The 243,793-nt window shown below is 39.9% G+C and overlaps 2 protein-coding genes and 1 non-coding gene across 9 annotated transcripts in view; all 3 read right to left on the bottom strand.

Moving 5' to 3' along the window:
- Window positions 1-2,417: 2,417 nt before the first annotated feature.
- Window positions 2,418-168,448, bottom strand: ATP11C (ATPase phospholipid transporting 11C). Of its 7 annotated transcripts, none has more exons than XM_070463261.1 (30): window positions 168,338-168,448; window positions 96,073-96,192; window positions 89,731-89,820; window positions 87,417-87,497; window positions 85,474-85,581; window positions 72,646-72,774; window positions 70,725-70,828; window positions 68,348-68,398; window positions 67,295-67,359; window positions 66,865-66,946; window positions 65,812-65,962; window positions 65,000-65,197; window positions 60,269-60,430; window positions 59,440-59,591; window positions 58,373-58,444; window positions 56,227-56,300; window positions 54,257-54,360; window positions 53,615-53,796; window positions 51,999-52,262; window positions 48,191-48,365; window positions 43,638-43,740; window positions 41,872-42,017; window positions 36,871-36,930; window positions 28,410-28,537; window positions 22,816-22,951; window positions 20,322-20,387; window positions 17,915-18,018; window positions 14,397-14,550; window positions 7,949-8,053; window positions 2,418-4,971 (listed from the first exon to the last, which is right to left on the bottom strand). In XM_070463261.1, exons 1-29 carry the CDS (start codon window positions 168,356-168,358, stop codon window positions 7,952-7,954), a joined length of 3,384 nt encoding a protein of 1,127 aa, XP_070319362.1. In that variant the 5' UTR covers window positions 168,359-168,448; the 3' UTR covers window positions 2,418-4,971; window positions 7,949-7,951. The 7 variants fall into 7 exon arrangements, with proteins under 7 accessions (XP_070319362.1, XP_070319366.1, XP_070319363.1 ...); XM_070463265.1 differs by lacking the exons at window positions 7,949-8,053; window positions 168,338-168,448 and adding exons at window positions 14,211-14,277; window positions 164,514-164,655; XM_070463262.1 differs by lacking the exons at window positions 7,949-8,053; window positions 168,338-168,448 and adding exons at window positions 8,714-8,804; window positions 164,514-164,655.
- Window positions 84,739-84,810, bottom strand: TRNAC-GCA (transfer RNA cysteine (anticodon GCA)). The gene has a single exon. It is a non-coding gene; the product is annotated as a tRNA-Cys (tRNA).
- Window positions 168,449-241,532: 73,084 nt separating the features above from the next.
- LOC110134459 (uncharacterized protein CXorf66 homolog) overlaps window positions 241,533-243,793 on the bottom strand; it is a 3,078-nt gene continuing 817 nt past the window's right edge. The window contains exons 2-3 of the mRNA XM_020888997.2: window positions 243,639-243,793; window positions 241,533-242,491 (exon numbers count right to left, since the gene is read on the bottom strand). The exon at window positions 243,639-243,793 is cut by the window's right edge and continues 2 nt beyond it. Coding sequence (XP_020744656.2) covers window positions 241,639-242,491; window positions 243,639-243,793 — 1,008 coding nt within the window. The 3' untranslated portion in view covers window positions 241,533-241,638. The remainder of the gene's footprint in view (window positions 242,492-243,638) is intronic.

Below are 243,793 nucleotides of genomic sequence, written 5' to 3'. Positions count from 1 at the left end.
TAACTTATCTGAGCCTCAGTTTCTTTATCTGTAAGAATCTAGAGTCTCATGATGTAATCTCTACACAGAGCTGCCGTGAAGATTAAATGAGGTATGTTAAAACATTCTGTAAAGTGCCATGCAGATATTTGTTAATAGATTATATTTTAGTCTTCTAGAGTCAGCTTAATGCCTTCTCCCATTAATATCTGTATGCTTCATTATGTTCTAGCTTTATTTTTCAAATTATGATTTTGAAATAATCTACAAAAACAGTGCAAAGAATTCTCATATACTCTCCACTCAGATCCCCCCAAATATATACAATCACAGCAAAATTTTAAAGATCAGGAAATTAACATTGATATAACCTATATACCACAAACTTTACCAATTACCCCACCAATGTCCCAATATCTGGTCCAGGATCTGAGGATCACACGCTGCACTTGTCATCTTCCTTTCCTTTATCTGGGCATCCCTGGGTCTTGGTCTTTAATCATGTTAATAATGTTGATGATTACAAGCCAGTTAAAGTGTAGAATAGCCCTCAGTTTGGGCCTGTCTGATGCTGTTTCATAGCTGATATCAAAAAAGTGTTAATACCTATTTCATAGGGTTATGGGGATTACTAAAGGAGTGAATATATGTAAAGTCAGTGGAACAGTGCCTGACACATAGTAAATGCTACTTAAGTGTTAGCTTATATGATGAACTGGGATTTTAGTGACTTTACTGGTAGGAAATCTGTCTTAACAAATTGATGAAGAGATCAAAGAAGCAGCAGGCATTTTAACTATGAACATCTGTTGTCTCTCCCTAACCAAAGAGCCAAGGCCAAAGACCCATGGCTAGCAGGAACTCTGCTCCATGAAGAGGCGCACTGTCCAGCCAGTGGCCTGCCCATAGGATGAGGACTTGTTTGCTCTTCACAGTAGTGCTTTTTCACAGTAGGTCCATGTACTAGGAACTGAGGCCACGTTTCCTTACCCATCAGCTGCTGGAAAAATGTGTCAAATTAAATAAAAAATGTTGTGAAATAATTAAGCCCCTCATTCTCCCGACAACTATTCCCAGAATTCAGGCTTTCAAGCTTCGTTAGTATGCACCCAGTGCTTCAGTCGCGGACACATTCACTGAATAACCATAGTGATAACCTCAGCCCCTAACCTTTGCATTGCTTCTCACTGAAGGGGCCAAACCACTCAGTCCGTCACAATACTTACTTCATTGGCCGGTCCTGGGCAGACTCAACAGTGAGGCGGTGCCTCACCAGACTGGATGGGGGAAGGGAAGGAAACCTAAACAGACTAACTCCAAGAAGACGGAAAGAATCTAAGACACATGTATGAAAATTTGGTAAATGACAACTATTGATTACAAGTGTCAAAGCATCAATAAAACCCCTTAATATAAAAATACCAATGCATTTGTCTGGCTAGTAAATGCCATTTTAAAAAGAAATTATGATCTTTTACCTCACTTGCTCTCCCCTCACCCTCAAGACACCACTTTACAGGTGAGAGAAAAGAGGATCGAGAGGGAAATGGCTTTTAGTGGCAAAGCTGAAACTTGAACTCAAGTCTCACCTCCCCATTGAGCACATTTCCCACTTAACAACAAAAAAAGATGAAATGCATTTTCTCAATGTAGGTCAAAGACTAACAGGATTAAAAGATGATAAAAATACAGAGACGGAAGTGTACAAATGTAATGAAACCAACTACCCAGGTGACTAGTTTCTTAGGAGTCACGGAGAGCAGGGTTTTTCAAGGAAAGGGACACTCACAAGGCATCAGAGGCAGGCTGAGCAACAACAGAGGGAAGGAAGGGAGGGAGAAGGGTGCGAGGGAGAGGAAGATGTACACACACACACACACACACTCTCTATTGTAAAATCCCTGCATCTTTGGCTACTTAAAAATCAAATGATTTCATGAACTTCTCTGGTAGTCCAGTGCTAAGACTTCACACTCCCAATGCAGAGGTCCAGGTTCCATCCTGGGTCGGGGAGTCAGACCCTGCATACAACTAAAGATCCAACGTACTGCAACTAAGACCCGGCACAGCTGAATAAATAAATCAATATTAAAAAAAAGAATCAAATGATTTCAATGGGATGCAGACGTGGACCATATATCGCACAACGTGCAACAAGTGGGCACTGCCTAGCACACAGAAACCTAGTAATACATACTTGCCGATTTAGCTGGACTTTTCCATATACAGCAACCAGATCCAGCCTTATTCAGAACTCCCAAATATCAGAATGTCCCCAAATTAAGTACCGCCCTCAAATGCCAGTTTGCATTTGCCAGCTCAATCTTTTGTGAGCTGTACAGGCAAAACAGAAATTAGAAACTTATTTCCCATCGCCAAATTGCTTCCATATTACTTTTATGTCAAACGGACCTTTACAAAAAAAGAGACTAAAAATGTCAATTATATCATACCAAAGTTTATTGATTACATCGAACAAAATTTCTGTAATGAAAAAGGCAAGTTGCATTCATAAAAGATGGCATTCACATTCATTATAGAAAGCAATGATGTAAAAAATTGCTGAAGTGAAAAATGTAATATTGCAGTCCCATTTTGTAAGCTGAAAAATGATTTTGTCAACACTTGCATAAAATCTGCATTTATATACTGCATGTTATTAAAAAATTCCATCACTAAATTATTATGAATTTTGCAAATTTAGGCTTACATTTTATACTGTTGCTGGTGTAGATGTGGTAGATATGGAATTTATGTTTTCAATTTAGTAGTAACATCCTCAAACAATGGACAACAGTTATGAAAACTATAAGGACAGTTTGTAGTTGAAAGTTATTCAAATGATGGGTATATGATCCTATTATTACATTTTATCAGTTTCTCTGGCACAAAATAAGGTGGTTAGATTGTAGTGATAGGGATACTGGATGGCTTACTTATGCTAACCTCACACCAACCCTATTTTTTAGCTCATTAATAAAATATCTATCTTTAAAAAAGTCAAGTCAGGTCCCTTTCAAGAATCCAGGCTATATCACACATCATTGTCATCGTGAATTTGAGCTGCAGTGTAATGGGTACCTTATAAGACACGACTCTATATCCCCCTTACTTATCTTTCTTCCAGGTTGCAAGGAATTTTACATGCCACCAGTTATATTTCTACTACCCTAGATATTTTGATGTCAAACCTCCAATGGTCTGCATTAAACAAGCCTCTCTAGTTAAGGTGGGCTCTTGGTATTCACAGTCTCTATAATTCTTATGTAAAACAACAGTAATAATACAGCAACAATTATAAACACAAGAACAACAACAAAACATCAAAAGCTTTCCTGGCTCTGATTTTTAGCTCTTTGGAATAGGTAGAGAATATACTGACTTAGTTTTCAGCAGACTACTACAAATACTAGGCTACGAGGACACAGCACACTTAGGAAGGCGTGATGACACCTAACAAATACTCAAAAATAATACTGATAGATGGTAACAAATGAAATAATGAAAAAGGGTCAGTAATGATGGAATGGTTTCTGATAACTGAAATTATGTCCTTTCGAGAATTTAAGAAAAATTACACCTAAACATTAACACAAAATGTAAGTGGAAGAATCAAATATGTCATACGGACTTTATAAGTACATTGGTATAGACTGAATCTAATACTTCTCCAAATCAAGGTACAATATAAACACGAATAAGTGTACAGGCATGCCAGAAAGACAACCAAAAATGGAAACTGGAATAAAAATACCTTTTAAAAGACCATTTCAATGTAGGAGTCAAATGTAGTCACTTATATCCAAAAAAAAAACATATATGTTTAATTTTAACATTTAATAAAGAAAACATATCACATTTATTTTTATGTTTTAAGTGAGCTCCTTAGGAGGCTATATAACCTCCCTCTAGTCCAGTAAGTGGAGGACTTAACCAAGGTGAACCTCATGGTTTAGAGTTAGACCATTACCCTAGCCATGTTTGCTAAGAGAGACAACATTCATGTTCAGAGTCATGTTATGGACCCTTCCTCCTTCCCAAATTGCCAAGTTAAAAAAAAAAAAGTGCTGAATATGCACACAGGTGCAACCTCTTCCAAATAGAAAGTGTTAACAGTTTCAAATAAGCTATTCTTCCTTCCCCTCCACAAAAAAAATTATGGCATTCTAATGTAACTGTGGTTTTCCCTTTTTACCTCTGACCCCAGTAAAACTAATATTGGAAAAATCTGTTACATCTTAACTATTTTGAGGGGTCACTGAAGTGATAGGAAATGATTTCTTTTCAAATCTAGTAGTCTTCTACCCATTAAGTGTAATTCAGAAGAACAAAAATAAATAATTTTTTTTTGGATTTTTGCAAAAATACCCAGGGTTAACATTCTTTCCACCTTTCAATGCACTTTTTGGCAAGGATAATCAGCATGTGGGTGAACAGAAAAGATTAACTACTATCTGATGCATTGATTTAGTTCTTTTATATTTTCAAGTATTCCTTTCATATGTTGAAAAAATTTGAGATCATCATTCAGTATGAACAAGAAATGTGATCCAAACAGCCTATTTCTTTTGCCAGGCAAAAAAGTAAGATTAGCAAACTCTATTCATTCCCATTGCACGACTTCTACTTTATTCTATTGTATTTAAATCCATTCAGAGTTCATGGGTTAAAAGAGCACTCATTTGGTAGTTGTTCTATCTAAAGTCAGAAATTCTATATATTCTTGCTTTCAACTTTCATATAATTCATAACTTAAGAACTTTGGACACAATGGCTACTTATAATAACTATAAATGCTTAAGAGAGTCATTTGGTATTTTACTGGACATTTTATTCTGAACCTCAGATGTAAAATAGTGGTTTAGTTTGTTGCATATCAAGTATCCTGAGATGGTAACTTTTTGAAGTTGTTTCTTCATGCTTTCTCTCTTATCTGTAACCACTGTCAATATGCTTGTAGGACAATAACATAGGCAGTTCAAGATTCGGATTCTGAAAGATGTAAAATATATGGAGTTAAAACATTAATTTTAATAATAATGTGAAACCATCTGTTTAGCACTTAAAAAAATAAATCATGTAGTAAACTTTGTTATGAGAGTAAACCAGTTGTCTTAAAAAAGCTGCCAAGTTTTATTCACATGCTTGGGGAAAAAAGTGACACAATAACCAGTTTTTAATCTTTTCTTCATCTGTCAGCTGAACAGATTCAGACTTGCTTTTTGCTTTTGGATTGCTCCAGGGTTCTCCTAAGAACTGTTACCACTAGGACAGCAGAGGCTTAGCTGACTAGGATCCCTTCTAGCTGTGAGCCCTACCCCATGAAAACAGGGATGTTTTATTTAACTTTCTGTCTGGAGCACTCAGTCCAGTGTCTGGCACACAGCAGGTTCTCAGGACATGATGAATGAATGAATTGATGACTGGTTTTTGGTTGTGTTAATTATGACAAACTCTAATATTCAGTTTTGAAAGATTGTTAAGAAAGCACTTTTACTTAAAGAAACATGTTTCCTCTCTATAATACCTATGTTAATTTTTTTCTGATAGATCGTGTATCTCTGAGTCAATTGACTCTTCTGTTTTCCTTATTCATTATCTTTTTAGAAAAGAAACCACAGAAACCACCCTAGGAAATCTAGATTCTTCATCCTCTAAACACTATCACACGCTATCATTAGGATGTGGCATGAGAATTGGTGCCTGTAAATCAGGTATGTGGAGAAGTACAAGTCCTACTGTCAAGGAGGTAAACCTAACCTTGATTCAACACTCAAAAATTCAAATTTTAAAACCGTGGGTAGTGGAAGGCCTTAAGGGGTGTACTGTTTTCTTCCCCTTTTGGTGCACCTTCCTTGCCATGCTTGGACTAGAAGCCCTGTAGAATACCTTCCATTTCTTTTGATGTTTCATTTTCTTATATTGGGGGCTTCCCAGGTGGCGCTAGTGGTAAAGAACCCACAGGCCAATGCAGGAGATGTAAGAGACGCAGGTTCGATCCCTGGGCTGGGAAGATCCCCTGGAGAAGGGCATGGCAACCCACTCCAGTATTCTTGCTTGGAGAATTCCATGGACAGAGGAGTCTGGTGGGCTATAGTCCATAGGGTCGCAAAGAGTCAGACATGACTGAAGCAACTTGGCACACACACACATTCTCATATTAGTTCTTCAGGTAGCAGGGGCAAGTTGACGCTAACCAAAATAAGGCTGACATTCACATGAGAACTTATATAAGGAGTCAGGCAGTTTCCTTAACAACCAAGGGACAAACTCAGTGGCTAAACTAACTGCCAGATTTCTCTGCCTTGGAGAAGAAATAATGTCATATGAAAATATATTCCCAGAAGAAATAATTACTTTAAAAATAAAACAATCGTTTTTGAAAAAAACAAAGCAACACAAAAACTTATTTAGTTTTAACATGGTAGGAGTTAAGGCCCTGGAGAGACCAAAAACAGTAGCAATGTCTGCTACCCAGCCTAGTCTCCCAAACCACAGACCAAGCTAAGTAAAGCAATCCAGGGGGATAAAAAATTCACTAAAATACACCACACAGCTTAGGACATGGCTATCTGGGACAAGATGGTCAAAGACTTTGAAGGCTACTAGGAAGCAGATTCATTACTGAAGGAAAATATTTTGGATGGCATCACCGACTCAATGGACATGAGTTTGAGTAAACTCTGGGAGTTGGTGATGGACAGGAAGGCCTGGCATGCTGCAGTCCATGGGGTCGCAAAGAGTCGGACATGACCGAGCGACTGAACTGAGTCACTCCAACTGGGTAAAAGGAGGTAGACTGAGACAAAATGAGTCGCCTCCCAAAATAACACTGCAGATACAGACTGTTATGAACTGTAGGAGACAGAAGAACCAATGGGTTCAATTTTTTAGCTCAATTTTTATTCTTTGCTGAAGGGTAGGGAAGCTGATAGCTGATGAGAAAATGGGCCTATGAAGTGGCCTCACAATTGTTAGCATCAAAGTGAACTGATGTGCAATGTCATTCATGATGATCATTAATTTTTATGTGTGCATGAAAGACGCCCTGCCCTAAGCTGTGTGGAATTGTTTCTAAGCTGACAAATTCGTAAACCTCATTCATGAAGTACTTTAAATGACCATGGAGGGATAAAACACCTTGAAAGGCCTGGGGTGACAGAGGCCCCTGCAGTGGGAAACAAAATACACATAGAGGAGTCATTCTGACTTCAAAGATTCCTCCCATGGCATATCAATTCCTTCCAAATATTTTTTTTTGGGCGGGAGGTAAATGAAATAACATGTTATATGATGAATTTACTCACTTTTGGAAAAATTAATTATGATGCATTCTAAATGATTAGGCTAGCATCCCCCTGAATGGCTAGGAAAGCTTTCACCTCCGAAAGTTGAAATACTTAGCTTGAATAAAACTTGACACTACAGAAAGTGATTAGAGTAGATTGGTTCATTACCATACACTTGGGGATCGGACATTTACAAGGACATAAATATATACCTGCAAACACAGACATAGCACATGGAGGTACAGACACACTGAATTATTTCCACATAATTCCCAAAAGAACATGCAATACTAAAACTGACTTGATATTATACAGATGCAATTTTGGAATATTTATTTTTAATTTTCCAAATGATCTTTTAAAATCCAATTATATTTCCTTATCAGTGGTAACAAGCCTTCTCATGTTGATGCCATAAAAACATGCCCCTTACAAATTAAATATATTATATTACTCTTTGGCTCTGGAAAATGCATAAAATTTTATTTTGGGGCTTAGCAAATTTAAAATATGTACTTCCCCATATTCCAAGTAATGCATCTTTATATTTTTCAAAGAATCGTATAAAGTTCACCACACCAACAGCAGAGAAAATTTAGAAAGTGATATTTTCATTTTTTCTTTATAATGCTGTTAATCTGTTTCTTTAAAGCCAGCCCACTTGTTTTAACACTAGGTACCTGTTAAAATATATTAGATTCATCTGAGAATGTTCGTAAAAGAAGAGGTCTGACTGAAGGTCTGGTGGATAACGAGTCAGATGCCTTTTTACAGCTTAGATCGCTCTGTAATAGTGAGGTAAAGATACTTAAAGCATTTAAAGATTGGTAACCTACCTGGTGATAAAAATGTAGGAAGAAAAAAAATCATTTCCTATAAGACTACTCTTCTGGCCAAAAGTACACATGATTATACTATAGCAAATGCATAACATTTAATGAATACACTTAAAGACCTAAGAAAGTCTCCACCTTGCATTGAATTGTTTTCATGGTAGAATACAGACATTAATAGTACGTGGCAAACTTGAGTTTTTGAAATGACACTGGTAAGTTATGTGGTAGATGAAGGCAATATGGTTTGATTAGTAAACCTTACCATCCTTTTGGTGAACACCTCTGAGAGTTGTTCCGGTATTCTGAGTGTACTGAACAAAGAAATTTGTGCAAAACATTTCTATCTTAGTGAACAGACTAACTCTAACACGCTGTGGCTTCTACTGTGTACCAGGAACCAGTGGGACTAGACTTACAGTCCAGGTTTTTTATTCTCCAGTGTGACAATTTGAGAAGGTGAACAAATGATTAAAGGAAAATGGCAAAATATTCTTAAGTATCAAATAGAAGATATAAAGATGAGTCATGAGAATTTTTCATAAAGAATCAGAAAATGATGTCAAGCAAATGAGAATGCAAGCAAGTTGGTACATTAAGAAAGGAAATCACCTTATTCACTCCAAGAGAAACTGTGATTGCTGGAAGTTTGAGAAAGCATGAAGATAGTAGATGTTCCTGAGGAAGGGAGGCGTTTCGTTACCTTGTTCACAATTGCACAAAAGGTGGAAAATTGCAGTAGAAAAAAGAGAAATGCAGAAACCAAAAAGAAAGAAAAAAGTAAATATTCTCTGAAATGTAAGACATTTAAAAAGAAACCTTGAGAATTAGAAGTCGAAATGACGTTAGTTTTAAAGACGTTACTTTCTGAAGTAAAAGTAGAGTTAGAGTTAGGAATAGTTTATTGTATGAGCAAACTGCTATTTCTCTGTATATCAATTTAAAAACTTTTGGTTCATGGGAATATTGACTATTTTGAATAAAATAATTTAAAAGTATGTTTCTCACTGAAATAAAGTTCATCTCTAATCATTAATTCACTAATTTACGTTGCTTAAAATTCAATGATCAGAGAGCTATGCTCAGGATCCATCACCAACCTATCTTCAAGTAACTATCTCATCTTGTCCAATTGCACACATGTAATACGGACTGATTGTCCTTGGGCATTTTCAGGTTAAAAACCTAATCAAAACTAAATAATGGAAAAACTGTTGGTGAAACCACACTTTAGTACCATTTACCTCTGAACCAAAGCTTAACTTCCTTTATTCTAACATAATTTGATTGGTTTCCCCCCTTTTTTCCTGTAGACTCTTTAAAAGCGTTGCCTGAAGAGCTATGAATTTTTCCTTTAAAACACTAAGAAAAAGTGAAAATCAATGACTTAAAGTTTAGTTAGAAAACCTAACAGGTCAGTTGTTTTCCCCTTATTCTGTGCCTGAAGCTGTAGGCTAATTTATAGACTTGGTGTGGTATTGCTCTAGCAAAACAGATGAGTGGTGAATGGTGAACTACGCAGATGAGCTTAACGATTCTGCTAATCAAGATTACCCATATTATCTACTTAGCGACTAACAGAAATAGGCTTAACAAAAAGAAACCAGCTAAAGTAACACATATATCTAGAAGAGTCTAATAAACGTTTATACTTTCAAAGGAAAAATTTTATTTATTCATATATGCTTTAACATAACTACATTTCTCCTGTTCATGTTTTACCTTAATAAAATTGGTGACATGTTGGTAACATGCAAATTACCAATTGATAAAAGCTAGAGAGATTAATATTTAGTTTCTGAGAAAAAATTTTTACTTGTTCACCTTCTCTTTTGTAGGCAAAAACCCTGCAACAAGATTAACATGATACCAAACCCCCCACCCTGTGTTTAAAATATAAGCCCATCTATTTAAGAGTGTAACCTGAAACACATTTTGGTGTGCTCAGAACCTTGTATCCAACTGTCGGAGATGAAAGTTTTTCTATGAAGTAGAAATTTTAAGGATTTATAGGCTACTTTATAAAGGAAAACAGAAATATGAGAGTACAGAAGGCAGTAGAGAGCATGAAAAGAGTAAAGCAATAAAAAATTGATACAGCTAGCAACTGGTTGGGGGCGGGAAGCAGGGGTAGAAGCGTGAGAGATAACAAACAAAACAGTATGAAATTTCCACATTCCTTTGCAGTCATCTAGGGAGCTTTGACACTGGCTCAATTAGCAGTCTGTCAAAGAGGCCAATGCATAAAGGTCCACCTCCACAGCCACGATGTTAAGATTCAACTTTATTTTTGTCTAATCTAGATCACAGGGCTGTTACCCTTAGAGCTCATGTTGTATGAGACACTGTAAGGATTTCAATAGTCATCATCAGTCACCATTGTTACGGAAGGAGCAACTGTATTCTCTAAAGTGCTTTCTCTGGGAATTTTGCTCAGATACCTGACATTCTTCCTTCTCCAGGCTGCCGCTCTGAAAGAGCTCCCTGTGTAACTGAATGTTTGCTTTTGTTTGTGCAGACGTCACCTGCAAGGTATAGCCATGTTGCTGCATCCATTCTCATTATATTATAGTGTTTCCATGTCTACTAGGCAAAATCAAGCCTCCTTTTGATCATGGTAGTTTCCATGGGAAAACTTAACATAAAGATACATGGAAAATTCCTACGCCAGAAATGGTAACTGGTATTCACTTAGTTGGCTAGAGGGTCCAGGTGTATTTCATTGATTAAGAGCCAGCTCAACAAAAGTGCTGAGAAGGGACACAGCTTTTCGAAGTACCCCAAATCCTCAACTTTATCTTTAAAGAGTTATCTGCTGTACCCACTATTCAGTGCTCAATGATAGTTTCATCATACACTTGTTGGCAGGTAGAAGCTAAAGAAAAGCCCTATGATCCTTAATGATGGGATTTTAGCTCAAAAATTAACTATGCTGCTGAAAATAAGGGTGTGAAAATGTATTTACCCCCTGAGTTAAACGACTGAGGGAATCTATTTTCGAAGATAGCAGAGTTCTTTTATACTGCTAGTATCATCAAGACAGAACTCAGCTGTGGTGGGGGCTGCGACTGGCCTTTTTACTGGAGGCTTCTGGAGGTAGTGACTTGGACCCTGAGATGGCTCAGCTGTGTTACAAGCCATATTATTGACACTACTATTCTGTTTATACCTGCTTCCAGGAGTGTTCCAAATAATCCCTTTATAACTCAACTAGAGTGAGAGCTCCTTGTGAGCTGGAATAATCAACCTAGGACAGCAGCTAGCTTACCCTGGACCCTTGGGCAAAGTGTTCTGAATTGAATGGAATTCAACAGAAGGCTGCTTCTACAACAGTTAAATGTAAATGGCTTAGCTTCCTTCTCAAATGCCTTGGAGACATTTTCTCTATCCACTACTGAGTTCCCTTCTTAAAGCAGCTGCCAAGACTCACAGGCAAATAGCATAAGCAGTCTACTTGCCACATGCATTTCTGGCTCTCCCTGCAAAGGATCTGACCTATACTGGTTGAAGTCAGGGGCATCTTCTACTTCTAGCTAGGGACACACACTCTAGCCCATTAGGGAGCCTCTCAGGAATGAGGTGGACCCAGTGTAAAAGAATCTTTTGCTGTTCTTTAAATGAGGCCAATGTCTTAGCAAGGGATATTGGGTAAGTAGGAAGTCACCCAGAATGCCAGACTTGCTCATTGAAGTGTGAGTTGCTCAGTCGTGTCCAACTCTTTGCAACCTCATGGACTGTAGCCCACCAGGTTCCTCTGTCCATGGAATTCTCCAGGCAAGAATACTGGAGTGGGTAGCCATTTCCTTCTCCAGGGGATCTTCCTGATCCAAGGATTGAATCTGGGTCTTCCACAGAGCAGGCAGTTTTTTTTTTTTACCATCTGAGCCACCAGAGAAGCCTTTAAGATACTCTTTCTTTGAAGAAAGATCTTTGAAGTGGCCTCTGCCTCTTTGATGTGGCCAACTAGAGCCTTGTGTAAATAGATATGACTTTTCAGAGTAGTCATGGCTGCCATGTTTCAGTTGCCCTTTATGCATTGATATGCACTACTTTGCTCTTGCATTTTCTCACAAGGGGGGAAAAAAAGGCAGTGCTGATGAGTGCCCACAATGTTCTGTCTCATCTGCAAGTTTCAAAATTCCATAGAGTCTGAAAAACCATTTAGCCTTTCAGACTTTGGATGTTTAAGAGAGATGTTCATCAGTAGGTGGTTCAACACATGTTCACGGTTCAATGACGACAGGAATAAATGAATGAATGAATGAAGGTGATTATGGAAATTCTCCTGGTTGCTCTAGCACATCAGCATGCCAAGCTACAGCACAGACACTAGAATTCCTCCTATCATGGACATAATTCATGGCAAACAAAGTTCATGCTAAACCCTGGAAATACTCTACACTGCTAAGTAAAAAGGGCTGCAGGCCCAGAACTCCATGCTTTCTTTCAAAAGAAGTCTGGAATCTGCTGTTTGCATGGGAAGAAAATGTTCTAAGTCTTTATCTGTGACTGCCTTGTAGCATCCCTCCATTTAATGGCTATTTATGTAAGTCACGTCCAGCCAGTGTCATTTTTTCTAAAGGGCCTAAGGAAGAGGATAAGATATTATGTTTGAAGGTTTTGATTTCTGAGATTTTTTGTCTCATCTTTAGAGGATGAAGCTTTGTCAATTTATAAGCTGGCTGTGAGCCATTGTTTAGCATGAGCTCCATTACCCCAAATAATAAAAACATCAAGGAGCTCCTTAGAGTATATTTCCAAATACAGAGATTCTTTGTAGACACATCTCTATTATGACAAGGCACCAAAATATTTCTTACTGTGACATTTTAAAAATTTGGTTTCATACAAATTGTCACTTGAGCCATTAGAGAAGTAACCTGTTATACCCCTGTCCAACTGGTATTAAAGTATAATCAGACAAATAAATGCCACTTTCCCATTCTAAGACTAAACACCAGGCTGGAGGGAGTCAGTAGGGGGTCTATTGGCAGGATTAGAGAGAGATTAAGGTGGTTTTAGCTAGGTTAATGTTACTGTGTCCACTTTCATCCATAAGGCATGCAGAAGCACGGAATTAAGGCCAGTTCTGACCACCTAACCATATAGTGATTGGCCAGTTTATACCATGAATCAACGTGGCTTGTGCCACTGATAATCTGTTGTTTTTCATTGGGGTTGATACTGACTTGGATCATGAAGCTTCTCTCTTATACACCCAATCACTGAGGATTTTCCCACTATAGTCATTGTAGGTCCCTATTCTGCATGATGCCAACCACTGGAATCTACCAATAGGAAAAAAAAATCAAGATGAACCAGTTTTCTGGCTAAACTGGCAAATTTAATCAAGCAGATCAGGTAGATATACCTTAGACTACTTGAAAATACTGCCTTGGAGGGGCTATAAGATCTAATTGGTGTCAGTATGATCAAAATGGGGTTTTGCTGGGCAAAATTAGCTAGTGTTGGCAGGAATATGACATATGTACTTAACCTGTAGGTCAAAATTTGCCAGAAGTTTTATTTTTCCAGGCTAATCTAACTTTTTCAGTTTAAAGGCTTTTTAAGAAAGGTTCAACAGATATCAGACAATGCGGGCCCAAGCGATTAGGCTGACAGAGGGTAATAACTTCTGATTGCTGCAAAAAATTTACCATATAAGCAGCAAAAATAAAAACACACTCATAAAACCATCTTACATTTTTACAAGTGTGTTTGAGAGGGGAAGGATGTAGAAACCACATCCAGGGAATTCTCTTTGGTTTAAATATACTGCTGGACAGACAGGGCTAGAAGCAACACAGAGATTAAGCAGCACTATAATTAAAGGAAGGGGAAAGGTTTGAAAGAGGCAAATTGGGATTATCAACTGAAAAAAAAATCTGCAAACAACCCACAGGGAAATTTCTAAGGTTAAAGCTGGAATGCTTTGTTTAAAAAAAAAGAAAAAAAAGCTGAAACGTTGGTGTGGAAATTCCCAGTGTGAAAATTCTAGGCTAAATAAAAAAAATCATTTTTTTCTGTTTAAAGTTCCATATGGAGCATATGAGATACTCCATATGGATCACTAAAGGTCACATAGAACACTATTAAGGAATCTACTTACCACCTGCATTGGATAACGAAGTTTTTTATTATACTTTTTATGCAGAAGAGGAAATTAAGTGATGAACCTGTAAGGAGGGGTTTAACATGCTGTAACTAAGGCAATTCTCTAAATAAAGTTTTTAGTTCATGGCAGATATTGAAGCCCCTTACAAAAATCAGGTTATAATATAAAGTTAGTTCTTACCCTGGCACTTCTTCTTCTTACACTCTTTAATACTATCAGGAGCATCTCAGGGGAAAGGCTGATAAATATTAGAAGAATTATGGCCAACCATATGGATACAGATGACAGCATTTGAGCAAATACGAAATACATTCTCTGTTGTTTCAAGAATGGCCTAGAATGGAAAGAAAATACATAATGGAAAAGCAATTCAGTTCCTGTTATATGAAACAGAAATGTTACCGAAACTATCTGCTGCATTTAAAAGGAATCCTCATTATATACATTAATAAAAATAATCTTCTTTAGAATGACCAAAAGTAGTAAACAGATTTCATTTACTAAATGTTTGGAAAGAAAAGGGATGATAATCAAAGGGGAAAATGCAATTGACTTGAAAACAACTAAGTGATCTATTTTAAGGTTGCCAACTGGAGAGTATTTATTTGCATTAGAAAGTGCTGGCACTTCTGACATATTCAAGAGAAATGATGATTAACTTTTATGTTAACAAACATTTTATTTCCTTGGCTGTTTTATTAACGTAAGAAAGGATTTGTGCTCTACATTTGGAAATTTAAAAGACATTTTTATTACTGCCCCACCTCCACAAAACCCCTATGTAAGCATAATAAGGACTGTAGTTTTTCTCTCTCAAATGTGAGGAATTTACCATTCTCATCTACAAATATATACTGAGTACCAAAGTGTGCAAAGTAGGTTGCCAGAAGAATATTGCTAATCACACATTAAGCCTTGGGGTCCAGAAATCCAGGAGGATGCTACATTCTGCTGGGTTTAGTCATCCACTGAACCGTTAGGCGGCCACTGAGAAGTCCAGCCAGTTGCCCTTCCCTGTCTGAGCTGAACCACTGAGAGGCTCACTACGTTAGCGTGAATGTTGTCTGAAGCTGAGGGGGAGGAAGCGCAAAGCAGCTGCTTGAGCTCAGGGCATGTACCAAACTATCCTTGGATTAGGAGCCTTAGGTATGTAAGTGGTTGGTCCCATTTAGTAGATGACAAATAGTGCTCACTGAAGATAATGGAAAAGCAAATCAGTTCCTGTTATATGAAACAGAAGTGTTACTGAAGCTGCCTATTGCATTAAAAGGAATCCCCATTATGCACATTAATAAAAATAATAAGATACACTGGTTTCTCACTTAAACACTGATGTTTGTGCACTGTCATGCAACATAACATGATCACATCAAGCTCATGGCTCTACACAGATGAGGACTAGACTGTGGAATATATGTGGACCCACTACCCACTAGATTGTGGGGCTTCCTAGTAGCTCAGTTGGTAAAGAATCCACCTGCAATACAGGAGACCCTGGTTTGATTCCTGGGTCAGGAAGATCTGCTGGAGAAGGGATAGGCTACCCACTCCAGTATTCTTGGGCTTCCCTGGTGGCTCAGCTGGTAAAGAATCTGCCTGCAATGCGGGAGACCTGGGTTTGATCCCTGGGTTGGGAAGATCCCCTGGAGAAGGGAACGGCTACCCACTCCAGTATTCTGGCCTGGAGAATTCCATGGACTGTATAGTCCATGGGGTCACAAAGAGTTGGACATGACTGAGTGACTTTCACAGGGCACTAGATTGCGAGAATAGTAAGGTGGAGAAACTTAAGAGTTTTCTAGGGCTCCTACCATAGAGAAAAGATTTCCACAGAGCTCAAGTCCCACTCTAATGTAGAAGAGCACCCCGACAAACGTTCCAGGCAGCTAAGACACAGTAAGGGTGCAGCAGACAATTCTGACTGCTAGTTACTGGGTATTCCTTTGCATAATATCCATAATACTCTGTTTCTAAAAGCTCCACAGTTTTTTTTTTTTCTGATTTTGACAGCATCTATAGAGTCTTGCAAGGGAGCAGTAAAAAACAAAAGATACTATTTTTAGAAGGGGTTTGGAGCTCAGAAATCATTCTCACTGCCTGTCCCTGAAGAGAGGTGAGTCATGATGCCTCAGGGTTGAGCATGTCCGGAGACTAGCTGCAATCAGCATTCAGCTGAAGTTTTACAGTTTCTAGTCACATTTTGCTGGTTGACTTATGATTAATATAAATTTTATATTCATGTAGTAGCTCAACTCAGACAGGTCTACTTAAGGACAGCACTAGAAGCAAGAAAGTAAAACAAAGATTTATTCACATTTCATTTTTAGTAAGCATCTCTAATCAATAGAAACAGGTATGGTGATATTTTAAGTCACGTCAAGGATTCGTTTTAATCAATAAGGAACAGTCTGGAGAGAGTGAGAAACTGGTTCAGTTTGCTAGAAACATTTCATTCTTGAGGAAATTTTGCACAATTAGTTCAGATGCTGACTACACAGATTCCTAGACAGAATTATGGTCCTGTGGGCAGATCTTACTATTGTATATCACATTTGGTTAATCAGCTTTGGTTCATTTGTCTATGACTTCATTCAGTGTTACTGCTTCAAATAAAGGTGTCAAATAAATGCTGTAAGTATACTTTCTGGAGTTGCTACTTCCGTAAGTGATTCGGTTTTCCATATTTTTATTACTTGAGGCTTTTATTTTAAAAAGCTTTCCAAAACAGTACAAGTTTCTTCTAATTAAGTCTCAAGGGACATAAACATGGTCCTCTATGATAATGTGGAATGTTCTGTATGTACGATTTTGCTCAAACCAGTGAAAATACGTATGCCCGGAATTTCAACCAATGGCTTGCTTTAGCCCTGTTCTCTGCTGCTGGTTTCCTTGTCAGGGGAAATCATCAATGAATGAAAACAACTGTGATATTTAAAAATAAAATATAGGCCTCTGGCAGTAAGGAAAGGAGATGAAACTCTGATTTTAATTTCTAATGACTCTCCCAATCACAGCTTATGTGCACTCACTGGACTCTCGTCTTCTTGAGGCAGGGGTATAGTCTATTCATTGCTGTATCCCATAGGGTGCCTCATGCAAAATGGATTCCGAATAAACATTACTGAACCAAGATGAATGGGATGAACTTTAAATCCAAGCTGCAGAGTCCACCTTTACCTTCCCCAAAACAATGGGATGGTGATTTCAAGATATAACCCTCTGAGTATTCAGTGATACATATTCTGTACCTTGAGCACATCTGTAGTAGCAAGAATGAGAGTGATATACCATAAAGGGAGAACAGGGTCCACATGGATAAGGCTGTATCTATTGGCCACTACACTGTGCAGAAATTTCATATGAGTATTTCCACTGGAAATATACGGGAGAGACCATGCTAGAAATTAGTTTCACTTCACAGAGAGATGTTTATATATCTTCAAACTGAAAGATTTGCACAAGGGCTACCAAAAGGAAGGTCAAAAAGTTTTTTGAGTAATTTGTACAGTCTATAAACTTAGATTTAGAATCTCACCTGAAATTAGCAGCATTACTGGCTAGAAGTAACTTCCAGTCCATTAATATTGAAGACTTGCCATCTTATATAATCAAAACTGTACAAGTACAATTAATGTTGGCATATACAATATACATATTCTTAATATTTACCTATTACTCCCACATGTTTAGTTGCTTACCATATAATTCCTCCCCAGAAGAATGAGAAAAATACATAAAATGCTAAAGAACCCCAAATCACAAAGTGGTTGATCCATGTCCAGAAACGAGTATCCAAGGCGAGCTGAAAAGATACAACACAAGAAATTTCATGATGTGTACACACCACACCAGGCAGTGTCCGGTGGCATTCAATAACCCATACATGATACCTGTGGGAGGATCCAGCTTGGGCCAGGCAACTAAAGCCGAACGGCACTAGAAGAACAGAACCCAGACTTCCCAAAGAGCTCTGCCCCCAAGATATTTAGACTCCAGAGTACAGGCATGGAGGTGTGGACAAGCAAGTACCCACTGCAGATGCCTCACTACTGAAGGAAGGACAGGGAATGAGGTCATGGTAAGATCCTGGACACTGAAGCCCCCACGTCCTTAAGTGGTGGTGGTCAGGAAGCTGATGGCAAAAAGAGAAGCCTAGCTGGTGGAGGCAGGTATATCGAGGATCAGGAGAAGAGGGAAAGAGTAGCTAGGAAGAAAAGACCAACTACACAAACAAGTCATGAGACCTCAAAGACAACATATGGGGGGTTACTAAGTGAAAAGGCAACTAGCTCTACATATCAGGCATCATGGAACCACAAATTGTGGGTCTATGTAACATGCCTTTCAATTGCAAACCCCACAGCTACTCCATTAAATCAATAACCTTTTCAGCTGCCTGAGATTTTAATCCTTTCATGTTTCCTCCAGAACTGATTGTTTCTTCTGACTGTGGTACCTGGGATTTTCACATGCAATCTAAAAATAAAAAGTATGGTCCACTCTGCTTTCTTAAAATTTCTGGGCCACAATGCTTACTATCCAGGGCATTTCATTCTTGAAGAGGAGGTGATGTCCATTTTGTTACTTGCTGTTCTGACACCCTGCTCCTCAGCTCTCTGTTAATAGTTGCTCATTCATAAATAGGATATTGGTAACATTGTGAATGCAGCCCAGTCTTGAATTCCCTCCACCCCACCCCCCCACCAAGCTGCTAGGAAACATGTCACAGTAATACTCATGTAAAGAAGACAGACTGGATGGCTTTTCAGAGATGGGTGAAATATGTTGCAATAAGGCCAACTTGAACTATGAAGGGTGCTTGAAGGCCCTGGGGTCACATACAAGGTCCGGGGTAAAAAAGGGTGGAGAGAATCCCCTTTTAAGTCATGATCCTATGAAATACAATAGTAAATAATAATAATTAGCATCTATTGTACCCATCTCATTCTATGTGCCAGACACTACTTTAACTGCCTTATATTCACTAATTGACTTCTCACAAAAAATCCCAGGGGAGGTAGGTGCTCCTTTTATTTCTATTTTATAGAAGAGGAAATAGAAGTGCTGAGAAACAAGGTCACTTGCCCAAGGACACCCAGCTAGTAAGTGGCTAAACGGAGTTGAATTGCAACATTTTCTTTTGCAAGCCTAAAATATCACTGAAATAGTACAAGAAGAATGCAAACATGTTAGTTCTATTCAGTACGACAAATGGACCATTTATAAAAACACAGAGGGGAAATGGTTAGAGGTCCTTTGTCAATTATACTTCTGAATCTAGTTCTGATCAATGGGCAGAATGAAATTCATTTAAAGGTACTCATTCTTGGATTCCATGTGAGGTGTTTATTACTGGAATGATCAACATAATTTGATTATACCTTCAACTGTAACAGTGGCCCAACTCATGAGTCTTAAGGGCAGTATTCAGCATACAGCATTATTACATGGCTGCATGTTAATGACAATGATTTTGCCAAAACTGCTTTCCTTGTATGTTACCTGCCATATATTCTTATGCATTTCATCACTAACATGGGTAAATTTCAGTGATAAACACTGAACATTCTATGAAATATCACTATAATAATAATAATTATTATTGAATTATTGAATAATAATAATTATTGAATATGAAAAAATATGAATAATCACAAGCTCTTTGGGACACATATTTTGCTCATGGACACCTATATTCAACTAAGTATCCAAATTCCTTTAAGGACTGGCTTTCTTAAACAGATATATAACTTTAAAAAATATTCAAGTATTTAACATGGAAACACACACACACTCACACTACATTTATATACCACTTCTCATAACATCTCAGAAAAGGCAGGAACAAAGGAAGAGATTTCCAATATAAGTATCATGTATTAAAAAAAAAAAGAGGATAGACAACATTGTGGGGAAAAAATGGATCACAAATAGTATACAAATGTCCAAATCTCTAATACCACACATAATTTTAACAAGCATTCAGACTTGAATAACAGCTCACAGTAAAAATTAAGATTAGAAGACAAAAAAGATATATTAGTATAAGACCAGAAAGTATTTTAAAAAATGGTGTTAAATATACTTGAATAATAAAAATCTAACCTTCAGAGTTACGGTGAATACTAAGACTGTAAAAACAATGGTTCCAAAAGTCCAGTTTCCATATACCTGAAAAACATTCAACAATTACATGTACCATGAATACACAAGCCTGCTTAAAACAATAAACAGCCAGTTTAATCTTGTGTGTAACTGATAAGGATTTTTATATAAATTGTTTAGGGAAATACCTGTTCAAAAGATCAGGCCAATATGTTACAGGCTTTTACGGTGAGCCTAAATTTTCTTGAAGAGACACCACGTGTGTGGTTGGTAGGGTTTATTTCATGATTCTATGTAGCATAAAACAAAGAACAGACTAGCATGATACAGGCAGGAAAAATTCTATTCCACTACCAGTAATGTTCATAAGACAACTCATTTGGATGTCTCCTGTCTCTACACAGTTTGATATGGGCTTTTCCTGCCATATTGCTCTGAAAGTGAAAGTCACTCAGTCATGTCTGACTCTTTGCGACCCCATGGTCTATACAGTCCATGGAATTCTCCAGGCCAGAATACTGGAGTGGGTAGCCTTTCCCTTCTCCAAGGGATCTTCCCAACTCAGGGATCAAACCCAGGTCTCTGGCATTGCAGGTGGATTCTTTACCAGCTGAGCCACCAGGAAGCCCAAGAATACTGGAGTGGGTAGCCTATCCCTTCTCCAGTGGATCTTCCTGACCCAGGAATCGAACCAGGGTCTCCTGCATTGCAGGTGGATTCTTTACCAACTGAGCTATCAGGGAAGCCCAATACAGCTCTAAAGATCTCAAATAAGGACTAATTTGCAGAACTCACATTTTAAAATAGAGTATATGGTGATATGGTGACAGGGTAACTAGACTTATTGTGATCAATCAGTACATACAAATATCAAATCCTTATATTATACAACTGAGACATATAATGTTACATGTAATATATATATTAATAAAAAATAAAATAATTTTGTGGCTATAAATATTACAGCTCTCAGCATGTGCACATCAAAGAAAAGCAGATACCATGTATAAATCCAAATGATGGCAATGAATGGCACATATGCTTACCAAATGCTGTCAAGATCTGAATGCATAACATTAAAACAGAAAATGAAATGTAAAAGGTTTTTAAAAAATAAAAACAAAAAATTAAGGTTAATAGCAAAAAAAAAAAAGATTTGATCAAATCATACATGGTGTTATGTTTAACTGCTGATAGTAGTTCTTATTACAATTTTAGCAAACATACAATAACGTCTAATTCATTTGGACTTCATGAACTCAAAATGGGTGATGAATTGAACACAGGGTGGGTTGAGGCTCCCCATGCACCATCAGTAGAGTTTGCTGAGCAAATGAACCATATCAACAGAATTGCGGGAAGAGCATAGTCAGCTGTCTATAATTTATGTGCCAAATAAACATAAAATAAAAAGGTAAAGTTATAGAATGAAGTCATAAAGCTGAAGGGATCTGAGAAATCATATAATCTAATTTCTTCTGCTTACCACTGGGCAAAATGACTTGGAAAACAGAAGTGACTGGCCTGAGGATGCACACAGATTCACTAAGGAACTCTCCCTGGCAAACGCTATGTGTGCCTACACTAAAGTACTAAATCTGTATTTCATCAACACTTACTCAGTGATTAAACTGATTTCTGTTAGTCCAAATTAGAGAGGTTTTAACTGTAGTACCTTATTTCAGTATATCATTCAAATTCACTGAGCCTATCGCTTCTGTAGTAAATGGTGATTGCGTGGTTCTAGACATAGTCATTGTACTCAGTAAAGTCTTTTTGAAACTTAGCTTTGCTTCACATGATTATAAACTATGAATGACCATAAAAGAGGAAGCTGAGAAATAGCAAAGAACCTAGTGGAAGCGGCATGCAAGGTGGGTTCGATTTTCCACTGTATGGCTGCCAAAGACCTCACCCCATCAGCAATTCTCTCCTAGAGCACAGCCAGGGCAAAGTCACCCCAATGCAGGTGCTGACCTATGGAGTCGCTTGCTGGGAAGACACTGGCAGGATCAGTGTAGCCTTTCTGGAAAACACTATGCACCCATGTGGAAAGGAAGGAGGAAGAGAAGGGAATTCCCTAATTATTGGGCAAATACTACAAACATATGGCAGTTACCTCCTTGCACTCTAAGCACAGACTAAGAACTGAGGGGACAGACTTCGCTTTTAAAACAGCAAAAGCTTGGCTCACATCAAAGTGTATAGGTTCAAAGTCTAAAGTCCCAAGAATTCTGTTCATCTAGTAAAAACTACAGCCAAGTTAAGCTTCCAGAGGTTTGCACATAAGCTCTCTAGTTAGCTGTGCACGCAGGAAGTGATTTTTTACTTTGACATTTCAATTGTTCTAAGGATGCTGTGAGAACTAAATACCATACCTTTAGGAAATAATTTGCAAAATGATTACAGCTATAGTATGTGTATGATAAATCCAATGCCTATGGAAAAAAATTAAGCCATGCTGATAGTAGCAAAAGACACAATATTTTTTTACCTTTCCATTTTCGTCTAAGGATGTAGTCTGAAAAAGAAAGTAAGTCCCAAAGAAAAACACTGTTCCTTCAAATGCAGCTAGAAATGTCCAGTATAGGAATGGGCCCAACTGTAGCATGGCGTTTCCAGATATTTTCCTATTGAGAAATGGGAAGAAATACAAGTTAATGAATCTGTGTAGGCTGTTTATTTAAAGATACAGTGAAACACTGAACGTATGCATGGGGTTTGACCCTGTTTATAGAATGAAAGGAGTTCCTCCCGAGGGATTGGTAGGCTTTCATTAAAAGATCAGATGGAGACACAGATTTGTCTTTGTGTAATCACCTCCTGTCTGAGGTATTGGAGTAAGTTGTCAAAGTGCTTCTAAGTTACAATTCTGGTCACTGACAATATTAATATCATCATCAATAATAATCAGCTCATTTATTGAGTACTTAGTAAAAATGGCTTAAGAGTTTTATATAGTCCATTTGTGTACACACAAAAACCATGAGACAGGTATTCTTATCACTACCATTTTCAAATAATGAGCCTCAAAAAGATGTATCATAATGGTTTCCAAACTCTGATCCACACTGGAATCACAAGGGGATCTTTAAAGACATTGATGTCTGGCTCCCACTCTCATTCTGATTTAACTGGCATGAGCTAACTAGGACAATTTTAAAACTTCCCAGGTAGGAGTTCCCTGGTGGTCCAGTGGCTAAAACTCTGCGCTCCCAATGCAGGGGACCCAGGTTCCATCCCTGGTCAGGGAACTAGATCCCACATGCTGCAACTAAATATCCTGCACACTGCAACTCAAGAGTTCTCTTGCCACAACACAAATCTTCAATCCCACGTGCCACAACTAAGACCCAGCACAGTCAAATTTAAAAAAAAGTACAACTCCCCAGGTAATTCTAATGTGCAGTTAAGTTTGCGAACCACTATTACAGCAGTATGCCAGAGCTGACTTTAAATCACATGCTCTCAACCAAACAAGCTACCGTGACTTTGTAACTATAATTATAAAAATACTTCTTTTAATCAAGATTTCTTCCTGGGAATTTAACCTTTCTTAGGTCTTGTGGTGCCCTTTATATTTTTAAAATGAGTCAAATAACATGTCTGAAGCTGTACAGCCAGGCTTTGATAAATGGCGGGTGGACAGATCCAAAGTTTAACATCCGTCAAAAATAGGAGTGTTCTGGGTACAAGTCAGGATGTCGAATAAGGCTACTGATTCTAATGGGACAGAACTACAGAAAGAAAATGGATCTGTGCATGGAATTCTTTAGCTTCTATTTCAAATCCCTCTTAACATTTATCAAAAAGTATGTAATCACTCAAATAGAGCACCTGTTGCCAATACTATGAAGACTGTCATTGAGCTGTAATGAATAAGAAAGACCTTTGTAATGTAAGTGCAACTGATCCCTGTTCTGTTGGTATGGAGTGCTGTGGGCTTTCCTGAAAAACAGCCATTAAGTAACTTTTACCTACTAAGATGTCCAAGTGCACACAGAAATCAGCAATGGAGCTGCTGCTGCTGCTAAGTCACTTTAGTCATGTCCGACTCTGTGACCCCATAGACAGCAGCCCACCAGGCTCCTCTGTCCCTGGGATTCTCCAGGCAAGATTCATGTCAATGCATGGCAAAAACCACTACAATATAGTAAAGTAATTAGCCTCCAACTAATTAAAATAAATGTAAAAAAAAATACTGGAGTGGGTTGCCATTTCCTTCTCCAATGCATGCATGCATGCTAAGTCGCTTCAGTTGTGTCCAACTCTGTGCGACCCTATGGACAGCAGCCCACCAGGCTCCTCTGTCTGTGGGATTCTCCAGGCAGGAATACTGGAGTGGGTTGCCATTTCCTTCTCCACAGCCATGGTGGGGCATGTATTAAGCTATATGCTGCTGTTTGCCCTAGGAAAACTGCAGGAGGATAGAGGTAACTGCTTTCCAGAAATGAGCTCTACCCACAGCCAATAAGTCACGTTTCCAAGGCAACTGGGAGCCACTGGGAAGGCAATTCTCCTAAAGAGCCTTGAAAGGAGGGCCCAGCAAATGCCAGCCAATGAGGGTTTTGAGAGTCACTGAGTGGGGTTGAGGCAGGAAGTGGTTCCTGTCTTTCCAGCCAGTCATTGGATTTACATCACTCATTGTGGGAAGAAAGGACGCAGCGTCATAGTGTGTTGGGTTATAGCTGAGGTTTCCTAGCTGAACTCAGGTGAACGACGGACCTGCTGTAACTTAGAATGTGGTAGCTAATGTGAGGGGAACAGGAGGGAATGAAGATGAGGGGCTGCTGACCAGCAGCACAGGCCTGAGCATTTCCATATAATCGGAGGCAGCAGGTGTACTGAGACCTTTCTTTCACCTTTTAAAGTGGTAGAAGGACTATGCCTCTACCCTCGAAACAAGTACTACAGTTTACTTTTCAAATTTCTCTCAAAAAATATGAAAAGATCCAGTTATGTCACATTTCACATCAAAACTTTTTGGTAAATGCCTGCATCACTAAGTCTGTGAAGGTGACATCTACAATATGTTACATAAGGCCACACGTCACATTAAGTGGTACAAATGTGGAGAGATGAAGACTGGAGCTTCCTGTTTACAAAGGAATGCTCAGAGCAATGGAGCAATCTCCAACACAGTGACAGGCTGAGAGCAGCATCTCGTCAGGGCGGGCAGGCGGGAAGCCGCCTTTTGGGCTATGTGATAGGTATGCCCTGGCTTTCATTTCTCCATCAGATGTGGCAACTTTACCCTCTATGCAAAATTGTTTAAAAATTCATGACGAGGCATCCCTGGTGGCTCAGTGGTAAAGAATCCACCTGCCAATGCAGGAGACATGGGTTTGATCCCTGATCCAGGAAGATCCCATGCCATGGAGCAACTAAGCCCATGCGCCACAACTATTGAGCCTGTGCTACCTAAGAGAAGCCACCTCAATGAGAAGCCCATGCACATCACAACTAGACAGTAGCCCCTGCTTGCCACAACTACTGAAAGTCCTGCATGCATCAATGAACACCTAGCACAGCCATAAATAAATAAATAATTAAAAATCAAGACCTACACCCGTGTGTTGTAACTAAAACTTCATTGAAACCCTTACAAGAATTTGTAGTCAATAGCTTGCTTCAAGTTTTCAACATTCTTAATGTGCAAAAGGGCTCAGCATAGCCCTGAAGTTATATGGAGAAGGGTGTCATTAATAGAAAAGTAAGATTATATAGCTCCCATCTATTGAAAATTTTGGCATGGCAACCCACTCCAGTATTCTTGCCTGAAGAATCCCATGGATAGGAGCCTGGTGGGCTACAGTCCACGGGGTTGCAAAAAGTAGGACAGGACTGAGTGACTAAGCACATTGAAAATTTACTATGTGCTATGCACCACCATGGGCTTCCCTGGTGGCTCAGTGGTAAAGAATCTGCCTGCAATGCAGGAGCCACTTGGGTTTGATCCCTGGGTCAGGAAGATCCCCTGGAGGAGGGCATGGCAATCCACTCCAGTATTCTTGCCTGGGAAATTCCATGGACAGAGGAGCCTGGCAGGCTACAGTTCATGGGGTCACAAAAGAGTCAGACACAACTGAGAGACTGAGCACGCATGCAGGCACCACTGTTAAGTTTTTCCATGTAGTCACTCATTTAATCCCCACCCCCCCAACACTGTGATTAGACCTGTTGTTACTGAAGAGGAAACTGAGGCCCATCTCAGTCAAGTGACTTCAGCAAGGGCAGAGCTGAGATCAGGGCATAGACAAAGCTACAGCTCTTGGTGGTACTGAACAAGAGGCATTCTGCTCCCTGTCACCCAAATCCCTCTTCCACCAGAGTCACTACACTACTGGTCTTCACTTTAGTTGCTGTCTGAAGACAACACTGCTGCTCAAGATTTGAAAACCACCAGCCTGTGGAAAAGAGCACAGGCCTGGTCGTCAGGAGGAGGGAAATCGGATCTTGCCCTGGCCTCTCATTATACCCTCTATCCTTAGGCAAGTCATTTCTGGGCCTTGAGTCTTCATTTATTTAAACAAGAGTGTATGACAGCTCATGCTCTGGAAGATTTCTACCAAGGGTGCTATGATTCTTCTGTTGATCAAACTATACCCTTTGCAAGAAATAATAGAGCAGAACACATTAATGCCACGAGGAAGCAATCAGCAAATACCACATTGGGGGAAACTCTACAAGGTAAATGATCAGGTTTCGTTAACAAATAAATTGTCAAATTATCCTACAGATTAAGAGAGTCTCAGAAGCCTATTAACCAACTGCAGTATATGGGCCTTATATAGTTTCAAATAAGCATGCTATAAGAAGACATGAGTCAACTGGAAAAACCTGAGCATTGACTGGATATTTGACAATATCATGGACTTGTTAAATTTTTAGGTATGGTAGTATACTGAAATAACTATTTTATATAATGATTGAGATCTGCTTCAGAATAAGTCCTTGATAGAGAAGACAAGGTTATTAATGAAACAGGATTGGCCGTGAGTTGATATTCAAGCTGAGCGGTGAGGACAGGGAAGTTCACTATATAAATAGTCTTGTTGCTACTTCTATGCATGTTTTAAATTTTTCATAATAAATATCTTTAAAATAAGAACAAATTTTATAACTCTGGTTAAGTCTAACAATTCCTAATTGTGAGTTTTATGAGTCATATACCTTCACTTTGCACAAATTAACCTTACTCAACTCTCTATTGCACTTGCTACCCACTATTCAATAATGCTTACAATCTGCAGTAAATTAACATCTTTATCCTTAGCTGTAGGCTTCACTTACAAAAATCCAATTTAATCAAAGGTTAAGCAACTGGGGCTAGTGCCAAGTACCCATCCAAGAGAAAAACAACTGTTTCCAACTCACACAACATGAATATAAAGGCTTGATGAGTTAATTGTTTTCTTCAACAATGCCATTTTAGAATGGGAGCTAACAAGGCAAGGAGGCTATATTTCAGGGGTAGTTTACAAAAGAAAGCCCAATATAACATAGTCAGTTCAATCTATTTTATCTTTGGGTGGCCCTCTTTTGGGTGAGGGGGTTGTTCAGTTGCTAAGTCGTGTCTAACTCTTTGAGACCCCATGGACTGCAGCACGCTTTCCCTGTCCTTCACTATCTCCTGGAGTTTGCTCAAACTCATGTCCACTAAGTTGGTGATGCCATCCAACCATCTCATCCTCTGTTGTCCCCTTCTCTTCCTGTTTTCAACCTTTCCCAGCCTCAGGGTCTTTTCCAATGAGTCAGCTCTTCACATCATGTGGCAGGTGAGGGGGTGGCAGGTAGTTAAAACTAGTCTGTCTTAATTTAAGACTCTAGAACTCTATGACAATGTAGGCAAAGTTTTATGAACTACTGATTTTGAACTAAATAATTTGCACCCATCCAAGTATAAGACATATACCTAGAACAAGTCATTTTCCAGCTGGATGGTTTAGTTTAAGTGGCTAAAAATTCAGAACAGAACCATGTAATCAAACTAGGAGGGAAGTTCTGTGTCCTTCTGACCTGCAGATAAAATGAAACCCACAACTTTGAATGTCTGAGGGGATTTTACCTTACATATGTTCAACTTACATGTACAATCGGGGATCTGAGGTCAATGTGTCAATATTGATGTGCTGTTCCAGTAGACTGTAGGCCAGGATGGGCAAGGATGTGAAGCAGATATTGTACATTGTAAGGTAAGCGGCATCATACAGTGGCTATAATGACAAACCACAAAAGAGAAATAAATGTACTGGAACAATCATCTGCCAGAGGATATTAAACTGTCTAGAAAAATCACAAGCTTAAACAAGACAGTTTCCTTTCACACTTTGTGTGACAGCAAAAAACGGTTTTGTAAATAAGGTCACTCTGATGAGTACAGAAAAGAAACTAAAATATTGTAATGCACCATATTAATATATCCTCCCTTTAAAAACAGGATCTTATTCAGAATGTTTACATGCTATAAACTTTATTTCTAACAGATACTAACCAAGAACTTTTCAAAAGATTTTCAGTGAATGAAGACCAATTAAGTGTAAGACAGGAACTCCTTAGGAAAACTAAATATAAGCAGTGGCCAGCCTGTGTCACAGTTTTTTTTTTTTTTGGTTAATATTTTACATGCTTTTAAATACCACTATGACCCTCTCTGGACTGTATTTATGATATCAAATGTGGCCATTTACTAAGGATTAAATAAATATATTCACAAAAATCAAAGCTAAATATATTCACATGGTCATGACTCTTTCTTGCCCTGAATTCTGTAGGCTCCAGACCAAACTTCCTGTTAGGTGTCCATAGGACAACCTGCAATTCACAATGTCTAAACGCAAACTCACTCATTCCCTTTAAATTCGCTTCCTCCCATGTCCCCTACTTCAGTAAGTGGCCCCACAATGTTTGCAACCCTAGTATCTACCTTGGTGCCTGGTACTGTTTACTTGCTCAAGACATTTTTTTGAATTGAGTGATTCTCTTTCTACCTCATTAGCCATTCCATCTCAGGCTCCTCTTCTTCCTGAGCCCTCTGTGTTGGCGTGTTCCAGTACTCCATGTCTGGAACTGTATACTCGCTCTCTAGCTGATCTCATACAGTCCTGTGGTTTTAATACAACCCATTCACTGAAAATTCCTGTATGTAGCCCAGACCTGTTCCATATGACCAACAGCCCACTCAATACCTCCTCCTGAGTGTCTAGTATCTTTCAAACTTATGTCCAGGACTGAATTCCAGACTTGTCTCACCTGAAATCTGCTTCTCTTGAAGTCTTCCTCATCTCTGGCAAGGGCAACTAAATCTTTTTGATCAACCAGAACTGAAAAATTGGATTTATCATTGACTCTTCTCTTTTTCACAATCCCTATCCAATCTATGAAGAAGTGTTTACTGGCTCTACTTTTAAATACATTCAAAACCACACTACTTCTTAGCCCCTCCACTCTGACCATCATGCAAGCCTTTAGTTGATCTCCCTGCCTCTTCTCCCTTTGACCCATAGCCTATTCTCAACACAACTACCTGAGCAGCTCTACTAGAAAATAAGTGAAATCAAATCATTGTTTTGTTCAAACTCTCCAATGGATTCCTTTATCTCTAAAAGTAAAGAAGTTTCTACAATGGTGGGGCTGTAAAGTCCCCCTTGATCTGGCTTCTCTTTACCTGTCTGTCACCTTCTCAGTCAGACCAATCTTGATTTAACTTGCCACATCCTCTCTCTTGAACACATTTCTTCCACCCTGCCTCTTTTCCCCCTTATAGTACTAATCACCTTTTAATTTACACGATAAATTTATTACGTTTACTGTATCTCTCTTCACACTAGAATTTAAGCTCTGTGTCGGCAGGGATTTTTACTTATTTTATTGATAGCTGTAGCTTAAGAAAAAGCAAAGCAGCCCCTGATATCCAAGAGTTGGCCTGGCACTCAGAGCTAGGCACTGGTGCTCTGTAGAACACAAACAATTTCACGAAACAGCAACATTAAACAAGGCCACTGTGACTGTGATGGATGAAGACAAAAACATGACCACTCCATAACCACTTCTGAACATAGACACAATATAAACACTGTCCAGATCACAATAATGACCAACATCTATATTCTGGCTAATCTGGGTGACTACTACTTCTTGACCAATGACATGTTAGCTTCCTGGACAAGATTTACTAACACACCCAGTCATAAAACTAATCCCATTTGCTAACAGAAGCCAGCAAGGCCCTACTATTCCTTAAACCCTTCCCCAAATCACCTAACTGAAGCCCAAATCTTACAAGACTTTTCTAACACTCTCTTTCTAAGAAGTTCCATTGTTCCTCATGGTGTACATTCTTTCTGTTGCATTGACTAATAAACCTACTTTGATGAACTGCAAGTATTCTCCTGGCTCTGACAATCTTGAATTCCTAGAACAGAACTTGGCTTGCAGGAAGCATTCAATGAAAACTGGATGAATGAATGACTAGAGATTGGAAGCTATAATGTATTCATATAGGACTGATCTGACATAAATATTCCTTTATTGAAAAAATATTAAGGTGCTTATAATGAACCTTGTTTTGATGAAAATATTTACTGAGTTCAGTAATTTCTACACAGTGCTACATTTTGTAATATAACTGTTACCTATGACCTGAATAGACAATATCCCATATTCGCATGTATCTTTTACATATATAAAATGTTTCTGATTAATAAAATACATTTAAATGTGACACAAATGAACAGAATTATACATTTATCAATCAATGTCAATTAAAGATACAATTAATATCATAGTGGATGTTGATTCAAAAAGATTGGTAATAACTTGAATAGAGCATCAGTTCATTCATTAGTTGACTTCAAAAATATTTGCTGGGGGAAAAAAATTTACTGAGTGTTTACCAAGTGTGAAATACTGAGAACAGAGAAGATTCATGCCCTGTCTGCAAGGAGTTCGAATTCTAGAGGGGTAGGCAATCGCTTCTTGGCCTTTCGGCTAAGATCAAGTGTAGAGGGGGCGGCAGCATGGTGACTGTATAGGGAACTGGTAGAGCCTAGAGGAGGGGACCAGACTTCTTGCCTGCAGCAGACACAAAGCAAGATATAATGCATGCAACCTTTTCAATGAACTTAAAAATACATTCTACATAGAAGACGGAGACAAAATGTGATCCACTGGAGAAGGGAATGGTAAACCACTTCAGTATTCTTGTCTTGAGAACCCCATGAACAGTATGAAAAAGCAAAAAGATAGGACACTAAAAGAGAAACTCCCCAGGTCGGTAGGTGCCCAATATGCTACTGGAGATCAGTGGAGAAATAACTCCAGAAAGAATGAAGGGATGGAGCCAAAGGAAAAACAGCACCCAGCTGTGGATGTGACTGGTGATAGAAGCAAGGTCTGATGCTGTAAAGAACAATACTGCATAGGGACCTGGAATGTTAGGTCCATGAATCAAGGCAAATTGGAAGTGGTCAAACAGGTGATGGCAAGAGTGAATGTTGACATTTTAGGAATCAGTGAACCAAAATGGACTGGAATGGGTGAATTTAACTCAGATGACCATTATATCTATTACTGTGGGCAAGAATCCCTTAGAAGAAATGGAGTAGCCATCATAGTCAACAAAAGAGTCCAAAATGTAGTACTTGGGTGCAATCTCAAAAATGACAGAATGATCTCTGTTTGTTTCCAAGGCAAACCATTCAATATCACAGTAATCCAAGTCTATGCCCCAACCAGTAATGCTGAAGAAGCTGAAGTTGAATGGTTCTATGAAGACCTACAAGACCTTCTAGAACTAACACCCAAAAAAGATGTCCTTTTCATTATAGGGGACTGGAATGCAAAAGTAGGAAGTCAAGAAACACCTGGAGTAACAGAGAAATTTGGCCTTGGAGTACAGAATGAAGCAGGGCAAAGGCTAATAGAGTTTTGCCAAGAGAATGCACTCCCTCTTCCAACAACACAAGAGAAGACTCTACACATGGACATCACCAGATGGCCAACACCAAAATCAGACTGATTATATTCTTTGCAGCCAAAGATGGAGAAGCTCTATACAGTCAGCAAAAACAAGACCAGAAGCTGACTGTGGCTCAGATCATGAAATCCTTATTGCCAAATTCAGACTTAAACTGAAGAAAGTGGGGAAAACCACTAGACCATTCAGGTATGACCTAAATCAAATCCCTTATGATTATACAGTGGAAGTGAGAAATAGATTTAAGGGACTAGATCTGATAGACAGAATGCCTGATGAACTATGGACAGAGGTTCGTGACACTGTACAGGAGACAGGGAGCAAGACCATCCCCAAGAAAAAGAAATTCAAAAAAGCAAAATGGCTGTCTGAGGAGGCCTTACAAATAGCTGTGAAAAGAAGGGAAGTGAAAAGCAAAGGAGAAAAGGAAAAATATACCCATTTGAATGCAGAGTTCTAAAGAATAGCCAAGGAGAGATAAGAAAACCTTCCTCAGTGATCAGTGCAAAGAAATAGAGGAAAACAATAGAATGGGAAAGACTAGAGATTTCTTCAAGAAAATTAGAGATACCAAGGGAACATTTCATGCAAAGATGGGCTCAATAAAGGACAGAAATGGTAGGGACCTAACAGAAGCAGAAGATATTAAGAAGAGGTGGCAAGAATACACAGAACTGTACAAAAAAGATCTTCACGACCCAGATAATCACAATGGTGTGATCATTCACCTAGAGCCAGACATCCTGGAATGTGAAGTCAAGTGGGCCTTAGGAAGCATCACTACAAACAAAGCTAGTGAAGGTAATGGAATTCCAGTTGTGTTTTTTCAAATCCTAAAAGACGATGCTGTGAAAGTACTGCACTCAATATGCCCGCAAATTTGGAAAAGTCAGCAGTGGCCATGGGACTGGAAAAGGTCAGTTTTCATTGCAATCCCAATGAAAGGCCATGCCAAGAATGATCAAACTACCACACAATTGCGCTCATCTCACACACTAGCAAAGTAATGCTCAAAATTCTCCAAGCCAGTCTTCAGCAATACGTGAACCGTGAACTTCCAGATGTTCAAGCTGGTTTTAGAAAAGGCAGAGGAACCACAGATCAAACTGCAACATCCAATGGATCATCAGATGAGATCCAGCAAGAGAGTCCCAAAAAAACATCTATTTCTGCTTTATTGACTAGGCCAAAGCCTTTGACTATGTGGATCACAATTAACTGTGGAAAATTCTGAAAGAGATGGGAATACCAGACCACCTGACTTGCCTCTTGAGAAATCTGTATGCAGGTCAGGAAGCAACAGTTAGAACTGAACATGGAACAACAGATTGGTTCCAAATAGGAAAAGGAGTATGTCAAGGCTGTATATTGTCACCTGCTTATTTAACTTACATGCAGAGTACATCATGAGAAATGCTGGGCTGGAGGAAGCACAAGCTGGAATCAAGATTGCTGGGAGAAATATCAATAACCTCAGATATGCAGATGACACCACCCTTCTGGCAGAAAGTGAAGAAGAACTAAAGAGCCTCTTGAAAGCAAAAGAGGAAAGTGGAAAAGTTGGCTTAAAGCTCAACATTCAGAAATCTAAGATCATGGCATCTGGTCCCATGACTTCATGGCAAATGAATGGGGGATGGGGAAACAGTGGGAGACTTTAGTTTTTTGGGCTTCAAAATCACCGCAGATGGTGACTGCAGCCATGAAATTAAAAGATGCTTACTCCTTGGAAGGAAAGTTACGACCAACCTAGATAGCATATTAAAAAGCAGAGACATTACTTTGCCAACAAAGGTCCATCTAGTCAAGGCTATGGTTTTCCCAGTGGTCGTGTATGGATGTGAGAGCTGGACTGTAAAGAAAGCTGAGCGCTGAAGAATTGATGCTTTTGAACTGTGGTGTTGAAGACTCTTGAGAGTCCCTTGGACTGCAAGGAGATCCAACCAGTCCTTGCTAAAGGAGATCAGTTTAATTCTCAAGGGAGAGGACTAGTCTGTTGGCTCACTGCACTACATTCTCGTTGAAAACCATCCATTCCATTTTTGCTAATGAGAAATTGAAAGAAAAAAAAATCCAAAAAAACCCAGATTGACTGGTGTGTAATTTAGTCTTGAATTTTATTCAAACCAAAGGAGCATCAGTCTACTTTTGTTCCACTATGGTACTTTGAGTGTATATGAGAAATAATTATAATTTTTAGATGCATAATCAGAGGAGACAGAAAAGTTCTTAAAACAAACAAACAACAAACAATACTGTTGTTGTGAAACCTGTTATGAATGGTATCTTTTCATGAAGAAAAAAGACCAGTCTATTTCAGCTTTACTAAACAAAGAGTAGATTTTTGTTTAAATAATCTGCATCCTGGTGCCATTTCTACCTTCTCCATAGCTCATATCTAAGTTCCTGGGTTGCAGAGAACACCTGAAGTAGACCTAAACTGAAAAAGGCTGACTAACCTGTATGTATTCCACCAGTGAAGTTGCTCAGTCGTGTCTGACTCTGTGATCCCATGGACTGTAGCCTACCAGGCTCCTTCATCCATGGAATTTTCCAGGCAAGAGTACTGGAGTGGGTTGCCATTTCCTTCTCCAGGAAGATCTTCCCAACCCGGGATCAAACCCAGGTCTCCCGCATTGCAGGCACATGCTTTACAGTCTGAGCCACGTATTTGCAATAACGGTCTATGCATTCAGCAGCAGCACAAGGCCAAAGTGGAAACGAAAGCTACAAACATCACTACCTCAGATATGCTAGTCACTCAGTCATGTCTGACTCTTTGCGACCCCATGGACTGTAGCCCACCAGGCTCCTCTGTCCATGGGATTTTCCAGACAAGAATATTGGAGTGGGTTGCCATTCCCTTCTCCAGGGGATCTTCCTAACCCAGGGATTGAACCAGAGTCTCCTGCATTGCAGGTGGATCTTTTACTGTCTGAGCCACCAAGAGACCTTCCTTTTATCTGGTACACTTTTTCTAAGATATCTGCCTAGGTTCTTCCCTCATTTCCTCCAAATCTCTGCCCAAATGTCACCTCATCAGAGAGAACTTCCCAGATCAGGTTGTCTAAAAAAGCAGCTCTCTTCCCCAGTCAATAAGTCCCCTATTCACTTATTTTTTTTTTTCCTTCAGAGGATGTATCAGTACCCAGTGTAATATGTTTGATTGCTGTCTGTCTCTCTGCCTATCACTCACTCTACTGCAAGCTCCATGGGTAAGAGCTTTGATCACTGTTATATTCCCAATACTTAACAGGGCACACAGTAGGCACTCAAGAAGTATTTTTTAAATGAATTAACGTACCAGTTGAGCAACTGAGGAAGGCAAACGTCAACTCCTATGAGAACCTAAGCAGACCCCTGACAGCCTAGGGTTTCAAAAACCAAGGGTTTCCTTTCTTTCTTCATACAATTTTTGTTTGGTCAACATGGTTTTAAAAACCAGCTTCCCTTTATCAGTTTGCTACAAAATTTCAAAATGTCTTTTTAAAACTTACATTCCTTATCCACGGAAGTGAGGAATTAACAAATATTTTGATCAATAGCAATCTGAATGTTCAAGAAAAGTATAACTATCAGAATTTTAAAAACTGTTACCAATGCTGTTACTTTTTAATACAAGAAGGCCGATGGCACTTCCTATAGCCACTAATTCATAAAGTGATCAGCTTAACAGGCCCCATGGGGCTGATGACATGGAACTGATGTAAGAGACAGCATACCATATAGCAAAGAAGCAAGTTTAAGAGAAAGAGAGCAGTCACTTCCCATTAGAAAGAATACATTCTCTAAAAATACTGCCAAGAAATTAGGAAAAAAAATCGCTTCCTATCATGAAGAATGGAGCTGGCCTTGAAATATAGAAACTCAGTTTCTAATACCGGTGATGATGTTACCAGCAGCTCAGCTTGGTAAAAATCACTGAATTGCTCATAGATAAACTACAAAATTTCTCAGTCACTGAGCATTATAGCTCCCTTAGTTAGCTATACTTCCACTAGAAGCAATGCAAAATGTATTTCAGCTATTAAAGAAACCTACAAACGTGCCTGCTCATCCAACCACTTACATATCAAGTCAACATACAGCACATTCTGTATGCAAAAAATGTTCAGAAAACTACAGAGGGCTACCAGTGTAGAATTCTTTAACTAATCCAAGGCTTTATCCAGGAATTACTGCTTCTCGGTTAGCTTAAACATCAATGTTTTTTTTTCTAGAAAATCAACTTGAGAAAATGAAAAGATAAAAAAATTCTATTTGATGAAATATTTTAAAGTTATTGGAAAACATTATATACACTGACAAAATTTTTTAAATGATCTCAACTCCAATAGGATGTACCAAATAACTTTCAAAAAGAAAATAACAATAAGACCATTACTGAAGCAAAGACATAAAATTTTGCTATTGGTCAAAAACCAGGCCAAGAAGACCAACTGTTGAACCAAGGGGAAAAAAATCCTTTTATTTTGGACATACCTCTTTAAATCTCTATAATCCAATACACAAAAGGTAGTTTATTAACAGCAAGTATAAACTACATTACAACAAATATGTAGGGAAACCAACCTGCTGTGAGAATCCACAGAAGAACTGGTACAAAAATTGTGGCAAAATGAAACAAAGGTTCTGGGAAAAAAATGAAGAAAAGGGTTAATATGTTTCACTCCATCAACTTTTTGAAACTAAAACAGGAAACTGTACTCAATAGTATAGGCAGTCCTAAATGCTTCTAATGTCACAATGCAATAAACTTCTACTCCTGAGTTATAAGGAAACAATTCAAAACAATAGATTACATTCATATTGATACCAACTTCTGCTCTTCCCAGGCAGAAGACAATCTCACTTACTTTATGAGATCCTCTTGCTGTTCTAGAGAAGAAATGAGCTCATATAATATGAACACTTAATGGTACTGCACCTTAAATGCCAAATGGGTTTGTAAAATCATCACGAAGTAGACTGACATAAAGCTCTAAGTGTATAATTTAAAGTCTGCTAATGCCAATGAATAGTCAGGAAATTATTATAGTATATATTGACACAAACAAGTATCAACTAATGGTTTATTGCCTTTGTTACTACCTCATTAAACAATCAACTATTATTATTGATCATCTACCATAAGTAAAGATGACACTGGGTGATACAAAAAACCAAAACCTCTCATTTCTTTTTTTTTTTTTTTAAGTTTCTTACTATCTTTATTCATACAAATAAAGTAGTCATGGGCAGCAAGCACATTTTCTTGGATGGTTTACAATCATTTATCTAGGTTCCAACTTTGGCATTTAAGATATTAAACATTTTATGAATTTAATTATTAAAATAATAGAGTAACTTAAACTTGTGTCCCCAACTTTACATTGGTCATAATACTTTTCATACTGTGCAGTATTTGAATTTGAAGATCAAAGTACACACACATATCCATCCCAGTGACCTCTTTTTAAAGTTACCTAGATATCCATTTTGGACAATTTGGGTTAATGGGCTGAAAACAACTACATTACACTACATTTACAAGCAAACAAGAAAACTTTTATTTGGGGTAGTAGCTAAGAAAGCAGCTTTTTACGGAGACTGGAAAAAAAGGAAGTAGGGGAAGTATGAGAGTAATTGCTATCCTTAGGAAATAACTTTAAAAATTCAAAATTTTTCATAGGATCTTATTAAGAAGGATGCAGTACCAGTATAACATTTAACAAATATGAAAGTAACTCTCAATAAGAACCTTGCCTAGTGATTTCTGACCTTGGATGAGTATCATTTCTAGTTGCACACGTAAACAAAACCTCTCATTTCTAAGAGAGTTATCACTTAACTGGGAGAATATGAAAAACAGATTAAAAAAAACACAAGCTGAGAATGCACAAGGCAGTAAAAGCCACCAGGTGAGAGGATAAATACTAAAATTAAATTAATATCTTCAGGCAAAACTACCAGCACTAATGTTTTCAAATGGGTGCTGTCCTTCAGTATAAGCTTTGACTGTATTTGAGCCCTGCTGTCACTTGCTCATGTCTCTGGATTTCTCTTTGGGCACCCCCTTTAATAGTCCATTTTTGAGCCACGTCAAAAAACCATCTCTTTCCTTCTGTCACACATGCTCACTTAGCTAATGTTCCATTCTGGGAGACTTGAGGCCATTTTTAAAAATCCAGTGGATCCTCTGCCGCAGCTGAGGATATTTAGGTGAATACACTGCCGGCTGTGGAGGACATTTCTAAAGAAAACTGCTACACGTGTTTTGAATAAGTCCTACAGCACCAGAGTGTCAGAGCTCCCAAGGTCATCATCTGGAAGGGCAACACTCATTTGTATGGATCAATTCTGGCAGAATGCAAAATACTGTCGGTAGCCTTCCTACAGTACTTTATGTATATAAAAGAAGTGCTCTGAGGAAGAGACAGTGCTAGGTGTGGATTATGGGGGTGCTATGTGGGAAGGGGAGGTCTGACTCTCCCATTAGAGTAACAGTTCCATGAAAACAAGGACTTTTCCTGTCTTATTCCATTATGAATTCTCAAGGGCCTGAAATAATGCTTGGCACATGGTAACACATTCAAGCATATTTGTTGATTGAATAAAAAAAGAAGTTAGACTTTGAACTAGGTGTTAAAGATGAGTACGATATGATGAGAGCAGGAACCAAGGCAAGACCATATGTATTTTAAACATATCACGTAGGACAGGGTGGGGTGCCTTAAAAGCCAGACTAATTCTTAGACAAAGGAGAGTGAAGTTTCTGGAGGACAAGTTGAAAAGTGGCATTTTTTAAACATTAACCTGGCTGAATTATGCAACTGAGTGGAGAAACAGAGAGCAGGAAGACCTGTCACTGCAGGGCAATAACAACTGGAAGATGCAAAGTCAAAATAAGAGGAAGGAAGGCATCTTAGCTCAGCCAGGGTGGTCAAACATATTATAGATCATCTTGAGACGAAAGGCAGCATAAGAAAGGAATCATGCTAAGTCAGTAACTAAGGTGAAAATGGGCACAGAGATTCTAATGAAGACAGAGGGTTTCTGCATAAATAATCCCCTAAATTGAGAACAGGGATATATAACTTACTGATCACTGGTAAACATTAGCCATCTTAATACTTATTTTGTTTTTCTTAACAGAGTGTTCCTTCCATCTGGTGGCAGTTGCTTGAATTGCAGGCCAAACTCTTAAAAGAGGCAAACAAGCTTCTGGAACAGGATCAGAATGCTAGGCAGGTATGTAGGGCCAAATCTTCATGGGCTCCCCTTCAAGGGGGAGGTAAGAGAGAACAACCATCCATCCCCACGTGAGGCTGTTAAGTTACTGAGTTCAAGGCCCCGTAGACTCTATATAAATAACATAACCACACAGAAATGGTGGAAAAGGAAAAAAAAAAGTAACTTTGGAAACAGTATTTTGACTACATACTCTAAGGCTAAAGAGCTAAAGACAGAAGTGCGCACACACATATTTCTCAAGTTAGTCAGACTTGTTTCCCATAGGAATATATGAGTCAGCAATTCTGGAACTACTTTAAGTATAAACTTGAGGATTTAGCAAATAAATAAATAATGCAAATGAGAACCAGGTTTCTCACTGCTGAAGAAAGGAGTTACTAATATGGAAAAGGGAAAGGTTAGATAGAATGATCCATGCAGTGTCAGCTTTAATCAAAGGTATCCATACAAACTGAGTTCAAGTATTGAGTTTATATGGATACCAATGACAATGAGCACAACGAGCACCAGATCTAGATTTCTAAATACCATTTGTAAAAAAAGGACCAGAGATCCTTGGAGAAAAGTCTGAGTCCAGGAATGGGGAAGGAAAAAATACAAGAGGAGCCTATAACATCATGTGGTACCAGAAAACAAACAAAACTTAAAAAAAGGCGATGGTCAGGGGCGGGTATACACAATGGGTATAAAGTTTTAGTAAGTTCTAGAGATCTGCTATGCTTAACAGGACTGTATTCTTTCACTTAATAATCTGTTAAGGAGATAGAGCTCTTGTTACATGTCATCACAATAAAATAAAAAGTTAATGATGGGCACATGGTGAAAGGACACAGGTGCCAAGCCCGTGACAATCTGAGTAACAATGAATGATGGTAATGAATTTCAACACAGATAAAGTATCTGGTTTAGTGGGAGAATGCTCTTTTCAAACAAAATTACATAAGCGAAACTGAGGTGTCCTGACACCCTCAAAACACCATCTGAATCAATGTTTCAAAGTTGACATTATCATGAATGGGGCATACTGACAACACATCCTCCTGATATGATGTCCTCAGCAGGTTGCAATAGCATTTCTGTGGTAATTGTGCCCAAACTTGAATCTAATAACAGGCAAATACTAGACAAACCCAAATTGAGGGTCAGTCAACTAACTAAATGGCCAGCATTCTTCAAACATTTTAAGATCATAAAGACAAAAAAGACTGGAACTATCCCAGGTTAAAGAAGACTAAGGAGATCAGGATCCTTAAATGCAGGCCTGAGATTGAAACAGACCACAAAACAAATATCTGTGGGACCATTAGCAAAATTCCAATACGGTATATAGACTAGTTAATAATGTGCTAATTAATATCAATTTATTGATCTTGGTAACTATGCTGTGTGTTATCTAAGGTGCTAACAGTTGGCAAAGCTGAGCAGAGCGTATATGAGACTTCACTAATTTTGCAACTTTTAAAAAGTATGGAATTATCTCAAAATGAAAATTGAAAAAACTTCAAAAAAATAAACAGAACAGAATATAGGACAGGAGATCAAGTTCTGGTACACGGTTAAAACAGGTAAACCTAACGTATATGTTACATAAATTATATCTAAATTTATATATTATATACCATTTATATCACTATATATCATATAGTAATGTCAATAGGATAAGTCATTGTTTGGTGCAGGGGTGGAGAAGATTGGAAAAGCACAAGGGAACTTTCTGGGGTGGTACAGATGGTCAATATTTGATTCTGGTGGTAGTTACATGGACGTAAACATTTGTCAAAATCAAGCTATAAACATTTAAAGGGGACTGCTACTGCTACTGCTAAGTCACTTCAGTCGTGTCCGACTCTATGCGACCCCATAGACGGCAGCCCACCAGGCTCCCCCGTCCCTGGGATTCTCCAGGCAAGAATACTGGAGTGGGTTGCCACTGCCTTCTCCAATGCATGAAAGTGAAAAGTGAAAGTGAAGTCGCTCAGTCATGTCTGACTCTTAGCGACCCCATGGACTGCAGCCTACCAGGCTCCTCCGTCCATGGGATTTTCCAGGCAAGAGTACTGGAGTCGGGTGCCATTGCCTTCTCCGTTTAATGGGTACACTGTACTGTATTTAAACTATACTTTAAGAAAGTTCACTTAAAATTTTTCATCTCAAATCTGTTTCATTAAGGGGAATTTCTGGTTTCTGATTCATTAAATAGACCACCTCTGTTTTACTGACCACAAATTTCAGGGCTAAGACACTAAAACAAATATGAAAAAAGAACAAAAATAAACCTGCAACCAAGCCAAGTCAACGCTGCGTTAAACTCTCATAAATTACAAATATTTTATCACATACCTTATAGAAGAAATACTGTACCAGGTGTGCTATTCTCACATAATATAGATGTCCATGAGCCAACAGCAGTTTCTTTAAATGTTTAAACTTTGGGACCGAATAATCGCTATTCCTGGATGCTTGGCGACCTTCTTTGCCTTTAATACCTAAAAAAAGACAATCTCTATAGGGTGAGTATTTTTATAGAGTAAGTAACCACCTCATCTGTTACTTCCATGTTTTTCTTGATTACAAGTACAGTTCAATTGAATAATTTAGCTTTGTTTTCTTAAGAAAAAGTGCTTTTTATCAGTGAGATTTATCAATAAAAAGTAAAATTGTTTAATTGGCAATTACCTATTTATAACAAAACATAAAACAATTAATGAAATCATTATTTTAATCATGATAAGGCAAAAATTATACTGAGGAAAAAATTTAATCTCAAAAATATTGAAGATATTTTTGAAGGTACTTGGTAAGTGATTAATTATACACCGCACCAGACTAGGTGCTATATTAAAGCAACTCAGAGACCTGGGGTTTATGGTTTAAGAGATCAAAACTGAAGAGTTGTAATGAGATGGTTAAGTCCTCATACCGAATGATACTCTGAGCAGTGGTTAGCTAACACTTAGTCCTGTCCAAAATGTCCATAAAGCAGCTGGCTCACACCAAAGAGCCTCAAAATTTGCTCTTGTCCAAAATGCCCCTGAGCATACTTGGTCCACACCAAATAGTTCTGGACAGCAACAAATTTCAAGGGGGCTTCTCAGACGGCTCTGTGGTAAAGAATCCACTTGCCAATACAGGAGATGCGGATTCGACCCCTGGAGGGAAGGGGAGATCCCCTGGAGGAGGGCATGGCAACCCACTCCAGTATTCTTGCCTGGAGAATCCCATGGACAGAGGAGCCTGGCAGGCTATGGTCCATAGGGTCACAAGAGTCAGACACGACTTAGAGACTAAACAACAGAATTTCAAGGACCTTTTGGCGTGGATAAAATGCACTGTGGACATTTTAGACAAGATCAAATGTCCTGCAAGGCTGAGTGGCAGCCCATGAGCTCAAGTGGCTTCAGGTCATTTCTGGTCAATAGCCCATGAGTCGAACTAGAATTCCACAGTAAACAGGGTTACTTCCAAATGGAAAGAATTTGGGAATCCAATCTGCATTACAATAATCCCCAAGATATTAATAATGCTATTATTTCTCCCCCTCCAAAAAATGCTGGGGTGTTAGGATTGCTGTCTCCCAGCAAGCTAACAGGGGGGAAAATGGTGAAGTCACAGAGAAGAGGCTGTTGCATGCCAACATGTAAATTCACCACTATAGCCCAAATGACCATGCATAAATATTGGCATGAGGAAAATCAGTCAGCCAGTTATCATTTCTGAGTTCCAAACAGTTAAGGACCTCAAAAGATACAGTGCAACAACATAAGCAGGCGATCTGGCCAGTGGTGAAAAATCAATACAATTTCCTGCATGCTGGCAAAAATGAGAGCTAAATGATCGATCACGCGGCCAGGAGGTTTCAGAAATTTGGTTTATTTGGCTAATAAAACAATATCCTCCAGCCTGGTATTGCTACCTTTCCACCAGGGGTAGGACTTATGCATGGGCATATTCCATGATCAGAAGAGAACCTTCATTTGATTAACAATGATCATTCCCAAATTCAAATTCAAGATGAGCAACCAAAACAATCTCTAGAATAATAAGACCACTCTACCTAAAAGCAATACTGATACCTTACAGCTGCCATCTCATTAGATGTTTCTTACCTATGCCCACATGGGATTCCAAGATCATGCTAACATCATTGGCACCATCACCTATCGACAGTGTGATTGGGCTGCCTTTTAAATTCTTCACCATTCTTACAATCTAAACGTTAAATACAAGAGAGGTATAGAAAAGGTCAAAGCAGAATGTGAGCTTGTACTCCATGGGGGTATTTGCCTCATTCACACTTGTAAATGGAGGCCTTGCAAACAGAAAGGTGGTCTATGCATATAATAGTGTCGAATTCTCAGGGGAGAACAACACAGCTTTTCAAAACGTAACACCAGTGCCTACTTGTTTCTGGTTTTGCTAATGGATGAACTGTCTAATCTATGCCTTCTTCCACATTAGAGAGCAGCACGCATCCCCTCTTGTCACTGCTTCACATGTCCTTTCAGATCAGGTAGTGAAGGAGAGAAAGTGGAGACCAGAGAGCTGATATGGGGTAATATGCATGGGGCTACCAGGACAAAAGTGGGCAGTGAGAGGATAATGATTTTGGTCACCTCTTCCTCTCTCCTCCCTGCTGACACTCCAACCACCCCTGGGTGCACCCCAACCCTTATTTCCATCTAGCTGCCGACTAAACTTTACCAAATCTTTATGAGTGCTCAATATGATTTGATCTCTCAAACAGGTAGCTGCATTTTAAAAGGGGGCACCCTAAAGGTGATGACCTTTGCAGAAAGATGTCTGAGATGTGTATAAAGCATCATCATTCCCTGAGTGTCTCTTAAAGATATGTTGATGGCACAGTGCAGCTCAACGCTGTGTTCACGGTAGGTACTGAATAAAAGAAACCTTCTCCTGGCAGAGTTACTGCGGGAAGAATATTGGGTAAGTGGCTGTCCTCCTACCAATTACTGCTTTATGTGTCAACCCTCAAAACCCCTTGGAATCTAGCAGCTTTTAAACAGCTTATGTAAATCAGTAGTTAAATAATGTCTTGCAAAAATTTTGTACTCTCAAAGGCTTTCACCAGGTAACATAAATAAAATCCATTCCCACATAACTGAAATGATTAAAAATAATTTATATGAGGCAAAACCACCCTGCAGTCTTTTCTTTAAACAAAATTCAGTCAGGTTTTAGTTATATTAAATTGCATACCAAAAAAACCTGACATCTAATCCATTTGACACAAAAATGATGTTACTAGGAAATGCCAGGTTTTCCCCAATCCTTCACCTCAACTTGGTTCTTTTTAAAAACTTAATGAGTGTCAGAAATAATCAGTGAGTCAAAGACAAAAGTAAACTTGTTTTTAATGGGCTACATTACTGGTTTAACTAATTGCACTATTATACTGTATGTAGTTATGACCTAAAAGAAGAAAAATGCAGTCAGGAAAGGTCTAGGGAAGGCAATAAAATTATCAAGGGTGACAGCTTCTGCATGCAAATATAGATTAAAAAGGTGAAAGCCAGTCATTGCAGAAAGATAAAAGGATATATTGCTACGGACCATAAAACCATGAAAGATCTAGATAGATAAACATCGAGTTTTTTTTCCAGAAGTTCCAGGTCACTGAGATTAAGAACTCTTCAATCTCTAGATAGCCTCACAAAAAAAGAAATCAATTTACCAGAAAGTATTTATTGATCTACTATAACTACATGCAACACAATGTGCAAAAGTGAAGTGCAAATACCCAAAAAGGATATGTGGCTTGGTCACACACCTCAGGAAGCATATAATGGGGAATGGATACAATAACATCAGAGAAGCAGATTAACAACAAAAGATAATAATACTCAATATGCAAGAGAATATATAACACTGTCATCTAAGTTGTCCACATAAGAAGGCTTATGATGTCAGAGAAGGGAGAGGACACTACAGGCCAGAGTGATGAAAAACGATTTTACAGAAGGAAGCATGGGTTGATTTAAACCATAAAGGACTGGTAAGATGTGCATGGATGGGGAAAAAGGTTTGGAGGAGTATTCCAGGGAAAGGGAAGAGCACAATCTAAGGCATACTGACAATTAAGTCCAATATATGCTCAGAAAACGGGTCTGATTTGACCAGACCAATTGAGTTTTCATAAAGGGGACATGGACAGGTAGATAATATAATATGGGGCCATATTATAAAAGTGGTAACGGGGTGCAGGAGAAAGGAGAAATGAGAAGAAAAGGTTAGACTGCAGGCTGAGAGAGAAGTTAGTCGACATGGAGTTCAATGAGCTGTTAAAGTCCTGGACCTGGAAGGTAATGGAGAGAGATGGAAAAGACAGCGTACTAGAAAATGGGCAGAATTTGGTGACTGAGAGCACACGGAAGGGTAAAGCATAGGGGACGTCAATATACAGATCTAGAAGTGCAGTGAGCTCAGTAACACTTGTAAAAAAAGACAATGAAAATGACAACTGGACTCTAGAGAAGGTTGAATTGAGGTGATAATGACACACCCAAGAAAATGTATTCAGTAAGCAACTGGAGAAATAAAGTAGAACTCCAAAGACTGGGACTGAAGAAGTGATTTGAAAAACACCTATGAGTGGGTGATAGTAGATGGTAGGTGATATTCTGGAAGAGGTGATGATAGTGAGAGAAATAAAAGAGACTAAGGACTGAACCCTGGGGGGGCTCCATGTTCTTGGTGGGAGAAGCAGCATCGTGTTAGGAATTCAGATACTGGCCTGGGCAGTGGAGCAGTCAGAACCCAGGTGACCAATCTGAGCAGCAGACAATGAATGTGGGGGGAAAATAAAAAGGAAAGAGGTATTGCCTTTGATTAGAGGGACAGATTTCTATGGATATTGTTCTGATAGGATCTGCTTCCCCAGCTGGGGCTAACAGAGGCTTTGAAGCTTGAAGAAAAGAAGAGCATATGATTGCAGTAGAAGCTGAAAGTGAGAAGGTAGGGAGAGATGATTGCCTCAATTAGGATGGGCTGGGTGTATGCACATGCCTGTGCAAGGTAGGGAGCGGAGTCTGTGAAGGAGAAGCCAAAGACACAGCGCCAGCCCCTGGGTCTAGAGCAAGCAACTGAGAGATGGGAAGAAGCAAGACCAATGCATATAAAAGAATACAGTGTACACAGAAGTGAAAAGTTGTGTACCTGACACTCTAAGGTTCCAGAGATGCAGTGAGCACAAGGAGGCAAGGTGAAGCAGACCAATGCAAGCTGGAGGAGCTGGAAAAGACAGCACATGGGGGTGGCCTCTGCATTGGGTTTTGTTAGGAACACAATTTTTGTTAGGTCAAGAGGAATTCAGAGACAACTCCAGATGAGGAAATTATATAAGGCAAGTCCTGGAAGTTGGCGTGAGAATGGCACATGGGAAGGAACACAAAAGGGGAACAACCAGTAGGAGTGGAGGATTCACGCTGGATGTGGGAGTGATGGTGGACTCAAAGTGTGTACAGACACATGGAAAGGGTCGACTGGGGTGGCCCTGACTGCCATACTGAGTTATCTCTCCTTCATCCTAAGGGACCAGGAAACTACTGAAAGGTTCTAAGGGAGAATATATGATGGGAGAAGTACAGTTTTAACAAGATTAATTTGGGAGTATGGGGAAAGAGATGGAAGGGGGAAGGGCGAAAGTAAGGGATTAGTAAGATTAAATCAAACATTCTGTGTATAAAGCCCTAAGGGCTTGCTTGCACTAGGATGGAGATAAAAGGTTTAAGAAGATGGCACCAAAATGAGAGCTATGACAAAAGGTAGGAAGAACAGGACATGGTGATTATATGGAATGAGTGAGAAGAAAAGGGTCAAAGGCAGTTTGGAGACTTGGGGAGCAAAAGAAAAATGTCACCGGTGACAGGAATAACAAAGAAAAAGGATAACCCAAACTGGCCTGAAGGAGAAAATTATAATCTCTGTCTTAGATACTAGAATTTAATGTTACAGAGGGAGTCCACATAGAGCCGTCTAGCAGGCAGCTAGAAATATGTGACTTAACAAAAAGGACAAGTCAGTCAGAGTCATAGAAAAGGATGTGCTTATCCAAAGATAGGATGTAAGTGAAAAGCAGATGGAAGACACCGCCCCAGGAAAACCTGATAATCAGGGAGAAGACCGAGGGTGAAACAAAAAAAACACCATGTTGCCAAGATGGAAAAAAAAGAGGACCGTGGACTATCACAGAAACCAAGGGAAGAGAGTTTAAACAGGGATATAATTGCAGTGTCAACTGCAGTGGAGAAAGGAGGAGAAAATGGAAGACAGTGCAATGGGTTCAGCAAGGAGTTTGCTGCTCTCCTCCAAGAGATCCTACAGAGTAAGATGGGAAGAAAGTATGCATGGAGCTAATGGAACAGTGGAGCCAGGAGTAGTGGGATGAAGGCAACAGGCACCAAGTACTCATTAGGAAAGTTTGGAAGGTGAGCAACTGGACAGCCAGCTTGAGGGGACAGCAAGGTGAAGCAAAGGTTTAATTCAAATTGGTGGGAAGGCTCCTGAGTTGGACCACACAGAGGAAGAGGCCAGGAAAGATATAATAAGGTACTTGGGGCCCTTTGAAGAGAATTAAAAGTGATCATTTGTATCTATGTGTACAGAAGTAGCCAGAATAGAACATCAACTAATATCCAGTTACCTGGGCTTTCTGTAATGGGGCCATGCGACAGCAGAGCACTGCTGTGCACTTCATGCAGATCTGTAGGAAAATGCTTTTGTAATTGTTAGAACCGGAGTCTTGACTAGAGTTTAATATGAGAGACAGAGTGGAGCCATCAATGATTAATCCATATTCCTGATGTTCTGTCCACGCTCTGAAAAAGAAAAATAATGCAAATATATTTGAATCTACTATACATTGCTTTTTAGGAACTTGAAAAAACCACAAAAAGCAGACTTATCATCAATCTGGTTCCTGGACCTGTGAATTCTGAAGAAGCAACCATTTCTATTAATGGCATAATAGAGACTTTCTATCACATCTTTGAGGCTCAAGTTGCCCAGATAGATGTCACTAAGTTCTAAATATAAAAATAATGAAAATCTAGCAGCCAGTCTCCATATAAGAAACTCAAGATGAATTTTGGAAATAACAGTTCAATCAGTAAAACTCTGATGTGAAGACAAATCATTAGTCAATCTGAAAACTGAACGATGCAGGGAAAAGACAAAATGGCTTTGGGGTATACAAATCACAGAAGATATTCTTAACATTTTTGCCTGACTGACAAAGCCTATCAATAGATCTGGCTTCTCAAATATGACAGACTACCAAAAAGACAAAGTGTTCATTAAAGAATTCCATACAATGATTTATGTTCTTTAAATAAGTATAATTTTATACTAGATTAGTGATTTTTAACCATAGCTTTCCCATTTGAATCACTTGGGCAGCTTTTTAAAAAGCCCATGTCTTAGGTTTATCCACAGACATATTAAATCTGAGTATCTTGGACAGAGCTTGGCTAGACTGGGTTGGCCAAAAAGTTCACCTGGGTTTTTCCAGAATAGGTTCATTCATAACATGTAAAAACCCAATTGGACATTTTGGGCAACCCAATATATAGGTGTGTTTTAAAAGGCTCCATAGGTTATTTGCATGCATAGCCAGGACTGAGCAGTATTAGTTGCCAGGAACGACAAATATAATGGGTGCCAACTATTTAAGAAAACCATATGGAGGGAAAACTTACAACTGAAAAAATGCTACCAATTAACATTTCATTTTTTTGCAATTATGAAAAAACCAGCAATTAATCAATTTCTGTTCAGGCAATCTTGGGTGCCATTTGAGAATCGCTGCAGAAGTGTTAAACACAGCAGGGTCTCATCATTACAGATTCATTCGTCTAATGTTATGCTTCTGAAAGTTTACTGTTTAAAGAGCTGCTGTTTTACAGACTATGAGTAGTGAGACTCTAATATGCCTCATCATTCCTTCCTTCCATATTTTGCTTCATACTATTATGAGCATGTTTTTTTCACTAATTAAAGAGATATCAATCATGCATTCCTTTGCTCCCCTACTCACAGAGCTAACAATGTGCAGAAAACAGTGGCTCAATAATCAATCAAGCAATATCTGTATAATTCAACTCTAACTAAGCCATATAGAAGAACGGAAAGAACTGTTAACTAAGCTTTTTCTGGAGACTAGAAAATCTCCTTGGGGTGAAAGACGCACACATGAGAGAAGATGCTCCACTAAACATGATAAATGGTTAACATCTGAAAAGAATAGACACATATATAACTGAATCACTTTGCTATACACCTGAAACTAACACAATACTGTTAATCAACTGTACTCCAATATAAAATAATTTTTAAAAAGGTTAATATCCAGTGATTGGGAGAATAAATACAGACCAGGAAAGAACAGTGGGTTCTTTATGAGGTATGACATCTGAAATGGAACTTGAAAGGACAGAAAGAGGTGAAGAGAGAACGTATGTGTGGTATGTGTGTTAAGCTGCTTTAGTTGTGTCCGACTCTTTGCGACTCCATGGACTGTAGCCCGCCAGGCTCCTCTGTCCATGGGATTTCCCAAGGCAAGAATACTGGAATGGATTGCCATTTCTCCAGTATGTGTGGTATACTAGGAAAATAAGTTGAAAAGGTCACCTGGGGTCTTTGGTATGACCTAATTCTGTGGGTAATGGAGACACACTAAAGGTTTCTGAGCAGGGTGATGATATGCGCAGTGCTTTACATCTAAGGACCAGTCATTGGGTAGAGGGGCTTAAGTGCTTTGAGGCACAAATTACTAGGAATCTGTTAAAGGAGTCCCAGTGGAAAGAGCGGGAACATGGGTAGGGCTTGGGGGCGGATTTGCAATGGAAGAGACAAAAGAGCAGAAGCTGGCCAAAGGGATTCTGTGTCTCATGCTTGTGTAACTTGGGGAAAGACTTCACCCAACTGCAGATGAATGAGGAAGAAGAAATGTTTGAGATGGTGAATTCAATTTTCCATAAGCCCTGGCTTTTACACAACTGAATGGTGCTGTGGATTTAACTGTGTCTCCCATGAAGTCCCATGTTGAATCCCTAACCCTCAGGGTGAGGGTATTTGGAAATGAGATAGATAGGTCTAGATGAAGTCGTGAGGGTGGGGCCCTCATGATGGGATCAATATCCTTATAAGAAGGGAAGAGACATCAGAGCTTCCTCTCTCTCAGCCAAGAAAGGATACAGCCCACTTTCTACAAGTCAGGCAGGGGGAACCTCACCAGAAGTCAGCCATATTGGCACCCTGATCCCAGACTTCTGGCCTTCAGAAATGCAAGAAGTTTCTATTGTTTAAGCCACCCTCTCTGTGGTATTTTGTCATGATGGCCTGAGCAGATTAAGATAAATGCACAAGTAAAACACATGTAATCTGGACTGCCTTTATAAGTACCATTTGGCTAAAGGAAGGAAACATTTATCACAGACAATTAATAAAAACCTGTTTACTCTCACTCATGTCCAAGTAACAGAAGAACAACAGCTGTTTTAAAATTGGACATCATCTCATGAATGTGGGTTGTTCATTTTTAAAGCCTGTTTAAACCCTAGAGATGAGGACACAGATACAGCTGAGTTGTTAAAAGTATAGGCTCTGGAATTGGATAGACCTGTTTTACATCTTATTAGCTGTGTTACCTGGAATAAGTCACTTCATCTCTCTGAGTCTTAGTTTCCCTATTTTTAACATGAAGAAAATTAGTTGTTACTGGGTTGTTGTGAAGATTAAATGAGAATAATTTAAAGTGCTTAATGCTGTTCCTGGAACAAAGAGTGTGCTTAAGAAATGTGAAATAGTATTACCTAGGGGTCTTTGGATTTAGAAGAGGAAATTGATTTGCTTATGGCCAAGGTAAACTCCAGTAATTGGTTTAGACAAACCTAAGCCATGGTCAATGTATCTCTGGGTACTGAATTACTGTGGATCAGTGCCTTTCCTTGAGAACCCTAGGTTCTACAAGTTCTTCCTAAGCAGCTTGTTGAAAGCAGTCGAGTGGCTATGCTATCAAGTGTTTGGTCTCCTGTGAAGCATAAAAATTCACATAGAAAATGGCTCCAGGACCTCAACCTGCACAGAAACTGTTACAGAGACTGACTTTATTACATTCAATTTAAGAGACCATGAAAAGGGATATTTTTTCTTAACATGGACCAGGCCAGGATATCAATGCTAAATATCCAGACCCTAAATATTTAGAAAATGAACCACTTTTCTAAAGCTTAAGAAGAGTAGTTTTTTTAAAAAAAGAAACATGAGGTGGAAAGTGCCAAATAATCTCAAATAGGCCATTAGCTAAGTCCTCAGGGAAGGTTCTAACTCACAGGGATAAACCACCTACAACCAACCAATGATAAATTAGAGAAAACAGAGCCTTCTGCATAAGTAGCTGTGGTTTACATCTGTACCAAGGCCTAAATATACAAACTGATGCACTTTCTTACTTTTTAAGGCTTCTAGTACTTTTAGGAAATTCACGTAGCAGCTTCTTACGATATTCAGTCAACAACTCATGTAATCGATCCTCTTTCCTTTCGCTTTCTTCAACAGTCTTGGTGGTCAGTTCCAAGAGTTCGGTGTTGGTTTGGAAAAGGCGGCAGGCATAGCAGGTGGATTTTGCAGTCTCCATCTTGTCGCCAGTAAGCACCCAGACTTTCAGACCTGCGGCATGCAGGGCTTCAATGGTCTCAGCGGCTTGATCCTGTAGCCTGGGAACACAAAGGAAACTTTGTTATCTTTGAAGATTCCTGACACAGATTCTGTTAAAGAGAATATTCTTATAATTCATGGCAATTTTGGAATCTTGACATGTTTTAACAGTTACTTTTCTTATATATCCTCTACCCTTTCTAAGCATATTCTTGTCGGCATAATTTTACTTATTAAAGTACATTTCAGACAATGAGGTTTTGAAAGTTCATGACCTCTCTTGAGGTAACTGGTATCTAATGACAGAAATAAGAATCATCACTCTTAGCTAAAATGTTCAGAATCTCACCAAATGGTATTACTCATTGTCACTTTAGCATATTTCATTATGTTGTCTACAAATACTTAATGTGGTTCAAAACTGAAAGGGCCGGACACATCCTAATGAGATACTGAGAGAAGTCAGCAAATTCCCATCCCTGAGGACCTTGAAAGCCAAACATTCTGAAACACAATTTAAGCATAATTCTGAAAGGGAAGGACAGAAGAAGGATACTTCGTATTCCTTCTGGCTAGAGAATAACAATGAAATTGTTGTTTAGTTGGCAAGTTGGTCTGACTCTTTGTGATCCCATGGACTGTAGCCCACCAGGCTCCTCTGTCCATGGGATTTCCCAGGCAAGAATACTGGAGTGGGTTGCCATTTCCTCCTCCAGGGGATCTTCCTGACCCAGGGATTGAACCTGCATCTCCTGCATTGGCAGGCAGATTCTTTACCACTGAGCCACCAGGGAAGCCCAACAGTGAAATTAGACTGTATGAATTCTATTAGAACCTTCCAACATAGCTGAATCTATGTTTATAACTTCGTGTTTAGGTTAAGCCTGATAATTCGCATTCATTACTTCTAGAAAACCCCCAATAGAATCTAAAACATATTTTTTCAAGCAGATCAATTTTGGAGCCCTATAATCATGTCCGGCAGAGCCAATTATTTTTAAAATGTGCTCTAGTCTGTTAAACCAGGTTACAATGAGTTCTCATGTTGCTTGCTCTACCTTGAATTTCCCTTCTGCTCATATGTCTGTCAAAATCATATCCATTCCACCAAACACCAACTGAATGATACCTCTAGAACAAAACTTCCTACACATAGTAAGACTACTTCATAAATTTCTGTATAAATGAAGGGATGGCTTAGGAAGTACTCAAAAGACCTTCGAGATGACAGATTCATATTCTAAGTCACAAATACTTAACTCAAAAATTATTTCCACAAACAGTTCAAAACCTGGTGTACAGACAAAGCTAAATCAAAGATTTCAAAGCTTGAGAATAAATAACCAATCTGGACAGATACTACTCTAAATGATTGGTCATTAAAATAACAAGAGTATCATTTTCTAGTTACTTGTCTTCCACTGCAGTGGCTCCAATTAAATGCATGTCTGTCTCAATCTCATCGAAAACCTTTTCCATTTTTTCTTCTCTGTCTTGTAAGGCCATTTTTGCCTCTATGAGCTGTCTGTTAACTCTTTCATAATCATCTGGAGAAATTTCTTTGAAGGCTACACAAAGTGTCCGATACCCCTCCTAGAAGCAAAGTAGGAGATCTCTAGTTATCCAAATAACAAATAAAAACAAACAAAATACACTCTTTAAATACTCTTGCTTTATCAAACAAACAAAAAAAAAGAAATTCTGACTAATTTCCTTTTCAGTTAAAAAAGGGAGAAAAAACAGATTGTATTAGGTTAACATTCAGTTGGGTTCAGAATAACAAAATAATACCTCTTGGGTTTAAAAAAACACAAAAGCAGAACATAAAACAAAGATTCTTGAAAAGTCTTCAAAGGCTGCAAATTCTGAACAGAAACTTGCTCCAGGATGTTTTATATTAAAATAAGGAAAATAATATTATAAAATCCCCCAATACAAAAATAGACCATCAAAATAAGCTAAAATTTAAATTGTGCTTTATATAGCAATCCATAGACATAATCATCTCTAGCATTTCTCCTTCTCTCTATTGAGGGCAGGGGTGCAGGCTCACCATTGCATTATGTTCCACATGGACTTTAATTAACTCGATTTCATGATTTTGCACCCTGGGGAAAACTGCTGAGTCGGCTCCTTTACAAAAGAGAAGTATGTCTCCTAAAATAAAGAATCAGAGTACTTGACTTACTTAGAGTTAGACTGGTATTGGGATTTTCATAACAGGTAACTATTACGGTCACTTCTCCCTCCCAGAAGCTGTGTATCCTAGGACTGCCTTGGAATGTTTACCCAACTGGAAGCAGACATCTTGACCTTTACTCTGTCAGGACAACATCCACCACCTCTGAGGACCAGTAAGGACACAACTAATACCCCAGAGTTTACAGTATGCACCTCTGTTAAAATATATACCTTGTAAGTGAATCACTTGTGTCAAGGAGCTGCATCTGAATTCACTATGAGGATGCTGTCAACCATGATCTAAAAGTCACATGTAGCATCTATAGATGTCAAGGAGCAAACTCAGGCTCAAACAAGAAAAAATCATTTTCAAAGCCTATACATGTTAGCTTTTAGCAGTAGCTTGTCGGTTTTCACTGGAAACTGGAGAATTGCTCTGTAGAATGCTATTATTAATATAGCTTTATACCAGTCTGTGTACCCAGGAGCATAGATAGTTGACCTTTAAGAAAGAGATTCCAACCTTATAAGGCAAAGTGCTAAGTTCAAGAAGTTAAAAAATGGTAGCTCTGAGGTTAAGGCCCTTGGGAGACTACTTCCTCAGACATCTCATTATCTGCAGTAGAATGCAGACATGCATGGGTACAGGTAAGAACAAAAGAATTCCACACGTTAGGTGTTTTTTTTTTTTTTTTAAATTCTCTCACAGGGACCTCGCTGGTGATCAAGTGGTTTAAAATCTGCCTTCCAATGCAGGGGATGCAGGTTCAATCCCTGGTCTGGAAACTAAGATCCCATATGCCATGGAGCAACTAAGCCCACACGCCACAACGAAGAGCCTGCTTGCTGCAACTAAGACCTCATGCAGCCAAATAAATAAATAAACATTAAAAGAAATTTCTCTCGCATATCCATGGTGTGTTTAAAAGTCATAGAACAAATTCCACATTCACATATAATGAAATCAACATTGTAACTTTGCAGTCACACCACAAAGTATGAATAAGGATGGACATATTCCCTCAAGGGTCTATCTATATCTTTTCATTTTCATATTAAGAAATTTTCAACAGATTTAATCCTAAAAAGTTAATTAATAGGAAATAAATCAAAGATATTTTGAAAAACCACCCAGAGACATACATACAGAGACACACTTACACAGAGGAATCCGAGCCCAAAAATGAAGCAGCAATGCTACCCCATGGGTATTGCTGAATCTGAGCAGAAGGCATCACAGCCACCACGGCTTCTCCTAAGAACATGGGTGAACCCTGAAAGGATGGCACTGGTTCCCCTGAAAAGGGCAAGCTTCTTTATTGTGTGAAACAAAGAGCCCAGGGTGCTAGGGTAAATCACGTGCCCTTTCCCAGCAGTTGGGCCTTGGTCATCTCTGGCTCACCTGCTCCCAGAAAGTGTAAAGCAGTGGGGAGTTAGGATGGTCAGGGAAGGAGAACCAGCAACTCTCTACACTCAAAAACTACCGCTAGTAATCTCAAACCATGTGGTTGTAGTGGGCTGCCACAGGTAGACATTGGTGGTGATTGGTCAATACCCTGAACTGTAAAATGTCACCCTTTCTGTTCCTGTTTGGATATCCAAGACTGAGAAGTGGAGCTCACTTTCCAAGAAAATTCATATATTGTCATACTAGGGGTTCTGCCACTGATAACTGACAAGCTGAACATGTGCTTATGTAAATACATTCAGGGATATACAAGAGCTCTGCATGACTTTAAGTAATCAAACACTACTACATGAAATGTTTTTCTCTCTTGAAGTAGTTGATCAACAAATCTACAAATGGAAAGACAGAAAAAGTCAAGTCTTAAATATTCATACCTGAATGAGTCTTCACAATTACACTCATACGACGGCGGACAGCATCAAAGTTTAAGGTGTGAAGAAGTTCATACCTTTAATAGAAAAAAAAAAGTGAGAAAAGTGAAATACCAAGACCACACTGGGAAAAATAAAACACAGCAGAAACATCTTACATTAACAGAGCTTTCCTCTTGGATTAAGGGTTGCTGCTTGTGTGCACAAAGGGTACTTTTCATTGTGTTTTTGGAATTTCTCTGCACTTGGAACATGCTGTCAGGGGATACCAGCGGTGGTTAAGGGATATCTATACTTTCTCATTATATGACTTAAAATAGTAAGGGGAGAGTAACTGCATAGGAATGAGGTACAAAGAGCTGTCCCACCAAGCCATATCTAGAGGCTATCTAGAAATAGTCCCATACTGCCACTTATTTTAATCATCTACGGAATGCCTATTATGTGTTGGGCACAGTGACAGATGCTGGAGAAGAGACATGAATCTTCTCTTAAGGGGCTTATCATATGATAAGTGTGTGTGGGTGTGAGTTGATTGCTCAGTTGTGTTCGACTCTTTACGACCTTATGGACTGTAGCCCATCAGGCTCCTGTGTCCGTGAATTCTCCAGGCACAAATACTGGAGTGAGTTGCCATGCCCTCTGCTAGGGGATCTTCCTGACCCAGGGATCAGACCCAGGTCTCCTGCATTGCAGACAGACTCATTACCATCTGAACTACCAGGAAAGCCCATGATAAGGGAGGCAGAGGTTAATGAAATGACTACCTCCTTGTCTTCCAAATACTGAAGTAAAGGAACACACAAGGAGATGTAGGAGCACAGAAGGAAGGCCTCCTGGAGGAGGTTTTGCCTGAGCTGTGTCTTGCAGCAGTGACATGATGGAGAAAGGATATCATGGCACTCTGAGTATAGAGAAGAGCATGTGCAAAGGCACAGCAACATGAGAGCACATGGCCCATGGCGGGACTGACAGTAGTCCACATAAGGCTGACATCTACTTGATAGGCGAGCAGCAAGAGAGGTAGGCAGGGGTTAGGACCTGACAACACTGTGGGCCATTGCAGATACTTGGGATTTCATCCCAAGGGCAACAGTAATCCATTGAAGGGTATAAACAGTGGAATGACAGTATACAGTAGATGAAATGAAGAAGAAAAATAAGAGTTATTTGAGAAAATGTGAGGAAATAGTTTCTTGAAAATAAATAACTTATATACAAGTATCTGATTTAAATGTATTTACTACCAAGCTTGTCTTTGATGGGAGTGAGCAGGTCACTGGTTTGGGGATATAGGATATGTGTGTAAGACATCTACTTGTAGCATAATGTCTCATTTGCTATTGGCCAGATGGGGGCACTGTTGTGAACCAGCTAGAATCTCGATTTTGACAGTAACTCTGGGCTCCTTCCTGGCAGTCAGGCCAGAGTCTTCCTCTGGGTTCCTCTGGCTCTTGAACATTCCTTTCCAAAGAGGCATATTCTCTAGCAAATCTACATGTGTTACAGGTTTCTGAGATGGGTCTCAGGAGATGCTAGGAGTCAGAATGAAAGTCAGATAATTATATTTCAAGTTCTTATAAAGGATATAAAATTAATCAGAGGGCCTAATTAAAACCTCTTATTAAGGCAAGGTGGATTTGTTTGTTGGGATCTCTGTAGCAAAAAAAAAGGAAATGTGGAGCATACTACTGCACCAGAGTACTTGCCCTGGGGCTCACACTCAAGCATCTAGAACAAGAGAAAGTTTCTGACACCAAAGCTGTTATGACTGGCAGGGTGTGTAATCCCAGAATGATTAGTTAGGTTCTAGACAGCAGAAGGTTTCATACATGTTCACTGATTTTTCTTGCAGCATGTGCTGGAGACCTGAAATGGCGTCTAAAATTCAGAAAAGTCCAGGCAGACGCTCATTCAGGCTACTGGATTGATGTGTGAACAAAACTGGAATCATTTACATCTCAAATGCTAATTTCTGCCACTCTATGAAAAATGTCTTCTACTCCAGCTACATTTATATAAAACTCTTACCTGGGAGAGCAGAGTTTTTATAGATGCAATTACTTCCCTTTGCTGCCCTTGCTAAATCCATCTAAAGCTGACTATGGAGTTAAGAAATGAAAATCATCAAACATACAGAGCTACTTACTCTTCTATTTCTTTTCTTTGGTTCTCTACTCTCATATAGCCATTCTGAACTCCTACAAATGTGAACCCATACCTGTGAAACAAAATAAAAAAGACTGTTGTGTATTTTTCAAGAATGATGAATTTCCCTTTGCACTGGGGTTATTCATACTTGTTTATTGTTTTCTTCTCTTTCATAAAACCCCAATCTATAGCTGTACTTCCTTTTACTTGCTGAGATATAACACAGACCATGTCAATGCCCAGTCACAAATCATAACCAAAAAAAGAGGCGATTTGTAATTTCAATTCTGTAGCTAACACATGGGGTGACCTTTTATCCACTTAATCATCTTGGGCCTCATGGATAAAGTAGGACTTTCAATAACCAAATGATATCAAAATTGCTGGGAGTAATTCAGAAATAACATGTATTATATGAAAAGTGACCATTGTTAGAAGATTTCCAAAATATAATGTGAACATTTGGACTTCTGGCTGGAATGCATAAATAGTGATGAAAGTTACAACTATGCATTGCTATTTTCTCTTTGGTCTTAATTGGTTAGGTTTGGGAATTTTTTCCAACTTTTCGATAAAGTAGCTTGGCTCCTTATTAAAGAATAAGGATACCTGTAAGATAAGGTTATTGAAGCAAATAAGAGAAAAACCAAAATAATGCCTGTCCTGTGATTTTACTTTCTTAGGAGAAATACAAGAAATGTTTGATTTTTTTTACTCTTGAAAATGCTAATGTATTTTTCTACAACTTATTTTTGGGTTTTAAAACAGCATTACTTACTGAGGTATAACTAATGGAGAACTGCAAATATTTAATTTGTGCAACTGGATGATGTTGGAAACATGCGTATGTCTGTGACATCATCATCACAATCAAGGGAAGAGATATCCTGATATTTCTCAGTTTCTTTGTGTCTTTTTGCTTTTTTGTTGTTTTGGGTAATAAGAACATTTAACATATGAGATCTACTCTTTTAACAAACTTTGAGGTGAGAATACCATATTGTTAACTACAGGCAGAACGTTATTATCCAGAAATTATTCATCCAGCATAACATATGTGCTTACTTTTTAGCTCCTTTGACCAAAGCTATTTCATCTGGTGAAGACGACATATAGGTTAATTCAGCTGATTGTGTAACTCCATCAACAGTATCATTTGTTTTAACTTCTACAGTGTGACATAAACACAAGGCACGCAGAAAGAGCTCTTCTCGACTCTGTTGAACAGCAACAGAAAAATGACTATATTATTTTTACTGTGATCACTTGGTAAGTAGTCAATGAACAGAGAAAAGTTATTAATGTGAGAGCATTTATAACCACCAGCAAATTGAATAGCAGAAATTTATGAATTCCTAATACTCAAATGAGCTATATATTCTCCTAATCCCTGCCAACATGCCTGGTCCCCAGCTAACATACCTTAGGGGCTCTATTAACTCATTCTTACTGCAGTGCCACCTAATCCCAAAGCAGTGACATCTCCATGGCCTAAAAGAGTGCATTCAGTTTTAATTCACAATCTAGCAATAGCTCAGGTGCATGGAGACTCTGGTTCATTTAGTGCCTAGACACTCCTGGGGCTTGAATGACTTCAGTAGACATAATTCTCGGAGCAGCTCATATTTTTAAAGATAAAGTACCAAATATGATCACACAGTGAAAGTGAAAGATTTACCCAAATGCCATTTCTCACAATGTTCTCTTTTTATAAATTCTACTTGTTTACAAATTCCAGAGGCATCCATAAAATAAGAAAGGTGAAGTTGCAACAACAAACAAATGGCTATTCAAAAGTCTATGTCACGTGCCAAAATCCTTTATTTCTACTATGTTAACATATGCCTATCTAAATTGATTTCTCAAGGCAAAATGGTAACGCAAAAAATACCACCTTATCTGCTCTGTCGAAATATGGTAAGGGTCCATCAGTTTGAGATAGTCCATCAGTCTCCTGAGCTACACCTTTATACTTATGCCCATCTATGCAGCATTCAATGAATTCCATGCTGTTTTCAGTGAGTGTTCCGGTCTTATCAGTAAATACATAATCCACCTAAAAACAAGAATACAAACAAATGTATTCTTACTTTCTTCAATGTGATTAACTTTTAGTTAGCATGGCTATTTTCATATCCACAGAAATCACCTTTTCTAAAGACTTGTCAAATGTCAGACAATGACAGAAGCAGTATTATCAAATGAATGAGAAATGAACATGTATTTTTTTTAAAAAGATTCTGAAAAAGTATCACATGTCTAAGGTTCTTGTTGTTCAGCCGCTAAGTCGTGGCTGACTCTTTGGTAGACCTACTCAAATACAGATTAGTAGGAAGGAAAATGGGGCTATTTTGTCCAAACTAAGACTCCTTCAATTTAACACCTACTTGTTTTGATATAAAGAAGTTAACATAACAAAAGTCAATTTTCCAAGCAGGAAACATTTTATGGACCACTTATTTCTCTATCTCTCTGACACACACAGAAAATATAAATGATAGGCATTAAATTAACTGGGCCTTGGAGAAGGAAATGGCAACCCACTCCAGTATTCTTGTCTGGGAAATCCCATGGACAGAGGAGCCTGGTGGGCTATATAGTCCATGGGGTCACAAAGAGTGGGACACGACTTAGCAAGTGAGCATGCATGCATGCAAATTAATTGGGATGTAACAAAAGTTTTCCTTGAAAAGTAAAATTTTCTATAAATATACTGGATTGAAATGAAATGCACTGTGTCTTATACATATGTAACAGTTACAGAATATAGATAGGGGAAATAATAATAACAGTTAATTAGGAGACACAGTAAGTCGATAAATGATCAAAAACATAAATGAAGTTTCTTCCCCAATACTATGTGTATTTTCAGATACTCCTCAAAAAAGTTTCCAAATTAAAAAAAAAAGGAGCAGAGTTTATAATGATAGGTTAAAGTATAAGCATACTTTCATAAATAATGGAAAAAATAGACTATGAAATAAATTTTCCATGTAAAATAAGCCTTTTTGAGCATTTCCATTTTATCTCAGTTTTTATCTCTTCTATTTATAACATCTGGCTTTTGGAAACCCACAATTTTATCCTCCTTTTTGGCAATTTATGCTTAAATAGTTAAAATTACGGGCTGACAGGAACAAGCATAAGTACAAGATTAAGGTTTTTATTATGTAAGGGAGAAAGAGATGAACTGCGGCAGTAGCTGCTTTCTAATTATTTTTCAAAGCTTTTCACGGTAGCAGCACTGGCACAAATATAGCATTCCAATCTTCTCTTTTTTCTGTTAGCCAGCCAAGTTTGAATTCTCCCTTTAAATTAATCCAAGTGCTATTATTCCTGTATCATCTAGATTTTCCTAGTTAAAATGAAATTCTTTGGGGCTTTTTGTGTGATCAAAATTATTAACCTTCATTTTCTCCCAAAAGGTTCTCCTGGGTTGGTGCAGCTCCTACAGCTGAGTGAGCATTAACCCATTTTGAAATCTTTTATAGATGACAAAGGTAATAACTTTAAAAACATAAAGTGCAATTGTTTGCCTATATATAAGAGTTTGCACAGTATGGATCTGTCTACAATTAATCTCAAGGGTATAGGCCAACAAAGTATACTGTGATAGAGGGATTATCAAACTGTAGTCTGCAGCACACTCAGTTGGAGGGTGCTTGTTAACTCAGATTGCTGGGCTCTATCCCCAGAGTTCCTGACTCAGTAGCTCTTGGGGTGGGGCTAGATAATGTGCACTTCTAATCAGTTCCCAGGTGATGCTGATGCTGCTGTTCCTGAGCTCATGCTCTGAGAACCAATGATCTAATATATGCACTATACTAAGCTCAGATGGTAAAGCGTCTGCCTACAATGCGGGAGACCTGGGTTTGATCCCTGGGTAGGGAAGATCCCCTGGAGAAGGAAATGGCAACCCACTCCAGTACTCTTGCCTGGAAATCCCATGGACTGAGGAGCCTGGTAGGCTACAGTCCATGGGGTCGCAAAGAGTTGGACACGACTGAGCAACTTCACTTTCACTTTTTGACCTTGGAAAAACTCCCATCTCTCTGAACATTAAACATTAGCCTTAAATAATCAAAGCTGCTGCACAAGGCTGTAAAGATTACTAAATATGCTTGTAAGCTCTAAGGTGTTACATAGATGTTGACTGTCATTGCTGCTGACCTGATCAAAATCACAGTACTGGACTCTTTCCATCATTTCATAGTCCCTATAATTTTTCTGATTATCATCACATTGCTCAAGTTAGGGTACGAAGGTGTATTTCTTCAACTATATGGTGAACAATTCAAGGTTTTCTTTTTTACTTTGTAATAGAAACCCCCAGTACAAAGGACGTATCTTAGATAACACAGAACTTTAGTGCACAACCACTAGATTGAATTACTGGAATCAGAGCATATACCCTGGCATACTGCTGGGCATAGCTGAGAGACTGAGATGGGATATGAAGGAACAGGCTATCCCCACGATTTTTTCAAGGTTGAAACCATTTGGTTGCCTAAAGGACAGATGTCTAATCATAAAAGACCCCATTCTTTTCCAATTGAACTGAGCAGTCTACTTCTTTTTGCTTTTCAAGTCAAAGACGAACAGTGTTCTAAACATATCTTCCTATTTTTCTTTTAATACCAATGTGGGTCACTTTGAAAGAGGTTAAGCAAGTGTTTGCAATGGTCCTGATGGAAATTGACACTGCTCTTAAGTAAAATGAAAGTCCTATAGATTTTAAACTATGACTCATCAAGGAGGAAACTGGTTACACTTGATTTTGTGTGTACTGGTCCACTGAATGCAAAACGAAATCATTTTAAGACTTCCTTGCATTTTCATTTAGGTTGTTTCTATACATAAAAGCTGATGTAAGTTGGTATGATGGTAAGTTTTTTTTATACTGTACAAATGTAAGTGGTAGTCTGGTTATTACCTTAGTTGGTTAAATGACAATCATACCCAAAAAGGCAGGTTTTAGTGGGGGAAAGAAGTGGTGGCTAAAATGAAAACTGGTTTGTTTTCACTGATCAGATTTATTACTAATAGATCGTTATCCAAAGCTCTATTTTACTTTCTGAAGTATGAATAAGTCTAGCTGATAGGAACAAAACCACATCCTCATAGATAAGATGGAATCTGATGAGGTGGAGATCTGGCCTGTATATCCTGCCTGTCTCTCATGAGAATTAGGTGCCACATGTGGAAAGATGGCTGTTCTATTTGCAGCAGCTGGGGACTAGCCATGTTCACCCTCGGGTAGGTTAATCCATGCAGTCAGGCACTGAATCTAGAAGAGGCAGATCAGCTGTCAGGGAAAAGTTCACCAGAGGTGGCTTATAACTCATTTTTTTCCCATGCAAAAGAGTTGCAGATTGATGCCTTTAGCTGGGACTAGAGCAGTTCTACCAGGCTCAGTCCCTGGATGAAAAGTTCTGGTTTACAAAGGCTTAGGTCATCTGTGGTCACTGAAGTGACCTATAAAAGAAACTTCTGGGAACAATATATAATGGAAAGGCATTTGCCTGTTCATGGCTTATTCTATTCTCTGTGACTCAGTGTCTCTGTGGGAGGCAGATGCCACCCTCTGGGATCCTGGAGTCCTAGAGTCAGGTCTCAACATAATGGTATCTGGAGAATCCTTTCACCCTGTGACTAGTTGTCAAGTGGATACTCTAGTTTAGGCAAAGGTTGTATAAAGAACAGAAACAGAGAGTGGGGGTAGTGGGAGACTGAATTCAGGAGCAGAGTTTTGAGGTTATAGGTGCAAATCGGCACCATTTAAAACAACTGTGAGGCCCTGTTCCATCCACACAGTTCCATTAACTGATTCTGCATCTCCTCGTCCCAGAAATGACATTTCCACAGCCTTGACATTCTAAATATAAAGAGAAGTAAATGTAAGCCAAAACACTCCCCTTGGCTTGTGAAAATCATTACATGACACAGTAAATTCAGATAAAGGCAAAAACTTTCTCAATACTAGTCAGAAAAGAACCCAAGAAGTCACCACTTGAAGAATTACAGCTAGGCTACAGCTGAAAACAACCTGGGTTAGCAAGAAGGTCAAAGCCTGGACTACACTGGTACATGAAGCAAAAAGCATTTAGTGGAGTGCATGCCCTCACATCTTCCCTTCATTTAAATTCTTGCACAGAATAAACAACTCTGCTTTCTAGGTCTATATTCCATCTGATCAGAAATGTCCAAGAAAATGTCCATAGGACAACTCTGGTCAATTTGATTTATGGAACAAAATGCATTTATAAAATAGCTTTATTTCCACTACCCCACATTCTATCCCTAATTGATTATAGATGGTGATGAAGACTACTTGCTTCCTGTTCCAAAGCAATAACCCATAATCAACACCACCAACAGGATGAGTTTTAAAGAGAATTTCTGTAACATTCAAATTTAATACATAAATCGGGTCTTTCTCAAAAATGCCAGCAAAAACTGACACTATAGTTAAGATAACATTGCTTGCCTTCATTACATGTCTGCATAAAGAAATTTTTATTGAGTTACATTTCCAAATGTGAAATGGTCGCAAACACTGGTAATCCAGACTACAATAAAAGCAATTTTCACTGTTACCTTATTTTAAGTAAAAATAAGTCCTTACCTGACCAAGTTCTTCATTAAGGTCTGATGTGTTAACCAGGGCTCCTTCATTAATTTCTTCATCATAGAAGTCGTTATCCCATGAAATGAAGAAGGAGCCCAAGAATTTTTGCATTTCTACTGTGACATACATGGAGACAGGAATGATAAAGTTGAATAGAACCATAAATGACAGGAAGTCGGTGAACATTTTCAAAACCTAAAAAAAAAGGGAATAGTTCATGATAATTAAACACATAGTTCCATCAAGCAAGTGTAATATAAACTTTCTTTTAATTTCAATGCTGAAAGCACTGCTCTTGCTATAAAAAGAAACTTCCCAATGACACTATATCATTGGTCAACATTATTATCATAGCATGTGAAAACATGTAAAACACCCCGAATTTTGTCACTTTTGTTTAGTGAATGTACCTTGACTTAACACTTCTTACTTTCTTAAGGTATCTGGCTTGTCCCACCCTCAGATATGAATGTAGGATCAAAGTTTTCATGTAGGCGTCCATTATGTTCCTATCATGATATATCACAAGCTGATAATGTATTAACATGCCAGACCTTTTGGCCCAGTAGCCTAGAACTCTTAACTTAAGAGTTAAAAACAAGGATATACGCCTAGGGTTAAGAAGAAAATCCTAGAATGTCTTAAAGTTAATGGCTTGGGGCTACCATATAACCAAGAGAAATCTCTAATACCAAGGTATCATTATCTGAGCAGTATTTCAATAAAGGTATTGAATTTCAATAAGTATTTCAATTTCAACCCCTGCCACAATGTAGTAGGGTTACAAATTTCAGCATAAAACAAATTACCTTCCAAGTTTCCCGTTCTTTCTGGGTCTTTTGGTTATACCAAGGTTCATCATTATATGGGGTGCTCTGCCAAACATACTTTAGAGTAGTGCATATTGCAGCTTTGGTCAGTAAGATAAATAAATACACAATCAGGAAAGCGTTAATGGATCTGAAAAATAAGATATTATGAATTTAAAAACCACTGAAATACTGAAGATATCAACCAGGTATAAACTAAATTGTTCAGTTTTCTAAAGCTTCTCCTATGTACAACGTGTAACCATAGCACAGGCCTGTATGGGTGAACCTCAGTTATCACTGCCAAAGCATTACTCTTGACTGGTAAAATGGAAAAGCCAGTCCTAACCGTAATCCAAAGTGCAATGGCTAATTAGCTCAACACACTTTTAGTAAGGATCCTATAGAGTGACAGAAGACACACACCATTACCTACTCAATCCTTATAAAAGGAGTAGACTGTTTCCAAACCTCAATCCTAAAGGTTTGGAATAGAGGGTGGAGGAGCAAATGTGAAATAGTCAAGCTTAGTGTGGATTCTTTTAATCCGAAAGTAGAGCTATGAAGAGGGTGTTGCTGATATACTGCATGTCCATGGCAGCAGGAGAGCGAGGTCTGTGCCAGTACAAATGGCTTTGAAGGTGTGTCAAGTACCACACAATTATTTGCAAGGAGACTATTACCTGTGTTGCACAAACTCCTTACGTATAGCAACTAGAGGACCCCAAACCATTAACCATCAGCAAAAGAGAATAAATTTTACCTAAACTCTGCCCGTGAATAGCTAAGTGAGCTTACGTAAATCACTTATCATCTCTAAGACTATTTCTCTATCTGTAAAGCGGTCAGACTAACAGGAATTACTCCAAGTTAGAGGATTAAACCAAATCAGACATACAAAACAATGAGCACAATTTCTGGAACAAAAGAAGTGCTTAAAATGGTAATGCTATTACAACTTATGTTGTTTTTTCATACTGTTGATATTTGGAAATACTGAGAAGTAACAATTTCAGTTCAATAACAAGTAAAGAAATTGTGAGGCACACTAACTTTTCAACAGCAGAACGTTTCTGAGATTTCCCTTGGTAGTTCAATGCCATTTTGGTTTCCATTCCAGTGTAAACAGCAACTCCTAAGGAATAACAATACAATGAAAATTAGGTTACATATGAGACTGCCAACCCAACTCCCCACCCAGTTGGATCTACCAACTTTTTCAATCTATACAAATAGGAATTATAAACTCTCTTCTATTTACCAGTTAATAATCACTTACAGTATATTTTTATAGTATAATTTTAACCAACATAGTTTGTCATATTTCAAGTTAGTTTACCATCTTATAAATTCCCAACACCTAAAAAGAGACTTAGACTAAATGGAATTAAATACCATGTCCAATTTTTTTACTGCACCATTTATGAACATTTAGGTTTTAAAAGGTCTATTTCTAATAAGTATATCTTAAAAAAATGTTCACCATATATCTTCTTGGTATTTTTTAGTGTAGCTCCTTTCAACAAGAGATTTTCAGGTCCCAAAGACCTAAACAAAAAATGAACACAATTTATTCAAAGAGTCCAACTAATAGCACCATCAACTTTGGGGACATAGTTTGCTCTCACACACATCTATTTTCAAAAGATTCAGGATGCATCTGTCTACTTAATATGCTTACTAATACCGGACGAGTTGAAAAATCCTCCCCTCTGAAGTTACTTAGGGTACAGCACAGATAGAAGCACACAGTACAGGAGATGCCAGCAACACACAGAGGGAAAGACATGCACAGAGGTGAAAGGACTATGAGTCATGAAAAGCAAGATAACAGCAGACAGCAAGAAAACAAAGAAAAAGTGACTGGAAAAGACTGGAAAAGCAAATGTAAAGGAAGGAGACACATGTAAAGGTGCTGTATTTATAGAGCGCAAACTCGCCTTTGAGGGGGGAATCACTGAGTTCCTGGTGTTTAACTTCCTTCTGAGCACTGGTTATAAAGGCCAAGTGGAAAAGTTAAAATAACTGACTGGGTGATTGAAGAGGGGAAAAAACACCCCTTTTTATATGAACTGTTTCATTATCAACTATTAAGCCTTTCATTTTACGTAAGTCCAGCTATTTCTCCCAGCATTTTGTCTACCGTCTAGTCCCTAAATTACTCTCCCTTAAAACACTACTTTCCAGATATACTTCCAATATGGTCAGGCACTTCACAACCAAGGACAATCAATAGAGTGCATAGAATATATTTGGGAATAGTGGTCAAAGAAGTCTGGAGTTCTATAATTTTAGAAACCCTCATCATCACTTCCAATACCACCCTCTCCCAGGACACACACACTCTGAGCCGCTGCCACTACAACCCTACCAATCACAAGGTGAGCTATTTAAGACCCATCAGTGGCTAGTTACTCCAGATTTATTCACTTTTCCCCATCCCTTTCTATAAAAGAAAGTATTTAGCTATTTTAACGGGCTTAAATGAGAAACATCCCTCCCCTAAAAGGACAGATTAAAGGAATTATAAACTAACCTGGCAACAGCTTCAAGACTATTACTATAGATATTGATTCGGCCAACAAACCTGCAAAAAGAATATAATAGCATGTGTGTCTTCTATATCTAGATAAAATCTATTTACCCCAAATATGGGAATGAATCAAAATACAAATAATGCAAAAAGAGCTAAGACAGTAAACTACGAAAGCCTATTGTCTTAATTTTAAAAGAAAAAGCTAAGTTGAACCAATATAGTCTGTAAATTTTCATCTCATTTTTAAAATATTACAGATTATAAGAATGTAAACAAAGACTCTGAGTTGATTTTCAAGATCTACTTGGCACCACCACGCATGCACACAATACCCCTCTAAACTATACTTCATATAAATAATTGGCTTCTATTTTACATTCATGTGAAGAAAGATTTCTGGTGCTAAACCATCTTTCAAAACCACGAGTTCAGTAATTCTTTCATTTGAACATGCATCAGAATTACTGAAGGGCTTCTTAGACCACAGATTTCTAGGCCCCATCCCCAGGCTTTTGGTTTAGGTAAAAATTTGAATCTTCATTTCCCACAAGTTTCTGGTGATGTGGATGCTGTTGGCCTGAGATCATCCTTTGAGAAACAGCCATTAGGGAACACTTGATTGATTACCATCTTGGAAATTTCCAAGCTGTGTCTTGCAGCTGATCTGAATACTGACCTTGATCTGATCAAGTGATCAGATATATGGCTATGCACATGGTAATCTACATTTCTGAAAAATATGGTAAAAAGCTCTAAATCCTTAGTAAGAATGTTATGAGTATTTTATAATGTACATTATAATTTTTTCAGAAAAACTGAACTATTATTATGAAATACACAAAATATGAACATCTGCATTCATTCATCATGTATTAACTGCACCATTACTATGCTTCCTAATAAGCAAGAAAAATGTGTTCCTTGCACCAAATAACATAATCAGGCAATTACAATGTAAGTGATGATTACTAGGGTGGTGGAGGTATTAGGCTGGCCAAAAAATTTGTTTGGGTTTACTCCCAATGAACTTTCTGGCCAATCCAATATTCTGAAGTCACATACCAAGGATACTCAATCTATTAGAGACATTAGGAATAACCTTCCCTCACTAAAAATCTCCTTCATATTTAAGGTAACTGAAAAATTTAGGAGTTACCCTATAAATATGTAAGGATCTATATTATTCTCTAACTCACAAAATCAGTCACTCCCCTTTCTGTGATTCCATGCTTCCTGAAGGCAGCGAACAGCTATTTTGCTCTGTGATCCTAAGTTCCTACTATCAAGGTGGATACAGAAGAACGGAAAAAATAAAGAAGGAATGATAGGAAGGAGGGAGGGTTTAATTCTTATAAAAGTATGAGAAGTTTCTTTTTCCACTACTGGGCATTGTTGTAAGCCACATCCCACTATTTGGTCCCCTTTTACGATCAACAGCGTTCATTAACAAGATGAGTACCATGGGTGATGGATGCCATCTGTAATGGCAGAAGAGAATATAATTAATTGGCTCACTTGGCCAAAAACCCATTATTCTACCCTCATTAATACCATGCTCTAGTCAACCAAACTAATCAGTAGTCTTAAAAATCAAATGCCAGAAACTTCCTTGGTGGCCCAGGGGCTAAAACTCTATGCTCCCAATGCAGGGGACCTGGGTGCAATCCTGGGTCGGAGAACTAGATCCCACATGCCGCAGCATGCCAAATGTGCTGTGCTGTGCTGTGCTATGCTAGTCACTCAGTTGTGTCCGACTCTTAAGCTAAATAAATAAATAGAAAAAAAAAAAAGAAAAATCAAATGCCAAATTTTTGACAACCCACAATGACTGTTAATCAGCAACACTACTCCAGAAAGCCTAGGTGTAGCAAAACAGGAAATCACACCATTTCACTGCTCCCTCAACTTATCCATCTACTTTGGACAAGAAACAGCCTATATACAATACTTAGTTCATCATGATCCTCATAAAAAAGGATAGAGTGCCTACTAATTGCATGATCCTGCATTTCCTTCTCTCTTTACTGTTGGATGACACATAAAGTGTTTTATTTTTGTTTTAATTAACTCTGTCTAGTGCACAAGGTTTGATAGCTCAGGCTTATGGGATTATATAGTCTTAAAATGTGATGGACGGCCATGTCTACAAATAACAATAATAAAAGAAAAACCACAAGTGAGATGCCTGAGCCCACAATAATTTATCTTAGGCTGGTAGTGAACAAGGCTGATTTGATTCATTTGCCTGCCAGAAGGAAGGAACAGCTCATAAAAACACAAATGAAAGGAGGCTGGTAAGTGGTGGGTATTTTAATACTGATGGCAAAGAGAAGCAAAGCCATCAGACAGCAGTAAAATGAAACCAGGTAATTCTTACTTGTAGAGGTCAGGTTGAGGCTGTTCACATTCAATTGCTGCTCTGAGGTTATCAATGGATTCAACTGTACGCAGTTCAGTGGTATCACGTACCGCATAATGTGTCTAGATGAAAGCAGAAGAAAAAACAAAAACAGCCCCCCCAAAAAAGAAAAAATTATAATCATACACCCACCTGATTTCAGGAACACTATTGTTTTTAGTAAGAGGCTTTGGCAGAATAATACAAATATTGATGTACATCTCCAACTAGATAAACTTTATGGTATTATTCTTAAAATATATTACAATAATTAGAAAGTGAACTCTGCTGTGAAGGGATTTCAAAGATAATGAGAAAACTAAAAGCTTTTCTTGATACTGACAGCAAAGAAAATTCCATTTGCACCATGCATATAATTAAGTGAAAACCCCAAGAAAAATTTAAAGCATTTTTTCCCTCCTATTTATAGAACTGCGAGCTATTATTTTGTTCACCATAGTACATGGTGAAGTTAACATACAAATAAGAATTGAATCACCCTTTTGGTCATAAGAATGCTAACATTTTGCTAACAGAAAGAAAAAAATCATCAATAGTTCCCATTACACAAACAGCAAAATTAATGATCTTGAAAATGCTTCAAGTAGCTACAATTCATGTGAGGAGCAGAGAGATGATGTATCTTGCTTTAGTCAGACAGTTAGAATATTCTACTAGGGTATATTATGTACTTACTTGATTGACCCAGAACTCAAGGCAGGTTCCAATGAATCCTTTTATAAATCATCAAAGAAGGGCTGACACAGACTCAAAGACTACACTACTTATGCTGAAGGAAAGCTGTTGCATGATCTCTGGAGAATATTATGGAACTGTCTGAGCTATATTTAAAACTATCTCCTGACGTTGAAAACCTATGTACTTTTAGCTGATTTGATCAGATTAATTAAAGTGGGAAATGAAACCACTTGAAAGTTAAGTTTTCTTCTTCTAAACAACTTTGTCCCTTAGTAGGAAATCTTGAGGTAGATTTCTCAATTTTCACCTAGACATTCCCTTAAATATAACTTTGTTTTCAAATAGTTGAAATGGGACTAGTTCATCACCATGCCCCTGAAGTGGTAACAAAATTAGTTATCTAACAGGCATTTAAGTTCCTTTACCATACACTGAATCCTGGTCCTCAAGTTCAGATAGCATAAACAAGTGGAGGAAAGCCCTCAAGAAGATACACGGAGGTGAGCACATGAGTGCTCTTTCTTAAAAGCAGCAGCACATAGAGGATAAATCTTCATGCCCTGTGGAACTCTGGATGATAGACAAGAACTGACCATGCCAGAAAGTACCAGGGAAGTCAGTTATCCTCCAGTTTGAACAAATTTACTCTCACACATTTTTAATTCTTCCTAGTTGCAATAAAGCAAATATTTGCCAAACTATACCCTAAGGTATTTTTTAAAAGTAATCAAGCCAATAGCTTAGATTTTCAAAATGCCAGGAATAAACATTTTTTAAAAGAGGATATTCATCACTTTAAAAACAAAAATAGATCAAACTTAGAGTACCTTAGATGAAGGTTAGAGTACCTTCAGATGAAATTATTTTCATAGCTATATAGTTTTAGCCTAAGAGTACTTTCATTTTAAAAGCCTAAATACAATGTGGAATGGGTTAATGTCAATATGAAATGTAAACAGTGCTATAAAAATGTGGTGGCTTTTGTCTGGGGTGTGGATTTCCTCACCCAACACCACCCTTTCCCCCAAAGCTGAGTATTTGCTTAGAAGTTTCAAAGACAGTTATATAAATACTGTCTTCAAATACAAAATTTCCACAAATAGGAAAAAATAAGGTAAAAGATTAAGGGCAGTGGGACAGAATATTGCATAATTACCTATCCTTAGCTGAGAATATTTAGGAAAGGTTTAGTCTCCATTACCTTGCAATTAGATTCCCCATCAAGACTGGCTGTGGTAACATAACAGGTTCCATCAACTGTGCAGGATGACAGAAGAATAAGATCACAGGGAAAGGTTTCATCTGCCTGTACTTCTACTATATCACCGACCTAGTACAGACAGAAAAGTAAGTATCAATGTTCTTAATTCCAAACAAAGCATTTATTATACCTCCAATTAAAGTCAAGACAGTAGCAAAAGACCTCTCCCCCTCTAAGGCTTAGAATGTCTCAGCATCCTATACCATGTGAAAGGTGATGAAAGAATATTACTCAACATTCATAATTCTCTTTAAGGTCACAAGGACTTATGATGCTTTCAGATTACCTTAGTATTGAACTTTAATCTCTGATACGTGATTTCATTACCCATGGACTCTTTTGCTCTCTGATGTTTTCGGCATTGGTGTTTGATAAGAGAATGACCATTATCATTTCATGACTGAATCAAGAAAATCTACACATTTTCATTTGAGTACTTCAAGAACACTGGGCAGCTGCACTCCCACTCTGCATCAGGAAAAATATTTCTAAATGCTTGGCCTTCCGTGTGGTAATAGCTATTAGTGTCGGGTGACAGTTCTCTCTTCAGTGCTCAGAAAATCTCACTTAATTAGAGAGGCATTAGGTCATTTTCCAACAATTCATCTGCTATCAGTTAGTGCCCAAAGCTCAAGTAGAGAAAAAACCCGAGAGAAGAAACCATGAACGATTTCTAGTGCATAATTTAATACTGTATGAAATCAATCATAATGATTAAAACACAGATCTTTACAACTTGATTTTATGTCCCAGCTCTGCCACTTTAATAAATGACCTTGGGTTAAATGTCTTTGATGATTACAACTACCTCATAGGATTGGTTTTGAGTATGAAATGAGGATACAAGTAAAGTGGTTCACAAAGTACCTGGCACAAATTCACCATCTGATAGCTGTTTATTAAATTATTACTAATATCCTGCAACTACTTTACTTTGAACTTATGAACAGTCATAAAGTTTTTTAGAAGGATGTAAGAAATTATCCAGCCCAGTCCATTCCAACATTTTCCATGCCATGGCACACATAGAAAATGATAAATTAACACTTTTTTACAGCACTCCCAGATAAAGGGAGGAGGGCTGCTAGTGAAAGAAGACAACCCACTTTAGGGAGTCAATATCTAGCTTACCAGCTTGGACACACTGGTTATCAAATGTGGAACTAATAAATGACACACCTGCCTTCCAATTGCTACATAATTTGGCAGATAAAGATGAGGATTTCAAGATCTATTCAGAAACGATTTTACTTTCTTTGCCAATTTTAATCAGTAGCCATGAACAACAGCATCAACAGTGAAACTAATTTGTAAGTATTTTATTCTCTTGGATCTTTCCTTCTTCACATCTGCAAATACTTACATTGCTTATACAAAACCACAATCTATGCTTAAATACACAGAAACAAAATAACAAACAAAATCCTAAAGCATCTCAGAAGAAGGAAACACTCATTTAAAGGATGGAAGATGATTCCCAGGCACTGATAAATATAAACCACAATTTCTTCTACAACGCTGACAATCAGCTCAGATGTGAAAAGGTCTCTGCACCTGGAGTGCAAGTTAAGGCTGGTAAGATGAACTGGGGCCAGACCACAAAAGGTCTGACAGGTCAGGTTCAGGTGTTGAGGCCTCACCCTGAAGCCAAGGGGGCACCGAGAAAGGACTTTTAAAGAAAGGGAACAACATGGTTCAGTTAGACAATCAACTCTAGGATTGTTTCCACTTAACTTGTACAAAATCAACGAGAGAACCTCACCATCCATTATGATAAACATTAGAAAAAGTCAGATAATCAAGAGAATTGTAAGTTTTTTGGGTTCATCAGAAAGTTGAGGCTGCAGGGCAACCAAGTTAAGTGAATTTCAAAGGGCGAAAAGTCCCTCTGAGGAGAGGCAGGAGAAATTGACTCTTTCACAATTAACAAAGCACAGGAGGAAGAGATGGCTGTCATAAAAATGCACAGGAAGAAAATAACTAGATTTTCAACCAACTGTAAAAGGTTTGGGAGGGCCCAATGTGACAGTTTGAAATCTCTGCAAGCCTCAGAAAAAAGAGGAGACCATAAGCACACATCAGTTCTTCTCTCTGAGCACCCACTGTGTGCTCACGAGAAAGGTACAGGCATACAGGTTTGACTGAGTGCTGTGGAGGAACAGGCAAATATGCTGCAACTGTGGACCCTTCTCTCATAGGGTGCAAAAGCCATCTGTGTCTAAGAGCAAGGCAAGAAACCCTCCCTGGCAGGGTCTCAGGGACATGTAACTACCGCTAGTGGAGACAGAACAAAGCCATCTGCTGCTGGGGATGGACAGGAAACACCCTCCTATTGAGGACCTGGTACTAATAAAAGGCAAAGTTCAGCTGCCATGGGAGGCTGGGGTGGAGACCAGGGAAGAGTGCTGAAAGTTCTACCCTGAGGCAAAGGTGCATAAAGGCTGCCTAATAATGAGACAGAGTAGGAGAATCAAGAAACCACTCTGATCCCATCAGGAACCCTGCAAAGAATAACAAGAAAGCATAATTTACCACTGGGGGAGGAGAAAGGGCATACAGAGAGGCATCCACTGTGTCTCAGGAATGTAGGACCTGCTGAAAGCAGATAGTGGAACAGGAACACTGAGAAAACCCCTGTGGCAGCCCAGCCGTGCAGGAATTTAGAGTTCAGGGATGTACTGAAAGCATCAACATATCTATGGCAAAATCCAAAGCCAGCCAACTCCTGACCAGACTGACTCAATCTCCAACACTGATGGACTGGCTGACAGAAGCGGTATGACCACTGCAGACCAGAAATACAGGTTACCTGCCTCGATCTCTAGCATTCTTTTCCATGCACTGTCCAGAATTCAATTAAAAACATGAGATGCACAAAACCAAGAGAAAAATGACCTATCATCAGATTTTAGAATTAAGAAACAGGGATAGAAAATTAGCTATGAGTAAAATACCGATGTATTTACTAGAGGGATTTTCTGGTGGTCCAGTGGTTAAGACTGTGCATTCCCAATGCAGGGGGCATGGGTTCGACCACTGGTTGAGGTACTGAGATCCCTCATGCCTCGACCAAAAAAAAGTAAGTATTTACTGGAAAACACAGAAAACATACATGTGCAGATGAAGAATTTGGGCATAAAGATGGAAACTTAAAAAAAAGGCAAATAGAAAAGTGAGAAATAAAAAGCATGGCATGAGAGATAAAGATTTCCTTCAATGGGCTCATCAGCAGACTGGATATGATAAAAGAAATCAGTAAAACTGAAAAAACTCTTCCAATATTTCTAATGCCATACTCTTTCCCTTACAAATAACTATGCTTTTCCACTGGAATTCCTCAAGGCCTGTTGCTCTTCTTTATGTTTTACATCAGTTCAGTTGCTCAGTCGTGTCTGACTCTTTGCGACCCCATGGACTACAGCACGCCAGGCCTCCCTGTCCATCACCAACTCCCGGAGTTTACTCAAACTCATGTCCATTGAGTCAGTGATGCCATCCAACCATCTCATCCTCTGTTGTCCCCTTCTCCTCCTGCCTTCAATCTTTCCCAGCATCAGGGTCTTTTCCAATGAGTCAGTTCTTTACATCAGGTGGCCAAAGTATTGGAGTTTCAGCTTCAGCATCAGTCCTTCCAATGAATATTCAGGACTGACTTCCTTTAGGATGGGTTGGTTGGATCTCTTTGCAGTCTTCTCCAACACCACAGTTCAAAAGCATCAATTCTTTGGTGCTCATCTTTCTTTATAGTCAACTCTCACATCCATACATGACTACCAGAAAAACCATAGCTTTGACTAGACGGACCTTTGTTGACAAAGTAATGTCTCTGCTTTTTAATATGCTGTCTAGGTTGGTCATAACTTTCCTTCCAAGGAGCAAGCGTCTTTTAATTTCATGGCCACAGTCACCATCTGCAGTGATTTTGGAGCCCCCCAAAATAAAGTCTGTCACTGTTTCCACTGTTTCCCCATCTATTTGCCATGAAGTGATGGGACCAGATGTCATGATCTTAGTTTTCTGAATGTTGAGTTTTAAGCCAACTTTTTCACTCTCCTCTTTCACTTTTATCAAGAGGCTCTTTAATTCTTTGCTTTCTGCCATAAGGGTGGTGTCATCTGCGTATCTGAGGTTACTGATATTTCTCCTGGCAATCTTGATTCCAGCTTGTGCTTCATGTTTTACATGAGTCCATCCAAATTTCTATTTCTACCTAAAACATCTCTGAGCTTCAGTCTTGACAATTCCATCTGGCTATCTAATAGGAATCTCAAAATGAACACGGCCCAAACCTGTTCTTCTCCCAGTCCTTTCCAACTTATTTAATAGCACCAGCATTTTGTTTAACAGCACTACTTAATACAACCAGTTGCTCAGGGCAAAATCAAGGAGGCTATCTTTATTCTTTTTTGCTCTTTTTCTCACTCTCTCCATGGAATACATCAGTAAGTCCAGATTTTATCTACAATAAATATCCTGAATAGATCCATTTAGCTTGATCACGCAATAGGAGGGACAAAGTTGTGCTTAGAGCATGGACGCCACACCCAGACTTCCTTCAATTCAAATCCCAGCTTTCCCACTTATTAAGTTATGGACAAGTTTTGTAACCTCCCTATGCCTCAGTTTCATCATCAGTAAAGAGGGGATAACAAAAGTACCTATTTCATACGACTGTTGCAAAGTAAGGATTAATGAATTAACAGAATGTAGAAGCAAGTGCCTGGCATATTTATGTAACATATAAATGTTAACAAATATTTCTATTTTTATTGTTATTATCTCTTCTACTATTACCCTATATAAGCTTACATTTTGCTTATACAGCAGTAACCACCTAACAGGTTTCGCTCATTCTACTTTTGCTCATGCCTCTACTTTGCTTGGGCTTTCCAGGTGGCACTATGGTAAAGAATCAGCCCACCAATGAAAGAGACATGGGTTTGATCCCTGGGTCAGGAAGATCCCCTGGAAGAGGACATGGCAACCCACTCCAGTATTCTTGCCTGGAGAATTCTATGGACAGAGGAGCATGGATGACTACAGTCCTTAGGGTTGCAAAAGAGTCGGACACGACTTAGCGACTGGGCACAACTAACTACTTTGCTTAATCTTCAAAGTTGCCTTTTTTTAAAAGAGTAAGATCAAGTCACTCCCTAGCTTTGAAACCCTTTAAAAAATACCCAATGCACTGAGGATACAGAACAAGCCACTCTCCTGTTCAACAAGAGTCCCCACACTCCCCAGCCAAGCCATCACTCAGACATTTTCAGTTTACAGGCATCTCTTTCTAACACAAATACTCCAGAAAGGACTCAATCAAACAGCATTTCACAGAACAGCATCAACTAATGTAATTGAGATTATACCTGGCTGAGGTCAGCCAAAGATAAGTAGCCTAGTGAGAAAAGGTGGAAGATGGGGGTCCTTCTAAGGCAGTGGGGGTGACAGCAAAAACAGAAAGAGGAAATGAGAGAAAAGGAGAGAAAAGTGGGACACTTCATTTGCTTTGCAATTTCACTTCATAACCTGGGAGCAACAGATTTAATTCTATGAATCATTTATGCTGCCTTTGGTTCTTATATGAACAAAAAGTTGAGTTTCTACTAATGGTTTGGAAACTTCAGATCCTAACCACTCCAGTTCATCACAAGGCCCTCCCTTCTGGGATGTGGAAAAAAGAAAAAAAGAGTGGGAGAAATACAGTCTAGGTCAAACTTGGGTAACCCTTCCAGTCTGTGGCCTTCCTCCCATTATTACTATAAAAAGGTGTAAGATGGTTTACTTATTGCTGGGGATATGGAGAATTAAACTTGAAATTCTGGGTATTAATAATTAAGTGGTGATAATAATTGATAAAACAATAGAGGAGAGTATCATTTTGTATGAACTCATACCACAGCCCTGAACCATTCTGTTCCACACATCTTCCCTTGCACTGAAGAATTTGGTTTCCATTAACTTTCATATTTTAATTCATATTCATATAGAAACATTCTATATGAATCTTTTTTAAAACATTGTTATTTTAACAATAACACAAAATTGACAAACAATTTTGGAAGATTAACATAACTGACAAATCCTTAGCTACAACCAAAAAAAAAAAAAGACTCAAACATCTAAAAAAAGAGGAAATCACAACTGATGCCAGAGAAATAAAAATTATATGATTATATGAGACTACTACAATTACATGCCAATTGATAAGTACCTAGAAACATACAACCTACCAAGGGTGAATTACTGAGAAATAAAAAAATCTGAGCAAATCCAAAACTAGTGAGAAGACTGAAGTAGGAATCAAAAATCTCACCCAAAAGATAAGCCCAGGATTAGATGACTTCACTGGAGAATGCTACCAAGCATTTGAAGAAGAAATAACAGTCCTTCCTAATCCTTCTAAAGAATCAAAGAGGAAGGAACACCTCCTAACTTATTCTGAGCCCAGCATTACCCTGATATTATCACCAGAAAAAGACACTGCAAGAAAACTACATACCAATTTCCTCAACAAATAATGATACAAAAAAAATCTTAAAATACTAACAAATCAAAAATCAGTAACATTAAAGTGATCATGCTCTATGACCAAATGAAATTTATTATTGGGATCCAAGAATATATATGAAAATCAATCAATATAATGCAGCATATAAACAATGTGTTGCATGATCATCTCAGTTAATGCACAAAAGACATTTAGAATAATTCAACACTCTTTCATGATAAAAATATATAATAAAATAGGAAGACAAGTAAATGATCACAACCTAATAAAAGTCCACAGCTAATATCACACTAAACAGGCAAAGACTAAAACCTTTATCTCTAAGATCAGAAACAAAGCAAGATGTCCACTCCAGAACTATTATCAATCAAGTTCTGGATAGAACAATTAGACAAGAAACAAAAAAGGTATACAAATTGGGAAAGAAGTAAAATTATCCTAATCTGAAGATGACATGATATTATATGTTAAAAAAAACTCTAAAAATTCCACCAAAAAATGTTAGAACAAATTAATTCAGCAAAGTTGCAGGAACAAAAATCAACACTCAAAAATCAGATGCATACCTATACATTAACAATGACCAGTCCAAAAAGGAAATCAAGAAAACACTATCATTTACAATGGCATCAAAAATGATAAAACACTTAGGAACAAACTTAAAGAGCTGTACACTGACAGTTACAAAAGCACTGCTAAAAGAAATCAAAGAATACAAAACAAATGTATTTCAAGTTCATAGATTGAAACATTTAATACTGTTAAAATGTGTATACTATCCAAAGTGATCTACAGACTCAGTGGACTTCCTATCAAAATACCAATGGCATTTGTTTCAGAAATAGGGAAAAAAAAACCCTGACATTCATATGAAATCTCAAGGGACCATGAGACCTTGGAAAGATCTTCAAAAATGATCTTGAAAAGGTGAAACGAATTTGGAGGTCTTGCGTTACCAAATTTCCCCAAACATACTACAAAGCAACGGTAATTAAGACTGGCATAAAGGCAGATACATAAGATAATGAATTGAAAGCCTAGAAATAAACTTGCACATAAGGTCAAATGACTTTCAACAAGGGTACCAAGACTATTCAATAGGGAATGAGAGTTTCTTCAACAAACGGTTTTGGGAAAACTGGGTATATACTTACAAAAGTATTAATAGAGTTGGATTCTCACCTTAGATCATATACAAAAATTAACACGAAAAGAATGAAAGATCTAAATGTCAGACTTGATCCTACCAGATTCCTAGAAGAACATGGAGAAAAAGCTTCAGGACATTGGACTTGGCAATGACTTCTTAGATATGACACCAAAAGCACAGAATAAAAACCAAAATTAGAAAATGAGAATACATGATCAAAGAAAACAATCAATAGTGAAAAGGCAACCTACAGAATAGGAGAAAATATCTGCCAATCATATAGCTGACAAGGAGTTAATATCCAGAATATATAAGGAACCACCATAACTCAATAACAAACAAATACCCCAATTAAAAATTGGGTCAAGGACTTGCTTCCCTGGTGGCTCAGATGGTAAAGGGTCTGCCCACAGTGCAGGAGACCTGGGTTCGATCCCTGGGTAAGGAAGATTCCCTGGAGAAGGAAATGGCAACCCACTCCAGTATTCTTGCCTGGAAAATTCCACAGACAGAAGAGCCTGGTGGGCTACAGTCCATGGGGACACAAAGAGTCAGACACGACTGAGCAATTAACACTTAACACAAGGACTTGAACAGACACTTCTCCAAAGAAGATACACAACATTCAACAGGCACATGAAACGATGCTCAACGTGACCGATCATTAGGAAAATGCAAATGCAAACCACAATGAGATACCACTTTATCAATCAGGATGTCCACTATCAAAAGAACAGAAACTAACAAGTCCTCAAGAGGACCAGGAGAAGTTGAAAGCCTTGTGTACTCTAGGCGCTAAGGTAAATTGGTACATCCATTATGGAAAACAGTATGGAGGTTCCTCCACAAATTAAAAACAGAATTACAATACAATCTAGAAATTCTACTTCTGAGTATATATCTAACATAACTCAAAGCAAGAACTTGAGCTATTTGCACACCTGTGTTCACTGCAGCATTATTCACATAGCCAAAAAGTGGAAGCAAGCCAAACATTCATCAACTGATGAATTAATAAAGTGTGGTATATACATACAATGGAGTATTATGTAGCTTTAAAAAATGGGAAATCCTGTCATATGAAGACATTATACTAAGGGAAATAAACCAGTCACAAAAGGACAGATACTATACATTTCCTATCACCGGAAGTATCTCTCTAAGGTAGTCCAAGTAACAGCAACAGAAAAGTGTTTACCAAGGGCTAGAGGCAGGGTGAATAAGTGTTTAGTGGATATAGAGTTTCAGTGTTATAAAATGAAAAGGTTCTAGAGATCTGTTGTACAACAATGTGAATACTTAACACTACTGAACTGTATACTTAAAAAACAGTTAAGATGGTAAACTTAGTGTTAAGGTTCCACCATTTTACAGATAAGCAGATTGCACTCATTTCACATGCTAGCAAGGTAATGCTCAAAAACCTCCATGCTACGCTTTAGCAGTACATGAACTGAGAACTTCCAGATATACAAGCTAGATTTAGAAAAGGCAGAGGAACCAGAGATCAAATTGCCAACATCTGTTGGATCACAGAAAAAGCAAGGAAATTCCAGAAAAACATCTACTTCTGCTTCACTGACTATGCTAAAGCCTTTGATTGTGTGGATCACAACAAACTGTGGAAAATTCTTCAAGAGATGGGAATACCAGACCACCTTACCTGTCTCCTGAGAAACCTGTATGCAGGTCAAGAAGCAACAGTTAGAACCAGACATGGAACAATGGACTGGTTCAAAACTGGAAAAGGAGTACATCAAGGCTGTATATTGTCACCCTGCTTATTTAACTTATATGCAGAGTACATCATGTGAAATGCTGAGCTGGATGAAGCACAAGCTGGAATCAAGACTGCCAGGAGAAATATCAACAACCTCAGATATGCAGATGATACCACTCTAATGGCAGAAAGTGAAGAGAACTAAGAGCCTCTTGATGAAGGTGAAAAAGGAGAGTGAAAAAGCTGGTTTAAAACTCAACATTCAAAAAATGAAGATCATGGCATCCAGTCCCATCACTTCATGGCAAATATAGATGGGGAAACAGTGGAAACAGTGAGAGATTTTATTTTCTTGGGCTCCAAAATCACTGCAGACAGTGACTGCAGCCACAAAATTAAAAGATGCTTGCTCCTTGGAAGAAAAGCTATGACAAACCTAGACAGCATATTAAAAAGCAGAGACATCACTTTGCTGACAAAGGTCTGTATAGTCAAAGCTATGGTTTTTCCAGTAGTCATGTATGGATGTGAGAGCTGGACCATAAAGAAGGCTGAGTGCCAAAGAATTGATGCTTTCAAACTGGTGCTGGAGAAGACTCTTGAGAGTCCCTTGGACAGCAAGGAGATCAAACCAGTCAATCCTAAAGGAAATCAGTCCTGAATATTCATTGGAAGGACTGATGCTAAAGCTGAAGCTCCAATACTTTGGCCACCTGATGCGAAGAGCTGACTCATTGGAAAAGACCCTGATGCTGGGAAAGATTGAGGGCAGGAGGAGAAGGGGGTGACAGAGGATGAGATGGTTGGATGGCATCACCGACTCAATGGACATGAGTCTGAGCAAACTCCAGGAGATAGTGAAGGACAGGGAAGCCTGGTGTGCTGCAGTTCATGGGGTCACAAAGAGTTGGACACAACTTAGCAACTGAACAATAACATAGATAAGTATTAATAAAAACACAGGCATTAGAGCCTTAATATTCTTTAATTGTGAAGGACAATCATTTATTTTTCTAATTCTGTTATTTTTTTATCCCAATAACACAATAAAGTAAAAATAAGTAATACCTTAGGACTAGGATACAATATTTGCAAAAGACACATCTGATAAAGGACTGTTATCCAAAATATACCAAAAGGACTGTTATCAACTTTCACAATATGAAAATGAGAAATCTGATTAAAAATTTGGGGAAAAGACCTAATAGACACCTCACCAAAGAAGATATTCAAATGCAAGTAAGCATATGCAATTATGTTCAACACCATATGTCATTAGGTAGTTGCAAATTAAGACCAAAATGAGATATCACTATACAATCTTTAGAATGGGCAAAATCTAGAATACTGACAACAAATGCTGGTCAGGATATGGAGCAACAGAACTCTCATTTACTGCTTATGGGAAATGCAAAATGGGTAGCTATGTTGGAGATAGTCTGGAAGTTTCTTACGAAACTAAACATGCTCTTACCATATGATCCAGATCACACTCTTTGGTTTTTACCAAAATGAACTGAAATCTTATGTTCACACAAAGACCTGCATATAGATGTTTATAATAGTTTTATTTGTAATGGCCAAAACATGGCAGCAACCATGATGTCCTTCAGTAAGTGAGTGACTATTAAATAAACTGGTACATCCAGACAATGAAATATTATTTAGTGCTAAAAAGAAATGAGCTATCAAACCATGAAAAGATGGAGAAAACTTTAATGCAGGTTCCTAAGTGAAAAAAGCCAACTTGAAAAAGCTATATACTGTATGATTTTAACCACATGACACTAAGAAAAATGCAAAACCATGGAGACAGTAAAAGGAAGAGTGGTGACCAGGGGTTGGAGGGAAGGATGAATAGGCTAAGCACAGAGGATATTTAGGGCAGTGAAATGATTCTGTATAATACTGTAATGGTTGAGACATGTCCTTATACATTTGTTCAGACTCACCGAACATACAAGACCAAGAGTGAAAACTAACTAACCTAAACTGTGGACTATCACTGTGGGTGATAATGATACATCATTGGAGGTTCACTGATTATAACAAATATGCCCCTCTGGTGGGGGGTACTGATTGTGAGGAAGGTTGTACCTGTGTAGGAAAAAGGACTGTATGTGAACTCCATAATTTCTGTTCAGTTTTGCTGCTCTAAAGACTAAAGTTTACATTAATTAAAATAAAATTTGCTAGGTACAAAAAACTATTATTTGATTTGGATAAGTCAAAAATTTTATCAACAGGAATCCTACTGTATAATAACAATCAATGGCTAATTTGAATAAAAAATGAAACTGTCTGAGATATTAAAAAAAACAATACCTTACAACTATCATATATGGTGGTAGAATATAAAATGGAATATGGCTGCTGTGGAAAACAGTTTGGTGATTCATAAAAACTAGAATCAGCACATGACCTAGCAATTCCACTCCTAGGTATATATCCAAAAGAATGGGAAAGAGGTGTTTGAAACAAAAACTTGTACATGAATATTCATATCACCAACAATCCTAATAGTTCAAGCAAAGTCACTCAGTCGTGTCCAACTCTTCGCAATCCCATGGACTGTAGCCCATCAGGCTCCTCTGTCCATGGAATTTTCCAGGCAAGAGTCCTGGAGTGGGTTGCCATTTCCTTCTCCAGGGGATCTTCCCGACCCAGGGATCGAACCTGGGTCTCCTGCATTGCAGGCAGACACTTTACCATCTGAGCCACCTGGGAAGCCCTCTAATAGCTCAAAGGTAGAAAGAATACAAATGTCCATCAATTGATGATTGGATAAACAAAATGTGGTATGGCTATATTATGGAGTATTATTCAATCATCTGAGACAAGTGCTTGGGCCTGGTGCACTGGGAAGACCCAGAGGGATCGGGTGGAGAGGGAGGTGGGAGGGGGGACCGGGATGGGGAATACATGTAAATCCATGGCTAATTCATTTCAATGTATGACAAAAACTACTGTAATGATGTAAAGTAATTAGCCTCCAACTAATAAAAATAAATGGAAAAAAAAAAGGAATGAAGTAATGACACATGCCACAACACGAATGAACCTCAAGAAGATAGCAACAAGCAAGAGAATGCAGACATAAAGGCCACATAGTATATGATTCCATTTATTTGAAATACCTACAATAGGTAAACCCACTGAGACAGAAAGAAGATTAGTGGTTGCCAGGGCCTGGTGAGGGAGGAATGCAGGATGACTACTTAATGGCTATAAGGGTTTACCTTTTGGGGCAGTGAGAATGTTCTGGAACTAGACAGTGGTGATGGCTGCACAGCACTGAGAATGTATGAAATGCCACTGAAGTGTACACTTTAAAATGATGTGCTCTCACTATAATTTAAAAAAAAAAGAATGTACTACAAAACTTAATACCTTGATTTTTTCACTCTCTTTTTTCACTCGCTTTGCATTTTCAATAATGTAAACAGTGCTCTTATTGACTTCATTGTCAGCCCTGTGCCTCAGCCAATCCTCATATCCCTAGAAGAATAAAAATAAGGATATAGTCAAACTCACATAATGAAGTAAAGTTGTTAATAAATTTCTACAACCCCTTCTCTGAGTCACAGCAGATACCTGTACTTATAATATTACTTTCAATGCAGAATAAAGAGACAAACACTGTAAATTTTTGCAGCAAAAACAAAAATATGCTTTCAAAATATTTCTTAGGTAAAAAGCTTTATTGCATTAAAGGGTTCCTCCATTCTAGAGATAAGTATTAATAAAAATACAGGTAATAGAGACTTGATATTCTTCAGTTCTGAAGGACTATGATTTATTTTTCTAATTCTGCTCTTAGTCAAGTTAATGTTAATGTTCTCTACTTTTTAATTTGAAAGAAATTTTTTCCAGGTTTTATTTTCTTATAGAGCAAATCACTTTAACACATTCTTCCATATTAGACTGTTGGGAGTGATCATCTCTGAGGAAATATAATTCCTTCCCAGAGACAGAGAATAGAAAGAGCAAGTAGGATTATTTTGGAACAGTATCTACGAAAAGTTTTAGAGATCAACAGTTAAACTTCTCCACTGACTTGGTGACAAAAGAAAATATAAATTGGTGTCTGTTTTTTAGAGTTAAAATTAATGAGTTCATTTTCCTTTGGGCTTTCTTTGGTCTACAGTAATTTAAGCCAAAAGAAGTAAGAATGGAGGAACTCCATTTGTTTGAGCACCATCTCCTTTTTTTACATCACTTTGCTTTTTTTCCTTATAATAGGGTCTGTACCTTTTCAAATTTAACTGTTTGAAAAGTCTCTTGATCGCCTTCCCCTTTTTCTCTCAGGTGCTATATTTATTGATTCCTATCCTGTCCTTCTTTAGGGCAATGCTTAGGCTATCACTTCATAGGGGAACTTTCAGTGATGTCAGTGAGGAAACAAAGGCCCCAACATGAACTAGTATTGGGAGTAAAATGAATCAATAAGAGTTTTTTGAAAACCAAACAGGCTATTCTTGGGAGCAGCAATTCTATTATGTTAAAGAAAATAATCTTAACAGCCTCAGGGAAATAACATTCCCAAAGTCTTTATTTAGCAACCAAACACTTGATAAAATAGCCTTTCAGTTCTGGGTAGGCAAGATAGAAGACCAGATAGACCCAAGAAGAAAGGTAACCATGTTCTCAATATTGTTAAGCAAACCTTTATTTTGGACATTCTTTAGGACACTTTCTAAAGGACTTTGATAAATACTGTCTAAAAGTCTCCTTGTAACCTGTCAGCTTCTGGTACAGGAAAAACATTGTTAACCACTCCTTAACCACGTTTCCTGTTTCTATTTTCAATTTTATTGGGAATTTGTCAAAAGCACCCCTTCAGCAGCATCAGGAAAGACAATAAAATTAAAGTATTTATACTCTTGAGTTCAGAGAAGGAAATGGCAACCCACTTCAGTACTCTTGCCTGGAGAATCCCATGGACAGAGGAGCCTGGCGGGCTACAGTCCATGGGGTCATGAAGAGTTGGACATGACTGAAGCGACTTAGCACACACACACGCATTCTTGAGTTCTCTGCTATAGGTGGCAATTTAAAAAGTCCACAAGAATGGGAATTTTTCAGACAGATATAGCACAGTGAAAAATGCAATGCATATTGCAAATTTATCTCCCACTCCCTGAGTGAGGTGTACCTTCTACCTATTCTCCTTTTAGGGTTATATTCCTCCCTCCAAAAAATAAGAAGAAAGGAGCAAAGAAATTAAAGATGTGTCTTATAACCATTTTAATGGGTTTTCAATAAGAACAAAATATAAATTCTCATGTCAGACAGGACTGAAATGCAAGCATAATTGTAAATTAGAAATTTACCTGCTTGATGGCTGTAACAGTTATAACAAAAAAAAGTGGAAGTCCACTGGTAATTGGGCTAGTTGGTGTGTCTACTGTGACCTAGGTAAAGAAAGTAAATTGAGAGTAAAATGAGAAGAAGTCATTAACTTATATGCAGCATTTACATGCTACAAACATTTCAGACAAAAACGTAAATAAAACATACCCTGGTAGCAGCGTGAATGTTAACTTTCCTTAAAACAAAAGCAATCCATGTAGCCATTAGTTTAAGAAAATAGTTCTAAATTTAGGCTTAGTTTTCATGCCATCTTGGACTAACCCCTAGACTGAAATATATCCATTCATTTACCATCTGTCTGTTGAGCACCATTCTGTCAGCCTTTGTGCTATTATCAGCCAGGCTCTAGAGATGCTGCTTTATTTTAAACAAGATGGAGAAAAGTTCCTGCCCTCATAAGAGCTGGCAACTTATAGTGAAAACCAGACATTAAAACAAGTCACATTTGAAGAGTATATAGAAGTTAACTAGATGGAAGGGGGCTTCCTAGGCGCAGTGAGGCACATATACAAAGTCTCTATGGGAGGAGGGCATGTGTCACCTGTGATAAAATAAAGGAAGCCAGCTGCAAAAAAGCATGTGGTGTAACAAGAGGCTGGAGGGGAGACAGGGGCCAGACCTAGCAGGGCTCTCCAGACGAAAGTTCATTCTTTATCTCACAAACAGAGGAAAATAATTGAAGCTTTTAGGCAGGGAGAGGTCAGGTGAACAGAACCACATTCCAAAAAGGTCATTCTCATTGCTTTGTGGAAAATGGAATGGAAGGGAACAAAAGTGGAGGGAGGGAGTCCATTTAGGAGGCTAGTACACTCATCCAGGTAAGAGATGATGGCTTGGACAAGGGTGGTAGCAGCAAATAAAAAAGAAGTTCCAGAGGCATTTAGGAAGCAACACTGGTAAGGAATTTCTTTTAAGTGGTGGTTAAAAAACATCTCCCAAGTATCTGATTAACATGGCTAGGTAGATGTTGTCATTCATGGAAACAGGAAATCCTGAAAGAGAACTAGATTTGAGGGAAAGAGGATCATGAGGTCACTCTCCTTTAGCTCTGTGCCTTCTTGCACACACTGAGATATCAGTCTGGATTCCTCACCACATAAGCTCTCTAATCTTTCAAGTCTTAAAGTCACCTATCCTTTGAAGTTTTCTCAAGCTTCTCTTGGGTAGGAAAAAAAAATCATAACTTCCACTGTGTCCGCACAGCATTTTGCTCATACTAGTTTTATGACATTTACCACATTAAATTGAGTGGATACATGACTGTCTTTTTTGGCTAGAATGTAAAATTCCTTTTGGGTAGAAAAGGCAATCTTGATCTTTACTGTACCTGCTAAAATCTTTGTTATCTGGACCACTGCCTGGCACACAGGTGCTTGCTGAACTGAACTGGAAATGTGCTGCATGCCAAGTGGAATGACTGTGTGTATAATCTTCTACACAGTTTATTTATTCTATGCTATTCTGTAAGACATCTCACCATTGATCTAGAGGAGCTCCACCTCAAATGCCCCGTCATTCAAGACTGAAATTGGTTCTTCCCCATATTACAACCCAGACTGGTTTTAACTTGTAGGGCTAAATTGAATTATAGTACTATTTATTCAAAGTGGATAAACAGAAGCACTTAAGATCAGCAAGGCATTTGAGCAATTTTATTGGGATGTTTTTGCTTCACTTAAAACAATGAAATGAGAAAAAAAAATACCTTTAATGTAGTAAAATTTTCAAAGGGTAATTTTGGCAAGGGAAAGATTTTAATAGCTTATAGACTGAAAGATGGAAGATGCAATTTAAAATGTCTAAAATTTAAAACACAAAACATTAGTAGGAACACTGAGAAGCAAACCAATGTACAAGGATTTCATCCTTAAAGTAAATAAATGAGAAAAAGCAAAACTGGTGATCAAGAAGATAAGTGATAAATTTTCAATTAAACTGAAACTGGTGCTTAACAAAGTGAAACTATTAATTTGAACTATTTTCAGTTTTCACATATACCACTGTATATAAAAGTACACAATGCATGTCCATCTAAGATGAACAAAGATATGAAATCCATGAAAGTTTAAAAAAAGTAACAAAGTCTCAGTAAGTTTTCTAGTGAAAGAGCTACTTTAGAAACATATAAAATTGAGTAAGCTTAAAATATATTAGTACTTTAAAAAGTGTTATTATAATAAGCCATGAAACAACTTTTTAATCACAGGGCATTTTAAGGTTAGAAATGGATTGAAAATCTGCTTGAAGAAATGAAGTTTCTAATGGAGCTCTTACCTGTACAAGAAAAATGATAAGAAAATAAAAGTTTGCAATTCTTCTAAACTGTTCAAACAGATTCTTTGGGAGGAAATTCCAAAGTGTATACTATATGGGAGGAAAAAAAAAAGATTATTAGAAAGGAAACTTGAAAAAGATTCCAGATTATCACAATACTTTGAAAGTATGTTAAAACCCAAACCTCAAAGATGAATAAGTGGGTGCTTAGAGGTATAGCATATAAACACTCTGCAGGAGTGAAGTTTTCACTTGGAGCATCCTAACTGGGCCATGTGTCCTTCAGCTTTGCTTTCCCTGGCCCAATCTAAATTAGGTTCCCTGTTATCTGCTCTCACATCACCCTATACTTCCCTGGGATCACATGTTTCAGTGAATAATTATATGTGTGCATATTTTAATTAAAGTTTCTCCCTCAAGAGGCACTGAGATCTAAAAGGGCAGACTATTCATCTAGTCTTTTTATTACTTTTCTCCAACTCCTAGCACAGTGCCTGACATAAAGTAGACACTCAATAAATTAGTTGGATGAATGAATGAACTAATCAAATTAATTTTTCTGGCTGTGCTAAGCTTTGGAATCTTGATCATCATCACAGATAAAATTCTGTCCCTATCACTGCTTTCTACCTCCATGACAGCCTTGGTATACACATAACCTTAGGTCATAGACAGCTTACATTTTAATCAACAACATACCAACCTTGTACTTTGATAGCAGGTAGTGGGTAAAGGTTTCAATGCTAAATTGTACACGGGCAAGAGGAGAAAACTCTTGGGCCAGCTGTCAAATCACAAAGACTTTCTCACTGGTACCTTAAGCTCAAGGACCAGGGCATTTTAAAATCACCCAAAGTTGGATTTTCTAGATGTCTTAATAAAGACCAGAAACCAGAAAGAAAGAAATGTTTCTTAACCTAAAGATCTAAGTTTATACTTGCACGGTCTCCATGTTTGAGAAAATATTCATTATATTAGGTAAGGTGACTGAAAAAGCAAAGTTGCAGAGCATGATACAATAGATGGGGCTTCACTACTAACCTCCCTTTAAAAGGTGCACAGGCCCAAGGTTCAGGGAATCCCAAGAATAGAAAGATGAATGGAGGCAAATATATTCAGTGAAGCAGCTGCATTACAACCAACAGCCAACCTAGAAGGTTCTTCTCCCAGGGTTCATAGAAGTGCCTCAGGGAAGCCCATTCGACATGAAGTGCATACTTGTGTGTGGATGTGTATCACTTGGGAGAAGAGAGTCCACAGTTTTCAGATTCCCAAGGCAGCTTGTGACCAAAAAGAAAAGGGATCAAAACCACAGGTCCAGTCACTTTGAAGCTGCCCTAGATCAGCACTTAACTGTCCTGATGACTGAAGGTCAATTTTCTAAAACAACAAACTAAACTCCAACAGGCTAACAGCTGAGCTTCTGGCTCGTTGACCTTCTGTTCCTTAAGTAAAGGGTTTTAAATTAAACAAACAAACATTGGGACTGTGAGAGTCCTCTGTGGGGTGTGAACATGTCGAAGGGAACATTTTTGTTGTTGTTTCTAGGCCCCCACTGTTTCCCTCTGTTTTAACTTCCTAAATGAACTGCTTCCTTGAGGAACTCTGGTCAGTCTCTTGATAGGTAACTATTACTACATGCCCTCTTCTTTCCTGTATCAGATCATGAACTACTAAGAGGTCAGAGAACATATAAACATAAGCTCCCTTCCCTTCCATGCCTAGAACAGTGTTCAGCATGTAGAAGGTATACAAGAAATGTTGACTGAAACTTGTGTCTTGGCCATTTCCTCCACTGCTCTAACTAAAAAGTAAATTAAACTTCTTGTCTCTGTTATAATACAAATGCAATCTAGCATACATTATTTCAATGCAGACTAAGAGAAGCCTACTTTTAAATAGTGTTCTAACTAAAACTGAAATGGAATGAAACTGTATATACCAAGTTACTCAAATTGACTTGTTTACCTAAAAAGTGGACTCTCAGACTTAGTTGCTACAAACCAAAAATAATGTTAATTCACAGGAAGAAAATGTTTAGAGCATTTGTTTCATACATAATGTTGAACATGGACATTTTTTTGGTCAAAAGTCAGTTCTTTCTCAGAGAAGTCAGTAAGTGGATCTTCTATACTATCTTAACATGCAAGCCTAAACTAAAAAAGCAACCCTGACATCTAGAACACATTTTAAAAGTTTCTTGGTGCCTCAGACAGTAAAGCGTCTGCACGCAATGAGGGAGACGGGGTTTAATCCCTGAGTTGGGAAGATCCCCTGGAGAAGGAAATGGCAACCCACTCCAGTACCCTTGCCTGGAAAATCCCATGGACAGAGGAGCCTGGTAGGCTACAGTCCATGGAGTCGCAAAGAGTCGGACACAACTGAGCAACTTCACTTTCACTTTCTTCAAAGTTTCTTCAGAAAAATGCCAGCTTCCCAAGTATGTGCAATGCATTTTCATTTTCCCTATAGTGAATTAAACAACTGTATACAACTGTGGCCTTTGAGTGAAACAACTGTGGGTCACTCGCTCACACATCTATCATCTAATTTAATTTGAAATCAAAACCTTGCAACTTTGATAAATAACTTTCCTAATTTAAAGGAGAGAATATGAAGGGAATCTCAGTTTTGAGAATCTATTAAATTGAAAATTTTAAACAAAAGGAAACTTTAGAACACTACTTGTTTTTACCCAAAGTCCAAAATTTTTCCAATTTAGCCTTTAAAATGCTGATGGGAAAGCTAAAGCTCCAAATAACTTGTTCTAATATTTCTGTGCATGATGAGAAAAGGGATAGCAGCTAAAATGAAGTAGTTAACTATGTAAAGTGGCAAAGTCAACAACCGGTTGTGAAGGAGCACTGACTTTTCTTACTACTGGCATTTGAATGCGATATAACAAAATAACCATACTTGAAGATTAGTTGTAAATAAGCATCTGGTTGTAAATAAGCAAAACTCTAGGTTGAATAACTGTTCACTTTGCTAAATGACTGTATCCACGTGATTATCAACTCTCCTTGATGTAGGCAGTAAATCCAATTTTGAGCATCACAGCAGCCTACTTTCATTTTCATTACCAATGTCAAGCAGAACTTTCTGCTTTTTCAAAGTATCACTCTTTCTACCATAAATTCAGAACAGCAAAAGGAGTTAGCAAGACAGTGCTACATTAGGATTTAGTAACTTGAGCTTAAAGGGCACCTTCAGGGAGTTTGATAAGATGTAAAAGACATGTCTAAGAAATTCTACTGATGCTTTTGATTTTTAAAATGAGAGAAAATGCTAGTGTAATTTTAGTCTTGAAACTTTAATACATTCTTTCACATAGGAGAAGTTAAGTTTAACCTTGGGCATAGCTTCAAAGAGTTAGGAGGAGCTCCCTGAATCTTATCCCACTGAAGGGCTCAAGACAAGGCTCAGAAGTTTTAAATGAAAAACAAAAATGTAGAACAGAGAAAAATGATGGAACCTAAGATCTTAAAGATCTAGTTTCTTTTGCTGCAGAAGGGAATTTCCAAGTTTTGTACCAGCTACAAAATTCTAGTGATTCCCAAAGGTCCCTGCTGAGTGCAGGAAGGCCAAAGAGAACAAGTTTTTCTAAACAAAGTATTTGTGCATCCCCAAAGAAAAGGTTGCTAATTTTGTAAGTTAATAAAACTTAATTTTTATCAAAGTGTTATTTTCAGTGTTCCTGTATTAACAGGACTTATTCCCAGTGATATTACATTACTGATGGCATCTGTAAACAAACAAAAGGCAGCCAACTGAGAAAGTTATTTTTATTATCGAATAGTTTAGAAAGGAAATCAACACTTGCTACAAGTGTTATACATTTCTTCAATTAAAAGTGTTGTAGATTTCTTCAATTAAAAGATTCTGGTGCAAATACCATCAGCCAAAGGGCAATGTGAGGAAGAGAAAGTCAAATTATGAAACATTTTTCTCTCCAAACTGGACTTGAAGGCTTTTTTTTTAAAGTAATCGCTTTGCATATTTGAAACACAGGAGACTGAGGAAATCAATACTACTGCTTAGGACTGCAGCAATAATAATAATAATAATCACAAAAACATAAATAACAATAGCAGTTACCATCTGAGTTGTTACTGCATGCCAAGCACAGTGCTTTAATGTTTTCTGTGAATTACTTTATCTGCACGACAATCCTGTGAGATAAGTAGTTAATAGTTCCATTTTACAGATAAGAAAATGGGGACACAGGAAGGTTATATAACTTCAAATACAGATCTCCTGTTTATAAGGGTGAAGCTCTTTACCACTACACTATATGCTGTTCCCTTATAACTATTTATTGAACTAAAATTTCATTCCTTTTGTGAAGTCAGTCTACTGTCAATTCCTCTTTTCCTGCTCTATAGCTGTTATGAAAAACAGATCAGTTAATAAGCAGTTAACTAGACAAACTGTAAAAATAAAATATCTACAAAGAAAACAATGTGTTAGTCTATCAATGTAGACACATTCACTATTGTGGTTTCTAAAACACACACATACATACTGTATATGCAAATATGTTTAGAACCAGTTTGTATTTGCCCATGAATTCCTTATTATTTAAATAATATCCTATTGCATTATTTTGACTACTGGCAAAACTGAAGTTAAAATATGAAAAATATTCTATGAAATATAAAAACAGTTGAGAATTAACTGAGTTTTATATGTTCCTTTAATATGCAAAAATACATGGTATATTACAACAAGTGGATTGTCACTAGCTCAGTGAAAAGTCACTTGACTATCGGTGTGTCACTTTACCATTTTCCACATAAAGTACTACGGGGAACAATAATTCCCTAAAAGTAAAGGAGAGAAAACTGAGGGAGGAACCCGAATAGCACAATGATATGAAAACAGCTCTTTATTCAGAGCCACTATATCTTATAAAGCAGTTCTTGTTCCTGGCTTTATCACTAACGCTGCTTCATGACCATGGCACTAACTTAAGTTCTTTGGGTTTGCTTTCTCCATCTATAAAGTCAGGGAGTTGAACAGGAGGATCTCTTAGGATGTTTCAGTTCTATATTAAGTTCATGATTCTGAGCCAAAGGACTACTATTGACTGTTTTCTTGAATACTAAGGGTGAGTCACAATTTTAAGTGAAAGAACTATTCACTATCTTGGGCACAGGTACAGAAACTTCTAGCTGACAATAAATTTCTGCCACAAGGTTAAAGATTAACAAGAAACAGACATTTAAACTCAGAGTGTTCTATAGTCTAATGGATCTGCTCATTAGGTAACACAGTTTTCAATCACTCTATCCATATTTTACATGCTACTCTCCCAGCTAAGTACAATCTATCTGCATTATATCACTACCCAAACAGAAGTCACATGTTTGAAAATTAAAACGTTAAATTTGCAAAGTAAGGGTATAACTTTGTGTTTCAGATCCTCGGTGTTTGTCAACATGCAATGAACCAATTGTCACCAACATTTGAGGTCTACCTTATTATGCTGCATGAAGAAGCGAGGAAAATTACCAAGATCTGTGCCATACTAGAAGATACAGCAGTCTCTAGATGGTGCCAGCCATCTAGCACCTAGCACCTAGCACCTAACCTCCTCAGTCAAGGGGAAAGATTAGCAAACTAATACTTGTAGATTGATGACTACTGGGTACTATGTGTTATAAAGAATGCTTTCATGTATGGAACATAAGCTCCATTTCACTAATGAGGACATTCAGACTGAGAGATTAATTTGCCCAAAGTCACACAGCTAGTAAATGATCAGACCAGGATTTAAACAGGTCTTCAGGCCACTTCTTTTAGCATTACACAATGCTAAATAAAGTAAGATGATTATTCAAATGGTAACACAGCTATCATGATTGAACCCTTAACTGTTCAAGCAGTGCACAGAACAGCATGTACCCTTTAGGACCCAGGAGTGTACTTGAGAAGCTCTGCAATGCAACAGAAAGAGAGAGAAATGTCACTCTAAACACCCTCTGGAAGAATGTAAATTATTTACAACCCAGTCCATCCATACAAGGGCAATTCAGGAAGCTTTGGGCAAGTAAATAATTCTACTTTTAGCACACTTTAAGGCTTAAAGTCATACATATAATCAACAGGCATGGTGAATCATAATGGAGGGCAAGGAAACACTCTTTCAGCTATAACGAGACAAAGTGATACTTTTAAAGAAACTGCCTTTTGGTGGAGTAACTACTACAGTTGGTCTATGATTGGTACAAATGCGCATTCAGGAATGCATATATAAATGTTTCAGCTTACAGCATAAATAAAAATAAGTGTTATTTGGCTTACTATATGAACATCTATTGAGTTAAAAAAACAACTTACCTTAGATGAAACTATTCTATTATCACAAAATTTTTGTGCAATGTATGCTTCAGTTTCTGAAACGGGATGATTGCCAACAAATACTGTGCGTGTACCAACTCGCTTCTCTTCTCCAGCACACTGACCAAGAGAAAGGAAAACAGATCAGTTTTTCATCACATTTCTCTGTGCGTCTACCGAGCACAGAATTCTTGTCTAAGTGTCTAAGCATGTTTGGCTACTGTCTAAAGAGAGAATAGTAGGGAGAGTAGAAACCTTGTTAGTAAATTCAAACTCCACTGTTAGTAAAAGTTTTGTTTAGGCCAACTGCTCTGAGGCCAACATCGCGATCCTAAATGTTTAAAATTGAAGTATCCTAGAGAAACAGTATTTTTACTGCCAAGCATTTTCTTTCATCTACAGGATCTCAACCATTACTGTCACAGCAACACACTAATTCAGAAAAGGTCAGATTGGAAATATTTAATTTATTACACAAGAAGTGTTGAAGACAACCTTGCAAATTTCATTATCAGACAGCAGAAAGCAGAATGCAAAATTCTTATAAACTGAAAATAATTGCTTATAGACAGGAATATAGAATGGCTGCCTCTATTAATGGAGTGATCAACTATTTCTAGAGAGAAAAGTTGCAATTCTTTGGCTTTTCAAGGAAAGATATTCTTTTGTGATCTCTCAGAACTTATTGTCAAAAAATCCCATTTCACCCAACATAACTCTAATGCCCATTCTGTATTTTTAAAAAGTAGATTCATTGAATCTAGAAGCTACAAGATTCAGGTCCATTTTTACCTCATAGTTTTACTTCACTGAGGCTTCACTCTGTTTTCTCATCTTAAATCAGGCTAATATACTTTCTTATATAAATCTAAAATAGTCTCTTTTTAAAGTTTTTAAATTAATTTATTTATTTTAATTGGAGGATAACTACTTTACAATATTGTGATGGGTTTTGCCATACATCAACATGAATCAGCCACAGGTGCACATGTGTCCCCCCATCCTGAACCCCCCCGACTCCCCTCCCCACCCTATCCTTCTGGGTTGTCTCAGCGTACTGGGTTTGGGTGCCCTGCTTCATGTATTGAATTTGTACTGGTCATCTGTTTCAACATACGTGTTTCAATGCTATTCTCTCAAATCATCCCACCCTTGCCTTCTCCCAGAGTCCTGCAAGTCTGTTCTTTACATCTGTGTCCGTTTTGCTGCTCTGCACATAGGATCGTCGTTACTATCTTTCTAAGTGGAATAGTCTCTTTTGATGGCACTGTTTTCACATGTTTGAGACAACCATTTATTTAAGTCAAAGGAAGTATGATAGAAACCAATATCCACTTATATATTTCCTTATTTTTTAAAAAAGAGCATAATTCCACAACCTAAAATGTTTTAAAGTAAGTAGCCACAAAGATTTCTGTTCAATGATCTATTTAAAGGTCAAAGATATAACTCTCTACCCCTGAAATGTCATTTTAAGCAAGACTCTTTAGAGGTTGCAAAGTTACCCAAATGTCAGTGTTTTGGTGTATTCCAGTCTGAACTTCTGTACCTCAAACAGATATAGGGAAAATAATTTTTCAGATTGAAAAAAAAAATTACTCTAAAATATGGTAAGACCTCTTGCTTCACTGTGGGCTTCCCTGGTGGCTCAGAGGTTAAAGCGTCTGCCTGGAATGCGGGAGACCCGGGTTCAATCCCTGAGTTGGGAAGATCCCCTGGAGAAGGAAATGGCAACCCACTCCAGTACTCTTGCCTGGAGAATCCCATGGAGGAGGAGCCTGGTAGGCTACAGTCCATGGGGTCGCAAAGAGTCAGACATGACTGAGTGACTTCACTTTCACTTGCTTCACCATCTTCATTTGACGTTTATTAAGTAATTATTTAGTGGGGTATGGCCTCCAAAATCAATAGGGAATCACTGGAAAAGTGAGATAAACTGAAGTAGGAGAGATTTAGGCTGTATATAAGTGATAACTACTGGAAATATACTCTGGTATGGGCTAAGGGAGCTTGTGGGAATTCAATCTATGGCAATCTGGAAAAAGTCACAAAGTCATCAATGCTTGACAATTGCTATTCAGCTGCCTGCCCCAAGACAGGGCATTACAACAACTGACTGTACAAGGTCCTTCGCATGCTAAGGGTCAGTGATTAACACATAAATTTTCAAACAGTTCCTGGAAACAAGTAAACAATCCCTTTGCCAGAATGGTAACTATATACATTTTGATTTAGGGACTGACTGTTTGCAACTGTAATACAAAGGGTCTGAACACAGAAGAGCACTACATTTCCCATAATAGCCATTTTGCAAAAAGTAAATACACCTTCTTAAAAGTATAGTTTACTCTGTTCCCCTTCCGTAGCTTTCTGTTGCAAGTTACAGTCCCACTATAGTCTCTACAACAGACCAGAAATTGTCAAGTCCATACACACATTACAATTTAAATTCTTTCATTTAATAGCCACATGGCTATCTAGTTTTTCAAAGAAGTGGCTATAGAGTAAATAAGCAAGAACCACTTTTCGCGAAGAGGAATGAGGTAGAAGACCAGTGAAGCAGGATGCTTCCTGCACTGCCAGTACAGGTTGTTTTCCTCAGTTAACAGTGGCCACAGATTAACTTAAAACCAAACTGAACTAGCACTACCCCAATTCTGAATTGTCTTTGACTTTCTTCTGTGGCAGATAACTTTCCAAAGAACAAAAGGAAGGTACAAGCATAAAGCAATTTTTCAGGCACATGATGTTTTTATGAATTTTGCATTTGTATAGCATTTATAGTTTTACTAAGAGCTTTCCCTATACTTCATCTCTGATTTCTTTCAAGTGACCTCTATCTCCATTAAATAGGAGAAAATGGATTGAAATTGCTGTGCAGGTTTGGGGAGGGAGAGAAGGGATGGGAGATCCAGACAATGATCATTGTTAGATGAGGAAATCAGAGCCTGAGAGAAGTTGTAGAATGTATGCTCCTGAGGATTTTACAAAAAAGGGCAAAGTCTCCTCAGGTCAGGTGGGTTGAAGTTTGGAGCTGCCTGAGGACTGGGGCTGGGGTGGGGTGAAATAGATGACTTTTCCATGTCTGTCAACCTAAAAATCTAATGAACCTGAAATTTCTGGTAGAATTTGTTTCAACTCTGTAATGCTGCTTGGTTCACATAAAAATGGCAAAGCTGACTGTATGTGTAAATTCACTGTAATTTTCCACTTCTGCCAATGTAGTGTTAAAACAGTGGTTTTAGCTCCTGTGATTTTGAATAATGTAGGTGCCTTAGCCAAGGGAGAGAAACTCTAAGTAGGAATTATAAAAAAAAAAAATCCTGTTTGGATGGCACACAATGTAGTCTAGAGTGGGAGTGTATGATTCCTGCCACTTTGTAATGAATTTTAATTAGGAGTCCATCCTGTGTAGAAGTGCTTCCCATGCAAATGTCCTTAGGAATGGCATTTATTAAAATTGAAATGAGTTGGCACCAATTCTATTTTAATGAGATATCATACACACTACAATTAAAAGGGTGGAAAATATTTAAAAGTATACTTATAGTGTATGAATTAACATAGAAGTCAATTTAATTTTCTTATTCATGATAAAAATCACCCTTTTGTACTCCTGAATTATAAACTGAATCCTGTGTTAAAAAACAAACAAACAAACAAAAAACTCCAATAATTTATTCAAGACATAGTCTCTCAGTGAACATCAGAGTAGGGCTTCCCTGATGGCCCAGTGGTTGAGAAACTGCCTGCCGATGCAGGGCACGCAGGTTTGCTCCCTGGTCCGTGAAGACCCCACACCCTGCAGAGCAGCTAGGCCCGGGCACCGTAACTACCGAGCCCACACATCCCAACCACTTACCTCCGACCCTGCAGCCTGTGCCCCCAATGCGAGGGGCCACCCCAACGAGCAGCCTCAAGTGCTGCAACTAGAGAGGAGCCTCCACTCACCGCGACTAGAGAAAGGTCCATACAGAGCAAAAAATAAGAGAGCTAAATAAATCTTCAACAACAACAACGGCAAAAACCGAGAGTAAAATGGTAATGTTATTCAACTAGTACCATCTTAAAATCCTATGCCTTTGCTAGTCATAAACAAACAAAAGCTGCTGGAAGTATTATTTGTTTCTCGATTGTCTCTAGACCAGTGACTCAATAAGAACTGAGGGAAAACAGAGAACGCAACACAAGACTGTCATCATGAAAGCTAGCACAGTTTCTAAAACACAGCTCACCTCTCCATCCATTCCACATATTGGCACACTTGAATTTATCCCTCAGTCATAGACCAGTGGTTCTTAAGTCTGGCCATACATTGGCTTTAAACATAATACCAGTGGCTGGGTCTTTTTATTTAATTTTTCTAGAAGCTCCCCAGGTGACAGTTCTAATTTGCAGTCAGGACTGAGAATTACTGCTACAGAACCTCACTCTTTGAATTAATGATTGACCTTAATGAACATCCTACAAGTTTTTAGTATACCAGGCATGATGCTACACTTCTAAAGCAATCAAAATAATTTAAATAATTAGCTTTTCAAAGGACAAAAAATACAAATAACCATCAAGTAGCAACCCTTCCAAACATTTTAAGCTGCTCACAAAATGAGATTCTTCGTCAATACTCATTTTGCATGTATCTACTACCCATTGATCATTCAGATCACTGATAATGAAAATTACAGGCCCTGAAAACATGCAAAGCTACTCGGGTTATCAGCAAATAATCAATAATGTAATCTCCAACAATCACAGCATTACTTTTATTGATCATCAAACTGCTCTCTGTGAGTTGCTAAAGCAAGCAAGAGGACATCTCTCCTTATCAGTGGGTTCCACATCTGTGGATTCCAGCAACTTGAGATTGAAAATATTTCACGGGTGGGGGAAGATCCAGAAATTCCAAAAAGCAAAACTTGAATTTGTCATGCACCTAAAAACTACTTACATAGCATTTGCATTGTACTAGGTATTGTAAATAATCTAGAGATGATTTAAATTATATGGGAGATGTATATAGCTTACATGAAAATACTATGCCATTTTACAGGACTCAAGCATCTGAGGGTCCTGAAATCAATCCCCTGCAGACACTGAAGGATGACTATATTTACTCTCTGAACAAAAATTCCTTATTAATAATCTGAACACTTGGCAATGATTTAAAACTATTCTCCACATTCCAGCCCCAAAGCTATTTTTTTCTCTGAAGCACTGGTATTTTTAAACAGTATAATCAGTCTTTAAAAGGCCAAACAAATTCATGAAAGGTAGAGCATTTCATGAAAATTTCAGCATTTCTATACTAAAGTTGGAAAAGTGAAAGTCGCTCAGTAGTGTCTGACTCTTTGTGACCCTGTGGACTGTACAGTCCATGGAATTCTCAAGTCCAGATGCTGGATTATGGGTGGCCTTTCCCTTCTCCAGGGGATCTTCCCAACCCAGGAGTCAAACCCAAGTCTCCCACATTGCAGACCGATTCTTTACCAGCTGAGCCACAAGGGAAGTCAAGAATACTGGAGTGGGGAGTGGGTAGCCTATCCCTTCTCCAGGGGATCTTCCCAACCCAGGAATTGAACAGGGGTCTCCTGTATTGCAAGCGGATTTTTTACCAACTGAGCTATGAGAGAAGCCCACTAAGGGTGGAAGTTTTGCACAAGGTTAGAAGCACTCCAGTGCCAGGCAACATTTCCGGTGTCTTAAGCTTCCTGGTCCGGAGAAGGCAATGGCAACCCACTCCAATACTCTTGCCTGGAAAATCCCATGGGCAGAGGAGCCTGGTGGGCTGCAGTCCATGGGGTCGCGAAGAGTCAGACACGACTGAGTGACTTCACTTTCACTTTTCACTTTCATGCATTGGAGAAGGAAATGGCAACCCACTCCAGTGTTCTTGCCTGGAGAATCCCAGGGATGGTGGAGCCTGGTGGGCTGCTGTCTATGGGGTCGCACAGAGTCGGATACAACTGAAGCGACTTAGCAGCAGCAGCAAGCTTCCTGGTTAGGATTGCTACAATGAATTCAGTGGTCAAATTGCTAAGGCTTCTAAGCCCATCCCATTATAACAAGCCAAGAATAGCCTTCATGCCTAATTTACAGTCCTAACTCTAAATCGAGTCTTAAAAATTGCACTTTTCTGATTTTGCTTTTCCTGCATCTTCGTAAGTGATGAAGCTGTCTCTCCTTTGCTAGAGGAAGTGAAGCAAGATTGAGCCAGGGCATTTTGTCTTCTTGCCTTTAAAGCTTAATTACGGTTATATTAATCAATACTCTCAAACACCTGAGCAAAACAACTGAATATCCAAAGTACAGCCCTATAGAACAGACTTGTGGACTCTGTGGGAGAAGGCGAGGGTGGGATGTTTCAAGAGAACAGCATCGAAACATGTATATTATCTAGGGTGAAACAGATCACCAGCCCAGGTTGGATGCATGAGACAAGTGCTCGGGCCTGGTGCACTGGGAAGACCCAGAGGGATCGGGTGGAGAGGGAGGTGGGAGGGGGGACTGGGATGGGGAATACATGTAAATCCATGGCTAATTCATTTCAATGTATGACAAAAACCACTGCAATGTTGTAAAGTAATTAGCCTCCAACTAATAAAAATAAATGGAAAAAAAAAAAAAACCAAAGTATATCCCTAGGCATGCAGGTAATCTCTAGGCAGGCATTACCCGATGGCAGCACATTTAATTGAATAGAAACTCCTATAGGAAAAGGATATTAAGTGCCAGAAAAACACTTCAATCAGCAAGTATAAAGCTTAGGAAAAAGCAGTGACCGTGAGGACTTGGGTAAGAACAACGCCATGTTTGGAAGCTCAAGGTAAAGCTTTCATTATCTAAATGTGATCCACTGAGCAGTTTAATTTCGCCAGGAACAATCAATTCTAAGTGTTCCCTCTGTGATCCTTTTCCTCACCATGCTCTCACCCCAAGGACCTCAGGGCTACAGAAACGGGGTTCTGAAGAAGAAATGCAGCAAGTTTCTCACAGGGTAGCTATTAGGGTCGACAGATCGAAAGTGCTATAAGCCTTTAGTGATTCAGGAGTCTAACAGGAATTTTTTAAAAATAATTCAGAGATTCTTCCATTTATAGAACATAACCTGAGACAAAATTCAAGCTGGGGTTCAGGAACTCCACTTTTTTTTTAGTAACAGCATCTCTCCTAAGGCAAACTTAACTCGAGATGAACTGGACGCATCTACAAGGCCTCAGAAGTGACTTTTCACTTTCACTACACGTGTCTATACACCACCATGCATTCCCAACACTTAACCAGAAGTTAATAATCAATGCTGAAGCTGAAACTCCAATACTTTGGCCACCTCATGCGGAGAGTTGACTCATTGGAAAAGACCCTGATGCTGGGAGGGATTGGAGGCAGGAGAAGGGGACGACAGAGGATGAGGTGGTTGGATGGCATCACCGACTCGATGGACATGAGTTTGAGTAAACTCCGGGAGCTGGTGATGGACAGGGAGGCCTGGCATGCTGCGATCATGGGGTCACAAAGAGTCGGAGATGACTGAGCAACTGAACTGAACTGAACTGAATAATCAACAGGGAGGTACACAACTTCTAAGAATTGGAGAAACAGTAAGGCTGACTGACATGCCAGCCACACATTTACCATCAGCCTCAGGAAATGGATAAAAATACACAGGCAAATAGAAAGCAAGTCTAAAGAAGGCCCCAGGAACTCAAAGCCCAACCCGGCTGAAAGGGAACAGAATAAAATACAGATCACAAACCTCAGAGGCAGGAGAGGAAGGCGGGACCCTTTGCATACTGACACCCAGAAATTTGCTAACACAAGGCAGCTAAGTCACAGAGAGAATGCTGCAGATTATCACACTACTTGTACCAACCCCTGTGATTCTTGTAAAGTTTCCCAGAATTTGGGAAGATGGCCAATTGGGGCTGGCAAGTTTGTGTATGTCTGAGGGAAGTACTAGACTTGGTTTGTTCCTTAAATACTTTGAAGGGGTGCTCTGGTGGCCTGGCCTCCATTATCAGGTCATTTGACATCTTTTTTGTTACTTTTCTCTGAAGCCTTGATTTGCATTTGTAACTTTTGATTTTAAAGCATCATTACTTTAAAATATTATTATTTTACACTACACAGCATCTTATCCTCATCTTATAAGTTTTTTTTCTAACCCATGCCTGTAATAAATGGACCAATGTAAGAAGTGAGGCTAAAAACCAAACTTTTGAGGAAAATTCAACTGAACTTTTAGTTCTAAGTAGGCATATAGCATAAAAGAAAGAGATATAACCTAGGTATTCACTGTGATACAAGAAGTCCCCCTACTGTAACAGAGTATTGGTCACAGTGTACACTGAAGCGTCAAAAAATGCATACCAAAATATATATAATACTCAAGCAGATGGTTTTTGTGGTAAAATCTCTTAGAGCTGGAAGATCTTCTACTTTGCATTTAATTTTTTCCCCTTTGGCCCTGCGGCATGCAGGATCTTAGTTCCCCGGCCAGGGATCAAACCTGTGTCCCCTGCAGTGGAAGCGTGGAGTCTTAACCACTGGGCCACCAAGGAATTCCTTTCCCCACTTTTTAGACATCTCATAGGAAAATTTTATCTCAGAAGCAAACAGTAATATGTAACAATGGCAAGGGAAAGAACCATTGGCTATTAGGGTGAAAAATACAAGAGACAAATTCTCAGCCAAAAATCTTTCTAGGTCACCAGAGAAGAATGCTTATTACAGTGTAAGAAGAGATAAACTTTGGCTAGAACAAAAAACATATTGTAAAAGAGGTGTCTGATGTCCCAAATAGAGTTTTATCTCCCATTTTAGTAACAGATTGTTATTATAAAAGTGATAATAAGTTTCCTAGAAAGATCTAGCAGTTCCCATATATGCTGGAGCATGTCCACTGAAACCAGTGAGTACATTCCTCTCCCCAACCCCGGGGCATTGTTAATAATCACACACAAAGCAAACTAGCTAGAAAAAAATGCCCAAGTTATAATTAGTTTAAATAGCACATCCAGGCTATAGCTTAAAAAAAAAAAGCTCCAACAAAAGAGGTAGGTAAAAAACAAGTTTCCATTGTGAAGCATCACTGAGTTGAATAACCAAAGAAAACAAAGCAGAAGGGGCCTTACACATGGTCGCCACTTCTTCCGTGACCATTTCCTACCCTTCCATTCAAGGACATCATGGCCCACTTCTTTGCTCAAATTACAATGTCCTAAAGAAAAATCTGCTCTTGAAAAAGGCATCCTCCCTAGAGGTGAAGGCTCTTAGGAGGGAACAGGAGAAGCAGTAAAGACATGACTCCAAGAAGTATTATTGATATCTGTATTTTCTTTAATGTGAGACCTGGGAAAAACTGAGCCTCAATTTCTTTATCAGTTAAAAAAAAAAGTAACGAAACTTAAATGACTGCCTATAGTAGCATTAACAAGACACCCAGAGATCACTTTAAAGGACTTGAAAGGCTATCCAGGTGAAAAAAGGATGGTGCTTGCTGATATTATCCAATTATGTGATTATTAAAACTCTAGGAACTGCTAGCACAGAACCAGGCAATGGCCTCACATAATTCAAGTGTACATATTTGATTTAAAGCAAGGAAGTTTCTGGCTCTACAGAAGAGGCATACCCAATTCTGATGCTACTCTTATTCAAGGAGGCAGGTTGAGTTATGGCCTATTGACTGAGAGCAAGCTCTTAGTGTTGAAAACACTATTCATGAAGAGGACCAGAGTTGACCAGGGAGGTTGACAAATGTATCTAGAAGCATGGGAGGGCTACTCAAAAAGTCCCCTGAGGTTGCTGTCCACAACATAGACCATTAGTCCTTTGAAACAGATGATCTGACACCATGGGAGTACAATTAAGAATTTATTTTTCTGTTTGTTGGCAAAGCACATGGTCATTTGGGAACTGTACTAGAATTATTTGGCTTCCTAGGTGGCTCAGTGGTAAAGAATCCACCTGCCAATGCAGGAGATGTAGGTTCGACACTTGGGTTGGGAAGATTCTCCTGGAAGGAAATGGCAAAGCCGCTTCAGTATTCTTGCCTGGAAAATTCCATGGACAGAGGAGCCTGGAGGGCTACAGTCCATGGGGCCACAAAGAGTCTGATGCAACTGAGCACGCACCCCACGCATGCACGCATGTACCCAGACACTGGAACATACACACTGGAATTATTTATATTGTCTCTAAATCTCACTTCTCTTCCAAGGTTTTAGATTAGTAACTGGTGTACAGTATAAACACTGGGTGCTGCTATAAACATAACAGGTTATCTATTTGTAATTATCCTTAAAACATGCTTAAAAGAGACATTAAAAATCAGCACTATGTTTGAAGTGTAATGTAAAACCTACAGAATACTGAAGCACAGAAAGAAGAACATATACAATATCTATTAGTTATTGTGTGTAGTAACATTGGTTTGGTTTGCAAAATTTTAATATTTGGCCTTTTAGTACTGCCAAGTAGGAACATAAAGATAGATTAACAAGAATATTAGATTAGCCTCCAACTAATAAAAATAAATGGAAAAAAAAGAATATTAGAAAACTCCATTCAATGTTTCACAAACTGCATTACATGGAATAAGTTAAGAATGAGGTTCCTTACGGAAGGTGGAAAGTTACTCCTGTAACCCCTCCTCCTGGCTGTTTCACAACAAATATTCACACAATAAATGCTTTAAAAAGTCTTACAGTAAAGAAGCCTCTATGTGTGTCAGTCAGCACTTCCCATAGAACTCTCCCCCCAATACCCCAAGGAAGATCCAATGACATTGGATTCTGTAAAACATGGTTCGGGCAATGCTACTCTAGTGTATTTGTTACCTTATCACGATCAGCTATACTGGCAAAGTATCCAAAGGTATAAGGTGAGATAATTGTTGAATTTGTGACAGTTTCACCCATGATCCCAGGTGTGTGCTTTTGCTTCTAAGGCTTAATTATGAGAAGCAAGAAACCAGGAGATCTTGGTTCTAATTGCCTTCTACTACAGACTTATGTGTTTGTGTCTCAGGAGAAGTCTTGGAATAGGTTTCTTTAGCAGTAACTTGGGGAGAGCTTGACTAAATAATCTGATCTCAAAGGCTGCAGGGGAATTGGAAGTCAGACCTTTCCAGCAATAAAATTTAAAATGTGGTTTTGGTTGCTGTGTTATTCACCACTTGTTTCAGCCTGGACCAAAAATCCAAATCCAAATAAACAAAAAAACCAACTGTTGAAAGGAGGGGGAGAGATGACCTGTTAGAGGATAAAGAATAATAATAAGCCAATATACATGAGAAGACAATATAGTCAGGATGAAATTTATTTGTAGGCTTCAAAGTAGACAAGAAAGGAGAAATAAAAGGAACATTATGAAAAGTTACAAACATCAGGGAAAAGCTTCAGGGTGCTAATTTCAGTACACTAGAAGGTACATTGGCTCTTTGGGGCTCTAAGGATACCCATTTAAAGTACCACAGTGCCAATTTATTTAATGGTGACATTTAGATGTGAAAAAATGAATGCCTCCTCAAATGTACCTGTTACCCAAGAGAATCACTTTCCTCTGCTAAAATGGAATGAAATTTATGTCCCACCACCCAAGGTACAAACCACTTCATGTTAAAACAGGTTAGGATTAACTGCGATAAGTGCAATTTAAAAAATAATGAGCCACATAGAATTACAAGTTTTACTTGTACAAAAGAATTTTGCTGTAAAATGAAACACAAGCACATGGATTTAAAACCACTTGAAAGAATTATTAAACCAGGCACATTCTAAATGTATGACTTCTCAAAAACAAACACTACTCACACCAAAGGTCATATACCTCTAAACCAGTTTTTTTCTTGATTTTTTACCAAGTATGACAAATAGTAGTTTGAAATTCTATTCAAATGTATGACTGAAAATAGCAATGGGATATTTCCAAAACACACATAGGGGGTATAGAGAACAATTATAAGAATTTACAGCCAACATTAAAATTACCTGGCAAGCTTTGAACAGGAAAAATGCTTTAAGCTAAATCATGAAACAGCACAGCAGTCACAGCATTAAGCGATTGAGTCAGTGGAACACAAGCAGATTAGTCATGACCAGTACTGGATAATTAAATGTTCGCAAAGACTCCATTCTCCTGATTGTGATGAAATTCACTCTAATTCATGCTTTCATTAAAAGCATGTGTGTATGCAAATATGTTAATATATTTGAGTTCATTCTTACTCTGTGAACTCAGATATGATATAAAACTTTCTAAATGTTGACAATCAGAAAATAACTACAGCATTAGTTAAGGGCAGAAAAATGGCAGAACCTGAAAGAATGGAGGAGGCCCTCAAAGGCTGGCAATTAAAGTGTATTTTCATTTTTAAGCATTATTAATGAGAGCCAATTTATGGTGGACTGATGACTATGAATGGGTAGGAATAATCTGAGTATTCCAACATATTCTGCTTACATCCCTAATCTGTTTTTAGCCATTAGCTACAGTTTTGTCCCAGACCAAAAGCAAGCAGGTACATCTGCTCTCTGGGAAGAAGCGCTAAGCTTAAAAAAATTAGCAACACAGAAAAATGAAAAGTAAAAGGGGACAAGTACAAATGTGTCAGGCCAAAAGAAAATTAGCTATGATGAGAGCATTCTGCTATAAGACAGCATGCGGCTTCCTCATCATTCCCAGCATGCAAAGTCGCTTCAGTTATGTCTGACCCTTTGCGACCTCATGGACTGTAGCCCACCAGGCTCCTCTGTCCATGGGATTCTCCAGGCAAGAATACTGGAATGGGTTGTCATTTCCTTCTCCAGGGGATCTTCCTCTGACCCAGGGATCGAACCTGCATCCCATGCATTTCCTGCATTGGCAGGCAAATTTTTTACCACTGCGTCACCTGGGAAGCTCACATACTACTCTTGATCTTAAGACACCTCCAAAGAAGAGTTTTTAAGCAACGTGTATATTTAGAAGGAAGACATTTGTTTAAATATCAGATTAGTCCTTTAGACTTCATCTTCTATCTTAAAAACAGAGGTAAGAGGAAAAGGTGGGATTCTCTAATACTTGCAAACCTTTCTTAGAAGGCAATGTAACACTGGACATAGATTTTATGGATTTAGAATCCAATTCAGTCAGTGTACCTTTGTGCCTCACTACAATTTTCATAATGTTGAGTAACAAAGTGATGAAGTATCAAAGAATGAGATATTCACTGCAAATAAGGGGCTGTTCATTCATGCATTTTAAAGATAAAGTCCTTCTTGGATGGCTAGATTTTAAAACAGATATGGAAAATATCTGTTGAGAATGTAAAGAAAATGGAATCTCCATAGTGGTAGAAATGTAAAATAGCTCAGCATTGGTGGAAAACATTTTGGTGGTTTATCAGAAAACTAAGCAAGTAATTACCATATGAGTCAGCAATTTTATTCCTACTTATACATCCAAAAGAACTAGAAACCGGGGTTCAAACAAAAACTTATGTATTAATATTCAGAGCAGCATTATTTACATAGCCAAAAGGAGGAAACGACCCAAATGTCCAACAACTGATAAATAGGTAAACAAAAGGGAATACTGTGGAATATTATTCAGCCATAAAAAGTGAAGTACTAATATATGCTACAATATGGGCAAACCTCAAACAAAACATTCTGTTAAATGAGAAGCTAGATACAAAAGGTTACATATTGTAGAATTTCATTTATATTAAATATTCAGAATAGGTAAATCTATTAAGACAGAAAGGAGACGGTGGTTTCCAGGAGCTTGGGAGGAAGTGGAAACAGGGAGTAACTACTTAATGGGTATAGAGTTTCCCTTGGAGTGATGAAAATGTCATGGACCACGATAGAGTTGATAGTTTCACAACATGTGAATCTACTAAATTCCACTGACTGAGTCACTTTAACATGGTTTATTTTATGCTATGTAAACTTCACCTCAAAAAAAAAAAAAAGTTAACACACTTACCTTAAAGCAGGTCACAAGGCTTGATATGGTTGATGCATCCGTTCAACTAGTGTTTATTAAGTTGATACTGTGTGCAAGACACTGGAGATAGGGTGATGAATAAACAGAAACAGTCCTTGCCTTCGTGGAGCTTAGAGTGTAGTAGGAGACAAGACACTGATCAAATACTTATCAAATCTGCTAAGTGCCAAGAATGACAACTGCAGAGTATTCTGAGAGCTGACCCAGCCACGACCACACAACAACCACACACAACACAGACCTGATCATATTGTTTCTCTAATCCCTGCTTTAATGTGTCTTCCACTGACATTAAAACTGAAAACTAAAATCCTTCTTCTGACCTGCAAGGTCTTGCACAGAATCAGGTCTCTTCCTCCCACTTTTCCAGTCTCTCCTGAAGTCTCTCCTCCCTGTTCACTCCGGTCTTCTTTCCATCCCTTGCAAGCTCCAGGCACCTTCTTGCCTGGGGCTTCTACTCTAGAGCTTTCCTCCACTAGAATACTCCTCCCTCTCCAGTTTATCTTCTGGCAATCACCTTTCAGATCTCTCAACTGTCACTTCCTCACTAAAGCCTTCCCTGATGGCAACACAAATCAAGAGAGACCAATGACCCATTCTCCAAAATCTGTGTCTGCTACAGGGAATTTACAATAAGCAAAGCAAGAAGAAAATCTCAATTCAACTTTTCAAAAAGTTATTAACTGCAAGACTCCCCCAAACTCTGCTCAAACATTCTTGTCAACAGTTACTCAAAGAAATCTTTTATGAATTGCTTGACTTTGCATAAAGTGCATTTTTTAACCTTTTGCTTAGTTTCAGTAAAAACAAGACAGTTATTGTGACAATAAGAACTTTGTAGAGTCCACTGATACTTTAACTCATTAAACATAATTTAATGCAACTGGCTATTGCAGTGCCTTCTTAATTGATTTACATATACTTCAGACCATTTTATCCTGAGCAGCATTCAGATTAATCATTTCCAGTTGATTAAACAGTTGATTAAAAATGGTGGTTATGGTCATTTCTATTAAATAAAAAAGTCAAGCATCAGTCCAGGAATATAATCATCAATATAATATTTTGTTTCTGTGAAGAAAATCAGATTAGATTTACATTACTTTGACATACATGAACACAACTTGCCACAGCGTACAAGGACAAGTTGACAAGGTTTTCAGGAAAAGCTACCACCCAGCTAGTGTGCACTATGGAAAGAGGCTAGGACCAGGGCAAACACAATTCAAATCATCCAATCACACACTGTTCTCTTTTAAGTCTATCTCATTTTATAATCATAAGCTGGGGCAAGGTATTTTTTGTGGCACGAATTTCTCCGCAAGCAGAGAGGAGCAATATCACTGACCTATAGAAAGTTTCACACAAAAAAGACTGTGCTAGGGAATTCCCTGGCAGTCCAGTGGTTAGGACTCAGCACTTTCACTGCTGTGGCCTGGGGTTCAATCCCTGGTTGGGAACTAAGATCCTGCAAGCCATGCAGTGCAGCCAAAAAACACTGCTAAAGCTGTCAAAGGACATTTAAACAATATAACATTATCCCTGTGCTTTCTGGAAGTGAAAATAAATTGCATTTTTAAAATAACATCTCAATGATTAACAGACATTATTTGTACACACATTTGACATAACAATTAGTAATGATGCTTGCACAAAGCATTTACTAACAAAATGAGTAAAACAACAGCATGCAATCAGTACTACTATTTCTTGGATCATAACTTCCAGTCTTAAAGAGCACTATTGGGAAATCAACACGAAATTGAAATACCCCACTCCAAGCAGTTTTCACTCATACTGCTAAACGTTTAAAAGTTCAAAATGCCAGTTCAAGACTTATGACTAATCCCTACTGTGATCAAGTAGTTGCTCGGGCACAGTTATTCTAGATAGAGTTTCAGATTAATGCACGTCCAAGCCTTGGGTGATTCTGGCCTCTTTCTAATCCAGAATATGACCCAAATCATTTAAAAATCTACTGGGTATGTCACATGTGGCATGCTCCAAAGCTAGAATGTGGATATACTGACAAGAAAACTTACTTTCTTGGAGCTCTGTGCCTCATTCACTTAGTATACATTTAGGACTTACTTCCTCGATGAAGATAAGCAATACCTAAGTGTGTGTCTGGAGTTGCAAAGAGTTGGATATGACTAAGCATGCACACACTTATACAAGTGTATGTCATAACAAGATGAAGAATTCTGTAGATGGATGGAAGGACGAATGGATGGAGTGGCAGAAGGTGTATGGACAAACAGATATGGCACACTCACTTGATTAAACCAGCATGGCTCCAAAATCAGAGTATTGTCTATAGCCATTTGAGATCACCAAGGATCATTAAGTGATGACCTGAGATGAGAATACTTTGATCAAGGCTAGTAGCTCACAGTTTAACTGTCTTGCAAATATCTTCTAATGGGTATATTTTTAATACTCAAAAATCAAGAGGCATTCTGCCATTCGCTATTCTAATGGCCTTCTTTCAGAGAGCCTGGCAATTACCAGGCTGTTTCAAAGGGGTCATACAAGATATGGTAAGGAAGAGAAGCCTATCAGCTCAATACATCAGTTCTGGAGCCAGATGTCTGGGTTTAAATCCTGGTTCTGACACTTACTACACCTAAGAGATCTTGGCCAATTTCCTTAACCGTATTGTGTCTGTTTCCCTATCTGCATAAATGAGGATGATATCAATGACTTAGAAGGCAGTTGTGAGATATTGCCTTCATACAGTAAGTGCTGAAAAAATGTCAGCTGCTTTTATATAGCACAGTGAAGTAGCTAATTTCTTCGCTGCCACTATCTAGTAGCTTCCAACCCAGATTTTTTAAAAATGTGTAAAAAAATGCAACCTTAATGCAAATAATTGAAATACACCTGTAGGGTTATTACTCTTGAAACACAGTGCCACAGATAAAATCTATGTGAACATTTTCTTGACTAGAATAAAAACAGAAAGATACAATCTCCATGAAACTGAAAAAGAGAGAAAGGAAGCATGCCTGCAAAACCCTAATGATCATGAGCATTTCTTTAAATGAACTACTGCCCAGATTTCCTACTAACTACTGATCAGGGCTTCCCTGGTGGCTCAGATGGTAAAGAATCCACCTGCAATGGGAGACCTGGGTTTGATCCCTGGGTTGGGAAGATCCCTTGGAGGAGGGCATGGCAACCCACTCCAGTATTCTTGCCTGGAGAATCCCCATGGACAGAGGAGCCTGGCGGGCTGCAGTCCATGGGGTCGCAAAGAGTTGGACATGACTGAGTGACTAAGCACACAGCACTGACCAGATACTATCTAATCAGTACATGAGATAAGACAGAATAGGTCACTATGACTTTACTCAGGACTTCAACATACTTCATTCAAAATACTTGCAAAAAAGAATCTAAAGTCAACTTCAGATGAGTTCTCAAAGATTACAGCACCCTAACTTGATTAAACGGGCCTGACTCAACTTCAGGGTTGGAATTTGGGGAGTATCAGCAAGTGGAGGCTCTGGGTTAGGCACCAGGTGGGAGGCAGAAATAGCTACCATGTGAAACCACATGGACGCAGCCATGAGAAGGCACTGGCTCAGCTCTGCCACACGTGCAATGCTGAGGAGGCCGGAACCCGGAGGGAGCGGTAAGCGTGCGCACAGGCAGGCAGCACCCTAACTAAAGGGGACAAGCAGCTCTGGACAAAGAGAGGGTAGCAGGTTTAGATCTGGAGATAGCTGGTCTCTACCTTATCAATCATGCTTATGCTTGCCAAATATTGTCCCATTTGTTTTTCATATGTTTGAAATTATTTGTTTTAGGAATAATTAAAGTTTAAGAAAGACACTCCCTCAGCAAAAGTTGACCATGACAGAGTTTGCTAAGACCGTTCTCTGACAATCTCCATCATGTAAATTTCATTATGAATCTTTCTATTTTAATGTGATCCTCCAGAAGAAAGTTTGCCTACACATTTATACTTAAAGGTTTAGAGGAAAGGGCCACACACTGATTGACCTTAAGAAATAGTAACTCTTGCAAAAAACACAGATAACCTCTACCTATTAACTGGTATGTAACAAACTGGAGTAAGATTTGCTAAGGGTTTCCATTTTACTAATGTCCCTTTGTGGCCTCCCAGGTGGCTCAGTGTTAAAGAATCTGCCTGCCAATGCAGGAGACATGGATCAACCCCTGGGTCGGGAAGATTCCCTGAAGGAGGGCATGGCAACCCACTCCAGTATTCTTGCCTGGAGAGTCCCCATGGACAGAGGAGCCTGGCGGCCTACAGTCCATAGGGTCACAAAGAGTCAGACAAGACTGAGCAACTGAACAACAAATTTGCTTCCAGTAAACACTTGATTTCCTTCTTAAATAATCCACTCACCCAACTCCAGACCCCTGAAAAAAAAAATTCCTAACAGCTAAATTGTAAGATTTTGTGGTGTCAGTGACTATAAATCTCAGTAATAATCACCTCTGGACTGGGCTTAGTAGGCTGGAGTCTGATTGTCAAGATTAAAGAGCTAATCAAAACTGGCTTTGTAAATGTTTAAGTAAGGTTGCATTATATCTGTGGCATAATGCAATCCACCATGTCACTCCTAAGATTTACTTTTTGACACCTTTTTTCATTATAAATAAATTACTAGATATATTATTTAGGTGAATAAACACCCAAACACCCAGTTACTATTGTGAAAGTAGAAATCGGGCTCTAATGGTGACCATAAAATACAATGAAGAAATTCCTTCATTCACTCCTGGGAATAAACATTAAAAAATTTTTAAAGACTAACTATGTGAGTTGACTGATGTATTAAGGAACTTTAACGTGATAATCATTTCTCAGTGTATGCATGCATGCACGTGTGTGCGCTCAGTTGTGTCTGACTCTTTGCGACCCCAAGGACTGTAGCCTGCCAGGCTCTTCTGCGCATGGAATTTTTTCAGGGAAGAATACTGGAGCTGGTTGCCATCTCCTTCTCCATTCTCAATGCATACGTATGTCAAATCATTATGCTGTACACTTTAAACTTACACAATGTTGTATGTTAATTATACCTTGATATTGCTGAAAAAGACCCAAAATAGAAAAAAAAACAGATAAGTATATTATAACTAAGGATTTAGGCTGCACTTCTAAAACAACATGCTCATTGTTATAGCTTCTATTTTGCACAATGTTGAGTCACATTAGTTAAAATAATCTTTGTAGTTTGGCGTGGGAAGCACATAACCTAGAACTCTAGTCAGGTTCAGACCCAGACAGCATCTGCAGAGGGAAAGAATTGGTGGGAGCAATTTCCAGGTATATCTGTGACACTCTGAATACTCTTTTCCAGCAGATATTTACAAAAAAAAAAAAGGGGGAAGGGGATCCCAAATCTAATCATTTCCACCCATGACTCTCATCCAACTTCCTCACTTCATCCTGATCCTCATACTGCTCTGTGCTTCTTTCATCACCCCACATTCACGATACCAGTTCCCCTTCCCTCTCTTGCTCCTAACTCAATGGTTAAACTCTGCCCTGCAGAATGTGCCATCCTCGTTAACCAAACTCTTTACATCCTTAACATCAACAAATGTTCCCTACAAATAATTGCCTTCCCTAAGCCTTGAAAGTGAAAGTCGTTCAGTCATGTCCAACTCTTTGTAACCCCATGGACTATACAGTCCTCCAGGCCAGAATACTGGAGTGGGTAGCTGTTCCCTTCTCCAGGGGATCTTCCCAACCCAGGGATCGAACCCAGGTCTCCCTCACTGCAGGCGGATTCTTTACCAGCTGAGCCACAAGGGAAGCCCTAAGCCTTATCTCTCTTCTGATATTCTTCCCCAGAGAGGTGAGGGGTCAGTCTCCTCTTGCCTCTCCACTGCTTGTGCAGTCCATGAATACAATCTCCTGAAAAGCATGTCCTCCTTTTGGGGTCATACGATCTAGAGACACAAGCTTTTACCCCCTCCTCCTCATGGACAGCATGTCTCCTGGACATTTCCCCTTACTCATTTGTGTCACTGGAGGCCTTTCCATCCCATCTCCTACCATCATTCTGTGAAATTTTAATGTCTGTGTGACAACCAACTCCATACCCCTGTTTCATAATTTTTGGACATCGTTATCTCAAGTGACCATTTACTAACCTTCATTATCTCTACCAAACAGCTCTCTGGTCACTTATTGACATCAACAGCAGACTTTGAAATTTAGCTTTAAGTCCTATGCCCTATGTTTCCTCTTACCACTGCACTTGGAAATATCATCATCCATACAGACAACTCATCCAGAAACCTACCTACACTGTCAAGTCTCAGAACTCTTTTGCTCTAAGGATCTTCACCTTTGCTCTACTTTAGCCAATTGCTCTAGGCTGACAGACTGGGATTTATTAATATCATCTACTGCTTCATCTCTGACACCTTGAAGGAAAAAAGCGTGCTCTCGTAGTCTTTTAGCTCTTTAAAACCTCTGGTCTCCTGACCCCGCCTTCAGTTTCTCAAATTCTTTACCTTCACTTTTTCTATAAAGTGTTCACTCATGGAACCTATTTCTCACCAGCTCCCTCAACTTCTTCCCAACTAGGCTTTCTGCAATAGACCTACATTAAATCCTAATTCCAGGACCAGTCTCAGAGATCGCTGTCTTCATTCCTGCATGAACAAAGCTAAGAAGAGTTTTGTTAAAAATCACACTAATGTGAAGTTCATGCCATTACAAAATCTTCAGTGCCACTCCATAAACGTCCTACTTGTTCTCACTGATTGCACTCTCCACTTATCCTAAGTGCCTATTTGAAAGCTTCATGACTCTCAAGTCCCATACCACACTCCTCTATATGGGTGACCTTGCTCCTACATCTGCTGGGCACTTCTTCATACTTCTCTGTTGTGTGTGAGCATCAGGTCTCGCCCTCCAGTTTCAGAAGAGGGGTTTCTTTTCCTGTTCCTGACTGATAAAGAGCTTTCACCTATGCTCCTGATCTCTATCTGCCCATCTTTTTGCACCAATAATTACTCCATCTCCCTTATACTATGAACCATTTTATTTCCACTATCTCCCCCGGGTTTTTTAACTTTAATGTTTAGTTTAAGTCCTTATTTTCTTAAACACACATACTTTTCTTGACAATGGATCCTCTTCCAGCCTCTCTCTCCTTCCCAGTATAAAATAAAGTACAGTATAAAGTAAAGTTCTTTTAGGGCAAGGATTTGGGTTTTTGTTGTTGTTGTTGTTTTGTTCCCTGGTACACCACTAACCTAGAGCAGGGAATGGCACACAGTAGGAGCTCAATAATTAGTTGCTGAAAAATGAGTCGCCATCTCAGCAGAATACAATCAGTATGTCTCCTTCCTGACCTCCTCTTTACTCTTCCAGCCCTTTCTCTGTAGGCTGGTTCCTGCCCCTACTCCCACAGGTCTAACCTGCCAGATCAAATGGACAGTTTCTAACTTAACCTCTCTCTAGCACTAACACTAAGAACCATCTTCTCTGCTTCCATGACATCACACCTCCTCTTATGTCTCCAGATACTCCTTTTGAGCTTCCTTTGCCAAATCTGCTCGTCCTATTTCCCTATATTCAGTCCTCAGCTCTCTGTCCTTCACCACTCCTCATGGCATGCTCTCCCTGGGTAACCTAATCCATAGGCATGGCTTTAATGACCATCTATATGATGACACCCGAAAAGTATATATCTCTAGCCCCAGACTTCTCTTCTGCGCTCTACACATGATAACACTGAGGGCTCGGGTTCCAAAGAACAATGTTAAATTCTTTACATATATTTATCCATTTTCTACTCACAACCAGCTCATTAGAAAGGTACTGTTATTACCGCCTTGCACAGATGAGGAGGCCGAGGCACAGAAAGGAGAGCAACTTACTCAAGGCCACACAGCCAGCTAGTAAGCGACAGAGCTTAACAGTGATATGAACACCTTTCTTTTTCTTAAATAACAGCTTTATTTCTATATAATCTACATGCCATAGATTTCACTCATTTAACAATAGTTTTTATTATGTTCATGGTGCTGTGCAAACACCACCACAATCTAATTTTAGAACATTTTCATCACCCCAAAAAAGGTGATCAAAGAAATGTGGTACCCACTAGTAGTTATTGATATCAGCAGTTTTAAACTTTGATTTTAGGAACTGAAACCTTCTGAGAAGTACATTTTCAAAAGAAGCAATTATAATGTGTGAAGTCAGTTAAGACAAAATGGTTTCTTTAAGTGTACATATATTATTTTTTATAATACAAAAGATTCTCTTTTGTGTGTTTAAAAAAGGAGTTTTCTACCAGGACTAGATTTACCGATATGGTACAAGAAATTCAAACAAGAAAGAGCTAAATATTCCTACAACCAGACAAATATTACAGCCTTACTGTGTTATCAGAAGGAAGACACAGTAAATTCTCACCGGAAGAACAGTAAAAAGGAGAATATCTTTAGGAGACTATATAAAGAATGACCTCTTTTTACCTACACAACTTATATATAATAACCATGTGTCTAATTACATGAACAATGAAACCAATTGTATGAAGCCAGAAGAATATATAAATGGAAATTATCAATGGCATCTATGGCACAAATGAAGAGAAACTGCTTAACAGAAGAAAATGTAAAAGGCTTTTTAAAACAGAAAAGTTCATTAGACTTTTAATGACTATAATTAGAGAAGGTATTTCCATGCTGCTCCAGGTGGAGTGACACAGCGAGAGTTAAACTGCAGCACTGAAGCCAGCTTTCCTTGTCCAATAACTGCAAAGCACTACTGAGTTATTTTCAATCTAATTTGACATTTGAAGACTTGGGATAGACCAGGAAAGAAAAATTAAATCAATTTATATGCTATACGTGATAGGAGGGAAGAATCACCAGTGAAGAAAAGCATCAGTAGCCAATTTTAAGAAACAGAAGTCTTTCAAATGGCTTGCTACAAGCTCTTCCCTCTCATACATACTGCACCTAAATTGAGGTTTGAAATGTGTTACTTCAAAACATATCAGAGGCAGATCCCATAGCTCCTAATAACCCTGAAACCATCACTGGTGTGAAAAGCTCTTTATTTCCATCTGGGATAAAGGTTTGAACTCATCTCTTGGGGCTGCGAAGACTCTGTTCAATTCATACATCATCAATCAAGCACCTACTATGCCCCAGACTCTATCTATCCTTGGCGCTGGCAAGCAGATGTAATCCTTTGCTTCACAGTTAAGTGTAGGTGTGCGAGGTGGGGGGGGGGGCGCAAAATATGAGACTATGATAGTAGTACAACCTGGATTTAACCAGACTATTCTGTTTTTAGACCAAGTATTCCAAACTTTTATTCTAAACAACATGGTGAGTTCAGCTGAAAAACCATGTGGGTCATGGCAAGGAGAAAGAGAACAGTTTCAAAGGTCTGAGAAGCATAAAGATATTCTTTCACTCACTTGTTCATTCCACAAATATTTTGCAAGGACTGATGATGAAGCTGAAGCCCCAATACTTTGGCCACCTGATGTGAGGAGCCGACTCGCTGGGAAAGATTGAGGGCAGGGGAAGGGGGCGACAGAGATGGTTGGATGGCATCATCGACTCAACAGACATGAGTTTGACAAACTCCAGGAGATAGTGAAGGACAGGGAAGCCTGGTGTGCTGCAGTCCATGGGGTTGCAAAGAGTTGGACACAACTGAGCAACTGAACAACAACCTACTATGTCAGGCTCAGAAGCTAAAAAGAATCTGCTCAATCTCCAAAAAGAGGTTTTGGTTTAGTGAGCACAGAAAATGGACATTGACATTGCATGCTGACAACTGGAGATCATTGTTGCTGTTGTTAATAACTATGTAGGATTTACCACGTGCCAGGTATCTTTCAAAGCATTTCATGTGTATTAAGACATTCACTTCTGAAAACAACCTGATGAAGTAAGCAGCTTTTAGTTTTCCCATTTTACAGATGAGGAAACTGAACAAGATTATATGACTTAGTCTAGGTCAGGTGGACTTCCCTGTCCCTGGTGGCTCAGACGGTAAAGCGTCTGCCTACAATGTGGGAGACCCGGGTTCAATCCCTGGGTCAGGAAGATCTCCTGAAGAAGGAAATGGCAACCCACTCCAGTATTCTTGCCTGGAAAATCCCATGGATGGAGGAGCCTGGTAGGCTACAGTCCATGGGGTCGCAAAGAGTCGGATACGACTGAGCAACTTCACTTTCACTTGGGCTTCCCTTGTAGCTCAGTCAGTAAAGAGTCTGCCTGCAATGCAGGAGACTTGGGTTCAATCTCTGGATCAGGAAGATCCTCTGGAGAAGGAAATGGCAACCCACTTCAGTATTCTTGCCCTGGAGAATCCCATGGACAGAGGAGCCTGGCGGACTACAGTCCATGGGGTTGCAAAGAGTTGGACACAACTGAGCAACTAAGAGCACAAACAGATGAGCGACTTTCACTTCACTAGGTCAGGTGGCTAAAAAGGAACAGAGCCAAGATTTGCATACTGACTGACCTTCAAGCTTGCATCCTTAATCCCAATGCCATACTATCTTAAATAAATGTAAAGATGAAGATTATGTAATCCTGGATAATAATCCTCACAGCAGAGCTTTGAAGTAGGTTTTATCATCCCCACTTTAGAGAGGAGGAAACTGAAGGACAGAGAGGAGAACTAAATCACTGGAAGTCCTCCAGCTAAGCAGCAGAGCCAGAATACAAATACACATCAGCCATAAATCTCTTTATAGATCAGAAACGTTAGCTCTAATCTCACTTTACACTGGGAAAGTAAACCACTATGTATACACTTCTTCCAGAGTAGCAGTATCATACTGAAATATACTCCAGTTCTTAAAATGCCTTAGGCACAGGGTACCTTGGGGAGCAACTTCAGCAGCATCCGTGTCTGAATTAAACAGTTACCACAGAAAATAATAATTCTTGAGGACTAGCAATTTGCATTGCACTTTGATTTGTTTTGATAAGAGCAGAACCACCCCCGAGGAGAAGACAAATAGGACATAGGACTGACATTACAGTTTTGTTGGTAGTAGAGTTGGGTCTGATACAATTACACACTGTGCCACACAGAGAATTGTTCAGGGAGAAATTTTGTTACTTGTGGAATTTAATTCCAAAATGATTTTATCTATTAAGTCTACCACATAGGAAAATGCATTTGTTTGCATCATTCTTGAGAAGCATATTAAATAGCACTCATCAGAGCCACACAGCAGCCTGAGTCACATGCAAATACTAAGATGCTCTATTTAAATGTAAACAACTGACACTACATACAAATACTGCTTCTGAGTTAGAAGAGAAACTAGAAAAAATTTATTAATGGAAAATGCAACATTTCCAAAAAGTCTGAAGCCTTAAGAAAAAAACATTCTTCAAAGTGTTTTTTAAGAAAAAATATTAGCAAAAAGAGCATTTTAGAATAATTGAAGCATATGTAATCGTGTTAAGGATTCTTTACATATCTAAAATAATTTCCAATTTATAATACATAAAAATGAATCACAGTGTATGTGTAACGTAAATGTTAAACTATAGTTTTACAACTATTAAATTTAATCTGCTCTTCAAATACAGGACTTCTTTCTTACCTACGAATCATACTACAAGTTTCTTAACTTTAAGAAATCCAAGGTTGTTTTAACACTATGCCAATTTTTGAAAAGTAGCTAAAACTTCCCTAAAGAACAAATTATCAACATTTGAGATGAACAATAATGGTATGATTTCTTATCCACGTGTGTGACTGACACAGATAGTAGGGGGGAGTCAAGAAGACCTTGGGTCAAAACCCCAGCCCTGCTGTTTACTAGCAAGGTATGCTGTATTTGGCAAATAAACTACAATGTGCCTCAGTGGAGCCATACTATATTCCTATAAGGATTAAACAAAATAACATATATATAGTGCCTAACATAGTTGGAACTCAGTAAGTGTTAATTTCCATCACCACCACCCACGCCTCCATTTTCTGAAAAGAGTAAGGAACAAATATTAAATACTACTTTTGCCAGATGGAGCTTAGTACACATACAGTTTCACTTTCCAAGATACAAAAATGAGTGGTTTTCTGCCTTTCTGCATCAGATTTTGGGAAAGTGACTAAGATGCCAACCCTATGTAGATGTCAGTCTTCATAAGCCTAGTCCAATTTCCTTCCTGGCTGCAAAAGATGAAGGGCTCTGAAACTGATGAAAATGAAACAAGGAGGTAAAAAGGATGTCAATAGAGACAGATCTACTAGACCAAGAGCAGCCTTAAACTCTATGATAGTAACAATATTCCTCAAAAACTGAAATCTGCATGGGCTTACTGCTCTATTAAAGGTCGAAATCCCAAAGTTCCCATTTTTGTCTAAAATGTTTATGGTTTTCCTTTAGATATTCACATATCTAATTTAAACAAGCTGTTGTAATATTTATTAAAATTCCAAAACACTAATATAAAGACAGAACAATACTGTTGAAAAATCTGTTTTAATTCCATTCACACATGCATTTCACAAAGATTTGATTCTTTCAAGCAATAACACACTAAGTTCTGGAAATGCAGATACTGAGCACCTTTTCATGTGCTTATTAGCCAGATGTATATATTCTTTGGAGAAATGTCTATTAATATCCTTTGCCCAAAATGTTGAAAAGGTAAGTCAATATTGCTAATTACTGGAGAATGCAAATCAAAATGCAAAGGTGGAGGTATTACCTCCACACCCACCAGGGTTCACTGGTGGCTCGGTGGTAAAGAACCTGCTTGCCAATGAAGAAGACACTGGTTCGATCCCTGGTCCAGGAAGATCCCATGACTCAGGGCAACTAAGCCCATGCGCCACAACTATTGAGCCTGTGCTCTAGAGCCCAGGAGCCACAACTACTGAAGCCCATGCACCCTAGAGCCCATGCTCCACAACAAGAGAAAACACTGCAATGAGAAGCCCTCATACCACAACTAGAGACTAGCCCCAGCTTACTGCAACTAGAGAAAAAAGCCTGTGCAGCCAAAAATAAAATAAATAAATAAATAAAATTATTAAAAAAAAAAAAAACTTGTGTGATCTGAGACAGGCTGGGACCTGGGACCCTTTGCTGCAGTGCTGCAATGCTTGCACCTGTACATACTGCTCCTTGAACAACAAAACACACAGAAACTGAATGAGACTAAAAGTACTGCATGCATGCACACCTGGGGCAAATTCTGGACTCCAAAGATACAAAGAGACAAAAAAAACAAAAAGTTCAACTGCCACTTTTGAAGAGCCTGGAGCAAAAACAGGGTACTGAGCGTGCCCGCTGTACACAGCACCATCTAAGTCACCCCTCTAGTCTGACCCCTGGACATACCCCTACCCTCACTCCATATAAGGTCACAAGCTAGTCCTCTCTCAGGCAGAGGGCAAGCAACAGGGAACCTGTTTGTTGTTGCTGTAGCAGGGCCCCAATAAAGTTTTGCCTGAATTTCTTGTCTGGCCTCTGATCAATTTCTGTTGATTTGGGAAGGCCAAGAACTCTGGTCCGTAACAATTTTACAAATAAGAGTAAATAAAAATATAGAAAGATGCTTATTAACAGCATTGTTTAAAAGAGTAAAAAAAATTAAAAATTAAATAATCCAAATATCCATCAGGAAGGGACTGTTTAAATTAACTGTGAAATATCCAAACAATGGACTCTTGTGCAACTGTCAAAATACAGCAGTAGCTCAGTATGTACCAATGTGAAATTATCTCTAACATACGTCAAGTAAAAAAAACAAATTAAATAATATGATATATTGTATGATATACAATCATGATCCATAGGGAAGAGTGATACTTATAAAAAGCACCCTCTTGATTAAGAACTGTAAGAAAATAATTACTTGAAAAGTCATGATATTGGTTATTTTGGAAGGAGGAAAGTATCATGATCTATCTGGATGGAGATTTTAAATATTCTTGCCCTGTAGTATCGTGTGTGTGCTCAGTTGTGTCTGACTCCCTGCAACCCCATGGACTGTAGCCCACCAGACTCTTCTGTCCATGGGATTTCCCAGGCAAGAAATACTGAGGGTGGGTTGCCATTTCCCTCTCCAGGGGATCTTGCTGACCCAGGGATCAAACCCATGTCTCTTGTGTCTCTTGCATTGGCAGGCAGTTTCTTTACCACTAGCGCCACCTGAGAAGCCCAGCTTTCTATTTGTCCTATTAATTTTTGAGAGTGATATTGAAACTCCAACTAAAAATTAATTTATCTACTTAAAAAATAATTGTAATATATAGTGGAACTATATGTAACTTTGCTCTGTATTTTCCAAGTTTCCTGTAAATGTGTTATCATACTTTCATAATTTAAAAAAAGAAAAAAAGGAGATGTGTATACACATACATAAAGGAGAAGCTCTTTAGTGAAATCAATGATTCAGCAGTGAAAGACAGACGTAAATGGCTAATATCCCAAGTGAACTATTCCACTAAAAGGGAAGAAAAGATATGTAAGGCAATGGCTGTTGTGTCAAGGAGCTCCCCAACCTGATCAACAAAAGCCAAAGGAGGGGACTGTAGCATGCAGCCACGTTACATTCACGTGTCTGGGGCATATTAGGTATATGTAACCTACAGAAGAATTATAATAGAAATGTGAAGGTGAGAGAGATGGGCCAATAGAAAGAGAAGAAAGGTATTCCCTACTAGGTCAGAGCACAGTGGCGGAGTAAGCGATTTTACTTATGTAAAAGCCAAAATGAACTGTTCTTACTTGAGAAGAGCTGGATACCAGCAACTGTGTGAGAGATTAATTACAGAATGGGCCAGAGAAGCCCATGCCCCTAGAGAACAGGCCCTCACAAACTTTTAAAATATGCACCTAGAAATATTAAGATTTTTACCCTTATACCCTAGCTTCTTTAACTATGAAAAAGTGAAAGTGAGTTACTCAGTCATGTCCGACTCTTGGTGACCCCATGGACTGTAGCCCACCAGGCTCCTCTGTCTATGGGATTCTCCAGGCAAGAATACTGGAGTGGGTTGCCATTCCCTTTTCCAGGGCATCTTCCGACCCAGGGATCAAACCTAGGTCTCCCACATTGCAGGCAGACTCTTTACTGACTAAGCCACCAGGGAAATCACTCTTTAACTATATAATAATAATAAAACCTAGCTACCATTTATTGAACAAATACTCTATGTCAGGCACAGTCCAAGCCCTCAGCATATCCACTTGGTGGAATCCTCACAGTGAGCCCAGGATGTAGGTGCCAATATTCATCCCTTTCTTACAAATAAAGAAACATGCGTCCTTTCAAGTGGCACCTATGGAGAAACAAGACATGAGGGAGAATGCAGAGGACAGAACTGGGCCTGGGCACAAAGGAGTGCCTGCCTCATACATAGTCCAACCCAGGTCACCAGGGCAAAACATTACATAGGGATTAGGAGCTAAAACTTCCATTGCTGATAAAGAGTGATTTTTGAGACCTTATCCTTGGCATGTCTACCTCCTCTGGCAACATGTGGCAGAGGCAGGCAGTTGGTAGTGATACTGAGATTTGGGATCCTGGCCAGCTCCCTGTTTCCTTTCATCAGAAATATGGCCAACATCTGGCAGCTTCAGCAAATGTCAAAATGAATGAGTCTCCACTAATTCATATGTTACAAACTGGATTGTCAAAATTGGTCCAGTTCCATGACGGAATTATAGTTCAGCTACACCGAACACTAAATACCTATGAGCCATTAGGTGGGCCTTTTAAATCTCTTTGTTCTATGGAAATTTCTATTCTGGTAGCAGTTGTAAGAGACTTGATCTTTATCATACTCTTCCTGGCAGCAGTAAAATTCCATTTCCATCAACTCGGTTTCCTCTCCGGAAAGAAATCTCTCAGGAAATACTCAAAACATTGTTTTTAACAAAGTTCTCAAATATGAATCACTTTCAACTGCCAGGAAAAAAACCCGCCCCCACTGTTTTGCATCATAATATACTTTCCCTAAAATGACAGTTTTTGGGCAAGACATACTTATTTGACTCGGCTCAAGCAGTTCACTCTGCCTCATCTATCTTCTCCCTTAAATCTGCTTGTCCAAGTCCTACCAACTCATTCATTGCTTCAAAAGATTATTTCTTGAGCAACTAGTTTTTCAGATGGCAGGGGTTCAAGTAAGTGTATCAGAAATTAACAAGGCAGAGATTTGGGAATGATCACTGTAGACAGTGGGCCCATCATCTGACATGCTGAGAATTTCTTTCAAGGAAAAGTTTCCTAGAAGAGAAAACATTTAAAGTTGGTCTTTTAAATACAGGCAGGAGGAATTCAACGCAAGAGGAAAGGTATTTACAGAGCCTAAGAGGAAGGCCTCCAACAACAGGGAGCACAATTGAGCAGCTACCTCAGAAATTCATCCTAATGTTTGTGCCAAAGGCGCACTTCCAATGGGTTGCACCTGACCAATGACTGAGCACAGCAGGGGCAGGACTGTACTGACCTTCGGACTTTGGGACTCCCCAAAGGCTTTTCTGAACCTCCCTTCAATTGTACAGCAGTCTAGAGAGCTTCCACCCATGCTACTCTGTCTCGTCCTCACTAGGGGTCAGACTGGCATCATGGGCACAACCACCCTTCCCATCCCCTCATTCTGCCACATCTCTCACACAGGCAGTTGGTTATAAAATCCTTGCCTGTTTCATCCTAAATTTCTCCTTCTAAGAGGTTAGTTTTCAGACTAACATACCATTCTAGATAGAGGGCTCAGCATGAGTAAACACCAAGAGGCATGAAAAATCAAGGTGTGCTTTGAGCACCTAAAAATATTAAGATCTTACCATCACACCGTTGCTTCTTCTATTGTATCAGTTCAGTTCAGTTCAGTCGCTCAGTCATGTCCGACTCTTTGTGACCCCATGAATCGCAGCATGCCAGGCCTCCCTGTCCATCACCAACTCCCGGAGTTTACTCAAACTCATGCCCATCGAGTCGGTGATGCCATCCAGCCATCTCATCCTCTGTCATCCCCTTCTCCTCCTGCCCCCAATCCCTCCCAGCATCAGGGTCTTTTCCAACACCCAGCATCAGGGTTTTTTTATTGTATAATAATAATATGCTATGCCAGGCACAGTCTAAGCCCTCAGAAGGCATTCTGGTTGAATCCTCACAGCAAGCCCAGGATGGAGATGCTGATATCGATCCCCCTATTACAAATGAAGAAACCCGTGTCCCTTCAAGTGACACCTATGGAGAAACAAGACATGAGTGAGAATGCAGACGACAGAACTGGGTCTGGGCACAAAGCTCGCCTGCCTCATCACAGTCCAAGCCAGGCCACCAGGGTACTGAGATGTGGGATGCTGGCCAGATGAGTGGGCGTGGAGGGAGAAGCTGGAAAAAGAAGAGGCGGCCTTTTCTGTCCTCTGAGAAGCCCGGATCTGGGCCCCCGAGAAGGGGAGCGTCGGAAGGTTCTAAGCACGTAAAGGACACGTGCTTTTCACAGCGCCCCCTGCCGGCAGGCTGGCGAGCGGGCTGCAGGGAGCGAAATGGGGTCCTGTCTCTGTTCCCTTCTTGTCTGCTGGCTTGTCAGCTCTAAAGACTACAATACTATTCTTTGGTTGGTTTCGCCTTAATCTTCATGTCCCTGTAATGATTAGAAAAGTATTTAACACGAAGTCAAACTCAAGAGGCTACACCAAATCTACCGGGCTGGGCCACACCTCACTGTGTTGTGCTTAGTCGCTCAGTCGTGTCCAACTCTTTGCGACCCCATGGACTATAGCCCACCAGGCTCCTCTGCCCATGGGATTCTCCAGGCAAGAATACTGGAGTGGGTAGCCATGCCCTCCTCCAGGGGATCTTCCCGACCTAGGGATCAAACCTGGGTTTCCCACATTGCAGGCAGATTCTTTATGGTCTGAGCCACCAGGGAGGGCCCTCACCTCACAGCCCAACATTTTAATTAAAACCATCCCCAAAGTTTAATAACCAGCCTTTGAACATTCCTCCTTGGACACTGGAAGTCTCTAACCAGTCTAGAAAGGGAAAGTTACACATAGGAAACACAGGAGGTCTTCTCCAACTATCTCCACGAAACTCCTTGTTTCATGAACTCTCTCTGAACCTGACATCAGTCACATTTGTTGATCCTAATTGTGGGGACAAAGGTAGTCGTCAAACATTTAGTTTTCAAATGGTTTACTAGGTCAATAAAGTTTAGAGAGTCAGATCAGGCTTAAGGCCTAGAGGTCTTATGCAAAGAACACTGGACAAACATCAAAATTGGGTTCTGGGTACTGGTGCAATATCCAAAGGTGATCTTTGGGAAAACATATCCCTTAGGTCAATTTTTTCATCATAAAGTAGAAATAAGACCCAGTGTACTTAAGGTGTAACTTAAAGGCACAGGTGCTTTGACAATATGTAATATGTAAAATATTATGTATCATGTAAATATGTAATATGACAATACAGTAATATGTAAAACACCTCATTTTCACTTAAAAATTTGTTAAGAGGATAGATATCAAGAGTTCTTAACACATACATACAAATAAACATAAGGCAGGAGGAGACTTTCTTGGAGGTGATGGATATGTATATTATCCTGATTGTACGGATATGTTTAAATCCATAAAATTGTATACATTAAAAATGGGCAGTGGCACTCTGTATAACAACCACACCTCAATAAAGGTGTTTTTTAAAAAAAAGAGGACTACTGACTGCCAATCCTGATTTGCAATAACACCAAGGGATGGTATGATATTATCCCCCAAATTCTCAAAATACAATTGATTTTCCTTTCCTTTCGTCTGTCAAACAGCATTTTCAGTTGGAAGGAAATTACTGCTAGGAAATCAAAGAATAATGAGAATCAATTCCCAAAAGGCTATGGATTGGTGATGCTAGAGCCAAAAACCCTCCTTAGGTTCTGAGCAGTAGAAAGCTCACTGGATGACAGCCTATGTCCTTTCTCAAGAGTCAGCCTTTTACTCACTGCTACCTCCTGACCTGACTGACGAAACACAGAAGCTGTTGGGCTCTACTTGTGATAACCAAAATAACCTTACCAAAAAAAGGAATCATTACCTCCAAACAGCCTGAAGTGGTTTGTGTCAGAGAAGAGAGTTTTGATGACTCAGAAACCGTCAGATCTGTATGAGCGAAGGGACTCAAGCTGGCTATCACTGGTTGGCTGCTCATGTAAAATAAAAGTGGTCTCTCCGGTCCTCGGGGCCGAGACAACCACTTCCAGATCACATGTACAGACACACATGCACGCAATCATTTCTAGAGCCCAAAGCATTCAGCAGGAGGTTTTAAATCAAACTTGCAAACTGATTTAGTAAAGCGAGTATTGTTTTGACTTAGGATGTGGATAAAAAGTAGAGGAAACCAAGTCCATTCTTAAAAGAAAAAAAAAAAAGACTTGCTCTAGGCTATTTTGGCAAAAGAATTAAACTACATAAATCATTTTCCAAAACCAAATTATTTCCAGTTATAAGGTATGTTTAATGGTAGGAAATCAGTAATGAGGATAGTAATGGACACCATCATATTGAGCATATTCTATGTGGCTGGCACTTTATTCTTCATAACAACCCAGGTTAACAGTCTACAATTCAAATAATAATAATAAAAAAAAGAGTCTCAGAGATACAAATGTGCCACAAATCAAATAAATGACAGAGATATGATGCAAACCAAGAAATCTAAAAAGTCCAGGTTTTTAGATGGCAATGAAAGGTAGTGGAACATTTCTCCCTTTCCTAATCTCAATTAGTCTCTCCTCCACCATCCTCCCTGCAGTCTTCTACCCAGTACCTGGTTTCCTGCCCGGGCTGTCCCCTGCCACATGCAGGCACTCATTTCTAGGGAGAGGTATTAAAATGTAACGGGCTTATCATGGGTTTTTACCAAACAAACCAGTACTTAAGTTCTGAGAGTGCCATCGACCAGCTCCAAGACTTCAGTGGTACGAATTGCTTGTTGGACCTCAATTTCCAATTAAGATTAAATTAACATACACATTGCCTAGTATTAACACATAGACACTCATTATTGTTGCCTTTCCCCTCACTCCCTTTGCCGAAAGACCAAATAAAGATGAAGAACAGCACTCTACATGCATTGTATCATAGGTAAGGTTAGCAAGGATGGAAGTGGTCCTAGTAACCTATATAATGCTCATATGTTCAGGAATTGCCAACAACTATGCAGCATCTAGCCATGATTTTTATCCATAAAGTATAAGAGAATAATATACTATAGTCATTTGGGATTTGGTCTACACATGCGAGGTTGGTTCATAATTCTTAACTTAATGCCATTCACAGAAAACACAATTATCTAAGTAGAAAATCCAAAATAATCCATAAAAAAATTAGCAGATCTAATAAGTGACTTTACCAAGGATGGAAAACATTAAGACCACTACACAAACATGAACTGTATGTTTAGATACATTAATGAACAAATAGGAGGCTGAAATTTGGATAAGCACCATTTGCAACAGAACCAATAAATACACAATACTCAGGAACCAATCTAACAAAGTATTGTAAGGTTTATATGTTGAAAATTACCAAAAACAGACAAAAAAACAATGATGAGAGAAATCAAACACATAAGTAACTGGAGAGACACAGTGTGTTCATGGATTAGAGGACTCAACATCATCAATACCGCAATTCTCTTCCAAATGAATTTACAGATTCCATTCATCCCTAATTCAGCATTCAAGTCAATGCTCAATAAAATCTAAGCCAACTTCTTCTTGAGAAATTTACAAGATAATTCTAAAATTTATATGGAAAAACAATCTAGGATAACCAAGACAATTTAGAAAAAGAGCTGAAGGATTCAAAACAATTGATTTTGAGACTTACTATAAAGGTACACTATTCAAGACAGTGTGATACTAGTAAAAAGATAAACACATAGATCAATGGAATAGAAACTGATCCACACATATATAGGCATACCCTGGAGAATACTGTGGGTTTGGTTCCAGACCAGTGCAAAAAAGAAAATATTGTAATTAAGTGAGTCACACAAATTTCTTGGTTTCCCAGTTCATATATAAGAGTTAAATTTACAGTATACTATAGTCTACTAAGTATACAATAGCATTATGTCTAAAAAATAAAAATGTACATACCTTGAAAAATAAATAAATAAAAATAAAAAATATTTTTATTGCAAAAAATACGAACCATCAACTTAGCCTTCAGCAAGTTGTAATCTTTTTGCTGGTGGAGCATTTGAAATATGATGAAAATTACCAAGATGTGGAACAGAGACACAAAGGGAGCAAATGCTGCTGGAAAAAAATGGAGCTGACAGATTTGCCTGATGCAGGGTTGCCACAAAACTTCAATTTGTAAAAAAAATGCAGTATCTGCAAAGTTCAATAAAGGAATGTACAAAAAAACGAGGTATGCTTATATACGGTGAACTGATTTTTGATGAAGATGTCAACTTAATTCAACAGACAAAGGACAGTCTTTTTGTCTTTCAACAAATGATGGTGAAACAATGGGACATATCAAGATTTTTAAAAAAGAACCTCAAGCCAAACTTCACTCTATACATCCAATTTGAAATGGATCATAGACTGAAACATAAAACCGAATGCTACAAAATGTTTAGAATAAAATAGAAGTAAATCTTCATGATCCTAGGTCTAGTAACTATTTCTTATATAGGACAGAAGTAGCATGAACCATAAAAGATTGATCAACTGAAGTTCATAAAAACTTAAACATTTTGTTCTTTAAATAGTAAGAAAATTAAAAAGAAAAAAAATAAAGACAAGCCACAGACTGGAATTTTTAAAAAATGGCACAGTCACTTTGAAAAACAGAGTTCAACACACATCGTAAGATCCAGCCATCCCACTCTTTGGTATTTACCTAAGAGAAATAAAAATATATGTCTACACAAAAGCTAAACTACAAATGTTTACAGCCACTTTATTCATAATCACTGCAAACTTCAAACTATCCAAATGGCCATCAACTGGTGAAAGGATAAACAGATTGTTGTACACTCATATAGAATGTGATAGAAGGCAGAAAACTACTGATAAATTCAATGACATGGATGACTCTCAAAAGCATTATACTAAGCAAAATAAGCCAGACTTGAAAGACTATATACTTTGATTCCACTTAAATGAGGTTCTGGAAATGACAAAACTATTGCGACAGAAATCAGAGCAGTGGTTGCCAAGGTTGGCAATATAGAGAGGAGACTGACTACAAAGAAGCATGAGGGAACACTTTCGGTGATAGAAAAGTCTATTATCTTGACTTCAGTGGTGGCCCTGAGCTACATAATTTTGTCAAATTTCATATGCCTGAAAGTGAAAGTCGCTCAGTTGTGTCCGACTCTTTGCGACCCCATGGACTATAGCCTGCCAGGCTCCTCTGTCCATGGAATTCTCCAGGCAAGAATACTGGAGTGGGTAGCCATTCCCTTCTCCAGGGGATCTTCCCAACCCAGGGATCGAACCCAGGTCTCCTGCATTGCAGGTGGATTCTTTACCATCTGAGCCACCAGGGAAGCCCTGTACATGCCTAAAAAGGGTGAATCTTACTTTATGTAAATTATATCACAATAAACCTAAAAGAAAAAGGTATACTATCTCAGAAATGGCTATTTCAGGCAGAGATCTACATCTAATAGAACTAAAAGTGCTGGGTTTTGACTAAAAGTTTAAGATCCACAATTAAAGAAGAGGAAGATAAGGAGGACAAAGTTCATGACAGTTTTGTGTGTCTTTCACTGCTCACTGATATAATTATGTACAAAGGGGGCTCTAGTAGGAAGGTGCTAAATGTGTAATTTAGGAACAAAATACTCCATTTGCTACTTATTTGAAACACATCAACTTAAAATGATAAATGGCCATTAGCTGTCCTCACCAATTGCTTGAGTTTGTAGATGACTCTTCAAAGGATTGCTTAACAAGACAGGAACTTGTTCAAGTACTAATTCTCCTCACTTTACAAATGTTCTGATTTATCAAACAGGAATGAAGCCATTTTCATTTTGTACAATTTCTTTCTCTTGATTAGAGTTTTGAAGAGACACAGCTTACCTTGGCAGCAGAGGCTGCCAGGTGGGAGAAGGTAGAGTTGTCCATCATTCCCCCCACCCCTGAAGGGTCTTTCTCCCTGTTGGGCAGGCTGTTTGGTGATAGATTCCTGGGTTGGGAAGACCCTGTGGAGGAGGACACAGCAACCCACTCCAGTATTCTTGCCTGCAGAATTCCATGGACAGAGAAGCCTGGCAGGCTACAGTCCATGGGGCTGCAAAGAGTCAGACACAACTGAGCAACTAAGCACTTGGTGATAGTTGCAGGCAGGTGTTTGGTTGTGGCTAAGCCAGTGAGCATGGTCATAGGTTGGCAGGGAGCTATAGTCAAAATTGTGGTAGGAGTCTTTTTAAGTAGCACTCACAGTGCTCCAAGGGAGACCTAAAGTGGAAAACAGACACCACAGAAAACTTGTACTCATTTCTTTACTTAGCCATTCACCCAACAAGTATTTATTGACTGCCCATTCTGGGCCAGTCTCTGTTAAGGCTAAAGACAGAGATAACTGCCTGGTCTAGAGCAGTTTACAATCTTTGGGCGGCAGGGGTGGAGTGCATAAGGTGTAATAGCAGCCAAAAGGTCAAAGTACAACTTAATGGAAAAGGGCAGAATTGTGATTTACTCCTCCCTGTGTACCATTTTCCATCAGGCTTTTACAGTGCCCTGGAGTTTATGGTGAAGATAGACTGGCAGTCATTCTAAGTAGCAGGAACAACATATATGAGAAGTGCAAACATGATGTAGCCAGGAAACTGCACGAAATTTGGGAGCACTGAGAGCCTGATGAAAAATGGTGTGTATGAGACTGGAGAGATAGGCATGAACCAGAAGGCTTTATAAGCTGTGCTCAAGAATCAGATGTCTGTTCCTGGGTGACACAACGGGGGGGGGGGGGGGACTATTAACAAGGACGTAACAAACCAAGATTTGCATTTAGAAAGATGATCTCAAGGGCAAGTCAAGGATAGACAGAGGCAGAAAGGAGATTTCTCTCTTCACTGAGCAACTGAAAAAGTGGTAGCCAGAAAGCTGATGTTAACTGGAGCAACAGAAAGAGCCTCTCCAGAACCAACCTTCAGTCATGCAGGAGAAATGACCCCTCCCCACCCCCCCACTGCAGGTCTCTAGTTAGCAATCATGATTGTTTATTTCTCTATTTGCTCTAGAGTAGCAGCTCCCTAAGGACAGGAATGGTGACAAACACAGACACACACACACCTGCAACGCCTGCCTAAAGGTAGACCTTCAGTAACTGTGATGACTGAATAAATCAATGAATGAATCGATAGTTTTGGGCCCAAGAAACCTGTTGAGAGCTGTCAGAAACATAATTGATGAGTTATTTTACCATCACATAGAAAGTTGAACTGGATGTCTCTGAAAGTCTCTTCCAACACAAAGATTTTATGATTTGAGGCCACTTCCTGTGAAGGTAACAAGTGATACATGAGATTTGTTCTAAAGAAAGACAAAAAAAGTGATCCAATAAAAATGACAAAGGGTGGGTTTATGGTATCAGGGAAAAAACCAAGTAAAGCAGCTAAAAGCTGATCGATTTTTACAAAGAGAATGGGAAATGCTGTGGTCATAATTAAGCTTCTAAAGGCAGGCAGTACGGTAGATTAGGCTCCATCATCCCTCCATACTGGAGGGAAGGTGCTTGGAGATGGACTCAGAAGCAAGCTCTAGGAGGAAATGCAAGCAGGCAAGAGTGTCTGATTGGAAAAGGAGAGTGGGCAGCACCAAACAGAGGTCCAGATAGGTAGGTGATCAGTGAGTAAGCATCAGGATTCTCAGCAAGGAGAAAGCAGACAATACGATAACAGGTAAACCTGGTAAAAAGCAATTGGGTCAGTGAGCATCTTCGTCAACAATGGGCAGCAGAGCCTCAGACATCAGCACGGATCCAGGCAGAGTTCAAGTCCCTGAGAGGCGTGGCTAAAAGAAAGCATGTTTCTACCCTTAGAGCAACTAAGGTACCAACCACTGTACCCAGATAAGGACTTCACTGAGGGGCCCAGGTTCTGCGCGAAAGTACAGAATACAAGGCCAGTCTCACAAGGAACTAAGCAAGAGCAGCCTTACAAAAACATAAGCACATACAGTCAGAATGGCATTAGCAGACATGCTGATCTGCTGAGGTTTCCAAATTTTCTCCAATTCGGGACAGCCTGGGGCCCAAAGCCTCATTCAGGGCTGACCTGCCCCAACTCTGTCCTCTGGAGAGCAGTGAAGATGTGGAAGTCAACAGGCCCTCATAGCCCTCCTGACAAGACAGTCCAAGGCAAGGCCATGAGCAGAGGAGACTGGCAATGAAAGAGAAATAGCAAATCTGTAACACGGGAAGGACCAAGGAAGAGGACTATGGAATTCAGTGTACAGTGATCTCTGTTCACCCACCACCATGTTCTCTACCTACCACCACTTCCCTAGTCCAGAATATACATCTTAAAAAGCTCTACAGCTCATATGTATTACCTAGAAATGTATTTCTCCTAATGCACTGCCTCATATCATACCATGGAATTGGGCGGACAGCCCATATTGCTACTTTTGTTTCCCATTCTGAACAACAAACTTATAAGGGGGTATAAGCAATGCTCTGGCCTATCCACTCCCACTATGTGGATGAAAATCTGAGGGCCACCAAGGGGAGACACAGAAAAAAAACTACCCCTCAAACTACACAAGTAGTGGCAGAGCCAGCGATAACACCCAGATGTCTCTGCTCCTTTCGTGTTTGCAGTGTCATCAACTCTGGTAGAGATGTTCGTTATTAGGAAGCAAAGTTGAGTTAAATGCCTTCATTCCTAATTTTAAGCCCTTCCCACTGAGCTCACACACAGCCCAACAGAAAATCTCTTTCCATTTGCACAGATACACGTTGGTTAATACATGACAGAATGGAAATCCACTAGAGGTCATACAATTTAGATTATTCAACTCCAAAGCAACACAAAGCCTCAAGCAACACCATCTGATTCTAAGGTCTTGCTGCTGTGGAGAATTAATCAAATTCATCCTAGAGGCTCATCTGCTGCATGCTCATTCCTTGATATCAAAACTCCCTAACAAATTTCAACACAAGATGCTCTGGTGACTTCTCTTCCTAGTAGTTTCTGATCAGAATCCATCACCGTGACTAGCATTTGAGGAATGTAACTAAGCAGGAGGTTGCTTGATCCCTAATATCTATATAATCCTATGTACTTAAACAAAATCTGGGAAGATAGATAGAAAGGGTCTCATTTCCACTGTTACTTCTGAATATGAAATGAGTGAAAAGAGAAGAAAGTCTAACTTAAACTGGTAAATCATGAATAATTGAGATGTCATAATATTTGAAGAGTGTGGTTTAAATTATTTAACAATATTCATCAGTGGTCAAACAGAATTTTGTTGAAAAACTCAGTATATTTAGAAAAGCTAAACAAATATACACCGTACACCAACAACTTGACCTTAACCAACTTTTGTTACCTACAAGGTGCTGGCTATGCCTTAAATAAGGTTCATTTCTCCAATCCATAGAGTGGGCCTTGGGGGAAAAAACCCTAAAATTTACCTAAAACCATGTTTTCTTTAACTCAAAGTAACATCTGTTATGGAAAAGGCAATGGCACCCCACTCCAGTACTCTTGCCTGGAAAATCCCATGGACAGAGGAGCCTGGTAGGCTGCAGTCCATGGGGTCGCACAGAGTCGGACACAACTGAGCGACTTCACTTTCACTTTTCACTTTCATGCACTGGAGAAGGAAATGGCAACCCACTCCAGTGTTCTTGCCTGGAGAATCCCAGGGACAGAGGAGCCTGGTGGGCTGCCATCTATGGGGTCGCACAGAGTCAGACACAATTGAAGCAACTTAGCAGCAGCAGCAACATCTGTTGAATGAATAAATGAAACAAAACATATCCCCCTCCAGAATCACAGAGGTAGAAAAACCAGTAAAAATCTCTTTTAAAAAAAACTTCACAGTGAAGAAACCTGACAAATGCTACCCCAGCCAAGTGATCAATTAACATCATCAGTGAAGTCATGTTGACACTATGCATGGCGGATAAGATGTGATGAGGACCGCCCTTCACTTTTTCAGTCTTCCAAAAAAGCCATAATCTGCACCTCATCTTGAGAAAAACATCAGACAAATCTTATTTGAGGGATCTTCTACAAAATCCCTGTGTGGTATTCCTCAAGACAGTCAATGTCATCAAAACCAAGAAAAGGGTGAGAAACTGTCACAGCCAAGAGGAGTCTAAGGAGACAGGATGACTAATTTTGGTATGGTATCCTAGGTGGGGTCCTAGAACAGAAAAAAGAACATTAGGGAAAAAGCGAAGACACATGAATAAAGTGTGGACTTCAGTTAGTAATAACGTAACAGTATCGGTTCATTAATTGTGACAAATGTTACCATTACTAATATAAGATAATAATAAGGGTGAACTCTGTACCATCTTTGCAAATTTCCTATAAATCTGAAACTATGCTAAAATGAAAAGTTTACTTTAAAAACGTTTAAAACAAATTCTAAAAATAAGTGGGATTTTTCCATACTTATTTGTACAGATACAAATATATATGAGATATTAGACAGTAACATTAAGAAATTAAGAGTCTAAACCTAAATATTCTTTAACTCTTTTGGGTGGTGGAGCATGTCTCTCAAGTGGATGGAGACCTTAGACCTTATTAGTCAAAACTTGGGTTAATAAATGTACACAGGTAAAAATTCCCCAATTTTTCCCATCTGCCTTGCAACAGATGTATTATCTTCAGTTATCTGAAATATATCTAATTATAATGAGGCATGTGGCTTGCCATTTTCTCTACCGAAGAGTCAACCTAGAAGCCAAAACCACTAATAATATACTCAAGGCTAATTTCAGCAAAAAGTTTATTGTTTACTTTCTATGTGCCTTTCACTCTGGAACAATCTTTCTGAGAAGTGCTTTAAGTGTATTTTAGGAGCCAAGGACATGAATTAGGGGTGCGGTGAGGAAAAGAGTAAGTGGGGCTGCTGGAGACAATGTTCCCATGGAGCTAACCCTGGTTATCAGTCTCTGAGCAAGGACTGTCACTTGCTTTAATTTCTTCTCCCTCATCCTTCACTCCCTTCAAATATGGTGATTTCTAGGAATGAACCTTCTTTATGACATATGCTGTATATTATTTGGTTTGAAGAAGCCTTGAGTTTGTGAAGTAAAGCAATGCTCTTTTTCAAAGCTCTCAGTTCTTAAAATATCAGAACTTGCAAAAAGCACATGCAGGGTTGTCATTATCCCTTCAGATCAATAGCTCAGTCACTGCGATGAGATATTAAAAAAGGAGTTAGGAAGACAAGCAAATCTTTTGGGCTGCATCTATTCTGGCAGAAGAAGCACAGTGGAGAGGCACCAACATATTAAAAACCATTTTAGCAAGTGAGTTCTTGCCAAGCAAAAGAAAATCCTGGGCCACTTTATCTACCCAAATGTTTTCATAGAGGTTTTAGCTAGCAGGCAATTAAATTCTAGGAGCAGCTACAGGCAAACAGATGCTTGGAGGCTAAGGGAAAAGAATACATGTGGGCAACAGCTGGACACAGGAGTATTTGCAAAACCACCTTAGGTTCCCCTAACTTCCGCAGAACGAATATTCACTAAAATAGCCACTTTACTTTTGAATTCCCTCATCAACTGAAATACATTTCACAATTATAAGCATTTGAAACATGTAAATCACATATACCTTTCTCCTGATGAAAGTAAAACTTAAGACACCAAAAAAAAAAAAAAAAACAATGGCAAAGGCACCACTCAGTGACAAAGATGTTACTTGTTTCAAAAGAAACAAGCTCTTGAGACTTCCCTAGTAGTCCAGTGGTTAAGACTCTGAGCTCCCAAAGCAGGGGGCAGAGGTTCGATCCCTGGTCAGAGAAATAAAATCCCACATTCCTCATGTGGTATGGCCAAAATAAATAAAAGCAAAGCACTCCAATGCTAGAATCATGAGCATTATCAGTTCTACAATCATTTCCTGGAATTGCAGGGCACTAGATAAAAGTTAGATTCAGGCTGGTGAAGTCTGAAAAATACTATGCAATTTCTAAAGTCCAGGTTTGGGCTGATTGATCAGGCAGACCTTGTTTACATTTCAGTTGATGTCTTGAGACATCAGTTGATAAAACGGGGGCTGGCATAGGGTGGAAGCTGAAAAGTGGTTTATTAACATCTGCTATTGATTAGAAACAATGTACCTAATTTCAAAAGTAGGTTTAAGCTGCACTTCATATTTTACTTAGCCACAATCAACCTTCAGTCAGTATCTTTATAGAACCTTGGTTCTCAAACATTATTCAGCATCAGCATCACCTGGAGGGCATGTTACACCAGACTGTCAGGCCCCACCCTCAGAGTATCTGATACAGTATGTCAGAATCAGAAGCCTGAGGCTCTGTATTTCTAAAAGCTTCCAGGTGTGTTGATGCTTATCTTTTGTAAACATTCCAACAACTTTAAAAAGCCTAGGAGTGGGGCTTTCCTGGTGGTCTGGTGGTTAAGAATCTGCCTTGCAATGTAGGGGACAAGGGTTCCAGCCTTGGTCAGAGAACTAAAGATCCCATATGCCATGGGGCAACTAACCCTGCACAGTCTGGAGCCCATGTGCCCCAACTGAAGAGTCCTTTCAGAACAGACTTTTGGATTCTGTGGGAGAAGGCGAGGGTGGGATGTTTCAAGAGAACAGCATCGAAACATGTATATTATCTATGGTGAAACAGATCACCAGCCCAGGTTGGGTGCATGAGACAAGTGCTTGGGCCTGGTGCACTGGGAAGACCCAGAGGGATCGGGTAGAGAGGGAGGTGGGAGGGGGGATCGGGATGGGGAATACATGTAAATCCATGGCTGATTCATGTCAATGTATGACAAAAACCACTACAATATTGTAAAGTAATTAGCCTCCAACTAATAAAAATAAATGAAAAAAAAAACCTTTTAAATCTTGTTCTAGGAAGGAACAAGATTTAAAATTCTGTGGAAAATTTTTAAAAAGATGGGAAGCACAGACCACCGTACCTGACTCCTGAGAAACCTGTCAAGAAGCAACAGTTAGAACTGGACATGGAACAATGGACTGGTTCAAAATTGGGAAAGGAGTATGTCAAGGCTGTATACTGTCACCCTGCTTATTTAACTTCTATGCAGAGTACATCATGCAAAATGCCAGGCTGGATGAAGCACAAGCTGAATTGTGCTTATGCACAATCAAGATTGCTGGGAGAAATATAAATAATCTCAGATATGCAGATGACACCACTCTTACAGCAGAAAGCAAAGAGGAACTAAAGAGCTTCTTGATGAAAGTGAAAGAGGAGAGTGAAAAGCTGGCTTAAAACTCAACATTCAGAAAACTAAGATCATGGCATCTGGTCCCATCACTTCATGGCAAATAGATAGGGAAACAATGGAAACAGTGACAGACTTTAAATTTTCTTGGGCTCCAAAATCACTGTGGATGGTGACTGCAGCCATGAAATTAAAAGACACTTGCTCCTTGGAAGAAAAGCTATGACCAACCTAGACAGCATATTAAAAAGCAGAGACATTACTTTGCCAGCAAAGGTCCATCTAGTCAAAGCTATGGTTTTTCCAGTAGTCATGTATGGATGTGAGAGTTGGACTACAAAGAAAGCTGAGCACCAAAGAATTGATGCTTTTGAACTGTGGTGTTGGAGAAGACTCTTGAGAGTCCCTTGGACTGCAAGGAGATCAAACCAGTCCATCCTAAAGGAAATCAGTCCTGAATATTCATTGGAAGGGCTGATGCTGAAACTCCAATACTTTGACCACCTGATGTGAAGAGCTGACTCATTAGAAAAGACCCTGATGCTGGAAAAGATTGAGGGCAGGAGGAGAAGGGACGACAGAGGATGAGATGGTTGGATGGCATCACCAACTCAGTGGACATGAGTTTGAGCAAGTTCCAGGAGATGGTGATGGACAGGGAAGCCTGGCATGCTGCAGTCCATGGGGTCACAAAGAGTCAGACATGACTGAGCAACTAAACAACAACCACAAAGCCAGGAGGCAGCTACAACTAGCTCCAAGATTCATAATGAATTACAATTTCAGGAAGACCTAAGTAAGAGAAGTACAAGGTGCTATGAGACCCTGTTGAGATGGGTAATCTGACTTAGCAAGGGTCAGTGAAGGTTTCCTTAAGGATGCCTTGAGTTTAGTAATGAAGGAACAGAAATGGGGCCCTTGGGGGAGGATTCCACACTGTGGGAGCAGTGTGCAGGAGGAGGGCAGGGCTCCAAGGGAAGGCCAGTGTGACTGCAGTGTACAAGGCAACGGGCAAAGGTCAGGGATGTTATGCACAGGCAGGCAGAGCCTGGTGCGCACAAGAAGCTGAAATCTTGCTGTGTTGAGGGGAGCCACTAGGGATTCAGAGTGTGAAACTGACTTAAACTAATGTTATGTTTTAAAAAGTCAGCTGAGCTGCTCTGCAGAGATGGATTAAGCATGGCAAGAGGGGATCCTCAAAATATTCAGGGGGAATAATCTTGGGGATTTGGTGAGGCACTAGGTAAGCTGAAGTGAGGGAGAGGAGGAAAGATTCAAGGGTAACTTCCAAGACTATAAAACGCTGTTAAGTGATTAGCAGTGCTTATCCAGTCTAACTGAAGTTTTTCTCTGTCGTGTAGCATGACAGGCAAAAAAAAAAATGTATTTTATCTGTGCCTAGAAAAGGACTGGACTCACAAAAACACTTAAAACAGTAGGAGAACACATCAAATGCTTCCCTTTTCCAAGAAGAGAAAATTCCTTTTGAGAGCATTACATATTTAGCTCAAAGTTAACCTTACTGTCTCCTTTCATGACCATGGAAGCAAAGACTGTCAGGGTCATTATCTCATTCTGCGGTCTGTGAACTACAAAAGCATTTTATTTTTACCTTTCTTGTGGCATCTATCACTTTCTGCCTTGTATGTTCATTATGTATCTGTGTATCTTATCTCCTTTCCTAAACTGTAAATTCTCTAATGAAAGATAATGATTAAGCCCAGGACCGCCTATGGGAGTATTGGAGGTGGAAAGGGCATTAGAGAAAGAAATAGGCAGAAAATTCTTTTCTTTTGTCTCACTAACCCAATGAGTTGTCATTAAAAAAAAAAATGATGTAGAAGTAGGAAAAGGTGCTTATTATGTATTTTACATTGACATATAACCTAAAGCAGCACTCAAATATAATTAAAGAAAATAATGAAGTATTGGAAACTATCGATTTCTCTAATTGGAAAGGCAACTAGGCAAGATTTTGGATGAATTAAGTGTGAACACGAAAATACTTCCATTCTTTTTAACCACATTCTTAAAACTGCATTGACAGGGGTTGACTGAAATTAGCCAGAGTTCTACAGCAGACTCAAATCATCAAAAATTGCTACACTTAGGGAGAAAAAAAACAATTACCCTCCCCTGCCCCACCCTGAACTGAGCACTACAGAGGGTTTCTTGGTCCCTTCTTTCTCAGGGAGCTAAGCCTACCATTAAAGATCTAAGTAAAAAATAAATCTCTCAGACAGATGCCCCAGTCCAGGTCCTAGTATGATAATTCATCGATTCATTGTTTAAGGCTTTCTTCTATTGCTCACTCTCAGTGAAACTGTAGTATTTATAAGATGCCTTTCCCACTAACCTAAATACTTTCAGATAAGGTCCAAGATTCAGGCATGTAAAAGCCTACCCTGCATATGGCAACCTCAGCACAACTCAGAATGGTATTTCTTGCTCAAAGACTTCAGAGCTTTAAGCAAATGACACCTTCCCAATGAGGGCTTCCTTTGTTGCTCTATTAAAAAATTGCAACCTCTACCACCTGATACTTCCTACCCTTTACCACTCATCTCTAGCATACAAGATATTACATTTATCTTGTTTATTATGTCTCCCTGTCTACTGGTTGTCCCCCTAAATCTGCTCTTCCTTTTTTCCCTGAGCACCTGGCTTTCCAGCTATAAACTACATTTTCCTGTCTCTCAAAGGCATGTGTTTAACAGTGATGTGTACGATTTCCTGGTCATTTTCCTAAAGAAGCTTGACCTGGACCCCTCTTTCCCTCTAGCTGGCTAGAACTTGAAAACCAAATGCTGAGGAAGGCAGAACTGCCCCACTACCACGGGACCCTAGATGTGTGTACATGCTCAGTTGTGTCTGACTCTTTTGTGACCCCATGGACTGTAGCCCACAGGTTCCTCTGTCCATGGGATTCTCCAGGCAAGAATACTGGAGTGGGCAGCCATTTCCTTCTCCAAATGAGTTCATGCAACAGAAGCTGCCTCTGTCCTGGGTTATTATTAATGCATGCCAGAGACACGAAGGGGCTTCCCTGATGGCTCAGATGGTAAGGAATCTGCCTGCAATGCAGGAGACCCAGGTTTCAATCCCTGGGTCAGAAGATCCCCTGGAGAAAGAAATGGCTACCCACTCCAGTATTCTTGCCTGGAGAATTCCATGGACAGAAAAGCCCGGTGGGTAAGAGTCCATGGGATCGCAAAAGAATCAGATGTGACTGAGCGACTAACTTAACTTTCACACTTTTCTGGCCCTTGTATTTTGGAACTCTCAGCTTCCTCTTTACCCTAACAATACTGTCCCCCATTAAAATCTAAGATCCATGGGTGCTGAAATTTTTGTCTGTTTGCTCACCACTGCATCCCTAGCAAGTAGAATAGTGCCTGACACATGGTAGAGTATTCAGTATTTGTGAACTGATTAAATAGACAACTTCATTACCATCACTTCCACATCTTCAAACCACCCTCATGGCTTCAGGAAGTTCAGATTACAAGATCCAAATTGCTCCTAAGAAGTTCCTATAGCCCATTCGTTGCCTCCGTCCCCCTCCTCAACTGAGTATGCCTTTCAGCCCCATTTAACCTCCTTTGCAGTTTCCCAATGTGCCTGGCTCTTGCCCAACTCAGGGCCTTTAAACAACTGGTTTCAGTAACTACTCACAACCCCCACTGCAGAAGTGGACCCTCATTCCTTCAGTTATCTGCTTACATGCCATTTCCTCAGACAGAACTTGCCAGCTACCCTATCAAAAACAGATCCTATTTCTGCTATCTCTGTTTCTAATTAATTTCATTTGTAACTTATGAAATGAATAATTAGAATATTTGCTGCCTTATTTTTTAAATTGAAAATTAGATTCTAAGTTCCATAAGGACACGAAGCACTTATGTTTTTATTTACTACTCAATCCTGTTTGCTTAGCATAGTGCCTAGCTGGTCATAGCAAGGCAATAAAGGGGTGAATGAATGAATTCCACTAAAGACACTGAGTGTTCGTTTTTAAATATTTTGAAGTAGACAGGAGTTTAAAGCATATACAGCTCTCCCATAAATATAGTCTTCAAATGCCCTTAACTACCAGCATGACAATAATGTAAGTTTCTACTTATGCAGATATAAACTAATGTATATTCTGGTGCTTTTAATTATTTTTAATTGCTTTTTCTGTTTTTATGTAATTTTGTTTTTAATGCTTCTAATTGTTTTCCTAGAAGGATTCGCGTTACTACTTTACACTACTACTTTGTAGTTGCTAACAACCACATGGAATTTGAATGACTCCTATTGGTATGATGAATCAAAAGCAGCTTTTACTAGAGTGTCTCAAATGCAGGTTCATATGGGCATATACAATTGAAAATAAAGCATGATTATGTTTTGGGGGCATGCCAACTGGCCTCCCAGGACCTCAGACCCAAAGATCAAAGATTCTTTCATCCCTCAGGTCAAGGTTTTGATTCATCAATTCACTTCTGGATTACGTAACCTGGAGGTGGCCCTCTAGAACCGTATGGGCACCAGCCAAACTGGGTACTGCAGAACACTCTAGAGGTATTCAGTAATTCAGACTTTAAAAAATGTTTCCTCTCATATCTTTCTGTGGTGGTGGATATACAAACATACACATGGGATAAAACTGCACAGAACTAAATACACAATACACACAAATGAGTACAAGTATAACTGGAGAAATCTGAGATCAGTGGATGCTATCAACGTCAATATCCTGGTTGTGACATTATACTACAGTTTTGCCAGATGTTACCATTAAGATAAACTGGGTCAAGAGTATATGGGATCTCTATTATATTTTACAATTGCATTATCTCAAATTTCAATTAAAAAGTGGTGCTTTGACACAGAAACTTTAGGATTCTGCAGGATTCAACTGGTTATTTTCTGAAGAAAACAGGAAGGAAGAGGCTGGGGAAATGAGAAAAAGAGAAGTAGGAGTGAATATGAAACCTCATAATGGAAGAGATTACTGAAAGAACACAACAATCTCTGAAAACATACACACATATCCTTTCTACTTCAGGTCTCAATGTTAAAGAATAAGACTGTTAGAAAACAGTTCAACTCCTGCATTTTAAAGTTCTGAAAAATGAGGCTCGAAAAATAATTTGCCAAATTTTAAAACTTTTAAAAAGAATAAAAAGGAGACTAGTTTTCCAACTTTGGAATAGGGAAGGAATGCTTAAGACACAAAGCAGTAACCACAAAGAAAGAACCAAAATCCTGACTACATTAAAGCTAAGAAATTCTTTATCAAAAGACATATATATATATATAAAGCCAAAAACTAAGATATTTGCAAGATATGTAATCAACAAAGGATTAATCTATGATTATGAAAAGGACTCATAATTATAAATCAGTAGAAGAACAATAGCCTAATAGAAAACAGTTAAAAGACACGAACAAGTATTTCAGAGGGGAAACATAAAGGGCCCAGAAACATATGCAAAGATGCTTAATCTCATTAGTAATCAGAGAACTGACAAAATGTAATACGTCAAACAATATCAAAAGTAAAAACATGAAGCAATGGGAACTCATACATTGCCAGTGGGAATTCATATGGTAAAACTACTTCAGAGAACAATTTCACCTCCTCTTGTAGAGTTGCACGTTTCTAGAGTTATTACATGTATTTGTCTTCCTATACAAGTGGCTGAGTGTGTGTTTATATATGTGTATCTTACATACATTGGGAGGAACCTCTTTTATAAATATACATTAAAAGACACATTTTTCTGGTCATACAGAAAAAATAAAACTGCAAAATAACGTATAAGTTCATCGACAGAATGGATAAATTCTAGTAGATTCCCAAAGTAAAATATTATTCAGCAGTGACAACAAATCAACTACAGCTACATGAAATCTTATGAAGAATCTTAGCAATTTAACATTGAGTTAAAAAAAAAAAAAAAAGACTCCCCTGGTGGCTCAGACAGTAAAGCGTCTGCCTACAATGTGGGAGACTGGGTTCGATCCTTGGGTGGGGAAGATCCCCTGGAGAAGGAAATGGTAACTCACTCCAGTATTCTTGCCTGGAAAATCCCATGGACGGAGGAGCCTGGTAGGCTACAGTCCATGGGGTCGCAAAGAGTCAGACACGACTGAGTGACTACACACACACACACACACACCAGTATACTATCTCTATAAGCTCAAGAAATACTGCTGATCCAAGAGCCCTCACAGTTCACAGAGGAGGAAACTGAGGACATAGGTTACAAAGCTGAGCCTGGAATTTCTTTTTGTGAACTCCGATACACTGAATAATCTTGGACAAGTCATTGGCCCTCTATTTCTTCACCTGTAAAATGAAGAGGCTGGACAACTAAAAGGTCTCTAAGATCCTTTACCAATTCCAGGACTTCAGTGAACCTTACAGACCATGTAGCAGTCCAAGCCCTTCACTTAACAGATGGTAAGGCTAGCAGACTATGGGCAATTATAGTAAAGTCTTCTACTTCTGGGCTGTACACACTTTAGATTTGTTCACTCATCTTCACATGATCCTAGGACATAACTGTGATGGTTAATTTTATATGTCAACTTGACTGTGCCACATACTGCCAGATATTTGGTCAAATGTTATAGGGGGTTTGTCTGTGAGGGTATTCCTGGATGAGATTAACATCTGAATTGGTAAAGAGAGTAAAGCAGATTGTCCTCCATAACATGAGTGGACCTCATTCAACCAGTTGAAGGCCTAAATAAAATGGAAGGACCGACCAACCCTCCTCTGAGTAAGAGGCAGCTCCTCCTGCCTAACGGCCTTTAAGCTGGTACACTGGTTTAATTGGCCTTGGGACTTGAAATGAAGCACTGGTTCTCCAGGGTATCAAGCCTGATAGCCTTTGGACTGAAACTTACACCATCAGCTCTCCAGGTTTTCAGGTCTTTGGACTTGGATGGGAACTACACCATTGGCTCTCCTGGGTCCCCAGCTTGCTGACTCCAGCTCTTAAGACTTGTCAGTCTCCAAAATCAGGGGAGCCAATTCTTTGTAAGTTTCTTTCTATGTGTCTATATGTCTGTATTAATATATACATGAAGAAACTTACATAGTTACACAGAAATAATACTAAAGTAGTAAATATATAAGTATTTACACACACACACACCCCTTATTGGTTGTTTTTCAGGAGAACCCTTACTAATAAAATAAGCAAATGTGTATAATGAACTAAAGTTTGCAAAGCACTTAAAACAGTGTCAGGAATTTACTACTCTGGTTTTAGCTGTTATAATGGTAAGGCAAAGACAATTCAAAACTAAAACAACTCCATAAACCTGCAGAGTATCAGTGGGATCAGAGATCAGTAATTCAAGGCACTGAATTTGGAATAGTTATTTTTGTACACAGCCTAACAGAACACAAATGCTTACGTTGAAGGCAAAAAGATAAAAAAGAAAACTCACTTCAAATTCTGATCAATATAAAATAAAAAGATTATTTCCATCCTCATGTATTAAGGGCTTAAATGAGAATCTTACCACTATCATTTCTGACTGCAATAAATTCACAAAGATAGTAATATTAAAAGTACTTACTCTTCAATATAACTATTTTTGAAGTTTAGAAAACAAATATCTGTGAAACAGCTAGACTAAAAAATTATCAAAAAGACTTACAAAATGAAAGAAATACTTTAATCAATAAATATGGTATTTATTTATAGTGAAGTGAGTACTTTTTTATATTTATTATTATTTTGACCATAGCATGGGACTTGTGGGATCTCAGTTCCCTGATCAGGGATCAAACCTGGGCCCTGGCAGTGAAAGTGCTGAGTCCTAGCCATTGGACCAGAAGGGGATTCTTGAAGTCAATATGTTTAAAGTATAGTAGCAAACTTCAACTTTTGTGAACTTTAAGTTGGCTTAAAACTTAACATTCAGAAACTAATATCATGGCATCCGGTCCCATCACTTCATAGCAAACAGATGGGGAGACAATGGAAACAGTAAGAGACTTTATTTTGGGGGGGCTCCAAAATCACTGCAGATGGTGACTGCAGCCATGAAATTAAGACACTTGCTCCTTGGAAGAAAGCTATGATCAACCTAGACAGCATATTAAAAAGCAGAGACATTACTTTGCCAACAAAGGTCTGTCTAGTCAAGGCTATGGTTTTTCCAGTAGTCATGTATGGATGTGAGAGTTGGACTATAAAGAAAGCTGAGTGCCAAAGAATTGATACTTTTGAACTGTGGTGTTGGAGAAGACTCTTGAGAGTCCTTTGGACTGCAAGGAGATCCAACCAGTCCATCCTAAAGGAGATCAGTCCTGAATATTCATTGGAAGGACTGATGCTGAAGCTGAAACTTCAATACTTTGGCCACCTGATGCAAAGAACTGACTCATTGGAAAAGACCCTGATGCTGGGAAAGATTGAGGGCAGGAGAAGGGGATGACAGAGGATGAGATGGTTGGATGGCATCACCAACTCGATGGACATGAATTTGAGCAAGCTCTGGGAGTTGGTGAAGGACAGGGAAGCCTGGCGTGCTGTAGTCCATGGGGTCACAAAGAGTCGGACACAACTGAGCTGAACTGAGCAAACTTCAACAAAGTGAATGTTGAAAATGTGTATACAACAGTGATGCTCATAAAGTTTTTCATTAAGTACATCAGAGAACATTAAATACATTATAGTGAAAAACAGATATTCTATTGTATATATTTAAAACACAGCATTCTAGAGGAAATAAATTCATTTCTAAAATATGAATAGTGCTTCTTTAACTGAACACAACACAGATGTCTAAAGAATGGACAATTTTACCTCTCAGACAAGCTCTCAAAGTCTATGATTATAAATGGGAAATAAGATTAAAAATACAGATAGTAATAAAATTTCATTTATTTGTTCAATTTTTATTGAGCATATTACTACATGTCAGGCACTGAAACATTAGCGATATAGCAATAAGCAAAAATGGTCACTGGAGATGGAAATGGCAACCCACTCCAGTATTCTCACCTGGAGAATCCCATGGACAGAGGAACCTGGGCAGGCTACAGTCCATGGGGTCGCAAGAGTCGGACACGACTTAGCGACTAAACTACCACCACCACCAAAAATGGTCACAATTCTTACTTTCATGAAATCTACTAGACAGAGGGAAGCTTGATACTATATAGGTTAGCAAACAAATATAATATGCAAATGTAAAGTCATCTGTGATAAAGAGTATAGAAGAAAGGTTCACAGTGCTATGAGAACCTGGGAACCTGCCATAGTCTGTGGGAAGGATTAGGGACAGCTTCTCTGGGGATGTGAGATTAAGACAAGCCCTGAGAGATGAGTAAGAGTTCAGGAACTGACTCGACGAGAGAGGTTTACGAGACAAGGGAAATGGTATATCCTTTGACAGATGGAAGGTAAAAAGTGAGGATGACTTCTTGCAATAATAGAAAAATCGATTCTAAAATTCACATAGCCTTTTCAACAAATGGCATTGGGAAAACTGGATATCCACATGCAAAAGAATGAAGCTGAACCTTTACCTTACACCAAATACAAAAGTCAATTCAAAATGGATTAAAGATCTAAATGTAGGCCCTAAAACAAAAACATCCTAGAAGAAAACATAGGGGAGAAGCTTCATGATATTGGATTTGGCAATGATTTCTTGGAGATGACACTAAAAAAGCACAGGCAACAAATGCAAAAACAGACAAATGGGACTTCATCAAATTAAAAAACTTCTATGCATAAAAGGAAACAAAGTATAAAAAGGGAAACAAACTACTGAGTGGAAGAAAATATACAGAAACCATATATCTGATAAAGGGTTAAGATTTAAGCTATATAAAGAACTCCTACAACTGGACAACAAAAAATTACCTGATAAAAAATATGCAAACCACATGAATAGACATTTCTCCAATGATATACAAATGGCCAAAAGCATATGAAAAGATGCTCAATGTCACTAATCATCAGAGAAATGCAAATCTAAACCATATAAACACCCATCAGGATGGCTCCTACCAAATAGCACCCTCTCCAAAGGGGAAAAAAAAGTGTTGGTGAGGACGTGGAGAAACTGGCAGCCTTCTGCAATGGTGATGGGTATGTAAAATGGTGTAGCTGCTATGGAAAACAGTACGGATGCACCTCAAAAATTAAACACAAAACCACCATATGATTCAACAATCCTACTTCTGCATATATACCCAAAAGAATGAGATCTTGAAATCAGGATCTCAAAGTGATTATCTGCACATTTTTGTTAATAGCAGCAATATTCACAATTGTCAAGAAATGGAAGCAACCCAAATGTCCATCAATAGATGGTTGGATAAATAAAATGCAATACATAAACAGAGTATCATTCAGTCTTAAAAAGGAAGAAAATCATGTCACATGCTACAGCACGGATGAATCTTGGGGCTATTATGCTAAGTAAAATAAATAAGAAAACTATGTAGGACTCCATTTATATGAAGTCACAATAAGAAAAATATGGTAGGACATCATTTATATGAGATATCTAAAATAGTCAAATTCCTAAAAACAGAAAGTACAGTGGTGGTTACTAGGGGCTGGGGGGAGTAAGGAATGGGAAATGAGGTGCTGCTGTTTAATGGGTAGAGTTTCAGCTGTGTAAGATGAAAAAGTTCTGGAGATCTGTTGAACAACAATGTGAATATACTCAATGTGAATATACTCAACACTACTCTATACTACTATGAAAAAAGAAAGTGAAAGTGAAAGTCACTCAGTTGTGTCAGACTCTTTGCGACCCCATGGACTGTAGTCCATGGAATTTTCCAGGCCAGAATACTGGAGTGGGTAGCCTTTCCTTTCTCCAGGGGATCTTCCCAACTCAGGGATTGAACCCAGGTCTCCCACACTGCAGGCAGATTCTTTACCAGCTGAGCCACAAGGGAAGCCCAACTGAACTATACACTTTAAAAAGTTTAGGATAAATTTTATCTATGTCTTTTAACAGAATTTTTAATAATAATAAATACAGAAGAGCTGTGGAAATGTTTGGCAGTTCCTCCAAATGTTAAACATAGAATTAAATATTTAACCCAGCAGTTTCAAATCTAGGTACACAGCCAACAGAAATGAAAATGTGTCCACACAAAAACATATACCAAAAACGTCCAAAGCAGAATTATTATTCATAATAGTAAAAAAAAAAAAATAAACAATCCAAATGCCCATTAGCTAACAAATGGATAAACAATATGTGGTATATCCATTCAGTGGAATATTATTGAGTCAGAAAAAGGAATAAACTACTGATACATGCTACAATACAAATAAACCTTGAAAACATGCTAAATGAAATAAGTCAATCACCTAATACCGGTCAGGTCTTTTATCTAGAGAGTACTGGAAAGTCTCTGAAGGCTTTCAAATGCACATCGGTGAAAGATCCCTTTGATGCTGTGTGGAAGGTGGACAAGAGACTGCAGTAGTAGATGAGATCATCTATTGCAATGGTCCAGATAACTGATAGTGGTAGCTTGGACTTGGATGGTGGTAGGGATGGCAAAGTAGAGAAGTGGATGGATTTGAGAACTCTTTCTGAAATAGAACCTATTGGATTTGCTGAGAACGGATGTAGGTGATAAAGGGAAAGACGTTATTAAGGATGATTGCTAGGGTTCTAGCTTGAGCTACTAGGTAGAAGATGGTGCCATCTGTTGAAAGAGGGAAGACTGAAGGAGGAACAAATGTGAAAGAGAAGAGATGCTAATGACTTGGACTAGAGTGGCAGTCATGATGATAAAGCACAAGTAGCATCAACAGCCTGTGGTGATGAACTATGTGGGAATAAGATGCAATTCATGTTCTGGTAAGGTACAATGAAGGTCAGAAAAATGCCCTGGAGAAGGAAATGGCAACCCACTCCAGTATTCCTGCCTGGGAAAATCCCATGGACAGAGGAGCCTGACGGGCTACAATCCATGGAGTCACAAAGAGTCGGACACGACTTAGTGACTAAACAACAAAGGTACAATGAAGGTCAGCTCTGAATGTCTATTAAGAACCATGTTGGGACTTCCCTGGTGGTCCAGTGGCTGACACTCCAAGTTTCCAATGCAGGGGGCACAGGTTTCATCCCTGATCAGGAAACTAGAGCCCACATACTGCAACTACGGCCTGGTGCAGCTAAATTAAAAAAAAAAAAAGAGCTATGCTGTTTAATGACAGTGAAACAGAAGTGTTACTATAAGGAAGGTGCTCCTGGACAAATGCTGGGTCCCCAGCATTTTTAAATGGCCGACAGTACTCAAGATAACAAACTACCATATTGTCCCCATGTAGTAAAAGTTTCTAGAAGTGTGCACTTATTATGTAAGCAGGAAAACCAAATAAAAAGTCATATAATGTTATTATGAAGCAGGGTCATGAAATACTACCCCAAATGCTTAGTCCATCCCAGTTCCTGTATCAAATCAGAAGATTGAGGACCACCATCATTGGAAAAATGGATTTCAGAAAAGAGTGTCTCCTGGCACTGCTGCCAAGGGAGTTGGTGCACTGGTCTGAATGCCGGCGGCACTTCCTGTGTGTACCTTCAGGAGGATAGCACTGATTACCTGCTGCCTGGGGAGGTTGCTCTTATGCGTGGTCTTCTGTCTCTAATAGACTGCAACCTACTGGAGAGCAAGGCTGTGCCTTACATACGTCTACAGTAGGGCACGGGTGTTCAAAGGAAGCTTTTGATTCATATGGATGTTTTCAGAAAAGAAGCCAAAGTAAATTGTGCACTACATTACAGATCCCTTAATCTATATTACTGCAAGCTACATTAATTGTGAAGCTTCAAGAACATCCCCACTGCTTACACAACAGGTGTAACTTACATAATCTGCTGTACCCAGCTGTTACTTATTTGTGACAGCTCCCTCCTGGCTCCTGCTCCCCGTTGAGCTGCAGGATTACTGCATCTTCCAGTATGATTTCCTGATTTATTCTTTGCCCCAAATCATAACAGAATTATTAATTTTCCTTTTTGATAACAGGTTTAAAAAAAATATTGAAACTAAGAATAACCAGAGATATCACTGAGGTTTTTCCATCACAGAACTCAAAAATTCTGAAGTACTAAACATTTCCATAAAATTCATTCATTAGCCCAAGAATTTAGTCTTCCTTTTGGCAGCCTTTCCTATATAATTATCCTTCACCAAATACTCTTCACTATGCCTGCTCTTTGGACCTGTGTTACCCAGAAGGATTTTTAAAATTGGCTGCCTATGAGCTAACAGCTAACCATCACAGAATGGGATGAAGTAATGATGCTAGTGAGTGTTGGCTGGGACTATGGGTAAACGAATGGAACATGGAGGAGTTGCGGCAGTGACAAAAGTCAGAAAAACTGAAAATCCACGAATTTAGTGATGCTCCAGAGAGGAAACCAGCAAGTGTTGACGCTAAACTGGCAGAAACATCAATACTTCCTGGCTCCCCCACTGGGTGCATCAATTTATCACCGGCAGGCTGCTCTTCTGCTGCAAGCGACAGTGAATGCATTCAACGATCTGCAAAGCAATGACCTATCATCCAGAAGCACAATGTGTACAGCAATGAGAACAAGGTGGTGATTGCTGGGAGTTTCAGACAGACTCAGTTCTGCTGCTTGATTAGCTTAATGACCAAGGGTCAGTCATTTCCCTTCTCTGAAAAATACCAGGATTTCCTAACAGTGAAAAAGTTAACAGAGCAGGTCTGACTGCTATTCTTAAAAGTGTCTGCTTACAAGGTTGGTATAGACACAGCTGGTGTCTGGGGAATTGGACTTGGGGAAGGTTCCCACCATCCTAAGTGGTAAGAATAGCTCACTGTGCCTCAACTATTGGCACAACATTATGGTTTATGCTAAATACGTGTTTTCCTTCTGGGAGTCTGAAATTCTGCATGTACCAGGCAGAGGGTGTGTGTCTATGTGACCAGCTCCCAGTAAAAACTCTGGGCACTCAGTCTCTAAGAAGTTCCCTTTGGAGACAACACATTGCTGGACAACACATTAAGCACAACCTGTGTGACTCCACTGGGAGAGGACTGCTGGGAGCTGTGCCTGGGTTCCTGCAGACGTGGCCTCTTGAGCCTTTTCCCTTTGCTGACTTTGGAGCCTTTCTCTGTAATAAATCAGAGCTGTGAGGACAACTATATGCTGAGTCTTCTGAGTTTGGCCAGTAAGCCACTGAACCTGGGTGTGGTTCTGGGGACCTCTGGCACAATTGGTATGTGCTGAATAGCCTACCGAACTTCAACAATTATGCCAAGTAGGTGTGATGTTCATTCTATAGGTGAAGAAAGGAGACTTCAGAAACAGGAACACAGTGTACACAGAAAATAAACATTTCAGTGTTTATCGAATATGTGTGTGAAAGTCGCTCAGTCGTGTCTGACTCTTTGTGACCCCATGGACTATACAGCCCATGGAATTCTCCAGGCCAGAATACTGGAGTGGGTAGCCATTCCCTTCTCCAGGTTATTGAATATGGATGTTCTCCAATTTTTGTGAACTGAGGAACTACCTGGAGTGCTTGCTAAAAATGCAGTTTTCTGGTACCTATCACCTGAGACTTGGATTCAGTAGGTTTGAGGCTCAAGAGTTTCTATTTCTAATAAGCTTCCCAGATGATTCTTCTGCAGGTAGTCTAAGGACCACACTTCAGGAACACTTTGATGTACAGGAACTACAGTACCCAATTCCCAAGCTAGGATGTAAATGGCAAAACCAGGACTTGCACTAACCCTTTTAAACAAGGTTAAGGCTCTTTTCTCAACAAAACTGCTTCCCTTAAACTCCACAATTCCTCTGGTTGCTCTGCCTTCTCACTGCAGGTATCCACCCAGCACCAAATACCAAGTGGAATCCTGAATCCAAATAATGCTCTTGGGAAAGTGAAATCTGAAGCTTTGGTTTTCAAAAAGATTTGATGCGCTGGTGGCAACAGAAAATATAAGCTTATGCATGGGATTTAACAAAAAGAATATGAATTTGCTTATAATTTTAGAAGTTGAAAACAGGATATGGGTTACAGTGTTCTGTGACTGGCCAACAAAGGGGAAGGCACTAAAGATAATCTTTTTCGCTGATCAAGAAACTAGCGTCAAGTAAATGCTAAACCTTTTCCTTACTTTTTAAGTGGGTAGGGAAGTATAATTTTTTTTTCTCATTTAGAATAAATATAGTGTAGTATTTTGTAACTGAAAGGATGTTATTTTTAGTGCCATGCACTCATTGGTAGCCCAGTCTGAAATGCATAAGCTTCTCAGTAGCTGGTCATTTTTCAACTTCTATTACTGAATCAGACTATGCTATCAATTCAGAAAGTATTTATTGAGTATCTACTGTTTACTTGATGCTATGCTAAAGGCATAATCATTATCAAGAAAACTGCTGATTTTTTCAATATCTACATGAAAAAGAGACTAGAAAAATATAGCCACACTACTTTATGACAACATATAATGGAGGAGTCTAAAAAAATACATGGTATCTGCTTGAACAGAGTAGTCTTCACCAATCCTCCCACATTCTATTAAATAAATATAGGGCCAAAAATTGATGACAATCTGTGTTTCACAAATACATATTAACCTCCCGAATCTGGATATCCACAGTTCAATATTATCTATAAACCTCAAATAATCAGTAAGTCAGCCAAACCAGCAATCCCTCCATACACCGCAGTAAGTGTGGGGCTGCCTGCCAATGTACTGGCACAGGGCACCCCACGCCCATATCTGCAGTGTTGAGTACTCATTCATCACTAAACTGCAGTAGTGTTAACATATGCTGCAGTCATGCTAATGTTTGTTTTACAGTCACCACTGATCTACCCTTATCCCAAACCAGGAAGGTTAGTGTTAAGTGAATGGAAACAAACTTGAAAATAGCACCTACTTCACTTATGGAATCCTAGAGCCTCACTCTGCCCAACCAGAAAATTCCTTCCAATCTGAAGAACTCCAGATGCAAAAGATTATTCCATATAAAGCACTACAGATATACAGGAAACTCCACCACCTTGAGGGGGAAAAAAAGTGCTTTTCATTTGTGTCCCATGCTTCCACCTCTTTGGGAGAACTTATCAACCATGTTAGTTAGACGAGCAGTCAACCTTAATGATTTTTCCCCATCACTCAACAAACCAGTATTTGAATTCACTCATGGGCTAGTTCTCTGCACATCATCCAGAGGCAGGGATGTTAGTTATGGTTCTCCAGGGGCCACTGGTAGCTCAGCTGGTAAAGAATCGCCTGCAATGCAGGAGACCCTGGCTGGATTCCTGGGTTGGGAAGATCCCCGGAGAAGGGCATGGCAACCCATTCCAGTATTCTTGCCTAGAGAATCTCCACGGAACAGAAGAGCCTGGGCTACAGTCTATGGGGTCACAAAGAGTAGGACATGACTGAGTGACTAAGCACAGCAGAGGGGCCACTGGCTATACTTTACCTTTCAGAACCCACTGCACAGTCACTGGTCAACCGGCAGCCTACATGAGGAAACAAGCTCACCTGGACAGTTGTATCAATGTGAAATTGGCCAGCTTTACCTGCTCAAATCTCACTTCCACTAAAAGCTCATTAAGAGCACTGGAAACTACCTGATTTATAGGCACTCAGTATCACCCACTAAAGGGCTGAATTATGCACAATAATCATAAACAGAAGGAGCAAACAGTAAACTCTTAAAGAAGGTGTTCAGAAGACATTCTGAGTTTTATGTTGCTGAATCAGTCAAACCCAGATCAGGATTAAAAAGAAGACAAAACTTGTTTTCAGGTTATTTAATATTTACTTCAAGTAGTACTGATTCATTCCTAAATAGGTGTCCCACTTTACAGAGAATCAGACTAACATCTATTTGCAAAAGAGCCCTTTGCCATGTCTAGGTCATACTGAAGGTGTCAAATGCAGCAAATTCCTTTTTATCTGAAATCCAAACAACCAGAAAATAATCTAAATTGTTCACTCTATTTCTGGTAGAAAGACAAACAAGTAAGTATATAATAGTAACTTATTCACAAAAAAAGCAAGTTGCATGGTTTGTCACAAATGTGTTATAGAGCAGTCACCACGTCCTCTAAATCTACAGCCATGTACATAATGACCATTAACGCTCATGAAGACAGGGAGTTTGTCTTGTCACCAATGTGTCCCAGGGCCTACTACAGTGCCCAGTACATAACAGATGTTCAGTGAGTATTTGTTGAATGAAATAACGCTATGCAAGATCATAAAATGGTGTAATCATCTAAGAGATTATACTATGGTCAGTATAGCTTTGTCATTAGATATATTTATTCTAATAGTTTAAAAATTGGTAATCAGTACACACCTATCTTTAGGTTCTGATCAGAGTTCCAATATGCAGGGGTGTCCCCACACCAACAAGCCATTCTCAGACATCACCTGAGTGTCCCATAATTCAACTTATTTCTGACTAGAGGTAGCATGAGATACCCCAGGTTAGGCGCTCAGTCCTGCAAGACTCCCCCAGCCAGCCACTTCATACATCAGCAGCAGGTCCAGGTTATCAGCTGTGTTTCTGACAAACTGACTACAAACTGGGCTTCCCAACAACCTCCACCTTGGGTTTCAGACACCAGCCTCAAGTCCAGGTTGTTACCAGAACTTCTGAGTGACTGGCTATAAATCAGAGGTTCCCACAATCTCCATCTTTGGTTTCATTAATTTGCTAGAGTGGCTTACAGAACTCAGAGAAACATTTTACTTACTAGATCACTGGTTTATTATAAAAGGATCAGCCAAATGGAGGAGATGCACAGGGCAAGGAATGGGGAAAGGGCACGGAGCTTCTGTGCTCTCTCTAGGAGCATGGCCCGCTCTTCGAAAATCTCCAACTTGGAAGCTCTCCAAGCCCTGTTTTTTGGGGGGTTTCATACAGGTTTCACTAACAGGCATGATGGACTAACCCATTGGTCACTGGTGATTGTTACCAGTCCCTCTCCAATCCCCAGAAATCAGGGGAGTGGAACTGAAAGTCCCAACCCTCTAATCAAAGGGTTGGTTTCCCTGGTGACCAGCCGCCAACCTGAGATGCTTTCCCAATTCACCTCATTAACATTATAAAAAACACCTTTATTGCTCTCAAAGTCGGAAATGCTAAGGGTTTTAGGAGCTCTGGGCCAGAAACAGGGACAAAGACCAAATACACATATATTTGTTATTATACATCACAGTATTGTTAGGGGAAGCACACTGATTGAAACCTTCCACCCTGGCCAGGCACCATAGTAACCATTTGCATGAGTTGTTTTACGACAGGAGGTCCTGGTAAGGAACACGGAACTAATAAGCCTCCACCAACTGGAAGAGTTCGGGAAAGGTCAAAAGGAGACACCACATGTCCAACCACCTCCCAGAATCCTTCTCTCTGGCATCCATCTTGGCTGAACAAGGCATGCACCACCAGGAAGGACTCTGAGTCAGAATGATTGGCTAAAGACAACCCGGAAACTAATCCCATCACCATAAAACCCGAGACTGCAAGCCACGTGGCAGAGCAGTTCTCCTGGGTTCCCTGACCCTCCTGCTCTCTGCCCGGGTGCCCTTTCCCAATAAAATCTCTTGCTTTGTCAGCACATGTGTCTCCTCGGACAATTTCATTTCCGAGTGTTAGACAAGAGCCCAGTTTTGGGCCCTGGAAGGGGTCTCCCTTCCTGCAACAGTATCACACCCAATTAACTAGAACTCATCATTTTTAACCATTTTTCATAAGGAAGAATTTACTATAAATGTCACTGTCTATGAGCAGAAGCTATTATTTATGTGAAACAAAAAATTTTTCATTCAAATATTTATCAAACACCTACTATGCACCAGGCACTGTGCCAACTGTCCCTGCCCCCAGCAGCTTTCAACGACTAGGGCAGCCTTTTTCAACTGGAATTCCTCATCTACAGATGCATGCACAGGAGATAAGTATAACATAAAACGGATTCTCTAGGGCATTAGGAGTTGATTCTCTCCCAGTGGAGAAAGACTAATGTAAAGTGCCACAGAAATTAAAAGGAAATGACAGGGGCTTCCCTGGTGTCCAGTTGTTAAAACTGCGGTTCCACTGTAGGAGGTGCGGATTTGCTCCCTGCTGGGGAAAGTTCTTTATGCCGGGAAAAGGAACCCCACCCCCAAAGAAATTACAATATGATAATAAAAGCTTGCTTTTAAGAGGGACAAATTGGGACTTCCTGGGTGGTCCTGTGGCTAGGACTTTAAGCTCCCGAAGCAGGGTGCCCGGGTTTGATCCCTAGCCTGGGAACTGGATCCCATGTGCCACAACTGATGCCCAGTGCAGCCAAAATTAATTAACTAATTTTTTAAAAATCCAGCCATATATGAACTACCTGGTAGGAGCAAAGATGAACAGGCCATTTGTAATGTTGGTGTAAATGCAAAAATATTGCACTACATACATTCAGATAAATTTCTAAACATAATAAAACTCATCAATATTTTCCATGCTCAGCAATGTCAGGGCAAGGATTTTAGTGAAGTGAAACAAGAAAAAAAAGTGTAATTACTCTGATAACATTAATTCAAAGAGAAAACAAAAAACCTTGCTCCAAAAAGACCCCCAAATTACCTGACTTTTATTCAAAGTCTTCATATATTACTTCACTAAATTGGTCTTGCCTTGGACTTGAGGCAGCAGACAGATAGGCCCCAAGCTGAGCAGCTGGAGTTTGTCCCCTGTGGACAGATACTCCAAAACAAAGATAACAGCCAAGAGCAGAGGAGCTGCCCAGATAAGAGATAAAGAGACCACACATTCCTCATTCTCGAGGTCAAGGAGGCCTTCCCAACTACACAGGCGCAGAAAGCCTCCTCGGATGTCAAAAGGGAAGGGATGCACCCCACAGTAGGCAATGTCAACCTACCCAGAGGCCTCTTCACTAGAGTCCAACTTGGCTAAGAGAAGTGGCTGCACACATGGGAAGATCCTGAGAGAAACCAAACTGCAGACTCAGAGCCAGGCAGAGCAAGATTATGAGGCAAAGGAAACCCGTAATAAATACCCCATGTAAGTGATTCAAACTACCACGAGGGCACAACTCTCTCTCTGAGCCCACCCATGTATGTCTATCCACACGTACACTTTCTCCTCCTAAGAAACACTTTACTTATTTCACTACTTTCCATCTCTTTGTGGCAATTCATTTCTACAAAGCCAAAGGGCCAGGGTCTTGTCACTGGCCACTGGTCCCTGGTGGTCTAGTGGCCAGGATTCAGTGCTCTCATTGCTGCCACCTGCCTTCAATCTCTGGCCCAGAATGGAAATCCTGCTTCAAGCCACTGCAGACAAAGGCCACCAGAGATCAGACTCAAAGGGATACATTAGCTACCTATTTCATTATTATGAATATTTTTTTATCTTATTTTGAATTTTCCTTAAAATACCTTATGCAGTCAACTTCGTTCCAGTTCTGGGTGTCTTCGACAGATACAACATTTTCTCTGTGATGATTTTATTATGTGCTGCATGCTTTATGTAGCCAAAACAGTTTGAGAGCTACTAGAATCAGAGAGAGAAGTTTTTTCCCCAGTATTTCAACTCGAAACTTAAGCTTTTATATGTCAATGATTTAGAAATTCACACCTGTTTAATATCACTCTCTGACAGGCTAGTTAAATAACATCCACCTGGCCAAGTCCCCTGAACTACTTTATCAAGTAATGTCTTGTTTTGAACTGTTAGCATGAAATAAGTGAATAAGCTAAATGGGGGGAATTCTTGTTGTTTAGATTCTCATTAAACCTTTCAACTCATGTGAAAATGCTAGTGTAATCAATAGGAATGTCACTGAAGAGTAAAAGAATAAAAGTCCCTGACGCTTAAGTCTCAATTAGTCCAGACTTCCAATTAAACATTCTTTTAAAGGAAAGTAATTAAAGAGAAAGCTACCATTATTTATTGTATTTATGGAGACTGGAGATGTTGAGTGGGAACAGGCTATATAGTTTTTACTATACTCTCAGACATTCAACTCTTAAATCTTTTAAGTCATTCCCTACATACCTAAATCCGAAAATCCTACACCAAATCCACCAATTTCTTTCTACCACAAAATTGTCAGAAGGAAAGTCATAATTCATCAGAAAGGAAATAAGACAATTTTTTAATGGCAAAGACATCAAGGCCATGTTTTTAAAAAATACATTGAATCACTATTTCTTTTAGCTCAAGCTAAAGAACTTTCTCTTTCAAAACTGGAGAACCTGGGCCTGGAGAAATAAATGGTATTTTTAAAATGATTCGGCAAACACTACTGAGCTGTAAAAGATGATACTACTTACCATGTTAGGTTTAAAATTTAAGTGAAAGTCACTCAGTTGTGTCTGTCTTTGCAACCCCATCAACTACCCAGTCCATGGAATTCTCCAGGCCAGAATACTGGGTAGCCTTTACCCTCCTCCAGGGAATCTTCCCAACCCAGGGATCGAACCCATGTCTCCTGCACTGCGGGCCGATTCTTTACCAGCTGAGCCACCAGGGAAGCCCTTAAAATGTAAAGCCCTGTCCTAACATGTAGTATCTAGTTTTCAGTGACCAAGAACTCCAATCAGCATCACTGGAATTTAGATCACATTCAAAGTCAATTTCAGATGTACACAGGTACACAAAAAAAGCACTTAATTTTGAAAGGAATTCATAGCCCCATCTCCAAAATATAAAAAAAGCACACAACTTAGACTACATCTATATTGCTGTGCAAGGCAAAGACCAACCTAAATCTTTCGTTGTATCCCTCTAGTGATGTAAATGGGAGTGCCACTCAGTCTCTACCAAGGAAAAGATGAGGACAGCATTTTGCTTGCTGACTAGGTAGGAGCTAAAAACTGCCCCCCCCCAATTATTTCTGAAGTCATTCTTTAGCAGTAAGTATTTGATAGTATATTTCACATTCCGTCCAAGGCTTTGCAGATTAATTCCTTGCCCTAGGCCTAAGGCTCAGATACAACTCCTGAGAAGCTTTCAGTTCACTGCACTGGTAGAAATTCTGGAGACTTAACCAGAGTCATGGTTGTGCAGGAAAATGTAAGCAGTCAGGTATTCCAGCCGAAACAATGAGGTCAAAGCTCCTTTCAGCATGAGCATATTCTCCGCAGAGATAGTGGATGGGGATGTAAAGTACTAGCCTCAAAACCTGCAGGCTGGCACCTCAACAACTGCTGCAAATTCTACTGCATGCCCTGCCTTCCCCGGCCAGCACTGATTCCTTAATAGACTCAAACAACGCAGACCACTCTGAGCAAAAGAAAGATGAAGGGGGCTTTTAGACTGATACTTTCAGACTGGTTGTTTGGTTTCAAATGTTCAAATCCTTAAAAAGGGGGGGGGGGGGAGGGGAATGTCATCATCTCAATGTTGAGCTAAGGAATGTATTACAAACCACAGTCCAGTTGTTTTCCAGTATAAGAATGCCATGTGAAAAGATTATCCTCTTCCCAAATATTACAATTAGTCCTCTTTGTCACCTTTCCTTTCCTAACACCCCCAAACAACACTCAGGATCACAAGAATCTACATGAAATAGAACTATGAAGCACAATGCTCTTTTACCTTCTCAGGCTAAATGTGAGAAACCAATTTTAGTCACTTGCTTTAGCAAAGCATACAGTACAATCCAATTCCTATGGATTTCAAAATCCTTATATGCACAACCTCGATTGCTGTGCCACAGGTAAACCTGCTCCAATTTCATAAGATATGCTTCTGGTGAGGCAAACCTTTAGAAAAACATTAACAGCACTCTTGTGATAATAATAGCCTAGAAGGGGACGTACAATTACTTCGTTTAGCCAGGGTACATTTGTGAAAGTTTCAAATGCAGAAAAAATAACGAGAGCAAATTCATCCGACGCGTGAAAAATGCTAGCAATGCTTCGATTACGAATAATCGCAGGAAAACAGCCAAACCGACAAGTTCTTAAACAGACCTTGTAAGGGGGGTTGGTAGGCGCGCGCAGCACTCAACCATTTCTCCTAAGGCCAGAAAAATCCACATTTACTGACGAATCCTTCCTTTCACATTACTGGCAGAAATAAAATCCTATTCCCGCCACCTCATCTTGCAATTAAGGAAGTTGCTACTAATAGCAGCATAGAAGTAGATGGTCCCGGTTTCACTCCATTCTTCCCGTACCCTCTAGGAGTGAACAGGTTACTCAAGAAAAAGTCAGTAATCGGTTTTCCGGATACCAAACTCCCTCGGCAACAAAATTCCCTTTTCTGGGGATCGGGGACGGGGGTCGACGTAGACGGAGGAGTCCAGCCGCAGCTCACCTCCTCCCCCGGGTCAAGGTCTGGGGCGTTCGGGGCTCGGCGAGGCTTCGGCCCCGGCGCTCGCTTGGCAGCGGCGGGGCCGCCTCCTCGCGTCTCCACCTCGACTCAGCCCACCCCGATGATCGCCCTCGATTTTTATTAAACCCTCAAGGTGAAAGGCTCAGTCTGGGTCTCCAAAGTTTGCCCGGCCTCGGGTGAGCAGCCGGCCGAGCCCCGGGCCAGGCTGAACCCGGCCCCAGCCTCCCACCCTTCAGCCCCCAGGGCTTTTTTGGACCACGGTGACAGGTCCAGATTTACCTCCATGTGCTCGTGGCAGAGGAAACAAAAGAAAGCAACCTCCCTGATAATAAAACGCCATCTTCGAGTAACTGGCACACCGAGGGACCCCTGGGTCGGTCCCCCCCGGGGGTCCCCCACCATCCAGCTCGGAGGGCGCCCCCCCCCCCCCCCCCCCCGCCGTCCGAGACAGAGTTTGTAAGGAACAGCCCAGGGCAGCTCCGGATAAATGGGCCGGGGTCGGGGTGGGGTGGCGGGGTGCTCCGAGAGCCCTACCTGACCGCCCCACCCCGACCGCCCCGGGCAGCGTCGTTTCAGTGCAAATGTAAGAGCGGGCGCTGCTGGTGTCTCCCAGAGACGCAGTCCTCCCCTTCAGGAAACTGTTCAGAGGGACCGGGCGAAGGGGCTGGCGAGCAAGCGAACCGGCACGCGGGGAGCCGCAGCGAGTGTACTTACAAAACGATTAAAGCTCCGGCGGAACATCGCGTCGAAGGCTGCCGGGCGCCGAGCTGGACTCTACGGGGCTGAGAAGGTGCCGTCCACACGACACACTGCGGCGTGGGCCGCCGGCGCGAAACGGTCGGCGAGGCTCGCGGCCCCGCCAACCGCCGGCCCTCCGAACTCCCCCCGCCCCCCGCGCCCCCCCTCACGCCCCGCCCCGCCCCGCCCCGGGGGCGGCGGCCCCGCCGCTCCCGCAGCAGCCCGCGGAGATAGCGAGCCGAACGCGCGGGGGAGGGATGGCGGAGGAGCGCTAGGCTCCTCCTGCGGGAGGGGGGCGCCCAGAGCTCTCGACCGGCGCCGGGCTCGGCACCCCGCCGTCTGCACTCTTCCCTGCCGCGGAGCCACCACCCGCTTCTCCGCGGGCAGCCCGCGTGCGCCCGCCCCGCTCGCGGCCACGGGGGACCCTCCCGTGGCGCCCCGCGCCTCACCTCGCCTCAGCCCGACACTACTCCCCTGGCTCGTGCGGGAGCCGCAAGCCTACCCTGCCCCGGCCCTAATTCGGCCGCCGCTCCGCTTCGCTCACAGCCCCTCCTCGGTCCGCGGCAGCCGCGCCGGCCGTCCCGCACTCGGGCCGGGGAGCCACGGTGCAGCCTGCCGGCCCGCCCTGAACCCGCCAGGCAGCCGAGCTCCCCGCTTCCCGCGGGGCGGAGCCGGGCTTTGCGTGAGGAGCCGGGACCGGCGGGGCGCTGTGGAGACCCCAGCGCGGGCGGGGCGGGGCGCGGGCGGGGGGACTAGTTATAAGAGCCCCCCTCCTCGGGTGCCGAGGCGCGGGTCTCCTCACTACCCTCGCTTCGCTCAGCTCCCACCTACGCGCCTTTCCCTTCTCAGGTTTTTTCTCTTGTCCTGTCTCCCCACCTAAACCATCTCACTTCCACTTTCTCTCTGAGGTTGTAAAGTCAGGCTTTGTGTCGCTGCTGCTGCGCAGCGGGGCGGGATTTCCCTGCCACCCCCACTCCCCCTCCCGCCTCTACCGCAAGCCCCTCCCTCCAGCCCCCGCCCCTCGCTTCTCGCAGAGCAGCCTGGGAGTTGTAGTCCCGCCGTGCCCCCGATTCCGCCTGGTACCGCGGGCTGGGAGCTCCCCCACTCGCCCGCTCTGGGTTTGCCCAGAGGGTTGAAGGAGGAAGTGGCTGAGACCTCAGGGCTGAACCGCGGTTCTCGGCTCGGGCTGGAAGTGGAGGCCACTAGCGCTCTTTAGATTCCCCGCGGTGGGAAATGTAAAAAGGATCTGTGAGGCAAAGCCACAAATGCCCGGAACCTTCCCTGGGACGCGAAAAATTGTGCACCAGGAAACGCTCTACCCCCTCCGCTCCTAGTTTAGAATTGGAGTTTGCGAAACTTTAAACATTACATAGGAAAGCCGAAGCTAAAATTGCCATGAGACTGGCCATCCCAACCCCCACGTCGCTCGGTTTGCACCGCCCTTTACAGCGTGCCCCGAGGCTGCTGGAGCAGAATGTAGATTCCTCTGCAAAAGTAAAGAAGAAATTAGTCGAAGGAGATCAGAGGCATTTCCACGAGCCTCTGCCGCGCCGCCGTCTCCGGCCAGCGAAGCGCTGGCGACAGGGCCAGCTGCACCGCGGGCCTCCCCTGGGGTCGTGAAGGGCCTTTACTGCTGGGCATGAGCACTTCCTCTTTCCCCTCTGGGGTTTAGATTCATTTCAACGGATCTTTCCTGGGCATTTTCTTTGTACTCGGCTGTGTTAGGGGCTGGTTACGGCGACTTCTGAAAAGACCTCCCCAGCGTGGGGGGGGGGGGGGGTGCCCCACTGTGGTAAGGGGCTACCCACCTGCAAAAACAGCAGGTTAGAAAGTCCTGGCTGCTAGACCAGAGGTTTCAAGTGCTGAGAGCGCCGGTGCACCTCAAAAGGGGTTCTGGCAAGCTTTCTCGAAAGCACTAGAGGTTAAACTGGACCTTGCTATGTGAGAAAGCTTTAGGAGGAGCCCTGTGGGTAAAGTCCAGGGTGGAGGGAGGGGTCGGGGAGGACGTGCCAGAAGATCTAAGAAAAAGAACACACTCTCTTGGCAGACGCCCAGGATGTTTGGGCGGACATGGCCCGGGAAGAACTCTGAAACCCATTAGGATCTTCAGAAGCACCTGGGAAGTCTGCACTTGATAGTGTGAGCCACTAGTAGCCCGTCCTCATTGCCTTAAGTGCAGGGCATAAGGTAGGTTCCCAAATGTCCTGGTTGCCTAGAAGTAAACCCGTCCGTTTCCACTTCTTTCTCTATTGTAGTTCCTTGCGTTTACTCACCCTTGAGGCCACGTCTAATGATTTTTAAGATTTATGTTCAGTTCAGTCGCTCAGTCGTGTCCGACTCTTTGCGTATGTTAGATGTCTATTAATCTGCTGTTGTTTAGTCCCTCAGTCGTGTCTGACTCTTTTGTGACCTTAGCCCGCCAGGTTCCTCTGTCCACGGGATTTCCGGACAAGAATACTGGAGTGGGTTGCCATTTCCTTCTCCAGGAGATCTTCCCGACCCAGGGATCTAACCTGTGTCTCCTGCATTGGCAGGCAGATTCTTTAACACTGAACCACCTGGGAAGCCCAATCGGATATTAGGATATTTTGTTTTATTGACAAAATGGATCTAAGATTTTGCTCTCTAATATTTCAAAGATTTATTTTCAAATAGAAAAAGTTTTGCTGACTACTTTTGTTGAGAACAACTAACGTAATTTAATTCACTTATTGTTCGTTGACTATTTACTATGTGGCAGACACTGTTCTAGATACTGACTGGAATTTGTGGGTCGAAGAGGTTGTTGTCAATTGTTCTAGGCCTAAGTCTAGAATCCTTATCAATAAGAGACATCGTTATCAGTAAAATAGGTAATAGAAAATGAATTTAGACATTTGGATATGCAAGTGCTTACTAGTAAATAATAAGTAATATCTTTCCATATGCAATTTGTTAAATAAATTGAATAAATGTACTTAGCTTATAGAATCAAACAGACCAACTTAAAAAAATTTAGAGAACTGGATATTGGTTTTCAGTATTCTCTCACACATCATTGTGTGAGTATTTTCTCACATACCATTGCCATGTTGTCCAGCTTAAAAGCAAAGCTTTTAGGATCTCCCAAGATATAGAAATATTGTTGGTCTAATTTTCATTTGTTACTATAATTCCACCGTCTCTCCCACATCTTCCTAGTTTGTTGCATCACAACACTTATATTCATGGGTCCAGACTAATTTGCTTGACTATAAAAATGCAATTCCACATAAATCAAATATGCTCAGCAAAACCTGCAATTTATGCAAGGTAGTTTCTTTCCATATCCAAATGCAACCTGAATTAGAGTTACTCTCACACACATTCAGATTACTTAGTGAGTTTTTTTTTAAAGACAAGAAGAAATTATTTTTGTTCTTTTCAGTGCCTCTTCACAGCTTCCAAAGAAAACCCAGGTGTTGTAGGAAGCTGTTGTCAATGACTATGAAAAGCAGACCATCAGCCAGCATTTTCATTTGGCCAGTTCCATAAACAGAACTGCAAAAACTTAACTTCCTGCTGTCTGAACTGTCAGACCGCATGGTATATAACACCAACTCTCATGGTGCCTCAGCTGACTGCAGCCAAAGCCCCAGGCTCCTTGTAGGTAGGAGTTCAGAGGAAGCAGTCTCCTGTCCTTTTTACCATCCTAACTCTACTAGAGCTAATGCATACTGTCTCTGAAACAGAAGGGAAACTGTTCTTCCTTAACCGTTTCAATTCTGCTGCCATATTTCTGTGCAAGCCCCTCGCTCGCCTCAACCCCTCAGAAATCTCACCATGACAAGTGGGTAGACCATCCAGTGGGGACTGGAGGCTGTCCAGGCTTGGAAAGGAGGGAAGCAAACTGTTTCTGGGATCAATTGGTTGGTCAGCAATTCAGTCTTTCAGCAGGAGGGTGGGGAGGAGGGGGAGGAGTCCCCTCCTCCATCCAATACTAAAAAAAAGGAAAAAAAATTGAAGCTGTTATATGAGCATGCCTATCACTGCCATCAGCAAGTTGAAGAAAATTCCGAGGTCTCTGCTGAGCTTTCGAAAGTACCTCATAAGACTACCTTTTGCCAATTTGAAATTTTGTCCTCCCTTACAATGCTGCCCTTAATGCTTCCTTTAAACCAGTTTTACCCGTATCTAACTCTTGGCCCTCCCCAGTTCATTCCCCACCCTGCAACCATAGAAATCTTCAGAAGGCAAATCAGATCAAATCACTCCCCTGCTTGTGACTTTTCAGTAGCTTCTCATTGCTTTCAGGACAAGGCCCAGATCCTGCCTGGACCTCAGCTACAAGGCTCTGAATTCTCTAACCCCTGTTTTCCTTTCTAGCTCCTGGTGAACCTTCTCTCCCCCTGACATGCCAAGCTCCATCCACTCCACTGGCCGCCTTTTATTCCTTGAGTTCCCAAAGTTCCTTTTGCCCTGAGAGCCTTTGCACTTGCAACCATCTCCGCAGGAATGCTTTCATAGCCTTTGCAATTTGTCTTTCAGATCTCAGCTTAAATGTCACTTTGTCAGATGAGATCAGGGTTCCCTGTTTAGTGCTCCAAATAGCCCGTATTAATTACATTGAGGATACTGTACTGACAAATGAGGTTAGTAATCATGGAGAACAGAAGTCCAAGGGGATTGTGGATGATCTAATATTGTATTGCTTTTAAGAAAGGGGAAGTAGGTGTATTCTAGGAATCACAATATTAAAGGCACACACAGTTCTAGAACCGACTGATAAAAGGATAGGGTATTTTATTTTAGTGGAAGGGAAAAGGCAATCACAAGTAGCTACAGTTAATTCACTGGGATATAGTTTGGCCTTCAAGATTCCGAGAAAACTTTTTTTGTAGGATGAAGGGAAAGCAAATTGGAAAGGATGGTGTTGTAAGAGGTCTAAATATTTATCTTCCATAATAAGGCAATAAGTATTTATCTAAAAATGGAAAGATCAAGAGCCATCAGTATAAGGACATTATTTAGAAATATGGAAGTAAATGTTAGAGGAAACAGTTAAGATTATTGAAAGTGGTTGCTTTCCTAGTACAGATCAGAAGTTAGGCAAGATGGAGTAGGGGTCTGCTCTTTTGCTTTAGAAGTCTTATTAATCTATTGAAGTTTTTAACTATGAATATGTATTACTTTAAAAAATAAAATTAACAGGAAGAGTAAATAGCATTTTGAATGGGCAGAAAGGAAGGCGAGCATTCAAGCCAAGAGAAACAGCAAAGATTTGAAGCAGTAAGTAAACCTCTCTAGGGGAGCAGTGGAAGATAATTGAATAACTATCATTTATTGAACCCTTGCTGTGTGTCAGGCACTGTGAGAAGCACTTTGTACACATTACCTCATTTATTCTCATTAACCCCATAATGTACCCTTACTATCCTCATTTTATAGATAAAAAAACTGAGAGGTTAGGGAACATGCCCAAAGTCAGAGCTTGACAATTGCAGAGCAGAGTCAAACAGGTCCATGTGACTCCACATCCATACCTGTAACCACTACATTTTGAAGGCATAATTGACAAGGTTTCATCACTGATGTAATTTATGGAACAAAGGAGGGAGGTGAATCCAAAATGACTCTAAAGAATTAAGGCTCAGTGAGTGGAAGAATGATATTTATTCATTTGTTCATTTCAACAAATATTTATTGACTGTTGATTACATCCAAGCAGTGTGCAGGACCTATAGTAGTGTACCTGAAAGGTGTGATCCCTTCTCTTCCAGGGCTCATCATCAATCACACACTGGAAAATCATTCAGAGGGAACATCAGTAGACAAAATTATGAGTCGTTCTAATTGTGTTGAAGTAACAATAGAATGCTCTAATACAAATGTCTAGTATACATTGAAAATGTGGTTTTAGAGCTTGGTATAAGATGCTTTAAACCTCAAAAGTTTACCCCTGGTTAAGGGAAATCAGAACTGAGGAGAGCTATTTCATTTAATGCTTCAGAAATCCTGCATGAGCTTTAAGAATGCAGTTTCAGTGGTGGTTGGGCTGGAAGCCAGATGGCAGGAGTTTATAGATGTAACCCATTCATTTGCAAAGCTCAATGGTAGAAGAAGGAAAAAAAGATTGTATTGAATACAATTGCTAGGAGGACCGAAAGGATTAAGCATTTCCCACCCCCCCCCCCCAAACTAAAGGAGACCTAAACATGTTTAAAAACGGGGGAACAGACTTGTGGACACAGGGTGGGAAGGAGAGGGTGGGACGAATTGAGAGAGCAGCATTGAAACATATACATTACTATATTTAAAATTAGATAGTTGTATGATGCAAGGAGCTCAAATCTGGTGTTCTGTGACAACCTAGAGAGGTAGGATGGGGTGGGTGGTGGGAGGGAGGCTCCAGAGGGACGGGGCTACGTACACCTATGGGTGATTCATGTTGATGTATGGCAGAAACCAAAACAATATTGTAAAGCAATTCACTTCAGTTCAGTTGCTCAGTTGTGTCCGACTCTTTGTGACCCCATGGACTACAGCATGCCAGGCCTCCCTGTCCATCACCAACTCCCAGAGTTTGCTCAAACTCATGTCCATTGAGTCAGTGATGCCATCCAACCATCTCATCCTCTGTTGTCCCCTTCTCTTCCCACCTTCAATCTTTCCCAGCATCAGGGTCTTTTCCAGTGAGTCAGCTCTTCGCATCAGGTGGCCAAAGTATTGGAGTTTCAGCTTCAGCATCAGTCCTTCCAATGAATATTCAGGACTGATTTCCCTTAGGATGGACTGGTTGGATCTCCTTGCAGTCCAAGGGACTCTCAACAGTCTTCTCCAACACCACAGTTCAAAAGCATCCATTCTTTGGCGCTCAGCCTTCTTTATAGTCCAACTCTCACATCCATACATGACTACTGGAAAAACCATAGCTTTGACTAGATGAACCTTTGTTGGCAAAGTAATGCCTCTGCTTTTTAATATGCTGTCTAGGTTGGTCATAACTTTTCCTCCAAAGAGCAAGTGTCTTTGAATTTCATGGCTGCAGTCACCATCTGCAGTGATTTTGGAGCCCCCCAAAATAAATTTTGTCACTGTTTCCATTGCTTCCCCATCTATTTGCCATGAAGTGATGGGACCAGATGCCATGATCTTAGTTTTCTGAATGTTGAGTTTTGAACCAATGTTTTCACTCTCCTCTTTCACTATTACCAAGAGGCTCTTTAGTTTTTCTTTGCTTTCTGCCATAAGGGTGGTGTCATCTGCATATCTGAGGTTATTGATATTTCTCCCAGCAATCTTGATTCCAGCTTGTGCTTCATCCAGCCCAGGGTTTCTCATGATGTACTCTGCATATAAGTTAAATAATCAGGGTGACAATATACAGCCTTGACATACTCCTTTCCCGATTTGGAACCAGTCTGTTATTCCATGTCCAGTTCTAACTGTTGCTTCTTGACCTGCATACAGATTTCTCAGGAGGCAGGTCAGGTGGTCTGGTATTCCCATTTCTTTCAGAATTTTCTAGTTTGAAGTGATCCACACAGTCAAAGTCTTTCACATAATCAATAAAGCAGAAGTAGATGTTTTTCTGGAATTCTCTTGCTTTTTCAATGATCCAACGGATGTTGGCAATTTGATCTCTGGTTCCTCTGCCTTTTCTAAATCCAGCTTGAACATCTGGAAGTTCTCAGTTCATGTACTGTTGAAACCTAGCTTGGAGAATTTTGAGCATTACTTTGCTAGCATGTGAGATGAGTGCAATTGTGTGGTAGTTTGAACGTTCTTTGACATTGCCTTTCTTTGGGATTGGAGTGAAAACTGATCTCTTCCAGTCCTGTGGCCACTACTGAGTTTTCCAAATTTGCTGGCATATTGAGTGCAGAAGTTTCACAGCATCATCTTTCAGGATTTGAAAAAGCTCAACTGAAATTGCATCACCTCCACTAGCTTTGTTTGTAATGGTGCTCCCTAAGGCCCACTTGACTTCGCACTTCAGGATGTCTGGCTCTAGGTGAGTGATCACACCATCGTGGTTATTTGGGTCATGAAGATCTTTTTTCTAAAGTTCTTCTGTGTATTCTTGCCCCCTCTTCTTAATGTCTTCTGCTTCTGTTAGGTCGGTCCGTACCATTTCTGTCCTTTATTGTGCTCATCCTTGCATGAAAAGTTCCCTTGGTATCTCTAATTTTCTTGAAGAGATCTCTAGTCTTCCCCATTCTATTGTCTTCCTCTCTTTCTTTGCACTGACCACTGAGGAAAACTTACTTATCTCTCCTTGCTATTCTTTGGAACTCTGCATTCAAATGGGTATATCTTTCCTTTTTGCCTTTGCCATTTGCTTCTCTTCTTTTCACAGCTATTTGTGAGGTCTCCTCAGACAACCATTTTGCCTTTTTGCATTTCTTTTTCTTGGGGATGGTCTTGATCACCACTTCCCCTACAATGTCATGAACCTCCATTCGTAGTTCTTCAGGCACTCTATCACATCTAATCCCTTGAGTCTATTTCTCACTTCCACTGTATAATCATAAGGGATTTGATTTAGGTCATACCTGAATGGTCTAGTGGTTTTCCCTACTTTCTTCAATTTAAGTCTGAATTTGGCAATAAGAAGTTCATGATCTGAGCCACAGTCAGCTCCTGGTCTTGTTTTTGCTGACTATATAGAGCTTCTCCATCTTTGGCTGCAAAGAATATAATCAATCTGATTTCAGTATTGACCATCTGATGATGTCCATGTGTAGAGTCTTCTCTTGTGTTGTTGGAAGAGGGTGTTTGCCATGACCAGTGCATTCTCTTGGCAAAACTCTTAGCCTTTGCCCTGCTTCATTCTGTACTCCAAGGCCAAATTTGCCTGTTACTCCAGGTATTTCTTGACTTCCTACTTTTGCATTCCAGTCCCCTATAATGAAAAGGACATCTTTTTTGTGTTAGTTCTAGAAGGTCTTGTAGGTCTTCATAGAACTGTTCAACTTCAGCTTCTTCAGCATTACTGGTCAGGGCATAGACTTGGATTACTGTGATATTGAATGGTTTGCCTTGGAAATGAACAGAGATCATTCTGTTGTTTTTGAGATTGCATCCAAGTAAAGCAATTATCCTCTGAATAAAAATAAATTTAAATTAATAAAATATAAAAGCATAGAGGGGAAAGAGTCTGTAGAAAGAGGAGCTAAAGATTTCAGAAAGAAAAGATGATTGAGGAAGCTGGTTATGAAATGGATTAAGAGAAGATGGACTGGAGAATGGGGGGCTCTCAGGTGTCCCTTCTAAGACAGGGAAGAAGGCTGAGAGGTGAGAGATCCAGTCAAACAGTTTTAGATGATGCGGATGGAGAGGAGTGAGCAGTCTATCTTGTCTAGTTATTGTGAGAAAAGTCAACTGAGGGAGGGAATGGAGCTTCCTAAGGAATCAAATAATAGAATTTGAAACTCAGATCTGAAAGTTAGTAAACTCTTTGGATCCTCAATGGCCCTATTTCAGTCACTTTCTGTTATTTAAAGTAATAGCAGATTGTGCCATCCTTCAGTGTTCCTGATCAACTAATTCAAATTTTATTTCACCCAGGCCAACATTCAGGTACTCGGGCTCAGGCATGATGCCATCAAAATCCATTAGAAATGGCTCTCTTCCCAGCAGTGATAGTGAGGCAAACTTCCCTTAACAATCAAATCCAACCTTGAATTAATTAGTATCTCTGTTGGTGTCTGTTTTATTTTAAGTCATATAGTTCTTACTGGCTCACTTTCTAGCATTTGTAATTCCATTTGACCCTCTTCCACCAGGATTTAGTCTGCCCTACTTGAAAAAGTATTTGCCCTTACGGTTTCACTTCTTTCTCGTCGCCACACATAATACACCAGCATGCACAAAACACAGAAAACACAAGGGCTTCTTGAGGGCAGGGACCATGCCTTATTTATCTCTATGCCTGTTTTCTGGGGAAGAGCATAACACATTGTTGAAACTAAAGGAATGTTGACAAAGGAATGAGTGATTATGGATGTGCTATTGTGGAGAGAGCCCTAAACTGAGATCCAGGAGGAGTCAATTCTGTCGGTTATCTGGAGTTCCTTTGGGACCAATCATGTACAGTCTCTGGACCTTATTCTCCCTTGGGGAAAATGAGAGGATTGGATGTTCTATTGAGTTACTTCTGAGTTTTATATGTTGTTTTTAAGTAGATAAAATTTCAGGTTTTTCAAGTAGCAATATTTAGATTGCTGTTAGGAACTTGTTCTAAGTCCCTGGACAACCCATTGGATTGCCTGTGAATTGGAGTAGATCTGTACCTCAGGCTACAGTGGACAACCAGATGCGTTACTCAAAGTGCTGTCCACTGAGAAGATTTCCCTTCCCTAGTGTCTCTGCAGGGTATCCTATAGTGGGGTTGTAGCATTGCAGTCCTCCACTTTCAGATGGTACCATCTTATCTATGCAAACTTTTGTGTAAACCAGGCTCATATATCTCTTTTTGATCTTAAGTCATTTGGTCATAGGTAACTTACCATGAGGCCACAGGTATGGATTGAGGAGGGGCCGCAGGGTGGCAGGAAGAGGTGACAAGGGAGTCTAGACCATCTGCTCAGGAAGCTAGCATGTCTTCAGAGCCTGCTCAGGCTCCATCCCACATGGACACCTTCCACAAGATGAGGGAATACTTCTGGGCACCCCAGACTTTATGGTCAGGGAGATGAGATAACAGTGTTTGTGATGGGCAGCCATTCTCACTTGGTCAGCCATTCTGCTGTTGCTGCTGCTAAGTCGCTTCAGTCATGTCCGACTCTGTGTGACCCCATAGACAGCAGCCCACCAGGCTCCCCCATCCCTGGGATTCTCCAGGCAGGAACACTGGAGTGGGTTGCCATTTCCTTCTCCAATGCATGAAAGTGAAAAGTGAAAGTGAAGTCGCTCAGTCATGTCCTGCAGCCTACCAGGCTCCTCTGTCCATGGGATTTTCCAGGCAAGAATACTGGAGTGGGTTGCCATTGCCTTCTCCGGGCCAGCCATTCAGTCTCCACTAGAAACTATCAGCAAGCCAGGAGATTCTCAAAAGACCTCCCAGCAAAACAGGAGATCAGTCGAGTGAGCAAAGGAGACATCCCACCAGGTGTCTACTAGACCTCCCCCTCCCTCTTTTCAGTACTGCCTTATTACCTTTTCCTAGCCTCTACTTCAAGAGCCAAGTGTTCTTCCAAAGTCCCCCTTTATGAGTAGGGGAATGAGATCTGATAAATCTCTTCAATTTGAGAATTTGGGAACTTTAAAAAATGTTGAGATAGTCACAAAGAACCGCAGGGAATGACCACCGCTGAGCCAAAGTGATGAGTCTCTGATGGTGGGATTGAAGTGTCAATAAGGAAACTACCTGGGTGTGTAGGGAGGGTTCACTCACCTCCTGCCCTTCAAATCACACCTTATGACCATCAACTTCTTTGTTGTGGTACATGGCCTTCTCATTGCCATGGCTTCTCTTGTTGCAGAGCACGGGCTCTTAAGTGTGGGCTCAGTAGTTGGGGCTTGTGGGCTTAGTTTCCCCCACAGCACGTGGGACCTTCCTGGACCAGGGATTGAAACTATGTCCCCTGCATTCGCAGGCGAATTCTTTACCACTGAGTCACCAGCGAAGTCCCATACCTTCTCTTTTACAGTTGTGGGGAAGGCCAAGTTTCCTTTCTGCCCTAATCAGCCTACCTTTCAACACCCAACACCTCCTCCTTCCTCCACCCTCCCTAAGACTCTTACCACACCTGTGATTTATGAGACTCTTCCTAATCAATCCTGGATAACTGAGTAACACCCAACAGTGAAGAAAAGACCAAACCCATCACATAAATACTGTACTTACTTATTTTGTTAGCACTCAGAGTGGAGCCTGTTTCCTTCTCTGTGCTATCTGTGTGTACAGATTGCCCAGAATCACCCAGGCAACCAGATAGAATGGAACTTTAAAGAAACAATCCTCATGTCATACCTCACTAGAAATTCATTAGCTCCTCCCCTGCAGACCAGTACTAATACTATCAGAGGTGATGTCTCAACTCCTGCTCAGTTCTAGGCCGTATTTAATAATCAGGCTATTTCTCTGTCATTCCGTGACTGCTGGGCAATCTCCTATCACTAATGGCTATTTTATATTACCACAGGGCAGACAAGGTTCCAGTGACCCTCAGGCTTCCACAGGAAGTTTTAGCCAGATCTAATTACTATGGGTCTCCAGCAAACACACTCTCCTCCCCATTGCAACATTGTTATCACCCAAATGAAACTGTTAAAGGAATAGAAACGTCACAAAAGGGTACAGTTTATGAACCAATTGTGTACACTTCAGTAGGGAACAGTTTTTCTTATTGATTACTTATGAGATCATTACTTGCCTTATCTCCTTTGGGCTGCCTCCACCAGTTATGTGTCAGTTTGCCAGAAAGCTGGTGTTCCCTGAAGCACAGAACTCTCGACCATTGCCTGGATTCACTTCACTTTAGCAACGGTGCTTCCTGGATGGTATACATATTTGTAATACGTATAAAGTTCCTGATATCATCAACTTTGTATTTAATAAAGGGATGTGAGACCACTGCACTTTTTGACAGTTGGTATAATATTAGTTGTTAATATTACTTCATGGGAAAAGTCAGTATCTTCTTTGGTTTAAATCACAGCTGCCTCAGGAATATATGGGAATTTTCCTAATCAGTTTATGTTCTTGGCACAGATCATAAACAATATTCACAATCTCAAGTGTACAGAGAACTTATTTATAGCCTTGACATATTTTTCCATGAGCTGTTTAAATACCAACAGTGTCCCCAATGTACCTGGCCAGGAAAATAATTGATTCATGTTCTTGTCTATTGGTGACCTTCCATAGAAAGAAATTAAGGATCATTTAAGTATGAATAGGGATTAAAGACAACCTTGTATGCACCAGGACCCAGAGACCCCACAAGAGACTGAGCCAGACCTGCCTTTGAGTATTTGAGTGTCTCCTGCAGAGGCACAGGTCAGCAGTGGCCTGCCGTGGGGACAGGGGCTCTGGCTGCAGCAGACCTGGGAGGCGTGGCATGTGGCATAAAACATCTTAGAGGAGGTCATCATTAGCCCCAGCATAGAGCCACCGAGCAGACAACCCACAAACTGGAGAACAATTATATCAAAGAAGTTCTCACACTGTTGCAAAAGTTCTAGGGCCCACAACAGATTTCCCAACCTGGGGATCTGGCAAAGGGACTGAGAACCCCCAGGGAATTTGACTTTGAAGGCCAGTGGGATTTGATTACAGAACTTCCACAGGACTGGGGAAACAGACTCTTGGAGGGCACAAACAAAACCTTGTGTGCACCAGGACTCAGGAAAAGGAGCAGTGACCCCACAAGAGACTGAGCCAGACTTGCCTGTGAGTGTCCAGGAGTCTCCAGCGGGACCTGCTGTGGGGTCAGGGGCACTGAATAAAACAGTCCTGGGAGCCATGTGCCATAAGTCCTTTTGAAGGAGGTTGCCATTACTGCCATTACCCCTACCATAGTTTGGCCTCAGGCCAAACTACAGGAAGGGAACACAGCCCCACCCATCAACAGAAAATTGGATTAAAGATTTACTGAGCATGGCCCCACCCATCAGAACAAGACCCAGATTCCCCCACAGCCAGTTCCTCCCATCAGGAAGCTTCCACAAGCCTCTTATCTTTATCCATCAGAGGGCAGACAGACTGAAAACCATAATCACAGAAAACTAACCAAATTGATCACATGGACCACAGCCTTCTCTAGCTCAATGAAACTGTGAGCCATGCCATGTAGGGCCACCAAAGAAAGATGGGTCATGGTGGAGAGTTCTGACAAAACATGGTCCACTGGAGAAGGGAATGGCAAACCACTTCAGTATTCTTGCCTTGAGAATCCCATGAGCAGTATGAAAAGCAAAAATATATGAAACTGAAAGATGAACTCCCCAGGTCAGTAGGTGCTCAATATGCTACTGGAGAAGGGCAGAGAAATAGCTCTAGAAGGAATGAAGAGATGGGGCCAAAGCAGAAACAGCACCCAGTTGTGGATGTGTCTGGTGGTGAAAGTAAAGTCTGATGCTGTAAAGAACAACATTGCATAGGAACCTGGAATGTTAGGTCCATGAATCAAGATAAATTGGAAGTGGTCAAACAGGAGATGGCAAGAGTGAACATCGACATTTTAGGAATCAGTGAACTAAAATGGACTGGAATGGGCAAATTTAATTCAGATGACCATTATATCTACTACTGTGGGTGAGAATCCTTTAGAAGAAATGGAATAGCCATCATAGTCAATGAAAGAGTCCAAAATGCAGTACTTGGGTGCAATCTCAAAAATGACAGAATGATCTCTGTTCGTTTCCAAGGCAAACCATTCAATATCACAGTAATCCAAGTCTATGCCCTGACCAGTAATGCTGAAGAAGCTGAAGTTGAACAGTTCTATGAAGACCTACAAGACCTTCTAGAACTAACACCCAAAAAAGATGTCCTTTTCATTATAGGGGACTGGAATGCAAAAGTAGGAAGTCAAGAAATACCTGGAGTAACAGGCAAATTTGGCCTTGGAGTACAAAATGAAGCAGGGCAAAGGCTAAGAGTTTTGCCAAGAGAATGCACTGGTCATAGCAAACACCCTCTTCCAACAACACAAGAGAAGACTCTATACATGGACATCATCAGATGGTCAATACTGAAATCAGATTGACTATATTCTTTGCAGCCAAAGATGGAGAAGCTCTATATAGTCAGCAAAAACAAGACCAGGAGCTGACTGTGGCTCAGATCATGAACTTCTTATTGCCAAATTCAGACTTAAATTGAAGAAAGTAGGGAAAACCACTAGACCATTCAGGTATGACCTAAATCAAATCCCTTATGATTATACAGTGGAAGTGAGAAATAGACTCAAGGGATTAGATGTGATAGAGTGCCTGAAGAACTACGAATGGAGGTTCATGACATTGTAGGGGAAGTGGTGATCAAGACCATCCCCAAGAAAAAGAAATGCAAAAAGGCAAAATGGTTGTCTGAGGAGACCTCAGAAATAGCTGTGTAAAGAAGAGAAGCAAATGGCAAAGGCAAAAAGGAAAGATATACCCATTTGAATGCAGAGTTCCAAAGAATAGCAAGGAGAGATAAGTAAGTTTTCCTCAGTGGTCAGTGCAAAGAAAGAGAGGAAGACAATAGAATGGGGAAGACTAGAGATCTCTTCAAGAAAATTAGAGATACCAAGGGAACTTTTCATGCAAGGATGAGCACAATAAAGGACAGAAATGGTACGGACAGACCTAACAGAAGCAGAAGACATTAAGAAGAGGGGGCAAGAATACACAGAAGAACTTTACAAAAAAGATCTTCATGACCCAAATAACCACGATGGTGTGATCACTCACCTAGAGCCAGACATCCTGAAGTGCGAAGTCAAGTGGGCCTTAGGGAGCACCATTACAAACAAAGCTAGTGGAGGTGATGCAATTTCAGTTGAGCTATTTCAAATCCTGAAAGATGATGCTGTGAAAGTGCTGCACTCAATATGCCAGCAAATTTGGAAAACTCAGTAGTGGCCACAGGACTGGAAAAGATCAGTTTTCATTCCAATCCCAAAGAAAGGCAATGTCAAAGAATGTTCAAACTACTGCACAATTGCACTCATCTCACATGCTAGCAAAGTAATGCTCAAAATTCTCCAAGCGAGGGGGAGGAGCTAAGATGGCAGAGGAATAGGATGGGGAGACCACTTTCTCCCCTACAAATTCATTGTAAGAACATTTGAACTCAGAGGAAACTCCAGAAAACAACTTCTGATCGTTAGCAGAGGACATCAGGCACCCAGAAAAGCAGCCCATTGCCTTCGGAAGGAGGTAGGGCAAAGTATAAAAGATAAAAAGAGAGACAAAAGAGTTAGGGATGGAGACCTGTCCCAGGAAGGGAGTTGTAATAGAGGAAGTTTCCAAACACCAGGAAACCCTCTCACTGGCGGGTCTGGGGAAATTTTCGAATCTCGGAGGGCAACCTAACTGGGAGGAAAAATAAATAAAACCCACAGATTACATGCCTAAAAGCAACTCCCAGCAGAAAAGTACCCCAGACGCTCACATCCGCCACCAGCAAGTGGGGGCTGAATGGAGAGGAGCGGGCGGCATTGCTTAGGGTAAGGACCGGGCCTGAATGCCCTGAGGACAATCGGAGGGAGCTAACGTGAGATAGCAACTTAAACTGTGGGATAGCAAGAGAGAGAGAAAATTAACTGGTGAAAAGCGCTAACACACTGCCGGCCCGTTCGCAGAACAAAGGAAGGACTGAGCAATTCCAGAGAAGAGCTAGCTGGCTGTGGACCGGCCCATCCCCCGCCAGAGGCAGGAGGCAGGGGGGAGGGGAAAGGGCAAACTTGGCCCCAGAGATGGCATCCCCTACCAAACTGCAAACAGGCTTCCAGTTTCTAACCAAAGACTTCCTGAGATTCTGGATGGTTGACATCTGCTGGGAGGGTCGCGGCTAGAGACCAGCTCCCCAGAACAGACACAAGGCGCACCCGTCCGCCATGTGCGTGGAAACTGAGGCTGGGACCGCGGAGGGGAGAAGGCGCACCGCACCTGGGGAGTGTGCTCATCAAACTCCCAGCTGCCTGAGCTGCTCGGGCCTGGGAAGGCACAAAACGCAGGCCCAACGGAGTCTGCGCTTTTGTGGAGTACCTGAAAATGGGAACCGCACGCAACTCAGGGCCCGCTCCCTATAGAGTAGCCTGGAGCCTGAGCAGTATAGACGGGAAAGCACACATGCTGTGAGCGGGGGCAAACCCAGTGTGGCCGGAACACTGCGAGTGCTCCCCACACACACCAGTGACATTTGTCTGCAGTGCCCCTCCCTCCCCGCAGCACGACTGAACAAGTGAACCTAAACAAGAGACCACCTCTGCCCGCTTGTGTCAGGGCGGAAATTAGACACTGAAGAGACCGGCAAACAGAAGCCAAATAAACAAAGGGAACCGCTTCAGAAGTGACCAGTGCAACAGATTAAAATCCCTGTAGTTAACACCAACTACACCGGAAGGGGCCTATAGATATCGAGAAGTGTAAGCTGGAACAAGGAGCTATCTGAAACTGAACCGAACCCACACTGCCCACAATAGCTCCAGAGAAATTCCTAGATATATTTTTACTATTTTTTTAATTAAAAAAATTTTTTTCTTTTTTTTTTTCTTTTTTTTCTTTTATTTTCTTTTAAAGTCCTCTATTACTCCTCTATTACTCCTTAATTTTCATTTTCATTTCACTATAACCTTGCAAAAAAAAAGACCCTATTTTTAAAGCGAACTTCATATATATTTCTTAAATTTTGGGGGTTTTTCATTTTGTTTTTAATACTGTATTTTTAAGAGTATAACCTCTAGATTTTTAATCTTTGTTTTTCAGTATTTGATATCAATTTTGGACATTTAAGAATCCAATATTCAGTACCCATTTTTACTCAGGAGTGTGATGATTACTCTCTCCCCCTTTTGACTCTCCTTTTTCTCCCCCAGATCACCTCTATTTCCTCCCTCCCCCTTCTCTTCTCAATCCAATTCTGTGAATCTCTGTGGGTGTTCTGGGCTATGGAGAACACTTAGGGAACAGAGTACTGTGTAGATCTGTCTCTCTCCTCTTGAGTCCCCCTTTTTCTCCTCCTGCTCATCTCTATCTCCCTCCTCCCTCTCCTCTTCTTCATGTAACTCTGTGAACCTCTCTGGGTGTCCCTCACTGTGGAGAATCTTTTCACCATTAACCTAGAAGTTTTATTATCAGTGCTGTATAGTTGGAGAAGTCTTGAGGCTACTGGAAGAATAAGACTGAAATCCAGAGGCAGGAGACTTAAGCCCAAAACCTGAGAACACCAGAGAACTCCTGACTACAGGGAACATTAAGTAATAAGAGATCATCCAAAAGCCTCCATACCTACACTGAAACCAACCACCACCCAAGAGCCAATAAGTTCCAGAGCAAGACATACCACGCAAATTCTCCAGCAACACAGGAACATAGCCCTGAGTGTCAACATACAGGCTGCCCAAAGTCACACCAAACACATAGACCCATCTCAAAACTCACTACTGGACACTCCATTGCACTCCAGAGAGAAGAAATCCAGTTCCATGCACCAGAACACCAACGCAAGCTTCCCTAACCAGGAAACCTTGACAAGCCAATTGTCCAACCCCACCCACTGGGAGAAACCTCCACAATAAAAAGGAACCACAGACCACCAGAATACAGAAAGGCCACTCCAAACACAGCAATCTAAATAAGATGAAAAGGCAGAGAAATACCCAGCAGGTAAAGGAACTTGAGAAATGCCCACCAAGCCAAACAAAAGAGGAGGAGATAGGGAATCTACCTGAAAAAGAATTTAGAATAATGATAATAAAAATGATCCAAAATCTTGAAAACAAAATGGAATTACAGATAAATAGCCTGGAGACAAGGATTGAGAAGATGCAAGAAATGTTTAACAAGGACCTAGAAGAAATAAAAGAGTCAATTAAAAATGAATAATGCAATAAATGAGATCAAAAGCACTCTGGAGGGAACCAACAGTAGAATAACGGAGACAGAAGATAGGATAAGTGAGGTAGAAGATAAAATGGTGGAAATAAATGAAGCATAGAGGAAAAAAGAAAAAAGAATTAAAGGAAATGAGGACAACCTCAGGGACCTCTGGGACAATGTGAAATGCCCCAACATTCGAATCATAGGAGTCCCAGAAGAAGAAGACAAAAAGAAAGGCCATGAGAAAATACTCAAGGAGATAATAGTTGAAAACTTCCCTAAAATGGGGAAGGAAATAGTTACACAAGTCCAAGAAACCCAGAGAGTCCCAAACAGGATAACCCAAGGTGAAACACACCAAGACACATTAATCAAATTAACAAAGATCAAACACAAAGAACAAATATTAAAAGCAGCAAGGGAGAAACAACAAATAACACACAAAGGGATTCCCATAAGGATAACAACTGATCTATCAATAGAAACTCTTCAGGCCAGAAGGGAATGGCAGGACATACTTAAAGTAATGAAAGAGAATAACCTACAACCCAGATTACTGTACCCAGCAAGGGCCTCATTCAGATATGAAGGAGAATTCAAAAGCTTTACAGACAAGCAAAAGTAGAGAGAATTCAGCACCACCAAACCAGCTCTTCAACAAATGCTGAAGGATCATCTCTAGACAGGAAACACAGAAAGGTTGTATAAACGCGAACCCAAAACAACAAAGTAAATGGCAACGGGATCATACCTATCAATAATTACCTTAAATGTAAATGGGTTGGATGCCCCAACCAAAAGGCAAAGACTGGCTGAGTGGATACAAAAGCAAGACCCCTATATATGCTGTCTACAAGAGACCCACCTCAAAACAAGGGACACATACAGACTGAAAGTGAAGGGCTGGAAAAAAATATTTCATGCAAACAGAGACCAAAAGAAAGCAGGAGTCGCAATACTCATATCAGATAAAATAGACTTTCAAATAAAGGCTGTGAAAAGAGACAAAGGACACTACATAATGATCAAAGGATCAATCCAAGAAGAAGATATAACAATTATAAATATATATGCACCCAACATAGGAGCACCGCAATACGTAAGGCAAATGCTAACGAGTATGAAAGGGGAAATTAACAATAACACAATAATAGTGGGAGACTTTAATACCCCACTCACACCTATGGATAGATCAACTAAACAGAAAATTAACAAGGAAACACAAACTTTAAATGACACAATGGACCAGCTAGACCTAATTGATATCTATAGGTCATTTCACTGCAAAACAAGCAATTTCACCTTTTTCTCAAGTGCACACGGAACCTTCTCCAGGATAGATCACATCCTGGGCCATAAATCTAGCCTTGGTAAATTCAAAAAAATGGAAATCATTCCAGTCATCTTTTCTGACAACATGCAGTAAGATTAGCTCTCAATTACAGGAAAAAAACTATTAAAAATTCAAACATATGGAGGCTAAACAACACGCTTCTGAATAACTGACAAATCATAGAAGAAATCAAAAAAGAAATCAAAATATGCATAGAAATGAATGAAAATGAAAACACAATAACCCAAAACCTATGAGAACTGTAAAATAAGTGTTAAGGGGAAGGTTCATAGCATTACAGGCTTACCTCAAGAAACAAGAAAAAAGTCAAATAAATAACCTAACTCTACACCTAAAGCAACTAGAGAAGGAAGAAATGAAGAACCCCAGGGTTAGTAGAAGGAAAGAAATCTTAAAAATTAGGACAGAAATAAATGCAAAAGAAACAAAAGAGACCATAGCAAAAATCAACAAAGCTAAAAGCTGTTTTTTTTTAAAGATAAACAAAATTGACAAACCGTTAGCAAGACTCATTAAGAAACAAAGGGAGAAGAACCAAATCAAAAAAGTTAGAAATGAAAATGGAGAGATGACAACAGACAACACTGAAATACAAAGGATCATAAGAGACTACTACTGGAAGCTCTATGCTAATAAAATGGACAACTTGGAAGAAATGGACAAATTCTTAGAAAAGTATAACTTTTCGAAGCTGCACCAGGAAGAAATAGAAGATCTTAACAGATTCATCACAAGCATGGAAATCGAAACTGTAATCAGAAATCTTCCAGCAAACAAAAGCCCAGGACCAGATGGCTTCACAGCTGAATTCTACCAAAAATTTAGAGAAGAGCTAATACCTATCCTATTCAAACTCTTCCAGAAAATTGCAGAGGAAGGTAAACTTCCAAACTCATTCTGTGAGGCCACCATCACCCTAATACCAAAACCAGACAAAGATGCCACAAAAAAAGAAAACTACAGGCCAATATCACTGGTGAACATAGATGCAAAAATCCTTAACAAAATTCTAGCAAACAGAATCCAACAATATATTAAAAAGATCATACATCATGACCAAGTGGGCTTTATCCCAGGAATGCAAGGATTCTTCAGTATCTGTAAATCAATCAATGTAATACACCACATTAACAAATTGAAAGATAAAAACCATATGATTATCTCAATAGATGCAGAAAAAGCCTTTGACAAAATTCAACATCCATTTATGATTAAAAAAAAACTCTCCAGAAAGCAGGACTAGAAGGAACATACCTCAACATAATAAAAGCTATATATGACAAACCCACAGCAAACATTATCCTCAGTGGTGAAAAATTGAAAGCATTTCCCCTAAAATCAGGAAAAAGACAAGGGTGCCCACTCTCACCACTACTATTCAACATAGTTTTGGAAGTGTTAACCACAGCAATCAAAACAGAAAAAGAAATAAAAGGAATCCAGATAGGAAAAGAAGAAGTGAAACTCTCACTGTTCGGAGATGACATGATCCTCTACATAGAAAACCCTAAAGACTCTACCAGAAAATTACTAGAGCTAATCAATGAATATAGTAAAGTTGCAGGATATAAAATTAACACACAGAAATCCCTTGCATTCCTATACACTGAGAAAACAGAAAGAGAAATTAAGGAAACAATACCATTCACCATTGCAACAAAAAGAATAAAATACTTAGGAGTATATCTACCTAAAGAAGCAAAAGACCTATACATAGACAACTATAAAACACTGATGAAAGAAATCAAAGAGGGCACAAATAGATGGAGAAATATACCGAGTTCATGGAATGGAAGAATCAATACTGTCAAAATGAGTATACTACCCAAAGAAACTATAGATTCAATGCAATCCCTATTAAGCTACCAACGGTATTCTTCACAGAACTAGAACAAATAATTTCACAATTTGTATGGAAATACAAAAAACCTCAAATAGCCAAAGCAATCTTGAGAAAGAAGAATGGAACTGGAGGAATCAACCTGCCTGACTTCAGGCTCTACTACAAAGCCACAGTCATCAAGACAGTATGGTACTGGCACAAAGACAGAAATATAGATCAGTGGAACAAAATAGAAAGCCCAGTCATAAATCCACGAACCTATGGACACCTTATCTTTGACAAAGGAGGCAAGGATATACAATGGAAAAAAGACAATCTCTTTAACAAGTGGTGCTGGGAAAACTGGTTAACCACTTGTAAAAGAATGAAACCTAGAACACTTTCTAACACCATACACAAAAATAAACTCAAAATGGATTAAAGATCTAAATGTAAGACCAGAAACTATAAAACTCCTAGAGGAGAACATAGGCAAAACATTCTCCAACATAAATCACAGCAGGATCCTCTATGACCCACCTCCCAGAATATTGGAAATAAAAGCAAAAATAAACAAATGGGACCTAATGAAACTTAAAAGCTTTTGCACAACAAAGGAAACTATAAGCAAGGTGAAAAGACAGCCTTCAGAATGGGAGAAAATAATAGCAAACAAAGCAACAGACAAAGGATTAATCTAAAAAATATACAAGCAACTCTTGCAGCTCAATTCCAGAAAAATAAATGACCCAATCAAAAAATGGGCCAAAGATCTAAACAGGCATTTCTACAAAGAAGACATACACATGGCTAACAAACACATGAAAAGATGCTCAACATCACTCGTTATCAGAGAAACGCAAATCAAAACCTCAATGAGGTACCATTACACGCCAGTCAGAATGGCTGCTATCCAAAAGTCTACAAGCAATAAATGCTGGAGAGGGTGTGGAGAAAAGGGAACCCTCTTACAGTGTTGGTAGGAATCCAAACAGTACAGCCACTATGGAGAACAGTGTGGAGATTTCTTAAAAAACTGGAAATAGAACTGCCATATGACCCAGCAATCCCACTGCTGGGCATACACACCAAGGAAACCAGAACTGAAAGAGACACGTGTACCCCAGTGTTCATTGCAGCACTGTTTATAATAGCCAGGACATGGAAGCAACCTAGATGCCCATCAGCAGATGGATGGATAAGAAAGCTGTGGTACATATACACCATGGAATATTACCCAGCCATTAAAAAGAATACATTTGAATCAGTTCTAATGAGATGGATGAAACTGGAGCCCACTATACAGAGTGAAGTAAGTCAGATAGATAAACACCAATACAGTATACTAACGCTTGTATATGGAATTTAGAAAGATGGTAATGATAGCCCTATATGCAAGACAGAAAAAGAGACACAGATGTATAGAACAGACTTTGGACTCTATGGGAGAAGGCGAGGGTGGGATGATCTGAGAGAACAGCATCAAAACATGTATATTATCAAGTGTGAAACAGATTGCCAGTCCAGGTTGGATGCATGAGACAAGTGCTCGGGGCAGGTACATGGCGATGACCCAGAGGGATGGGATTGGGAGGGAGGTGGGAGGGGGGTTCAGGATGGGGAACACATGTAAATCCATGGCTGATTCATGTCAACATATGGCAAAAACCACTACAATATTGTAATTATCCTCCAATTAATAAAAATAATTGGGAAAAAAATAAAACAGAAGGAAACTAAAAAAAAAAAAAAATTCTCCAAGCAAGGTTTCACCAGTATGTGAACTGAGAACTTCCAGATGTTCAAGCTGGATTTAGAAAAGGCAGAGGAACCAGAGATCAAATTGCCAACATCCACTGGATCATTGAAAAAGCAAGAGAGTTCCAGAAAAAACATCTACCTCTGCTTCATTGACTATGCCAAAGCCTTGACTGTGTGGATCACAACAAACTGTGGAAAATTCTTCAAAAGATGGGAATACCAGACCACCTTATGTGCCTCTTGAGAAATCTGTATGCAGGTCAAGAAGCAAGAGTTAGGATCAGACATGGAACAATGGATTGGCATGTCAAGGCTGTATATTGTCACCATGCTTATTTAACTGCTATGAAGAGTACATCATGTGAAATGCTGAGCTGGATGAAGCACAAGCCAGAATTAAAATTGCTGGGAGAAATACCAATAATCTCTGATATGCAAATGACACCACCCTTTTGGCAGAAATCAAATAACTAAAGATCCTCTTGATGAAAGCCAAAGAGGAGAGTGAAAAAGCTAGCTTAAAACTCAACATTCAGAAAACTAAGATCATGGCATCTGGTCCCATCACTTCATGGCAAATAGATGGGGAAACAGTGGAAACAGTGACAGACTTTATTTTCTTGGACTCCAAAAATCACTGCAGATGGTGACTGCAACCATGAAATTAAAAGATGCTTGCTCCTTGGAAGAAAACCTATGACCAAACTAGACAGCATATTAAAAAGCAGAGACATTACTTTGAAAGCAAAGGTTTGTCTAGTCAAAGCTATGGGTTTTCCAATCATAATGTATGGATGTGAGAGTTGGATCATAAAGAAGGTTGAGTGCTGAAGAATTGATGCTTTTGAACTGTGGTGTTGGAGAAGACTCTTGAGAGTCCCTTGGACTGCAAGGAGATCAAACCAGTCATCCTAAAGGAAATCAACCCTGAATATTCATTGGAAGGACTGATGCTGAACCTGAAGCTCCAGTACTTTGGCCACCTGATGCGAAGAACTGACTCATTGGAAAAGACCCTGATGTTGGGAAAGATTGAAGGTGGGAGGAAAAGGGGACAACTGAGGATGAGATGGTTGGATGGCATCACTGACTTGATGGATTGAGTTTGAAGAAACTCCAGGAGTTGGTGATGGACAGGGAGGCCTGGTGTGCTACAATCCATGGGTTTGCAAAGAGTTGGTCATGACTGAGTGACTGTACTGACTGAAACATAAGGAAGAGATAGGAAAAGCCACAAGTTTAGCATACTGCTGTGATGAGAGGTGATCAAACTGTATATATGTTGTGTACCTCATATTTCCATAATGTATTTCCACAATGATCTTTGCTATCTTTTAGAAAAAGACCTATGCTTATCTCAATTTCTTCCTCAACTATTGGGATGGCAAACATAGGACATATATATTGTCATTCCCCACTCCCACTTTCATAGCAGGCAGTGCCAGTCCATCTTGGTATCTTTGTCACTGAATTTGGAGTAATTGCATAACCTTTTGCAGTCCAGCTCTGTACACAGCTATGTAAATAGATGACATGGGTCACCTGAGATGAAAGCCATTTGTCTTTCTTTTTCTCTCCTTGAGAGGTCATATTGTTTCTTAGTCAAGGATCAGTGATGTCAATGAGTAGAAACTCATTCATGCTAGCTTTAGAAGGGGAAATTTATTATAAGACTATGACAACCAATATTACAGCTATCTGGTCAATGAAGTACAGGGATTGAATTTGGAATTGGCAAGCAGAAACAGGTTGCTTGTTCTTTCTCTCAGTGATCGCATAGTGTCTCTCTTCTATGCTTCTATTTTCTTTCTTTTGACTCTCATTTCAACTTTCTACCTAACTGCCTTCCCAGTCTGACTCTTCCTGTTATATATATTTTTTTTTTTTTTTCATCATTTGATTGTTTCTTTATTTTTTTTTTTTTTTTTTTTTATTTATTTTTTATTTTTTTTTTAATTTTTATTAGTTGGAGGCTAATTACTTTACATCATTACAGTAGTTTTTGTTATACATTGATATGAATTAGCCATGGATTTACATGTATTCCCCATCCCAGTCCCCCCTCCCACCTCCCTCTCCACCCGATCCCTCTGGGTCTTCCCAGTGCACCAGGCCCGAGCACTTGTCTCATGTACCCAACCTGAGCTGGTTATCCGTTTCACCCTAGATAATACACATGTTTCAATGCTGTTCTCCTGAAACATCCCATCCTCGCCTTCTCCCAGAGTCCACAAGTCTGTTCCATACATCTGAGTCTCTTTTTCTGTTTTGCATATAGGGTTATCGTTACCATCTTTCTAAAGTCCATATATATGTGTTAGTATACTGTAATGGTCTTTATCTTTCTGGCTTACTTCGCTCTGTATAATGGGCTCCAGTTTCATCCATCTCATTAGAAGTGATTCAAATGAATTCTTTTTAATGGCTGATATATATATTTTTTAATTTTTGAAAAAACTTATTTATTTGGCTGTGCCAGATCTTAGTTGCTGCATGTGGGATCTAGTTCCTTGACCAGGGATCAAACCTGGGCCCCCTGCATCGAGAGTGCGAAGTCTTAGCCACTGGACCACCAGGAAAGTCCTTCTTCCTGTTATTTAATTCAAGCATCTACATAGTTCTCTCACTAGAGTCTCTGTTGTCTTTTACTAAAAATTTTCAAGGGACAAACTCTGACAGCCAATTAATTTGTGTTTCTAGTATGTCAGTTGTCTACTTTTGGTTCAATCAGTTTTCAGAGAGAGGACTCTCATTGTGTGAAGAACTGTCCCTCCCAGAGCTATGAACATCCAAGTGAAAGCTGAAAAAGTTGCATCTTGGTGGGCAAATTGACTATCTAATAATCTGTTTACTATATTCTCCTTTTTGTCTTCCTTGAGTACAGTTGCCAGATGAAATACAGCAGTGGCGTGTACTCAGTCGCTGAGTCGTGTCCAACTCTTACCACCTTATGGACTGTAGCCAGCTAGGCTCCTCTGTCCATGGAATTTTCCAGGCAAGAATACTGGAGTGGGTTGCCATTTCCTTATCCAGGGAATCTTCCTGACCCAGAGATTGAACCTGTCTTGGCAGGTGGATTCTTTACCCCCTGAGTCATCGGGGATGCAAAATACAGGAGGCTCAATTATAGTTGAATTTCAGATCAACTGTGAATATTCTTTGACTTATGTATGCCCCCCAAATTATTCATTGTTTATGAGAAATTCAAACATGAATGGACATCCTGTGTTTTAGTTACTAAATTTAGCAACCTTGTCCCTGAGTCCTCTCTTGGACTCACCCCTTGGGCTGATGTAGTGAAATGTTTTCTAATAAATCATTAGGTGTTATCCATAGAGGGTGAGTAAAAATCCAAAACTGAAATATACTCTTGTCTAGCAGAGATTCAGTATGGCCATAGCAATAATCCACATTTAGAATATTGAGTGGTTTACTATTATTGGCTCTATTTTTGAAGACTTGGTTTTTCCTTCTAGATTGATTTTAGGACAAATTTTTTGGTGGAGTGGGTGGATTGTCTCTTCCAAAGAATAGAAGCTGTTGAGGGGCAGAGTCTGACTCATGGTAATTTGATGTCACTCAGTGGAATGTTTGGAGCACTATGAGTATATCACAAATGCCCCAATTTCAAAAAATATCTTTCCTGGAAAAATTTCTTCAAAAGAAGTTGAAGAGACTATCATCTCTACTTTCTTGAGTCAGATTTGTTTAGGGTTTGGGGGACTACCCATTCCTCTTCAATACTCAAATCAAAACCAAAGTACTAATTACAAAGGACTGATTTATTCATGAATTGTTGGCCAAGACCCAATAACCCAACATACAGTGCTGTTAAGAGGTAGATTGTGGAAGCAGCTTAGACTTGTGACTTAAGAAGGGGGCTTCTGACTTTCCACTCAAATTATAATCCTGAGACCAACCTGCATATTCATGTGCAGAGAGAAAGACAAGAGAGGAGAGAGAAAGAGAGAGATGACTAGAGTTTTAAATCAGGATCCAGTCCACTTACCCAATGAGGAAAATGGATGTGAACCCCAAGACTGCATCACATGCCAAGGTGGTAAAGAGAGCATTGTTCTTGTTCAATTGCTCAGTCGTGTCCAATTCTTTGCAAACCCCTGGACTGCAGCATGCCAGGCTTCCCTGTCCTTCACCATCTCTTGGAGCTTGCTCAAACTCATGTCCATTGAGTCGGTGATGCCATCCAACCATCTCATCCTCTGTCATCCCCTTCTCCTCTTGCCTTCAATCTTTCCCAGCATCAGGGTCTTTTCAAATGAGTCAGTTCTTCGCATCAGGTGGCCAAAGTATTGGAGCTTCAGCTTCAGCATCAGTCTTCCAGTGAATATTCAGGGTTGATTTCCTTTAGGATTGACTGGTTTGATCTCCTTGCAGTCCAAGGACTCTCAAGAGTCTTCTCCAACACCACAGTTCAGGAAAAACCATAGCCTTGACTAGATGGACCTTTGTTGACAAACTAATGTCTCTGCTTTTTAATATGCTGTCTAGGTTGGTCATAACTTTGCTTCCAAGGAGTAAGCGTCTTTTAATTTCATGGCTGCAATCACCATCTGCAGTGATTTTGGAGCCCAGGAAAATAAAGTCTGACACTGTTTCCACTGTTACCCCATCTATTTGCCATGAAGTGATGGGACCAGATGCCATGATCTTAGTTTTCTGAATGTTGAGCTTTAAGCCAATTTTTTCACTCTCCTCTTTCACTTTCATTAAGAGGCTCTTTAGTTCGTCTTCATTTTCTGCCATAAGAGTGGTGTCATCTGCATATCTGAGGTTATTAATATTCCTCCTGGCAATCCTGATTCCAGCTTGTGCTTCCTCCAGCCCAGTGTTTCTCATGATATACTCTGCACATAAGTTAAATAAACAGGATGACAATATACAGCCTTGACATACTCCTTTTCCTATTTGGAACCAGTCTGTTGGTCCATGTCCAGTTCTAACTGTTGTTTCCTGACCTGCATACAGGTTTCTCAAGAGGCAAGTCGGGTGGTCTGGTATTCCCATCTCTTTCAGAATTTTCCACAGTTTATTGTGATCCACACAAAGGCTTTGGCATAGTCAATAAAGCAGAAATAGATGTTTTCCTGGAACTCTCTTGTTTTTTGATGATTCAGTAGATGTTGGCAATTTGATCTCTGGTTCCTCTGCCTTTTCTAAACCCAGCTTGAACATCTGGAAGTTCATGGTTCATGTATTGCTGAAGCCTGGCTTGGAGAATTTTGAGCATTACTTTACTAGCATGTGAGATGAGTGCAATTGTGTGGTAGTTCAAGCATTTTTTGGCATTGCCTTTCTTTGGGATTGAAATGAAAACTGACTTTTCCAGTCCTGTGGCCACTGCTGAGTTTTCCAAATTTGCTGGCATATTGAGTGAAGCACTTTCACAGCATCATCTTTCAGGATTTGAAATAGCTCAACTGGAATTCCATCACCTCCACTAGCTTTGTTCATAGTGATGCTTTCTAAGGCCCACTTGACTTCACATTCCAGGATGTCTGGCTCTAGGTGAGTGATCACACCACTGTGATTATCTGGGTCATGAAGATCTTTTTTGTACAGTTCTTCTATGTATTCTTGCCACCTCTTCTTAATATCTTCTGCTTCTGTTAGGTCCCTACCATTTCTGTCCTTTATTGAACCCATCTTTGCATGAAATGTTCCCTTGATATTTCTAATTTTCTTGAAGAGATCTCTAGTCTTTCCCATTCTGTTGTTTTCCTCTATTTCTTTGCATTGATCACTGAGGAAGTCTTTCTTATCTCTCCTTGCTACTCTGCATTCAAATGGGTATATCTTTCCAACCTATGGTAAACCACAAAGGAAAAGAATATATTAAAAAAGAATGCATATATATATATGTGTGTGTGTGTGTGTATAAAACTGAATCACTTTGCTGTACAGCAGAAATTAACACATTGCAAATCAACTATACTTCAATTAAAAAAAATTTTTATTTACCAAAAGGCAGGAAATCACAAAGAGGAAAAGAAGAAACAAAGGCTTATGCTAATGAATGGCTGGAATCATTAGTCCTGAAAAGACTGAATGGACTGTATCTATCATATCTACTCCTTCTCTGCCAGTTTGCAAAATAAGAAAATCAATGTCCCACATTGTGGGACTCTCTTGGTAGTCCAGTGGCTAAGACTCTGCACTCCAATGCAGGGGGCCTGGGTTTGATCCCTGGTCGGGGAACTAGATCCCACATGTGGCAAACTAAGAGTTCACATGCTGCAACTAAAGATCCTGCACATGCAACGAAGATCCCATGTGTCACCAAGATCCCACGTGCCACAACTGAGACCAGGCAAAGCCAAATAAATAAGTAAAAATGTCCAATTGTGTGGCTGTGAATCAGAACAATAGAACGTGACTGACACCCCAATATTCATAACGGCACTATTTACAATAGCCAAGATATGGAAACAATCCAAGTGCCCATCAACAGATGACTGGCTTAAGAAGATGTGGTATATATATATATATATATATATATATATATATATGTATATATATAATGGAATATTACTCTGGCATAGAAAAGAATGGAATAATGCTATCTGGCAGCAACATGGACGGACCTACATGTTATCATACTAAGTGAACTAAGAAAGAGGAAGACAATATCGTATGATGTCACCTATACGGGGAATCTAAAAAAATGATACAAATGAACTTATTTACAAAAGAGAAACAGACTCACAGATGCTCAAAACAAATTTATGGTTACCTAGGGGAAAGGAAAGAGGGTGGATAATCAGGAGTTTGGGATTAACCAATACAAACTACTATACATAAGATAGATGTTATAAGTGTTACAGTAGAGCACAGGGAATTATATCCAATATCTTTTAAGAACCAATAATGGAAAAGAATCTGAAAATATATATATTAAATATATCAGTGAATTTGCTGTACACCTGAAACTAATATTGTAAATCAAGTATACTTCAATTAAAAAAAAGGAATGTGACTGAGCTACTTACCTTCAATTTCCACATGTTTGTATAAACAAAAAGTATCCACAGCAAAATGAAATAAAATTCTATTATAAACAGTGCTGCGATGAACATTGGGGTGCACGTGTCTCTTTCAGATCTGGTTTCCTTGGTGTGTATGCCCAGAAGTGGGATTGCTGGGTCATATGTGGTACATATACACCATGGAATATTACTCAGCCATTAAAAAGAATTCATTTGAATCAGTTCTAATGAGATGGATGAAACTGGAGCCCATTATACAGAGCGAAGTAAGCCAGAAAGATAAAGACCATTACAGTATACTAACACATATATATGGAATTTAGAAAGATGGTAACGATAACCCTATATGCAAAACAGAAAAAGAGACTCAGATGTATAGAACAGACTTGTGGACTCTGTGGGAGAAGGCGAGGGTGGGATGTTTCAAGAGAACAGCATCGAAACATGTATATTATCTAGGGTGAAACAGATCACCAGCCCAGGTTGGATGCATGAGACAAGTGCTCGGGCCTGGTGCACTGGGAAGACCCAGAGGGATCGGGTGGAGAGGGAGGTGGGAGGGGGGACCGGGATGGGGAATACATGTAAATCCATGGCTAATTCATTTCAATGTATGACAAAAACCACTGCAATGTTGTAAAGTAATTAGCCTCCAACTAATAAAAATAAATGGAAAAAAAAGAGAAAAATTTAAAAAAAGAAATAAAATTCTAAAGTACCAAAGGACTAATGGAAGATATTATAAATTAGTAACAATGAAGGTATGAAGGTAGTCAACTCTTGATATTTGCTCACAAAAGGACTATATCACTGTTATGTAAACAAGTCTCTTTTTATAAACTTTAGTTTCACTGAACAAACAGTGAAGACAAAGTGAAATTGTCAAATATAAATGCTTTTTTAATAAAGACTTTCTCATCATGTTTAATGGGAAACAACTAAAATGTCATGAAAACAGTCCAGTAGGGAAACTTTTACTATTTATCTTTCAGATCATATTTTTTTCTTCAAAATCTGCACATATTCTTGTGATGTTTTCAAAAGTAGGTCCTCATATAGATTTGACTCCTCTGTAGATCCTAGAGGAGACATTCTTTAGGATCCAGATTAAAATTCAGCAGCAGGTTTTTCTAGTTCTCTAGTTATATTCTTTTGCAAATTGCGCTGCGTCTTGGTCAAGTACCTTTCCATGCTGTTAATTTGAAGGGTGTGGAATTGAGGTAGAAAGCACTCCGTTTGCTCTTGGAGTAAGATTTCTATTGAGCACTAAACTACTATTGATATTTCCAACACAAACAGGCTCCAGGATTGGCCTCGTGGTAAGAGTGCTGATTCAAGGTCTGTTCTGCTGTTTCTCCACCACAAGATTGCTGCTGATCTCTGCCAACCTCTCATTAGTCTTGTCTAGTTTATTTGCCAATGACTTTCTAAATTCTAGCTCTTACTAGGTAAAGTGGCTTATATTTTTCCAACTCTCCTGTATTAGAATCTTCTTGGAGTGTTTTCACCTTGGCGGGTTCAGGTTCGAAGTCTTTAATTCTGAGTTCCATCTGACTTCTTATTGAAGCGTTATTCTTCTCTCGTAACTGCTCTAAGTTTCCTTGAGATGCCTCTTGTATTTTCATAGACAATAATTCGAAAAAAAAGGAAGAAAAAAAATAAATAATGTCCTTACAGATTGCTAAATAATAATAATAATAATAATTCCTGTCGAAGAATTTGATTTTTTGCATCCAGGTGCAGACACTTTGAAGATTTCCAGCTCTGCTGTAAGATCATCAATCTGACTGTGAGTTGATGTAACTTCTTCTTTCAGTCCTATACCTCATCTTCTAAGGTAGCATGATAACGTGACATCGCCTCCAGTGAAGCCTCTGATGTAGACTGCATTTTTAGGGTATCAGCCAGTTCTTATTGAAATTGTCTCACAACTGCTATGGCAATCTGCATCATCAGATTTCTGCAGCTGCCGCCACCAGAGGTCCCAGGCCACCCGGGCTCCCAGTCCCGGCTTTCTACAGGCAGTGTGAGCCCCAGCAGGAAAATAAAGTTTTATACGCTGATCTCTTGAGGTTACTTACAGGAAAAACATAAGAACATACTGCAAGTCACTTAAAAAATTAAAATGGTGTGGGGTAAGCTATTTCAGGAGCCGTATACCAATTGCTAGACTCATGGATTGTCAGAACACTAGTCTTGGCTACTAAACACTAATTCAAGCTACTTCTCTCTTTTAATTACTGTTATATGCAAGAAATCATGCAAGTCTGAAACAGATTTATGATGTTCTAGAGCTTTCAACCACTTTTATGCTGTAGGCAGCCTCCCAAAGAACCCCTCCCCTATTCATTAACTAGGATGTTGGACTAGAGGGAAAAAAATATTTTTTCGTGACCATAACATCCCATGGGTCCTCTATATATGCCAGATTTTGTGGTTTAGTTTCTTTCTCTAAAGCTCATATTTTGTTGTACACTTCTGCTGTAGCACAAATAATATAGATCAAATTTTATTCAGGCATATAAGGCCTCAGAAGGTCTGCCACACAAACATCCACACTGAAATACTTTTGTAAGAAGTACTCATAATAAGAGGAGAAACAAATTCTGGAGATGCTGTAGGGATACGTGGATTACAAGTAATGGAAAACCTTGGTATTAGGTGTTGAACTGTGCCCCTCTCCCAAATTCCTAATCCCCAGAACGTGACACTTGGAAATAGGGTCACTGCAGGTGTCAGATGAGGACCCATCATACTAGAGTGGGCCCCTGATCCAATATTACTGGTGCTATTATAAAAAGGGGAAAGTTGGACCCAGACAAGAAAACAGAGAGAATGCCATGTGAAGATGAGAGCTGTGCCACCCCGGGCTAGGGAACTATCAGAACTGAGGAGAGAGGGCTGGCAAAGATCCATCCCTGGTGCCTTCAGAGGAGGGCATGGCCCTACTGACACCTCCATCTCAGACATCTAGCCTCTGGAACTGTGAGAGAATAAATCTGTGATGTCTCAAGGATTCCCCTGGTGGACAAGTGGTTCAGATGTGGGTTAGATCCCTGGCTGGGGACCTAAGATCCCACATGATGCCACCAAAAATTAAAAAAGAAAAGAAAACAACTGATGTTTCAGCCAACCAGCTTGCAACACTTTATCATGGCAGCTCTCGGAACTAATATACTTGGTGAAGTCTGCTGTCACCTTAAAAATAGCTAAGACCAAATAATGGAAAAATAATAGGGGATTATTATGGAGGAAGTGTCCTTTCACACCCCATCCCCACAGGAAAAGGAGTGACTAATCTGATTGTACAGAGTTAAACTGCATCAGGCCACACATCATGAGTGCATAAGGTCACTATCTTGAAAGGTGATTGTGTTTGCTATTCTCTCTTTGTTTATGCCATGCCAGCAAAGATCTGTCTAGTCAAAGCTATGGTTTTTCCAGTAGTCATGTATGGATGTGAGAGTTGGGCCATAAAAAAAGCTGAGCGTCAAAGAACTGATGCTTTTGAACTGTGGTGTTGGAGAAGACTCTTGAGAGTCCCTTGGACTGCAAGGAGATCCAACCAGTCCATCCTAAAGGAAATCAGTCCTGGGTGTTCACTGGAAGGACTGATGCTGAAGCTGAAACTCCAATACTTTGGCCACCTCATGCGAAGAGTTGACTCATTGGAAAAGACCCTGATGCTGGGAGGGATTGAAGGTGGGAGGAGAAGGGGACAACAGAGGATGAGATGGTTGGATGGCATCACAGACTCAATGGACATGAGTTTGGGTGGACTCCAGGACTTGGTGATGGACAGGGAGGCCTGGCGTGCTGTGGTTCATGGGATCGCAAAGAGTCGGACATGACTGAGTGACTGAACTGAACTGAATTGGATATAGTTTTCTGTGCTATATGGTAGACCTTGTTGTTTATCCATTCTATATATAAAAGCTTACATCTGCTAACCCCCACCCCTCAATCCCCTCTCCCTTGGCAACCACCAATCTGTTTTCCACGCCCATCAGTTTGTTTCATATTTTAGATTCTAAATATAAGTGATATCATATGGTCATTTGTCTTTCTCTTTCTGACTTATTTCACTTAGTGTGATAATCTCTAGTTGCATCCATGTTGCTGCAAATGACATTACTTCATTCTTTTTATGACTGAGTAATATTCCATCATTATTCCATCTTTATCCATTCCTCTGTTGATGGACATTTAGATTACTTTCCATGTCTTGGCTATTGTGAATAATGCTGCTCTGGACATAGGGATATATGTATCTTTTGCAATTATAATCTTGTCCAGATATATGACCAAGAATGAGATTGGTGAATCATATGGTAATTCTATTTTTAGTTTTCTGAGGAACCTCCATACTGTTTTCCACAGTGGCTGTATCAGCTTACATTCCCAGCCTTTTGGTAATTTTAATATGGTTTAGAAAGTAGTTCATTTTGCTAGGAAAATTGGTGACTAAGGAAATAGTTTGATGATGGAGAATATCTACAGATTTTTTTAATTATCAGAAAATTTCTACTGTTTAGAGAAAAGTGACTATATGGTTCCTATACCTTATTTTTTATAGTATAATATTTATATACAACAGATTTATGGCAATTTATTTCTTCAACTCCTTCAGCTGTCTTTTCAATGTACTATTTTGATTCAGGCACATCAGGGAATAATTCTAAGTAGAACTATTCTCAAGTAGCACTACCTCAAAGTTCTTAGATGTAAGCTATTATTAGCCCTTGCTTATTTCAAAGAAGGCCCTTACTATGCATTATATAAATAATTGAAAAATTAATTAATCATGATTAACCCTTGTTTAATAAGGTTGCAACAGCAGAGGAATAATAGAGGGGTGTATATAGGTTGCCTTTAAGGAGATATTTGACTGAAGCTCTCAGAAAGCTTTCTTCCTACTTCTAGTTCCCTTCCTTTGTTGCTTCTAATTCTTAGGAATTTCACGATGTGGCAGGGCCCTGAGGATTTTGAGAGTCGATAAAACTGGAGACTTTTAAATATCCCTCATCTGGTGTATGACTTCTCTGTGGCCACTTAAAGATCTGCCAACCAGGCATATGCCACCGTGAGCTAGCGTCCTCAGATCTGGTAGCCCGGTAAAACATGGTCTTCTTGCTGAATGAGCATTCCTTCAGCTCTTCACAGCCCTCTTTCCCCACAGGAGATAGAAGAGAGGATTTGTAAGTATCCTTTCAGCTATATGCTTATGTAATTTATTTTTAAAAGATTTATGTATATATTTTAATTGGAGAATAAATGCTTTACAATATTGCGATGGTTGTCATACATCAACATGAATCAGCCATAGGTATACATGTGTCCCTCCCTCCTGAACCCCCTCCCACTCCCTCCCCACCCCATCCCTCCAGGTTGTCACAGAGCACCTGCTTTGGGTTCCCTGGCCCTGCTTCATACATCAAACTCAGGCTGGCTATCTCTTTTACACATGGCAATGTATATGTTTCATTGCTGTTCTCTCAAATCATCCCACCCTCTCCTTCTCCCACTGAGTCCAAAAGTCTGTTCTTTACGTCTGTGTCTCCTTTGCTGCCCTGCACATAGGATTGTTGGTACCATCTTTCTAGATTCCACATGTATGTGTTAATATACGGTATTTGTCTTTCTCTTTCTGACTTACTTCACTCTGTATAATAAGCTCTAGGTTCATCCACCTCATTAGAACTGACTCAAATGTGTTCCTTTTATAGCTGAGTAATATTTCATTGTTTATATGATTTATTAATTTTTTTAACTTTTAAAATTGTTTAATTTTAAAAAATTTTGTTGAAGTAAATTGATTTACAATGTGTTAACTTCCATATTTATCGAATTTCATGTAGAAATATATGTGAGAAGTGTTTGAAATCGGATCTTTTAGCACGTTTTTAAGGTGATAGATTTTTAGATAGCACTTTACTGAATGAAAGGAGCAAAATATAATTAAGTTATTGTTGTGTTAGTCACTCAGTCGTGTCCGACTCTCTGTGACCGCAGGGCTTCCGTGGTGGCTCACGGAATTCCTAAGATGGTAAAGAATCTGCCTGCAATATAGGAGACCTGAGGGAAGATCCCCTAGAGAACGGAATGACTACCCACTCCAGTATTCTTGTCTGGAGAATCCCGTGGATAGAGAAGCCTGGTGGGCTACAGTCCACGGAGTCAGAAGGAGTTGGACACGACTGAAGAATTTAACAATTTGAGTTCCACAGCCAGGAACAAGATATGAGTTTTGGAGATGAAGGTAAGGAATGCGGATTAAAGGGAAACAGCGCGGATGGTTTGAGAGAGAAGGACCACGTTTGAAACTGGCTTCACAGCGACCCCTGGTGGACGGAAATGTAAGGAAGCCAAGGACTGACTGAGATATAGTTCTGACACTTGCTGAACAGGGAAATAATAAAAAGGGAGCCAGACAGAAGAAAGGTATCATGACGGATAAGACAATGCTGCAAGAAGGCTAGGAAACAGAGATTCAGAGCCCTCTTACTTAAACCGGGATATTTCCAATAAGACCTAAAGACTATCCTTTGAAGTGACACGAGTTATTTTAGGTATTAACTTGTATAAGCTTTCACTGCTAAAATTATTTTTTTTTTTTTTGCAAAAATTCTTGTCTAACTCAGGGTACATTTTTTTTTACATATTCTATATTGGTTTTATATGTGAAGCCCCATACTAATACACCTAGAATTTTGCACATTGAATGAGCTTCAAATATTCTGTAGACTCTATAATTGTGACTTAAAAAGGAACATACATACTCATGCTGATAACTTGTTCTTAAGAAGTCATTTTCATTGGTTGTCACTGGCAGTTAGTCACTTTTATTAGATTTATTATTTCCAGCCTTTAAAGTATTACAAGTGTTTAGCTTAAGAATGGTAAAGAGAAGAGAGCTTAGATTATTTGACTTTGCCTACCAAGACTTTGGTTGAATTTAAAGTGAAACACTGTTTAAACTGAATTTAAACTGAAAAACTGTCCAGGCTACAGATAGCTCAGATAAACGCCAAAATAATCTTGCAATATGAAGCCAGATTACCCAATCAAATTTTAATTTTGATTTTAAAAAGTTTAGACTGAGATGCTGTCAAATGCTGGTCACCATCATCTGAACAAAGCAACCGCATACTGACTCGATAATTTATGTTAAGAAATTATTAATTTTTATCTGAGATAATAGTATTGTGTTTATATATTTTTAAAATTTATTATCTTTTTGAGGGTGTGGAGAAAAGGGAACCCTCTTACACTGTTGGTGGGAATGCAAATTAGTACAGCCACTATGGAAAACAGTGTGGAGATTTCTTAAAAAGCTGGAAATCGAACTGCCGTATGACCCAGCAATCCCACTTCTGGGCATACACACCAAGGAAACCAGATCAGAAAGAGACACATGCACCCCAATGTTCATCGCAGCACTGTTTATAATAGCCAGGACATGGAAGCAACCCAGATGCCCATCAGCAGACGAATGGATGAGGAAGCTGTGGTACATATACACCATGGAATATTACTCAGCCATTAAAAAGAATTCATTTGAATCAGTTCTAATGAGATGGATGAAACTGGAGCCCACTGTACAGAGCGAAGTAAGCCAGAAAGATAAAGACCATTACAGTATACTAACACATATATATGGACTTTAGAAAGATGGTAACGATAACCCTATATGCAAAACAGAAAAAGAGACTCAGATGTATGGAACAGACTTGTGGACTCTGGGAGAAGGCGAGGGTGGGATGTTTCAGGAGAACAGCATTGAAACATGTATATTATCTAGGGTGAAACGGATAACCAGCTCAGGTTGGGTACATGAGACAAGTGCTCGGGCCTGGTGCACTGGGAAGACCCAGAGGGATCGGGTGGAGAGGGAGGTGGGAGGGGGGACTGGGATGGGGAGTACATGTAAATCCATGGCTAATTCATATCAATGTATAACAAAAACTACTGTAATGATGTAAAGTAATTAGCCTCCAACTAATAAAAATTAAAAAAAAAAATTTATTATCTTTTTGAGATATAAATGGCAAGGCAATGGATAGAAGTTTAAATGAAACAAAATTGGCCGTGTGGTGATACCTGTTGCATCTGGGCAATGTTTATATGGGCATTCATTCATATTCCTTCTTCTACTTTTTTGTTTGAACTGTTTTTCATACTAAACCATAAAAATTTGATCAGAACTTTTGCTTCTATTTGTGAATTTTAAAAAGACCAGGCTAGCCTAGAACAGTTCTAACCTTTTACAGTGTATCTTTTCAAAAGGGTAATACCAGTAGGAAATCAAGTCTGTAGCTCCCACGATGCTTTTTAATTGCATTTTCCACTCTTAAAACTTTTATGCATCAGCAGTTACTTCATGACATCTGTGAATTTCATGATAACCTTACAGACCCCACCAGGGTACTACCAGTAGAGGCAGAGGCTATGAGGAAGTTAGATTTGAATGAACACAAGACATCTTTATATGCTGCTGGTAGGTTAAGAGACTGTCCAGATTGATTAAAAGTCAAGCAGGGATTTTGCTGACAGCAGTGTACTGGGTGATCTGTGAATAAACAGATACCCTAGAAACTGAGAGTGAGAAGGCAGTGCAGCATAATGAAAATTTGAACGTAAGCCAATCATTTCTGTCCTTTATCATGCCCATCTTTGCATGAAATGTTCCCTTGGTATCTCCAATTTTCTTGAAGAGATCTCTAGTCTTTCTCATTCTATTGTTTTCCTCTATTTCTTTGCACTGATGACCAAGGGAGGCTTTCTTATATCTCCTTGCTATTCTTTGGAACTCTGTATTTAAATGGGTATATCTTTTCTTTTCTTCTTTGCCTTTGGCTTCTCTTCTTTTCTCAGCTATTTGTAAGACCTTCTTAGACAACCATCTTGCCTTTTTGCATTTCTTTTCCTTGGGGATGGTTTTGATCACAGCCTGCTGTACAGAGTTATGAACCTCCGTCCATAGTTCTTCAGGCACTCTATCAGATCTAATTCCTTGAATCTGTTTGTCACTTCCACTGTATAATGATAAGGGATTTGATTTAAGGCATACCTGAATGGTCTTGTGGGTTTCTCTCAGTTCAGTTCAGTTCAGTCACTCAGTTGGTGTCCAACTCTTTGTGACCCCATGGACTGCAGCACACCAGGCCTCCCTGTCCATCACCAACTCCCAGAGTTTACTCAAACTCATGTCCATTGAGTCGGTGATGCCATCCAACCATCTCATCCTCTGTCATCCCCTTCTCCTCCTGCCTTCAATCTTTCCCAGCATCAGGGTCTTTTCAAATGAGTCAGTTCTTTGCATCAAGTGGCCAAAGTATTAGAGTTTCAGCTTCAGCATCAGTCCTTCCAATGAATATTCAGGACTGATTTCCTTTAGGATGGACTGGTTGGATCTCCTTGCTGTCCAAGGGACTCTCAAGAGTCTTCTCCAGCACCACAGTTCAAAAGCATCAATTCTTTGGTGCTCAGCTTTCTTTATAGTCCAACTCTCACATCCATACATGACAAGTGAAAAAACAACAAATGTCTGTTGGCAAAGTAATGCCTCTGCTTTTTAATATGCTGTCTAGGCTGGTCATAAATTTTCTTTCAAGGAGCAAGCCACAAGCGCCTTTTAATTTCATGGCTGCAGTCACCATCTGCAGTTATTTTGGAGCCCCCCCCCCAAATAAAGTCTGTCACTGTTTCCATTTCTTCCCCATCTATTTGCCATGAAATGATGAGACCAGATGCCATGATCTTAGTTTTCTGAATGTTGAGTTTTAAGTCAATTTTTTCACTCTCCTCTTTCACTTTCATCAAGAGGCTCTTTAGTTCTTCTTTGCTTTCTGCCATAAGGGTGGTATCATCTGCATATCTGAGGTTATTGATATTTCTCCTGGGAATCTTGATTCCAGCTTGTGCTTCATCCAGCTCAGCATTTCTCATGATGTACACTGCATTTAGAGTTAAATAAGCAGGGTGACAATATACAACTTTGACGTAGTCCTTTCCCGATTTGGAACCAACCAACACAACATGTTGCTCCATGTCCAGTTCTAACTGTTGTTTCCTGACCTGCATACAGATTTCTCAGGAGGCAGGTAAGGTGGTCTGGTATTCTCCATCACTTGAAGAATTTTCCACAGTTTGTTGTGATCCACACAGTCAAAAACTTGGCCGAGTCAATAAAGCAGGAGTAGATGTTTTTCTGGAACTCTCTTGCTTTTTCAATGATCCAACAGAGTTGGCAATTTAACCTCTGATTCCTATGCCTTTTCTAAATTCAGCATCGACATCTGGAAGTTCACGGTTCACGTACTATTGAAGCCTGGCTTGGAGAATTTTGAGCATTACTTTCCTAGCGTGTGAGATGAGTTCATTTGTGCAGTAGTTTGAGCATTCTTTGGCATTGCCTTTATTTGGGATTGGAATGAAAACTGACCTTTTCCAGTCCTGTGGCCACTGCTGAGTTTTCCAAATTTGCTGGCATATAGCATCATCTTTCAGGATTTGAAATAGCTCAACTGGAATTCCATCACCTCCATTAGCTTTGTTCATAGTGATGCTTCCTAAGGCCCACTTGACTTTACATTCCAGGATGTCTGGCTCTAGTGAGTGATCACACCATTGTGATTATCTGGGTCATGAAAATCTTTTTTGTACAGTTCTTCTGTGTATTCTTGCCCCCCTTTTCTTAATGTCTTCTGCTTCTGTTAGGTCCATACCATTTCTGTCCTTTACTGTGCCCATCTTTACATGAAATGTTCCCTTGGTGTCTAATTTTCTTGAAGAGATCTCTAGTCTTTCCCATTCTGTTGTTTTCCTCTATTTCTTTCCACTGATCACTGAGGAAGCCTTTCTTATCTCTCTTTGCTAATCTTTGGAACTCTGCGTTCAAATGGGTATGTCTTTCATTTTCTCCTTTGCCTTTGGCTTCTCTTCTTTTTACAGTTATTTGTAAGTCCTCCTCAGAAACCATTTTGCCTTTTAGCATTTCTTTTTCTTGGGGATGGTCTTGATCCCTGTCTCCTGTAAAATGTCACGAACCTCCGTCCATAGTTCTTCAGGCACTCTGTCTATCAGATCTAACCCCTTGAATCTATTTCTCACTTCCACTGTCTAATCATAAGGGATTTGATTTAGGTCATATCTGAAAGGTCTTGTGGTTTTCCGAACTTTCTTCAGTTTCAATCTGAATTTGGCAATAAGGAGTTCATGATCTGGAGAAGGCAATGGCAACCCACTCCAGTGTTCTTGCCTGGAGAATCCCAGGGATGGGGGAGCCTGGTGGGCTGCCGTCTATGGGGTTGCACAGAGTCAGACACGACTGAAGTGACTTAGCAGCAGCAGCAGCAGCAGTTCATGATCAGAGCCATAGTCAGCTTCCAGTCTTGTTTTTGTTGACTGTATAGTGCTTCTCCATCTTTGGCTATAAAGAATATAATCAATCTGATTTTGGTATTGACTGTCTGGTGATGTCCATGTGTAGAGTCTTCTCTTGTGTTGTTGGAAGAGGGTGTTTGCTATGACCAGTGCATCCTCTTGGCAAAACTCTATTAACTTTTGCCCTGCTTCATTCTGTACTCCAAGGCCAAATTTGCCTGTTACTCCAGGTATTTCTTGACTTCCTACTTTTGCATTCCAGTCCCCTATAATGAAGAGGACATCTTTTTGGGGTGTGTTTTTCAGTAGGTTTCTCTAATTTTTTGGGTGTTTTTCTCTACTTTCTACAATTTAAGTGTGAATTTTGCAATAAGGGGTTCATGATCTGAGCCACAGTCAGCTCCTGGTGTTGTTTTTGCTGACTATATAGAGCTTCTCCATCTTTGGCTGCAAAGAATATAATCAATCTGATTTCAGTATTGACCATCTGGTGATGTCCATGTGTAGAGTCTTCTCTTGTGTTGTTGGAAGAGGGTGTTTGTTATGACCAGTGCATTCTCTTGGCAAAACTCTGTTAGCCTTTGCCCTGCTTCATTTTGTATTCCAAGGCCAAACTTGCCTGTTACTCCAGGTATCTCTTGACTTCCTACTTTTGCATTCCAGTCCTCTATAATGAAAAGGACATCTTTTTTGGGTGTTTGTTCTAGAAGGTCTTGTAGGTCTTCATAGAACCATTCAACTTCAGCTTCTTCGGCATTACTGGTTGGGGCATAGACTTGAATTATTGTGATATTGAATGGTTTGCCTTGGAAATGAACAGAGATCATTCTGTCGTTTTTGAGATTGCATCCAAGTACTGCATTTTGGACTCTTTCATTGACTATGATGGCTACTCCATTTCTTCTAAGGGATTCTTGCCCACAGTAGTAGATATAATGGTCATTTGAATTAAATTTGCCCATTCCTGTCCATTTTAGTTCACTGATTCCTAAAATGTCGATGTTCACTCTTGCCATCTCCTGTTTGACCACTTCCAATTTACCTTGATTCATGAACCTAACATTCCAGGTTCCTGTGCAATATTTCTTTACAGCATCAGACTTTACTTCCATCACCAGTCACATCCACAACTGGGTGTTGTTTTTGCTTTGGCTCTGTCTCTTCATTCTTTCTGGAGTTATTTCTCCACTGCTTTCCAGTAGCATATTGGACACCTACTGACCTGGGGAGTTCATCTTTTCAGTGTCATATCTTTTTGCCTTTCCATACTGTTCATGGGGTTCTCAAGGCAAGAATACTGGGCAGAAGAAAGGACAGAAATGGTATGCATCTAAAAGAAGCAGAACATGTTAAGAAGATGTGGCAGGAATACACAGAACTATACAAAAAAGTTCTTCATGATCCAGATAGTGTGTGGTGTGATCACTTGCTTAGAGCCAGACATCCTGGAAGTCAAGTGGACCTTAGGAAGTATGATACGAACAAAGCTAGTGGACGTGACAGATTCCAGTTAAGCTATTTCAAATCCCATGAGATGATGCTGTTAAAGTGCTTCACTCAACATGCCAGCAAATTTGGAAAACTCAGCAGTGGCCACAGGACTGGAAAAGGTCAGTTTTCATTCCAATCCCAAAGAAGGGCAATGCCAAAGAATGTTCAAACTACTGCACAATTGCATTCATCTCACACACTAGTAAAGTAATGCTCAAAATTCTCCAAGCCAGGCTTCAACAGTATGTGAACTATGAACTTTCAGATGTTCATGCTGGATTTAGAAAAGGCAGAGGAACCAGAGATCAAATTGCCAACATCTGTTGGATCACTGAAAAAGCAAGAGAGTTCCAGAAAAACATCTACTTCTGCTTTATTGACTATGCCAAAGTCTTTGACTGTGTGGATCACAACAAACTGTGGAAAATTCTTAAAGAGATGGGAATACCAGATCACCTTACCTGCCTCCTGAGAAATCTGTATGCAGGTCAAGAAGCAACAGTTAGAACCAGACATGGAACAATGGACTGGTTCCAAATTGGGAAAGGAGTATGTCAAGGCTGTATATTGTCACCCTGCTTATTTAACTTCTATGCAGAATACATCATGCAAAATGCTGGGCTGGATGAAGCACAAGCTGGAATCAAGATTGGTGTGAGAAATATCAATAACCTGAGACATGCTGATGATACCACCCTGATGGCAGAAAGTGAAGAATAACTAAAGACCCTCTTGATGAAAGTGAAAGAGGAGAGTGAAAAAGTTGGCTTAAAACTCAATGTTCAGAAAACTAAGATCATGGCATCTGGTCCCATCACTTCATGGCAAATAGATGGGGAAGCAATGGAAACAGTGACAGACTTTATTTTCTTGGGCTCCAAAATCACTGCATATGGTGACTGCAGCCATGAAATTAAAAGACGCTTGCTCCTTGGAAGAAAAGCTATGATCAACCTAGACAGCATATTAAAAAGCAGAGACATTACTTTGCTGACAAAGGTCCATCTAGTCAAAGCTATGGTTTTTCCAGTAGTCATGTATGGATGTGAGAGTTGGACTGTAAAGAAAGCTGAGCACCAAAGAATTGATGCTTTTGAACTGTGGTGTTGGAGAAGACTCTTGAGAGTCCCTTGGACTGCAAGGAGATCCAATCAGTCTATCTTAAAGGAAATTAGACCTGAATATTCATTGGAAAGACTGATGCTGAAGCTGAAACTCCAATACTTTGGCCACCTGATGCGAAGAACTGGACTCATTTGAAAAGACCCTGATGCTGGGAAAGATGGAAGGCAGAAGGAGAAGTGGATGACAGAGGATGAGATCTTGAATGGCATCTCTGACTCAATGGACATGAGTTTGAGTAAGGTCCGGGAGTTGGTGATGGACGTGGAAGCCTGGTGTGCTGCAGTCCATGATGTTGCAAAGAGTTGGACATGACTGAGTGATTGAACTGAAGCCATCATAGATTGATTTCTTGATTCAGTTAATTACTAGATATGATCTTACTATATGTTACAGAGCATCAGTTAGCTCATATAATACTCCATATAATAGGGGACTGTTGGAGATTAAATAAAATATATGAAATGTGAGGAAATTGTTAACACAGCAGGTCTGGTTGTTTGGTCCTTGTATGTCAAGGGAACTGGAAACTGTGATTTGACTATTGACCAACCCTGGGAGAATGTTCTAATGTTAACTGGTTCATGATCATTTTCTGTTCACCTGATTGCTTTGTACAAACATAAACATCGATGTGCATCTGGTGTCATTGTTGGGATCCTGAGTTTCACTTGGCATGCCTGGTCATGGAGCACGATATTACTATGGGACCCATTCTCAAAAAGCCTCGGATGCTGAGGCTTCCCTGGGCACAGCCATGTTGCACACATGCCTCTAGATTATTGCTAGAGAAGACAGCATGTCCTGGGTGGCCCCAGAGGGCCAAGTACTCAAAAGCGCATGCCCAACTTCTCTGCTTCACCTGAGTAGACATCTTTTTCCTGTTGCTCTTGGTTTGTATAGTTTTGCTCTAATAAACCTCAGCCATGACTATAATCTGCTTTTGAGTCTTGTGAGTCCTTTTGCTAAATCACTGAAACTGAGGAGAGGGCATAAAAGGTCTAGTATAGGACATAAAAATATCCAGGACATAAAAATATCCAGGACATAAAGGGACTAGTACAATGTCTGGCAAGTAGTACACATTCAATATATGCCAGCTATGGAGTTTAACTGATCCTGCTGGATGTGACAGGGGACTGACCTCACTGTACTAGAGTATATGCTGGGACTCCAAGATTTTGTCTGTTTTTCAGAACCATGCTCTCGGAAGTGGGCAGGGTTAACCTCTCATCAGTGGGGAAGTTAGAAAACCTAACTCCAAGATTTTCCCCTGGCCTCTCAGCCCTGATGATTCCAAGTGGGAAGGTACCTTGTGAAGAAAATGGGTAGATATCCGACCTCTAACTGGGACATTCTGAGAATGCAGAACAGGGCAAACTCTTTTTATCATTTTGAAGGATAACAAAAAGAATCAAACACCTTGAGAGTGGGGGCTGGAACCTGGACTCTTACTTTGATAGCAGTCATCAGAGCCAGTGGTATTAGAAATGAGTATTGGGACTTCCCTGGTGGTCCAGTGGCTAAGACTCCATGCTCCCAATGCAGGGGGCCTGGGTTCTATCCCTGGTCAGGGAACTAGATCCCACATACTGCAACTAAGAGTTCGCATGCCATAGCTAACAACCGGCATGGTCAAAAAAATATTTTTTTTAAAAAGGAAATGACTATCAGGAATTTCCCCAATGCAGCCAGAACCAAGCACACAGAGCCATTTCCACCATGCACTGGGCACCACAGAAAGACAGTATTAAACTGTGAGGACACTACGTCAAAATTAAAAAAAAAAAAGTTGGATTAAGACTTCAGTTCAGTTCAGCTCAGTCACTCAGTTGTGTCCGACTCTTTGTGACACCATGGACTGCAGCACGCCAGGCCTCCCTGTCCATCACCAACTCCCAGAATTTACTCAAACTCATGTCCATCTAGTCAGTGATGCCATCTAACCATCTCATCCTCTGTTGTCCCCTTCTCCTCCTGCCTTCCATCTTTCCCAGCATCAGGGTCTTTTCAAATGAGTCAGTTCTTTGCATCAGTGGTGAAAGTATTGGAGTTTCAGCTTCAGCATTAGTCCTTCCAGTGAATATTCAGGACTGATTTCCTTTAGGATGGACTGGTTGGATCTCCTTCCTGTCCAAGGGACTTTCAAGAGCCTTCTCCAGTTCAAAAGCATCAATTCTCGCAGTGGATGGATCACACGGAGCTTGCCACAGCCCAAGGCGGTGTGTACTTCCCGGGTCCACACTGCTCAGGCTTCCTGGTGCTCTGCAAGTGTACTGTCCAGAGTGGGCCCTGTGTTTGGGCCCTTCCCAGGTTCAAGCCACTCAGCCGACCGGGTGCTTGGCAACCTCACTGTCCCAGGTGGGCCATGCATCTCATGCACCTCCTCAGTCCTGGCTGCTCGGTTTCCCAGGTGTGCCGCGAGGGCACAGTCCCAGGTGCGCTGTGTGTCTCCTCTGGGGAGCTGATCTCAAGCTATGACCCTCCAGGCAGATGTCAACAGTCCAGGACTCCAGGAAGACGTGGTTAGCAACTGGCAGCCTGCTCACAGTTTGGTGGCTGATGCGGTCTCTGGGGCCGAGATTGCAGCAACCCCTTTCCTTCTGGCTCTGGCTATCTCACACCTGCCTCTCTGATTCCCAGGAGGAAGGACCCTAACCGGCAGCCGGCTTGCTCTCCTTTGGTATTTGCTAGGGCACAATCCATTGTTCTGTGATCGTGCCAGGGGTCACCATGCAGTGTTAGAGTTTATGGGGGGAAAGGCCCTTTTCTTCCTTTTTTGTCTCTCTGGTGATCCTAGGGTTTGGGTTGCTCTGTCACATTAGCCCCATCAGATTGTTCTCAGGGCACTCAAGCCTGGTCCTCACCCTAAGGACCAATCAACAAAGCACCTCGTGCCTTCCTGCCCAACCCACATTCACTGGTCAAGGATGCAAGCCTCTGTGCCACTTTGCCGCTGGTAGTTGCAGTTAGGTACGTGTTCTATGGTTCCCCCCCCTCCCCGTTTGTTGCCCTCTAAGCTTCCCTGGTGGCTCAGAGGTTAAAGTGTCTGCCCACAATGTGGGAGACCTGGGTTTGATCCCTGGGTCAGGAAGATCCCCTGGAGAAGGAAATGGCAACCCACTCCAGTCCATATTCTTGCCTGGAGAATCCCATGGACAGAGGAGCCTGGTAGGCTATAGTTCATGGGGTTGCAGAGTCAGACACGACTGAATGACTTCACAAAACAAAACTTTCAAAGCTCCGCACAGACACGTCTGTGGGAGGGTTTCCTATTTTGTGGAAGTTCTCCTACTTCACCACTCCTCTGCAAGATGGGACTCTGTTCCTATATCTTTTGTCTCTGTTTTCCTCTTTTATATTTTGTCCTACCTCGTTTGGAAGAGATTGGGCTGATAAATATTTTCAAGTAATATTTTAAAAACAAAAATGAATGCACAAAAAAATCCATGTTGTACAAAACATGAAATATTTTAAATAAAGTCAGGATCTGACTCTGTGCTAGTCCCTGCCAATCCCAACTCTGTGTCTTAAGTCTGCAGGGCCGTCCTTATTGTGTCCACTTTAACAAGCAGAGGGGCAGGTTCCAAGGACTCAGCCACTGCTTTTAAACAGGCCTGTGAACCCAAGAGCTCTAGAAATGTCTCTAGCCTTCTGCCCCAGGGCTCTGCTTCTGGGCTTGTGTTTGATGATCTGTGAAGAATGCATTTTCCTGCTTTCTCTCCCCATAGGTCTCTCTAGAATTTTATGATTTTCCCCCTTTTATCCAATTGTCTTGCTCCCAGAGTCTGGCCAGCACGGTCCCCACTGGATAGTACCCAAACTTGTCCTAGCATCCTCTTGGCTAAATTAAAATCCCTTTCCAGGTAACAGGGAGGAAGAAGAATCTTTCCTGGGTTTCCACCTCATGGCTTTCTACTGCCCTCCTCTGGGCCTCAGTTACCACTGCAGTTCCACCGCGGGCCTTCGGTTTGTTTTTCCCATTAGACTTTTTTAAATTAGCCTCCAACTAATAAAAATAAATGGAAAAAAAATAAATAAAAAATAAAAATAAAAAATAAAAATTTATCCCTTTAGTTCTTTGGACCCCTTGAAAATTGCTTTAAGTATTTGTTACCCATAGCCTGCTAAGATACCTTTATTTTTTATTGCATTTTAAAATTCTGTGAGGAATATTTGAATCTATTCTCATTATGAAAAATCAAAAATATAGAAATATGCAGAATAGGAACTTCTCTGCTGGTCTAGTGGTTAAGACTTCCTCTGCCAATGGAGGGGGTGTGGGTTGGATCCCTGGCTGGGGAGCTAAGATCCTACACACTGTGGCCAAAAAACAAAAACAAAAACAAAAACCCACAACATAAAACAGAAGCAATATTGTAATAAATTCAATAAAGACTTTAAAAATGGTCCACATAAAAAATCTTAAAGAACTATACAGAATAAAAAGTTACAGTCTTGGCCGGTGGGGAAGGGCCTCTGCACCAAAGGGGCCCAGTCAGCCAATGGCAGACGCCCAGCGAAGGCACCTGGAAGAGTAGGCCGTGAATCCGCAGGCTCGGGTGGAAACCCGGCCGGTCCCCAGACCTCCCTGGGACTGGACTCTGACCAAAAGGGCCTAGCGTGCATGGTGAGGCCAGAGGCAGCCTAGGGCCTCGCGCTGTATGCTCAGTTTTGTTTTGTTTTTTCTTTTTTCCTCCTGGAACTCAATCCTGGCCTGGTAGTGCTTCTGGCTTCACATTCTGCACCCTTCACACTTTGGTTTTGTAATGGTGATGAGGTCTGAGTGGCCCCTATGTGGAGGTCCATAGCCTTGACTAGATGGACCTTTGTTGGCAAAGTAATGTCTCTGCTTTTTAATATGCTATCTAGGTTGGTCATAACTTTCCTTCCAAGGAGCAAGCGTCTTTTAATTTCATGGCTGCGGTCACCATCTGCAGTGATTTTGGAGCTCAGAAAAATAAAGTCAGCCACTGTTTCCACTGTTTCCCCATCTATCTGCCATGAAGTGATGGGACCGGATGCCATGATCTTAGTTTTCTGAATGTTGAGCTTTAAGCTTTAAGCCGAACTTTTTCACTCTCCTCTTTCACTTTCATCAAGAGGCTCTTTAGTTCTTCTTCACTTTCTGCCATAAGGGTGGTGTCATCTGCATGACACCACCATATCTGAGGTTATTGATATTTCTCCCAGCAATCTTGATTCCAGCTTGTGCTTCCTCCAGCCCAGTGTTTCCCGTGATGTATTCTGCATATAAGTTAAATAAGCAGGGTGACAATATTCAGCCTTGATGTACTCCTTTTCCTATTTGGAACCAGTCTGTTGTTCCATGTCTGGTTCTAACTCTTGCTTCTTGACCTGCAAATAGGTTTCTCAAGAGGCAGGTCAGGTGGTCTGGTATTCAAAGGGTGCACAGAAAACTCACATGTTCCAGGGCCCAGGGAAGAAGGAATAATTTGGGAAGAGCCTGGGTCAGACCTACCTGTTGACCTTGGGAAAGCCTCCTAGGGAGGCAGGAGGCAACTGGAGTTCACCCAGGTACACAGACACTCTGGCAGCCATTTTTGGGAGCTTGTTCTACTGCAAAGACACTGGCACTGGCAAATATAATTTTGGAATCCTTCTAGCTTATTTACACTGGATCCTACCAGCCTGTCGGCACCAGTACTCAAACAACTCAGGACAAGCAGCTGGCCAGGTGGTGACACAGCCTTACCCACCAGCAGATGGGCTGCCTTAAGACCCTTGAAACTCCAACCATCCCAGGACTAGACCCCCTACACCAGGCAGCCTTGGAACCTCCCCCACACCTTCAGGACCCTGCAGCCAGCCTTTGATATCCTGCCCTGCCTAGCAGCATTGTTGCCTGGAGCATTCCATGGAGGGAGGAGCCTTGCAGGCTATAGTCCATGGGTTGGCAACAATGACTGAACACACACACACACCCCTGACTGTGAGCAGGCCAGCATCAACTCCAAAACTCCACAGTTCTAGAGCCAGAGACCACAGAATACTATACATAGAAGATCCTAAAGACACCACCCAAAAATCTACCTGTCCTCATCAATAAATTGGGATACAAAATTAGTAGGCAGCAATCTGGTGTGTTTCTATATACTAACAATGAACTATGAGAAAGAGAAATTTACCAGCGCAGGGAAATGAATAAAATACCTAAGAGTAAATTTAACCAAGGAGGTAAAAGACCTGTGTTGACTAAAAAAAGATGTACAACTTGAGAGTTGTGAGTTAAGTTTTATTTGGGGCAAAATGAGGACTGCAGCCCGGGAGGCAGCATCTCAGATAGCTCTGAGAGATGCTCCAAAGCAGCAGTGGGGGAAAGATAATATATAAGTTTTGGTGAAGGGGGAGTTCAATACCATGAAGCACTCATTTTACAAAAGGTTTTTTGTTAGTCATGAGGATCTGATGTCACCATGAAGGGATTTAGTGCTTCTCTAGATATGAGGAGATGCAAGGATTGAGATCATAAAATCTGTTCCTAAAAACATCCAGCTATCTAAAGACCTGTCCCACCAGATTCCCTGGAGCACAGAGTGCCTCACTCCACCCTGAACTCCCTCAGGGATTGTTGAAGGTCAACAGCTATAGAGGCAGATGGCAAAGGCCTTTGTTGTTCAGTCATTGGCAATGCTCTTGGTAAGTGCCAATTTGTAGTTGACACAGCCCCCTTGTGGTCATAAATCCGACCATACTTTGGGGAGCATTTCATGACCACTTTGTCCTGCATTGCAGGGAAGGCTCGTTTCCAATTCTGAAGAAGGGTTTTTTGTTTTTTTTTTAATAAGAAACTCAATGTGCTATTACTGGACTAGGTCCCAACAGTCAAATTGTCCAATAGTCAAAGGTATCCAGATATCTGGACACCTGTCTTCTAGTTATGGTCCAGGAAAGTATTCCCTTTGTTGCATCTTTTCATACCTAGAGTTACACTATTACAATCATTGATCATATATCGAGCTATACATTTGATCAACTGCTTCAAGTCTAGTCATCATTTTCATTGGAGGCTCAGTCATACACTTGGTAATACAAGAAATAATAATCTTGTGAAACAAGCAAAATACAAATGGTATAGTTAATAACATTAGTGGAATTAAAAGTAAATTCAATAGGCTAATAGCCTGGTTACTATCATTTAAAGCTTATGAAAGTTGTTAAGGCTTAGATATGGTCAATTACATCCTCCAACCCCATTGAAGGCACACACACACACACACACACACACACACACACACACACACAAGCTGCTAAATGGTCATACCAGTAGAATACAGATCTTTGACCCATTGGGATCATACCAATGGTAGATTGGTTGGGGTTACCTCTAATTTGTTAACATGTATGACCTTAAATTCATGGGAATCCCAGGCTACACCTTCATATCCATCCCTGTAGATGTGAAGGCCATAAATTAGTGCCACAAATCCACTGAGTTCCATACCAATCACTCTCTCTAAGGGTAATAATAGACATAGTTCATAAAGCACCCAGCCTTAATTACCAGGTTGATCATAATTACCAGGTTGATCATTTTTAGTATGATTTAACCCTTCCCAACATAGAGGAGCTTTTAAACTTAAATGACCATAGCCTGGTGTTAACCATATAGATCCACCCCATAATTGTGGGAGTTTTCCTTTTAATAGATGAGAGGTTAATTTTTTTATTGAGACTTAGCTCATCACTCCAATTGAGTTTAAATGACCCTAAGAGAAAACTTAAATCTATGGCCAGCATCAGAGCAGGTATTATTAATTGGCCAGGTGAGAGGATCCCATCTAGTAATATCATGAATAGATAGAACAGGACTGAACACTCATCTAAAATAAATTTCCTAGGGGGTATCCCTAGAGAACAGAAATCCACCAAGGTTACTAAGAAGTACTAGACACAGGTAATTGGCCACAACCCAACAATTGGATTGAGTTTTAAACTAGCATAGAATTGTGTCCATGATAGAAAACATTTGATTGATAGGCATAGGTCCAAGGAATCAAGAAAACATTATAAATGATCATAAAAGTCAGATCAGCATCTTGGGCAAGCTGTCTACTTCTGATGTCATCTTCTTCTCATCCTAGTGTAGTGTAGTTTCCTCTGTTTGAGCATTGTTTTAAGGTGAGTTTGAGGTCAGCAGGCCTCTCTATAGACCAGTCCAGCTTAGGGGCCTTTGGAAGTGGGAGTTAACCCAAGAGTCAATTTCCCTTCAATTTCACTGGGCATGAGCTAGTTAAGAGTACCTGATAGAAAGGTCCTTCCATCCAGGTTGGAGACAGTTCCTTAAATTATGTCTTCTTCCAGTCTTGGTTGCAGGTCATGCGTGAGGCATCTGATCTTCATCCAAAGACAGATTACTGAGATAAGCTTCAGAAACAACCCTAGAGTGTCCTTTAATAATTCAATTAAATTTTGCATTCAGTTCAGTTCAGTTCAGTTCAGTTCATTCGCTCAGTCGTGTCTGACTTATTGTGATTGCACGAATCGCAGCACGCCAGGCCTCCCTGTCCATCACCAACTCCTGGAGTTCACTCAAACTCATGTCCATCAAGTCGGTGATGCCATCCAGCCATCTCATCCTCTGTCGTCCCCTTCTCCTCCTGCCCCCAATCCCTCCCAGCATCAGGGTCTTTTCCAATGAGTCAGCTCTTCGCATGAGGTGGCCAAAGTATTGGAGTTTCAGCTTCAGCATCAGTCCTTCCAATGAGCACCCAGGACTGATCTCCTTTAGGATGGACTGGTTGGATCTCCTTGCAGTCCAAGGGACTCTCAAGAGTCTTCTCCAACACCACAGTTCAAAAGCATCAATTTTTCAGTGCTCAGCTTTTTTCACAGTCCAACTCTCACATCCATACATGACCACTGGAAAAACCATAACCTTGACTAGACGGACCTTTGTTGACAAAGTAATGTCTCTGCTTTTTAATATGCTATCTAGGTTGGTCATAACTTTCCTTTCAAGGAGTAAGCGTCTTTTAATTTCATGGCTGCAATCACCATCTGCAGTGATTTTGGAGCCCAAAAAAATAAAGTCTGACACTGTTTCCACTGTCTCCCCATCTATTTCTCATGAAGTGATGGGACCAGATACCATGATCTTAGTTTTCTGAATGTTGAGCTTTAAGCCAACTTTTTCACTCTCCTCTTTCACTTTCATCAAGAGGCTTTTTAGTTCCTCTTCACTTTCTGCCATAAGGATGGTGTCATCTGCATATCTGAGGTTATTGATATTTCTTCCAGCAATCTTGATTCCAGCTTGTGCTTCTTCTAGCCCAGCGTTTCTCATGATGTACTCTACATATAAGTTAAATAAGCAGGGTGACAATATACAGCCTTGACGTACTCCTTTTCCTATTTGGAACCAGTCTGTTGGTCCATGTCCAGTTCTAACTGTTGTTTCCTGACCTGCATACAGGTTTCTTAAGAGGCAGGTCAGGTGGTCTGGTATTCCCATGACTTTCAGAATTTTCCATAGTTTATTGTGATCCACACAGTCAAAGGCTTTGGCATAGTCAATAAAGCAGAAATAGATGTTTTTCTGGAGCTCTCTTACTTTTTTGATGATCCAGCGGATGTTGGCAGTGTGATCTCTGGTTCCTCTGCCTTTTCTAAAACCAGCTTGAATATCTGGAAGTTCTCGGTTCATATTGCTGAAGCCTGGCTTGGAGAATTTTCAGCATCACTTTACTAGCATGTGAGATGAATGCAATTGTGCAGTAGTTTGAGCATTCTTTGGCATTGCCTTTCTTTGGGATTGTAGTGAAAACTGACCTTTTCCAGTTCTGTGTCCACTGCTGAGTTTTCCAAATTTGCTGGCATATTGAGTGCAGCATTTTCACAGCATCATCTTTCAGGATTTGAAATAGTTCAACTGGAATTCCATCACCTCCACTAGCTTTGTTTGTAGTGATGCTTTCTAAGGCCCACCTGACTTCACATTCCAGGATGTCTGGCTCTAGGTGAGTGATCACACCATCGTGATTATCTGGGTCGTGAAGATCTTTTTTAGACAGTTCTTCTGTGTTTTCTTGCCACCTCTTCTTAATATCTTCTGCTTCTGTTAAATCCATAGCATTTCTGTCCTTTATTGAACCCATCTTCACATGGAATGTTCCCTTGGTATTTCTAATTTTCTTGAAGAGATCTCTAGTCTTTCCCATTCTGTTGTTTTTCTCTATTTCTTTGCATTGATCGCTGAGGAAGGCTTTCTTATCTCTCCTTGCTATTCTTTGGAACTCTGCATTCAAATGGGAGTATCTTTCCTTTTCTCCTTTGCTTTTCACTTCTCATGAACAGTATGAAAAGGCAAAATGGTAGGATATTGAAAGAGAAACTCTCCAGGTCAGTAGGTGCCCAATATGATACTGGAGATCAGTGGAGAAATAACTCCAGAAAGAATGAAGTGATGCAGTCAAAGTAAAAATTTTACATTAATATACCCTAACAGCAAAGAACTATCCAGGAAATGAGTCTTAGTAGATACAGACCTCCATTAACAAACTGGGATTTAACATTCATTGAAACATCTTTTTCTCCCTAAAATCACCATCAGTTTTTTTTTTACCAAATATAACCAAATTAAGACTTGTTTGTAATATAGGTCTGGTCTCAATAAACTTGGCCTGATGATTTATATAACCATAATTGATCATAGACTTTTTTGCTTTGCTGAGACTATAAAAGTCTCAGACTGAACTTTTAAAATAAAACCTTTCAGGGCTAGGAAAGTCATGCCAAAGGTTTATCACAGATTTTGCCTAACAGATCTAAGTGAATTCCTCCCTTCTCAAGGTCTCAGATTCCTTCAAGTTCCTTCAGATTTCTGTACCTGTTAGTGAGATATCTTTCCTAACTTGTCTGATAAAGTTACTGGAAACTAAGAGTTTCCTATATCTGGAGGGTTCAGATAGAGAAAGAAGATAAATGTTTCAGTTTGTTTATAAAATATAATTTTATCAAATTACCATCATAATTAGTTTGAGGGGAAGGTTTTTCTTAAACCTGGAAAACACAGATTTAACCCAGTAATTTTTCAGATAGAAACCATAAAAGTTATAAGCATATTCACCAGTTCATTCAGTCCTTTTGTTAACCTTTGTGAAGTCATCAGGTTTTCCATTAGAATCTTTACCCAGTTCAGAAACTGGTATTTATCCAAAAGTCCTTTTTATAAATCTTGAAGAGGAAGCATTTTTGTGAAACTTGGTTAGTGCTATGACAATATTTTGAGATAGTAACTAGAATTATGCCTGATAACATTTTACCCAAACATATCAGAATTTTAGGAACTCCATACAGTTTCTAGGATATCTATATTAGTAACATTTACCATACAATATAACCTGAGACTTATTACTCACTTGACAATACTCCCCATGTAATTCTGTATACAAAATGAACCTAATTAGTGTAATATCTCTCTTTGGGATGTTTCAGGGGCCCTCTGAAGCATCCCAAAGTTAGCTAGAAATCTTCTTCATTAGAATGATTTAGGAAGTTTTGTCAACAAGTATCAAAAAGGTTTAGAACACTCAGTCAGATAGGATTATAGGTCATTGTGAAACAATAGCTATTCACTTAGCCAAAGTAACAATAAAGGATTTCAGAACAGATCATTTAAGAGATAAAGAAACTTAAATCTATTATCAAAGGCAGTTCAATATCTGAAGAAAAGGTGTCCTCTTAACAGAGAGAAAAGCTAAATTCAAGTTTTTGCACCAGCTTACTTTATTTAAAAGGTAAACTTAATTAACTTTATTTTAAACTTAGTCCTAACCATGTACAAAACTCTTTCCTCATGGTTCACTTTTCACAAACCTTATCACTTTCTGTACCCATTACTGTGTTCTTCCATCCTAAAAAGCCACCTGTAAGTCAGGCTTACTTCCTTTTCCCTTCACAAAATGCAATTCCATTCCTCATACCTTCTTTACCAAAAACACACTTCCTACTTCCCTTAAGCAACAAAGAACTGACTTTTATATTAGCATTTTATAGATTGGTGAGCATAAATACCAGTGATAATTTCTAAAACCTTTGTTTTCTTTTTTTTTAAAACCTTTGTTTTCTTAGAGAGAACATTTTAGGATGGCACCAAACATCATTTATTTTTAATCCCAAATCTCTTTAGTTTCTCTGTAAGAGGTAATTAGTGTTTAGTAGTAAATGTTTCAAAATCTTATTTTATTTGGAAATGACTTAGCTATTCAATAGACTTCCAACACTTAGTTTAGCACAACCCTTAGAAGTTCAAGTTACCCCAATCTGGAGAGACTATTTTAGACAGACATTCCTAAAGCATAATTATTCTTAATAGAGTTTATCTAAAGGCTCATATCTCATTTACATTTTTTAGAAGTTTCTTCACTCAAGGTAATTTCCTTGCTGACAAACTTGTAACAGATATAATAATATTTAACTTATATTAAACCTAGGTACAATGAAAATATTCTGCTTAATGTTAATTACTCTTAGACATGTCTACATTATTAGATCAACAAACAAACATTAATATCAGGTATTTAATACTGAATATTTCCCAGTTCACATGAACCTGAAATTCATTTAGGTTAATTTCTCTTGTATTTAGAATTATTTGATTTGTAAGTGCTTACTTTTTTTTTTAGGCCAATTAGATTAGAGCTCATTTACAAACTGATCTCAGCAATCAGCAATATTATCAAAAAAAAAAAAGACACACACTGAGACATACATACATCCAAATAGACACAAGAGATCCTATAGCTTTGTTTTCCAAACTTAGTTATGAATAAAAAATGGTTGGAGTAAGATTTTAAAAGGCTTTGTTCCCCTTTTTGTTCCTTTTGGTTTCAGGAATTAGAGATGGTCTAGATAAGTGATCCAGAGAGCTCTGGTCTAAAGGTATCAGTTCAGTTCAGTCACTCAGTCGTGTCCGACTCTTTGCGACCCCATGAACCGCAGCACGCCAGGCCTCCCTGTCCATCACCAACTGCCGGAGTTTACCCAAACTCATGTCTATTGAGTCAGTGATGCCATCCAACCATCTCATCCTCTGTCATCCCCTTCTCCTCCTGCCCTCAATCTTTCCCAGCATCAGGGTCTTTTCTAATGAGTTGGCTCTTCGCATCAGGTGGCCAGAGTATTGGAGTTTCAGCTTCAGCATCAGTCTTTCAATGAATATTCAGGACTGATCTCCTTTAGGATGGACTGGTTGGATCTCCTTGCAGTCCAAGAGACTCTCAAGAGGCTTCTCAAACACCACAAATCAAAAGCATCAATTCTTCAGCACTCAGCTTTCTTTAAAGCCCAACTCTCACATCCATATATGACCACTGGAAAAGCCATAGCCTTGACTAGATGGACCTTTGTTGACAAAGTAATGTCTCTGCTTTTTAATATGCTGTCTAGGTTGGTCATAACTTTCCTTCCAAGGAGTGTCTTTTAATTTCATGGCTGCAGTCACCATCTGCAGTGATTTTGGAGCCCCCCAAAATAAAGTCAGCCACTGTTTCCACTGTTTCCCATCTATTTGCCATGAAGTGACGGGACCAGATGCCATGATCTTAGTTTTCTGAATGTTGAGATTTAAGCCAACTTTTTCATTCTCCTCTTTCACTTTCATTAAGAGGCTCTTTAGGTCTTCACTTTCTGCCATAAGGGTGGTGTTGTCTGCATATCTGAGGTTGTTGATATTTCTCCCAGCGATCTTGATTGTGTCTCTTCCAGCCCAGCGTTTCTCATGATGTACTCGGCAGTCAGACAGTCAGTTCAGTCACTCAGTCATGTCCGACTCTTTGCAACTCCATGAATCGTAACATGCCAGGCCTCCCTGTCCATCACAAACTTCTGGAGTTTACACAAACTCATGTCCATCGAGTCGGTGATGCCATCCAGCCATCTCATCCTCTGTCGTCCCCTTCTCCTCCTGCCCCCAATCCCTCCAAGCATCAGGGTCTTTTCCAATCAGTCAGCTCTTCGCATGAGGTGGCCAAAGTATTGGAGTTTCAGCTTCAGCATCAGTCCTTCCAATGAACACCCAGGACTAATCTCCTTCAGGATGGACTGGTTGGATCTCCTTGCAGTCCAAGGGACTCTCAAGAGTCTTCTCCAACACCACAGTTCAAAAGCATCAATTTTTTGGCACTCAGCTTTCTTCACAGTCCAACTCTCACATCCATACAGGACCACTGGAAAAACCATAGCCTTGACCAGATGGACCTTTGTTGACAAAGTAATGTCTCTGCTTTTAATATGCTATCTAGGTTGGTCATAACTTTCCTTCCAAGGAGTAAGCGTCTTTTAATTTCATGGCTGCAGTCACCATCTGCAGTGATTTTGGAGCCCCCAAAAATAAAGTCTGACACTGTTTCCACTGTCTCCCCATCTATTTCCCATGAGGTGATGGGACCAGATGCCATGATCTTAGTTTTCTGAATGTTGAGCTTTAAGCCAACTTTTTCACTCTCCTCTTTCACTTTCATCAAGAGGCTTTTTAGTTCCTCTTCACTTTCTGCCATAAGGGTGGTGTCATCTGCATATTTGAGGTTATTGATATTTCTTCCAGCAATCTTGATTCCAGCTTGTGCTTCCTCCAGCCCAGCATTTCTCATGATGTACTCTGCATATAAGTTAAATAAGCAGAGTGACAATATACAGCCTTAATGTACTCCTTTTCCTATTTGGAACCAGTCTGTTGGTCCATGTCCAGTTCTAACTGTTGCTTCCTGACCTGCATACAGGTTTCTCAAGAGGCAGGTCAGGTGGTCTGGTATTCCCATCTCCTTCAGAATTTTCCACAGTTTATTGTGATCCACACAGTCAAAGGCTTTGGCATAGTCAATAAAGCAGAAATAGATGTTTTCCTGGAACTCTCTTGCTTTTTCAATGATCCAGTGGATATTGGTAATTTGATCTCTGGTTTCTCTGCCTTTTCTAAAACCAGGTTGAACATCTGGAAGTTCTCGGTTCACGTATTGCTGAAGCCTGGCTTGGAGAATTTTGAGCATCACTTTACTAGCGTGTAAGATAAGCACAATTGTGCGGTAGTTTGAGCATTCTTTGGGATTGGCCTTTCTTTGGGATTGGAATGAAAACGGACCTTTTCCAGTCCTGTGGCCACTGCTGAGTTTTCCAAATTTGCTGGCATATTGAGTGCAGCATTTTCACAGCATCATCTTTCAGGATTTGAAATAGCTCAACTGGAATTCCATCACATCCACTAGCTTTGTTTGTAGTGATGCTTTCTAAGGCCCACTTGACTTCACATTCCGGGATGTCTGGCTCTAGGTGAGTGATCACACCATCATGATTATCTGGGTCGTGAAGATCTCTTTTGTACAGTTCTTCTATGTATTCTTGCCACCTCTTCTTAATATCTTCTGCTTCTGTTAGGTCCGTACCATTTCTGTCCTTTATTGAGCCCATTTTTGCATGAAATGTTCCCTTGGTATCTCTAATTTTCTTGAAGAGATCTCTAGTCTTTCCCATTCTGTTGTTTTCTTCTATTTCTTTGCATTGATCGCTGAGGAAGACTTTCTTATCTCTCCTGGCTATTCTTTGGAACTCTGCATTCAAATGGGAATATCTTTCCTTTTCTCCTTTGCTTTTTGCTTCTCTTCTTTTCACAGCTGTTTGTAAGGCCTCCTCAGAGAACTTCTTTGCCTTTTTGCATTTCTTTTCCATGGGGATGGTCTTGATCCCTGTCTCCTGTACAATGTCATGAACCTCCGTCCATAGTTCATCAGGCTCTCTGTCTATCAGATCTAGTCCCTTAAATCTATTTCTCACTTCCACTGTATAATCATAAGGGATTTGATTTAGGTCATACCTGAATGGTCTAGTGGTTATCCCTACTCTCTTCAGTTTAAGTCTGAATTTGCCAATAAGGAGTTCATGATCTGAGCCACAGTCAGCTCCAAGTCTTGTTTTTGCTGACTGTATAGAGCTCTCCATCTTTGGCTGCAAAGAATATAATCAATCTGATTTTGGTGTTGGCCATCTGGTGATGTCCATGTGTAGACTCTTCTCTTGTGTTGTTGGAAAAGGATGTTTGCTATGACCAGTGTGTTCTCTTGGCAAAACTCTATTATCCTTTGCCCTGCTTCATTTCATACACCAAGGCCAAATTTGCCTGTCACTCCAGGTGTTTCTTGACTTCCTACTTTTGCATTCCAGTCCAGCATAATGAAAAGGACATCTTTTTTGGGTGTTCGTTCTAAAAGTTCTTGTAGGTCTTCATAGAACCGTTCTACTTCAGCTTCTTCAGCTTTACTGGTTGGGGCATAGGCTTGGATTACCGTGATATTGAATGGTTTGCCTTGGAAACAAACAGAGATCATTCTGTCATTTTTGAGATTGCATCCAGGTACTGCATTTCAGACTCTTTTGTTGACTATGATGGCTACTCCATTTCTTCTAAGGGATTCCTGCCCACAGTAGTAGATATAATGGTCATCTGAGTTAAACTCACCCATTCCAGTCCATTTTAGTTTGCTGATTCCTAGAATGTTGACATTCACTCTTGCCATCTCCTGTTTGGCCACTTCCAATTTGCCTTGATTCATGGACCTTAACATTCCAGGTTCCTATGCAATATTGCTCTTTACAGCATCAGACCTTGCTTCTATCACCAGTCACATCCACAACTGGGTATTGCTTTTGCTTTGGCTCCATCCTTTCATTCTTTCTGGAGTTATTTCTCCACTGATCTCCAGTAGCATATTGGGCACCTACCAACCTGGGGAGTTCATCTTTCAGTGTCCTATCTTTTTGCATTTTCATACTGTTCATGGGGTTCTCAAGGCAAGAACACTGAAGTGGTTTGCCATTCCCTTCTTCAGTGGACCACATTCTGTCAGACCTCTCCACCATGACCCGACCGTCTTGGGTGGCCCCACATGGCATGGCTTAGTTTCATTGAGTTAGACAAGACTGTGGTCCTGTGATCAAGTTGGCTAGTTTTCTGTGATTATGGTTTTAGTGTGTCTGCCCTCTGATGCCCTCTTGCAACACCTACCGTCTTACTTGGGTTTCTCTTACCTTGGAAGTGGGGTATCTCTTCACACTGCTCCAGCAAAGCGCAGCCACTGCTCCTTACCTTGGACGAGGGGTATCTCCTCACAGGCCTCCTCTCCTGATCTTGAACGTGGAGTAGCTCCTCTCGGCCCTCCTGCGCTCGCGCAGCAGCCGTATTCTGCATATAAGTTAAATAAGCAGGATGAGAATATACAGTGAAAATATACAATATACCTCCTAAAGGTATAGAAGGAGTTATTTCCTCAGGGCAAGAATTCTTAAAGAGAGAATTTTTTCTTCAAGCTTCCTCTGGAGTCTAAAGAATATTGTGACCACATTGTCAAAAATTGTATTTTTTGTGTGTGACCATAATTTTATAGCCAAAATTTAGACCAATTAGACCAAAATTTATTACTCAACCTGGCACTGAAAACAAGGGCAGATTGGTCCCAGCAGGGATTTTCCCCCTGGGGAAGTCGGGCCTTAGTTTGATCAATCCCAGGCTATTGATTACAGGAGGAAGTCCTGGACATAAGGGAACTTCAGTTCATTTTCCTATCCTATGTCAATAAAGATCTAATATTTTTAGGCCATTTTTCTTGTCATTGGATCATAGCTATAGATTGACCAGTCATTTAAAAAATTTTCCCAAGGGGTTCCCAGGTGGGTGTGGAACCTTAGAGTGAGCAATTCACATATTAGCTCGAACAGTTTGTACCAGATGTCTGTGCACTCAAACCAAACCAACAAACCAAACCAAACCAGAACTTCACCAGCCAGGAGTCACACTCCAAATGAAACAAAAGGCAAAGAGATGCCCAGAAATCAAAAGCCAAGTGGCAAGAGTGCCCCAAAGTGGCATAAATGCCAAACGTGACTTCCCAGTTCCACTAGACCTGTGACCTGGCAAAGTCAGTGCTAGCAGCCTTTTTTAGTTCTGATAGTTTCAAGCAATTTCTTGTTGATTTTCTGTGAAGAAGTTACTCTATCATTTCCTGTTTTAGAAGCTTCTAGATACCAGTCAAAGTAAGCACACCGGCCTTTTCTAATTGTGCATGCAAAAATATATCAATTTTGGAATATCAAAAGAACCCCAATTTGGCCATTTTAGGTTGAGATCTCTTTTAGTATAATTTCTCCAATTAACTAGGTACTTGCAAGTATGAGCTCCATATGTATTGTACATGAATCTGGCTGGAGTGTTAGTCAGAGGCTGGCTTTCTGACACCCCTTTGTTTCTGTTTTTGAGAGATTCTGTTTCCCATTTTAAGCTGAATTTGTCAGGGATAAAAATCACTAGTGAACTTGTGTAGTGCTGCTTGTGTGCTGCTTACCTTTTCCAGGAGTCACCCCAGAGTCGTTTCAGCTCATCTTACGTGTCTCGGATTCTGCCTCCAGCAATCTAAGACCACCATGGCTGCTCAGGTCGCTGAATGGCCAGTTCTTATGTGCGACCCCCAGATGAGCAAGTGTTTTAATTAATGAGTGGGTTTCCCTATGGGACCACTGCACAGTATGAGGACTAGGCCTCCACCACTCCCATAAATTTCTCAGTCACCTGAGAAAACCAAAACTGGCCAGGAGGAGTCTTGTCCCTTTTCTTCAGAGCAAAGCTCTCATGTATTTTCCTCACTTTTATCCTGACAAATTCTATAATGGCAGTCAAATTGAGGGAAAGTGTCAGATCAGCCTCTTACTTAACCACTCAGCCAAGACCATTCAGTCCCCTACAATGGAGCGACCTCAGCATCTTTCAGCCGAGCCCCGGGTATTCCTCGATTTTTTCCCAGTCGAGCCCCCCTACCCAGTACCTTTCCACTGGGTGGGCAATTCTCCTGGCATCTTTCAGCCAGCCCCCCACCCAGTATCTTTTGACTGGGTGGGAATTTCTCAGTATCTTTCAACCTAGCCCCACTCAGTGTCTAGACCATGAGTGGGTATGCCCGGATGTTTCACCTGCCCCCCCCACCCCAGTATCTTTCCTACTAGGAGGGGGCAGGTAACCTGCTCCACTGCCAAATAAAACTCAGAATCTCAACCAATATGGGAGATTCAAGAACCAGGAGAGACTTACCCAAATTTGTCTGCACTCCCTGAGGAGGTGGATGGGCGCAAGGGGCTGCTGCTGGTACCAAAGCTCTGGTTCCTCGTGGAGTCCAGTCGAAGGAAGGGAAGTCCACTCTGGGTCACTTCGTTGGTCACCATAACTGTTGACTAAAAAAGATGTACAACTTGAGAGTTGTGAGTTAAGTTTTATTTGGGGCAAAATGAGGACTGCAGCCTGGGGAGGCTGTACGTCTTTTTTAAGTCGACACCTGTATTTGGGAAACTAGAGTAACAGGTAAGTTTGGTGTTAGAGTAGAAAATGAAGCAGGGCAAAAGCTAACAGAGTTTTACCAAGAGAATGTACTGGTCATAGCAAACACCTCTTTCCAACAACACAAGAGATGACTCTACACATGGACATCACCAAATGGTCAATACTGAAATGAGATTGATTATATTCTTTGCAGCCGAATATAGAGAAGCTATACAGTGAGCAGAACCAAGACCAGGAGCTGACTGTGTCTCAGATCATGAATTCCTTATTGCAAAACTCAGACTTAAATTGAAGAAAGTGGGGAAAACCACTAGACCATTCCATACAGTGGAAGTGACAAATAGATTCAAGGGATCAGATCTGAGAGACAGAGATAGATTCAAGGGATCAGATCTGAGAGACAGAGTGCCTGAAGAACTATGGATGGAGGTTTGTAACATTGTACAGGAGGCTGTGATCAAAACCATCCCCAAGAAAAAGAAATGCAAAAAGGCAAAATGGTTGTCTGAGGAGGCCTTAGAAATAGCTGAGGAAAGAAGAGAAGTATCAGGCTAAGGAGAAAAGGAAAGATATATCTCTCTGAATGCAGAGTCGCAAAGAATAGCAAGGAGAGATAAGAAAGCCTTTCTAAGTGATCAATGCAAAGAAATAGAGGAAAACAATAGAATGGGAAAGATTAGAGATCTCTTCAAGAAAATCAGAGATACCAAGGGAACATTTCATGCAAAGATGGGCACAATAAAAGGATAGAAATGTATATGGACCTACAGAAGCAGAAGATATTAAGAAGATGTGGCAAGAATACACAAAAGAACTATACAAAAAGGTCTTAATGACCCAGATAACCACGATGGTGTGATCACTCACCTAGAGTTAGACATCCTGGAGGGCAAAGTCAAGTGGACCTTAAGAAGCATCACTATGAACAAAGCTAGTGGAGATGATGGATTTCCAGCTGAGCCTTTCAAATTCCAAAAGATAGGAGCCCATTATACAGAGTGAAGTAAGCCAGAAAGATAAAGACCAATACAGTATACTAACACATATATATGGAATTTAGAAAGATGGTAACGATAACCCTATATGCAAAACAGAAAAAGAGACACAGATGTACAGAACAGACTTTTGGACTCTGTGGGAGAAGGTGAGGGTGGGATGTTTTGAGAGAACAGCATCGAAACATGTATATTATCTAGGGTGAAACAGATCACCAGCCCAGGTTGGATGCATGAGACAAGTGCTCAGGGCTGGTGCACTGGGAAGACCCAGAGGGATGGGGTGGGGAGGGAAGCAGGAGGGGGGATCGGGATGGGGAATACATGTAAATCCATGGCTGATTCATGTCAATGTATGGCAAAAACCACTGCAATATTGTAAAGTAATTAGCCTCCAACTAATAAAAATAAATGGAAAAAAAATTCCAAAAGATAATGGTGTGAAAGTGCTGCACTCAATATGCCAACCAATTTGGAATACTGCTCACTGGCCACATAACTGGAAAAGGTCAGTTTTCTTTCCAATCCCAAAGAAGTAGAATGCCAAAGATTGTTCAAACTCAGCACAGTTGCATTCATCTCACACACTAGCAAAGTAATGCTTAAAGTGTTGCAGGAAGGGGTCCCATTCCAGTGCCCGAAATTGGGCTCGTGTCTAACATTTGGAAATGAATTGTCCGAAGAAACACATGTACTGACAAAGCAAGAGATTTTATTCGGAAAGAGCACCTGGGTGGAGAGCAGTAGGATAAGGGGAACCCAGGCGAATAGCTCTGCCATGTGGCTCACAGCTTAGGACTTTATGGTGATGTGATTAGTTTCCAGGTTGTCTTTACCCATCATTCTGACTCAGAGTCCTTCCTGGTGATGCACAGTTGTTCAGCCAAGATGGATGCCAGAAAGAAAGATTCTGGAAGGTGGTCGCAGACATGGTATCACTTTTGACCTTTCCTGAACTCTCCTGGTTAGTGGTGGCTTATTAGTTCCCTGTTTCTTACCAGGACCTCCTGTCCTAAAGCAACTCATGCAAATGGTTACTATGGTGCCTGGCCAGGGTGGGCGGTTTCAGTCAGTGTGCTTCCCCTAACAACTCCCCCCAGAGAGATTTCACATTCAAGATACTTCTTGGGAATTGGGGCAGAGGTCTCTTTCTTCTGTAACTTCTTCCTGCTGTGCATGGGCGTAGGCCTGCCTAGCAGAGCAGAAGTCTCTCTCTATTTGATCTAAGTTGAGGTATTCTGTGCCTGACTGAAACCAGCATTCACCCTTGTAAGAACAGCAATTTAGCTTGAAACTGTTGGCCCCTGTCAGATATGAAATAGACAGGGGCAAATAGGAGGCCTAAAAGGATGGTCATCACTGGGCCCCAGAAACAGAAGGCAACATTTGGGGTGAGGGCTGCAGGGTGTGTGACTTTGTTCTGAATGGTTGATGCTGAGGCAACAGGAAATCTTGTGCTCAGGATCTCGTGCCCAGCCTGAAGTTACCATCCTCCACCTGGGTGAGGGCCCCAGTTCTGCAGAAGAACTCAAAGATATTGTTATGCATATTTCTTGAGTAGGAACCAGGACCCTGCCTCAAGGCTGTACCACCATTTGATTGTTCCTCCTCTGTTTCTGTATCCCCTCCCTTCCCTGATCAGCAACTGTTTGAATCTGCCCTTTGGAACTCAGGGAAGGTCAAGGAGGCTGAATGAAGCCTATATCCTACAGACAAGAAATGGAGAACACAGAACAGATCTGTATCCCAGAGTCCCATGGATTCTGCACAGTTTTAACTCAGGGAACTGGGCAACTATGACTGTGATAAGTTTCTGTCAAAATGGGGCATAGGACTGCCTCAGCTTGGAGAATAGACACCGGATTGTTCCTGAGTTCAATTTCTATATCTGAGTCTTGTATGATTAAAATCTCAGTCCCTTGGTCTGCCATTTTGGTGTAACAGACCCAATTAGAAGTAGTTGGAGGAGTGACAACTGGAATTTTAATAGACAAAATAAATCTCATTTCTTTTCAGAAGAATAGGCCTGAAACCCAGTCTGGACCTGGCACTTTGGGGAGACTTGTAGCCAGGTAGCCAGTTGCCTAGGTTTATAAAAAGTAAGGTTACAGTTACTAGCTGCCAGCAGACATTGTCTTTAGAATATCTGGTGGCATCCAAGCCTGACACGACTCAGAAAACTCAAGTGTTTAGCAATACAAGGTCTAGTCTGAAATTACACCCATAGTATCACCTAGTTATTTCCTTGGATGTCTGAACCATAGCTACTCTATTTTGACTTTTAATTGTAAAATTCTTAATAGCCAAAGCAGATGTCACCATTAATGATGTCAGTGTTTCTCTAGGTATGAGAAGATGCAAGAATTGGGACTCATAAAATCTTCTCCTGAAAATATCTAACTATCTGAAGGCCTATTCTGCCAGTTTTTCCCAGAGCACAGAGTGCCTCATTCCTGATTTTCACCCTGAACTCCTTTCAGGGGTGTTGAAGGCCAGCAGCTGCAGTGGCCATGATTTAATCTTTGTAGAGGTAGATGGCAAGTGTCAGTTTTCAGTTGGCAGGCCCCTTCTTGGTCATAAACTTGACCATGATTTTGAGGGGGGCATTTCATGACCATTTCATCCCACGGTGCTGAGAATGTCCATTGTTGACATTGTTGACAGGCCACTCAATGTGCTGTTACTGGACTAGGCCATAAAACAGTATCCAAAATTCTCTGAACCACCTGTCTTACTAGCCTCTTGGTCCAGGAAAATATTTCCCTCTTGTTGCTTCTTCCCATATCTAGAGTTACACTGTTACCATCATCAATCTCATATGGAACTATATATTATTTTATCAGAGGCCTCAGTCACACATTTGGCAGTGTAAGAAACAGCAATTTTGTAAAACAGGTGAAATACAAATAACATAGCCAGCAGTATTAGTAAAGTCATAAGTAAGACTTAAGCTAAGAGCTTCCATTAGATGTAGCCCAGTATATCCCAGGTCATCTGACTTAGTCTATTCTGTACAAATCTTTATCTTCCAGGGAAATTATATATTGGCACTGTCTATAAGGCACATAGCCCAGTTTTCTAGTGTTACTAGACTGATTATCCTTAGTATGATTTAATTGTTTCCAACATAGAGGAGACTTTAAACCTAAATTACCATAGCCTGGTGTTATCTATATAAATCCATCCCATAATTGTGGGAGATTTTTTTCCTTTGCTGAAACTTTGCTTGTTGCTCTGATTGAGCTTGAATAATAGAAGAAAACTCAAATTTATGGCCAGAGTCAGAGCAGACATTATTAATTGGCCAGGTGAGGAGGGATCCCATCTAGTAATATCAATAGTGACTTGGATAGGACTATAACTTTTTTTTTGAAGTAAATTTTCTCATTGCCAACCAGTCAGAGTGTTGGAGTAGAGAAAGTCACCAAGGTAACCCAGAACTAGACACAGGTCATTGGCCACAAACCCAGCAGTTGGATTGATTTCTAAAACTAGCATAGGATCAGGCCTATGATAGAAAAGCATTTGATTTATATGCAAAGGTCTAAGAAGTCAAGAAAACATTATAAATGATCATATGAAATCAGGTCCAGCATCTTGGGCAAGCTGTCTACCTCTGATGTCATCTTCTTCTCATCCTGGTGTAGTGTAGTTTCTCCTCTGTTTGAGCATCATTTTAAGGTGAGATCAGGTCAGCTGTCCTCTCTATAGACCAGTCCAGTGTACGGGCCTTTGGTAGTGGCAATTAATCTAAGAGTACAGTTTCCCTTCAATTTCACTGTGCATGAGCCAGTTAAGAGTACCTGATAAAAAGGTCCTTCCATCCAGGTTGGAGACAGTCCCTTAAATTATGTCTTTTTCCAGTCCTGGTTGCAGCTCATGAGGCATCTGATCTTTATCCAAAGATAGATTACTGAGATAAGCTTCAGAAACAAACTTAGGGTGTTCTTTAAGAATTCAATTCAATTTTTTTTTTTTTTTTAAGAATTCAATTCAATTTTACATTAATATCGCATACCAGCAAAGAACTATTTAGGAAATGAGTCTTACTAGATTCGCACCTCCATTAACAAACTGGGATTTCACATTCATTGAAACATCTTTTTCTCCCTAAAATCACTGTCATTTTTACCAAATATAAACAAATTAAGACTTGTTTGTGATATAGGTCTGGTCTCAATAACTTGGCTTGATAATTTATATAACCATAATTGATCATAGACCTTTTTGCTTTGCTGAAACTTTTATAAAGTCTCAGACTGAACTTTTAAAATAAAACCTTTCAGGGCTAGGAAAGTCATGCCAAAGGCTTATCACAGATTTTGCCTAACAGATCTAAGTGAATTCCTCCCTTTTCAAGGTCTCAAAAATTCCTTGAGATTTCTGTACCTGTTAGTGAGATAACCTTCCTAACTTATCTGATAAAGTTACTGGAAACCTAAGAGTTTCCAATCTCTGGAGGAGTCAGATAGAAAATATAATTGTTTTGTTTATAACGTATAATTTTACCAAATTACTGTCATAATTAGTTTGAGAGGAAGGTTTTCCCTACTCCCAGAAAACACACGATTTAAACCTGTAATTTTTCAGATAGAAACCATAAAAGTTATAAGCATATTCGCTGGTTCATTCAGTCCTTTTTTAACTTTTGTGAAGTCATCAGGTTTCCCATTAGAATACCAGGACATATCAGAATGTTAGGAACTCCATATAATTTCTAGGATATCTATATTAGTAATATTTACCATACATTATAACATGAGAGGATTTATTACTCATTTGATAATACTTTTCATGTAATTTAACCAACGAAGTGAACACAATTTAGAACATTCAGTCAGATTTAGTCAAAGCTGATGGGTGTATCATTTAGCTTGCTGATATGTCACAATGGGCATATGTAGATACCAAGGCTCAAGGTCTAGTGAAAGTCAACTCCACCATCTTGGACCTAGTTGGTTCTAACCAGTTTTCCTATGGCTGTGTCATTCCTAACAAAATCCATTTATCCAACTAATTGTAATCCAATTTTAGAAAATCCTGATCATGCATAACTCTTTTCAGTATTTTTTCATACTTTTTCTACTGAAAACACATCTTAGTTTCCCTAAAGTATTTTCCACAATGAGGTACATTTCTTGTTGACAAATTTGTAACAGAATACAGTCTTATTTGACCTCTAGTAAACCTAGGTACAACAGAAGTTCAGAAGTATTATACTTGTACAATAAGTATGCAATTATACTTATTGATGGTTCTAAAGACATGTCTATGTTACCAGGTATTAATTTAATACTGAATATTTCCCAGTTCACATGAACCTGGAATTCATTGTTTAATTTAGAATTATTTGATTTGTAAGTGCTTACTTTTCTTTTCCATGGAGAAGGGAATGACTATCCACTCCTACGCACCCAAAACTTTTTCCATAGAAAAAGGTATGAAAAAGTCTTGGAGAATTCCATGAAGTGTATTGTCCATGGGGTCAAAAAGAGTAGGACACAACTGAGCAAATCTCACTTCACTTTTCTTTAAGCCAATTAAATAGAGCTCATTTACAAATTAATCTCAAAAATATTATCCAGAGACAAAGACATACCAAGACATACACATATTCAGACAGACACAAGCAAGATCTAGCTTCATTTTCTAAACTTAGTCATGAATTAGATATTACAATATAAAATTCACTAGTTTATAAATAACAGTTGGAATAAATAAAAATTTTAAAGGCTTTTCTTCCCATTTTTCCTTCAGTCTCAGGAGTTAGAGATGGTCTAGATAAGTGTTCCTGAGAGCCCTGGTCTCAAGGCACAGGGAAAGAAAATCAAGTTCTAACAAAATGGTGGTTTACAATTCTAAACCAATTATAGTCACACAAAGGAAAATGTCCATCATAAATCACAACATAGAACACAGAATATAAAACAAACATATAGACCTGACAGTCCTCATAAGCTAGTCCCTTAAATATAAGAATACAGTCTCTCAGAAAACCTCCTATAAAGACACAGAACTTCAGATCCAAGTATTAACAGAGTAAATGAAAATATCTCAGATCTTCAAAGATTTCAAAGGGAGGAAATGAAGCCAGGTTGAAAGAAGAAAGGGGAGGAGGCGGGAGAGGGGGGCAAAAGTGTGGCCTTACAGACATCTCCTGCCACCTGCAGATACCCAGGCATTACGGGACTTTACCCTGGGCCTCCAGAGAAGGGAGGACTGGAACTCAGCCCTACCAGAAACCAGACCAAACAGAACCAGAATTCGAGTTCTTTTCCAAGAGCATGTGATCAGTCTCGAAGGGTTGAGGCCATTCGACCAGATTACTGTGTCTAGGACCAGGGACTAGAAAAAAGGGTAGGATAGGTTAGGAAGGTATAAGGAAAGGAAAGAGAGAGGAAGAGGAGTGAGGTCAATAAAGCCACTGTTCTTTACCTGGTCAGGGCATTCTGGCCAATTGTCCATGTCAGGAGGTGACCAGGGACAAAAGGGTCCCAGTTGTGGCCGTTGGGTCTGCTCCATCAGTGGGCAAGCTGGTCCCCGAGTACCCCAAGTGGTCAGGATGTCAGTCACAGTGAAGAAGAGTCCCTGCCAGAGTCGCCATTTGTTGCAGGAAGGAGGACCCCTTCCAGGGCCTGAAAGTGGGCTCTTGTCTAACACTCAGAAATGAATGTCCGAGGAGACACGTGTGCTGACAAAGCAAGAGATTTTATTGGGAAAAGGCACCTGGGCAGAGAGCAGTAGGGTAAGGGAACCCAGGAGAACTGCTCTGCCATGTGGCTCACAGTTTAGGGTTTTATGGTGATGGGATTAGTTTCCAGGTTGTCTTTAGCCAATCATTCTGACTCAGAGTCCTTCCTGGTGGTGCATGCCTTGTTCAGCCAAGATGGATGCCAGCAAGGAGGATTCTGGGAGGTGGTTGGACACGTGGTGTCACCTTTTGACCTTTCCTGAACTCTTCCCAGTTGGTGGTGGCTTATTAGTTCCATGTTCCTTACCAGGACCTCCTGTCATAAAACAACTCATGCAAATGGTTACTATGGTGCCTGGCCAGGGTGGGTGGTTTCAGTCAGTGTACTTCCCCTAACAAAAGTTCTACAACTTAGGCTTCAATAGTACATGAACTAACAACTTCCAAATGTTCAAGCTAGATTTAGAAAAGGCAGAGGAAGCAGAGATCAAATTGCCAACATCTGTTGAATCATAGAAAAAGCAAGAGAATTCCAAAAAAAAAATCTACTTCTGCTTCATTGACTACACTAAAAGCCTTTGACTGTGTGGATCACAATAAACTGTGGAAAATTCTTCAAGAGATGGAAATACCAGACCACCTTACTTGTCTCCTGAGAAATCTGTATGCAGGTCAAGAAGCAACAGTTAGAACCAGACATGGAACAATGGACTGGTTCCAAATTGGGAAAGGAGTATGTCAAGGCTGTATATTGTCACCCTGCTTATTTAACTTATATGTAGAGTACATCATGTGAAATGCTGAGCTGGATGAATCACAAGCTGGAATCAAGATTGCCAGGAGAAATATCAATAACCTCAGATATGCAGATGACACCACCCTTATGGCAGAAAGAGAAGAGGAACTAAGAGCCTCTTGATGAAAGTGAAAGAGGAGAGTGAAAAAGCTGACTTAAAACTCAACATTCAAAAAATGAAGATCATGGCATCTGGTCCTATCAGTTCAGTTCAGTTCATTTCAGTTGCTCAGTTGTGTCTGACTCTTTACAACCCCATGGACTGCAGCACGCCAGGCTTCCCTGTTCATCACCAACTCCCGGAGCTTAATCAAACTCATGCCCATTGAGTCAATGATGCCATTCAACCATCTCATCCTCAGTCATCCCCTTCTCCTGCCTTCGATCTTTGCCAGCATCAGGGTCTTTTCCAGTCCTATCACTTAATGGCAAATAGAGAGGGAAACAATGGAAACAGTGACAGATTTTATTTTCTTGTGCTCCAAAATCACTGCAAAAGCTGACTGCAGTCATGAAATTCAAAACCCTCGCTCCTTGGAAGAAAAGCTATGACCAACCTAGACAGCATATTAAAAAGCAGAGACATTGCCAACAAAGGTCCATCTAGTCAAAACTATGGTTTTTCCAGTAGTCATGTATGGATGTGAGAGTTGGACCATAAAGAAAGCTGAGTGCTGAAGAATTGATGCTTTTGAACTGTGGTGTTGGAGAAGACTCTTGAGAGTCCCTTGGACTGCAAGGAGATCAAACCAGTCAATCCTAAAGGAAATCAATCTCTGAATATTCATTGGAAGGACTGATGCTGATACTGATGCTGACCTATATATATCCAGGACCCACAGCTATAAAATAAAAAAAAAATATGAAATTCCCTGGTGGTCCAGAATCCAGTGGTTAACTCTCGTTTCTTTCACTACCATGGGACAGGATTCGCTCCCTCGTTGGAGAATTAAGATCCCACAAGTTGTGTAGTGTGGCCATGAAAAACCCCCACAAAATACAAGAAAAAATAGATATAAAATTTAAAAAAATGTTTTAAGTAAAAACTAAAATAAAATATACAAATACATTTACATTTTAAAGTGTTAAAACATTAAAATAAAAAATGCTTTGACAGTGGCACTGATCATCATTCAAATCTTGGCTGTGGAGTCAGATGGCTCTCACATCAAATTCCTGTAAACATGGGTAGGTCATTTCAGCATTTTGTAACCTTAGTTTGTTAATCTGTCAAATGAAAAAATAGTACAATTTAGTAATTAATGCAGTGTCCTTTATTTGAGGGAAAACAACCCATGAGTTAGGGGTACACAGTGCTTCACAAGCAGTGGAACACTCTTCCAGAGGGATTTTAGCAAGATTGGGTATTACAGAACATTAGGAGAGGCAATGTAGAAATAGGGCATGATTGGCTAGGAGGTCAAGGATTTCCTGATAAGGCTAGTAGGTCTATTTTCTAGGGTAAGATAAGCTAGCAAAAGTTGAGTTGGAGGATTGTGATTAATGTATGTTAGGTTTCCTAGACAGTGAGGTGTTTCCTGTGAGTGTGGGCTGACATGGGTTTCAATTTGCTTGTGGGCCACTCTGGTTGCCTCCATTTTGTGAGTCCCAATATGCAAATTTACTTTATCAGTGAGAAATGATGGCTGTCTCTTCTTTCAGATTTGTTATGAGGACAAAATAGCCATAAATATCCTGATTACTTTAAAGCTATAGGAATAAATGATATTAACAAAAAGAAGCCATAGGAATTTATTTTTATTAGATAATCAGCACTTAGACAAACTATGGTCTTGAAGGCTGCAAGTTAGTTCATATATCTGGTTGCTCATCTGTCTCTAGCTGAGACAATATTTTTACGTATCTGTCAATCTTCAAGTAACTCCTTGATTGCACTCTTGTTTCGAGTCAAAGCAAGTTCCCCAACGAGATTCACAAAGTCCTTCCGGACTTTCAGTTCAGTTCAGTCACTCAGTCTGTCCGACTCCTTGTGACCCCATGAATCGCAGCACGCCAGGCCTCCCTGTCCATCACCGACTCCCGGAGTTTGCTCAAACTCATGTCCATTGAGTCGGTTATGCCATCCAGCCATCTCATCTTCTGTCATCCCCTTCTCCTCCTGGGCCCAATCCCTTCCAGCATCAGGATCTTTTTCAATGAGTCAGCTCTTCGCATGAGGTGGCCAAAGTATTGGAGTTTCAGCTTCAGCATCAGTCCTTCCAATGAACACCCAGGACTGATCTCCTTTAGGATGGACTGGTTGGATCTCCTTGCAGTCCAAGGGACTCTCAAGAGTCTTCTCCAACACCACAAGTTCAAAAGCATCAATTTTTTGGCACTCAGCTTTCTTCACAGTCCAACTCTCACATCCATACATGACCACTGGAAAAACCACAGCCTTGACCAGATGGACCTTTGTTGACAAAGTAATGTCTCTGCTTTTTAATATGCTGTCTAGGTTGGTCATAACTTTCCTTCCAAGGAGCAAGTGCCTTTTAATTTCATGGCTGCAATCACCATCTGCAGTGATTTTGGAGCCCCCAAAAATAAAGTCTGACACTGTTTTCACTGTTTCCCCATCTATTTCCCATGAAGTGATGGGACCAGATGCCATGATCTTAGTTTTCTGAATGTTGAGCTTTAAGCCAACTTTTTCACTCTCCTCTTTCACTTTCATCAAGAGGCTTTTCAGTTCCTCTTCACTCTCTGCCATAAGGGTGGTGTCATCTGCATATCTGAGGTTATTGATATTTCTCCCGGCAATCTTGATTCCAGCTTGTGCTTCTTCCAGCCCAGCATTTCTCATGATGTACTCTGCATATAAGTTAAATAAGCAGGGTGACAATATACAGCCTTGACATACTCCTTTTCCTATTTGGAACCAGTCTGTTGGTCCATGTCCAGTTCTAACTGTTGTTTCCTGACCTGCATATAGGTTTCTCAAGAGGTGGGTCAGGTGGTCTGGTATTCCCATCTCTTTCAGAATTTTCCACAGTTTATTGTGATCCACACAGTCAAAGGCTTTGGCATAGTCAGTAAAGCAGAAATAGATGGTTTTCTGGAACTCTCTTGCTTTTTTGATGATTCAGTAGATGTTGGCAGTGTGATCTCTGGTTCCTCTGTCTTATCTGAAACCAGCTTGAACATCTGGAAGTTCATGGTTCATGTATTACTGAAGCCTGGCTTGGAGAATTTTGAGCATTACTTTACTAGTGTGTGAGATGAGTGCAATTGTGCGGTAGTTTGAGCATTCTTTGGGATTGCCTTTCTTTGGGATTGGAATGAAAACGGACCTTTTCCAGTTCTGTGTCCAACTGCTGCTGTTTTCCAAATTTGCTGGCATATTGAGTGCAGCACTTTCACAGCATCATCTTTCAGGATTTGAAATAGCTCAACTGGAATTCCATCACCTCCACTAGCTTTGTTCGTAGTGATGCTTTCTAAGGCCCACTTGACTTCACATTCCAGGATGTCTGGCTCTAGGTGAGTGATCACACCATCATGATTATCTGGGTCATGAAGATCTTTTTTGTACAGTTCTTCTGTGTATTCTTGCCACCTCTTCTTAATATCTTCTGCTTCTGTTAGGTCCATACCATTTCTGTCCTTTATTGAGCCCATTTTTGCATGAAATGTTCCCTTGGTATCTCTAATTTTCTTGAAGAGATCTCTAGTCTTTCCCATTCTGTTGTTTTCCTCTATTTCTTTGCATTGATCACTGAGGAAGGCTTTCTTATCTCTCCTTGCTATTCTTTGGAACTCTGCATTCAGATGGGTATCTTTCCTTTTCTTTTCCTTTGCCTTTTGCTTCTCTTCGTTTTCACAGCTATTTGTAAGGCCTCCTCAGACAACCATTTTGCCTTTTTGCCTTTCTTTTCCATGGGGATGGTCTTGATCTCTGCCTCCTGTACAATGTCATGAACCTCCATCCATAGTTCATCAGGCACTCTGCCTATCAGATCTAGTCCCTTAAATCTATTTCTCACTTCAGCATGTTGTAAATAAGAACTGGCAGGCTCAAATAAATATTTTTTTAAAAGGAAATGACTATCAGGAATTTTCCCAACACAGCCAGCACCAGGCACACAGAGCCATTTCCGCCACACAGTGGGCACCACAGAAAGACAGTCTTAAATTCTTAGGACACTATGTTAAAATTAAAGAAAATAGTTGGATTGAGACTTCAATTGAGGGCTAATCCAAGGAAAGAGGAGCCCAGGGTACCCATCTTGCAATACTTGTATATTTGTGTGTGTGTGATTATGGTTCCCACCCAACTGTGTGCCTGTGTCCAACTCTTTTTGATCCCATGGACTATAGCCCTTAGTCTCCTCTGTCCATGGAATTTCCCAGGCAAGAATACTGGAGTGAGTTGCCATTTCCTCCTCCAGGGGATCTTCCCGACCCAGGGATTGAACCCATGTGTCCTGCATTGGCAGGCGGATTCTTTACCACTGCACCACCTGGGAAGCCCATCCAAGTGACCAGATCTACACTGTTGTTGTTGCTATTCAGTCCCTAAGTCTTGTCCAACTCTTTGAGACCACATGGATTGCAGCATACCAGGCTTCCCTGTCCCTCACCATCTCCTGGAGTTTTCCCAAGCAGATCTAAAAGAGATTTATATACCTCCAAAAGAGATTTATATCTCTAAAATGCAATAATAATTACAAAAACATCAGTTGGTATGTCACACATTTATTTACTGTTTTTCAAGTAAATTGCCTCGAGATGGATGTCTAATCTCAAGTTTTCTTCTACCAGGTTCTTAAATATGGTGAGAATATAATAGTTGGTAGAAGTTTGCTTCTTCTACATGGGTGGTCCTTTTTTTTTTTTTTCTGAGGCCTTAATTATTTTGGGAAGTTCTATAGATGACTTCCTTGCATTTTATATTGCACATAATAATTGCCTCCCTGTCACTCTCACCATCACTGTAACATGTTGTGAAATGGCTATCATTCATGTTGTCATACAGTGCATTATCTTTGGGCTCTGTCTTGTGAAATGACTTGTAAAAGTGCTTCAGTTCACGTGAATAATCTGGAACTGGAACATGCTTCATATTCCTTTCTGAAATATGAGTGATGAATGGTTCAGAAGAAGCACTGAAAACAAGGCATTTTTCCGTGTAGCACAGACAAAAATTAACTGGTTGAGGCCTAGATAATATTTCTGCACTACCTTCAGTAGCCGGGCTTTTTAGTTTACGATGTCTCTGAAGTTTGGTCGGTTTTGCTACACTTGATTGCTCAGGGACACTTTGACTGTTTGGATAGGGTGGAGAAATTTTGGTTGGCTTGACCAGACATTGTAGATTTGATGACCAAGTTGGTGTGATGGCCTTCCTTGGATAGGATGGACTGACATGACGTGACCTGATATGCTTATGGGCGTGAGCCCGCCTATGTGCCTTTTTTGGACTGCGTGTTCTATTTAATTTTTCCTGGGGGAGTGATCCTAACTCTCTTTTGGAAGTTGATGACTTGGATGGGCTTTTTTGACTTGAGGGCCTGACTAACTTTTTTGCACTTGAAGGTGCAGAGGCTTTTGGTGGACTTGAGGGCCCACATGACTTATCTATACTAGATAGCACGGATTGTATTTCTGGATTGCTGGGGCCAGCAGTCAGTGATTTGTAGTCAGTAAATGATATTTTAGATGATGTGGATGATGCCTCAGTGTTGCCTTCTTTCTTGACCCTGAAAATACAGAAGATTTGGAGTATGACAATTAAAATCAGAAGAGTACTCCTGCTATCACTGGAAAACATGGACTATTGTGTCAGTTTAAACTTTTTTTTTTTTTTGGCTCTAGCAGGAAAATTGAACACAGTAAGAATTGGAGTGTGGTGAAAACCATGACCCAGGTTACAAATTTGAACTCGTGTTAAATGCTTTTTCTTTTTCTTAATTTTACTGTTTCAAACACAAGAGATAATCATATAGTCATGTATGGAATGACACAAACTTGTTTCAAATCTACTGTTGAGAGGGAGAGAGAGAATTTTATCTATTTCAGAAATTAAACTTTTTATAAAAAAGTCACAAGTTGACATTCAACTGAGGCACAAATGTCACTACTTGTCACATAAAAAAGTCTTTAGATCAAATTGATTGTTTTCCTATCATATTTGCACCATGAAGTTTTGTAACCATGCATATTTATCCTCACAAGATTACTCTAAAACCAAAGGAATAGAATAGTGGTGTATTTGGTCACCAGTCCTTGGATTGGGAAATTTTTAGGGACCCAGCTTGTCAGAGCCAGCCTGATCCTCCTACATGAAAGGCATGGACTAGGGTCACCGAACACCATTAATAATCTTTCATGTTATTACATCTTAAAATGATAGATTATCCAAAATGCATTACTATCTTTGGAATGCAGAGACCCAACTCCTTCTCTCTCCCCTGAGAAGACTTTAATTCTGTCTTATTTAGATAGTCATTCCCTCTTTTTCTAGACTCAATTTAGAATGAATTTATCAGCCTGGGATTCAACTGAACCGTGAATAGGAGATAGTTTTGGCTAAACTTGATAATGTACTTGAGATCAATTAAGAGCTTCATCTAAGTGAACATATCCAACCCACAAGATGTTGGTAGCTCTTTTGAAGTCTAAAGTTAATGTTAAGTAACGATAACAACAGTGAACCCGTATATGTGTATGCGCATGCATGTGTGCAGACACAGGCATGCATGCATGCACCCCCTCAACCCCCACGCCTTGTACTTTTAATTCATAGGTGTAAGGCTTACGTTGCTGCTTTGGGAGTTATAGTGAAGAACTGAGTGTGCACCCCTCACCCCACACCTTTTATTTTTAAGTCAGAAGTGTAAGACTTACATTGTTGCTCTATGGGATTCCTCGCCCACACAGATATACTGAATAAAGAAATAACATCTGATAATAAAGCCGGTGATGAGGATAACAGTTAGGATAATGAGTAGATATTGCCTTATTCCCAGCATTCTGCCTTGCTTGGATTCAGCATGTGTAGA

The sequence above is a fragment of the Odocoileus virginianus genome, unplaced genomic scaffold, assembly GCF_023699985.2.
Source record: "Odocoileus virginianus isolate 20LAN1187 ecotype Illinois unplaced genomic scaffold, Ovbor_1.2 Unplaced_Contig_1, whole genome shotgun sequence".
Taxonomy (NCBI): Eukaryota; Metazoa; Chordata; class Mammalia; order Artiodactyla; family Cervidae; genus Odocoileus; species Odocoileus virginianus.
The sequence above is the reverse complement of the archived record's forward strand: the minus strand, read 5'-3'. Positions and strand labels throughout refer to the sequence as shown.

Coding starts and splice junctions, on each gene's coding strand:
- ATP11C (XM_070463260.1), bottom strand. CDS start 164,540: ATGTTCCGCCGGAGCTTTAATCGTTTT. Junction 53,797..54,256: donor ATGTGGAACATAATGCAATG/GTGAGCCTGCAC, acceptor CTTTGCTTCTAG/GAGGGGTATCGGACACTTTG. Junction 28,538..36,870: donor TCTGTGGATTCTCACAGCAG/GTTGGTTTCCCT, acceptor TTGTCATTATAG/CCACTGTATGATGCCGCTTA.